The 288,358-nt window shown below is 38.1% G+C and overlaps 2 protein-coding genes across 5 annotated transcripts; one reads left to right on the top strand and one right to left on the bottom strand.

Annotated features, from left to right (window-relative positions):
* The first annotated feature begins 68,225 nt into the window (after nt 1-68,225).
* RASGEF1A (RasGEF domain family member 1A) lies at nt 68,226-236,438 on the top strand. 3 transcript variants are annotated; one of them, XM_065843592.2, is made up of 14 exons: nt 68,226-68,532; nt 176,689-176,803; nt 206,674-206,853; nt 213,348-213,476; nt 223,512-223,649; nt 227,101-227,322; nt 227,627-227,701; nt 227,938-228,030; nt 229,641-229,743; nt 230,016-230,095; nt 230,697-230,888; nt 232,387-232,510; nt 232,745-232,817; nt 233,772-236,438. In XM_065843592.2, exons 2-14 carry the CDS (start codon nt 176,762-176,764, stop codon nt 233,794-233,796), a joined length of 1,476 nt encoding a protein of 491 aa, XP_065699664.1. In that variant the 5' UTR covers nt 68,226-68,532; nt 176,689-176,761; the 3' UTR covers nt 233,797-236,438. The 3 variants fall into 3 exon arrangements, with proteins under 3 accessions (XP_065699664.1, XP_065699667.1, XP_065699666.1); XM_065843595.2 differs by lacking the exons at nt 68,226-68,532; nt 176,689-176,803 and adding an exon at nt 178,527-178,547; XM_065843594.2 differs by lacking the exons at nt 68,226-68,532; nt 176,689-176,803 and adding an exon at nt 203,901-203,990.
* Nucleotides 236,439-249,070: 12,632 nt separating this feature from the next.
* Nucleotides 249,071-280,745, bottom strand: CSGALNACT2 (chondroitin sulfate N-acetylgalactosaminyltransferase 2). Of its 2 annotated transcripts, XM_065843703.2 has the most exons (9): nt 280,645-280,742; nt 270,685-270,737; nt 264,765-266,009; nt 257,463-257,679; nt 256,826-256,927; nt 254,938-255,116; nt 253,267-253,361; nt 252,190-252,271; nt 249,071-251,057 (listed from the first exon to the last, which is right to left on the bottom strand). In XM_065843703.2, exons 3-9 carry the CDS (start codon nt 265,420-265,422, stop codon nt 250,765-250,767), a joined length of 1,626 nt encoding a protein of 541 aa, XP_065699775.1. In that variant the 5' UTR covers nt 265,423-266,009; nt 270,685-270,737; nt 280,645-280,742; the 3' UTR covers nt 249,071-250,764. The 2 variants fall into 2 exon arrangements, with proteins under 2 accessions (XP_065699775.1, XP_065699776.1); XM_065843704.2 differs by lacking the exon at nt 270,685-270,737 and having other exon boundaries at nt 280,645-280,745.
* Between the last annotated feature and the right edge of the window lie 7,613 nt (nt 280,746-288,358).

Below are 288,358 nucleotides of genomic sequence, written 5' to 3'. Positions count from 1 at the left end.
TGTGTTGTTCACTCCATGTACCATGAGAAGATCTGACTGGAAACTAACAGCAAAGTATTAAATACTAATACCTCTTCATATATGCGTTGTATTCTTGATGAGTTCTATGCTTCATTAGCAAATTGAGATGAGAAATAAAATAAATATAGAGGTATGTTTAATATGAGACTCTTTGATTCATCTCTGTGGCCTCTGCTAGAAATAGAAGAGTGAACTAGATGAACCTTCAGTTTAATCTTGTATAGGAATCTCTGTCTGCATAAACATAATCTATCTTAGAAAGGTTTAAGCCACTTCTGTTTCCTCTTAAGTCTTTCACAGACAACTGGGAAGATTATGTACAATACCTGTGTCATTATTCAGTTTCCTTAGGCCTGTTGTAATTTCAAAGCTAATTCCATAGAGAGGAAAACTTGCTTAAAAATTTCACTTACTATGTACTGTTCTTAACTGGAAAGGAAAACATTTTGTTAACAGTCACGTTAAGAGCATTGAACTTCTGAAGATATTATTACTCTCTAACAATTCAAAATGTAAAAACAGAACTTGAAATTTCACATACTATGTTATAATTTACTCAGCGATCATCAAGGTTGCTTCTAAGCAACTGTTTGTGAAATGATACATACTAAAATGTAAAGCGAGTTTTGTGTTATAAAATGCAACAAAGCAGTTTAAAATCCAAATCCCTTCCCTCCCTCCAAGGGAACAAATTATTTTCTCCTGGAAACCAGCATGCTGCTAGATTCAGACTCTGTTTGCCAAATCTGAGTCTGGATGAATGTTTCACAGTGAAGACATAATACCTTGGAAAGAGAAAACACACATAACGAACCTGACAAGAACAGCAGTGCACACAGGGCTTAGCCATGGGAACAACGACTGTGCCAAAATTAATCAGATCCAGACAAGCATAACTCCTTCATGTTCATCTTTAGTGCTTGCCAATGGTGCTGGCAACTTTTAACATGAAGCAACATACTAAGAGTGCTTCTAAAAAACCTGCAAAGAGATTACAGAAGGGTGGTAAGTCTCCTCATACTCAGCTGAAGGTATAAATGGCAATTAATTTTCTGAAACACACTAGAAAACCTGCATCAGCACACAAAGGTACTTGAACCATATTTGCGACAATTCACAGGAAAACTTCAATTCAAAGTTCCCAGTGAAATGTATCTTTCCCAGAATACTCAGCCACCTGCAGTCTTCTGACAATGCCAGCTCTCAGCCTTTTTTGCACTCGCTGAGCAAAACGTCAGGCAGAGTTCTGCATCAATACTTCTGCAAACCCAGTTGAATTCCAATTCTTAATAAAAGCGTTAAAGATTTCTATGTTTTCTTTGTGCATAGGATATGCATATGTCTCATTTTTTATGTATACTGAGTGGTATTTGCTTCTCTTGGCAAATCAGCTGCCCTTTTTTTTAATTATTTTTAAAGTGGCTCACAAGAACTTTTGCAACTTTACTACATCTGTTGCCTATGTATGTATAAAGATCTGTTTGGGACCTTCAAATCTAAAAAGAGGTTTAGCTTCAGATTTATTGAATCATCATTGCAAGGTCATTTCTCTAATATTTTGCATGCAATGAAGGATCACTACCTTCCAATCCTGTTTCAAGAAGGGCACGAAGTGGTGTCTGTTTTTGTGACCCACTACATTCTGCTTAGGAGTCTACTAATACATGACTTGTTGTACTACTGAATTGCCTCCTTGAGTCTTGGCATCTTCTTAACAAGATCATGCTCTGCAAGAGAGGAAAGAAGTTCATTTTAGCGACTTAGGAATAATAACAAAAATATACAAACTGATGAAATTACAAAGAAGAAAGAGAACAACACACAATGATATAAAGCTTTGAAGAAAGGAAAATAGGAGAGAACAGAAAAAGATTAAGTGGAAAGGCAAAAATGGTAAAAGGTAACAGAATGTGAAGAAAGTTCAGGAACAAATGTAGGAATGACTACTGCTCTTGCTTCCCCATAAGCAGAGAAGTAGTATGTCAAGTATCTAAATCTAAGTATATACACAAAGATATGTCAATTTGCTGTATGAGATCTTGTTCTCTAGTCTTTGAGGGTCACTTCAGAAGTCAGGCTCAGGTTCTTCCAAAAAGGCTGCAACCTGAAGGGGACACTAGTTTCCATGGACAATTGCCTCCCAAAGTGTGTAGATTTTATCAGGGAAAACAAAACACACCCCACGAAAACACAAACCAAACCCCAAACAAACAAACAAAACCAACCAACCAAAAGAAACCCAATCACCAACTCAAATCTGACTCTATAGATTGGCCATTCTGGATTTCCATACACACTTTGTGCAAATCACTTGATAGTCCATTTTGGCTGGAGGAATTGACAGGTTTTGTCAGTTCACAGTCTCAAAGCTTTTAAATAACTTTTGTTAAGTCTGCACATGACTGTAAGTGAACCTTTACTCCTCCTCTAAAGTACCGGTTGTACAGGCGGTACACAGAGCTTCAGACAGGATTATATTTATCGAGGCTCTTGCTGCAAATACTACTTTTACAGTTTCAAATGTCATCTCAAAATCTAAACACCTGCAAGTCTCTGATATGGTTACATCATTTGGGATTGGTTAATACAACGATAAACTATCAAGTCGATTGGGTTTGTGCTGTTTTCCCCTTATCTCACTTTTTGGAGCCAGTGACAGCTTTATGGGAATGCATTATTCCTTGAGAAATTTAAGATCTGCACAGTTTTTAAATGAGAGACAGTATACACCAGTTTTATGAAGATTAAAAAAAGACTAGAAATGCATTCAGAACCATGAAACTAAGCAATTTGCTTCCTGGCTTCAATGTAAATAACATATAATGTGAGACAAGCAGAACTGACTGCAGATTCCCACGTTATTATGATGTCGGCTTACACTTGCTGCTTTGTACCTGGGAAATGAAAGTTGCATAATCTTCTGTATGTGACTGACAAAATCACAAGGCAAGAGTAATTTTATCATTGGTGCCCAGGTTTATTGTGATATCTTCCAACTAAATCACAGTTCAAAGCCATAGTTTCTGATAACCTCTTGGCCACCACAGAGTACATATGATCTTCCTAAATTTCAGATCTATTGCAGTCAAAATATTTGCCTTCCCAATTTAATTTCACAATAATTTTCCAGGGAATTTCAGATGTTAATAATTGTGCAAATTTACAAGTTCGAAAGACAAGAGAGATGTCAGATGGTAGAAGCCCTTCTGCCAGATCATGAGGTATGAAAACTTGCAACAATTGTAATTCTTGAACCAAGACCTAAGCTGAGGCTTACTTTCATCTGAAGTTTTACCTTCATAAAACTGTAGAAAAAAAATGAAAGACAAAGACTATGCGAAAGTCTCCTGAGATTTTTCGGTATTCAGAAATTTATAATGAAAGAAGCCTTGAGAGTAGGATTAGGATACAAATCTACACCTCAGAAAGACACTCCAAACACTTAGTCCAAAACTTTTCCTGCAGGGAGTTGGTCAATTTTTCAATTCTCTTGCTATTTTTAGTTATACAACTGATATAAGAACTGACTCCCAAATAGAACAAAAATGTGAGTCCGAAGAGAATAAGGTGTATTCTAAAACTACTTCTACCCTTTTTGAAAGAAAGGGATTTCAGAGGTTTTCTGAGATAAGAATTACTTTGAAAATGAATTCATTTAAGCTTTTTATTCAATATCATCTCTAGAATTACTGAAAATTTAGTTTCATCCTAGCAACAAATTGCATCCCAAAAATAGCTTTCTAGGTAGGTACTTTTGAATCTTTTGAAATAACAACTACAATGTGGCATAATTGCAAGGAATAGTTTGGTAGCACAGAGAATATAATTACATGGTATTTCATATCTGAGTCATCCTGGGGACAGAAATGAAAGGAAGCAGTAAAAATCAGTCAATTAAAATACTCTGGCCAATAAATTTAAACAGCCAACACACTTTACATATATGTGCCACAAGAAGCTCCTGGTAAATTATGCAGCACCTGACAAATAATGCTAATTCCCTTGCACCTAAGTTAATTGCAGATTCCAGCAAGCAATCAGATATGATTAAATTAGATTTTTGGAAACCATCGAATGGTTCAGGCTGAAGGCAGGCAGCTTAAAATATTCCTTTAAAAGGTAGCACTAATTAGGCAAAATCTTAATTCTACTCTTTTCTCAGCTCCAGATTTACAGGAACAAATTTTCCTTTCAGAGCCCCATGTGAAAAGCAGCTGTAATCCCTGGGACTATACAGGTAAACTGAAAGCAGAATTTCAGCCTCCTGTGGAAAATTTCTCTTGACCTCCTTTATACTCCAGGAAGAAGTGTTCTACAAACAAGAAATACTTTTTTTACAGGGTCTTCACAGTGCCTCAGGACAATAGGTCCAGGTTCTGTGGGGTATTCACATAAGAGCTTGTTTTTAAAAAAAAAAAAAAAAAGGCACTAACAAAGTTAGAGATGCTGGAATATTCTGAAAGAAATAGGTGGAAGAAAACAACTAAGCAAGGAGCATTACTTGAGAAGAGCTAATGAGTAGTAAGAGGAAGGAGATGGGAGGTCAGGAACTCTCCAGAGTAATTTGGGAAGCTCTTTTCAGTAATGTAATATGCAGAATAATCTGTATCAACCAGATTGCAAATTATCACATATTTCTGTCTTAGACCTCCTCTCATCCAGGCCCATTTTCTGTTTTGATTAAGTAACCTGTTCCTCACTAACTACCTTAACACTCATCTCTTTCTTACTTAGTCTTGGAAGTGTCCTATTTTCATTATTTTCACTGCACCAAAACATGTGCTCCTTAGTTACCTCAGAGCCCAAATCTCCCTTCTACCTCTTGATTCCATTTCTAATCACACTAGGGATTCCAGTTAAACTACTGAACTCAAAAAAGGCTGTGGTTTTCACCATGTGAACATAACACATTGTAAAACCTATGCTGAACTGAACAACAAGGACCTCCTTCTTCTTCTTCATCAGTAAAAACACAACCTTCTGTACCTACAGCAACAGAACATGGGCTGAATAAAGATCAGAGGGTAGCAAATCTGTATTCAATGTTACTGATGATAGCAAAAGATAGCTTTGTATACCCAAGCTAAGCCATATAGCCAATGCTATAATAATGACTGTTAACAACAACAACATCCTGCTTGATACTTTAGGTCATTGAATCCCACCTGAAGTGGCATGAGCTTTAGGCTGAGATAAATCTCAGTTTGTATTCACAATCAAATGTCATGGGATCTTTCAATCTTTTGTAATTGCCATGAAAAAGTACATTTTAAACCTTCAAAAATGTACAAATATGTTTTATGATTAGGAATACTGTGTACACGGTGAAAGCTGAATCGTTACAGAAAAAAGCCAGGTGTCTGTTTTATTTTTAACAATATAGTGGTAACAGCTTTCCCACTTTTCTCATTCAGTGGAATAAAACTATTTTACTACAGCAATACTTTATTTTGAATGAGAATACATATAGTCTAACATAAAGAGGTGGAAAATGTTAAAACAATACTGAAAATCTGTGGTTTTATGAGTTGTTCTAGCTAAAGCTCAGGCAACTGGAAAGCAGCAGCAACCAACTCATTTACTCAGCAGTATATTTTCCCACTTGTAGCATATCATTTGTTCACCAGTTTTGTATTACTGAGCCCCAGAGTGAAGTATTTCAGATGAAGACAGAAAGGGCAAAGCGTGGGTGGAGAGACACAAAGTGCTTGTACACACCAGGCTGCCTGATCAGAAAAAAGACTTTACTCATAAATGAGACTTCTGAGACAAGTATTAGGCATAACTGTGCTTCCTAGTCCTGTAAAAATTAGAGAGACAACCTATACTCCATTGCAGATAGAACTAACCTAAGTAGCAAATTATTTTTCTCAGATTTGTAGGACTCATGTAGCACTAGCAGAGGGCCTGATCTTGCAAGATTTATCCTCAGCAGCTGTGAACTTCATCATGACATATCACTTGAAAAAGCACTGATACCACTACACAAAGATCAGTTACTTAATGTAATTGATATGCCAGAGGGGGAGCTAGAGGAGCTCCCAGAGGCCCCTTATGAAAATGTATCCGTCAGACTGAGTGAAGAATGAATGGTCTCCTTGACTTAGGTTGCATAATTTTCCTTTAGACACTCCTGAACCTTTTCAGTACAAAGCATTTGTAAGTCCCAGGGATACAAAAGTGTATCTGAAGACCTTACTGTTCATTTTTTTTTAATTGGACTGATTAGATCAAAATGCCAGTATTTATAAGAAAATTGCCAGGGGAGAAAGATCATAAATCTCACGGGGAAATATTTGACTCCAAACCTACTTAAACTACTGGAGGTATAAGTTCTTTAACTATTAATCTGTATGGCACGTATTTTGATACTAAGAAGGAACTCCCCTCCTCTAGCATAAACGTATGTATTTCTACCAAATACACATTAATATGTATTGATACATTGATATAAGCTAGTTGCCCTTCTTTAAAGTACATATAAATACATGTACATTTAAAATGGTTACACACATGGAAAGACACAAACAGAGGTTCTCTTACAGTGAACCTGTAACTCTTCTGGATCATCTTCCCTTCACTGTTTGAAGCATTCTCATTCAACCCATTGACTGAACACTGACTAACTATTTTGGGTTTTGAAAGGTGTCCATTTATATGCCTAGAAAGAAAAATTAACACACAATATGACTGATCAGAACAGCAATAGCAGTAGAGGTGCAGTGGCATGAACACCACCAGCTAAGAGAAGTGAAAGAAAGTTAACAATATGGAAAATACAGTTGATGAAGATATTTACTCCTCTCCTGATTTTTTAAAATGACCTCTTCTTTCAAATTCCATCTCTCCACCTTCATAAGAAATAAAGCTTAATTCTATCTGCATGTGCACGAGTGGAAAGGTTAAGCATTTGCATATCTTTCTTGTTTTGAAGCCAAAATTCACACATTCTTTTTAAAGAGCACTGTATATCAAAGTATTACATAATTTGACTGTGATTTCTCTTGAAGAAAAAGCACTTGCTGACAATTTACATGCTAAACACTATGGAAATCCAAAGTGAAACAGACTGAGAACATGCCAGCTGCCCCATAAGGAGGCATATGTGATACATGTGCCCTTTCTCTCAATAAACAACTCAGCCACAGGAATGTTACCATAGAGCAAGGCAGAAATTATGGAAAACTAAGGTTATCTCCAAAAAAGCCTCCTACTCCTTTAAATAACATTGATGTTACAAGGTGCCTTTTATTCCACAGCAGTGACTTTGAGACATTCACTGATAGTTAAAAGATGGGTCCAAGCCAGTGAATTGCCCTTAATGAACAAACCAGACCATATCAGCATACTAACAAATGCTGTCTCCAACACAGTACTGTTCTTAAATTATGCTCGCTTAAGACACATAAATTGCAACAGCAGCTTTCCAGATACCAGAAACAGCCTTTAAAATACATATGTATGAATCATTGTATCTTATTAGCCTGCACCATGTGCTTAACATTTGCTCTGCTGCAACTTTGCAGTTTTCCATAATAACCTTATGCCCATCTCTGAGTAAAACACCTCCAAGAATTGTGCTTTTGAGCTGGAAGTACTTACAGTTTTTAAGCAAGATTTTCTTCCAGGAACAAGAGATTGGAAAGTTTTCCATCTGAACCATCAGTACAAATCCAGATGACAGTGACTAACAGAAATTCAGGGACGAGGACTTTAACGAAGGTGTTTGCTGGGTCAGTTACCTACATGCACACTTATCATCATACTGCATGTATTCATACCTGCAACCAGTCAAGGTGTTTGAAGTTGGCAGAAAGTCCAGTAATTAGACAGGAAGGAGAAACCACTCTCCTCATTTTTGAGCCTTTCCTTCAGCTTTACAAAGAACAAAGGCAGAACAAAGATGAAAAACTTGAAAGGTTGGTTCCTGTTTTAAATCAGGTTTTGCAACAAAGCCTATGCAATTGCTATTCCAGTGGCTTTCCTGAGCACTGAATACATGCTTTGAAAGCTTCGATAAGTATCTGTAGCTTGTAGCTTTTTTCGTAATTTGTATTCCACAGAGTAACCAGAAACCACTCTCTTGAAAAATACCTGGTCTTAAAGTAGCAATTGATTTGACATGGGGCAATCCACTAGTAGTTTTTTGTCAGTCACAGGGATAGTGCACCTTTCTGTTGCAATGTGATGAAGACAAGCTACAATTTTTTTAAGCTTAAAAAAAAAAAAGTTAAATGCTGGATTTTCGTAATTACAGTTGATGAAAATTTGATACTTTTGCTTTTATTTCAGAAGACACTAAAACCACTCAAACCAGCTGCTGTTTGGTCAGACTTGCATGTTTCTGTGCTGAAATTTCCTGAAGCACCTTCCCACTTGTATTTATTTATTTAAACGTATGTTTTATTTGGAATTCAGAAACACAAAGACCAAAGTTACTCATACACCATTTTCTAATTTTTTAAGATATGTCCCTACATTTTTAACACTATACCTGAGTGAGCAATTAGGTCGTGCTAATTAGAGCAAAAATAAGTTTGTAAAAAAATAAATTTAAAACTAATGTCTAACTAACAAACGTAACAGAAAGCTGGTGTTTAATCATACAAGAATTGCCTATTCAATTACAAAGTTCTTTCAGTAACTATTTTTATTTTCTTTACATTTGTTTAACATCATTTATTACAGAGACAATATTGTAAAATTGAGAGCAACCCCATTAAATAAAATCATGGCAAAAAAGAATTTTAAAGTCTTCTCACATAGTTTCATTTAGAGGCACTTTATCCCATAATAATGGGCAATATTATCAGTACAGCTCTTTGCTTATGTAAAGACCATTAGTCTCCTTAGATATCATTCAGGAATGTCCCTTAATATAGGTATACAGGTATACAGAAACTTTTTTAGGCAAACAAGAATGTAGGAAAAGACTGGGCAGTGTCCGTGACACAAAGATATTTTAATCCATGGAACTGAACTTGAGAACACGCTTCAGTTGCTTGATAGTACGTGACACCAAGAAATGGCTTGGTCTTAGCAAAGTCCCATTTCTTGCCAAGTAACAGAAATACGTCATCTCTTATCTACCAGTCTATAAAATTAGACTTTTTGTCAGAGTTCTAAAACTAGGCAAAACTGGCTAATTGAAAATATGCCATGGCAGGAAACTAGGTTTCCATCTGTATTTTCTTTCTAAAATACCTGCATCACTGAGATCCATTTACATCTCAGATTTCTTCTAATGTTACCCAATCAACCAACAACAATATATCCACCCATCAGAAAGTGACACTCACAAAAATAACTTCATGTTTACAATAAACACTTGGGTTAAAATGTTTGTTAGCAAGAAGATACAATGACACGAAAACCCCCACCGAAGTTGTGCATGTTCTCAAGCTCAAAAACTGAATTACTTTCAAAGCAGTGAAAACTTTTACGGTGAATGACAAGTACAAAAGGCAAAAGTCCTCAATAGGTGGCTTAAAACTCAGACTATTTATCTTGCTTAAAAACAAAGTGAAATAAAAGGTTTCTTGCCATATTTTCCCATCTAGAATTTGCTTCCTGGACACGACACCACTAAACTAAGAACAAAAAGTTCAACATAAATGTGATTAGCAAATTCTGGCACATCCACTGAAAGCCCATGAAGCACACATACTGCTAGGCTTGATATCAAGAAGTTATAAATCAGTTCAACACAGAAAACAGCTGAAGGTCTCTGACATCAGACAGAAATGTCTGTCAGTGAGTTAGAAGCTTGTTTGCAGCAACCTGCATGCATGTGGATGACAAAAGCACCTGTGAATGGCACGCATGCTGACACAATATGGTGGTCTGGGCTTTTAACCTGCCTATCTATCAGATTTTCTCCTTGAAAGTAGTTTTCTGTCTCTGGCTAGCATTCAGCTGCTCTCTATTAATATTTTAATTCTCATTAAAAAAACACATAACCTCTACCCTGCACTTATGGCTTTGCAGGCCTGCCTGAGGCATGTGTACGAGCTATCTAATTTCTCTGAAGAACTGCAAAAAACACTGATTTTTAGGACTGACAGGTTTGAGTTATTTAGTGGATATTTTCTGACTATACTTGGTCACGGTCAGAATGAGCCTAATAAGCTATGTTTTCACATAAATTTTGCATCATGGCATTATTTCTGGTGAATTTATAATCATGTCTTGCTATCTTTTCATTCTGAAGAACAGACATTGAAATTAAAATTCTTCTTGTATCCCTGTCCCAGACTGACCATCTCAGCCTTCCAGATTTCTTTGGAAAAAGGAAACCAATTTCATCTATGTCCTAGGACAAAAGTTCTTTGAAGCATTTCTCTCAGTCTCCACATCGTTATTGCTTTCACTCACTCCTACTCCTCTCCTATATTATTACTAGTTCCCAAGGCTGGCTTCTAGGCTTCTTATCAAACCCAGCAGCCACTTCTCCTTTAGTTTCTTTTTTCAGACACCTTGTACAGTCACTCCTTGACCTACTGTCTTTCTTTATTCCTTCCTCTTAGTTCAAAGGATTCTTGTGCTCTTTGCCTAGTCAATCTCTCTACATGCACCTGTAATTTTCTGCAAACAATACAACCTGAATTATGGGAAAGGAAAAATGTAAAGTACACTAAAAGAAATGAATGGCAGCTGTACTACGTATTGATTCACTTATAATGGGGTTTTTTTTGAGCTGAAAGCTAAATACTTAAGAAAGAAATTCAGTAGTGTATGACATCAAAAATAAGATATATGTTGTATTAAAAATGTTCATACACATCCTTGAAGTTTAATATATTAATTTTAAAATGCCGATGATTGTATAAGATTTATTGCACAGTGTTGAGCTCAGGAGTTGAAACACGCCATTAACATGACAAAATTCCACTGAAAAAGTAATTCAGAATCTTCAATAATTTAACAGATATGTGTGATATTACTCTCTTCCATCTCTTCACTTTTACATTAGCATCTACCCAATTGCTTCATCTTATAAGACAGGCAGGGGGTCAGAGATTGTGGAGGTGAAAGCAATCTAATTTCAAAATTATCTGCTACTCTCTTATGATTTTTAATTTGTTTTTTTATTCTTCTGGGCAGATAATTAAAATAGCTTCATGCAATAAAATTGCCAGACAGCTTGCACAACAAAAGATAAATCACCATTGTTACATCCTAACACATTATAAAGCCACAAGTAGTATAGATATATACCAAAGTGATGGCACAGGAACAACCAGCAGACTGAAATCTGCTAAGTTCTTCAGCTAACTTCCATTATCCAATAATATATTTTAATTTATTGAGCTATTCCAGTCCTTTCTTTCTTTAGAGATTCTATGCTTGTTCTTAAGCACTATCACATTTGAAGAGTTACATAAAATACCACTGGTCTTGACCTTTCATTAACTTTGGTTCACTATCACTACCTTCTAGGACTGATAAGTTCAACTTGTATTGTGTCAGTCCTACCTGCGTAATGCCTTTTTTTTTGTCTTCCACTAGTAGTTTGCCTTTTTTATTATACTTCCAAAAGAGCACTTTTTTATTATTCCAAAAATACCTTTAAAAGATCAGCAACCATATATTTTCACTTGACAATTTCTCCATTGCAAGCCAAACAATGAAAAAAAACAGCTGTTATAACTGGTTGTGCCTAAATTGTTAAAAAAAAAAAATACAAAAGCAGGGAAATCCTGATAAAAATTGCAACATATCAAGTATAGCAGACGTGTGCTAAAGAGTTGCCTTGAAACCCTTCCGTGAGTTGACTCACTACTAAGAGAAAATGATTTCTGTCTTCCTCAACACACGTCCCCCTGCCCCCCTCCCATTCCCATCCTTCCCAGTTTTGTCCTCTCCTAAAATAATTTCCTCATTCACTCTGGCCAAACATGGACTGACAGAGGGGAGCAAGGAGCTGAGGATTTTTTTATTTCTTCTTTGAGATCAGCAGGCTACTGAGAAAAATGGAGCGAAAATTCAAAATTGTGAGAAATCATTTCCTCTTCACAACAAGTCAGGGAGATGACACAGACACATTTAGGAAGTGGAGTCCCCATCTGTACTTCCAGCCTATGCTATTGCAGCAAACCCTTGCTCTCCCAGCTCCTTCTGCAGGTAACAACAGATGGTAGTGGCAGGAACAGTGGGGGAGCTGTGATCATCCAAAGTTATGGAAGTGGAGAAGAAAGGTAAGAGAATTCTGCAGGCAATACAGAAAACAGTGTCCCAGGAAGAAGAGGGAACATTCAAAAGACATGGCTGCCTCATGCTGATACGTCCTCCTTCAGCCCATGGGAAATGTTCACCTAGGTAAATGCCAACAGCCTGGGATTAGCTTGCTTTGTGATTCAGTAAAACACTGATGTCAATAGCTGGATCCCAAGTGCAATAGAAATGTAGTTCTTCATGCACCTTAATAAACTTGACTTTTTACAGCTGATCTACTGAAAGGTCTTGGAGTGCTGTGCCAATTAATCTGCTGGCAACATACTCAAGGCACTTCTGCTGCCAATAGATAGCTAACAAGTTTCTGTCCAGTCATTTCAAAAGCAAAACTTATTTATTCCTTGCAGCCGGCTGACAGGATCTCATGCATTGACCTCCAGAAAGCATGCTTCAAAGATTACCCCAAAAACACGGTGCAGCTAGAAAGCTGATGTCTTGACTGCAGGGACAGACTGACTCTCATCCCCTGTGGAGCTGCTTGTGCTGTCCTTCTGCCCTTGCTTGTTCCCACGTGCAGCAGTTCCTGTTGCAACCATTACTTCATATTGTGTCACAGAAAAAACAGAAATAAATGTGATAGGATACAGCAAACAGGTTAAATAGGTTATAGTGCATTCAGAGTTACAGAGATTAGAGTGACATCTGCTTAGATATCACCTACGAAGCAGTTTCAAACTATAGCATACATACATATACTAGAGTATAAATAACACAATGAATAATAGAAGATTTACTGCAGGGCAGATACAAGGAAAAGGTTATTGGATACTTAGACATGGCTAACGGACTTGTTGGTTTATGCATATTTTTTGCCCCCAGTTTCAAATACGCTGGTATCCACATCCCCACATTTTTAGCAATTGTTACTCATATGCCTCCTCGTGGGCAGAATTAGGAATACAGCCAAGAATGAAATGGGCAGGAGGGAAAAAAAAGAAAAAAAAAAGCTACATTTTTACTTCTGGAGAGGATCCAGGAATGCACAAGGGCATTTGGGCCCTTGAGCGAGCTGTGGCGGAGGAGCAGAGCAGGCACTGCTCCACACACCAGCTGACAGCCGCTCCCTCCAGGGCTCTCAGCCTGGCACCTCCAACAAACATCAAAGTCTCATATGCTTGGAAATAAGAATCACTGGATCACGAGGCTTCTCCACTGTATTAGAGTGCTTTTAAGTGGTTCCCAGTTCCCAATAATGGCAGCTAGGACTGTCTTAGGTTCACAGCCTTTCCAAGTTTGGCAGGCCTGTATCCTACACCTGTTTCTTTTACATGAAGGTTTTTGAGAATTACTGACAAGTAATGCCCACAGAAGTTTGATTGACATCTGCATGTTAGCCTTTTGCTGTATACATTGGGGTTTGGAAAAAGGTGGATAGGGGAAAATGCAGAAAGTTCAAAGGCTTTTTTTTTTCTATGCAAACCTCATTTTTCTATAACTTTTAATGAGTTTTGAATAAACCTGTTATCAACAGGCATATTGTGTGAATTGATGCAGAGCACTAGAATGAAATGCAAAATGTGTTCGAAAAGATAAAACAGGGCAGCGTTATTGGCTGTCACTTGCTTCACTGAAATACTGCATTCGTTCTACAGTACCATCAAAGCTCATCTTCTCATTGCTTTTTATTTGCCTTACTTCTCTTTAATACATTTACATAAAGAATAAAATGTCATGATTTTATGTGCTGTGAATGGGACTTAGATAACAAGACAGGCAGAATGCCTTCGCACTTCATAAAGAAGAGCTCAAAAAAAGATATCTCTGAAGGAGGAAGTTTACCATAGAACACATTCATCAAAAACAGTATCACATCTGACTGGAAGTGAGCAGTTCTGGGACATTTGTTGGGCTCTGGGCCAGATTTTATCTCCTTCATTCTGATGAAATCCAGACCAATTCCATTTAACTAATTTTGTGCCATCTTACCCACAATCAAAAGCTAGTTCGGAGGTACAAGTTCCCCATCAAAATATATCAACTTCTTTCCCCTGTGATATGATCTACCAAAGATAACACCAGATACAGTCATAAAGCTCAGTACTATTCTTAGCTATATAACCAAACTGGCATCCAATTTAAGTTCCTTCTTAAATGAAGGTGATACTCTCTTCTTAAAAGTCTTCCTAAATATCTCCATTATGTTTGGAGATCATGTGCATTTATGATTGCTGTTGAAGATAACACGGCAAAATTAATGTAAGAACCTCCACAAGATCATTTCTTCCCTCAACTTGTGGCTTTACTATTTTAAATATCATTAATTTAAAATTATACTGAATGGAAGATCTTAGGAGTCAAATATCTCCATGTCAACTCTGGATAAGTTTGACTCTGCAGAAACCAAGTTTGCAAAAGTTAACAGAAGTAACTTGAAAAATTGAATGCAACAAGCATGCAAGAGGAAGGGCTGGTTAAAACATACATTCTCAATGAAATTCATAGATACCAAGAGATGAAGTAGTAGCAGTTTTGTCAATGTCCTGCTATTAGTGAGGGGGTTTAGTTGCTTTAAAAGCAGAAAACAAATCTTACTAGAGTAGAATTGTATCAAATGTAAAGTTTTCCTAAAACTTTATTTGGATTGAGTGCTCTTTCTACCTATGAAATCTCAAATGTATTTAATATGCTCTGAGGTTTAAACACTTTTTTTTCTACCTGTGGAACTACATATTTCCTGAGCTGATCTGCACACACGACAGACTTCCCAGAGCCTACCACTTTTCTTTTTTACTTCTTCTTCCTTTAGATGGCCAAGCTGTCAGTTTTCACTGCCTTGTCAAATGCTGAGGAATGGCTGCAGTTATCAAGAGAGCAAGTACTTCAAATCAAGTTCACAGAAGTCAGCGGTCTTAGCTAACAACATAGACAGATGAAGGGAATGCACTGATAAAAAAGGTGGTCTGCAAAACCTCCCCCATTCACAATATACCATGTGTGTTGACATATGCACATACACCCATTTCATGGAAATATATCAGTTTTTACAACATTTTAATTGGGAATATATTTGTGGCCACAGCTCTGTAAACTCATCTGGGTAGAAGAAATTGAAATTAAATGCTTACTTAGACAAAATACTATTATGCAAAACCTGTGCACAATTTTGTTTCTCTTGCAGCATAGAACTGATAAAGGTCAGAAGACTAAAAGGTGCTATGGAACAGAACTGTCTTCGGTCCAACATATGTATCTATGCAATCAAATTCAAGAGGAGGAAAAGAGATTAGAGTAGTTCTACCTTTGATTATCCAAACTGCAGGAAAATTACTTGATATGACCAGGGTATTAGGCACTTCATTAAAAACATCTTCCTGAGCAAACACATTTATAATTTTCCAGGCCACATTCTCAGAAGCTTTGCTTATTTCCTTCTTCTCTTGCTCCTTTAATTTCCAACTAGCGTGGACATTTTGTACCTACCACAAAGTGGAAGTTCAATTCACTAATGAGAATTTGGCTTTAATGCATTACCCTTTGCGCTCCATCGCTGGGATTTTAAATCCCAGCTGGATGTTCATATTCATGATGAGGCTGCAATTATTTCTGGATCTCTGTTGTACTAACATAACAACTTTGCTTTCAGCAATAAGCAGAGAGGTTGTAAATTCTCTCTGTATATGTGAACATCTGAGATAGGAAGAATCCAAAAGAATTTTAATTATCCATCATCCATAGGATACAGAAAAACTCTGCATTCATTTCTAAAAGAAGTATTGTAAGAATCCACACAGGATTTCTCCGGGTTTTTACAATTATGAGGAATAGTCAGATTAAGAACTTTCCTGTAGAACTCCAGGTACCTAATGTTTTGCATGACTATTGCTTTTCAATGAAATTTCTGCAACAGGAAACTTACCTGGGTGGCAATGAGATAAAGCTGCTCTGAAAGTACTGTAATAGTAAATTCTAGAGACAAAAGGATAGCTGATATCCTAAACTTTAGATAATTGCTTTTAGGTTACTAACGTATCAAAACTAAGCTGTTTTAATTTTCAGACATCTCAAAGTTAAGCGTAACTAGAAATTATAATTGAAAAACATTGAAATTTGGATAATTTATTAGACTGACATTCTCATGTTGAGAAATTCAGCTTGGAACTTTAACTGTGGCTAAATTATATTAGTGCTATACTTTTTATATCCTTTATATCACGAAAGAACTAAAGCCTATAATGAAGTGTCATGAGAATGAACTGCTCAAATATTTGAGTATTTGTAATCATTCTACATAAACTGAAGTCTGTAAACAATCTTCCTTAATTATGCATTGAGCAGTCACTGGTAAGTAAATTTTAATCAGAGACCTGATTGTCAAATTTTTGTACCCGATCCCTAATGAATTACCCCATTACCTGTCATTCCTCTAGCCAGTTAATACATCAAAAGTATCTTTTTCATTTTGAGGATGTAACACACTTTATACTAAGTCTCTATATGCCCCATTCTATAAAAAAGAAAAATCACAGACTGCATATATTGCATGTGATGAGAAATTATGACACTTTTGTTTCATTATAATATCCTTGCCAGAAAAGCAGATCTGGTAGCAGTACTCCAGCTATAGAAAGAACACAGAAAGTAAATCCAAAGAGGGCAGCAGCAATTACTATGCATAACACAAGAGTCAGTATCTTGTCAGAGCCTTGAATGTGGGTGATAAAGTGCTTTAGCAAAGAGTTGAAAAATTGCCTTCTTAAAATGCAGTAGTAACTAAAAGGGAGCTGATCCTAACTAGATTAGATCCAAATGCAACACTTCTTTTTCAAATTAATGATTATGGCACAACACAACCTTTTGCTTATCATGTGTACCTGACTAGAAATTCAAATTTCCCATCTTTTTGCTGTTTAAAGTTAACAGCTATGTCATATATTTGATATGCTCTTCTCTACCTAATATTTGCTTAGGTGACAGCTTCTTCAGTATACCTGGGAGCTGGAACGTTGCAGTGCTCTAAACTTGTTTCAAGTCTTCCACTTCCAAAAAATTCAGTGGCAAAATGCCCCATTTTGCTCCTTCTGCCACTGTAGCCTGCTGGGCTTGATAGTTTGATTTTCCTTCTCATTAAAGAACCACCTGCCCTTCTGTCCTGCCTTTGCAGAACTATGATTTGCACTTGGGCTGGTTACTAGGGTGACTCAGCAGAATATTTCTGCAGCATGTCCCTGGTTCTATAAGATGAACTCTGATATAATTTCCAAGTTATTCTTCTTGGTACAATCACCTGACAGTTCCAAGATGGGAAAATGGCAGTTGACCACAATTATATAGTCCCTTAGAGATAGATGGGTCAAAGCCAGAACCCCAAAGTACCTGATGGATAACACCTTGAGCCCATCTCTAGAACTAGACACTGCAGTTTACAACCGTTCATAGTTCAAATAAGCTTTCCACTGGTGTAAAGTTTTCTGACCAAGGAAATCTGCAACTGATTTCCAGCAGGCTGTTTGTAGCCTTTCAGGAGTAGTAGATTGGTACCACTATAACTCTATCAATAGGAAGAAAACGATAACATAGGGGTTGGGGTGGGTTTTTTTTGTGTGTGTGGGGGTATGTTCTTTTTTTTCTTTTGTTTTTAAAAATCACTGAATGATTACACAATGCACTGAATTTTCATGGCAAATACAGAGTATTAGCATTACAGGGAAATGTTACTAGCAAATTATCAAAGACAAAAAATGCCTCCCAAATTCTGCTAACTCATCAAATTCCATGTAGTGGACATCCAAACAAAGAGCTAAAAAGTAGCACACTCACGTATGTCCACATGGCTACAGAGCCTCCTTTTCTCTCCTGTCATCCACACCTTTGGTAAATCTGCCTGATATGAAATTTCATTATCACAAACCATTAACCAAAAGCAAATTGAAATAACAGGCAAGCTATTTACTTCATGATGGGGTGGGGGGGGCTTAGGGGTTCCTTTTGATACTTAGCTACACAGTGGGACAGACTATTTAAAATAGCATACTTTCTTCTGGTCTTTTGGACTTTTGTTTCAGTGTTATGAACACTAATTCAGCCTCCCACCTTTAGAGCTTTATCAAACCAATTGTATAAGATAGCATATTAAAAGGAGATTCTCCAGTTTAAAATGCTTGCATAATGCAAAATGACCAGAAAAATAGAAATGGTCATGGCTTCTTTTTTCTTAAACAATTTTAATTAGGTAAGCCAACTTTTCCTAAAGAAAAGACCCCATAGTACTTCACCACGCCACTTCATCTGCTTTCCGAAATGCAAATTTCAGGGGTTTGTGACTCTAATACAGTGAACAAAGTTCACAAAGCAATTTGCGATAGATTATATATATTACAGTAGACATGGAAAAAAAAAATGATCCATTCAATGTCTTGTATCTTAGTTTCACTGTAGCCCTCTTTGCTACATACTTGTGAGATCCCAGTCCAGCAGATCATGTGCGTATTTCTGATATTCCAACAAAACCTTTTTTTCAATAGCCTTAACTTTCCCTTCCTGCTGCTTGCTCAGTTATACTGAAAAACTGTATCAAATCAGAGACCATTAACAGTGTGGAAAATATGTGCTGCTTAACCATAGCAAGGTTAGACCAGCCAAACCCAAACCAACTACTTTAAAGCTGCACAACAAAATGCAAGCCAGTTTTAAGGAAACCAAACATAATTGCTTACTAAAACAAAGAAATCAAAGCTTAAACAGCACAGAGAGTAAACAAAACAAACTCCTCCATAAACTGAAACATATTGTAACAAAAAATCATAGGGCAGAATATAAATGTGGTCACTCAAGTCACTCTGATGTCGCCTCCCTAACACATGGGCTGAAGGAGACCCAAAATAAGAACTATATTGGTTCTTTATATTCTGGCCGTCCTCATAAATGCCAGGGAGCTGAGACTTACAATTTTGTTAAAGAAGGGTGTATTTGGGACTCACGGTGTGGGTCCCCACTAGTGCAGAGCGAGAGGGATGGATCTGGGAAACTAGAGAGTTGCTGTTCATTCTCAGTGAAGTCTAACCTGGTCCCATTAACTCATGGTCTGCTTGTGGCTGGGGTACCTCTTTTTGTTTCATACCAAATAAATGCAGCTCAAGAGCTACAATATCTCTCTGTGATATTAATTAAAGTATGGGGAGTGGAGATTCACTTCAAAACCCAATATAAATCTGAGTTACTAGTGCAGACACACCCACAGTGGTACAAAGAGGAAAATATTCCTTTACAGTTATGGTGGAATCAATAACAAGTTTTCCTGCTTTACAGTTTCTTTCTCCCATTATAGTTTCATAATAAATCTTTGCCCAGATAAATTCTACCTAAAGTTGCAGTTTTCTTGAGTAGACATGGAGTCACTCCATCTCCTTTGTGTAGTGGACAGCTATTCAGATTTGCCTAATTAGGAAGTACAAAGAACTAAAATACAATAACTATGAGAGAGAAAACTGCAATCATTCCTGTTCAGAACTGGAACAATAACAAGAAGGCGACACACAAACATCACAGACATTTTGTCTGTGAAGAAATATATGAAGAGAGGGGAATAGATGGACAAATTCTCTGATGCAGATAATCTCAAAATAACTTTGTGTTTCCTTAATATTCTTGAGCTTGTGAGGGCATAAACCTTGAATGCCTCCAATTTTGTCATGAATATTTCACACATCTTTAAGACTAACAACACTTACATACATCAGAGGGGTGCTATAAGATTTAATTAATGTTTGTAAATCTCTGTGAGACACAGGGATGAAAAGTGCTACAAACCAGCAATATCTCATTGGTAAAACTTGTAAGAACAGACCCTCAGCTGGTGTTGCTAGTTTCCCTCTAAAGCCACTGAAACCATCTGGTTTATAACTTCCAGCTCCTCATATCAAATGAGTTTTGTAAGAGGGCAAATACCATCCTTATTAGAGAGATATCTGTAGAATAAAACACCAGCTTATCAGCATGGTCTGTGTATTGGCTCAGAATTTTAAGATATGCTTCACTTCTGACAAAAGCCTTTCTTAACCTACAAAAAACCCTTTTTTTTTTTCTTTTTTTTTAACAATTGTCTGACAACCCTAAAATGAAATGTAGCAGTTACTGTCAAATTCTGTCTTGTTTTCCTATATATCAAATATAGATCTAATTATCACCATCTAAAACAGCTTAAGTTAAATAAATGAAATGGACCCTTAGCCAGCATACATGTGCACGGCAGTGGAACAGAGAGGACTGGAGTAAGTGCTCTGGTCACGCTCACCAAACAACTGGAATGTCAAATGAAGCTCTTTTCTATTCTACGTGGTTTTGTCTATGAAGAATTTCCAGTGCTCAGAAGACTACAAAAAAAATCCCCCTACAATTTCTCAACTCTTGTGACTCATGCTTGCAGGTGCAAACGGTTACCAGGGTGACACACATTCACAGGCTACAAGCTCAAAATCCTGTGCAATTTCTTACCATGTCTTGCGACAAGCTGCTGCAGCAGAAGCCAGGATTCCTTCTGTGAGAGCTCAAGTAATTAACCCATGAGGCCTGTGCTGAGAATGCTCGTATTGGGAGTAAAGTGTCAAAACCATGTTTGTTCCCTGCCTGTGTCTTTAATACCATCTGATAGTATTGGCTATCATAATTGCTTTCTGAGGCCAGACTGCTTTTAAAAAGTTGCAATCCTCCAAATAACAGGGAACACTTCTTGCTAAGCCTACATAAGGATTTTTGTAATGGTCAGCTTTGAAACATCTCAAGTATTTCTGAACACATTTCTTAGCACTCAGCTCCCCTCTTTCATTTCCCACTCGGCCCCAACAAAAATATAAACTAAATACAAGCTAAAAAATAAAATAAAAAACAAAGTGCATTGAAGAGTAAAATACCAATCCTTATATATTAAAACATCAAAGAATAAAGATAAGAAACCAGGTGAACAACGCAGACCAGCTTGCTATATCCATTCCTAAAGCTCTTTGAAGACCCTGTGAATCTCTCCTCAGGGACAACGTTTGAGACTCATACTCCTGTGATAGATATCACTGTACCTGTAACCCTAAATTTTGCCCATCTCCCTTGGCATCGCGGATTCCAAACATCAGTATTTTTGCTACTTAGGAAAACGTATCTGTAATTTTACTACACCTATATGCATCTAAGCTAACAGAATTTAGCAACACTCATGAACTTCGAAAGAGTAAAACTACAAAATAATAAATAATCACATTTGTACATACCCTTCCTTAGATGATCCTCAAGTACTTTGTGAAAATATGATTTAAGTTTCACTGTCCCTCTTTGCAGTCACATTATTCTTATTTTATCAAAGAGGAAAATGTACAAAAAGAATGAGAGTATTCCCTAAGGTCACTCGACTAGTCAGCTGCAGCACAGGGAGTTTAATTTACGAGATCTGAATTCTAGCCAATGGTTCTGCTCCCTGAAATAACTAAACTCTTCAAGTTACATAGCACTATATGTTCCTGCAATGCCTTCTACATTTTCTTTTCTGTGCCATTTAGGAAAATACCACATATACATTTGAACTCATTACAGCACTGTTCTCAACTTCAAAGCATTTTGAGCATAATTACGAGGTTTTCTTATAATGAAGGTGATTGTAATAAAATGCAATACAGCTAGGAGCCATGGGCCAAAAGTCTGATACCATTCTGTGGAGATTCTGTGGATCAAGAGACACAAACCAAATCACAATCATAAATGCAACTAATTAAAAAAAAAAATAACTACACTTACATTGTCTCAAAAGACAAGCATGCTAGTGACTCTCCTTTTGTGGAAGTATCTTATCACCAGCTTCTTTTTCTCTTGAGACACAAATGATATAAAGCTTTAGTTTCAGAGATAAAAAGATGTAAAATATGCAATTAATAATGTCAATTATGACCAAAATAAATGCATACCCCCCACCCCCTTCTCTAGATTACTAGCAGGAAACATGCTGTAAAAGCCCAGGACAAAACCAGGATAAGATAGTTGCATTTTAATTTAGACTTTGACAAGTCTCAGCACAGATTGCTTGAATGATTCCTTCTGCTCAAGAGGGACATATGCTGTCCAAGAGTCAGAGTGCCAAAACACAGGCCTAAGAGAAGCAGACTTAAAAATCCTTGCTGTGACTCATTCAAACCTTCAGTTTGTTTTTCCCTTGCAGTTTTAAGTTCACCTTTACAATTCCGATCTATTACAACAAGTAAAGAGAATAGTGGTGTTGTGCAGCATGCACTGGGCTGAGGGGAATAGGACAGCTACAGAGAACTCATTCTGCTGAACACCTATGAACACCTGGTGAGGTTTAAAGACACCTAGTACCAAAAATAATATCCCAGCTGGTCACATAGAAAGCAAACCAAAAAACCTTACCTAATGAACTCCAGCAAGGTTATTTGAATTCACCTTTCATCACAAAAAGATGAAAGTCAAGATAGTAACATGGCCATTGGAACATCTTCCAGGAAATCTGGGCAGATTTCCTAGAAAGCTTATTTTGACATTTGGTACAGACCTTAGCCAAGTTTTGAGCATCCTGGGGCCAGCCTGCAGCCTGAGATTGAAAACATGCAGTACTTTTAGAATTATGTAAACTTTTACTAGGAAACTTTACTCTGAGTAAGTAAAAGCACTATCAGACTGCTTTTTTTTTTTTTTTTCTGCGCAGTTCACATTAAATTGAAAGACCTGAAGGAACTGCAAGAAGAAGGTCAGGGTTTTAGGCAAACAGATGTCAATTTCTTTGATGTATAGATTCCTTAATGTGCTTCAGCTATGCTGGACTCCTGCATGATAACCTTTCAGCCTACAGACAGTAAGCTTTATTTCTTTCTTTCTTTTTTTTTTATTTTTTATTTGCCTCTTAGAAATAGGCTGTGGATCTGGAAGAAAACTGCAAGTTAAGATCAAAAATTCCACAAGCAAATTTAACCAACTCTTATCTCCTGAGAAGGTAACAAAGCAGCTCTGAGCTAAAACACAAAGAGAAGGCATAAAACACTAGGAATTTAGTCTTAGAACAGAAAAGGGGACTCAGCTGGGGTACTTTACAATGTGACTCAACAGGGCAGAGATTTCATCTTGCACATAAAAAATTATGCAAAACACTAACCATTAAAGAACTTTACAAATGGGTGCCAGTCCTCTAAACGGGATGGCAACAATGATTCCTATGCATGATATCACTAACATATAGGATACATATTTTTTTATCAGTCATGTTAGAATGCTCTCAGACACTCAAGTTTTTTAACCAATACACTTTTAATGTTGGAAATTATTTCAAAAGGAAGATTCATATGACTTTAAAAATGTAGATTTATGACATATAGCATTTCTGGATGCGAGGTCTCTGATCTCATGGACTACACATTCAGCTGTTTGGAGCTGGGGCAATCTCTCAAACCATCAAAGCTTGTCCCTACCAGGTAATGATCTTAGTCTTTGAGTCCCAGTAGAAGAACAGCCATTCGTAGAACTTCAAGATAACAGCATTTGCACTGAATAATCCGGGTTTAGTGAGGATATTCTGCCTGAAAATTACGAGATGTTGCAGGGCCAGTTGTGTGTGGGTCAGATTCAAATGGATCGCATTCCTGGTCCCACTAGTGTCACTGCACAGGATGTGGATAAGTTGTTGACACATTCTGTGCCTTGATTTCTCTGCCTAGAAAAACAGGGATGATGAGAATATATGCTGACTCAGTAGGAAACTCAAATTCACTGAATTGTGCAGAAAGGACTGCCCATAACTACTCCTGTCATAAAAAAAGGGTGATCACAATCATAATATGTTTTATATCCCATACTAGTAATCTTTTCTTCACTAGATTTTCACAATTTTAAATGATAAAACCTTAAAACACATTATTGCAAACAGCACAGAAATGAAATCACTCTAACAACAAATCAGTTCAGATAACGTTTCTAACATGGCCTTGATTTTGTGAATCACTTGTGTATATGTTTAAATGTAAATCCCAGAATTACCATATTAAAGTCGAAGAAATCTTTACTTGCTGAAGCACTTCGGTAGATTAAGGGCTTTATTGTAATTTGCATAGGCCTCTTCATTTTTATTTTTTAATAAAACATTTAGTATCAATGTTTTTGAAAAAGAAAACACTCCTTATGTAGTATTTGTGCTTCACATCTGCCTTCACATGAAAAAAAAAAATACAAAATCCACAAAATATATTAAATCTACTGAGGTTTCCCACACAGTTTGGAGATAAATATCCCACTACGACTAGCATTCTGCATTTCTCAGTCAAAATGAGGGGTCAAGGTTTTCCACAGTCAGTATTCCATCTATAAACAAGGAGTTTAAGATGGCTTGAAAAGAATCTCAATTTTTGAAAATTATGTTTTTTTAAAAAATAGGTTTTGAAATTGCAGGTTTGCCACCAACATCTGCTCTTGCTGGATTGCCTTTGAAAGACTTGGTTAACGTCTTTGTTGTCAGTGTAGCAGGATCCTTTCCCTTGTGCTATGTTCAGATTGCTTTTTTACTCTAATTGAAAGCCAAAAGTTAGAACTGAATACTCTAAAAGCTTCAAGGAAAGCACTGGTTTGCTCCACTGTTTTGGGAACTTCATTCCTGTTCGGATAAAAGAAAACAACTTCTTCGTTAAACAGCATGAACTCAGACTACTGGTTGACTTTACATGTCTTGTTCTCTAACTCTATATGGTGTCAGTAGTGTGTGTCAGGCACTCTTTGCACAAGTGAGAGGAGAAGGGCATGTGTTACTTTGATTACATCTTTCAGGTTTGATTTTCCTTCTTGCTGCAAGCCATCACATGCCTTATTTTTACATGTGCAGAGACCAAAGCAGATGTTTTGCAGGTCTACTTTAACCACTGTGGAACAGTTCCCCTACACCAAATTCTTCTGCTTATCTACCAGAGCATTGCAGTTCATGACAGTAATGAATCATATAGTCAAATTCAATTTGATGCTCATTCTCAAATCGCATTTTCACTTCCACTTCCTAATCAGAACTTTCTGATCTTATATTTATACATTTGATTACTGATTCCCAAAGGGACTGCTGCAGCATTTACTCTATTTGAGTCTCACTTTTCTGATTTGTCTGTTGCTCTCTATTTTTTTTAGATGTCTCTGCCTGCGAATTAAATATGTCCCCCATAATTTGTGTCAGTGTATTTCATCACATTTCATTTGAAAACTACATGATACTGAAATAAGAACCATTGAACAGTGGTAAGAATTTTGCTCATTTCCCACTAATTCTGCCAGATTTGAAGGCTTTGATTTGAGTTTTTTATTATTGCACTCAACCACTCGAAGAGGATTCCTTTGTCAGAGGAAGCCAGACACCCAAATTTGGCCAGCTTGTCTTGCTTGCAAACCAACTTGCACAGTCTCTTCCTTCTCAAAGAAGCAGAAGACTTTTTCCATTCTGAAACCACAACCCATGAGAGATGATTCCCCATGAATAATACAAGACTATTAAAACCACTGAATTGCCACTTAAGAGGGCAATATTTTTCCCAGAAGGATCACTTTTCATAGAGGAAAACTGTTTTGCTTCCTTGCTACTGAAGTACTTGTTTCTGTATATGTTGTCTAAATTTGCAGTGCTTCAGGATAATGCTTCAGCATTTGCCTGTTCAAGGTAAATGAACTTGTACAGGTGGGTCTTTGGTTTACCAATGATATTTACGGTAGTTAGGCATTGCCTTTTGTCTTTCAACAGAAAAGCTACCAGAAGTTTCTATTAAAACTGGTCCACCTCTCTCCTGCTTATCTGCTTCTGTTTGGTTGAGGGTTTTTTTGTTTGGTTGTGGTTTGTTTTTTTTTTTTTGTTTTTTTTTGTTTGTTTTTTTTGTTGTTGTTGTTGTTGTTGTTGGTTTTTTTTTGTTGTTTTTTTTTTGTTGTTGTTGTTTTCCTCCTCTGCTTGTAGTCAGGAAACAGATACAGTTGTAGTTAATTGTAAAATCTTACTCCATTAGACAGATTACAGAACAAACACACCAAATTAGTCAGTTTGATTACTCCCCCCCTCCCCTGCTTACTCACTTCTATCATGCACAGCTATTAATATTTATAGCTAAATTTTTCATGACAGAAGTTTGAAATTTCAGTAGCAGGCTGTATAGAAACAGATCTGTTTCTGACAGCATGGAGCCTTCTCAGCATCAAGATTAAACATGTTTTCGTGCCTAAAATGCGCCTTGGAATTTTCTCAGCAGAAAGATACCAGCAAAGAGAATATACAAACAGTATAAAACTCTGCTGCTTGTCTTGCTCTGAGAAAGTGGAGTTTTGAGGTTATATGTCCATTTGATAAATCATCTCTCAAACAAGGAGTAATAGCAATCATGGTGGTGAAGCACATCATACCATCTTCTACCCAGTGTTTCCCATTCCTACCTAAAGAGGACATGAACTTCCCCATCAAACCTTAATGGTGCAGAAATTTCCCTGATTGCAGCAGTCTACCACATGCTTTAATTTATTGCATTTAGGGCTATAAACCTGTTTTACTACTGAAACTAATTGTGTCTGACACTTCCATCACATTAACACACATTAGGTATCACGACCTTTGGATGATCAAGGAAGACCTAATTCAATAATTTAGAGACAGCATGAGGTCTGAGTTGGTCCCAAAGGGGAAAGAAATGTGGAATGAAAAATGATCCTATTTCACTAGTGGGGATATTTGCTTACTAGATCTGCCAAATTAATTTTGGCTGCTACTTTACCATAACATCTATGGGTCACATATGGTAGTCTAAGCTCTCAAAGGGCTATATATTCCTTTTAATGCTGTAAATGTAATGCTCTGTCACATATCCCCTACATTCTTAGAAGAACAATCCACTTTTGCCTACAAGACTCCAATCTCACAACAGAAGTGTTTTTTAAGTGGCAGCTGGAAGAGCAGACTAACAACTGCAATTAAACAAAGGCAACCATAATTTACTTAAGCTTATGGAACAAATTTAACATCTTTAAATAAATTATTTTTGCAGAAACACCATAATCCAGGGAATTAAGAGATAAGCAGACAGACAGACAACATAGCCAATCCCATTCAATTTCAAAATACTGAGGCCCCAGGAAAGTGCTTAATATGCTCTTACACTTGCAGCAAATACTCATGTTCCACAGGGGTGCAGGGGAAATAAAGGGGAACGATGTAAACTCATGGAGGTTTGTATAGTTTGTAGTAGAACAAAAAGGTCTCAGGTACTAGGGCTTGAGTGACCTGCAAAACCGGACTGTCAACACCCAGCACCTGATAAGGGAAACTGGAAATCTACCTTTCTTCTATCTTTTTTTCTTTTTAAATATAAATATTACAGTAATTATTCCATTGTTAAATTGGATTTTAAAAATCCTAAATTCAAATTTCAGTTTAAACTTAATACAACAACTATTGTACTGTAATCTTTTAAAAGGCTTTTTACTGAAGGTTTAACAACTATGTAATAGTTAGGGTGCAGAGTTTAATCAGTATGACTAGGAGAGGAAAAAAAAAAAAGGAAGCCACAAAGTAATTTATTCACAAAATCATTTGCTGCAATAAAATTTAACTTCTGCCAGTATGTGCCAGATTGAGTGGAAAATGAGGTCTTATTTATAGACAGATATGGGGCTATACAAGTATCCCCAGATTGCATTTGCAAGACAATTCTTCTTTGTTTGTTAGCTTTTATTTTCATACCTGGAAAATCTTTTATAAAAAGCTCATCACAACACAAATGTTAAGTGTCACTTGTACTCAACTAATCCGCCCCTGGGAACTGAGGACCTGCAGTTCCTACCTATGGCCAAGAAGGAAGCAGGTCCCCTTGCCAAAAAGGCAGCTGGGTTACACTGTGCCTGACTCTAACAGGATCAGAATTTTTAAATAGGTTATTCTAGGGCATCGGCTCCTGCCCACCACAAGCTGATTTTCACAGCTGTTAATTGCCAAGTAGATAGGAAAAAGACTTTCAGAAGCCTGAGAGTAAGTTGTTTCTGAAATTAGTTCCTCACACATCTACCATGAGGATTTTAAATGTGAAATTAGTAAAATCCAGGACAAAATAATTTTCTTGTTACATAAAAACAAGCTCTGCTCACTGTCAGCCTCAGCTATGTCTTAATACACATTAGTAAATAGTAATAAAATAAGCAAAAAAGTAAATAGTAATTTTAAAAAGCACTAACACTTTACTATAAGCCTTAGTTATTTAATTTCTAAGTGGTTAGCCAAGGATGGATAAGTCTATGAGATAGTAGGGGATACAGAAAGAAGAGGAAATATATTAGGCAAGGAAATTAAATAGATCAAAAAAGATGGAGTATGACAGGGAAGTTGCCGTGGATGCCACTATGTGATACCACCAGTGATGGAAGAAAACAACCAAATTATGAAGACAATTAAGTCTAAGTGACAGTTATACATTTATGCAATGTAAGTAATTGTTGCATAAATGTACCCATGACATTACTGCAACATATTTATGTAAACACTGACATCAGCAGAAGTTACACTTGGTTGATAAGGCTATAAAGTTTTAGATGTAAACTAGTACAGAGGATCAACATTAAAAAGATAGTTTATGTGCTCCTCCTGTAGTGAATTGAAGACTTTTGATCTCCAGTAACTAGAACATGCCTCAAAAATAAAAACAAAACAAATCAAAAAATCTATCTAAAAAGGTATGATTGCACTTTCTCAGCCAACACAGCTTGCTATTTACATTTTACAAGAGAAGGGACAAAAGAATAAAAATGCAAAAGTAAAATACAAGGGTATTTTAGTTTCTGACTGTACCTTCGCGAACTTAATGAATCACAAACATCTAAATAAATATATACCCTGAGAGCAGTAACTTGTTGATACAAGATATAATTCACAGCAAACATAGCCAGATTAAATTCTTTCTTGTTAAAAGAATTAAGCTTCATTCTAAGGTACTAACAAGAAGATATTTACTTTCTAACACCACTGCAACATCAGGGCTCCTCTAAAGAAATTAGCAAAGTGACAAGAAGGCAGTTACATTCACTTTACAGGCAGTGGATAGTATTTATACTTATGTTATTTTCACACCTTGAGCGGCACCCTAGTTTTCCAATTTTCTTGCTTCTTCGCACTATCAACAATCGTGTCATGCTCCTCTCTCCACAGTGCAAGCAATTTTGGTTTTCACACAGATTTACAGTCCTCAGCATTTAGTATACTTTCATGAACAATTTCTGTGCTACGTAGACTAGAATTTTATACAATTTCCTTGTAAAGCAACTACATTCCTCTTTACCTGAAGTGTTTACTAAAACAGAGTTGCTAAGAAATCTTCATTCCTAAGTAGTAGTTTGCAATGTTATGAGGTGACTGGGGACACGTTGCCTGTCATTCCATCTCTCAGCCCACCATGGGTCTGAAGAAGTGAGGTTGTATTAACAGGTGTGGGGATTATTTGCTGCACTGTCCCACCATCGTGATTGTAGAGATGCCCTGTGCATACTCTGCCTGTTTCCCTTCCCTCCTTCTGCCTTTTCTTGGTTGGGTAGGTATTATTTGATCATTTCTGCTTTATAGAGAGAAAACAACAATAAAATAAGATTTCTACCTCATGGGATGCTGTCTGTTCTCTATCATGCTATCTCTGCTATCCTACTGATGTGAGAACCTCTGATAAATTAAGGCTTAATTGTATCTTGACTAATTAGACTATTGGAGTAAACGTTACGTATTGTGAATTACAGGTATGGGATACTGCACACAGTCCACTTCAGATGATTTGTACTAGGACAGATTTACCACAGGTCATATGGGGGGACACAGAAAACCTACTCAATTTTCGCATAGCAGATTCTTATATCCTACTCATGTGAGTACTATGGAAGCAGCATGGATATACAGCATCCCTCTCCCATGTACAGTACTCCCCATTACTGTTCATATTAATTAGTCACGTTACGGCACTTAAGAGGACGAGAAAAAGCTGCTGCAGTCAGAAAATGAATCATTTCTACAACTGAAGGCAATGCAGCAGTTGATGCTTATGCATCCACATCCTTGGTTTGCATGGTGACACATGATGCTGTGGAGTATTAAAGATACAGACAGAATACCCAATTTACTTCTGTTATGAAAATTTAGTAAAGGTTTGGGTTTAAAAACCCATTCTTTTGTCCCCCTAAGCACTCACACACTAATGGGGAGATGCTGCTCTGCCAGGAATGCAATCATTAATTAAAATGAAGCAGTTTTCCTATCATATAAACGTCTGCTGGGAACGCTAATACTATTTAAAGTAAAGCATAAGGTTTTTCTGTGATACAAACTTCTGTTGCATGTATCTTTTCCAGTGTCTCTGCTCTGTTTTTTCTGATAGATACTGAACATGAAGGGAAATGGCACAAGAGCGATATTTTCATCTTCTTTACTCCTCCCACTCAGAGCTGCTTCTCTTAATTGTTGCTTCTAAGAACTCATCTCACTTTTACTGATGCAAAAATGCGTAATTCAATCAGATGTATGTCTCAACCCACACTTTGGGCCCATTTTGGGAAAGCACATTAACGTGCTAAAACTCAAGTCAAAGTGGATGCTCCCTTTCCAAAGGGTTAATCTAGTTGCTTTGCTTTCAATGTGGTGACACAACACTAATACATCCTTTCAAAAAGATGCAGTAAAATTCCAAAAACACTTGATGTTGCTTAAAATATACTACTTGCTATTACATTATCATTGGTGTTACTTAGGGAATGCATAGCACCTGTGTAGCAGTCTCTTTTTGACTGGCACTGTCTGCTTCTCTTTTGGTTTTAGATCTTTTTCCTATTGTGGGACTCTTGCTATTATTGCAGGGGATATAACACAGAGTATACAGTTTGAATCTGTGCAAAGTGTCCTTTGCAGCAGAAGTACTCCCTGTCCTTGAATTCTAGGGGATTAATAAATATGATGACTTTTTATCCTGCTAAAATTACAGGGCTTCCCAAGACCAAAACACACTTTTCATATATTTCAGCAAAGAATTTGTTTATGTCAGGCAGAAAAAAATATCAATATAAAATCATTACTGTTGGAGGGAAAAGAGGGAAAAAAATTATAGCATAAAACTGTTGAGACACATCACTCTCTCTTGAAGGGAAAATTTCATCTTTAATTCAGACAAACCATTGAATAGAATGGCATCCTTCCTTGAAATGATTTTCACATGCTCCGGTGCCTTACCTGCTTTTGATGTGATAATTGAGCTTTAAAGTGCTGACTGGCCAGTAAGAAAACAATGAAAGAAACTGTGGTTCTGCATATCTTTTATGGAACAATTTGGAGAAGAGGGCAAGAGGAATGTGGCGTTTGGCACCATTTTGTATACTGGCAATAGCAGACAAGAAAAATACCTCAAGGAAATTCTTCATACAAAATTGTGCAATGGTTTCTGGCTACATGCACTGAGCACTAATTAATTGGGCTCTAAAAATGCTGATATCAAGCATTTGGGAGGGAGCAGTTGGGGGAGGACAGAGGAGGGAGAGCAGGAAGGAAGAGTAAGAAACTTTGGAAGCAAAACCATTTCCATAAATACATCATTTATGATTATTGTTTGAGATTTAATACAGCTAAAAATAGACCAGAAAGCACTACTGTCCTGCACTACTACCCAGCTCTCACAATGGAAAGGCATCTTGTCTTGAAAAGATGCCAGCCAGCATAAATCCATGACAAGCCACATAAAAATAAATGGGAATGGCACTACAGTTTTCATCCATAACCCTCTTGTAAATACTTCTGTCTCTTGGGAGCCCTGTGCAAGGAAGTCCCAGCAAGACAAGCATGCGCCTTGACTACACCAAGTATTTTCAGAAATTCCTTACTGTTGGTATACACAGATGTAAATATAGTTCTACTTTCTTTGCAATCTGGGAAATCAGGAATCTGGGACAGGAATTCTTGAAGTACCTTTGCTATAGAAGTTACAGCCAGTTATAGGGCACCAGATGAGATACACCACAGTTTCTTTTCCTAGCCTCCATGAACACTACTGAAAGTCAAAATTTTATTCTCTATCCCTTATAACCTTTCATACCAGCAACACAGAAGTAGTAATGTCTTAGGTCACTGTTAGTGTTGCTTTCATATATTTTTTTTTTTTTTTTTTTTGCAAGGATTTTTGGCACAAAGTCACTCCATGGAAAAAAAAAAAAATAAGGATTATTTAATGACATTTTTCTACAGCATTTAATTATCAGAGCTGTTGTGCTTCGCAGACTAATCCACTTACTACCTTTACTTGAATACAATCGAGTGATTGTAACAATAACAAATTGGCCTACCACTTATGCATTCTTTTTAAATACAAAGACAGGTAACAAGGAGAAACAAGAGTCTTCATAATTACCATCCAAGGAATACTTGACAAAAATGCCAAAATAAATTCTCTTTAAACACCTCCTTTACCAATGGCAACAGGAAATGAAATACTTAATATTCAAAATCACAAACAGTATTTCCTTTTATTATAAAATCTAGAGTTTACATTGATGTTTTTCTTTAAAATGACAATGATAATTTGTTCATGTGAGAATTCTAGCTTTTGTGAGACAAAAAACATTAATGCTATGTACAAAATCTTGAAAATGTGAAACCTTCATGTTGCAAAACCGAAAATGCAAAAGGGAAATGAAGTTTAGATTTTTTTTTAACAGCCAGCTTTGTGGGCTTATCTCATGACATTTTGATTTTAGTTATTGAAACTACTTCTGTTGACTTCTCAAGGCTCTTTAGAATGTGTAAACAAAACAAATAAGAATGAAAGATTTTTCAAAGATCAGGATATATATGTACTCTACTAATAAACTTTATTTCTTCAGTCTTCAAATGCATCTTTTCATATCAAGTTCCTATACACATGCATTTCTATTTATTTTGAATTTTAGGCACTGATACACACTGCGATCTTGTGATTTAGGCAGTAATGAAAGTTCTTCACAGAGCATTGAGCTTTGACACCAGAGAGTTGGATACACAGCACACACAAGAGAGAGAAAATATCCTCCCAGAACTTTTGCCACAGAAATGTTGTTCTGTGTTCCAGCTTCCTTTTTTCAGACTTCATTTTTCATAAGGGAAAAATTTATATACAGCTGTCATGCAACAGACAAATGTTGCAATTTTTATAAGATTTATTGCAAAAATGTAGAAAAATAAGAAAGTTTACATAAGTGCAAATATTCTCATTTTCCTCCCCACTCTGAAAAACAGCTCCAGAAAAGAAATGTGTTGTGCTTGCACTTCTTGGGAAACAGGAATAAAAAAGAGACCATCATGCAACAAGTACAAGCCCTTATTATTTCCTTAATTTCAGCATATACTAGCAGGCCTGAGTCAGCTGACTGTGGGAATGAGGAATTCCTCTCATTTTGGAACAGGTTTTTTTATCAAATGGAAACTTGAGGCTACAGAAACAACCTTAACCATGAGAGAATTCCCATGGGATTGCCTGATTTGTATTTTATAACCTGTTATTACCGACAACAACAGTTCTAATCAGATCTGCGATCATTATTGAGGATAAAAAAGCTACACTAAGACTTCTTAGTCTTACTAAGGATGGAAAAGCTACAACAGCTACACAAGAGCCAGGAGACAAAAAGGGGAAAAATAGGAGTCTGAGTGTTTTATTAAATTTGGGAGGGTTTTATGGAGTAAACTGGAAAAGCAGGAAACTTGAGGCAGAGCCAAGGCTCACCGTGTTGCCTAAGGAACCATGACCAGTTTTATGGAGAGACTTCTTTAAAGCTGTTTTTCTGTTGATGCTGTACCACCCCAGGGATCTTCCATTGTGGCAGGCTTCTGAGCCTTTCAGATCATTTTGTATTGGATAACAGTCATGAAGAAAACATCTGGATTTCACTGAAGTGATATGATAACACATTGCGTAGATACACAAACATGTAAAGGACAAGCAATATACTTTTCATTATGACTAAGCAACATAGGTCCATGAAATACATTGTCAAAGAAATATTGTATGCTATAAGTCACCAGAGCTGCACTTTTCTTTTTTATATTTGATTTAATTAGACTTTCTCCTTCAACATTGCTGTATTTTTTGGTAGCTTTCTGAGATGATGTTTCCAAGCATTCTAGTCATGTCTCAAAATTCTAGGTGAGAGAAAAGAAATGAAAAGAACATATAGGAGGAAAAATGTTTTCCTTCAGCAGATATTTAAAGTGAGAGATGAACGTAGGTGAAGACAGAGCAAGGCTGTCCCAGGAGCAGCAGAGAGCTCTGCTTGCTGTAGAACATCTGGTGAAGGGGTGAGGGCCATGCCAATGCCAGCCAAGCATGAACAGGGAGGATGTTTCCCTCATATAAATATTTTAAAGTAATGTTTTGCTGCAGCACTACTGTTACACAAACTCACTCATGTAATCCTATTTATCTTGTGTACTTGCAGGAGCCTGAAGCTCATAGTAATTTTCTGAAAGTTTGCTCAGTTTCTCAAGTGGATTTTATCACCAGCAACATGCCTAAACTATTGCATCTCGCCAACCAAACTAGTTTTGAGCTGGATTGACTGTGTTTTAGTCACCACATTCTAGACAAGCCCTTCAAAACCCCACTGTGCAGGGCATGTGGAATACACCAGGACTCTCTGTCAATTCACACAGTTTTGCTGTCGCAAGTGGCCTCCTTGGCATAAGGTAGCTCTTAAAATGAAACTATTTTCAGTTAAATAAGTCCTTTAAAATGTCCCATATATTAAAACAAAAGCTTGGAGTTCATATCAAATCAAGTAACTTCATTGCCTTCCAATTGCTTCAGCAACTGAAAAATAAGTAGAGAGCCAGAAAGTGACATCTGCTTATCCCAGAAACACGAAAAATACACCAACATAAGAGCTAACTGGCAGCTTTTCAGATGAACTGTTTTTCTGATTTTCAGAAAAAAAAAAAAAAAAAAAAAAAGTCAGTTTGTTGAAATCCCAACCTTTTTATGATAAATCATTGGTTCAGTTAAAAAAATGTTAACAGAAGAAACTTCTCAGGTCCCAGCTCCTAGGAGTTTGCATTGTGGTTTGCTGAACTGCTTTTACATTCCAACTATTTCTCTAGCTGGAACTCCCACACTTCACTAAGAAACTTGCCAGCTTTATCCTGGGAAAGCAGCAGATTTGTTTGATACTCTGAAGGCACCTTGAAGTACAAAAATCATCTTTTGACTCTATTATTTTACTAAAAACTATTCAAATGGTATGAGACCTCACATAAAGAAAATGTTTTCTCAAAATATGAGGTATTTTATTTCTACCATGGAATATATTTGTTCAGTAAAACTGATTACAGTCTAAAATCATAAATACCAAAATCCTCATTGCCCTTAAATCTCTTATATAAAATTATATTGAACTGAACAAAACACATAAGCTCTTTAAGTTCTGGCATGCTTAATACAAGTGTTATGGAGGAGTTGCAAAACAAACCTGTACTAACAATTCTAAAAGTTTATTTCGTGCTTCACAACACCAACAAATCAAGAATACCATCAAAATATCTACTACTGTGAAAAGCCTGACTGAAAAACTTACAAAATGCTGCACGTAGAAATTAAGTATCTACTTGCTTGCTTAATGACTATGCCCAAAAGTATGTGATTTATTTTGCTCACTACTAAAGAGGAGATATGTCAAAACAGAATCTGAAGATCCTTTCTGATCTAGGGAAGGCCAATTTCTTTTATTGAAAGTTCTGTATTTTTATATTGGCATAAAAAGTACTGCTGGACTTGAAGATATTCTAAGTGTATCATGGTTCAAGGCACAGAGTCCAGGCTTAACTTATTACAAGTTCTCATGAGAAGGGCCTTTATGAGATAAACAGCCATTTGGAATTTTCTTTCAGCTGGAATACACACCCTCTGATTTCCTTCACTTTCCATTCCACATATGTGGCTTTGCTTGCTTTGGTGTTACATATAATGCAAGTTTCCCAGAGTTTGCTTCTTAATGTAATCAAGAACATTCACAGCACAAGTGACAGAGAAAGCTCATTTTCTCCTGCCCCTTCACTCAAAAACAACCAAGAAACCAAAACAACCCCCACCAACTTGTTGTGGTACGGAACTTAGTTTTTAAGACATTCTGAACTGTTCCTGCATCTGACACCTTAATGGAAAGTTGGGATAACCTGCTTTTACTAGAATCTGCTATTGATATTTTACCTGGCACGTACCTGTGAATTACCACAGGAGCTGACAAAACTATGAAACCTATAGATGAAGGTGGTGTCCTCAAGAGGAGACACATTCCTCACCAGAGGTGCAATAGCGTGGATGTGCACAAGCACCTGTGCAAGAGCCCGTAGGTATTAGCCCTGCCTGAGAGCAGCAAACATCCACTTTTCCAGGAGAATCAAGTTTACTTCTGGCCTCGTTCAGTGTTGAGATACAAGTCCTGAGTCTGCTTCACTGTATTTTACAGACTCACAGCTTTTCATGCTCCACTTTAAGAAAAATGATCTAGAAATGAGTCCTAACCACAAACATTTAAAAATCTGCAGAAGCTGTCAGCTTCAAGTCCAACAGTGTTTGAATTCACTACCATCCAAACCAAACACTATTGCACAGTTATCTCATGTTATGGCCAAAGCCAGTGAGCAGACAGTCAGTGCCACAGTAAATTGTCCCCAAAACAATCAAAAAAAGCAGGTTAATCCACATCAGGCTGCAGAGCAGAGTGTGTGGGGACCATGCTACACACACCAGTTTATTCAGGTGAGGAAAACGTGAACAACAACACATATAGTTGTGGCTTTTTATTCAGAAAATTATGTGTTTCTCTATAGGCTAGAAAGAAACCCATGGAGAAAAAAAGACAGCAAGCTCAGTTCTGAAACAGGAAAAAGGAATGGCAAGACAGAAATTAAAATCTGTATTACTATCAATTAGCCAGTAAGGGAACATTCTCTGAGGGTTCCTGCTTGCATTAATGTAACTATTAAAATATGCGTTGTTCTTTGCATAAGCAGCATACTTTCTCTTGTACTTTTCTTTAAGAGAGTCACTGGGACAATTATTTAATTACATAAGCAAGAACTTCAAATTCATAAGGGCTGCATTCCTGCAATGTTAACACAAGAGACAATCTCCACTCTTTTATCATAATATATAGCTATTTGCTTACAAGCAGCTATTTTGTAATCAATGAATTGATTGCATTTCAGCCTGTTGCATCATTTGTTTGCACTGGTTAATATAATTCCCCATCCCTCAGAAAAACTAGTGATGGATCTCAAATGAGGAATCAGAGCAACAAAACTTAATCCTTTTGTAAATTCAGTAAAGCTAGAAATGTTATTAATGTAATAATAGGCAGAAAGAAAAATGTACAGAAATGACTGTGTTATAGTCACTCCCTTGAAGAAATTCCATTTATTCAAACAGAATCAAAAAAGAGGTTATAATCTTCAATGGGCAAAATTTACATTTTCACCAGTTTAGTAGTTTGCAAAAAAATTAGATTTGTTCATTCCTAAAATTTGGAATGTTTACCAGATAAAGGACTTTTCCTAATACCTATTCACATAAGAGCAATCCAATTAGATTTTTGAATAAAATCCAGTTTGCTGCAACATGATTGATTGGAACTATTAAGTGCTTAAAAAGATACACAGTAGGATGGCAGAAAAAATAAATGGGCACAATCTTTACTGCAACATTTAGCACAATAAAAACAAGTCTGCTTTCCTTTCCATATCTATCCCGAGTATTGGCTGTTATATTACGAACACCACACTACAAACATCACCATCTTCAACTGAGGTTCATCACTATGCACCAGTTTATTAGCCTATAAATCCAGCAAGAACAGAATGCATCACCAAATTGCAGTACATTGCAAGCCTAGTAATTGAATGTATACTTGGAGATTTGCTTTGTTCTAATATATGTTGGTAATGGGACAGAAAAGAGTGAAATAAAGGGAGGTTAGAACAGAATGATCTTTAAAGGTAGTAATAAGGTCCCTAGTCTTATACATAAACACTGTGTAAGTTGTCTCAGTTCTACTGACAGATAATGTTGCTTCATGGCAAAGACAGCACAATTATTAGTTGCAAATCACCTGACCTGAAAAAGTAATCTTTTCAATTTATGAATAATCAGTAACAGACTTTTGCAACAGTGCAGGGTGATGGTGGTTATCAGTACAATCAGATTGCACTGGATAGGTTTTTCCAGCATACACACTCTCTGATAAGTTGAATTAAACATCACTATTACTTCCTTACTCCATTCCAATTACTTGCACCAATCCCATACAACTACTAAAAGGTTTCTGTTCCTCCTCTTGAAATACTAACCAGATATTTCACCAGCTAACTTCAGTTATACTGTTAACGATCATAATTTTAATATTTTCTGCTACTTGTTGCTTTCAAAGTCATGCATTCCAGATAAAAGTAACTGCAAGGCAATCTCAGCATCATTTAGAAATGGACGTGGGGGAAAGAAGTGTTTTCCAGAGAAAAACTAGTGACAGGGCCCAGAGCAAAGTCAAAAGGTGCTAAGAAGGAATTAAAAGAAAAGCCTAACATTTTATAATTTTAAATTATTTTCAAGCCATCTATTGACAATTGTGTGAGACTTTTTTCAGCATACTCTCTGATGTCTCTGATCGGAAATAATTTTTTAAGGCTGATCATCCACTTTATTCCTAGGTAAAAGAAGCAAAACTTTTGGAGAGAAGAAAGAAGAAAAAAAACCCAAACCAAACCAAACAACCACCACCACGAACAGCAACCTGAGATGTCGTAACCCTGGCATATCTTCAGTTAACACAAATAATACACATTTCTTTGTTGTCAGAAGAGAAATACCTTCAAAAACCTCACTTCTTTATGGTAAGCTTTACACTACACAACAAGAAAGAAGTACAAACCAGACAGGCATGGAAGAACATATGAGCATCTAGATAAATGGATTAGGCTGAGAGAAGGAGATTTAGTGGTAGAACTGACTTCCAACAAAAGCCTGTAAATATAAATAGGAACAAACCAATCAGGGAAAAATGTAAAATTTGCATTTGCAAAATGCAAATTTTTATTTTATTGATCTTATGTGAAGATGTGTTAGGAAAAGTTGTTTATCTGGTAAACGCTCAAAATTTTAGGAATGATAAAAATTTGCATTTTGCATTTGCAAAATCAGGCCCTGAGTGAGTTATCCTATCCATGGGAATGCAGAACTGCAAAAGCGTCTTGCATAGGGGTTCACTTAAAAATGTGTGGTGCAAGAGAGCTCTCTCCGTCTCTTCCACCTGTGTTTGTCAGAGGTGGCAATGCACAGTGAACAGCCAAAGCTGTTAACATATCCAAGTGACAGTACTGACCTGTCATGGAAGTAAATGCAAAGCCACCAAATTACTTCTCTGTACAATGAAGAAAAAAGTTAAAATGTAGACTTGGACAGGCTTAAAAAGCTGGCAAGTGAGGATGAATGGATTAGACAAGAATAGAATATGTTCTCTGCTCCATTAAATTACACCAATCCAGAGATGATTATTTCAAGTTAAAATATTCAAATACCAGTTGGAAGCCACAGTAATATCTTGATTTTGGTATCAGATACTGATTAAATTTCAGGAATATTGCGCTATTGAGAAAGACTGCAAGATTTAACAATCAAAATAGACAATGCTTCAATTCTTCTCACCCCAGAAGTTCCAAGGGCAACTGATTTTATCATGGGAGAGGGGATCTGGCTGAATACCCTGAAGGAATGGTCCAACATAGGACAGAGTCTTTCAGAAGTTAGAGAAGAACAGAAGACAGCATATTTTAGCTTAAACTAAATGACTATGAATTAGTGAAAGGGACTTAATATAGCTTGAAATGCTGTTAGAGCTCCAAAAACAAAACTACCCTATCTTCATGCAGTTTTGTATTTATTCTGTATTTGTGATCTTCCCAGTATAGACAACAGAGACACATACATACATACATGTATATTTTTTTTCTGCAAATACCAGCTCAATATTGAAACAGACAGAAAAATTTGATTCTCATTTCCTTCCGTACAAGCAGAATTTCTAGAATTAATTACTAGAAATATAAGGGAATTATTATTAAATTAGGACATTTTTCAGGGTAGGAACTTCATATCATGGAGAAGATAAAGTTTTCACATCACAATAAATCAGAAATCATTCAATCATTTTGAATTAAATTGATAGGCTTCTTACTAATATATATATATATATATATAAAATAGCACCAAGAGTTATTGCTGGTGCATCAATGTAGAAATCTTATAAAAGGTGGAAATGTGTGAATATCAGAAATCTGGTTTTGATTTCTGTAACATAATTAACTCATTCCTCTGTTATAAAAATTGTCAGACAACTACACATAGAAAAAATATTATACTGATGAAAAGATCAGAATCTTCTTTTATATTCTATCTACAAACATACTAGTTCTGTTTCAACATGTTTCAGGCAGCAGCAGACTTCTCTCTTTAGTTTTGTGTTGTTTTTTTTTTCCCATGAAGTTCCTTTAAAAATTTGTAGCATTCTTAAAGAGAGAGAGGGCAGGGGAAAAATCTTCCACAAGATGAAGCAAGACTTCTTCCTTGCAAAGGCAAAAAGGAAAGGTAAACCACTATTGTTCCATGTCTGACTTCATTAGTCCAATTGTTTTCTGTTTCCTAAGGGATCACAGTTCTGGTCTACTGATGAGAAAGGTTTTTACTGCCTCATTATTTGCTTTTGTCTACATCCTTGGGCTCAGTTTCTTCATTAGCACATTAGTGTAGGTTAAGATTTGCATTGCTGAAGAAATAATGTAATGAACATAGAGAAATCTGGATGGTTAATGACTTCTTAGTATGCAGGCTATTCTTTAAATTAATGTAACTCTTTAGCAACAAACACTGATATTTCACTTTGCAAAAGTGCCGAGATGCAAGATGATTAATCCAATATATCAACACAAATCCTTCTTGCTGTTAATCATGCAACATTTTAATGTTTTACCCATTGTCCCATGGGTAGCTCAGTAGTGCAGTGAGACCGGCTGCAGGCAACTGACATTCACAATCATCCCCCAGATCTTTCCTACTGCTACAAATGTGTCTAAGCCCCCTCATAAAAGGCTGTAGACTCCACTTACCAAAACATTCCAGTATCTCATTTATCTAATGTTTTAGATCATTTGAGTAACAAAAGCACAACATACTACAATATTAAACAAATTCCATAACAGGTTTATCCCTTTTCTGTCTAGCATTTGAAGAAAAACCTTCACAGCAAAACTAGCTTTCAACACCACTGACCATCTTTCGCTTTGAAATGTTAACTGCGCAGACTTTTTTTTTTAAATGAACACAGATTTACACTCAGACCTAAAGGCCCTTCACAGTGTGATTTCAATAACTATGCGTATAAAACATCAGCTGCTGAAGATATTTTATCTCAGCCTACCACTCTAAACTTAGCCCAGATTCCTTCCCTTTCAACGGGGAGCTCATTTAATATAAAAATATCGGACACATCTGTTTTCAGAAACCAGTTTGAGTCTCTTCAAGGAGCAAAAAACACGCAGCGCTTTCTGAAAACTTTGTTCCTGAAAAATGTCCTTTTATTGGACACATGAGATGAAAACAAAGATGTTCACCAAACATCTTTGAAATTCTGGCTTTTGGATCTATAAAGACTCAGCACCATGAAAATTCTTCCGCAGTCCCAATCCAAATAAAACTCCTGGTAATACAAGTAATGGTTTAGGGTCTGGTGAATCTTCAGTATAGAGATGAAGCTAATGCCTTTGCCAGTTATCTCCCCTGAAATTTTCCCTAATGGTCATAATCAGAGTTCAGGCTTAATAAGAGTGCTCTGAAAAAGGACTCCTAAAGCAAAAAGTGCATATCTACACTTGTTCACCCTCCAGCCTGGTTACAGCTAGGTTAGCAACTCTGCTCACAGGAAGAGGGATGTCCTCTGCCAACACTTCAACAGCTAATTTGGTCTAGTTCCTAGTGAAAGCAATCGTCTATTGGCAGGACTTCACATAGCGATATACACAGAATTTCCCAAAGATATGCAGAGTACCATACTGAAAATGGCAAAGCTCAGTCCTCTTAGATTGCCAGCTTCTGCCTGAAAACTCAGCAACAAAAATATGACAGTGTAGAAAGCCTGCTGTCATCGCTATTGCATATTGTTCTTGACTAAAGAGATATCATTAGATTTCCAGATTTCCAATACCATAAAGTTTACACCTTTTATGAGGTAGAACACACATTAAAAAGATGCATCTCTCCTCCCCAAACAAAGTGGAATTACTCAAAGTATTATGACAGGATTGTTTTCTCGCTAGATTTTTTTTTTTTTAATTCATCACAGTGCCTTTAAAGCTCTCTATTTCTTTTTGGAATATCACCCATCCTAGAGCATATTTGCCCTGCAACCTGATATGTGCCCTCAAGTTAAAGAGTCAAAAAGAGTATTTAATCTAAAATAAAGCATTTATCTTAGTAGCTTTTTCTCACCAAATTGTAAAATGCCTCGCTTTAGCATGAGTCATTCACATGGCACCCTGAAGTCTCTGTTTTACTGTTGCTGCTAAGACGATTACATAGCTGCAATGCATCTCTCTAGCCTTGGATGAGACTGTGCTAAGACCAGGAAACTGAGCTCTACTGTTATGCACTAGTCAATGGCCTAATGAGCCTCATATGCAAAGAAAATGTCTCTTTTTCCTTCCAAACATTGTAGATTAGAAATGAAGACATACTTGCGTTATAGGATCGCTGTCTTCAGGGTGGAGAGATATTGCCTAAACCACCGTTACTTCTCTCATGCAGATTATTTTATTCAGAATATTTCCTACTCCAAGTGTCAGGTTTTAATATTGTAAAACAAATTGTTTCCTCAGACTCCACTATGGTGTAGGAAATTGATGTGATTTGAGAGTTTAAGCCATTAAAAATCTGAAGTGAAAGATTTGTGTAATGTCAAATAGTAATATAAATGACATAATTTACCTAGCCTACTCAAAAACTAGCTAACCAAGACCAATCACCAGCTGGATCACAAAGGACGCATTTGTGATTTGCCCCTATTCCATGGTGAGAAAAAAAACCAAACCAACCAAACAAACAAAAAAAACACCAACAAAACAAACAAACAAACAGAACCCAAACACCTGAGTATCATTATTTTAAAACACACTGTTGCAATTTAAGCTTCACTAGATCTGCCCAAACACTGGTCCTGCAGCACCTTCAAAATGGTTTTTGAAGCTCCTACTGGCTTAATAGAATCCATCATTTGAAACCATTATAAACTCTTCTGATAATAGCTGTGCAGAAATGGGAAAAGTTTCAAAGTTAAGTAAAAATGGAGAAAGAGGAACTGAAGGTGAACATCAGCTTAGTCTTCTGTTGTTTGTGGCTGATAGGTTTATGCATCAATTAGCAGCAATGTGGCTGCATTAGTGTTGATCTCTGAATTATCTGCTGAGTCAAAGGTTTCTTCCCATAAAATCCCTCCATGCCTACCTAAAAGAAAATTTAATGTCATATTGAAGGAAAAACACAATATCAGCTCTTTAATACCTTCACATTTTTCTCAACTAACAACCTATAGCCTCACATGTAATAAGATAAAGAGATGAATGGCTTCTTAATTAAAAGGGAATTTAGGACAGAGCAGATATAATCTCAACACACGGAAATAAGGGAGACTTTTTGGACCTGTGTCACCTAAAGACTGTAAATCCATATGGCTTTTGCAATACAAAACTTCTCTGAAAATTCTCAAGCTGAGGAACTGCTGCTCTTAATTTCCACAAGTAAAATTAGTGAGTCACAATTGGCTTACAAAAAGACAATACAGATATTAATCATTAACAAATAAATGGCAACATACAATGTAGCAATAAGCTGGCCAAGTGGGGAGGCTCAAACTTGTGTGATTTGTTTGAAAAGCAGGAATATCTGAGAAAAATTTCAGAACTAATTTGCAGAGTCATCATATACAAGACAGGCAAAAGATTCTTCTTTGGCATACAAAGCCTAAGCTGAGAAGAAAACCCCCCATACTCTAGGGCAAGTCCTCGACTGTAGTAAAACTTGGTAGTTAGTGGAGCACTAACACAGGTCTAAAATAATTTTAATTTTTCACCATTGAGGATTTTGAATCCTCAAAACTCAGACAGCTGTATCTGTTACTAAGAAGCTTCCCACCAGTGCTCTGTGCAACATTCACAGCATCTATAATTTAATGCCAAAAGTTCTTCCAGCCCACGGGTGACTTCTGCAACACAGGCAGGAGTGTACAGGGCTTTCTTGAGCCTACAGGTCTTATGAAAGAGCTGTCAGTCAGCTGAGGAAAAACAACTGGTTTAAGTGAATGCCAAGAGGACCCAGTTTGGGTTGATTGATGCAACTCTAAGGTTCCCTCCCTGACTGGGGAGAAAGCACATCCTCATCTGCACAAAAAGTATCTAAACCCATACAAACAATCAATGTCTGTCTTAACTTTTTGAGAGTCCACGTGGTGTCATTTTCTTTTCTAGTTTCTGAGTGTCCGCGGGAAGTGCTGACACCTGCAGATAACTGAAGATGATCATGGGTGCTACAGAGCAAGCAGTAGGTCAGGCACATGCAAGTCTCCTCTGCTTCTGGACTGGAAGTGCAGGTCAGGGAGTCTCTCGCTCTGCTCAGGATTTAGTGGAAAACAAAAACAAAACTGCTTTAGTGCAAGCAGCAACTTCTGCTCTTCTTAATTGGTGACATTTGTTAGTGTGGTTGCAACAAGGGCTGCATTTCACCGAGTGGTTTTAAATTGCTATGATTTTTCTTTTGAAAAATAGCACTGTAATGCTTACCAAAAGCTACAAAAAATATAACTCATTTTTTTAATTCAAGTCAACCTCATGGTTTTCTTCAATACTTTCCTCACATAACAATTAAAGCAAACCAGAAAACTGCTTGCATCTTTAAGCAAACTGCTGCGGGGGAGGAAGGGAAGAGGAAGTCATGTAAACACTCTTTAAATGTTAATTCCAGAGTTTAATTGTAGCTCACTGCAAACCTATTAAGCCCTGACTAAGTGCACCTGACAGACTGACAACAGCACAATGCTAATGCATGCCAAGGAAGAGCAGTAATTAGCTTCTTTAAAAGGATGAGACTTGGGGGAAACTAGTAACAGAACAAAAGAAAATTGAGGGAGGGAGAAGGAAAGGAATAACTTTTTTTTTTTTTTTCTCCAGTTACACCTTTTTAAACCTTATGTAAATCTCTCTGCAGAACTCAGACTATTGGGACTGTTCTATGAAAACTTTTGAAACGACCAAAAAATCCCAAGATTACTGAGGAGGAGACAAGAGCTGTTTAGTTTTTACATCTCTATTTTCTGTGTGGACTGTATAAAGAAACTAAGTCAATGCTAAAAGTGATATTAGAAAAGGACCTGGAAAGAAAGTGACTTGTTAGTCTGATATTTCTGCCATCTCCAAGGAACTGGAAATTTAATTAGTGAATAAATCTCATACAGTGTAGTCTTCTTTCTTTCCTGCATACATCGACAGAACTCCTCCAATCAGTATTGAAGGCAAGCAGAATTGGTTCATGTCAATCAATAACTGTTTCATAGTAGGTCATTTTCTCTCTCTGAATAGTTGCAGAGTTTTCTTTGAAAGTCGAAGTTAAAAGTTAACATTGAATTTTACAGAATGAGCTGATTTCTTTAATTCTAAATAGAGATAAGATCCCTTCTCTGAGATAATGCTCCAGAGGTTTAGAGTTCAAAAAACTTTGGGTGATAAGTTAGCTTTTTAAAACCACACTGAAATATATCATGTTTACCTATTCATTAGATCCAACCTACTGTAACACTGAAAACAAGACAAATTTCATTAGGAGTCTGAGCTAATCTTGTTAGCTTAAATCATAGATGATTTTACTAAAACTTTTCACTCCGTCTTTTTAGTCCAGAGTATGAACAGAGAATTTAATGTTTTATGTCTGTAATTTCTTTCAGACTGCCAACTGCAGCCTCAACCTTCATAGATATACTCTCAGACTGTTAAACAATAATTAATAAATAACAGTCCTAGAAAAATCCACAACACTTTCAAGATTCCAAACACAATAAGACCTCTCGGTGCTAAGACTGTTTAAGGCTACAACTATTCTTTCCCAAAGCAGTATGGCAGTGGTCTAACAAAGCCATTGTTGTATTTTGACAGAAACCTGTGACAGAAACCTGTGGCCGTAAATGAACTCCAAAGAGTTAACAAGCTTAGAACATACTTAGAAAACTCAGACCAATGAGAACATCACTCCTCTTCCACTTACAGCAAATGTCTCATTCAGAGCCAGGAGCACATTTAGGAAAAGCAGATCCACTATCTGAAACCACAGTGGACTGATTTCAAGCTGTAGGAATATTTTCATACATCTGCTTCTTTATTTAGCTACCTTTATGGCATAAGCTTAAGCAATATTTCAGCTAAAACTAAATAACTTAGACTTCATAAACATTTCTACTTCTATTAAGCTTGTTCCTAGTTCCTGCACGTATAAAAGCGAACTGCCGACAGTACTGTGGTTGTTCAAGTCATCCATCTTACAGACCACTGTTAGTTCCCAGGCCCAGAGGATCAGAAGCAAAATTATAGCAATTAGCTCCCATTTGTTTGGAAGAGCATTTTGTGCACCTGGTGGGAGACCTATCTCTCAAATGGCTGCCCCAGGAAAGGCGGAAAGTCCAAGAATTAAAGTGCCTCAGTAGCAATAACTGCACAAGCTGTTCCATTGGCTTCATGTTTGCTCTTTGTTAAAAACGACCTTGTAAAGGTAGAGAAGGCATCAGGAGAACCCAAAGAAACAAAAAACAGTAAGGAAACAAAGAGCAAGATTGTCTCCTAGGAGAGGGGATCCTGAAGGCTCACAAAAGAGAGTCTCTGTTTTTTCAGTTTCCTACTCTATCTGATTTTAATTCAGCTTACTGTAGGGTACTGTATTCCACATTGGAACACCATTTTCTTAATTTGTGATTTCTTTTACTGGTGGATAATAAATTTGGAGTTTTATGTAACAGATACTGCATATTAAAAGACACAAGTTTTTTTTGTGGATCTATATACCTTTCACTTAGCCTGGCAGTAAAGCATGTAAGCAGGAACCTAGAGATCTCAGGCTGCTTTTTGTAGATATCAAGAAAAATCCTCTAACAACTATCCTTTTGCTCTTGGACTCACAGTTGGTGTCTTTAATGATGCACTGAAAATTGGAAGCACTTGTTCACAGCTGCTTCTGTCCCTGAGTCTGGATCCCTTCCATCATCTTGGATTCCTTGCAGGGGCCTTTGGTAATTCATTTGATTATGCCAACTTCCTTGCTGTGTTACCATGTGTCCATGTTAGAGCAGCCACTCTGCAGGCCTGTGGCTTCTCTCTCACCTTTTCCAAATATCATTTGAGCCATGTGGCAAATTGGTAAGCAGGTAAGAGATTTAGCACTGGGAGAATCTTACAGTGCCATGTGCTTGTTGACATACCTCACTTTCCTAACAAAACTGTGTGCAGCTGCCCTCAGGGGAACTCAAACCCACTGACTTGGAACAGGCGGAGAAATGTCAGGTGGGGTGGCAAGGCTGCCCACTGATCCTTTTGTTCCTTACTATTATTCCTCAGCATTGTTACTATAATCCTCTCCAGACAGCAGAGCTCATTGTCCTGTCCATAGAGCCAGTAATCAGCTTGTATTTGTCAGGTTTACAGGATCTTGTCAGTGGGGCACCTAATACATCCAAAATGGTTTCTTTTCAGTAAATTATGGATCACCACAGCAGACACAGCCATCCTGCTAAATTTGTGAACACAGCTCCTGATAAATCAGTTGACTTTCACCCGCCATGTGATATACTCTCACTCAAAGCACCAAGCTGAGAAGTCTCACAATCTCTCATTTCCTATTTCATTTTCCCATGACACCTGGGAGGACAGCCAGGGAAATCTAGCCAAATTACTAGAACTGTACAGGAATAGCACTAAGGAGTACTGCAATTCCCCAAAACATGTCTAAGGACAAAATATTATAGTTTTCTGAGTGTGAAGAACTTAGGAGGTTTTATCTTTTCTTGTTGAAGAATTCTCCCATTTAAATAAATAAACTGCCTTTAAATAAGCTGACTTCTAGCCTTATTTTTGCAATGAGGCAAATCTTTTGCCAGGTTTTCTTATATACAGCACATATTTATCCAACGTAGTACTTTAAAGTCTAGGGAAGACTACTAAAAAATATATACCAATTAGAAAGTGAAGATTGAAAATTATAATTCTTCTTAAGCATGAGCTTTGATTTCTGATATGGCAAAGTACGATATTCTCTGGAGACAACAGACAGGATGGTTGATGAGAACACATTTGGTTTTGGAAAAGATGTCTTCCATAATACTCTAATGAGCTCTGTCTTTCTTTTAATATCTTTATAATGCACTTGTGCAACTTGCAGACAATACTAACTCAGAAGAAGTTGTGAACATCAATCAGAGTTGAGAAATGTTAGTGACAGCACCAGAGGCATTTGTGGGCAGAAATTGACAGCACAAATTTCAATTTAGAAAAATGATCATAAAAAACACCTAGGGAGATTGAAATCAGTGTGTGGCTGGCTATTCACAGAGCAGAAGGAATCTAGGAAATAGTGACAACAAAAGAGATGCGTGGATGATAGATATTCCCATGTTGCAGGAATCCCTAAAACCAACACAGACTAGAATTCAAGAGGACAACATACCAGGGACTGCAGAAACGATAATTGCCTGATCCTTGGACAGTTTTTAGTGTGAGCACACTATAAAGAATGAATTCAGTGCAGGACATAATGTTAGCTGTAAGGTTGACAAATTGCAGTGAGTTAAGAAAAGACCAGCAGAACAGATTAGAGCATGGAAGAACTGATTTATGATGGAAAATTTGTATAATTAAATATTTATTAACCTGGCTAGCTGAAAATGGAGACAGATGGGAAGACATAGCAGTCTGCAAATACCTGGAAAGGTATTAACAATGAAAATATGAGATGAATTATGTAAGCCCATGTCTGCAGTATGCTGGCATGTGGAATTGAGTTCTAGTGCCCTAGACTGTTACTCAGTGGGGCAATAAGAGCAACACTGTGGAATGAATGGTCTTACAGGAAGAACAACATGATTCTCAGCATATGGAAAGTTTAAAACTAGTCTGGAGAAAATTCTGGCAATAAGGCACCCTATAGTGGTATCAACATATCTAGCAGAGCTTATTGATTTGAAGTGAGCTGTAGAGACTGTTCTGTGATACACCAATTATTATGTTACAATATGGTTCTCTGAATCATATGGGATAGGTGTTAGCTTAAACATGACTGTTCACAGTAGCCTTAATGTGCAGTGATGATTCCAGAGTCAGGGAAGTACTCAGAAGAATAAATCAAATTGTCTCGTCAGAGGTTAATATGATAAACTTTGCTGAAACTACACCAGTTAAACTATTGTTTGCTCTAACCTAGAATCTTGCAAACTCCAACTTCCTTAAGCATAAGCTGAAACATGGAAAAAACCCTTGCAAAATGCTCTATATGACAAAATAACCCAATGATCTGAATGTGTGAAAAGTAAGTGCATTAGCAGCAACTGAAAAGCATGCTTTCATTCAAAGAACCACAAGACTCATATAGTGGCAAACAAAGTCCTAGTTCCAGCACAAACTTAAACACCTAAAGGCAAAAGAAAGAAGACTGTGAGATGGTAAGATGATAGAAGGGAAGCTAAAAAAGAAAAAAAAAAGCACCATATGATCTCTAGACAAAATAGGCAACCTACAAGAAAGCTGTAGAGGAACTTCTTACAAGAACATGTAGTGATAGGATGAGGTGCAATGGCTTTAAACTGAAACAGGGTAGATTTAGATTAGGCAGGAGGAGGAAATTCTTCCCCATGGGGGTGGTGAGGCCCTGGCACAGGCTGCTCAGAGAAGCTGTGAATGCCCCATCCCTGGCAGTGTTCAAGGTCAGGCTGGACGGGGCTTTGAGCAACCTGGTCTAGTGAAAAGTGTCCCTGATTCTATGTCCAAACATGATAACTTTCTCAATAATCATAGGCAAGCAGGACCTCAATGAAGCCGAAGTATCAGATCAGTGTCTGTTTAGCCCATTCAGAGATGAGAGAAAGCAGCTATGTACACAGTGTAATCTGAAACCTGTGACAAGATTACTTACAACTGATTAGTGTCATGCGTATCGCTATTGATCCCAGCAAACAGTGGAAATACAGTACAACCGCATGTAACTACTCTGTTAAATCTTTAATCAACTGATAGTAAAATAGGAAAGACAAGTATTCCATGAAACCTTCATTGGACATGTAATTAAATGTACCAAGGATGCTCAATTTAAACATTTATGGTATTGCACTCCGGTGTTTCAATGTTTCAGTCATGCTCACACTTAGTAGTTTTCTGTGATAATCGGATGTACATTCTCAAACTATAAGATATATGACATTGACTTTTTAAGCTTCAGATGAGAATCCACTGCATTTACACATTTATCTTGGAGAGAATATTCTAAAAGAACAGGATTTGAAAAATCCATCCAGAGCAAATAATATTTGCATAAGATTTACAAAAATTTCTGGGAGACTTAAATGCAATATCTGAGAAAAACCAATGAGTGCCAATGTTTTCTTCAAAAAGAGGAGAGATTTCCTTTTCTTGTAAGCATTATTAAAAACCTTGCAGTACTCCAAGAAGTCTCATAATATTAGGGATTGCAAGTAACAAGTCCTCTTAATGAGGTATAAAGTGTTTCTGATTATCTTGGTCACCATATATGGAATAAGTAATGGCCCAGGTTGTAATTTCCACTTTTGAAGGCTCCCCACAGACATATTTCTTGGCCATCTGTTCTCTGGACCCAGTGTAAATGGATATCCACGCCATACACTACCTTCTGGGGTGAAGCAGACAGCTATCCTTGGCTTCATGGCACTGTGCTTGCCTCTCAAGAGAGGCATTTTTCAAGGAATTAATGACTGGGAAGAACTATCACAGAAAGCTATAAAATCATGAACAATACAGAGAAAGTGAGTGGGAAATGAATATTTACTATTTCTCATCATACAAGATACGTAGGCAAATCAGTTTTGTTATAAGGCAGCTGGCTAAAACATGCAGAAAAATGTTCAAAACAAGAATATTTTGACGTTCCCTGTTCAGATAGCACCAAGACCCAAAGTATAAATTGATCCAAAATGGAAGGAGAGGAATCAATGGACAACATGTCCAACAGTACCCAAAAAACCAATGATTCACGTACAGCCTGTGATTTGAGTTGTCCCAAAACTACTTTCCAGAAGCAAGAAAGATATACTAAAGGCAGATATTTCTATATTTGTAATGTTTCTTACCTTCACAGGTTGCTGTCAGAAGCAGGAAAGCAGGATGCTGAGCTAGGAGAACTTTTAATCAAATCCAGTATCCCAGGTCTATTTTTTGTTTCTTCCTCCCTCCCCCGCTTTCAATATTCTATACATCAAAATGAAATACAGTGATTTAGAAATACTCGATTTAAAGAAAACTTCACTATTACTCCACTACCTCTGAAAAAAACCCCACCTCTATCCTGGGAACTAAAATGCTTTACTATACACTATACAAAAAAATACTGATTAACAAAGAGAACCACTGTATTTAACCTATTTTTGAGCAGCTTTACTAATAGCATTTCACTGATGTTCTCCCTTTGCGAGTATAACAGCAATGAGCTATTAACTTGGTCACACAAAACCACATTAACTACATCTTCCACACCTGAATTCACTTACAATTCAGAACTGCACTACTATTTCCACTCCTCCTCTACTTGTTGCTTCCACTTAAATTTTGACTGCATCTGCTTAGTTCTCCTTTGATGCACCATCTTTCACTTTTCTTATCATGCTCTGAACCCTTTACACATTTTAGAATTTGTCTTTTGTTTACACTTAATATCTTGATATCATCCATTTCCCAAGTTCAGTTGTCATCTCTCTTATGTTTTCAACCTACTGTTCCTCTGTTTTAAATAAATTTGGTCACTAGAAACCTCAGTCTAGTGAGGATAAGAAATGCAAAGAATTTTAATTCAGCAGAAAATATCATCATATAAATCTAGTTGTCACTTAAAAAAAACTGAGAAAGAAAAAAGAGCTGAAAATACCTGATGTTTTTGAGTGATACACAAATAAATCCAAATTATACCTAGTGTAATTTGTGAATTTGAATTATTCAAACTACAGTCAGAAATTACTTCTGAGGAATACACCTTTTAAAATTACCGTATAGGTGCGTTACTAAGTCATATTAAAATTACAACATAAGCTTTTTAAAACAAATGTGATATATAGTTTCTTGCCTGCCACTGAAAATGCATTTTGCTTCATAAATAGAGCCATAAGAGAAAGCTCCACACTATTTGTTCCCATTACGTGCAGATGCTATGTTAGTACTACCAAACAAGAAATAAAGATGTTAGTGTTGCTAGACAACCACTTCTCTTTTCAACCATACTGATGACTCAAGCTGTCAGAGCAAAGATGAAAATTTACTGCCATGTTTTAGGAACCTCTTCAGTTATATTTGCAGTGAGACGATTCTTCTACTTTTTAAATAAATAAATAAATACATACATACATACATACATACATACATACTTATGGTCAGCTTAAATCACACCCACCCCAGACGTGACATTTACTGATAAGAAAGTCGCACTTAAGATTTCTGTGCTATAACAACTTTCTTACAATATTAAATTGATGCAATATCAATTAAGAAGTTTTGGGCTTCAAAGTAATTTAAAATACATTTTTATTAAAACGTATGTATGGGACTTTAAAACACATTTATTCTGCATCTACCTATATTATTTCCAATTAACTAGCTGATAGTGAACTGCTCCTAGTAGCTTCTGTTGGTAGATAGGGAAGCCTGATGAATTCATAGATAAACAGAAATCCTAGTGCTCTCCTAGGTCATTGTATCTACCCCTAGCTCCTCTAAAAAAAAAAAAAAAATTAAAAAAAAAATAATATCTCAAGAGCTGAGAAATCTGCAAATTCCATTATAATAATTATCTTAACTCGTACTTGCCTCGTCAAAATTGCTATTAGTACTACATATTGTACAATCATTTAAACAGTGGTAAATAGACCAAGTAAACACACAGTCATGTCAGGAAGAAAATATTATGCATGCTATACTATCACAAAAGATGTAAGTGCAGATATTTTGACCTGTAGTATGGCACGATGAGAATTTGTATTTACACCTTCATCGCTTAAAGCTTCTTTACTGTGTCTGAACAAGCAGAAAATCTTCATCATTAAAACTTATCTTGATGCACTTCCTCATTTTTCTATAGTATTAATCCCAAAAAGAATCTAAAGAAAAATCAATTATATATTTATAACTGAACTGTAAAAATCTTCAGCTTTTTATACCTTGCTGAAAATTGTCTAGAATTATCCTTTTTGCTCCAGTCTCAATCAGCACAGACATAACTTAAAAAGGTGCCCTTAGGTCACACTTTAAACAACTTGTTTTCTTCCCTCTCTTCCAGATTTACATATATCAATAACTACAGATATTGAAAAAATACACTAACGCTCTCTCTCTCCCACATGGACACACAAAGAAAATATCTATTTAGGTAGCTCAAATGCTAATGTAGTCCAAGCACACTTTTAAAAAGCGGTGAGTTCAAAATGAAATAATACAGACTCAGTCAAGGCAGAACAGTGGAAGTTTTTCACAAGATGGCTAGTTGGGTTCCAGATTTCGTTTTATAAAGACCTACATACTCACTAGTACCACTACGAGTAAAGATTCAAAAATTTAATCCAGCTCAGACACACACAGGAAAAAAAGAGACAAGCAGAAATTCATGACAAAATCATTCACCTATTGAATTACCAGTTCTTTTCTTGTGGAAATAGAAGTGAAGTTTTTCTTCATCCAAACCAGAACACAATTCTGAGAGGCCCTTTCTATGTGTAAATCCTGGCTCTGCTAAGGTCACTGGGATCTTTGCTAATAACTTTAATAAAAGTAGGTTTTCACTTTTCATGTTTAAACTGATGTAATAGTAATAGCTAATAAGGGTCAGTTATTGAACTGCATGACTGGTAGAACTCACATTGCAGCCTGCAGAACACTTAATCTCCTAAATACCAAATATAATTTTCTATAAATATAAATTGTCCTTTCAGTTTGAAGAAAGCATTTTGATGTTAATTACTGGCCTCAATATTTTTCATAATTCACAAAGTGACTGCAGGTGCAGCAAAAGAAATACCCAAATAAAGCGACAAATTAATACAGTTACCTCCAAGATGCGTCCCACATCTGGGGAACCCTTTTGGGTAAATGTTTTTGTGCAGTTGAAAATTTGCAACAAAAAGAAGAGCAGCAATATTTATTGCAAATAGCAATCCTGAGCAATATGTAAGACAGTAAAGATTTTTCAAGATTAGGCCAAGAACATTCTATATATTTTCTTATCATGTGGGAAAAATTCACATTTTCTTTAAATAAACAATTGCCAGCCATGTTCAGATATTTTATGCTGTTTTACTGATGAAGTGGACAACATATGTGGTCGCAAAAAAAAAAAATAAAAGGTAGATGACCATTAAGATCTTTCAATAAGGGAGTAAAGACTCTTTCAAATGTAAGACAGATTTTGGAACAAAATCAAAGGGATAAATGAGCAAACCAAAACTGTTTTTATTTGCTGACATTATTAAAAATGAATTGAACAGGCAGGAAGTTGACAAGAAGCAAACAACAAGAGAGTAACTGTGTGATGGAGATTCTTGAAACCTCTGGTTCAAACAGAGAAAAAGTACTGAAGCAGAAAGAAAGGACAAAAACCTCCCAGCCAAATTTGCTGACCAGTTATTAGAAATGCTCGCATAGGTAACAAATGACTCCTCCTAATCAAACAGCAGAAGAAATTAAATCGCATTTAACTGAGGAGTGGCACAAAACCAGGTGAATTTGAGATCTTTGCAAAGATAACCATAAAGTCAGGGAAGAGAACACAGATTTGAGGTCTAATAGGCTTCTTTGATGTTTTGAAAGATGGAAGAGCTGGCTCAGTAAATTAACATGCCAACATGGGGTAAATGAAGGCTAAGACTGGTAAACTTTTTATCAATGAATTCTGAAGTTTCATCTATATTAAATTTGTACAGGTCCTAGTTTTAGAAATAGAGAGCAATATTTATTGCACTGAAAAACATGCCCATATTCCCTATTTTTTTGAGGAAGAAAAATTTCAAACATCCTTTGTAAAGGATATTTTTGGATCATTTCCCTGACATAAATAAATGAATCCTTAACTCAGAAGAAGCTTCAGAACCTCTCTTGATTTATACTTTCTAACTTCAGAACCCCTCCTGACATAGCACTTTCTGACTAGAAACTGAAATATTTTTAAATACAGATGGACTGATTCTGGAATTCAATGAAACAAAAGTATCGGTTAAAGAAAAGCAATGAAAAAGAAAAGCAATAAATTCTCTAAAAGATTACACTGAAAGAGATTACTCATGCAAGATGTTTAATTCATTTATTTTATTAAATAAATTTACTTAATTAAGGAGACTGGTCACAGCCACTGTGTGTCTTATTCCCATAGACGTATTGAGAACCGCAGCACAGATATAGCGCAAAACAGAAAAGTATAATAGGTTGCTGGAGCTGCCACCATGGTGACTGATGCTGTTTCCCCTTTTGTCTGTCTGTCCCTGGACAGTAACAGAGACAAAATTCACTAGGACTCCTACGAGCGAGTCTTACAAATTGAGACGTTTTCAGTAGCTCTGTGTCTGGATATTTTTGGTAGCAGTACTAAGAGAAGTGCTAGTAAAGACTTCTTAGTAGTTGTATGTTTTGTCTATGGCTAATAAAAGTTGGTTTCCTTCAAAGAGTTTCCCGGGTGTATCTTTTTATATAAAGCAATTCTCCCAAGTATCTGCTGTCCACTCCACTTGCTCAGCACTGATCTTATCCCTTTGAAAAGCAATATATTTTCTGCTGTAGACCAGCCAAGTTAGTAACTGCTATTTATGAATTACATGTGAAATTAAAGATATTGCAAATCTAACATTAATTACCACCATTAAGAAGAAGCTATACTCATTCATGTACCTGGTATTCTGGACACAGCTGCAATTATGGGACAAACTAAAGTTGTGGGACACATGTGGGGAAGAGGTATTAAATTCTGCAAGGATTACCTTCTTGAAAGGCAAGAACAGAACTCAATCCAGAGTAAATTCAGGCATCTGGAAAGAGGTCCAGGTTGACCAGCCAGAAAGAATCCTCAGGTAGCTCTGAGTGCTGGACAGAAGGACCAAAACCACTCACTTTTAGGTATTGCTTCCTCCTGACCAGAATAGCAGGAGGAAATGCTTCTACCACTTGAACTGTGGCTGAAGTAAACTATTCTGGAAAGAAAATACAGTGCTGTTGCCATAATAGTGACAATTCAGATGTTTGGGTTATACTTCTAAGTTAGCAAGGCTTATATAAATGATGGGCATTTACTTTTGGCCCTACATATAATCTTCAGATTATTTTTCTCATCTTTATTTGTACAATCACCACAATGCATGAAGGACAAGGAGAGGACAGAATTAGAACTGGCAGATGCACACCCAAGAAAAGTGAATTCTTTTTGTTTGTTGTTTTTTATCTGCACCAGCTATACCATTACTAATAAAAAGATATACATTTAAAAATATATCAACAACCTACACATGTATATGAAAATTTCAAGTACCGCTGATGTCAAAGTCAACACACGATCAGAGAAAACTCTCAAAGTTTCTCCTGTTAGAGAAATTACTCAGATTATTTCTTTTAAACTTTAAAATCTTACCGTACTTATTAAAATGTGGATTGCAGCTTCTGCAGTGAAAAAACAAACAAACAAACAAACAGGTGCAAACCTACTCAGCAGTCAGGAGAAAATATTCCTACCTAGTACCTGAATATACGTGACAGGAATACAGTTGCACTTAAATCTCACCCACAATTAAATTAGAAAGGTAACTGAAAGAAACAGCCATGGTTTGTCTAACAGATGCAGAGATCTGGTCTTTGTGAATTTGGAAAGACTAACATTACTATTTCTCCTAGTTCAAATTTACGAAAATTAAAAGTGACATCCAAATGTCAGAATTGGGCGAGGGTGAGAAAGAGCACACTCAGAATTGTCATTATTAATCAAACTGTCACTCTCTTTACACCTCTCTCAATTTCCGTCATTATATATGATTATATCCCTGATACTACAAACCATTTCTGACTAGTTTATGTAACAGTCTAGCATGAAATCTTTCCACAAGATTCATAGAATCAGAGTAAAAATAGCTGCATTGCATTTGGTTTAGACAGTTAATTGCATAATGTATTATTCATTTTGGCTGTTATTCATATTTATGATAGAGTCATTGATTATTATAGTATGTTTAAGAGGAAAAAAATATTCAAAAGACAGAAAAAAGCTTTCTTCCATATTCTCCCATTATAAGACTCTTTCTCCACTTTGCCAAATTCTAACCAGGTCAACCCTGATTCTCTACTGAGCACCTTTCTGATACAGAATTAGATGTGTGCGTGCATGCACATTCACATGCAGAAGAAGGGAAAAATATATTTTTCCTGTATAAATGCTAATACTATAATTCTGACACAAACATATACTAGCTGATCCATGATTTACATTAGCGACTTATGGTTTTGGTTTGGTAGATAATAACGCCATAAAAATTAACCTTCTAAAAATGTTATTCAGCTGATAGAGCTTAGCTCAGTTTTGCAAGTGAAATTCCCTGAAGACAGACAGCACTAGTCTGGCACAGCAGGGAACAGGCTTCCTGCACTTCCAGTGCTTTTTACATCTGATGTTCACCAGTCCACATTGTGTGCTTTCTACAGGTTACTGCACGGTACTAATAAAGCCTAATCATGACAGCAGTGAATAAGCTGAGAAATTACAGGAAAACCAATGATGTCAAAATACAAATGGTAAGTCAAACCAGAACAGTAAATTATTAGATGGAATTGAAACTGTGGCAGAATGAGGTGAGACCTCAGGCCAGTGACGTTTACAAAACTACAATACACAATGCAAAAGCCTGACTTCATTAGGAGTTGATATAAAAAAAGCATTTTCCGCCACTAAATTCTAAGCTACTGAAGACACACTATATATATGGATACACATTACCACATTAATATTTCTCTTCACCTAACAAAGCTCTCAAGGTGAAGAAGAAATAAGTTGTTTTGATTTTTGTTCACATTTGCTAGTTTCAGATAGAGTTTACTACCACATAAATCAAAAATAGAAGAAAGTGAATTATTCTAATTAAACAATTTATTGATCCATTTATGTTGTGCTAAAAAGGTATTTTAGGAGCACCTGCGAAGAAGTTATTTCATAACATACAAGTTTATTCAAGCTTAGAAATGAACTGGTGAATTTACAACGAATGAATATATGAAATTATTGTGACATAAATATTAGTATAGAAAAAAAAATGAGTGTAAAATTATACAAATATCACATAATTCATGCAAACAGTAGGAAAAAAAAAAAATCGACCTTTTATTTTACTTCATTTTTTCAGGTGAAGAAGTAGTCGGACAACCACTGCCTCAAGTTTTATCAAGATTTTTTTTTTTTTTGTATGCAAGAACATCCATTCAGGTACTGTGAAACTTTTTTTAACTGGTAACTTTTTTCAATAATAGGAACTTCTTGGATCTTTGACAAAAGTCACCTTTGCTAAAAATACCAAAAACAAACAAAACCCCCAACCAAACCAACAAAAACCAACCAAACAAAAAAACACACTACAGACTTTTTTCCCACCACTTTCCAACTCTGTAGCTTTAAAATCAATAAATGAACCTTTTTCTCTACTCGTATCCTTCGATGTCAAGGAAGAGTGGCTGTCCTTGATAACTGACCTAAATTGCTACTGATATTCCTGAAATTTATTAAATGAATTCTTTATTTGTTAAAGCAGTTACCTATACTGATTTGAGAGTTACTTATAATTAACACTTCTAAAATTTTAGGCAATATTATTTCACATAATCCAGACAAAACCAAAATGTTTTTCAGCAATTAAACTGTGATGCTGTGTACTTGCTTTGTAAAATGACTACTGAATTACACATGTATACAAGGGCAGCAACATCTCAGAGATGTATGATGCAAAATGTGGCATTAAAGAGATCAAGGGTCCATATGCAACATTAGGCCGTGCATGGCAATACAGGCTGAATTGCGACTGGTGAGAACTGAGTGCTGAAAGGGACTAAGGCACACTGAAGTACCATGCACGAGAACAGGGAACAAGGCACCAAAAGTAGAGGATTGAGAATAAGTTCTGAACGACCAGATAGATATAGAGCTAACAAACCACAGTATGGATAAATTCGACTCAATTTAAATAATATACCTTTAGGGAACTCTTATAAAGAGGTGGTTCTGGAGGAAAACTGAGACAGTACTACACATCATCAGGACTGAGTATAACACATTTTTGCATTGTTACTAGAGAGACAAAAAGAACCAGGATTTGTGTTATTATGGAAGACTAATTTTCCAGGTGGAAAAAAAAAAGCAGTTAACAACGATAATACAGATATTTATTGACGTTGTAGCCAACACATTTATTTGCTTTCTGTTACATTGACTTTGGAGAAGAGCAATGAGCAATCTTAGGCTGGAAAATATCCTGGCATGGGAGCAACTGCACTCCTGTGCAGTCTACTCTAGGTGAACCTGCTTTAGCAGATGGGTTGGACTAGATCATCTCCAGAGGTCCCTTCCAACCCCAACCATCCTGTTATAGCAAGTTGCATCAGACAAGAAGGAAGAAAGGTATACTTCTGAAGTCAGGAAAATATAGGGATGAACAAAATATACTTTTAAAATTGCTGTACTAGAGATAAGAACTGTTGAAAGTCAAGCTACTTAAAATTTGGAAATTATATTGAAACAAATAGTGGTCACACATTTGGAAGATGACCAGGAAAATTCAAATAAACCTTTTGCATTTTTTCTATACAGGACTGATGAAACAGAAATTGAAGCATCTGTGTACTGAAATGGAAATGTCCACATTCATATGGAAGCAAAATTCAGAAGAGGCAGGAGGGTAAGTGGGGACTGGATTACCTCCAGCTCAGATTGCAAAGGAACTAAATATGTGACATTGTAAATGCATAAGCCAGGTTTTCTAAGAATGTTAACTGATCTGGTATGGTATTGCATGGCTAGAGGAGAAAAAACATAGTAAAATGTATTCATTAAAGAACATGTTAAGAAACTGCAAACTGTGTAGTCTGGCTTCAACAATATGTAGTCTTCAAGGGAAAACAGATAGATCTGGGGTAAATTTGATACAATTTAACAGGGTGAAACATGCCAAACTAATACTTTTCCCTAAAACAAAAAACTTTATATTGTTGTGACATCAATAAATCTATTCAGTAAGGTTGAAAAAACATCAATATTTAATGAATATGTGAAATTACTTCTGTGATATCCCCTACATCAAACAGATCCTATTCACAGTCCTGTGCTTCCTGTTCCAAAATCAGGAGATTTTAAGCAGATAAAAATAGAATCATTTTTCACTAAAAGATTTCCTTTAAATTTTACCTGCATTAAAAACATTGACCCTTGTGTGTGATGCCATGGTGACTAGGCTATTCTGTCACTGCTGGGTAACAGATTGGCTATCTGACAGAAAGGCAAGAAATCTTCTCAAAGAGAGAGAGTCAACAGAAAAGAAACAAAGGGCAGACAAGAAAACTGAGTTGAAGTTTCCTAAGATTCTAAAAACAAGTCACAGTTTCTCTATCATTAAAGAGGAAAGATTTACTTAGAAATAATCGCTGGCTCTAAAACACTCCTACTGTTGTAAAAATAGAATATCTCCTTCCACTGGTTGCCCTATTTCTGGATTTAAAAAAAAAAAAAAAAAAAAAACCAAAAAAAAACCCAACCCAGTTGTAATTTATTGCTGTGACCTCAGAGGCTAGACTTCAGCAAATCATGCATCCCTATGTGATTACTTCAAACTCTCCACAAGTCTCATGCTATTAAAAGCATCAATACTGACACAAATTAATGACAAAAAGCTAATGCAAGGGCTAATTGAGACCATGTCCCTCACAGGCCATTTCACAACATTAATAGCACAGAAAACAGTCATTAATATGTAATTAAATTTCCGGGATGCATGGGCTATCAAAACCAGGTGGCTGAAACCCTTCACACTTTTTAACCTCTCATTGCCTATTGAGCCCAAAATAGCTACTGTGCCAGGCAAGACTGTGTCACCACCTTCACTTACAGAAGCGAACTGGTATTGCACCAAGTACCAACTCTGCAAACACCAGGTCAGTGAAGCAAGTTGTATTCTCTAAGCTTTACCAATTGGGCAGATAAGAAAATGACAGATTATTAAATATTTTTTCTGGGATACAGATATGTAAATATTTTGCTAACAGCAGACACCAATTATTTGGAATTTCAAGGCTCTGATCAATTTAATCTAAAATATAACTATATTGCTGTCATTCAAACAAACCGATTTCATTTAAAAAAAAAAGGGGTGGGGGGCAGTTTTAATTCCTTCTGAATATTTTCCCACACTGCATCAGTTGAAAAATATGAAAAAGTGCAAAATGTTGTCTGGGGTTGAAAGAGGTGCTTCTGCAATGTTTTGGGGAGAGCACTAAGATTTCAGAGAAAGGTCTTTGTGTGTAGGATTGTGTTACTGTTATATGAAAAGGAAAGGAGATGTCCATTTTCCAGTTTTTGGGCACCCAACTTCAGCTACCCCAAGTTTCTCAAACAGTTAGCACTACCCAACTATCAGTTTGAGTATACCTCAACATGAGTGCACTTTCCACAGGGACACTTTTAACATTTTTGAAAAAATAGTAGACAAATGCTCATGCCAGCTTTAATAAGAAACTGAAGTGTGCTGTTGAGGAAAGCTGTCCAATTTATCTCTGAACTCACATAAACACCCCTTATTCAACTATCTGTTCCCTTGACAGCTACAAAATCCTTGAGGTTTTGGAGGCTTTTCAAACTTCAAATTTATTTAGTTTCTATGGCAATATAAAATGAAGACAGTTTAGCAATCTGGAAGAACACCTGATATGACACACTTTGCAACTCCTCTGAGTCAGGGACAGTCTCTTTGTCATTCAACTTGAGGCATAAATTTGAAGTTGATTTCCAAGAAGAGTCAACCACAAATACTGGCTGAACCTGAATATGTCATCCATCCTAGGTGAAATTTCATTCATCTGGATGAAGTATTTCGGAAGTTTTACCAAAACAGACACATTTCCAGTGGGAAAAAAAAAAAAAAAAAAGGAGAAAATAAAGGGAAAAATGCCCTGCTAGCCTATGGTTTGAATGGGCTGTTAATTTTCCAATGATAAAAAAAAAATAATAATAATAAAAAAAAATTCAGCCTTTGAGTTTTCTTTCTCGGTTTCAGGAAAATTTTGAGAGTTTTGGTTCTATAACCATTTATTAATTAGACTGTAGAAGTCTTCTAAAACCAACAATGACCAAAACATTTTTGTCACAATTTATACAGCCCTTCAGAATTAGGTTCACTTGAATACTCTGCAGGAAGACTATCCACCTGTTTTCTGAACATCCTCTCATGTGACAACATATTGTGATGCAAATGTTTTCAGAGATGGGTTTCCCACCTCATGAAGATGACATGTGGGAAGACAACAATTGCTTCAAAAGCTGCTGCAGAAAAAAGAGAGGGTTAGTCAGCTCCCCTTATTCATGCTTAAGACAAAAGAGAGATGGTCAATGTATCTTGATGAAGCATTGCACGAGACATCAGAAAAACAAAACAAAACACGGAAACCAAACCACCACCAACTACTACCACTACTGTAATAGGTTGCCAGGGGCAACTGAGAAATCTGTGCCATTGGAGTATTCAGAGACAGTGCAGGCAAAACCAAAAATGACAGAGGTTTAGCTGCATTGTGGTACAGGAATGAAACAGATCCAATGTAGTGCCTTTTTTTCTAAATAGTGACTTTTAAAAATGTCCATCTTTTCAAAAGATCGAGTTTTTTTTAAAATGTACCAGTTTTGTAAGAAAAAAAATTTCAGCTTTTCAGTCAGCTCCAGCAATCATGAAGTACTTTCACCAGTTAATATTACAGCTTATTTATCTACAGACGAAAAGTCATTTCTCTTTTTCACATGGTCCACTTGTGTTCTCCCTCGATGCCATTCCTTTTATTTAAAAAGTAAGCACACACAGAATTCTACCTATAGCAAATGGGAACTGTGTACAGCCACCTGTTCAGCTGAAGCACTCATTCATACCATTTATTTCACTAGTTTAAAAATCATAGTTTTTCATATTAATAACTTTATGGACATAAAAAATACAGCAAGTTCAGATTCTTGAATATAAATTCAATTCTAACATCAAATGCAATATGTCAGGATGCAAACTTAGTATTGACAAAACCAAAACAAAACAGACAAACAACTAACAAACAAAATCCCTAAACAAACAACAATAACAAAAAGAATCAACCAACCAACAAAAACCCCACTACCACAAAACAAAAACAAACAAAAAAGTTTTTGTGATGGTTTTGCACTCTGGAATTGTACTTAGTAAAGCAGTGATTTTTGTATCTAGCAGGTCATCAGTGGAGAAGGTTTGCCCTTAACAGTGAAGGTCAAAGTTTCTTTCAAGTCTATACCACTTTCTGGAACTCCATTACTTCGACCTCAAAATAATGCTTGTGAGAGAAGGTATAGCAGGACGAATGCTTGGAATTTGCTACTGGAGTCTAAAATAACATGGTTTTTTTTAGCACCTAGATCGAAGTGCAAAATTTTGACTTTAGTATAACTTCAGTTGGAGTCTTAACTGTAACTAAACACAAAAGTATATGCCTTTGGAAGAAAAAGAAGAAATGGGGGAAAAAAACCCCTCTTTGTTCTCTCTTTGTTGCCAACTAAAGACAAAGAGGTGTGAAGGGATGAAATTGAGAAGCAATAACTTGGATGAGGAAGAGGAAGGAATAAGCACATGGCTTATATTGTCTCAGAAGAACTCAAGAAAATCAGTGGTTTCCAGATATTTCAGTAATTTCTTGGAAGGTGCCCAGCTACTTGAAAGGTAAAACTAAACAGTCCTAAATGTGATTCTAAAGTCTAGTGACTTTGTGGCATTCAATGATAAGGAAAAGAACCAGCTCTGATCTCATTCCATTAGTATATTCAGTGACTGTTTTGCACATGGGAAAGAAAGAAAATCACAGCAGCCATATTCAGAGCAAAAGTACATTCTCTTTTCTGGATGCCCTCTTGTGTTCTTGTGTTTGCCTGAGCTCGTTTTGAACACTGCAATGATACAGATGTCACAGCTTCTCCCAGTAGCCTGGATTTTATGGCAGCTGCAGACAAATGTGCTTGTACCACAAGTTTTTGTACACAACCCTGCCAACTTCTGACTTAAAATTTAATTCTTGACCTGCTCATTATCTCTGGAGCAAAGACTTCCAGTTATTTTGGCAACTGGTGTCCTAAGGACTATTGTGGTATCCTCACTATCAGCTTTCAAGGATGTAAACCAGCCCCTCCAGAAAATAACATTCTTGTCATCAGGTAGTGCTTTAGCAAAAATTATGGGTATCACTAAAAAAATAAACAAATGTTTGAGAAAGAGTCTTATGCATGCAGCTCTTGTAATATCAAGATGTACAAGTGTAATTGGAATTAGAATTTGCTCCATCTTGCTCCTGTGATACAAACGTTCATTGCCAAAACAATAGCAGCAAGCCCCCAGCCAAACCAGGGACAAACTGAGTGTGTTCTTCCTTAACCTCTCACATCGAGTCAAATTTCAATGGAGAATGGAATTTGCAAAGAACTAATACAGTATCCCCTCAGGGATTTAAAGTACAAGGCTACAGAAACAAAGATAGATTTTTAAGTGAGTCCTTCCTATTTTTTAAACATTTTTCATGTTCATTTTTATATTAATATTCATAGCTTGTCGATAGGAACATGAGTTGGCAATATAGTGACATTTATATCAATGTGAAAGGTAGAATGAACCTTGCTACAGAATAATCTACTGAGTCTGTAGTTCTCTGGACATGTATGAATGTCAGTTGCAGTCACTTTAACCCATTGTTGTCTTTTAATTATATCCACCTTCTTCATTTCTTCTTCATCAGTACATGTCTGTGTAAGTGGACAACTTCTGACTACAGAAACATCAGTTAGGTGGTCAGAAACATATACGTATGTGTTATTGTTTTGCCAGGTGATACTCGCAAGAATAACAAATGAGTTCAGCTAACCAAAGTTCTCCTCAAAACATGGAACTCAGGTTCACACCTGCAGACAGAGTTCACGTGTTTACCAAGCATCCCCATTGCAAGAACAAGTAGATGGAAGGGAAACCGCCAGCATGGAAGTAATTAGACCAATTTTACTAAAGAAATTATTAAAGTTTAGGAGAATACTCTTATAAAATACTAGTGTACATCATCAGATAATTAATCAAACTTTAGTTTCATAACCAAGGATGAATATCCTTCTATTACACTGTTGTTCCTCTGCCCATTTTTGGTTAGGTGTCAGCACCCCAGGCTCTCAGCACACCTTCAGACCTGGCTTCAGACACCCCTGGACATCCCTCTGTATTCCCCTCCCACCGCCACAGATACCCAGCTTCATCCACCACTGTCTGTGACTTCAGACAAATGTGTGATTGTTTTGTGACACCCTCTGTCATTGACACCTGTCCCTACCTTACCTCTCCACGCTGAGTCTTCTCAACAGTACAGAATCTCAAGGGACAAACTCCAGTACCACATAGGGTGTCTGAAGCACAGTCCTTGTTACAGCAGATGCACTCTATGGCACAAAGTCCTTTTCTTCTTCCATCCAACCATTTTTCAGTTGAAGTCTACTACACAGCTAATCCAGAATTCATGTACAATTCTGGTTGACTTCCAAGAGACCTGGAGGAACCTTGGATAGACATAGATGATTCTCCCTGATAATGCACTTCTCCATGGTCACTACTCAATGGTACCAAAGACCTACTTCTAATGAATTGATGTCCACATGGAGTTCAGCTTAAACACTTTTGTGAATATTCTTCATGCTGTTCACTCACAGGCTGAAGGAGAAAGCTCCTTACATTCTACAGCAGTTCATGGCTTACAGGTATATGTGGTTCATGCCACTATGCTGCATTACATGTGGCAAATTAAGGGTAAAACTTGCTGTAGTGCTTTGAATTTACGGGGAAAAATAAACAAACAAGCAAGACCAAAAAAAAACCTCCACAACAAATGAAAAAACACAAAACACGGAAAAAAACACACACAAACCAACAAAGTATGATTTTGCCTGCAATCAGCCTAAGGAAACATTTCATAAGCTCTTGAATATGAGCTGCTGTTCTGCTTCATTACGAATTATGAGTCTGGTAAATCCCTAGTACCTTTAGCAAAGTCAGAATTATATATATAATTAAATCAAACACTGAAAAAAGATCTGAAGAGCTCATATCTCATTCTCACAGGACCGTCCCTAGCCAATAACACCAGAACAGAAAAAAGCATCATTCTGTACTCTGCAGAGGGAAACACAGGCAGAACACCTAATGGATATTTAACCTCCACAGTCATTTGAAGTAAATGTGAAGCTATCATACATTCAGTTTTCTAATCAAGAATGCATACGTATTTTAGCTCTTCCACCCTTATGCTGTTATTTATTTATTTATTTCCCTAGTTTTCTTTGGGGATTTTTTTGCCAATTAATCAGGATTAAGATCATCCACTCACATTCACATTTCAGGAGTATAAAATAAGAAAAACAACCCTTTTTAGCTGCAGATTAATTTAACAAATATTCAGAATATTTGAACACAGCTTGGTACAGAGGTAGTAGCACTTAAGATTTTCTGAAGATCCTGTTACAAATATTTTACTAAAGTGCCTCTAAAAGCTCACAAAAGCCTTCCTGACTTACCCTTTGATGGAGGCTAAGAACTAGTAAGCAAACAGTGGAAACCCAAACACTTCTTCCACTTTCCTAGTGATACTAAAGCATTTACAGCTAACACCAAATTTTGTGAAGCCGATCTACAGTAGTTTCCTAAAAAAATATGCATATAAACAAACACAATCGTCCAAAGGTTGTGAGTGTAATTAAATGATTAAACTGACTGAAGGCAATCGGAAACCAGCAGCATTTCTCCAGAGACATTTCTACCACTTGGTGCCACGTAAACCACTCCAACAGCTTGCTTTTTGCTTTTTCATCTTGAGAATTCTTTCAAGAGTTCCCAGGAAGGGTCCTGTCTCTGGTACAGGTTTCTAATCTGCAGAGGTAGATCCAAGGATGATAAACTAGAGGCTCTGAAGCCATCCCAACTTTTGTTTCTGTTAGGAGTAAACAAGCAATGTCTTCCTCCCCAACAACCTTATGTATGATTATGTGCTCCCTAGCATCTTTTTATACTTCTTCCTCTGATGGCAGAATTACTGTCCTGCCCTTGGTTTCCCATTCTCAGATAAACAACCTATAAAATTGCTGCAAGAAACCAAGTGCTGCTTTTCACACAGCCACAAGACAGACTTCCTTTGCTCCATATATTCTGTGCACAGCACCCACACCAGCCTCCAAAACAGAGAGATGATAATGTAATCGTCAAAATGCTCACAAGTTCCTCTGGGCATAGACTGAAAAACAGGGTAGGAGTGGTGAGGCTCTAAAATCAGAGAGTGCATCACATATTAAAAAGTAACTTTTCTGCAGCGCGGTTGCAAGGCTGAGCACAAGGCAGAGAAGGGGAGCACACAGCCACATGGTATATTCCTGCCTCTGCCTCTCTCCTCTCTGTTTTGGTCCTTCTCTCCAGCTTTCTCTCCCACCTCCTCTCTCCCGGCACTGCCTTCCCCTCTCCCCCGCCGCAGGCTGCAGAATGGGAGACGCTTGCTCCCCAGCCAGCCGGCAGCTGTCACACAGCGCAGGCAGCCAGCAGCCCGTGCGAAGGGTGAGCCTACTCTGTCATTTAGGATGACTCACTGGAACCTGCCATTAATTTCTCCTTTTCTGGTAGTGGACGGAGAACAACTAAAAAGCTACACTGGACTAGACCAAGGTAAGACATTTAAAAGTCTTTTTTACCCTAAAGCCGCCTGATGCTTTGAGGGTGCCAGGCTGTGTACAAAAGCTGGCACTGGAACTAATTTGGTGGGTGTCTGAACACCTGGCATTACATGCCACCAGTGTGTCTTTCTGGTGTTAACCCTGTGTGTGCCACCCAGCTACACCCGGGGCGGGGAGAGATGGCAGGTCAAAATATAGCCTAGGGACTGCATTTTCTTCCCTTAATGCAACTTTTATGGCAGCACTACCACCCGCTCCTGTGAATACAAGAAGCTTCTCAATATTACTAAACGATCGGGCACGCTTTTGTGTTCTGTCTTTGGGAATCTAGCGTACCAGGCGTCTGTCATGGACTCTGTGTGGATTCATTCCCACGGCAGTTGTCTCATCACTTTAATGAGTTGAAATTCCACAGTCCGCAGAAACGCTTCCCTGTCATTTCCCCCCTTCTGAGAGATTCTCGTAGGATCATATAGATACAATCCATTTTCAGGCTTTTCAAAAGTACTGCTCACTGAAAACCCCAGAACAAGTCTGCTGAAGCACAGGCAGCACTGCACTACATATTCTGTCTGCATTCCTCTCTGTGCTTTTTCTGTTGCAAATCAAAAATTCAGTGTTGCAGGAGGTTTTTTGCAAGAACAGTACATGTCTCTTGCACAGTAATTTAAAGTAAAAGGAGAAGCTGCTTCTCCCAATTCTGAAATCCTGGCAAAATTCCCTTCTTCCATTTTCTAAGGAGGTACAGTATTTCAAGCAGAGTTATCTAAGCAGGTTTCTGCTGGGGCTGACTGACAGTTTTTACTTGTGATTTTCATGAAAAGATTTCACTGAACATCTACAGCTTCATTTCTGTCACTCCAATGCTTTTTACCAAATGGCTTACTTCAGAGGGTGACACCTTCAGAATTAACCCAGCACCAGGCTTTTCTAAATCTGTAAAGAGAATATCAGACTAGCTAGTGCACATTGCAGAATTGCACAGTTTTACCTTTGGATCTTTAATGGTCTAACTGCCATGAAGATATTTTGTTTGGTTTTACAAGTTCTCTGTACTGTGGAAAGTGTTGCAATAGTAACTGGATGTATCTATGTTTCTCATACATTATACAGTATTTTCTGCAATATCTTACACATTCCATATTTTGTTCAGACCTCCTGTGTACTGGCAATCAGTTTATTAAGAGTTGACTTTTAAACCCACAAAGAACTGCCCTGACATTATTGCTACAAAAAGGAATCTCTACTCAAAGACAATGATAGGTCTCACATGGATCACAACTATGGAGATGACCAAACAGGTATCAGCAGTTAACGCCATTCTGCTTCCAGGTAGTCACCAAGACTGCAGGCTGTTGACCTAGCATGAATATTTTTGGAATTAACTCAAAGACAACAGTAATAAACACTCCCCTTAGTTACTGCCCCTCCATGCAATATTTTTAGAGGAAAACAGATTCTTATTTCAGAGAACTTAAAGGACCTTGGTACACATCTTCAGGAACAGGTGAGACAAGGGGCTCAACATGTCAGCACAGATTCTGTCTCCTTTTCCATTGGAATATGGTACATTTTTTCCACTTCATAAAAGTGGAAAGAATTTACCAGCATTATGTTTTAAGATTATTTCCAATCATTTGGACAGTTGCAGAGAATTCAGTACATTTTTCTCAATTTATCTTTTTTCTTACCATTTATATATGATACCTGACTACAAGGCTATCAGATTATTTCCAGGGAAAGTAACTCTGAAGTAAAATTTAGTCAACATTTCATTTTGATCCTATCTTTAGGCACTTGATAATAGTCATGCTACTTGTTTTTAAATTAGGAGCTATTTATTTTGTGCAAGCTCTTAGTCACTTGCTACTGTAGCACATGTCATAGTCTCTGGGGTCTGAACAGTTATTTTTGAGCCTGTCTGGCTTATGTCTAGAATACAAAATTATCCTGTTCACAAGTTGGGGTTTTCTGTTTTATTTTCCTCTCTTCAGAGACATCAGTATATTATCAGTTTTCATCAGCATGGCTCTTTTAAGGTGGAATATTCATCCATTTAAATGCAGGCTATCTACTGTGATAACAGTTTATTGTAACTTGGCAACAAGAGCTAAAAAAATCAAGTTACATCCATCACACATGCAAATCTTGTATTGTGCTGCCCCATACTCAGCAAATTACACCCTTGAGATAAATCACATTCTAGACTTGTGGGCCAGTCAGTTTAATATCGTTAGCTGGGCTCACCAGTTGTCCTAATTACAGAAGTCAAAGACTGCAGGAAGCAGCTGCAAAGTCAGCATATGTGCAAGGAGTTGTTTGTAAAGTAGAAACACATGCTTTGATTTGAGGCTTCTTTGTTGCAACATGGATTATTAAGGAAAATTATGGCATTTAATATCACTTTAAAAAAATGATCTGCCTATGGTCCAGGTGATGAGACTTTTATGGATTACACCTTCCTGTGAAGCTTCATTTCTAGTGTAATATTTTCACTAAAATAAACAAACAAGCACTTCCAGTGGTATTCAGCTGTGATCAGGCTCTTGGGTCATTCATTTGCTGGTGAGATGGGAGGACAGCAAGAGGGGAATTGGTCTCACTGCTAGAGCACAGCTAGCATGGTACTACCTGCTGTCCTACTTATCTTACTCCAAACAGAGAATCCACTGTCAACGTAACTGCTTGTTCAAGGGGCATAAGACAGCACAGAGCTGCTTCACTGGAATCAGTGGGAAACACCCCTAAGACATAGAGGTGCTCAACTCTGGAAATGTGATGGAGCCTAAAAAGATTAAACCAGCCACAAATCAGCTAACTGGAGTCAGGCACATGCTTTAACTGGCAGCCAGGGATCCCCTCACCTCTGAGTGTCTCTTCACATTCACCACCACAATCTGAAGTCAGGAGAGGCAAAAGTTTCACTGTTGTTAGTTAAATGGATTTAGTCTTATAACTGATTTAATTCAGAAAAGATGAAGGTTCAGTCAAGTTCTTCAGCTCAAAAAAATCAACCTAAATAGAAGCTGCCTCACTTCAGTTTTCACTTATTTCTGTAGATTTCCCTTGAAAGTAAAATCCTATCCAAAGATGAAGAGCTCTAAACAAATCAACAAGCATTTTACACATCAGGAACATACCAGCTCTTGATAACAACCTCTAGAAAGATATCAAAATCATTCCAGCTACTTAATAAACAATAGTCTCCTGCACACAGGCATGCAAAGATGGGTAAAATTTCGTTCTCTATTGCAACTCAGGCAGCTGTAGCTCTATTCATTGCGCACTGAACAGAGAGATCACCTCCTCCTCATTGCATAGTGTTTTGTCAAAAGGTAACCAAAGAGTACCCATAGGGAACATGTTGAACAGTTCTAATTATCATCATTAAAATGGCATTTTAATAGAATGGTACAAAGGTATTCATTTTAGAAGAGGGGACATTTTGCACACTTGCTATATGGCTTTCCAGGAACTTCTTGTAACATAGTCTCTTCAATTAAGATCAAATCTAATCTTAGTCTAAGATTGAGGATGTTCATAGGGATGTAAGTAAGGCATATATGCTATGCAAAACAACCCTTATGATTAGACACTAGGTTTTTTTTGAGATAATTTTTCTCTCTCAAAAGTCAAGACTTCTTGGTTTCAAACATCCTGTAAGTTAGGGATGAATGAATCTGTTGGAGAGCTACTACTGCATTCTTCGCCTTCAATTTTTGTATTCCTCAACAAACTTGACCACACTCTTGTAGCATTTTCAGTTCAATAGAATTTGAACGTTTGATCACCTACATCAGCGAAGAGTACAAGCAACTGAACCATAAAGGAGCACATAAGAAATGTGTAGTGTATTTCAGGATACTGTGAGAAAGTTGTGTCAGAACCTAATGCAAATACAAGATAATATATCCCTCTCAATCACAACTAAGTTTTAACAGACTCTTCTTTAAAATAATGCCAGCAATTTTCAGCTCCTATTTAATTATTTTGTTAGGACTAATTCCTTTTCCATTAAAATCTGTATTATTTCCTTATTTATTTATTCCAGACAGTGCTCTATTTTCTTCCAGATAAAACGCACATGGTGTAGTTTCCAAGGCACCATTTTAGTTCTTTCTTGCTCAAGCAAAATAAAAACAATATTGTGTTCACCACAAAGTATGTTTTCTCATACTTTTGAGCTTTGTCATATAATATGGACTTGTGAAAACTGATGTCTATCAACAAGTGAAACAACAGAAAAATACTTTTTTTTCTTCTTGTTCATTTCATTAACATGTGAATAGTCTTTTCATTCAATATCAGCTTGCTTGTTTGTTTTCATTTGGTTGCAATTAAAATTTCCAAAATTATGAAGAAATTTAGTATGCTAGGCATGTATTCTCTTTAGTTTTTGAGGTGATTTCATTATTGAGTTATTGGCTAGTTTAGGGATGCTGTGTTAAAGACAATCTGTGGGGATAAACCAACAGCAGTTCAGAGGGAAACACTTCTGAGAGCGAAGAGTACATTCTCTAGAGCAGCTCCAGTGGATGATACATCTGAAATTGATCTGAGAGATAATCTGAATTTTTGGCTATACTCAACAAGCTGTTTGTAGCTTCTCCCTTCCTATTTCTCCTTGGGTCTTTGCCAACCTTGTCATGTTAACAGTGTGTGCTTGAGAAAAATGTTCTTATTCCTGATGGCACTGGCAATGTTGGGTAACGTTTAGCAAAGCATGTATCATCCAAGTGATTTGTAGGTTATACAGAGGACAATACCATGATCCACAAAGTGAAGCACCCGGAGTAAAAGCCACCCAGGAGCAGGCTTTACTAACAAAATTGCTGAGATTGTCATTTATAAGAAAGTTTGGAACCTGTAGCCACACACTACTTGAAACCATATAGCAAAGGACACTGCAGAGATACTGGAATTTTACAGGACAAGACCAAAGCACCAAGATGTACAAGGGCACAAACAAAGTGTGTGGTGGAAACAGCAAATGAGATATGTAACTCTGTTACAAACTTCTTTCCATTTTTTACAATGAAAAGACTCAAGTCTTTTCTAGGTCCTAAACATTAGCAGTCCTGTCATGAAATTTAAAAAGGTAAAACAGTCAAAAATCACTTGAACGTGTATGATGTGTGTATAATACATGTGCATGTATGACACCATAACAGTTCCAGATACTGAAGAGGAAAAAAAACCACCCCCAAAGCAGAAACACAACTGCACCATCACAGATCACATCTGATGATCTTTGAAGCAAGCTTGTAGGAAGAAATTATAAATTTAAATAGTCATCCTCACACAAATAGAAAAGAACACAGAAGATTTGAGCAGACTAGCCTTTCTTCAGTTCCTAAAGCATCTACAAACTCTGCTTTGCTTACAATCACATCCTCATAACTTTACCATCACCACTATATCATGTCTACTGTACTGAATATAGAGTAAACTTGAAATTATCCCATAAAAGTTCAGGAAATAGTTCAGGTCATAAAATACGTTGAGATCCTACCACACACCAGGACGCAGTTCAGGCTTCCTTCTTGAAGCCACCATTGCAGCAGTGAGCAGCAGAGCAAAGCCACACCACAACCGGGAGGCACCACAAACCGTGCATAGGCCAGGACAGTACAGAACTGGGACGTGACAAATACATCAGGCTAAAAAAAGACAACCTCTTTGTCACCAGGAACTGCAGAAAGCTTCTACTACGTTATAGTTGTTAACTTCATTACAACTGGTAAATGATTTGAAAGGAAAGAAAAGGATAGAGAAAGCCTTTGACTTCTAAGAATGACAAATAATTCTACAGTTAGTTTCTTCATCAGAGAAATGAAATAAAGAGTTAAAGAAAACTGTTATCTGTGGTCTGAAATATTAACCTGACAGTTATATTTATCTTCTGTGAAACAGCTTTAATGATGCTATTTATGCCTTTACATTTTTCCCATAGTTTTGCTCACTGTCCTCTGTTGCCACTAGTATTATTACACTTTCAGTATTAGTAATAAAACAATTACTGAGCCTCTCTGCTGTTTAATGGGTTTTAAACCTCAGGAGCTGAAAATAATTAAGTTGGATATTTATGCTTGCAATGAAGTTTGATATTTGAAGAAAAAAAGAAAAAATAAATCTCAAGAATCCATAAATATTAAAGCCAAATGGGACCACTGAATAATTGAATCTGACTTCCAGCATACCACAGTAAACCCGTAATTTCATACAGTTTTACCTGTGTCAAGCGTAGTATCTTGTGTATATAATTCTGTTGTTAAAAATTAGTTTCAGGTCTTGAAAATGATAGCACAGGTTGCAAGCACAGGACCTTACAACTGTTGATCACAACAGAGAGGGGATTATTCTCTTCTGTCCCCTGCACATAACTTAAACCAGCTGCCCTGAAACCCCTGCCTTGCAGCACATTTACTTTAAGCACGGCAATTTAATCTCAAAATGCATTTCTCACAGAAAGCTAAGAGAAACTTAAAAAAGAAAGCGATTAGAGGACATGAGCTACGATTCAACACAGGTGACAGGAACTTCACAGCTTGCTATTAAAAAAAGTTATTAGTAATTCCAAGTCTCAGGAGAATTACAACATCACCACATTATTACTTTCCCCCCGCCTCAATAACGTACTTTTTCTTTAGCATATTGTTCCTAGATGCCATAATGGCAAAATAGGTAAAAATACCAGGTTTAACACTAAGTAAAAGTTTATCAGTGCTGCACCTCGAAAGGTACATGCAGATGTTAACTCTCTTTGTGAACTGTCTTGCAAAGGGAGTGTATGAAGTTCTCTGAAGCCAAATTCTTACATACCATAAAGGATTCAAAATGAAAGGGTGTCTTTTATGCAGTAGGACAGAACAGGACCAGGAGAGACTAATAGCTGTGCGCAACATTCTGTGAGATTAGCTGAGCATTTTAAGTTAGGAAAACTAGAAAAAGTTTAAAAAATCAGCAGAAAAACAATCTAATGTATTATTTAATCTATCATCAATCTATAGGTGTTAAATAACAGCATTGTTTTTATCCTCAGATCTGTAGTGTTAACTCACAGTAACTGATATCCTATTCCTATACCACTTCTTGATATGTTTTGACAGCTAGAAAATTGTTTCTCTGCCTGAACTTAGGAAATAATTTATTTTTTGACGCGAAAATGTAAATACAAGACATGGTAGAAATAGCCCAGTCCTCCTCTGGTAAGTACGTACATACATTCAAGCTCTCTTTCAGAAACCTACAATCACACACATTTCTGTGAATACTAAACTGCTTAGAAGGTAGAGCCTAACATTACTAAAATAATTTATTACTAACTGTTACGACAGCACAGGGGGCAACAGGGACAGGCACAGAAGAGAAGAACAAACTAAATTTTTCAAATTGCAAATGGTAAGATAATTGTTCCAGAGAGGTGATTAAAGTGAGGAAAACAAACTTTAAGGTCCCCCACTCTGGAATGTTGACCGACGTCCCGTAAGTGGTATCTCAGCCTTCTGCAGTCAGTTCTGTGTAATTATATTTCATGATAATTCAGTGCTTTCATCACCCACCCCTCACTTCTGATCATTGCTTAGGGTCTGACTCAAAACTGCCAGCTCTTACCTAGACCTCTGTGAATATAAATAACCAAGTGTCTCCAATAAGCCAGGCAGCAGCTGACTCGAGGGTTTTATAGGTCAATAATTTCTTTTAAAAAATCAATATATTTGTAACGAGCTAGTAAAAGCTTCCAGCCTAAAAATGTGCTTAAATGGACAATCCAATAGGGCTTTTTCCAAGCCACATGAATTTTAACAACCCTTACACTTGTCAGTTTTCAAATTGTCAGAAGGCCTATTATAAGGAATGGGGAATTCTGAAGATTAATTCTGCGTCTTTCCAGGAAGCCACCACTTCATCATCCCCTATTCACAGCTTATCACAGACAATGGATACTATTCAACAGCGACAACTCGGGTACATTAAAACAGGAAAAGTGTGTGGGCAAGAGCCAAACAATAGCATTTTGCTATGTCAAACGGAATCAGGCATGGTGTTCTGCTCTGCTTCCCTGAAAGGGAACATTTTCTTTCTTTCTTTCATCTCACTCTGTTCTACAGCTGTTGCTGTAAGAATCATCACTGTTTTAAAAATGAAGAGGTTGTCTGTGATCCAATAAAAATGGTTGAAGATAAACCCCCATCCATTTGTAAAAAATTTTATGTAATAAATAAGGATGAAAGTGAATGAAATTGCTTGCCTTTCTTAGAAACCATTTGTTTAGTTATCTATATGTCTTTCATATATTTTTTATAGGCCTAAACTTTCCCATCATAATGACAGATACTCAGGCAGGCTTGAACACCACCATTCAAAATCAGCATTATTGAGAAACGTATTTGATTGAAAGGAATTCAGATAATTCAGTTTCACTTTGTGTTCCATCCTTTACTGTCACCACAAGCAGCAATAAAACATGATAACCACTGCCTAAACAAAACCTTAAAGGAAAGGTTACAGCAGGGTACATCTCATGCAAGCAAAAAGACACTACATTAAAATAGTTGTAAGTGTTGCCTTTGGTTAAGGTTTTTAGATTCCAAGGCAAGACTCAGATATTCCCTTGTAAAAAGGGCTCACAGAAAATAGGCTAGGGAGAAATACAGGCTCCACAGGACCTTAGTTTCCTAAAATTAGGTCAGCACTGGTTTAAAATTAGATTCAATGTTCTGCTGACCGAACTGAAAAGGAGTGATTTCTAATCAAGAATTCTTGAGGGTAATGATATATCATGCTGGAAGTCACCAAGTACGGGCCACAAACTCCTTCCTCTTGCCAACATCTGCTAACACTCATTTGGAGCCCGAGCACAAATGAGAACTTATAAATTAACGATGAGGGCCAAATTGTTTAACGTCAAAACGTGCAGCACTATTTAGATGAATGATTACACTCTATACTTAAAGGGCATTCAGCGTAAGATGTAGTTATCTACTATAATTAATTTCTCAATTAAATTACAAAATGAAATTGCTTTTCTTTCTGGAAGGAGAGACAAAAGGAAAAAAAGAAAAACACACAAACCCAAAATCTACTTTGACTCAAGTCACCCAAAGATTCAAAATACGTTGGTGAAGTGGAGATAGCAATTATAAAAAAGTGTGATGTAGCAACCTTGGAACATACGAAACAATGATCTTGAACAATAATTTTCTAAAATCAGTTCTAACCATCTTACAATGCAGTATCTCTGAGGCTTATAAACTAAACCCCAGGGAGGAAGAAACATTGCTTTCTAGTAATGAATGAATTGACCTTGACTTAAAGTATCATCTGAGCAAAAGGACTACGCTGGAGCAATGAGAGCACAGTTTCCACAAAAAACAACACCCATTACTACCTTCTCAGTATTGCAGGACTATCTCAAAATTTTTTATTATAAAACTTGTTTGAATAACAGCAAGTATCATTCTGAATTACACTAAACTGTATACCTATCTACCCCACTGGTCAGTCTCACTAAGGTCATGTTCCCTGTGGATCCTTCTCCAGAGGGCTGGATGTAAGGACTGGCTGTAAAATCGACTGTAGCCAGCATGTACAGCAATTCAGAAGGATGTCCAGAGAAGCACTAACTGCACAAGTAGTGCAGGAAAGATCTTTGGGGGATTCCAACAACGTGTAATGATGTTGGAATCTGCCAAAAAGGTTATAAAACAGATTCTGACAACTCTGGGACAGAATTTCCCAGTGTAACTGGGGAGTAAGCCAATTAGTGTAGGATAGGATTTTGTTGCTTTGCAAACATAGTTACTAAAGAAATCCAGCATAAAACAATCTAGCCTGAATCTATCACACACCTGGAAAAAAAAATTGTCCCATTCCTTCAGTATCACGGTATAGAAAAGAAAGCCCTATCCAGTATAAAAGTCTAGAAATTATCCTCCCTGGGCCATCTAACACTGAGAAAGGCTCATGGCCAATAAATGAGAGGTTGGGAAATATGCTCCTGGGCTACTGGCCTGGACAGTTTTAATGCTATTGTGATGACTGAAACTGAAAATTGCAAGGAGTACTATTCCCTCATTCCATCCAGCTTGTACAGCACACCAGAAGGAGGTGTAAGAACATCAGTGTGGGAATGAAATACCTCACAACAGTGCCTTGAAGAGATCTGGCCTTTTGCAAATACAGAAACAAGTACCACCTTTTCACATGATGACTGACAAGGAACTTTGTTCCCAGCCAGGTCTCTACTGGGATGCAGAGCTATGGAGGAACTCATCTAGCCTGTCTTGCCATAGCTTTTGAGGTTTTACCATACAACTTAAAATCCAAACAAATAATCACATTGCTTTCCTTAGGGTTCTCCAGGGGTGCTACAATGGGCACTTGCAAGAACGATGCCTTTAAGCTATCACAACAAACTTCTTGTGCAGGCTTATACCCAGCTGTGCTCCAAATAGCATCTGTGAAACTAGAAGCGAGCATTTTACTTATAGAAGGGACGCTGACAATGGACACCATAACCAATCTATACGATGCAGCAGCACTCCCAGGAATAGCATGATATGTATGTGCATTTATTGCACATACGGCACTCCTAATGAGTAATGAATTGCTAATATGCATGCTGTTTTGTGACAAACTGCTGTGAAGCATATTGTTCTCATACGTGCTAGAGATCTGAATTGTCAGTTGTGCTTATTTTTTAGAACTTCTTGGATTGAGTTTGCCAATCTGCATGTGGTATTTTGTGGCTGATTAATTTTATAGATTGTGCTAGGTAAGAACTCTCCGACTTGCTGAATCCAATATCAATTTTAACCAAACTCTGGTTGCTTGCTAATTTGGAGACACAGGGTGCCACTATAGTGGTTTCTGTAAACTGCTTGTTCTCCCTATATATAAATAATCCAGAGAAACCTTTTGGCATACCTGTTTCTTTCTGGAAGAGCGGATCTACACAAGTTTTTAACTGCAAACCTCATGATTTCATACAAGAAGTAATTTTAAAATAGTGCAGCTAATTGATATATACTCATATTTTTAGAAATTTCTAACAAACGGAAAAACGCAAAGATCAAATTGAAAACAACTAGTAAACTGAAATCTAAGACAACATCTAAGCATGACAAAAATCAGAATATTACTTGTCATTTAGACTGCTAAAGAGGTCCCGGAAAGCCACAAACAATCCTATCCCACAAGCAGTCGGCAAATGTTTCAAAAGATGTGCAAATCTGCGCCTCAACCTACAAGGAACCGTGGATCTAAATTAGGATTTGTGGGCAGTTCTGTTTCAGTCTCATGCTCAATAAATAATGATCTGTGGGTTCCTGGGTCTGCTCCATTTCTATAACCTCCACTCTTCTATAATCTCATTGTGCAAGACAACAAAAGCAGCTTCTTGTGCCCCTGTTCACAGTATGCTAACAGCAAGTACATGAATCCAGTGAATCTCTGAAAGTCATTCACCACAGGATAATTTCCTTTTGCCATCTGATGCAGCATCCCTGTGCCCAGGCTCATTTGAATGTCTGGCCTCCACATCTTGCAATAAGTGCACAGGCAAAATGTTATTTTAATCTTGGTTTTAGATTCAGAATTATTCTCCCTATATGATCTGCACATGACAAGTAAATAGATTCTTCCAAATTCAGGGTTTTATCCTCTTGCATCTGTAAGTTTGTAAAAAACTGAGAAAAGTTTTGTTGTTTGTTTGCTTGCTTGCTTGTTTCTGTTTAAGTATTTGCTACTTTCTCCTCTTACATGTCAAAGACAGAGACAATTAGCTTCTCTGAGGGTTCTTGTTTGTTTGTTTTTGTTATTTCTTTTCAAGTTAGACTACCTACTGAGGACACACATATTCTGGAGCTCCTGAAGTAGAAAATAGGCAGTTTCAATCTGGGACAATTAAGATTTTTGAGAAGGTGGAGAATACACAACACATAAATGAATGGCTTATATTTATGGCTAAGGCAGGCTTTGTTAACCAGCTTAATGAAGCAGCTGCATGAAAAATTTGCCAGAATCACCTTCTGGCAAATCAATAGTGGATGGAAGGTCCAGAAGAAGCACTGACAAGCTCTGAAGTCAGTGATTTCACAGACAGACACTGAACAACAACTTCTAGCATACAGAGTGCCACTTTCGCTATCTAGAGAACCATGAGACGATGGACAAAAGAAAGAGAAGAAAAACAAAAAAAAAAAGGAAAGTCAAAAAAACACATTTTAAGAAAAATAAGTAAAACTGTGTGTAGTTAACACTGGATGGATATTTGACAGTAGGCTTGCGATAAACCTGAAAAACTCTGAAAACCCTACCAACAATAATGGAGTGATTTTGTTGATAAGTCCTGTAGAAAGAAATAGGGAAAAGTCATGTGTTCATTAAAACTGACAAATATAGCTCATTAATGAGAATATACCACCTCCCATAAAACTACAATTTGAATTTAATTAAAAAAAAAAACAAATCCAAGAGATTGAACATTAACTACTCTCTTTCATGTACTTACATATGAATATATATTTTTTATATATATATATATATATATATATATATATATATATATGGAAATTTAGTGAGAAAGGATGATGAAGCAATGTGATATTGTCAACCTTCCTTACATAGGTCTTATTTTGTGCTCACACAGATGGGCCAACTGCCAGCATCTCCATAGCATCTTCTTTCAGACTGATAACAAAAAGGCATCTAGCACTTATCTGCCTGAGGATCTGATAACTTTTTTCTTTTTTCTGAGGCAAAGTTGTGGACCTACAGGAAGCTTCATGATGGCACAGTGGTAAATATATTTTTAAAGGCAATTAAAAAAAAATACCAAAAGCAAATCATTTGGCTGTGCCAGTTAGTACAGTGCACTGGAACTGCCATATGACTTCATTGCTACATCCTTGGTACATCTGCATTATGCCCTGACCTAAAACACCTTTGGATGAGCCACTCTCTGTCCTCTGGACTTCTGAAGGCTTTTGACCCCCAGAACGACCTCTGAGAGTCCTTACAGATGCTAAACTACAAAATACCTTTTGAAATAGAAAACAACTGGATAGGAACAAAAGAAATCCTGTATTTTCAACCAGATTTCTTTATTCTGACACATTGAGTTAAATTACATGCAAAATTAGAGCAAGCTGATGCCATTGATTGCCCAGTCCAGACCTTGCTAGAAGCTGCTTTTCACCTGTCAATTCCTCCTTTGCCAGCTCAGTAGTCTGGTCATCCCTTGTGCACATGCCACAGAGAAGACCAGAGGAGATGTACTTTAATGTTACATATTCCAAGATCTTCAAACAGGTGCTCTTTAGAAATACCCATAACAGATACTTTACCTCAGAGAGATGTTTTGAGACAGCTCCTATGAAATCATCTAGACTTTGGCAGCATATAAGCAATGCAGCAGGTAACCTATAGCAGGGGCAGCACAGAGTTTCCCATACAGATACACAGGTTGTGCCAGCCTGCAAGATCAACCATAGATTTTTTTTTTTTTTTAAGTCATTTGTACTGGGAGGGACTCCAGCAAAGGATTGCAGGCTCTGAGAGGCTTGAATCCAGCAGTTTCAAATGGAGTTGTACTGACTTGCCCATAATTTTCTTTAAAGGCTCAGCTACAAAATCAAGTCATCAAGCTAATGTGCATTTGCTGGCTTTATCTGAGCACTTGTAACACATGCATTGGCTATGATAAGCCAATTAGACTCTTTTGAGACCTGATACCATCTGTCGAAGAAATCGCTGGCAGTCCAGCAGGTAGTAGTCTCTCAGTCCCCCAATGGGTATCACATTTTACTGTTCGGTATTCACAATTACCCTTCCAGTGCCAGAATGGAAAAGAAAATAAAGATAAAAGCTTTAGTCATGATCTACTGTGAAAAGAGGCAGAAGAGACAAAGTATGCATTTGTGGATGTGTAAAGTTGGTTCCTGCATTTTCACACTCACTGCATTTCTGATTTTACCTCGAAGAGATGTAGGTTTTCAGTTGCCATAGCAAGCATATTAACAAATAGCAGCGTAGACTTTACACAAGTGATGTGATTGTCAGGAGTTGGGGACAGTCTAACAGGTTTTCTTTAGCTTTCCCCACCCCAAAATACACACTTATTAGCTAACATAAATCCATCACTTTTGGTTTTCCCTATCGCATACTTTTCATTTCACAACCACAAAGGTTTTTGTTTAAGAGGATATACCTATATCAGGAGCCTCTAAATTTGATATACCTTATCTTTCATGCCTGAGGAAGGCATCACATGATTGTAGCATTCTTTAAAAGGCATAAACTCATTTGCATTAATTCTTCTCTCACTGACCTAACTGGGGGACTATAAATACAGTTCCTGTCTGCAGGATTACTTAACATTTTTGCTCTAAAGGTAAAAAAAAAAAAAAAGAATAAAAAGGAAAAATATCATCTTTTGAGACAGATGGAAAGGGGAAGAGAATGTTCTGCACATCATCCAAAAACTAATGATGAATCTGTTGGTTTCCTTAAAATGTAAAGATTTATAAAGGCTAAATTACACAGACTTCAACACCTGAACATTTCTACTGCATGTTTTTTGTGGTTTGTAAGCATTTCCTGAATAAACTACTGGTAGTTCAATGGATTAAGTACTAACTTTGGCAGATTTTCCTTCTGGAGAGATCAAAATTTAATTTTAGCTCAAGTATAATAGTAATAACAGTTGGCACTTTTCTAGACCCTTCCACCTTCATAATTCCTATAAAGCAAGTCAAATATCACTCAGGATTATTAAATCAAAAGATGGTCACATTTTAAGGATAAAGAAACTCAGATCCCCTCTCAAAGAGACAGGAAAAATCTGGAGCATGATCAACCATAGATCATGGTAAACATAAAGCATTTGCTCAGCTTTCTATCAGCCGAATAAGACAGTTGACATTTCCCAAACAATGTCATATAATAAGCAAGGAATTTATGGATCTATTTAAATACAACCACACTGTATGTGTACAGGCACTTGTTTAAAAAACAAAACAACAGCAAAAAAACCCCATCACACCACATAACTTAGCCTGCTGAAGAATAAGTTTGAATTCACATCTCTTCCCTCTAGCCGAAGTAGGGACTTACCTCCTACAATAAATTTGCTGTCCATTTCACATAGGTATTATACTAGCTCCAAAACTGGCTTTCTTCCAAATTCTTAACTAGCACCGTGTCAAAAACAGTTCAACAGAAATGCAGTCTCATGAGGCAGCCAACATTTTAGATAGCTACAATTACGCACTTCCACTCCACTGTCCATTCCCACCTGAGGAAGATGCTACAGACCCGAGATTAAACTGTACATCTCTTCCTTACTTTGTATCAAACAAATGTGCTTTCCATTTAGCTAAACCAGACTACTATTATCTGGAAAGAGGGCAAGGCACTTCTCTTTCTCCCTACAATTTATTTTTATGTCTGCAATAAATCCTGTTTCCATTTGGCGTTTTTCATCCACCTCTGGTTGGTTTGATAAAACTAAAAAGCCACAAATAAACTTGTGTTCAGCTCCTTTTTCCACAAATACTTCAAAACCAAGTTGACACAGGTGTTGCAGGAAGACTTATTTCTAAGTGTTTTCCCCTTTCCTCCCTTATTAGCTTCCCATTTCTCTGTAGAGCATTAGAAAGATTAGCTTCAACATTTTCACAATTTTAGCAGCAAATTTCATTGCCAGCAAATAGCAAATGCTCCACCAGGGCAAATTTCCATTCTTTCTTTCTTTGCAAGCTGTATCACCTTACTTGGATAAGCAGCTGCTTGTTTCCCCATCTTTAAAGCTGACTGAGCTCTTTATACCTCTTATATGTCTGTGGCAGGTAGCACTTTGAAGAGCCTGCACCACCCAATCAGGCTCCACACTTATTTCCATAGGGAGTCCTCTCCCAATATATTCTAATTATGCCTAAAACATTTATAGAAGAGCTTCCATTTTAAAAATAGCTCACAAGCTGAATATACCATAGAGCAGATTCACTTCACCTGCCCCAGGCAGACTGCATAGCAGTTTGACAGCTCTCAACACTACCACAATCTACATTTCCAGGATTGCTGTGATGGAAAAAATACGTCCACTTAACACTTCAAGAATAATTTAGATAGATATATACCGTGCTATAACTGCATACTATGGGGTGACTCTAAGGATTAAAAACTACCAAGGGTGTAAAAACTATCAAATGGATCTTAAATGCCCATCAGCTTATGCAGTATAGATTTTACATCTTATCAACAGTAGCTTTCACAGACTAGCTACTTCACCAGCATTACTATAAGACTTCCTTTAAAAAAATTCTTTGTTTAAATAAATTGTCGGTTTAAATAAGACATTTAATTGGAAAACAGAGTTTTTTCCAGTCAAGAATGAACATTGTGATTTAGAACAGAAGAGGCTCCACAACATTTAGTAGTCCAAGATGCCTATGCGGGATAGCCAAGTCCCTATTTCAAAACTCTAAGAACTATTTTTTGAAACCAAATTTCCTATTTTCAGGAAAGTTCTCTTTATAATATGACAAGTGTGAGATGTTTATTGCCAAGTGCCTATCTGCTGCATGGTTTGGGTTTAACAGTGGTGTTCACTACAGGCAACACTTTTTCCAGGTTTTCTAAGAGTTCTTCTATAATAGATGCCACATAGCTTGAAGAAGGGTTGAGATAATTTTGGGGTGATATGGCTGAAGGTTTTACGTCTGTTTATTTTAGAGGCAAATATTAAGGCAAATATCTGAAATAAAAGCTTACAAGGGCAGGATGGCCAGATACTTTCAATATATGCAAGAAAAAGGACTTTCTGCAACTGATCTTTGCTCCATACTTGGCTGGTCATGTGCAGAAGATCTAACGTCTGAGGTGCAAGCACAACCTAAACATTCAGATTTCCAAAGTTCAAGCAGATTATCATAGACTGAGCAACTCGCATCCCTTGGTGGTAGAACATCAAACCAAGCCAAACCACAGGAGGACTAAGCACCTACTCTGACAAAAAAGTTATTCTTTAAATGTCTGTCAGCATCACATAATGTAGCACTATGTAGAGATACCCGAACAACCCTAAGCATGCCAGCCAGCAAAGTGACAGACTTGCCTTAAGGTAATCCTCTGTCCCGGTTCATCCATCCTTTTGAGAAGCACCTTGCCAAAATGGCAAAGCAAGTATAGGTATCTCTGCATGACACTACATTATGTCCCAAAGATTTAGAGCAGTAGGTGGCTTTGGCAGACTTGGTCCTTTGACTTCTGTGACTTATTACTAACTGCCTGTCCACTGCATCAAATCACACTCATTATGAGAAGCCAGTTAATAATAATTTTTTAAATTTTATTTTTTTAATTGGGAAATACTGTTTTGGTAATTAAATAAAAGTGCACATGTGGCATCTTCCAAGAATTTTTATTGCGCTTGAGAAACACACCAGGCTAATACAGCCATGGAAATTGAACCACTCCATTAAAGCGCAGACAAGTACAGCATGGGTAGTAGCAGTGCAAGCTGCCTCCACAGCTCTGACAGCCAAATTACACTAATCACAGCCATGAGGGGACATTTTTAAGCATAAGGGTGGCACTACACATCTACACCCATGCAAAACTTGACCTTACTGAATGATTGTCAAGGAGCGCCAGCTGCATAGTGTGGACAGCTGCCCACAAGTCACCAGCCAGACCTGTCAGTTTATTGAACACAAAGAACCAAACAGCTGTCAGATAGTGTCAGATAGTAACATTTTTTTGTCATAATAACCACAGGAAAAAAAAATATTCTTTACACCATTACTAACCTTGTGAGCCACGCTTTGGTTTCACTATTTTAACGGACACCCCTAACAGACATCCCGGCCTCCAGTTTCACAGGGTTTATCTCTTTCAATTGATATATATATATGGAAAACAGCATGTTATTGAATCATTCATAGCCCTAACCTTACTGCTATAGGTTGCTTCTGGGAAGGTTTAAAATATATTACCCTATTTGAATATTGCCATTGCCCAATAAATACTATTCTTAATTGCTATACTAAGAAAAATGAAATTACCATCAATATTGCATGACCTCCTGCTGTCTCAACAGACAAAGAATACAAGACCTTTTGAAGAGGACAGTAATGAAAACAGAGAGAACAAATAAATACTAGATTTTTTGTCACACTAGTTCATTTTGCATACAACAGGTATTCCTCTGATGGTTCCTTTCTGAAGTTTTTAAAGAGTGATTTTAAGACCCTTACTGGAACTCACGAAGTATTGTAGTAATTTGGGAAGATTCAGAAGTGGAAGTTGAAATGAGATGCAGCTACACCACCCCACCAGTCTCATTCTCTCACACAGGCACACAGACAGACAAACCTCTGCTGAGAGGTACACCCCAATAAAACATTCTGATGCTCACCAGCAAGAAGCAGCCTGAATATGAGGAGCACAGAGAGGGCAGGAAAGAGTACAGGGAATTGGTACAGTATTTGCATCACTGTCTGAAGAGCTAGATTCAACTCCCACCTGTGTGACTTTGGGCAAGACATTTCTGTGACTATTTCCTTCATTTGTGTGGAAACAACAAAACGTAAATGTTCTGATTATCAGTTAACGTTCTTTTTGTCTAGAGTTTGTTTGCCCTACTATTACACAAAGATCATCACAAGCTTAGAGTAGGTTCATCAAGCAGCGTAGAAGTAAAGAATAGTAACCACTTGAGCTTGGTCTGACACACACTCAAATGCTCCTCTTGACACTTCAAGCTACAATCAGGCACCACTACAACAAGCAGAACGAACTTGAGTTACTGGTCAGAAAGGAAAACAATGCAGGTAGAAATTGGTCCAGAAATTATTGCAACACCTTTATTCAGGCTGCAATTTTTTGTGTTTTTTGTAGTCCCTGTAAAGTGTCAGATAATTCAAAAAGATTAAAATAAAGATACACAATGCAGTGAAACTGTGTTTAAGACTCATGCTTACTAAAAGTGACACAAACAGTAGAAAAGTCAATTGCTCAACACAGGAAAGACATGTAACAGCTATAATCTAGAGGCAAGTCAGAAGAGCCCTGATTGCTGTTTTTTAAATATGGAGGAGAATAAAAAATATTAAGATAAGGAATATTCCCTGTGAAAGTTAGGAAGGGGATGGAGCCAGGCTCTTTACAAAGGTACTTGATGGGAGACAATGGGTTGAAGACCAAAAAAGAGGTTCGAAAGTTTTTTGTCATGAAGACAGCCAAGCAGAGGAACAGGTTGCCCAGAAAGGTTTTGCCATCCTCACCTTCAGAGGTTTTCAAGACCAGACAAGAAAAAGCTCTGAGCAACCTGGTTTGGTCTCAGTCTTGAGCAGGAAGCTGAACTAGAGACCTTCTGAGGTCCCTTTCCATGTGATTTATGCTATGGTCCTGAGACCTGTCAAAATTAACTCAGAGATACTTACAGAAAAAACATTCCATGCATAGGAAACATCAATTCCGTCAAAGGCGAGAAGGCATGTATAAAAAGGAGAGGAGGGCTTTACATGTAACTCTTTCAGATGCATATGCAGACATATTAACTTTGCTTTTACATTGTACAAAGGTGTCTATTTGGAGAAGAATTGCCATCATATTTATGAAGAAAAAAATAAAATTACAATACTTTCATCAAAATTGTCATAGTACAATAACGTCTTTACAAAGTAGAGTGATTGTGATGAATATATTACCAAGACCATTTTTCCTTCATACTCAAAAGAGCACCATTTATTTATTTAAATTATTTATTTCAGGGAAAATTGACAAGCTTCAAGACTAAACTAAATGAACAATAGGACTCTTCAGCCTATGTCAGCAAGGAGTGAAAACTAGGAAAACTGTCCTTTTCACTCCTCAAAAGTGTAGTGGCTATCTTCTGCCTTTGAAATATTCACCAGCTCTTGTCTTCACTTTCTCTTACTCCTTTAATCTCTCTCACTCAGTGGGTAAAAAGCACATTGCATATTGTTGTCCTGTGATTCATTCTGAATGCAAAAATACCCTTTCTGTATGACATGTGGTGTTAATCACCATCTTCCTCTCACTTGAAGTCAGAGTTGGCAGTTTTCTAGCATCTTCACTGAGTGAAATGTCTCATTCATTGCATCCAACTGTGGGTAGCAATTGCAACTAAACTAACCAATTTCAAGAGGTTTGGTTTGGATTTTTTGTTTGTTTGTGGGTTTTTTGGTTTTGTTTTTTTACATCTTCAGAATCTGCATCATTTTTAGAGTGTTAGATATTAGAAAGATTAAACTACTCTTAATCTCAATGAATATAAATCAATGCATCTTTTAATACGGGGGTTTTGTTTGTTTTCCTGTATTCCTTTCAGCTATTTATTTATATGAGGGGAAAGCCAAGTACATTTTTCCACCTTCTGCCAATAAGCTGATTGTTCTTTGGCTCAAGCTGCTCAATGTATTCCAGACTAGATCAAGGAAGTTATTTGTCCTTAAGCATTTGGCAGTGTTCTACTATGTTAAAGAGATACTGTGTTTTACACCACGTTTGTAACTACTTATCACTGGTGGACTTAAAGATCTTTGTACATTAGCTCTTCTTGGTTTCGGAGGTCAAGATGCAAAATCTATTATGACTTCATAAATATTTTCCTAAAATAACCCCCAGATTCTAGAAATACGTGTTGTCAGATATTACCTATACGCCACCCATTCTTCAATTACAGAACTTCTCAGTAACCTACCTCACTGCACCCTCCACACCTACATCATGTATTTTAAAAAATTTACACACAGTTCACTCAAAATAAAAGATTAATAAAATAGATACTCCATAGTAGAACATTTCAGCCCAGAAAGTGATAATCATACTCAACATAGAACAACATGAACTTGTAATAGATGTGCACAAACACTAATGCACACCTGTTGCAGTAAAACATCTAGCATTACACACAATGAGAAGGGATGGTATCATTATCAGGGTTACATTAAAATTCCAGTTGATATAATGTTATCACATATAGAGAAGTTTACATGGGAAAATTAGGGAGTAGATATTGCTGATAATGAAGGAGTGGAGCAAAAAGATAATATGAAGGTGATTGGGGAGTATACAGTAGGAAAAACCTAGAGACTAATAAAAGATGGCATAACAACAGACAAAAGAAGGAGAATGAAAATATAAGCATTATTTGAGTAGCATAAAAATATGTACTTGCCCTTATTAAAAGATTTACTAACTTCTAATGAAATAGCTCAACTTAAATGATAAGCATGATTCTGCATAGAAGCCTTTCCAAACATGTAGTGACAATTTCTTATAGTACAATCCCTATAATAAATCTTTTGATATTAGCAACAAAAGAATCAAAATTAAAGAGTAGTCTCCAAAAAACTTGGATTCTTTTTTTTTTTTCCCATCCTTCACACTAAATCTACTCAGCAAAGCAAATCAAAGAAGGTCAATGTATAGAGGAAATAATAATTTAGGTCAAAAGTTTTATAATATCCAATCAAAATCCCTCACCACAATTAACAGAAAAATATTCCCTGTTCTAGAAATGTAATTCCATGCAATGACACCCCGATAAAAGTTATAGCAGGAACCTAGATAATAATTAAGCAGATGAAGAACTGATGATGAATGAAACAATATTTTAACAGAGAAGTAACTACTTATTTCAGCATCGAACAACATATTTAATGAAATGGAATGGTCACCAACAACATTTTTTTTGTTCGAAATTGAAGCATAATTTGTGCATTGAGGCTACTGTATCACAAGAAACTGCCAAATCTGTGTGTGTGTGAGAGATTAATTGATTTAGTAGACAATGTGGAAAAAATATCTAATGCTAATGTCATTCATACCTATATGAACTGTCATTTTGCAAGAAGAAAGTAGGTGAAAAGGGCAGGGCAGAATGCAAGAATACTGGCATGAACATAATCTTGGATCACCTATTTTACATACAAACAAGCACCTCTGCTCTGACAGCAGTTTTACAGGCATTAAATAAGTAAGGAAAAAAAAATCTCCAAACTTTTTTTGAACCAGTGGAAGAGTGGAAGGTAGAGAATACTTCTTCTGTAAGGGAGACTAAGTAGAATAAGATTGCACCATGTGGCTTAGAGATGAATGGTATGATCAAAGGATGATTTTACAGGAGTCTATAAAAATACGGGCAACAGGAAAAATAAGGTCATTAGTGCTGTTCTCTTTGTGAAAATATAAGTAGAGTCCAGCAGCTGAAATTATTAGGTAGTGTGTTAAAAACAAACCAAAAGGTATTTTGTTTATTATATCTAGACCCCGAAATTCACAGATATGGGCTGTGGCAACTAGAAGGCAATGGAATTTTGAACTGGCTGACCACACTTTGAATACCTGTCACCCCTCCATTCCAGCCTTAGCAAACAAGTAGAAAAAAATATTTGTAAGAAGTGATGTAAACTCCCTGTTATTGTCACTGAAATGATTTCTTTTTGAGGTCACATCCACCATTTTTATTGTTCAGCTGTGTGCCACATAAGATGTGGATATATGGATAACAGCCCATAATTTCCCTATTGTGTTCACATTCAATACAGAAGCATTACTACCAATGCATACAAGATTCTAAAATATTATTTTTTTCTAAGAAATGTTCATTCTTTGAAGATGTATTAGCCTTGTCACAAAAGCAAGGCTGATTTTCTGTTGTCCAATAGGCAGGTTGGAAAACATTTTCTCAGGACACATGTTTCTGATATTCAACATCCCTATATTGCACAGTTGTGCAAAGGAATCAGATCCTTCACCCACACATAAATATATAAGTTCTGTGGCAAAGAAACAAGCATAAATGAATAGCATGAGTGACATAACTGCAGAAGGTTGCAAAGTCAAACTTGGAATCAGAAAACTGTTCCAGGTTTTAAACATTAACATCTTATCACAGCAACTCGTATAACGCACTGCTTTACTTTTTTAAAACACCAGTCATGTGGATGGCAATGTCTTGATTATTTCCTATTATTGTTTGGAAATTTTCTAAATATGATCTGTGTTCCAGGAACTGTTTTTCTTTCATTGTGCAGAATTTTTCTCCCAGTGTTAGTTTTTCACTAGCGAGCAAGTCTGCATTTTCACTTTAAAAATGTATGTGACATTTACTTGCCCTTTGTTTTTAATCATGTAGTGTACATTCTAGAATTAGACACCTTCTTGAATTAATAATTTGAAGAAAGTATAGTGAAAAGGTACAAACAGAAACATACAAAAATTCATATTAAAAAGTGAAAATCATACTTCTGCAATTTTCAGCTGATAAACTTTTTCATGAAAGCCTGGCAGAGCCACATACATTTCTCCAATGACTCCCATCTGTGCTCTCATCCATAATAAGGAGCTGACTGATAACGTTATAACATAGGGTACTTATCTACGAAAAGCCTTACTCAGACTTCAAAACCAAATCCATCAAGGCATATGGATTTCAGAGCACTGCCCACAGAAGAGGAAGAGTATCATGAACTAAAACCATGTGAAAAACTTATTCGCATATTCCTCTAGTCTGCAAGCAAAGCCTCTTCAGTTAATAAATGACAAAAATATAATTTCTCCTCAGAATACTACATTTTTCATATGGTTTCATTATTCAACTAAGTCTGGGAATAGTATTTCACAACTAGATGTTGGTTTCTTTTTTTTTTTTTCTATTGGCTTCTGGGTAATTTATTTTGACAATCTTTGACATTATCTAGTCAGTTCTATTTGCAAATTATTAAAATAATTATCTGTTGGTTTAAAGCCAGCATAAAGTTGCTCAGAAGTAGAAAAAACAGCTTAAAGATCTGCTTTGGCTTTCTTTGCATACTACCTGTTGCTGTCCTTGTGGACAACCAGAAAGAGGTATGGCATTTTCAAACTAATCCACCCAAAGTGCATCAGAGTAAAAAAAAACCACCAACCAACAACAAACACACATAAAAACAAAACAAACAAACAAACAAACCCCAAACCAACACACACAAAAAAACAACCTTCAACTAACAGCAGGCATGACTGTGGCACAAAGAAACTTTTTACTTGCAACTGTGTGTAACAGAAATAACATAATACTATCTTGTGGCCATCCTCCTCCTTGCCAATAGCCCTGTGACCAGCTGTATGTACCAGGCAGAAGCAGCGATGACAAAGGACAAAGAAAATGTCCATGGCCATCCTGAGAGAAGGCCTTGGACAGAACACACACCACTTAAAAATTTCTTTTTTATTTCCACTTTAAAAAGGAAAAATACGAATTCCTCTGCTGAACTTTTTTTGAAATTATTTTTATTAGTGATAGAACTGATCTGTAAAGCCTAGAATATTTCAGGCATGTTAGCAGGCAGGGTTTTATCTTAAGAAAAACTAGTGATAAAGGCAACATCTTTGTGCAGATGCTAAACTGTCATTGGAAAGAATGGAAAGTACAGATGAAGATGCACAAACAGTCCTCTGACAGAGAGGTGTTACACTCAGCTTTTCTCAAAATGTTCCATTATTGACTATTAAAGAGTATTCTGATGCCAGGCTACTGCCAGCTTTTCGTTACTGCTATTTTGATGTCTTTCCATGGAAGCATGATCTCCTATTTTATAGCTGTCAAATGTCTTATGAAGATAAGTAAAAATCTTGTTCATACATGTTGAGCTCTATGTTTCAGTGCAGGCAGTGTGTTCCAACAAGATATACTTGACAAGGAATTATTTCCTTAGTGTTTTTCAGAGGTTTCATTCATATAACAATTAAAAACGCTAGTTGTACATAGAAAAAAAATGCAGAGATGATGTATTTACAGAGAAGTAGTAAATTTAAATTTTTAGATCCAAAACCAAAAGGCCTACAATAAATTTTGTATTCTCAAGGCTTCAAGCCTGTATATTTGCTGTTCCAAAAAGTAACAACAGATGTTATTTATGATTTCAGAAAAGCACTTTAAAACATGCAGTAGTTCTTGAATCTAGTCATGATTAAATTTAGCAAAGATTCCAGCAACACATGCTATCCCAAAAAGCTAACCTACAAAAGATTTGCACTTTATCAAGTTCCCTAATTTACCTGCCTCTGTCTGCAGCTATAATATACTGCACTTTCATCCTATCATACTTTCAAAACAGCTAGGGTAGAATTGCCCCAGCATTAAGTAAGAAGTAGAAAACCTATTTCCATATTCCAGAAAATTGTAATTTGATAAGATAATGAATCCATAATACAGTGTCTCCTGGTTATCAGAGTACCTGAAAAATTTCACAGTGTAGGTCAAGACCATTAGATCAGACAGTGTCCTGGTTCAACTGAAGTTTGATTGCTTCTGTCTGTCTTCTTACCCAGTCTTATCTAAATTGGATACTTGCCCAAGCAAAGCCACATTTGTTTCTTAAGCTGTCCTTGATCACTGTTTTCTGACAATTGCTTCCTAACCTATGTCAAGCCCTGTAATTTCCCACCAGTACTTATATCACCCAATATTCCACCAGAAACAGCAATATGGGGAATGCTGACCTATGAAGAACACCATATAGCTGCAGATGTTCTTAAGTACCGTGTTGTCTAACTGACCTCACAGTAAGCCTAGATGCCATGTTAATTAAAAGCAGGATAGCATCCAGCGGCTAGTGTATAGCAGGCTCCAAAAACTCTCCATTATGTAGAGATACTTTAATTTTATTAATAAATAATTTCAGGAAAAATAAATTTGATAAGAGTTACAACAACAGACACAAATACAAAGTAGGATGTGCATTTAAAGAGAGAAGTAGCTATTCCCACACTGTTGTTCTAGTTAATATTTAGATATTCTCTAGCTATAGCGCACCAGAATATTCATGAAGGTGCGTTTATTTTCATTCATCTTTTACTCACTGAATTCCAACTTTTTCCTATAACATTGCCAATAAGAATGCTTAAAAAAATTATAACCACAAGTACCAACACTTATGCTTCATTGCACAAATATTTGTGCTAAACTAACTGCAAAGGTGTATGTCCTTAGCAAAGCAAACTCATTTAAAAATTTAAATGCATATTCAAATGAAATACTTTTCTAATATTTCTCCCTTAGCTTTGGGAACACAGAAGATGCATTATCCACAGCTCCCAGTCCAGCACTTTTATGACCATCAAATGAAATGAAAAATATTTTGAAGTGGAAGATTCCATACAGCAGCACATGGACGTGACAAAAGTGCAATATACCAGCCAAACTTTTTTTTTTTCAAATTCTTACAAAAGTCAAGACCTATTTTCTCTGCATGCTCTAGAGGAAATATTATCCTTATTGATTACCAGTACATCTCCCTGAAGATTAAAATTACTAAACATTTCCTCATTACAGAGCATTTTCGTCTTTAACACCCTAGATAGATACCATCAAAAAGGATGTGCTCACAAAGAAAGATATTTTCTTTCTCTCTAAAAACACAGAACCTATAGGCAATCTATAGAGTGTATTTGCACTTAACATAATTAGCTAACTTCACACATTCTTCACTGTGCATCGACATTACAGTTAGGCTTTTAATACCATTCTAAGTCACGCGTTTGGATGCAGCCATAGCAAAGGACAAATTATCATTAGTATTGTTTTTTATTCTGCTGGTTATTTCATCTCTATTGCATAAAAATTACAATGATGCAAATCAAAAGTGAGAGGAATCTTCAGGTGGGAGGATGATGAACAAATCTTAAATGTTGTATTAGGCTTTCTTGAGTGAAGAAGCAGTATGTCTCTGGGGAGAGAATGTCCCACTGCTAGAAAACTCATCTAATTAGTAGACTGATATGCATAATTCTATTAAAAAAAAAGACTGTCTTAGTAAAGTATGAGTTGTCTCGACCAGGTTAAGCACCATTGAGAACCCTGAGTCCACAAAACTGACTTGGAGATCTAGGAATGGTTCTTCATTAATTTTTCTGTACTTTCAGCTGCCAAGTAGAAATTGTCTCTCCCATAGTACTCTGGACACTCCTACACATGAAAATAATAATGCAAGCATCATATGGCTATACGTGACCCCATATATAAATAGAGTTCCTAGGTCGCAACCATCCAATTATCACCTATGTTATCTCAATAATTAATTGGACTTTGATCTCTTTTATTGATTTAAAACGAAATATGAAGTGATTCTTTGAAACAGAAAGCTCTCTGTTCAAAGAAACATAAGAGGAAAAAGGCAAAAAGAAGTGCATAAGACCTGTACGCAAGTTTTGATGGGTCCACTTGTTTGAAGTACCTACCAGAATTGGGAATAGATTAAATGTCTGTCCAGAAGTCTTTGTCTCAACCTGATTTAACCAGTGTGCATTCCTCTGAGTTCACAGTGTTTCATTCTTTTCCAAGTTTCTTTGTCTGTTGTGAGAATTTGGAGCCTGCCCAATCTGATTAGTCCATCAATAACATGTAGAGGACAAAGGTATACTTCTAGAAAAGAGTCTGCTGTTCATTCATCACCTTTAGGTATCTTATTATCATTGCTACCTTCATGCAGGTCTCGTTCAGCACTGAATTAATGCTTTTACTTCTGCGGTAGCAAGTATCAAAAAAAAAAAAGAAAAAAAAAATTCAGGTGTGCACCAGTAATATTAATTAGAAATAAACACAACATCCTCCACTATGGCAACAAGCTCCTTCCAGAAAAAGGATATGAGCAAGGATGATCAAGTATTGTATTGTCAGTTTTTTAAAGAAGGCAACACGTCATTAGAGTCACACACTGGCATTCTGGGGCTCTGGAGTTAACACCCTGCTGCTGCCATACATTATACTTTCTTCTGTGACTCAGGGAAAAGGCAAACAACATAAGTACGCAGGAGATAACTGCAGTTATGATATGGGTTGCTCAAATACTGTGATAACAGAAACTGGATAATTGTCTTAGACAAAGACATTTGCCTGAACAGAAAAGAATATCTTCCCTAATAGAGAGAAAGATCTATTAATGAGAATATTAACCAAACAAAAAAAGAATTTATTTCCCTTTGAACTAAAAGTCGGATTTAATTATTTACTGAAGGACATAAGTCTGCCTAAAGAGAACAAAATGACAAAGCATCAACTTTCCAGTGTTAACACTGAAATTTGGCTATGCCAAGTTCACAGTACAATCTAAAACTCCAGTAATGAGAATGAAGAAGGGTCTTACAGAGCTTTTCAGGTCACAATCCACATATGTAGATGAGATCATGCTAGCGCTATGGTTTATGGCAAGAGCATGACAGTCACCAAGACAACAGCATGAATGCTCACTACGTATTCATATTAGAGTATACAGAAAATGGTGACTAGCCTACTCTTTCCTCCAGATAAAGCCCCGTCACTTGTATTAGCACAATATCTCACTAAGACTAAAACTTGTCTCAGCTAATTAACATTAACTCTTGCACTTATCATGCCCAGTTTTAGTCAGCTGGTGCATGGTTAGGGGTTCAAATTGGGGAGCAAAGAATCTGTAAGTTGCACCACAACATTCAACAGCAGCAAATCTTAACAAATTCCCTGTGATTAACTGCACAGGGCAGAATTGTTTCTGTGAGGATGGGCCCCTACAGGTTTATTGACCTACCATCAATACTTGTCTGCTACACTATATTGTACTCAATAGAGCACTTGAGTATACATGCTATTTCTGTTAGAACTAAACAGCGTTAAGTCCTCAAAGTTTGTAAAGCGGTGTTGCATTCAAAATTAGATATGGGAAAAATGAAACTATTCTCTCATATTAACCAGTCTTGAACTCTAGCAACTCTAGCACAACCCAAATGCATTTCTCAACTTTGAAATACATTCCATTACATTTCAGTGCACCTCTGCTTTTATTGCTTCTTAGTCAGTTGAATGCTTATCCATTCAAAACCTCTGAGTTATGTTCATCATTACTTTCAGGTTCATGACTTCTCTAACCTTCCTGACAGCAACAGCCTTCACATTCATTTGTTCCTCCCATAAATAAATTTCTCAGGTCACATAAGTTCATTTCAAAGAGGTGTCTTCTTTTGCTAAGCACCATAACACACCAGTCACTCAGACACGTGATGATCTTCAGCTACCTAATTCATCACGGACTGCTTCAGCACACACCTTTCCCTAGCACTTACCCACAGGTTTATTCCAAAGCTTACTGAAGCCAAAAGGCTTAAAAGGGAGCCTTTTTTCCTTTTCAGCATCCTTTATATGAGCTGTACTTTCTAACCTGCAATTCCCAATACCAAAAATTACATTCAAGTAAACATGTTTCTGCCTATTCTGGTGACCAGGAATTATCAAATAAAAACTAATTCTTGACTTTTGAAAACACAGGTACCATTTGGGACAACCATGAAAATAATTCTACTAACTTTTTAAAAATACTTTTGCTATTATCTTTTGTTTAATAAGATCCTGAGTCATCACAGGAAACTTACTTCAGCAGAAATGCTACAAAATCCATCCAGCTAAAATTTATCTTGGTATGTGCACTAAAAAGACATTGTAAATTTGGGACTCAGTTCTCCTTACTATGAGTTCTATGTTTTATTTAGTCATTGTGACAGTGCAGACATGGAGAAAAAAATACCAAGCCTCAATTTCTTATATAAAACCATTTCCCTTTACAGCGATTAAATTTCTCTGTCAATAGCTAATTATTATCATATTACAAAATCTCACAATTGCACTTACAATTTTTTTTTTTTGCAAGAATCCGTATTTTATTGTGTGCTAAGCTATGTTTAAGCTACTTACTTTTTGGCATATGCTTTTGAGAGTTTCTCAAACCTCCCCAAAACTTCTCCACTCCCACAGTAGGTTTTATGGAAAATATCACCATTTTATAACATGGTGAACAGAGGCAAAAGTGAGGTTAACTAAGAGACAGGGCAGCTTTAGGAGAATCATATTGGTGCCATTGTAACTGTATGGCTTCATTTTTTTTTTCTCCTTTTATTTAAAAATCAAACTTTTAAATGAAGAAATTATGGGCATAGAGCACTGCAGTCTTACTAGCTATTAGATTAATGCATCTTTGCACTTTCTGCCCTAATGGTGGATTTAGAGAGATGTTAGTCAGTTATAAATGATTACAGAAGTTGATTGGATGTTAAAACAGAAATGGAGTGGATTTGTTCCTATTCATCCAAGAAACCTGTTGCTCATTTTATTTTTTATTGTTTTCCCTGATACTACTCTGCTGCATTGCAATTAAACTAAAAGCCCCTACTGACAGACAAAATATAACGAGTTACAGCACTGATATAACCTATTCTGGGAATTGAAAAAGGCTAAGACTTTCTTAGCATGCAGCAAGGTTTCTTAAGAAAATCATCCAGAGTTTTTTCTGTAATGAGAATTTGCATATCAAATACACAGTACTTTGGAATGTTGGGAAAGTGTTTGCAAAAGGTCAAATCCATATTCTCTTTCACAGTCATTAAATAAATAATTCTAAAATAATTCTAATAATTCTAAAATACTTTAACAATGTATATTTGTTTGCTACTTGTAACTGTTTATCAAAGATTCTTGGGTATGAACATGTGATTTTTAACTTTTCCACAGCCTGCATGCAGGTTAAGAACCACACATTTAAATATGTGCAAGACTACAAACTGGAGTCAAATGTCAGAAAGGATTTAAAGAAAACCTTAAATTTTAGAAGTTAAATATATTAGGAATTCCTAAAATAACATAACAGAAAACAAATAAAATTTTCTGATACACATGAAACATCTTGGAGAATCAACTGGCCCCTCCCTCTCTTTCTAATTTGAACATGCTCTTCCTTAACATATCCGAATTGTACAACATTTCTAACCAATATCTGTTTAGTTATTTTATGCTCTTGATTAAGTCTGCATACACACTTTTACTATGATATTGTTAAAGTTACAATGTTGTCAACCATTTAACTAAGTCAAATCTTAGCAAGTAAGTGGAAAAAAAAAAACAAACTAGCCTGCCTCCATTAATGTTTTTATGAGGACATTCAAGCTATGATCAAATTTACAAACATTTTAAACCAACAAGGCCACATGCTTTTATTATGTCATTTACAGAATCATCTTCCTCTTGCATTAAAGATGAAACCATCAGACACCTAATTGTCAGACTGCATTCCATTCTGCTTATCACTGAAACTGTCTCTTTCTAGCTGTTATTGCTGAAAGTCTCCACATAAAAACCTTAATACTGTCAGCCTTATTTTAGGGTGTGTTACACTTTATAAGGAAAAGTTCTGATTTTTAGATCCTGAAATTTAGAGATGCACCAAGTATAAGATCTTTTCTATGTGGAGGTTCAAAATACAATTTACTCATAGTCATAGGAAAAGGCTGTGCATACGGACAACTAGGAATAAAAAGTTATAAAAGATTCTATATATTTTACATGTAAATAATTTTTACAGGTACATGTATATTACCTGTATCTAGCCTTCACTTGGCAACTGGTGTACTAAGATTTTTTTTTTACCTTTATAACACCGAATTTACTGCCACTGAACCACGTGGCACTAGCTCAATGCAGGCTTTCTCTAGATGAAGCACTGGCCATAACTGCCAGTATTTACAGTTAGGATGAATGGGTTTCTGGTCACTATAATTACTACAAATTCTCTCTCTCTTACCTGAAGCACTGAACAGGTTAGAGAGAGAGCAGTAAAGAACTGCAGAAGCCTTTCCGAAGGCAGCCAACAGCCAGCACAGTGTGTCAGAAGTAAATCATCATTCTATATCACGCATATATACACAACCACATTTCCATCTGTAGAGTACAGCTGGGACCTTTTAAAAAGTCCCACATGTGAACTGTGTAACAGTTTCTGAAGAGACCATTTGAGACAACCTGGGCTAGATTTGTCAGAATAACTTCATAGAATCTGAACACACCAGATCTGAGCTTAGCACCCTTCATCTATCCCTGCAGAGGATTCTGCAGAGCTACAGTTACCTGTTTCTCTTCCTTTGCAAACCTCATGCTGTAGACACGTCTATGTGCTAAAAGCCTTTCTGCTTCTCACTTCTATTCTTGATGGCTCACAAGAGTTTAGAGACCTCCCTACTCTCTTCTACTATTAGAGACACCAAAACTTTTCAGAACAAAGGAGAAATACATGTTTTCCACCTAGCGATTAATTGCCTGCTAAAGGAGTGGTAAAGAAAGGCACATTTGGTTTCTAAATTGTATCATTAGTGTATGAAGAATGACCCAGAATATTGTCTGCTTCTGAGACAGCACACAAAATAGTACACCTATTGGAATGGTTTCAAAACCTTTCAAAAACTCTTTGCTTTAGTCCTATTTTCTCCCAGACGGCACAGGCATGTCAGGTGTTTTGACATCTAGGATAACTACAGTTCAGTTCAATAATCACCTACCAGTACCACTATACAGGTGTCTAATTGCTGTGACAGGCCAGAGGTTGTGGCAATAGCAACTGGAACTTTTAACAAGAATTTTCTTGTGAAATAATCTCATTTTACAACATAGTTGGAAGCCCTCAAAGGCCCATGAACCCATGATAATTACTCTATACAACAATTTACCAAACATTCTGTAGGTCTATATATCTTCCTTCCCACATAACAGCCTTTCAATCAATATGCCACTGGAGCATTAAAAACAGTTGAAGGATCAATGAGCTATAGCTCTCACATTGCTGTAACATGTTTATTTTTCAGTCAGCTGTAAGCTGATCCTTTCATCATCTCGTTTTATTTCTTTTCCTTCCATCCTAGGCCTTTCTCTGATACGCCACTCGTGCATGGTCCAGAACAGCCAGAAGTCTCTGTCGGCTAGAATAGATAAACTAGATAATCATTTGCTCTTCTCTACTTGCCAATTATTTATATCCCCTTCCTAACTCTTCCCCCAGCTATTTAAAAACATGCCATTATAGATAACATTTGAAAGGTCACCTTGCTTCCAAGCCCAGGTCTTTCTTTCTACCAACTTAATCAAGAGCCTGTGCCCCAAAAGGAGAAAATGGTCTTTAACAACAAATGCTTCAGTTATTGCAGACATTAGTAACAGGGGTGGCAAGCACACCTGTTCCTTGACACAGATGCTGCCTTTCTGAGGAACGCTATGCAATGCTGCAAGATACCAATAAAACTCATGGAGGAGCATATTGCCATGGAAATGCTTACAAATGCCTTCATTTCTGAGTCACACTACCACAGGGAGTTTCCAGCTTGCTGGGAATGACTCAAGTGTTTATCTGACAATTGCAAATTATATCCAAATTATGTCTGGATTCTGAAAGTATCCCCTTTTCTCACTATTTTCTCTTGAGATGAGTTCCACAGCTCCTGCCTTATGAAACTACTGTCTTTATTCTTTTTGCTTCTCTATTATCTTCTCTAAACACAGCTGATGAGAAGTCACACTTTCAAATATAGGTGCTTACAGGTATGTAAACAAGGACCAGAATTTTCCAGAAATTTGCCCTGCTCTTCACTTCATACATGGACATTTAAAATCAGGCCTTCATAAGAAACTATCATCCACTTTCAATGCACACATTAACAGTAAGGTGACAGTGTGCAGCTCCATTTATTTCTATCGTTCCTCCAATACAAATTTATCCTTTTCTTAGGACATGAGTTACTAAGTACTATTTGGGAGTTATTTGTGTTTTTATGCAGTAAGTTTCCACAAAACTAAAGCTTATGCAGTAAGTTTCCACAAAACTAATATACTGTCAATTTCCTGGTCTCTCTGCATGATCCAAGCTCAGAGGGTACAAAATATTAAATTTTAGTCATCATATGAATCTGCCCAAGATAATCTTCCTTTGTTTTCAAGACTAGGAAATCTAAAATTTCTAATGGGTGTTCCAAGTTCAAAATGTAACCTATATCAAAATACCTTTGCTTTAATCCTATCTACTACGCATTTTCACTAGAAATGCGAGAGTACAATATCTCACCACAAGCCTTTGATAAGTATTTTCGTCTTTATCAACGTAATTGTTGAGCTTTTATTTAAGTAAGAGGTAGATTCTCTTCATTTTGTGAGTGACATTTGGCAAATGACCTTTAATAGAATGAAGCAGGAATGACAATATAAAGGCTAACCATTTGCAGATAATAGTGAGTGGCAGTACATATTTGCAACTTAACCTTGGCTGTCAAGAGAAAAATAAGAAACACATTATGACTTGCTAAGCAGAGCCAATTCAGTCTGTCCTTTGGACAAGCTCTAATAAGTTACATGACTCATTAATAAGTTCTCTAAGCAACAAAAAGCGGCCAATTCAAAGTACAGCGGTCACCTTTACAAGATTATTGTGTAAATCCTACATCTCAACTTATCTGTGTACACTTCAACTTGGATTCCCTTGATGCTATCAAAGCAATTATAATTGGAAGCACAATAGTTGTCATTAGGAAAGGCAGACCTGCATGTTATTGATCTACACATGCCTTTTTTCTATCCCTTCAATGCCAGCCTGTCCCTTTCTCTTAGAATGCTGTTAGTGATAAACTGCTGTTCACTTAATTACTTTCTTTAATGATGAACTTCAAGCTTCAAAACATGCAACAAAGACAAGAGACTAATTAGGTATTGAAGTTTTTTTAATCAGATTAAGTTCAGCTAATCCGTGATTGTTCACACACAATTATTTCAGAGTACATATTTTCTTCTTAGATGGAGTTACCATGCAGAGAAAAAAGTAGTCTTTTAGCCCCACTAAAGTATAGTCAGCCATTTTATTATGACGTCTTTAGGAGATGTGTAGAAGATATACAAATGAAACATGGTTTCAAGTCATATTAGTGGGGCAATGAGATTACAATGTTCTCAAGCAATATGAATCTCCCTCTGATCAAAGGGAAAATCCACAGGTATAAGGGAAACCATAATTTCTTAAAAAATGTGATAATGTATGATCTGGTTTAGGAAAATATACAGTACCTATTAATATATTTTCTGACCTCTGTAGCACCCCTTCAACACCTATTGGTATTAACCATACCACAAAACTGCGAAACCATCATATGCAGAAATCACTGCTATAACACTGTTGTCTCCAGTCTCTTCTCATAGTGTTGCAATGATATCGACAACACACCTCATCCCTATAGCATTTTTAATATGACAAAATGTTGAGAGTATGTTCACAAGTGAAGATACTCAAGTTCTGGCAAAACAGTATATTCTAAATATCAGCACAATCCTTGTAACAACAGATGAAATACCTTCTGTGACAATTAACGAAGTCCCCACTGAGTCACTAAGCTCAGAATTGTATTTCCTCTAATGCTGGCTCACAAAACTTCCCACTACTTCATGGAGAATAATACCAGTTCCCCTGAAGGATAATTCACTGCAGAACTACTACCAGCAGAAAATATGGGCCAGACTGGACCAGGTTTTCCTTTTTTTCAACCTATACGTTCCTCCACATTCATCTTCTAAGCCTTGCACGCTTTACATAACCTTGTGCCGTGAGGCATAAAACATATACCCTCAATTTCAGGTGACAAAATCAGCACTATGGCAGACCAATAACCCTCCCATTATAAATATTTGGAATTTAAATAATTAAATATAATCACTTGAAAGTAAAGATGCGGTTTTACTCCCACATCTGCTTGATGTTGTCACTCACTTGGATTTTTTTTTACCCAACAGGAACAGGGGAATTATGATCTGGCACTATGAAGAGGAAAGGGATTAGATTAATGGCTCTTCACTACACATAGATTTAGGAATTATCTGCAAGTCTGTTACCTGTTGAAAACACCTATTAAAATAAAATGGAAAGAGAAAAAAATAAGAACAAAAAGGGGAAAACAGGAAAAAAAGAAAAATTAAGAGTGAACAGGACCGCTGTACTGTGTGCTGATCTTGCTGTAGGTTCATATCCAGTTGTTTCCCATCAAATACACAGCATCAGCCCTATTTGCAGCACCAACTTTCTAACAGTCCACAGGATTGTGATATGTAGTTAATATTCCTGTGCTTATATTAGGGCCATTTCTTCATTCTGACACGAAAATAAATATTCTTTATTATTTTGTTCTGTTACTTTAGAGGAGTAGTTCACAGTAATGCATTAATAATATAATGTAAAATCAAAATCTTAAATCGAAAGAAAAAATCTCGTTTTTAAAACAAACAGATCTTTCTCATCTAAGTCTCTGCAAGACTAGGAAAGAATAAGTCCCTTCATATAAAAATAGGGACCTAAATTACAATGAACAGTTAATAAGAAACAAAAAAATCTTGTCATGTCTGACTACAAAACAGTTTTTACAGTTAAAGAAAACAACACAAAGTATTGATGAGGAAGACTCTAAAGCACTTGGAATGCCATCAGTATTATCACGATTATATTTTTTCTCTGGTAAAACAACAGCCCATATAACTCAGAGCTCTGACAGGAATAAGTTACCCCATGTCACCATGGGTACACCTTTGAACAGCAAAGGTCTGTGGGAGGACTCTTAGCTACAGTAAAGCCAACCACACTACATTAGTCATTAGTAGACCAGAGCTAATTTAACTGAAATTCCTTCATTTACTGTGGGTTAAGAGCAAATACATGACCAACTATTAGGCATCAACTCTGTCGCTTATTTGCATGCCTGCACTTTATCTCAGTGAATTACATAGATGGAATCCCCCCAAATTAATAAACATGACAGGAACAAAAAGGCTTCCCTTGAGGAAAAAAAATGGTTAATCAGTTGAAAATGCAGCATGGTTCCTACCATAGACTCATTCAAATGTGGTACGTGTAGTTCACTGAAATCAGGCAGATAGAACTTAATTTCCTTACATTGCATTTTTCTTATTATGAAATGTTTTAACTGGCCCTATCATGGAATCAGCTGTCTTTTCAGGGGCTGCTTTACTTTAGGGAAAAAACAAAACAAAACAAAAATACAGCAACAACAACAAAAATACTACTAATAATAAAAAACAAAACAAAACAAAAACAAAACATGTGACTCTCCTGAAAACCAATAACACTTAGATTACCTAAATTTGTTGCTTTAAGTAAACACATCAAACGTAGGCAGAAATGTGTTCTGAGTTAAAGTCCTTCTGGGGTTTATTTGTATAATATCCTTCCACCTATCCTGCTTCTACCAATAAGTAATGCACCTTTTTGGTCTGGTAGCAATGGTGATTCATTGAAATAATTTTTCATGTTCCATAAAATAACAGAAAAAAAAAAAAACTTTCTATTAGCAAACATCTTAGAAACTTTCATGGATATTTTCATGGAAACAGAAAGATAAGATCTGTCAGTAACTAAAACCACATTAGAGAGTATGCCTTATAAGACTGCCTATAACAACACAAGTAAAGCTCAGGACAACAACAATAACAAAAACACCACCAGAAAAAAGACCCCCCAAAAAACAATAACAAAAATGAGAACCAAACAAAAAAACCTCACGAACAAACAAAAAACGTCTAAGAATCTACTCATAATAAATTTAGGCAGCAAATCAAAAACTGAAAATGGGATACAAATGAATTTCGCATCTCATGACCAAAGCTGCAGGGAACAGTTTACCAGAAATTCAAAGTCTGGTGAATAAGCCCCTAAAGGCTCACTTGGAAAAGCTTGAAAACCGACTAGCATTTTCCCATCAGGCGTGGGATGAAAAGCAAACCTGAGAGCTGCCAATATTCATCTCTCTACATTTGGAGACTGTGTTTTTATCTGCAGAGGAAACCAGCTGGGGAGGAGAGAGGCAGAAAGACTTTGTGAAACTAGAACAAACAGTTTACAATTCCATTTATTCCCTCCAGAGATATTCCTGCTGACATTAATTAAAATTTCTTTAAGGTTATGCACTTGGAGAGCTTGTTTTATTCATCATGTGGTAGAGTCTGTTCTGCTTGGTGCGTTAAATGCTGCAGGCCAGGGAGAAAAACATAACAGGAAGATGCTCCTGCCAGGGGTCCAAGCACACAGGTAGGAGCATAACTTGAAAGTCAGTGTGACAACATAAAAGATCTAAATATTCAGTCATGATGTGGCTCAAAAACATTGCACAGTGTGACAGTTCTTGTCCAGCTCCTGCGCAAGGATGACACCTGAAGGAACTGTACAGAGCATCCAGGCAGCAGCTTCATCATCTTCAGAATATGCTTCCAAAAAGCAAGGGTTATAACATGCAAGCTGTAGCACATTCTAGTGTAACTGGTTAAACCACCACTACCCCTGACATCCTTCCTGCTTCTCTGCAATCTCACACAGTAACATGACAAGAATGATACTTACATAAATAACTAAATATCCCTAATTTACGTTGTGTCAGCTTTTCTTCACAGATCAAACCTGTAGGCTGTTCTATGCAAGCCACTCGCCTCTAAACCTGTTGGCATCCACACAACAACTGGTAGCAACATCAAGGCTCCCTGTTCTGGATTTCATGCACTGTTTGGGGCGGGGTGGTTTGTTTGTGGTTGTTTGTTCTTCGTTGTTTGTTTTGGGTTTTATTACACTACCATATTGATATTGATCAAAAAAAAGGTTTAGATTAAAAGTTTGCTATCTACTTGGTGGGATTTCTGGTTAGAAAAACTAGATGACTATGTGTGTGTGTGGAAACAATCAAGAGTTCAGGCTGGTTAGGAGAATACCTTAAAGAGATCCTGAGGGTTGTCTGGAATAAGTACTAAAATAAAACAAAACAAGGCTGAGATTTCTCCAAGTTTTCCAACTCTGCAGAACTCAGCAGAAACTCTTGTGAGAAAATGTTAATATTCCCATCAGATTCTGAACACTGAGAGTACCTCCTCAAGCAGTAGTACCACAAAGATAGTTCTTACAGGAACCTCCAGACACTGAGTTTACACAAGCATAATTCTGTAAGTGGGCACGCAACTCCTGTTGGAATTACTCAGTTAAAAGAATGTGAAATTCAACAGAATTTAAAGCATCTTTTCCTGAAACATTAAAAAAAGTAACAAACATACTACTTCTGTTTTGTATGAATTCAGCAAATACTGATTTAACTAGGAGCACAAGGAAAAATCCCTCCCCCTTTGTTTTTTTGTGTTTTGTTTTGTTTTTTCAGTTGTCAAGTATCTATGACTTCTTTAAAAGTTCTTGGAGAATTTCAGGGGAATGTCACTAGCTATTATTTTTTTTAAATGCTTGTGAATCTGTGAGAGAATGAGGTAAGAGAGAAACTGGGGGGAAAGCTGCAAATAACCACCACAACAAGTCTGAATTGAGAGTACAACCCCAAGATTTGGTAGGAAGACTATTAGGCTGAATGATGGATAAGAGGAATCTGGAGCTGATAGAGCACAAAGAGGTGACAAGGGCAGCAGGAAGAAGAAAAAACAGCTACAATTGATTTGATTTCTAGTATTGTGTAGATTATCTGTGAATTAATAGCATTGGTTTATGTTTTTTCTTTTTATTATTTTAGCTGAGGCAGTAACAAACACACAAAACCCCACCCCAACAAAAAACTAGATTTTTACCAAATTAATTACGTTACAATCTAAGTTGGGAAACATATCACCTTGTAGAGATCAATGTCAGGCCTTAAAAATCACGTTCACTAAGTATTTTTCTCAGTGACTCCACCACCCACAATCAAGTCACATTGACTTGCCACAAAGTATTAGAAATTCATCTCTAGGTGCTAAACCCTTAAGTGGGGGGGAGGGTGGGGGGGGGGGGGAAATCAAACAGATAAAGAGGAATTTTATTTTTTACTTCAGGACTAACAGCTTGTTTCTATCTGTCCGCACAGAGTGCAGAACTTAGCTGAAATAACGAGCAAAACCCCACCAAGCTTCTCATGCAGATGAGTTCACTATTATAATCATATCACAAATAGGACAAAAGCTGGAGGTACTGTGAAGGTGCCTATTTTGTGATATTGTGAAGATACGATAAGGAAGCCTGGCTTTACTGGTTTCTATGCATTTAGTGGAGAAACTGCTGCAGCAATTTGATACAGAAGAAGTCCATTCTTGAAGGAAGCCAGACAGCGTACATTTATAAAAAGACAGAAGAAAAAAAGGTAAAAGCAAACAAATTTATAAAAGAAGTCTAAAACAAATTATAAACAGATGAATGTACAGATGAATACAAAGAAGATTAAACAAATATATAAATAAAATCAGTGAAGCATTTCGATAGTGTTCCCAAATCTTTGACCAGCTGTTTGTCTGTGTTTCACAATTCCATGGTTTATAATTCACATTCAAAGAATATTTTATGAGAAGGGATTTGGGGGTTTTCTACACAGTTGCCAGTGAAAATACACCTTGAGTAAATTAGGCAATCTCCTGGCTGAAATCCATCACGAACATAGATCACACAAAATGTCAGTCACAGAAAGCAGTTATTGAGACCCCACACGATTGAAGTTGATTAGACAGAAATGTTTTCAGTACAGTCAATATGAGTTTTGAACATTCGGCAACTCAAAGGATCAAGTCTCAGCTTTAAGGAGACTGGCTTTTCCCTGTACATCACATTAATAGAGAAATAGCATTGCAATCAGCACAATCACTACAGACAAAAGGAAAAGGACGTAACTAAGATTAATCAATACATTGTGCTCATATACAAATTTTCTTCAGTAATCTGCGCTTGTTTGTTTTAGTCTTATTTTTATGAACTGCTCTAGGTGGGAGTAAAGGAAAAATGTCTGTTTAGTGAAGGCCATAGTCAAATCTGATTCCATGTGCAAGACTCTTTAGGCAAGCCCATCTTCATCACAGTCTGCAAGAAGCAAGAAGGACCTCTCTGTTCACATTCCTATTATAATATATCACCACTTGTTTAGTGGAAACTGGCTCCTGATTAGATAGCTTGAGAAACAATTCCCAGTGAATGCAGCTGCACTAGCCATCAGATGATATTTGTGTTCCCATTAGCAGGATTTAACTTTTCGTCCAGATCTTTATAGGTAAAAATATCAACAGTATGACAGTCTAATAAAATTGCAATAAATCAGCCCAAGCACCTATTTTTAAATAGTGAGGAAACACCTCCCTTTTTCTGTAAAGCTTTTTCCTATTCCTTGTACTGCAGTGAGTAAGATTTAGGTTAGATCACAGGTTACACTAGCATTTCTGTTTTATAGTTTTTCAAACAAGATCATCAATCTTAGGACTTCGGTAGGCCTGATTTTTTTTAACTTTTAATTACAATGTGACTCTCTGTAGAGCTGACCTGTAATTACACAAACATGTTTTTGAAGTATGAAGTCCTGAGTCTCTAACACATTCAGCAGAGCACCATATGCTTACAGGCTTTCTTCCTCTAACCATAGGATTGGTTTCTCAGGGAAGAGAAATCTGGTAGCGTGTAAATTAAATTAAAAGGTGCATAAATATCTCTTATCTAAACACTGATTCAGTCAAAGGGCTTTTTATTTATCTCTTTTTTAAACAACTGTGGTAGTGGTAGTAGTAGAGGAAAACCTCAGCACAATTTGTTCAAGGAATAGAGCTTTCAGACCTGCTAAAATGTAAAAGCTTGTTGGAACAGAACGCACACCCTGACATCAATAAAGCAGGAAACGTTAATTGAATAATTCCCTGCTTTGAAATACTAAACCAAAAGAAAGAAAAGGAAAAACCCAAACCCAACCCTCACATAAATCCACTAATCTATAATGGTAACCACAATCCAGCACGACCTTCATCAGTTAGCAGTTTTACAACATGTTCCTCTCCAGCAGTAAAAAGCTAAGTCTTGTTAATGCAGAGAAATTAACACTGCAATTGATCTGAGATCTGTTTCCTCCTTATCTATGAAACTGATACTCTTCTCACTACTTCTATTTCTAGTTTTAACCCCACACTTGCTAGAACCTCATTAGAAACAGCTGCCAATTTGTGTGTAGTATAGCATCTAGAAAAAGACAACTGGCTTCATACAGAAATTGTGTGTGTGATCACAGAAAATACCACATGCTTGTGGCATAATTTTTCCTTGTAGAAGAGTCACCGTGAGTCAGAAACACTTCTGTTATTATTGAAGTCTTTCCTAAGGTGTAGAGTGTTTTTCTTGTTGATAGAGCTAAGATTTCTTTGCAAAACCCAGGTCCTGCTGCCTTGTGGGTTTTTTCTGGTGTTTTTTGTTATTTTGGGTTTTTTTGAGGCAAGATTTGTCTTTGTATAGTTTCACTTCTGCTTTTCTCCAAAAAAAACACCCTAAAAAGTTTGCAACTGTTTACTGTGAGAAGTCCTGTCATCCTTCATTCTCCCTGATCCCAAATTTTCTCCAGTTGCCCCTACACAATGACCTTCATGGGAGCATCATAAGACTTACAGTTCTAGAAAATAACATGATAAACATTTCAAAAATGTATCTTCTTTCAAATTTCCCTTTCTGATAAATTTCTGCTACCCCAATCTGAGTGTCCAGAGCATAGGGCTCAGCTCTTAGTCCTGTCACTGCATTGATGGTCACACGGAGCAAGCCATCTTTTGAGCTAAAGACATCTCAGTTTTAATAGAAAGGCAAATGTATAACTGCATGGATTTCAAGACCTCTACACATAAGGTCAATACTATTTTAAAGATATTAAAATTATGATAGTTTCCCATATTTGTATGGCCAACATTTATCTATAAAAAATTATGGTATGTTGCAAAATTGACTTCAGATACACGAGGTACATCATCAGCATTTAAGTAAAAAGTTTACAGTAATACAACAGTTTTACCCTAAACATTTTAAAATAAAAGTTAAAATAACCATTTTGCTTGGGAGGAAACAGTTATTATCTAGCAACAATTATAAGGAGAGGACTATAAAGAAACCCAAGTTAAAAACAAACAAACCAAAACAACAACAAAAATGAACAAACAAACAAAAAACCAAAACCAAACGAAAATAAACACAAGTAAATGTAATGAAAACATATGGTTCTGTACTATACTATAGGTATCCCTATTGTTTGATTATAAAAGGAAATTACTAGGAACACTTTTCCCAATACCACTCATTGCTACTTTAAAAAAGAAATGAACCTTTTGAGGAGTTTCTTTGCAATACATCATATAACATAGACAGCATAGAATCATTTTGGTTGGAAGAGACCCTCAGGATCATCAAGTGAAGGACTAATTTCCAAGTTTTTCTCTGCCTCTTTTCCAAATGCCGTCTTTAGAAAGAAGTCCTTTGTCTGCTTAGACTATTGAACTTTTTAAATGAGGGACTGTCTCTTTCTACTGTATTAGATCTCCTGATCAAAGACAAATACCAAAATCAAGATAACTGTAGATAGAAATGTTAGCAATCAGGACACATAACCACGGGCGTAGTTATATGCGGTGCTTTATTTCAGCGCTGGGAAACCAGGGGTTCGCACCCAAAGCTGGCTTCGGTGGTCAGTTTAAGTTGCACAGTATTTATACAGTCCATTCACATACATATTCATATATTTATTAGGATCATTAGGATATGTAGTAGTTACTCAACATTTATTGCAACATTGATTGCAACACCTTGGAAGTACTTTGATCATGCACAGTGTCCTCTGGTGGTCTTTCAGGGGGTCTTCAGGATGAAGTAAGTAGTCTTCATCGCTTCTGTCCTTTTCACCTTTGGGTACTGCACATGTGTACTACTCTATAGTTGCATAACTGCTGACTTGTTCAATTTCCAGAGACACTGTATATACTTCTCATCCTAGGCATATTTGGGCTAAGATAAAAGCTAGGTTGATAAGATAAGAGTATACTCAAATCCCTTGTTAGGTAAAACACGACGTGCTTGAACATCCATTCAGGGACAGTTTACAAAACTGATTCATCCTTTCAGGAACATTTTGTAAAACTGATTCTGTTACTAACAGCAACGTAAGTAGTTAACATCCTCAACATCTACCAGTCCTCAGGTATTTGAAGAGTATCTCACTACTTAGACCAAAGCTGGAAAAAACTTCTAACCTTTGTAGCTAACAGAATGCAGACTGATACATCTCTAGATGTTCAAGAGACAAGCACCTTGATTTTTTATTTTTTTCAGTTCTTTTTGCTCCTACTTTATCAGATACCAATATGCTGATAGGATGGCAATTCAATGTTTTTCCACTTGGAATATACATTGCCACCTGAAGACAGCAATTTGGTTTCTGGTGGGTGGCAGACGCACAAAGATTCTCCACAAATCTTTGAAGACCCTGAACTGGAAACATGTATGGCCAAGCAGATAATTCGGTCTCGCTTCCTACTTATTTAATTAAAATAGCATTTGTACATATAAATATGTTTGCATGAATGCTTACTTATGAGGGCATAGTTTAGAAATTTGTTCACCAAGATCAGATTAACATAGTTGATAGTTATAGCATAGACATAGACAGAATAAAACTTCCTAGATTACACTGTATCTGAAAAACATACTTAGCACTACTTCTGAAATTAAATCAGGTACACAAAGAAATTCAGAAATGAAACTTCCAGAGCAAATTTACTGGCCTACTGTAGTACTTTCATCTTGGTTCAGGCTTCAAAACTAGAAAAAGTGTGGAGTGCAGTTCCTTTTCAAGTCTCTCCTACCTCAAGATTGATGACAAGAAGTGGCCCAAAAACGGCTACTGCCAGCACTTCTTTAGCATGATACTTGCGTAAAAATGTTTGCAGTGTCTTCTTTGCAAGATTAATTTGGCAGAAAAGGGCAAAGGCACTTAGTTTGCTAACCTTTTCATGACTACAATTCAAGAGACTCAGCAATCCAGGTCAATCACCATATATACTTGGCTTTCTGTGCTAATAAAATGATATGAGCCATTTAGTTTTATTCTTATTAGCTGCACGCGATGGTATATTCTTCACAGATAGATGATTTCTCTCTTCCGACACTATATGTGCATTTATTTCTTATGGTATAATTTGTTGTTTTGCATGGACAATGTGTTTTATTAAAAAATAGATCATTTCAGCCTTCTTTTTTAATATTGATGGAGGAGAAAAGAGAGGGGAAAAAACCCAACAACGAACAGCTCAGAACATTTAACGAAATTAATTTATGGCATGAAGTTGCTGCCTACACCCAAATCTGCCTTTTAAATGAGCGTGTATTACAATGGTGCACATTGATTATCTGCTTTGAATGAGCAACATGACCCAAACATCTTCTAGACTTTATCCACCGCTCATTTTGACATGCAAGCACACAGTTTAGTAATAGGATTATATTTATATCAATCCTATTGTGTGATAGGATTATAGTTCCTGATCCCAGGGATGCTTTTTGACCCTAACATGGATTTTAGATCCTGCACCTTTAAGGGCCAGCAGTTTCTCCCTATGAGTATCTTAGCTTTGAAATATTTGCAGCTACAAGTAGATACAGAACAAGGTAAGAAAGATTAATATAGCTTGCACACATGTTTATTGTACTAATTTTGTGAGTTCTGCTAATATAATTTACTTATTTTATATTGTTGCTCTATTCTTATTAGCCTAATACAGGAAATTAAAAGCTGCCTTCGGTAGGCTATGCTTCAAGAAGAACAGACAGGGCAGTCCAGAGATGAAGGCTACAGAATCTTTTCCAACACTCTTCTAATGTGAAGAACTATTTACTCCTGCTTCCTACACTTTAATCCTCATCTGCGTGTTTAGACCTCATACTTTCTCAACCTAAGAGGAGTTATCTTTTACCATATTAAAAATTTAATCTGAGTCCTGTTACGTCATATAAGCAGACTTATCTGAGTCATAAAAGTCTTCGTTCATGGAGTGTGAGGTGGTAAGAAAGCCTTCACTCTTAGACTATATACTTGAATAGATAGCAACATTAACGTTCATTAAATTTTAAAACCTCAGTGCTATCAGGGATTGTGTTGTCAAGACAGAACAAGTATAAAATGTCTTAATGCTGTTTGGTCTGGCCCATCTGGAAGGCAACAATTTGCTAGGAGCATCCTATTCATCTTGCTGGAGACGTAATTTTCAAAATGCTGCAGTATTGTTCAGTCATGAGTTGTCCTTCTATTGGCATGGGTTATGGGAACAATTCAGTATGATTACCAGGATGGCTTTGCTTTTATAAATGACTATTTTATTGCTTTTATGGTTAAGAGAATATACCCTGATGGAAACAATGGGAAAGGATGAAAGCAGATTATAAATCTTGGTGTCAGTTTACTCTGAGTCAGTATTGAAAATAGCTCTGAATTGAGGACAATGAAAACTCTTGTTACAGATCATGAAAAGATTCACAATTGATTACTAACATTCATATTGACCTCACGCCAATCCTTCCCTCCACAACTCAGAGAGATAAATGCTAAAAATTCTCTTCTGTTAACTCCAAATCAGGTTTGCCTTATTGCAGTGATGTTTGGGGGCAGGGGGGAAATAGCAGAAAATAAGAAGAAGAGCAGATGGTAAAATGGGTAACAAGTTTAACATCATGAATGTTGATACAGTTAACAATTAATATGCACATATGTAAATAGTGACAGATTCCAAGGCTTATCACAGCACATTATGCAAACAGATATTCTGCTGTTGTGGCACTCAAGGTTCTTTCCTTCCAGTTTTCATTAGGCTAAACCTAGCTACTGAAAATAACTAACATACTCTGGCAGGCTAAGTGTCAGCCCTTACGTAAAGGAGTGTCAAGTACAATCTTCTCCTTCTAAACAACAAAACCCCCCTAAAAATCTATAACATATTCAATTATACTTTGCAAGAGTCTCAACCTATAATAAGAATTAAAATATTTAATGTTTAAAAGGTACATCAATCAAGCAATCTAAAAGATCTATGGTCTAGTTTCTACAAACACCTGAAAGATCATTTCATGGAGATTATGCTTGAAATTATGACGTGTTTAGTCCTTGCTTATGGACTCTGAGATTCTTTACTTAGTCATATAACAGAAAATTATAATACCAAAAAAAAAGTGTTACACAACCACCTTTCATATATTAATTAAAATATTTTTCTTTAATGCTAGTCATCTGCCATTCCTAGTTTTGCCTTTGTGCAGATGAGTAAAGGACTCCAAAAAAGGTGGATTTTTTTTTTAATGTGTATCTTTTGTAAGAATTTGTTTTGTTATGTGATATACAGAGAGAAATGGTTCAAACATTAAAAGTGTGGGAGAGGCACACAAGAAGAGCTTGCTTAAAAGTGTCCTGAAACAAAAAGGAAGATGAATCTGCAAAAGGATAATTTGCTTGTGAAAGTACTTAGCTTCTCCTAGCTGAGAAAAAAAATGGGACTGCATCTTCCCTGAGAGTAGTGTTCTAGCACTCTAATTCATTGAACTATTTTTGCTCAAATTTTCCTTAAATATTTAATCACATAAAATTCAGAATCCAGAATCTTCTTTTAAATTCAGAAGCTTTTGTTTAAAAATAATCACATTGCTGATTAGATGTGGAAAAAATTTGCAGTCACTGACAAATTTGCCCATCAGATACTTATGACATTTTGTTTAAAAAAAAATAACAAAACGAAGTTGGTGAGCTGAGATCTAAGTGCCTGCACAGCAGCCTCAGCTTCTGTCTGCTTCCCATAGTCTCAAACTGTGAATTGGACATATGATGTACACTACAAGGTAGTAACTGTAACTTGAGAATCTAACGGCATAGAATCAGGTCAACACATTTTTTGGGAAAAAAACTGCTTACAGTGCAGAGCAGCAAGTAGCCATGATGACTTGCCAGATGTGATCCTGCTCCATTCCCCATATCAGCACTTACTATTAATCAAATGTTATAAGAAGGTGCCTGCAACAGCACTCTGCAACCATGATTAATTACCTAGTGAGTTTTTAAGGGAACCAAGTCACTTCTTCACAGCCTACTGTCTCCAGATGAAGAAATTATACGTACAAATGTAGGACCGCAGCATGTCAGCTGTTTAGCTGATTGCATCCATCTTGAATAGCAGAGGTGCATGTCAGGCAATTTAAATGTTCTTTCACTTCTCATCCACAAGTACTGTAGATAAGCAGCACTATATGGTGCTGGATTATCTCTGAAGAGTCAACAAACAATGATAATGTTTCATTTTCTCTAAAGCAGGGGTGTCAAACTCATTTTCACTGGAGCCTCACAGTTACCTTCAAAGGGCCAAATGTAGTTTTAGGACTGTATAAATGTAGGAGAAGTTGCAGTTATAAATGGGCTCTCTAGTAACAGGATAGAGACAAAACTTTGTAACTAGTGGCAAATATCTGTAATTTAGACCAAGTCTTTGGCTAAATTGCTTGTAAGAAAAAAAATAAAAATCTTAGACTGACATAGATGACAATTTTGCTTCACTAAAGTCTGAATAGAAACTGAACAAGCATTTGGTCTTAGCATATTGCTGAATAGCCATTAATTATTAACAGTTTTATATTCTTTACAACATAAAGAACATAAACACATGTTCTGAAAGCACTTCTTATTAATGAAGAAAAAGAAGCCATGTTATACCCAGTTAACAACTAGCCATTCTAGTTCAAGAAGTTAATCACATATCTAGCTTCACAAAAAATAATGACATTGCTACAAAATAGCACTACTTTTTTTCCTTAGAATTATATTATTTGCTGTTATACACAATTATCATAGTAAACACTAGGTATTTACTAAAATATGCAGGAATGATAAGATTTTTATTAAATTATTCACATAGAATTTGGAATAACATTTAGTTTAAAAGAGTTATTGTAGTTGAAGTCTGAAAACATTCCATAAGTAATCAGAAAGAGGAAAATATATGATCTATATTACCAATCATATATATATCAAATGAGCCATCAAAACAGGTAAAGACTTACAAAGTTGAAATAAACGAGAAGTGCAAAGAAGGAAACATAAAACAAAGTCAGGGATTCTAAGAGGAAAGAAAAGAGAGAAAAGCTTAAAGTAGAACAGAAATTTTCTCTCGGGAGGCTTTGATTTCTAGCTCAGCTAGACCTTCACAACTTAAGGTGGCAGGTGTCACCCATGCAGGAGGAGACACAACTCCTGGAGTTCCTTCGTTCCAGTGCAGAGTGAGAACAGTCAGGGTATGTGACCAGTTCCTAGGGCAGTATTACCTCTGGCACATTTAGCAGCCACTGCAGAATCCCTGACACCGCATTATCACATGTCCTTATGTTGCATTTGACAAGCACAAGAACCACACTCAAAGTCATAGTTTATAAGCCACAGGTCCTGCCCAAATGGGAGCATAAAACACATCCAGGCTCGGCTAATGATCCATTATTATAATTATTATTAAAATAGATGATAGAACTGTGGGTGCTGGACTATTAACTTGAGTACACGTGTAATTCCTACTTCTGTCAAATATTCTCTGAGATGGTTCCCAGTTTCCCCTCTGAAAATAGGATATAGTACTACCTTCTTTCCTGTCTTTTAATCTTTCTTATCCCATTCCATTCATCCATGTAATAGGTAATCCCTTAAAGATTTTAATACGCATATACCGACATTTGGCCAAGCCCACTGACCTAGAATGTGGTTAGGGTTTCCAGGACAATTTTCTTTGGAATCAGTATGAGATTCAACCCCAAATCCCAGACACAAAGTAAACAGGCAGGAGTAGAGGCAAACACCACAGAACTTATGCACTACATAACTACAATAGCGCATTAAATAAATATAGGTATGAGCAGCTACTGGTGGCAAAAAGGGAATATATGGTAACAAGAACATACGCATGAAATAATACTAGTAAATTCCTTTCTACCAAGTGTGCAAGGGATGGAGTAGCATGTATAACTGTAGCAGCCTTAGGAATGAATTATCTATTTTGAATGCTTGTATTCCTTTAGCAAGCCTTAAATGAATGACACGGTCCTGATTGTGCTGAAGGCAAACACTTAATGGTTTTGAAAACAATTTAAAAAAAAATTAATTACTGAAGTTTGTTTTGTAGCAAAAGTGTCAACTTACATATGTTAAGAGCTGTCAAAGAAAGATACCCAATAGGAAGCACCAGGCACTCTCTGTGAACGCTCCTTAAACCACCAATGATTGTGCTATAATCTTTGTATGTTCTTGATAAGAACTGTTTCCAAACTGCCAGACATCAATTATAACTCACATTGATGTTACTGAAAGCAATACACTTGCTATCACTGATTACAGCAATTTTATCTGTAAGCACAGAGCATATGGTATAAAATTACTTTGTAAGACATGTAGCAGTCTACAGAGTTCCTATTTACCAGCATGGAAATAACCAAAAGAAATCAGAAGAACAGCAATCAGTGACAAATTATCCCCTTATGTCTTCAAATTAAATTTTTCACTTATTACCAAAATGCGGAATCAAACACATACCCCAAATTTAAAAAAAACCAAACAAACAACAAAAAAAACCAACCAAACAAAAAAACCCACAAAACAAACAAACAAACAAAAACAAGAGAGAGTTATAAATGTAGGCTATAGCTTAATCACGTGTTAACTGTTGCAGAATTCACCATCAACATTGCTATGAAAACCTAAAACCAGAAACTCAAGTTGGAAAATGATTGCACTGGTGCAGGTAGGCAAGTGCTGCTTGCAGAGGAGTTTCAGTAAAGCTGGCTTAGACACTGCGATGCCCACTCTCATATCCCCTTGCCTGACCAGTACCATGGAATGTGTGTGAACCAAAACCCTGCCAGGGTTAAGTCTTCGTTCAATCACCTCAGTCAGCTCGATATTGCCGTCAATACATTTGGCAGCAAAACTATTGGCAGAATCTCTGCATGTCAGAGTCTTTTGAGGTGTCAACGTGCAACTGGCACTGATCCACAATCAGTGACTCTGCTGCAAAGTGCTGGCTGGTGGTCCAGCAGCACAAGCACTGTCCCACCTACCCTGTAGTGTCCATTGACAGCAAATGTGGTAGGTCAGTATCTGCTGGATTAAAGGCCAGCAGTATAAAGGCCTGGACTTTTTATTCTATGTCACAGATAGTAATCTAATCTTCATATCTTTCACTACTAGCCCAGAGGTTCCTTGAACATCCTTCTCTATAATTACCAGGTTAAGTTTAGGAAGCAGTGAACTATTCTGACACATCTAGATGGGCTATCCTAATTACTGCTTCATACCCCTGGGTGTTTTACTGACTATCATCTCATTTCTTATATTTATGTGGACACATTTTTGTACTTCTCAGAGTTCAAAAGTATTTTCACAAATCAGAAATGCACAAGAACATTTTGAGAAAGAAAATGGCAAGTGAGATACCTTTGCCTGCATCTAGCATGCTGGTTTATTTCTCCAGAACAAGAAAAAAAAAAAAAAAAAAAGCAAACCTCCTTAATAATCTTATTCAGATACCCATTTGTGCATGTAACAAAAACACTCATTTTAACAGCTGATCTCCAGAAATTGGCATCAGACTCATAGTGCACAACTGCAAAGTTAGCAGTCTATCTGCCCCTGAGCAATGCACAACACCATGAGCAGCCCCACTGACCTTGGTGGCAGTTCATCTCACACCAATTACTCAAGGCATTCGAAAAATCAAAACAAGATGTGGAGCCAATAAAGACTCTGAATTTCTTTTTTTTTTTTTTCATGGAAATTCTGACAATTCAGAACTACTTTTTAGGTCACATGGAAGCACATCAGGATTCTCAGACATCATTCCTTAGCACACAGTTAAAATCCATTTCCCCCTTGCTTTCTTTAAAAAAAAAAAAAAGTTTCAACAATTATTGACAGTTTATTACATTGCACCATAGCAGTGCATCGTATGACCTGTCAGAAAGGACATCAGTCACCATGGTATGACAGTGGACATATTTAATTTTTCATTTTCTATAAAAAAAATATGTCAATGTCTATGTACAGATTATATTCTCACTATTCAAGTGTTTTATTTTGTACCTGAATGAAGGAATTTGACATTGAAAAACTGAAACCTATACTGACAAAAATATTGGTACTGACTAGCCCCTGGTTAGTAAGTCAGTGCTATTAATATTTCATTTCCACAAGCAGGAAAGAAAACAAAACCCCATTCTAAGAGAAACGCAACATTTTGGAAATTTTCCTTTTTGTCTGTTAATTTTCAATGGGTGTAGTGTTTTTATTCCCATTCCAGAGAGCACTCAGATTCGGGTTACTACTAATGTGTGCTTGAGGGTAGGATGAGAGCTCTGGACAGGACAAGGCTGCAGTGGCAGAGCTGCCTGGGGGGCAGCTTTCCCAGAGGCTGCCTAGCGCAGGCTGTACCAGGTGTGCTGCTTTCCTGTTCAAGCAGCCAAGGCAGTGAATATCGTTCCTTATCAATAATAAGAACAGTGATGCAATAATATATGCAAACTAAATATTAATCAATCTGAACATAGTATCACCTATTCCAACACTGTCTGAAAATAAATCCAAATTCATACACTTAGTGCCACTTTCCAACCCATATGCCCGTAGCTGGTTGCCAGGCAACCAAAAAAATATCGTTGTGCATGTGAATTAGGAGAGGAAAAAGAAAACACAAACGCACAAAAGAAATGTTTGCAAATACTATAAACATATAAATATCCCTCTCCCAAATGCTTCCTAGGACTTGCATGGCCTGAGCTAAGCCTGCTCCCAGGTGGCCCTGGGCAGGTGACAGGTACAAGCATGTGCTCCCACAAGTTCTCCTTCAGATGTTTTAGGAGTAGCTCATAAAAAGACAACATGGATAGAGCAGCTCAGGTCAAGATGACCAAGCTATCTATCGAACACGGTTAAAGCGTGTAGCAGCGTCTTGCAAGGGAACAGAGTAAAAATAAAGAAAGATATAGAATCACAGAATGTTAGGGATTGGAAGAGACCTCAAAAGATCACCTAGTTCAATCCCCCTACCAGGGCAGGAAGACCCAGATGAGGCTACACAGGAATGTCTTCAGAGAAGCAGACTCCACAACCTCCCCGGGCAGCCTGTTCCAGTGTTCTATCACCCTCACTGAGAAGATGTTTCTTCTCATATTTAAGCAGAAGCTCTCATGTTCCAGTTTGAACCCATTACCTCTTGTCTTACCATTGGTTGTCACCAAGAAGAGCCTGGCTCCATCCTCGTGACACTCACTCTTTACATATTTATAAACATTAATGAGGTCTCCTCTTCTCCAAGCTAAAGAGCCCCAGCTCCCTCAGCGTTTCCTCATAAGGCAGGTGCTCCACTCCCTTCATCATCTTTGTTGCCCTACGCTGGACCCTCTCCAACAGTTCCCTGTCCTTCTTGAACTGAGGTGCCCAGAACTGGGCACAATATTCCAAATGTGGTCTCACCAGGGCAGAGTAGAGGGGAAAATACAATCTGGTTTATTTCTCTCAGGCAGCCAGCACTTTCTTGCAAGCTCTCTGCTCTGGGAAAGGGTAACTAGTGAAAATGAGGGCTGGTGAACTTGGAACACTACACCAAGACCCATATTCTGACCAGTAACTAATGTCACATGGATACTATACATGCACACATGCATATTTGCATTTTTACCAAAGGGAATTCTCTGTCATGAAACAACCCTGTCTGCCATTTTATTGAGTGACTACAGCTCAGAACTGAATTTCAGCACACAGTTAGAAAGGATACCACAATGACAGCAGGCTGAAAATGTGCCTCCTGATAGAACCAGGCAGGGGAGAAAATGGCACTTATAGCAGGATACCTGTCTTCCATCAGTCTCACGATAGCTGTATGGGGGAAGAGAGAACTTCTTGTCTCTTCTGTAACAGAACAAGCCCTATAACTTAGTAAAGATTTCCAGGTTGTCCATCATGTAGATACAACACTTTTGAATAATAAGTTTTATCATGGAACAGTAGAAACATTGTTTGGAAGAGACCAATGCTGGTCATCAATTCTAACCTCTCATTCAATGTGGGACAGGCAACAACATCAGATCAAGTCAGCCGTGGCTCTGCCCAGCTGAGGCTTGAATTCCTCCAGGAATGAGAGTCCACAGTTCCAGCAGGCAGCCTCTTCCAGTGCTGAATCATCCATCCAGGAGGAAACACGTTTCTCTGTTACAGCCTTCCAGGAAAAGGACAGCATGGCCTCATGCTAGAGTTGAACCAGAGATTTAAAGACGAAAGACCTGGTGTCCTACTCCTCTCTAGAGACACTGATTTTCCTTATTTTAATATAATGCTGTTAATACACAATCATTTACAGCTGGAGAATTAAAAAAGCTGTCTAAAAAAAAGTCTCACTTGACTATGGCAATGCTTCCTGAAACTGTTTCTATTTGTTATGATAGAGATATTAATATCACTGAAACTGATTTAATTTCCAGTTGGACTGAACACAGATTGATTTTCATCTCTCCTTCACATTTCCCCAAAAATATTCTGAGTCTGAAGATGAATTTTGATGATATAGATCTCAAATATACATTTCAGTAAGTAAGATGAAAATGGATTTGCATCTTGAAACAGGCCAAGCAAAATTGGTTTTTATAGAACATATTTTTAGGCACAGGAAAGAGAAAGCCTGTGGGTTTAATCTGTGAAATTATGCACACTTGAACATGCACCTCACATAGTAAAATAACCCTGCAAAGCAGCAATTTTTATTTGAAAACATTCATCCACCGTTCTTAACACATAGCTGAAAAAGGAATTACGTACTTAGCACTCCCTGCACAGTGCTTCAAGGAAAGCACTTTTTTGACTCTTGACCAAGAGAAAAGCAGAATAAAGAAATAAAGTACTACATGGAATTCTCTGCATTGATCTTCACTTGCATTAATTTTGTTTCTGTGTGACTACATTCAGTGGGTATCAGCATGCCATTTTCATGTTGTCATTCCCTGAGAGATAAGGAATTATTACAGTCCCATTCTAAATCATCCATAAACAGCACAGGGAGCTCACAGTCTGTGAGGAATTATGTTACTATCATCCAAATCCTAGGCCAGCAGGCCTTTACAGATTTCTCCCATCAAAACTGAACTCTACAAAGATCTGACGAATCATCCATATTATATTCTCATTCACGCTTAAAAAAAAAAAAAAAAAAAAAAATTTTTTTTTTTTTAAATAATGACAATGCTTAGGCTACCTATGTATTAAATACATGTAGATCCCAGTACATCTGTGGTGAGGTTTTGGGGTTATTTCCCCTGAAAGAAACCATGACAAAATAAATTGCAGATTTTCTCAGGTGCCTAGAATCATAGCATGACTACAGAAGATTACGTGCAAAGATAATTAGTTCCCACAGACAAGATAATTAGTTCCCATAGACAAAAACACTGGCATGAATTCTTTAAAACAGTGTGTGGCAAGCACCTATTAGATGTATACCATTTCTACCAGAAAGCTAATCCCTACACAACTGCTCTGTTTAGCCACTAATTAGCCTTACAAAAGATTCAGTTGCCCCCAGCCTTGCTACTCTATGTTCCAGTGATCTGTCATACCAGAAGCTGAGATCCAACACACACTTCACACGTTAATGTCTTTACCTGACACCTACTGCAACTACATGGAAGATGTCCTTTGTCCCAGGGACAACAGGTTTCCTAAAGGCATTACTCACTGATTCCTCTATTTTCACAGACTTTCCATTGGGATGATTAAAAACATTTGGCATTTTAACATCAGCCCGAGACCCATATCAAGGAGATGGTTTAACAATGGCTCTGATATCAACACTACATTCATCCTCAGGTGAATCTGAGGACATTGCTACCTCAAGCCCACCAGCCTTCAGTCTAGCCAGTTTCCAACACAGGCAGCAGCTTCTGCTTCCAGACCTTAATAAATGACTGAAATAAGAGGGCCTGAGAGTGCTGTACATGCCTGAATTGTTTTGAATACTTGTTCCTTTCCTACTCACTTCCCAAATAATTTTCACTAAGAAATGCTGCCTCCCACATCTATAACATCTCTCAGCATGCACCAAGAATAGCCTAGAGTGCTTTTTGAGCTTCCTCTCTGGAGCAAGCCCACAGTCAGTTCTCACCCTCCTTGGCTACTGCTGAAACAAGAATAGCCCCCGCAATCCTGTTATCAGTCTACTGCCAACAGCACCTTTAGTAGTTTCAAGGTAATCTACACAAGAGAAAAGCAATTTGTTGTGCACATTACTGACATTTAGCTCTCACTTCACAGGCAAGAAAACCACCAAGGCAAAAAATGTGTCTGATGTAGAACAGATAAAATAAAAAATATCAAGTGAAGGATGAATAGTATGCCAAAATGTTGAGAGAGACAGAGATGTTTCTGCAAGAGAAACGTAGTATCAACTGAATTATAAACTTTGTAAGTCAGGATATAATATGGAAATAAACTTACACATAGCATAGTGCCCTCAATATACCAGAATTGGTTTTGTGTTAAACAAGCCTAGAAAAGCCTCGTTCAATTTTTTTTTACTCCCACACAGTTCTAGAAGTCTGAAAGGAATAATTAGAAGAGACAGTTCTACTCCAGAGACTGCTTTGTAGATTAATTTGTACCTAGCAGTTACCTAATAAATGAGGTGTGCCAGTTGGTAACATTGACCAAGGAAAGGGATTAAGTATAACAACTTTGAGAATGGCTTCATGCGTTTCAGGATTGTGTCTCTTGCTCTGACTGTGGAAAGACCTTTACTCAGAAATACAGATGCACATTTCAATACATCTTAACAACACCATTTCTGTTCTTTCAGAAATTTGTTGCCAAATTTTTAATTAAAAAGTTATTATTTTACTTAGCAAAAAATAACAAACTATTTCCCCCACATAATACAAATAATTTGGGGGTAACAGGACAAAAAAGAGTACTCTCTTTCTTAAGGAATGGCAAATCTATACCCACTACTGACTACATAGTATGGAGAAGTTGCCAAATTTGTTTGGGAATTCACAGAAGCAGAGTCCGTCGATCTGCAATGAATCATTCGAGAGCTAGTGATACTAAGAGTAAGGTTATCAGTGGACAGTTCCCCTTGGAAAACGTAAGATAGTCTCTCTTTAAAACAGCAAAGAGTGGGTAGAGAAATAGTTATGAGTCCCGGAAAACCACTATGTGCTGTAAGTCCTAAAAATGAAAACAAATGTCTGTCTTCTTACATCAGGCTACCTTGAAAGTAGTGAAGCAAAACTAACCTAAGAGTTTATAATGCCTTTTAAGACCTACAGAGAAATAACATTTTAAATCCTATTAATCAGGTATTTATACTACAGTACAAATAGCCACCACATCCCTGTTCATGCAAGAGCATGATTCCTTTCACTTCTTGCACCCCCCCTTCCTTTTTTCTCTCCCCACAGGCATCTACTTTATTTCTGAGGGTAACTGTAAAGGAGTGGGAAAAAAGCTTGGGAAACTTAAGAACTAAAATACTATTTATGTAACAGAAAATGCTAACAGAAGGTGGAAAAAATCCCAGGAGGAGAATAAAACTGCAAGCTATGATCTAGGTTATAATTCAATTCCACAATAGCATTGCAAAGACCTGAGGGCCGTAAAACTGTAGTACAATATTTGCAGTATTGGTAAGAACTGCTTCCAATACATATGATCTACTGAATTACTTGAAGCATCAGTTCTGAAAAGCACTTAGGCATGTAGTTAGGTGTATACTTAAGTTGCACTGACTTTAAAGCAGACACACAAAAGTACTTGCAGAATTGGAGTTGTCAAGCCAAACCATCATCTGCCTGCACTGTTTCAAGTGAGCTGCTACACCTTCAGATGAAGATCTGCATTTAACTCTCTAGTTTTAGTCCACTGCATCACGTAAAGCTTCTATAAACCTTTTCTTGCACCAAAGGCAACACACATCTCTAAAAAGAAAAATCAAAGAATGTGATTTTGCATGCAGTATGAGAAAGCCCAGGTAGAGAGTTCAAGACCACCTGCACCAAAACAACTTGAAATTGAATCTTTGTAGTAGCACTTATTTCTTGATTTATATTACACACAAAGTACTGCGTGCACCTTTAAACACCAGTATACAGCATTTGCTACTGGTCTCAGCTGATTAGTTTTTTCTCAAGCTTAGCTGCTAAGAGTTTGTGATGTTCAGCATTTCTAATTTCTCTTTCCTCCTGAGGAATGCAGAGCAAGAACAAGACACATGCAAGTACTAACCATGTACACACAACTGATTCAACACTTCTTACTGTAACATTCTATTAAAAAAATAATGCGGCAGTTAATTATTAAAAAAAAAAAAAGAAGGGAAATATTTTGTCAAAAATATAACCCTTTTGACTGAAAAATGTTGAAAGTTTTCAGTCACATCATTCTAGAATTACGCGGTATACCACGAAAAATCTGGGAGTATTTACAGGAAAAGACATATATTTTTTGCTTTCTAGAGAAAGAAAAACATAGCAACTGTGTGACCTTTCCAAGGTCATACTGCAACACATCTAGCATAGCAGAGGTGTCCTGAGTGGTAGGAAGATCCTGAATCCGCCAACATTACAATCTCTTCCAAGCTACACATAAACAGTTGTTTGTTTTTATCTCATATGTATTAAATACACCCATTTCAGATGGGTATAATTCTTTTCCAGAATATACATTACATCACACACAGTGAAAGTGTTATTCATCACATTTTCAGCTGCACCTTTTGACCTCCTTGCTTATGTAAGATTTGTTCACAATATTGATTTTTTTTTTTCCCCTGCAGATTTTAGCTCTATCTTTTTCTACTTTTCAATAGATAGATAAGCTTTAAACATAGGTGAACAGGTAGACTACCATTGTGAGCACATTGCTTGGCAAAGCAAGTGGTTCATCACAATCTCACCCAGTGTATGAAATTAATTAAAAGACTTTTATATAAATATGTCTGTAATGTATCATATCTATATACAAAATGAAAACTGAATACACAAAATTTCCTTTGTATGGTAGATGGTCTAAATCCTGTATGTCATTAGTATCAGAAAATATTTCAAAAAATATAAGATTTATCAGAAAGCTATAGGTTTTTAACTCAAAATGTAACAAGATTCATTCCAGTTTCAATCTCACCAGGTACTTATTCGACTGAAACTGGAGTCCTTATGAGAGAGTAATTTCATTTACAGTAAGATTTTTCAGATGCAAAGCACTGTGAATCAAATGACAGAAAAGACTGTCAGCTATGTCAAATGAACAGAACTGGTAAAAACAAATATATATATACACATACATGTGTGTTGCAAAATCTGCATGTAGTGTTATAAAGTAGCAATATCATAACTCAAAAATATTATAATTCACCTAAGATTAGATCTCTTGAACAGATTAAAAATGACCAGAATTATTACATACATTTACAATTCAACAAGTTTCCTAAGTGAGGATATGCCACTCTCTTAGGTCTTAAATTTTTCTGCATGTCTCTCCATGCTGTATGCAAGATGGAGCTTTCGCAAAAATGCATTGCAAGGTCAGCAGGGTGCCCGTGCAGGTACACACGTCTTTTACAACTACCTTCATTGCTTCTAAATTCAGATGCTATTTAAATCTAAATCTGGATGAAGGTGCAGGTTGCTTCTCTTTAAATCTAAACCTGACTTAGCTGTCTCTGTTCCTACAACAGGCTGACTACTAACAGTGTGGCAGATTTTTAAATCCTTTAATATCTTTCTATTACAGCTAGTATGAATCCCAGTAAATTAATTTAAAGCCTAAAGCAGGTTTTAATTGTTCAGGATGCTGTATGTATAACTCTCTGATTGCTTTTTGGTAATTAAATATTTGGTATCATGCATTCTCTTATCCTTCAGTTGTGTAAATGCAGGAGAACATACGTCCAAGCATAATTAAGACTTGGCCAACAGATTAAGAAAAAGCAGTAATGAAGACTTTATTCTAACAAGATGCAAATTAGTAAAATTCCCAAAGGTCAAAAGTGTAATTTTGCCCTCATTTCATTTTGGGATTGGTAAAAAGTATTTATTGTTGGTTTTTAACATTTTTGTAGCAGTATTACCACTTTTTAGAACACTTTGGTACAGACTGCATCTGTAGCACTGATAGTATATATACTGCTGTTCAATACAAAGAAATAAAGGATATTATAGACTGGAAAATGGAAATTACAGAGGACAATATGCATTTTTTCCATACATAGCTAATGTAAGTTTATATAATGTAATATAAAAACTAGCTTTCTACTAGTGTTACAACTGAAGAGCATTATTACAGGAGACATAGAATAAGGAAGAAATAAGACCTTTGCAGATTTGGTAGAGAGTACAGATCTGAAAGGAAGAAAAGTAATCAGAATACACTGGGGACAGATTTTTCAAGTCTCTTACATCAATACAAACTATACCTGAAAAAAAACCCCTAAAAGTTGTCAATCTTGCCAAACATTTGTGCCTAGGCATCCCCTTAGCTTTCAAGACACACCATCAGTACAATTGCTGCAAAGCACTATCAGAGAAGGTTTCAATGCTTAGCTAAGGTTCTGGGTTAAGTGGTTGTTAAAGAGAAGTTATTAATAGAGCCTTCATTTCATATACTATTGCTACCGCATCTCTTATATCATTTGAAAGTCATAAAAAGCAGGGCAAGCAAAGATATTGCAACCTGGACCAAGTCCAGAATCTGCCCTTATTTTGATTGCTTTGGAGGAGAGATAATACTGAATACCAAGCAAAAATGCACTGCCTTTAATACTTGGTTTTCTGCATGTCATTACTGTTGTCAGCACTGCTGCAGCATCAAAACTAGAGAAAGGTGTCCTTACTCCTGAAGAACCACTGCATAGTTAATCCATGAAGCAGTGAAAATCCTCAACCAGCCAGGGGAATTGCTCTGGCCTGGAAGTGCTTGAAGGACAATCTCCCTCTGCAAGCCCCTAGAAGAGGGGAAGGAGATGCAGTAGGGAGGTGCTGTGAGAATTTGGACAACTCTAGTTCAAGGCAGGCAGAGGAGTCGGCTGTTTTCCAACAGAGGCTGCTGCAGCCTGGGGTACAGCCTGGAAAAGTGGAGGAGGACAGGCAAAAAACAGGGATATCCATTAGTACTCACCATAATGTGTTCCTGGAGATATTCAACCTGTGTTTTCCAAAGCAACAAGGTCTGACTAGTCAGGCACTCCAAGAGGAAATTAAAGGTTTATTGGGCTCTGCAGAAGGCTGTGTCAATGCAGTTATCCTCTGCTTCAAGACCTTTCTTCATCCTCTGCCATCCTCATATGGCAGTATCGCACAGACATACCCTGTATGCTATAGTTACCCTTTTTAAAGTATATATACTCCATAACTTTCCAGGCAATATGGATTTTTATTGATGTGTGAGGTTCAATTATTATCAAGCAAAAAAGTTTATTTTAACTCTTAATGTATTAGTAGTCATTCCCAGGTGTGTAATACTGATTAAACATGAACACTCAAACATTTTTGATGACTGCTACAAAAAGGAAATCCAGTGCAAACCCAGCTAATATGTTGACAGTATTATGCACAGCACTCATACAAAAAGCGAAAATTTTGTAAACCGCAAATGAACAAACAGTATTTTCATGTATATTCACTCTCTTCAGTCACATTCGAACTCATTTTGTCACAGAAATTGGCACAACATCCTCATTTGGTCACAGCTATAACTGTATTTTCTGATGCAATGCTTGTGGAGAGCCAGGTTCCGCTCTTCTCAGCATATCAGAAATATATATTAGGCTGATTACTGACGTAACTGAGGACATCCCCCAATGGAAATGCAATCAAACTAGATTTTAACTGGAAGCACAGGAAAGAACTTCTACTTAAGAGCCTTCATAATCAGTGAAGACATTTCCTAAACACAATGGGTGGAAATCCTCACTTCCCCTTTGCCCCAAGTATTTGGGCATAGATATGGTTGCTCCAGAGAGCAACCACAACCAAGGCACTATTTCCTCCCCACATGTTCCTTCCTCCAAATGACAATAACTGGCTTATCAGCAAGCCAGGTTATACTGGCAAAGCACGCAGAAAACTCAGTCCCTCTAGCAGAGGTGGAAAAGATACCACAGCCTGGTGACTCACTGCTGCTGCTTCAAAGAGCCTCAGCCCAGCTGCAGCCAAACTTCGAGGGAGCTCTTCTTGGTGTGTGCTGAGAAAAATGACTCTGTGGATGCCTCTTTATGTATTTTCCAGCAAACAGCACTGATTCAGGGGAAAACTAGTAAGGATGGTACTATTATCTGGGTCATTTTGGTAGAAATACTTGCAAACATAGAAAGGCAAAGTCTTCAGGAAATAAAGTTATAGGCTGACTGTTCTCAGCACCATAAGTCTGTCAATGTTTTCAAGGAGTTAAGTTTGAAAATGAGTGATTACGAAACTAAATGTATATCTGCACATGAATTATGATTTCTCAAATGAGCACAGCAAAAGCCACACATGTTTTAAAGAACCATATGTTTCTGCTTTTAAAATGAAAACAAATTAAAATATCCACAGGAGTTTTTATAGTGATTAACAACTGCCAACCAACTGAGCTAAGTAAGTTACTTAGCAGCAAAGAAGCCTCAAGTGATCTGCAGTTTTAGGTACTATTCTTTTGTCTTAAATTTAGAAAACTAAGGTTACTTTATATATGGAAAAAATTATGTAGTAAACTACAAAACACAAAGAGCAATACCGGAATGATTTTCACCTAATTTCTTTTCTTCCATATTTCCTATGCCTGTTTTTGTTACAGTGCAAAGCTCCCATCAGATACTAGCAGGTATTTTATAATAATTGCTTTATCAAATGCAAATGTCCATGAAGAGGAAACTTGCTTTTATAAGTTCAAAGAAAATATCTGATAGTGCTAAATACCCAAACATAGCCAAGTTTAAAAAGAATACAAAAAATACCTTTTTTTTTTTTTTTTTGGTTCTTTTTAAGCCTCAAACTGTTTGAAGCTTTTTGTGTAATTTTAAAATGATCTTTTAAAATAGCTGGTATCCCAGCTTTTCCTCGAAAAAACTAGCAAGCTACATTGAAAAGAAAACCTTGACATATATTAGTTGCTCTCTAACAGTGACCAAGAGCACACACACAACACATGTTGCACCCAGACATAATATCATGAACAATGAAAATAATTTTAATTTTGCTACTGCAAATAGGTCTGCAAAAATACTGAAAACAATTTTCTATGAATACTAGTTGAAATTTTAAATTAATCTGTCATTGTATGCATGAGCATCTGTGTTTATTTTCTCTGACTATTCTATTTACTGGCAGCATTTCTAAATGAATAAATTTATGCAACACAATTCATATAAACAGAATTCACTTCGTGCAAGCATTCACACCAAACCTAATTCAGCAAGGAGATCTTCCAGTGAAATAACAAAAATAATAAATGTAAAGGAATAAAATGCAATGGAAGTTACTGAAACACCTCCTATGTCAGCACAGGATCTAGGACCATGTATCGGGGACAGAACATTCAGCCAGTTTTCCTATAACCAATATTCACAATTGCTTGTTAATGAGTTGATGAATTTATTTTACAAATTCTCTGTGAAGTACATTTGGGGAAAATGTCACCCATCAGTGATAGTTTGTAGATAGGAAAAAAGAATAAATTAGTCAAATAATTAGTACCAAATTACAAATAAAAAATGAATTTAGACAAGCACTTCAAATGACCAGTTTGCACAAATGAGGAAGATCAATAACAAGTGTAGAAATGCAGTCTCTGTTCACTGTGCAGGTGCAGTGAACCAAATGATTTCTTTGAACAGGTCCTTTATTTCTTCTCCTTGTTCTTCAGAAAATAAAAACAAAAAAAAAAGTTTGAAACTACACCTTTCACCCACAAAACAGAAATGGATGAAAATGCCAGTGAAGCCCACTGTCCTTAGAGTTCTCTGTGAAGTGAAGCAGGCTATGGTAGAAGCATCAGAGCTCTTCTGAATCATGCTCAGAAGTGTCTGGATTAATGGCTACCAGGCACTCCAGGCTGATGTTCCCAACTACGCAATAGTTTTAAATCCTTTGGCCAACTGTTAGGTAGCATTTCAACTTCTTTTTTTCAATTTTTCCCACCTTTAAGATTTCACAGCAGCTTACTGTATAACCCTGACAGAAACTCCATTTTGCCTAACAAAATGGTATTTTACCATCATACACCAATCAGTGAAATAATCTACGCATTTTTATGTTCTCTACCGTAACATTATGAAGGAAGAACATATTTCTAATTTTACTGGTGTAATTGAACTCCTTTTGCAGGGATGTGTTTTGCCTTTATACAAGATCACCTTACTACTTGAATTGCAATAAAGTAGATCTTAATAGTGTAGTGCCTCATATTTCAGATGTCTAGTATTTTAAGGATTTTTTTCAGTTCATGAATGGCAGAATCGTCTTTAAATACCAAAGAGCAACATTCATAAGTAAGGAAATCTAATCAGGATAATAGCAGTCTCACAATTACATCATTAAATCTGTGGAGAAAAGTGACAAAACTAATACTTGACTAACTCCTACATATTTCTGACTGTATACGTGTTTCCAGTAAAAAAGCTTCAAGAGCACTTTGTGACAAAGTTGTCACCTTAATTGACTGATCTAAAACTGGGCATCTCTAGGACACTTCCATAATACTTCCTACATTGTGAACTGGGTGAGTCTTACAATTCTCATAGAGTTCTGAGAATATTCATTTTTGGAAAAAGCTTAGAGACATAGTTACAAAAGTAGAGATTATGGAAGAAAAGAGTACAGCAAATGCAGTTTTCTTTCCTAAGCTTAGTTTGAGATGCCAGCTCAGAGAGAGGCCTCCATGTGAGAATGTGTCAGTTCCTCTGGCCCCTAAGAATTATGGGGTCTAGTGTGGTTATCCACAAAAGAAAGTGATTATGCTTTTGAAAAACCTGGCTGTAATGGCAGTTTCCTTCATCTGAGTGAGATTTAAGTAGACAATCTCCTACTGTATTAGACATCAGTGTCATTACAGCTAAAAGAATTCAGGTAGGTGTAATAAAGAAAAAGCTCTATTGCTGTAAGGGTTGTCTCATTTACTATATATTTTTTGCCACCAGATAATTTGTGCAAAAAAACTGTTTCTTTATTTATTAAATAAGACCAACTGGTATTGCTGGAAAAAAACAGACACGTTTTGTCTCCACAAGTACTCCCTCAGTCTGAAACTGAAGCAGTAACTTTAAGTACCAGATACACTGAATTATACTTTTAGTTTTAACTTGGTAATGCTAAGCAACCAATTTGATAGAAAGTAGGTAGTAACACAAGGAGATAACAGCAATAACATTTTTAACCCCTTAAACATTTGAAGTTTTCTTGAATGACTGTGTAGCAGGGCAGCCTGAAAGCTCCCCCAGGCACAGCAACACAGCAAAAACTAGTAGGACTAATCCTGTTCAGTTTTTGCATTATTAGTAAATCTGAAATAAAAGGTTAATGGGGATGAATTTGCATCACCATTCTAGAAGATATTGCCGTACTTTCAGGTCTTAAAATACAACTACCTGTGAACTACAGACGTTTAAACCACTTTCCCATACAGTCCTGTTGATTTTAGAGGCATCAGCAATGCACCTCCTTTACTTAACATTATTCGACTGTCATGCACCCAGTGTTTGTTAAATCAGTGTTAGTGCTGCATTACCTTCAGCCATCAACATGAGCTAACCAGCAGGACATTTCTACGCTATTCCAAATTGACAGGCATTCATGGGATTTTTCTCCTAACAATTGAGGCTTTTTCTGTCATTTGATACAATAGATAAAAGAAGAGCATCCTGATGCATCCTCTCACATAATGAGCATTACTGTTAACTTTGTTATTTTCCTTCATAAACATTCATCTTTATTCTACTTACATGAAAACCGCCTCCCTTGCTTTGCAATATGACCATGCTGCGAAGGTTTAAATCTCAAGTAAATCAAATCCTGTGCACCAAACTCCAAATTTGATAGAAAACATAAAAAAGTGGCATATATATTTGGTTAACAACTGCGGTAAAGTTCACCTTCAAGAACAGGTAGTAATGAGAGGATAAAATAGCAGGGTTGCTATCAAGAAAGTAACATCACTAAAATCTTACAGTAATGCATAACTTATTTTTTCTGAACTGTTACTGTAAATTATTATAAACCATCTGTTGTCTACAAGGTTCTACAAGGAGACACCACATACTTCTACTGCTTTGTTTTGAAAACAGCATAGTAGCATATTTGCACATTTCTCTCCTCTGTCCTGGTCCAAACTCAAGAACTGACACCCAATAAATATCTAAAACAATGAAAACAAAATACTTGCTGAGGAAAATGAAGATGATGTTATAGATTCTATTCTCCTGGGTAGGGAAGATATTCATGAATTTTGAGGCAGAATAATTCTCCAAATTTATAAAGCATAGGCATGGTTTTGTAACTGAAATGTGGATATATGTACATTTATCCTTTGAGCTGAAAGATTACATTATTTAATCTTTGTAATAATCTGTAATATTATTATAATCCGCCTGCAGAGTAGTATCAGTTTTTTCTCCCCTTGGTCTCATTAGTCTTAGCAGTGGTTGCTTCTCCATAGGAATCAACAAAATAAAGATCTCCTTTATCTAGTAGCAAAGGGTTGAAGTTATTTAAATGGAGAGAAGATTAATGAAGTATGGGAGATTTCAGAAGAAGGGAAGGGCATACTAACATAAGTGAACACACAAGTGAAGATTGGAAGCTTTGCAAATAAGTCTATTACATTTAGGGAAATGTAAACAATTCACAGCAGTACAAGTGTTATGCCATGACATATTACAGAAAAGGAGACATGGGGAAGGCAGGTCTAAGCAACAGCCAGGGAAGGAAGGAGGTTTAATTTTTATAGTATCTGATGAATGATGGATGACCAGCCCACAATAGCTGGAATCTGCTAATACACAGAGGCGCAGCAGCACACAGGTTTCACCTTGGCTACTATGATATTTTTTCCCCATCCTTGTAAAAATTTTAAAAAAAAATCAGACTAGACAACTAAAACTTCAAAAGTATTAGCTGAGGGTAGACCCCAAGGCAGCATTTGAATAACTTAGAACACATTTCTCAAAGGTTATATGCTGAAGTTGAAAACACACCAGAAACAAATGGTACAATTCACCAACTATTATGTCAATTTCATTAAGAAAATACATAAATTGAAAATCCAGACTCAGTGACTTACCAGTTTGAAATGACAAATTGTATACCAACTACAGTTCCAGTCAGCCTAAATGGGTCACACAGCTCAAGCACATTCCATTTTAATTCAGGTTGGTCACTTCAGCTTGTTTTCAAAATTATTCAGCTGAGATATAAACACTATGAGACTGGTTTGGTTGTGAATTACATCAGTTAAACTATTTCAAAGGTTGGACACAACAAGGAATGTTCAGACATTACTTACAGTGTGAATTCTGAATTTCTCTAATTGCCACAACTATGATGAGGAATATCTTTTTTGTTCAGTATAAGAATTTGAGAGGATGACAATACTGTTAGCATTTTCTAAAATCATTTACTTGTATCCTTGTTCTGCATTTTAAATATTGCTGTGTGCTCCAAACACAAAGGAATCTTCATTCAGATGAGAACTTCACAGACAGCAATGTATGACAAATATTGGCCATTCTCAAATGCAAGAAGTTGTGTTTTTACAACAGATATCTCTGTTGTATATACTTGTTCAGTACAAAAAGTGAGGAGCAATTAATTTTGACTAATACTTTGAGTTTCTTCAGTATTCACTGCCACACAACATTGGCGAGTAACGTAGTCACTTGTAGGGTTGATTTCCCATGGATTTTCTGACATACTTTGGTTGTCAAACAATACAAATGAAATGCTTTGTCTCAGGTAGACTAGCTATTCAAACTGCAATTTCATGCAGCTTTGTTTGGACATATGGAAGAGAGACATTCCTACCAGAATAAATAATGCAGTTAATTTCTTCCAAAGATCACAGAAATGTAGCAACACACAGCTGGAAGGGAAAGGTGAAGAGAAAATCTAAGCTAACTGCTTCTTTGAATTAGTATCCTTATAGATACCCATCTAATCCATTTTTAAACACTTCCAAGAAAAGCTATTTTGCAGACTCCTAAGGAGACAGGTCTACAGTTTATTTCTTTATCTACAAAACTTGCATTCTTAATTCATTACCCAAATCTCCCTTACTGCAATTAAGCAGCTTAACATTTGTCCTGCCCTTGGTGAGAATACTCTGCTTCTTATGACACTATTTTTCAGATTTTAAAAACTCTGCTCTCGTCTCTTAACTCAGCAAGTTCCTCAAACCTCTAAATCTGTCATTTTTTTGCAGTTCCTTGGACTCTTTCCTCCTGCTCTGCATTTCCCTCGTGTGTGGTGCCCATGACGGGGCCAGCCACACCACCTGCACGCCCTGGCAGGGACCAGGGGGGGAGGTGATTGCTTCCCAGGCTTTACACACAGCGCAATTGCTCATTCCACCCAGAACACACTCTGCCATTTCCCCATACCATCTCACCGCTGGCTCACGTTTAGTTCGTCATCCACTACAAACTTCCATACTCTTTTCTGCTGTACTGCTGTCTAGCCAGTTGTTCCCTTCTTTTGCCTTCCTAGTTTTGCATCTCAGTGCAGTACCTTACCATTTTCTTCCTGAGCATCATCTTGTTGGTCTGAGGCAGTCTTGACATCTACCAAGCTCTGCTCTCCACTCTACCAGTTATTTCTTCAGACAGAGAGATCAAGGGAACAATGCATACTGTTCTGCATTAATTTTAATCTAAGGTAACACAGTAAAACAATATTGAACTATTTTGGCAGAGTGGTGCTGTTAGCAGAGGCGGCTGAGTTATTTACTGCAGACAATCTTGCAAATATAGTTGTATTTCCCTCTCTGCTCTTCAATCACACTGAAGATCTGGTTACATGATAATGGAAGCAGAAAAGGAGCCTTATCTGCACAGCAATGAGATGTGTAACTGCTATATCTCTATCAGCTTAAATATTCTCTAGACTATAATTGGCACCAAAAAAAAAAAAAACAACACAAATACAGAACAGTAAACTCTAATATTTAGCTATAAATGTTGGAATCAGAGTTAGCGTTCAAGTATCATCATTTTCATAATCCTATTAGATTGTTGCAGTTTATATCCAGATGTTTTTATTCCAACTGTGCTTCTTACTACAGCAGTCAGATCCTACTTTTCGTTCATTAAATATAGCATTATGAGAAGGTTTGCATTTTGTTTGCTGTGCTTTTTATTTTGCTTTATGAGTCCTTCTTAATCTTTTACTCACTGTTGCCATCTAAATTCAGAGTACTTTCTACATAGAGAATTTGCTTCTTAACATTTAGTTTAGTATTTAGGTCTTCAAGAATGACTCAGCATTTTCCTTTTGGAAAACCAAAAGCAATGAAAGCAGAAATCCAACTGTGATAGAACATTTGTTTCTATAAGTAGATTCTTTTGGTGGATATTTCTGGATTGCAATAACAGAATCAAAATCGATTCTGGGCAAATGGAGAAAGCAAACTCTAATTAGGGAACTGAATTTTACATATCATCAATTTTACACAATCAGAAGCATTCAGGTGGGCAAATAAGGCCTATACCTCATTATTGACAGTCTTGTGGCTGAACTAGAGGTTGTTTGGTTCAGTAGATAGTGTAACCTCTATTTAGAAGGGGAAATTTTAGATAGGAAGTCAGAAATGCATTCATGGAAATAGCATTCTGAGTGGCAGAGAAGAACACAAAATGAAAGAGCAGAGTCAGTCATAAATAGGAGCAGGAAGATCTGCATTATCCAACCTGTGGCTGCCCATACTGAGCTTCTCACTCCAGAGTGTAGTGAATTTCAAATACAGTGTGCATACAAAATTAGTGAGAAATCAGAAAGACACAGAAAGAGACAGAAATCCTTGCCTGAACGTTGGTCTAGGACTTAAAACACACACAGAAGGGAAGATAATGTAATTTGATTAACTCAACATGCTCTGAAGCCAGAACCATTGTTATCCAGTAACATCTTTACAAAACAAAAATAACAGACTCTGAGAAAAAAGAATGGAGCGAAAATATCAAGCTCTGAAAATAATAGACTGAAAATGTCCAAGATGGAGCACACCAAAATCTTCAAAATCAACATCCTTATTTTTACTCAGTAACTAAGCATGCAACATTCTCCATTGACCAACACATCTCATGGTGTCACCATATCACCACAAACACTTCTCAAAATTATCATCACTTCAGCATATCTATGAACTCTAAACAAAGAACTTAAAGTACTTCCCTTGCTGCTTTGGATCCCAATACCATATAAAAACATTGAAGCACATTCCTATCTGAGAATTTGAGTCTCTCTGTCTTCCCACCAACAAGAACCTATTCTAAGAGGTTCTGACTGTGACTCATTTCTGAAGTGTGCATAATGGACAAGTCTGAGCCGAAAGCTGGTGCATCCTGTTCTTGATTACAAAAATAAAGGGGCCAATTTAAGTCCCAAGTTTTGTTTTGTTTTTTTTTCCTTCAAGTGATTGCAGTACTAGTGAAAGATGCCAAAATGACAACTCCATAAGATAAACTTCACTATTAATCACCGGGTGGAAACAGTTCAGCACAAAAGTCAGCAGAGCAAACTACAGAAGCAGCTGTGGTAGTTCTTTTCTTACTGTGCTGCCAATGCAACTGAGCCAGCAGTGATTTCCCAAGAAATCGCCTTCCTTGCTTTGTCTTCTCAGCTGATACAACAAAGGTGGAAAGACATTTCAATAATGCAAATATATGGCATGCAGCCCCAAATGGATAATACATTTTATGTAGCTTAATCAGATAACAGTCAATTGTAGTCACTTCATTTTCCATTAAGATCTTTATTACACACCTATTTTCAGCTGTTGAACTGATTTCAAGTCAGTATTTCCAGGGTAGTGTGCCAAACTAACTTGCAATCGGTAATAGATTCGTAAACTAAACTTTTAACAGTGTTCATTTTATTAACATGGATTGGTGATGAAAAGAGGAATTTGCTGATTTATTCAAATTTCATGGATTTCTCTGTAACAAATTACCATTGAAATTTCAACCTGTTTTTTAGCATCCCAAATTACAGGAGTTTTGAGAGCTATTGAAGGACTTTTTGAGAGCTCAGAAAGAAGGCTTATGGCTTGATAACATACAGGGAATCTACAACTACTTGGAATGCAAAATAGCATTAAACTGCAATCATCCTCTGAAGAAAATATATGAAGGAAAATGTTAAATCACAATCCATGACAAATTTGTCTAGCTGATTAGCAGTTCCAGACCAATAGCTTTAAGCTTCCAAATTCTTTCTGCTCACAAAATTAAATGAGACAAACGGAAAGCAACAAAAGCTGCAAATACGAAAAATGGAAAGAAACAGACAATTAAAAGCATCTGAGAGTTCATGCTCTTTACTGTCTCCTAAGCACAGACTGTCTAAAAAACTAGATAGATAACACTAATGAAGAATCATAACAGAGGAGCTGAAAAATACTAGCATTTCTCTATCTGGACCCAATAGTTACCCTAAACAAAAATTCTGCTTTCCCTGAACTGGAAAATTGTTGCAAATCTTTAACTAGATCCTCAGGTAACAGCAAGATTACTAATTTCTTAATATTAGAATATGGAACTACAGAAACATAAAGCAACTTGCCTGGTGAGATCTCCTAAATACAAGATTTTTTTCCTGATACATTTAGGTCTCAAGAAAGGTAGTACCTTGTCTGTGTTTTAAAACCAAATGACAGGCAGCTGGAATACAGTAGTTGCTTACTCATGATGACCAGGCCAGTGAGAGATGCGCAGTTAGACACAGCAGTGAGACACCTTGCACAGGGAGGTTCAACTACTCAGCAGAGTCCTGAAGAGGGGGTGTAGGGAAGGGGATTAATATTTTTGACATAGCATGTGAAGAGGCTTAGACTACAGAACAGCTCGAGTTTTGTAAAATTCTTCAGGAACAAAGCAGACAGTAACTTAGCTGAACTTCACCATTCTGCTCAAATGATGCCCTAGCACATGGACTATTCATTTGTTTTCCTTCCTCAGTCTAAAAGGCACCTTGCTAACTTGAACATAGAAAGGGTGAATTTTAGCCACAGACAGGAATCCCTGTCATGAGTAGCCCAAACTCCTGTATCCTATCTCCCATTCCATCTACTGAATCATGCAACAGTGCTGTGCCAGTTTACTTCTTCATTTTGCCAAACAATAGCTGCATTTCAATGATGCTTTACAAATACATCCTTGGACTGTAAAGCCCTTTGAATGAAATGCCATATATACATGTACAATATGTCATGGGTATTGTCAAGGAAACGCTGGCTCAAAGAGAAATGCAGCTGTTGCTAAGAAACACCATAGCAGAAGAGAGATGAGGACCTGTTTACTGACAGAGGCATATCTACATTTGAAACTTTCATCATTCTTATTTGGGGTATTTGCATCTTGAACCACACCTATATACTCATAATGACTAGTTCTAATTTACATTGTAATTTAAATTCTAATTCTGAAAGAATCTACATGTATCACAACATCACTGAATTAATTTCTCCTAAGCTCTAAGACTATAAATAGACTAAAAATCCCAGACTTTTGTAGAATCAGTTGCTGGTTTTGGAACCTTCTGTAGCAAATAGGACTCTACCATGTTTGTCATAGGTTACCACCATCCCAAAGTCCTGACTGACCCGTAGGAATTCACTTCCACTCTGCATGGGCTCCAGTAGATTTTATATCAAGCCTTTTGAGAAAGACGTTTTTTTAAAAAAAGCTTTTGTTTTGCTTTCAGGCAGGGAAATTATTTGCATAGCTGCTTGAACAAAGCACATAGAGGAAATCAACATTCCTGAAACATTTGCACGCAATAAGCAACACAAAAAATAAGACATACAGTATATTATGTAAGCTAGTCAGGTTAATAAAAAAATATTGTCAGAGCCCACACTTTCATCCTCTGACTTTATTGCAAAATAGAAAGAATTTCCTTGAGGTAACTGACACAAAGAGTAAATGAGATTTGAGTGGGAACAAAAAAAATAAGAAAATATGAATTTTATAAGTACAGTCATTTAATCATACAATATAGGGAACAACAGGAAAAAACATGTTAGGAAAATTTTACTAAAGCTGCCAAGTCGAACAGTTAGAAGGTGGATCATAATGCAAAACAAACAACAACAACAACAAAATCTTACAGAACTTCAGTATAGCCCTTTTGTACATATATATCACAGAATCACAGAATGTTAGGGATTGGAAGGGACCTCAAAAGATCATTTAGTCCAATCCCCCTGCCGGAGCAGGAACACCTAAATGAGGTTACACAGGAAGGTGTCCAGGTGGGTTTTGAATGTCTCCAGAAAAGAAGACTCCACAACCTCCCTGGGCAGCCTGTTCCAGATGTGGTCTCACCCGAGCAGAGTAGAGGGGAAGGAGAACCTCTCTAGACCTACTGACCACCCCCCTTCTAATACACCCCAGGGTGCCATTGGCCTTCCTGGCCACAAGGGCACAGTACTGGCTCATGGTCATCCTGCTGTCCACCAGGACCCCCAGGACCCCTATCATATATCATATGATAGTGTGACAAAGACTCTGAGAAATCTCATTTTTCAAAGATGGCATTCAACAGCTTGTAATGTTATATGTTGTCATGCATTTCTTTCCCCAAAATGGTAACATTTCCATTTTGCACAACACAATACAGAGGTTTCACAAAACAGTGATACTCACAAAACAGAATTATCCTATACTTAAATGAATAAAAAAAAACCATAAAAAATTGCTATAGTAACTAAAGAGTAAAAAATAATATACATATAAAAGAAGCAGAAGTTGTACAAGCTATTAAGCTACAAAAGTAACATCAAAATGGAATTCCTCAATTTATTAACATTTGAGACTGCAAGTGTAATAATATGTAACATATAGCCCTCATGCACAAGAACAAATGGAAAGAAACTAAAAGTTTTAGTATCACACACTATACAGAAACCAGTGTGAGTCAGAAGCAGAGTCAACTAGAGTTTGTTGAAAAAGTTGATGATTTACTTGCATGGCAAGTAAACAAATCCATTCCGAGAACCTCTCCTTTGATTTAAAAAAAAAAAAAAAAAAAAAGAAAAAAAAAAAAAAAAAGAAAGAAAACCCATAGGAGGCTTCACTAAGATGAAATGTCTTTCTCTAAAGTTCATTTTTAGACTGCAGTTTATATCAAAGAAAGCAAACCAACCACCCAACTGTAAATAAACCTTTTTGATTTTAATAACAGAGTATGTTGCCTGACAAAAGCAGCTATAGCTGCTGTCATTCTTTATAGGACATAAAAACATACTTAGATGGACTCATATGTGGCCCCAAAGGGCTAGAACTGTGTAGAGATCACTTAGATTAACACATGCCCAACACAATTTTTTCTCCATTTGAATATTTCACACAGCAGACAGGGAGGATTGTGTGCATCCCACAGTCCACCTGCAGCCATCCGGACATGCCACCATGCTCCCAAAAAGCCACCCTACAGCAGACGAAAGTCACCCTATCACTCAGACCACCTGCGCAGCACCTGCCCAGTAAGGTCAGTGCTTCTGGGATTAAATGAACTCTCTGCATGCATGCTGTGAAGCCCAAACACACTTCCATCTGGCAAATCTACAAGAAATATAATGATAACCGTCTAATATTGCACTATAAAGGCCTGCTATGAAGTACACTAATATTCAAAGAAATGGCCACTTGAGTGTACCAGACTCTGTATTTCTGTTTCTGAATTATTGTGAGAAATAGTTGAAATAAAAAAACAAACAAACAAACAACAAACGAAACAATGTACAAAAATAGTAACAAAAAACATCCACAAAAAAGCCCCCCTAAACCAACATGTAATGGGAAATGTCTGTTAATTTTAGTAATTCAACACTGTTAACCATCTCACATATGAATAACATCCATAACAACTATTACAAGCTGAGAAATTGCTTATCAGTAAGTACACAGAGAATCAGTTTTAAAAACTCCCCTTGCCAAGTTTTGAGTTTTTGATGTCATCATAAGTAGAGTAGAGTTATATTAAGAAAATAATCATTAATTCAATTATTATTCCATTCTATGTCCATTTACGATAGCAAGTTGAAAAGTAAAAAAATACAAGTTCTCCATCATCCACTTCCTAAAGGCTTGATGCTTCATTATATTGTGATTATCTGGGTATAGAAATTTTACACTGTAAAGGTTGCTTTTAATATTATTGGTCATAAGAAAGTGGATATGAATAATAGGATCCTCAATAGCAGGGGAAAGGTTCACTATATCTGTTCGGGACAGATAGCATTCATGAACAGATTCTTAAAGCGCAGAGGAGTTGCAAGGGAGCATAATCTGTCAATCACCCTGGTGGCTTTGGGAGACAAATCTGCTGAATGAATATGTTATCCTTCAAATAACTGACTAAATAAAGTGCTCTTAATCTGTTGGACTTCATAAGGTAAAACCAAGATGACAATTTTAGTGCCCCACAAGTTTATATAAAAATATGTATATCACAGAGATCTATAATGTAAAAATTACTTCTCCTGCCAATAATCATTATCCAAACAATAAACTGGCACATCTGCTAAGAAGGAACAAATATGCTTTCCTGTGAACTAATTTAATTTTCCAACCCAGAGAACAAACCAAACCTGAGGAAAGAAGTAGGAGTGAATGATTTTGGTCTACTCTCAAAGAGTAAATCCTGAAGATCTCTGCTCAAGGCAGGAACATGGAAAGGCTTCTACTCAAGAATGCAGGTGAAATATTTCAGTAAATTTTAGGGAAGTATCTGAATTTTAGAACCTTTCCCCAAAGAAACATACACAGCTATTATCAAATTTGAACAACTGAAAATTTTTGCCATCACTTGCCTTCTTAGTAAATTGATATACTTGATAATTGGATTTCAGATTTATAATGTGCTAAGGAGGTGAGAGTTTTTAGGGATCAATTTCCCTTAAATGTTATCTGTAACAATTCTAGTAGCCTAAACTTAAATCTAAAAAAAGCTACATTAAAAGATGATACATATTCATGAGAGTCTGAAATTAGAGTACTAAACTCATTTGTGCCCATATAATGGATAGTAGATCGGAAATACAACATACAGATACAAAACTAAAAAAAAAAAAAAAAAAAAATTCAGAAGTAACCAAAATCACGATCTATACATTATACAATACATTATTCTCCAGAAATTAAGGTCATACACAATTCAAAGACCATTTGCTGATGCTTAACAATACACAAGCATGAAGGCTTTTATCCCCCTTGTGGATTTATCTTCATATCACCTAGCAAAAGAGAATCTAGCAAGATAGATGGTACATTAGCTGTCAGTTTTCTGAAAATTGCTTCAAAAAATAGGAATCCTTTGCTGTCCAGCATTATCTTCCTAGCAGCTTTCTTATACCTATAATTTACTGATAAGAGCTATATGGAACCAATATATTATCGCGTATCCATCAGTTCTGCGGCTTGAGAAATATTTCCTTCCTGAGATCATATAGAGAATTTCAGCTTCCCAAAAACATTTCACAGCAGGCAGAGCTGTAAATTTTGTACTATACATCACCTGCAACTTGATCATTTGCTCATCTGTGTCAGTCAGTATCAACTCTGACTCCAGGACTTACTCCTGCAATGTGGTTCCTGTCTGTGCTGCAGCTGCCGGAGGCAGGCCAGGGTCGATGGAGATCCCACAAGACATCATTGCAAGCTATGTAGTAACTGCTCAGAAAGTGAGAGAGCTCCTAGAGAAGGCAGTGAGACCCATGGATGTTCTCAGATCACCTGTGGGTTCCTTTCAAGTTCAACATTCATTGAACTTTCCAAAAATCAGGGAAATATATGTTAACGAATTTAACAATGTGAACAGGAAGGCTAGATCAGAAATGCAATCTGCTTGAGAAATGGTAAGACTGTACTTTGTATTTATGAGGTCATTTGAGCACTTTACTACAATTCTTAAGCTGGAATTGTCACTGCAAGTCCAATAGACCACTTGAGTTAGATATTCTGTTTTTGTCAGTAACTGTAGCTGTTGCCACATAAGCTTACAGAAATTGTTTCTGATTACTCAGCTAATTGTTTTGTGCCGTATATATTTTACACAGATCACAACAGTATTCTGGTTTAAAGAAATACTACTTATCTTAGCTTTTGTGAGACTCCATGAAGTTGCCTGCCATTCAGTTTATGCATTTGACACACTTTTATTACTCCTTTGTTGAAATATAAAGGGAAGGACAGAAAATTTGAACCATCTACACCTACAGAAAATCAGACAACACTTGCGGTAAAGCAAAGCATTAAAATAAGTGAGCAGGAGGCAGGACTATGTGACTTCCTGAAGTCCATTTTATATGAGTATCCTATAGTCTCATGAAACCATCACTCCTAGTCTTCTGCCCTCTGTCCCTTTGTACTTGTCCTGCATGCAACAGCACTATAGGAATCCTAAACACAGACTTTCTTTTTCTGAAAACAAATAGATACTGAGCCTTGCTTCTTCTCAGTCATATACTGTATAATTTACTAATACTGACTTTAATTTTCAAAATAAGAAAAAAATCTCAAGGATTAGCCCTAATATTCACTCTTGCTATCATTATACTTCACTGTATAGTCCCCTCTTCTGGTGTGTTCTACTCATTTCCTACTGCAGCACTAACTTAGGACAGTCAAGGCTGAAGCTTGCTGTGCTAATGCATAAGTATAAAACAAAACCAATACCAAATTTTAAAAAGGAAGAAAAATGTATATATGAAAGTATTTTATGAACAGCAGACATTAAAAAAATTTTAAAAAAAGAGCAGTTATTTCTATTTTGTAGATGCGCTATTCAGGGGAGAGGTGACATAGAAGCAACAATCTCCTGAAGGGCTGACAACCCCAACACAAAGAGCACCTACCTCATGTGGCTCTGCTAGCAAGTGATTCTCACTCTTTCTCATTACAACCCTTCAGGCAAAATAATCTCACTCACATTGGTCAGGATGATCATAATGCCTGTCACCAATCTTTGTTTTCAGACTTAGTCAGACATTTAATCTGCTGTCCAAGGCTTCAGCTAGTGACTTTGTTCTTTCATTCTATATGTCAAACATGATATGTAGATATGAAGAATGATTACTGTAGCTATTTTTCATTAGGGTCTTTAACCAATACACATATAAATTCTCAGTTCAGCAACTAAATGATGTATATATTTGCATGATGAACTGACTAACAGCTCAGAAGGGGGCATTATGGACTGCTACTTAAATCAATGCACATTTCTAAGTCATCTGTTCATCTATTCAACTTATTGATGCATTTTAGGTCAATACAGTATAAGAGTGCCATAACATATCTGAGCAAAATAACCACTGCTTAGCAAGGTCCTAATAAGAAAGATTTTGCATTTAGTATTTAAGTAGACCAGGCTGAGATCCAAAGATGTGCAAGCACAACATACACATGTGAAGTTCTATTTTGTTTACACAGCAAGAAATTCCTTGTATGTTCAGTTTCTGAAGCTGTTACTCAGGGGCAGCAAGGGAAGGAAATGTTTGCAGAACAGCTGTGGGAGAACAATCAGAGGAAGAAGTGGCCTGTGGGCACCAACCCTGCGGGACATCCCTATCGTGTCATATTTTCCTCATGGTTCAAAGGACACAAGGGGAAAAAAAGGCCCCTGAAAGGGAGGACAAGCTGAACACTCCCTGAACGATCACTTGTGTCTTACAGACTTGGGCGAACAAAGAGCCAGCAAGACAGTCCACCCTGGCCATCACCTGAGCCCACCCCAAGCCTGTGGCAATCGGTAAAAGGTTTCAGCAGGGCACAGAACAGCTTTGTCTCCTGGGGAGACAGGAGAAAATACTGCCAGTGGGTAGAACTAACTTGTTTAATGGCCTGTATTGGCCTAAACCCTCTGTCAGCTCAGGAAAAAGAATTTCCTGCAGTACATATGGCTGTTGCCTCGGAATGGTTTTGTCCCCATGTTCAGAAGCAGGCCATTTTCCATATGAATGGACAGTACAGGTATTTTGGACAGTGTGAGTGATGCAAAGTTTAGATGCCCGCAGGCTTTGCTGTCCCAAAAAGCAGAGATTTATAGAGCTGGGATCAGTACCTGCACAGCATTATCTTAACTACCAACAAGCAATAGTATAAAAACAGCTATTTTAATCTGTGGCTTTCAGAATGCTTTATAAAGATGTTTAACCACCCTGATTCCTAGATGACAAATGTTTAAACAATCTCAGAAAAGTTATCTGGCATTTTGCAGACAGCTGCTATGGCTATTTAGCATTGCTTTCATATACATTCTTGAGGCATCCACTGCAAAAATACTTGGACTGAGCTGAAGCTAAGTAAGGTAGGTAACTCTTCGATGAAGTTATCAAAGATTTTGCTTTATGGTAGCAATATTCAAGCAAAAAGGCAGGTCTCCACATATTTCAGCAGTTGATGGCTTCTCAAACCCTAAAATCATTCTTGATAGAAATACAAATTATAGTGCAAAGGCAGGAAACATTTCAGACATAAGTGCAGACACAGCCACAGAAATCACTGAAGAGTAAAAATTGATTCCATTTGCTAACAAAAGGCAAACACTTTGAAAAGATTAGACGCTGTTGTGTTATTCCATTAGAAAACTGATGAAGTTTGAAGCGCTGTGAAGGCATTGAGATTAGGCCTATGAAGAGCTAGTTCTGACAGAAACATGCTGACTAAGAAAAATCCCCTTCTATATTTAAGAATTGCAGCAGATGGTGCTAGCAGTAGGATGCATCAAGTTGTTATGACTGTGGGCACTCTCATCTATCACTGAAAGTCTCAAAATGCCATCACCCTATTGCAGATCTCAACCTGAACTCTGAGAAATGTTCCAAGTACTAGCGTGATGTACTGGGTACCAAGTGCCTGCGGGTCAGACTTCTTTGGAAAAGCTTCAAAAATTACATTCTTATGGCTTAGAGGGACTTGGGATGTTTTTAAAATAGCCAGAAGATTGTAGATCTGTACCCTGCATTCAGTGAGCAAAAATGTTTCCCCCACTTCCAGCATAAAGCTTTGAGCTTTTGGAAATCTTGGGTTTTGTACATGGCATAACATGGAGATACTCAAGGCTGTTAGCATGCCAGGAGGGGTGTGAGCTGAGGGCTGGCACAGAGGGGACAGCTCACAGCTGTGAAAAGTGGTGAATGACAGATGTAAGTAGCATCTTCAGCTGTCTTTGGAGCTACGAGGCATGTGGGTTTGGGGACCCTTCACTGAATGTGAGGCTGCACAAGCATAAGCTTTCAACTGCATCAGCTAACTAAATCATCCGTAGGCTGAAAAACGTGCTGCTCAGCCTCTCCTCCTCTGTGAGGAGGAGGCACAAGGGACACTGGCAGCCTCGCTGTCCTCCCACGCCACTCACGCTTCTTGGAGCGGCACTGCTCCATCCCACCCGCCTCCCTGCCGCGCCGCGCCAGGGAACCAGGCTCGCTTTGCCTGAAGGATTGAACACACTCACGCCCACGTCAAAGCTAAAAATCACACCATCACGTAGCTACCCCTCCTGGTCACCTCTGCTCTTTAGCAGCGTGTACAATCATCTGAACAGAATGAGACAAATCAGTGGAGAAATTCCCTCCCAGCCTTCTGAAAAACCCACAGTGGTTTTTTATGAGTTATTAAGCACACAGCCCTGCTGAGTGATGATTTTGGAGTTATAAAGGTATTCGCTGCAGGAATTTTTTATCCTTTTTCTCTCTTGCCATGGCAACCAGGGTAACGAAGTACTTCAGAGGAAGACAGCGCCTCACAGTACAAAAAATGTTTGTAGCACATCTGACTTGTTTCTTTTTTATAATGAGCAAAGCGTTTTTAAGGTCTTTTAGAAAATCAGTTGAAAAAAACAAAAGCTACTCAGCACAATTTTTTCTGCCCGCTTTAACAAAGGAATGTGGATATAGTCTACACTTAACAGAATTAGAGGTCCAGATTTACAAAAAAGGGTAAAGACTGCAAAACAGGACCTAGCTTAGAGTTACATGGAACACCTGAAAAAAACGGCAAAAATACCAGAAAAACACCATTTTGTCTTTTAAAGACTGTTCTGTGAAGATTTGTAGAAATGCATTATTTTAGGTTTCTCTTTTTTTGCTCAAAGTTCAGGATCCTGCTTCTGCATATCTTATCTGCATGACAGTAACTGATGCCTTTCCTCAATTGTACAAGACAACAAAGAAATATAGGAGAAAACTGACATACCTACAATACTGTGTAATTGTGGAGAGAGAGAATTGACAGCTGAAGGACACGCTTAACCCAAATCGGGATCAAGTCTGCAGCATTTATACTAATTATAATGAAGCAGGAAATCTTCTCATTCCTAAAATAGCTGAAATTAGTACTGTGCCATTAAGATTTTTACATGCCTGTTGGGATCATGACACAATCAGTAGATGTGCAATGGTAATAATGAACTTCTCTGATTCAACAACAATTCTTTAAAAAGAGTTGTCAAAATCAGAATTTCTATAAAAAAAAGACACTCCATTAGCAAGAACTGCCTTGCCTTTCTCTTGTTAACCTTGTTGAGGCAACAGACTTGTCTCCCTGATACTTATTTGAAGAAAGATAAATTACTTGCCTTAGGTGATGTCTTATGACAACATTTTCAACCAGTTAGCTATAGTAACACTTTTCTACTCTAAATTGTTTATGTATACTTGTTTTCACATCCTTTTATTCCCATACTGTAGAGCATGGCAAATGGGAAGACTGAAATCTCTTTCTCCATTTCGGGAAGCCAAATGCCGACTGTGGTCAACAACAGACTCGCAGTGGCTTCAGCAGACTGAAGAATACGACAGAGCACATCTCTGTTCTAATCCTCCTTTTAAGATGAGGTGAAGGGGGAGGGAAGAAAAAACCAAAGATAGTGAAATGCCTGTAAATACCTTTCAGGCATTCCTAGCACTGTGGCAGAAAATCAGGGAAATTATTGTATTATCATACATTAATAAATGAGATTTCCAAGAGTGAAAAATAATGAACGTTTCAACAAATGAACACTTCTCAAAAGCTTTCACACTTGTATCAATTCTATTTTCCATTTACTGAAGAAAAAGTTATCTGCTTTCATACAAATTAAAACCAGAGTGAAGAACAAATAGCCCATTTCTATACAAATCATGACAGATTCTTTAGTTACCAATAGCTACTACATTATTCTATCAAATAATACATGCACAATTGCAATCCAGGGGGAAACAGCCCCACCAGACAGTCTTGAAAACAGATTTCTTGCACATTGACTTTGTGAAATGAATCACAATGTGCCAAAACTAACGACAAATTCTACCCTTCTGTACCAACTGAAACTTGGAAAATGTTCAAAGACTAATCGTGATAATTGTGTTACTGCCCATTGTAAAACAAATGCAATTTTGCTAGCCAACCCCAATATCTTGTTTCATTATCCTAAAAACATTTATTATTGCCTGTTTCTCAAGCAAGTTTAATTACTTTTTTATCCATTTTTCTCTTTAATATGCTGTATTAGCTGTCCAGAATGCACAATAGGAAGGAGGCTTATTACTTCTGAAAAACAGTATTTCCATGGCAATACAAGTCATCTATAGCAACAATCTCTTATCAGCTTTTCCGAACATCTACGGCAGCTGGAGGTTTGCTTTAAATTATGTAACAAAATGCACTACAAAGAACAAGATCTCAGTAGAGACTTCAGTGCTTCCCTTATGTATCTTAGATATTCTTGGTTTTATAAGAGCCATTAGGTCATAGCATTTCTTAAGCAATTACAAGCTCTTTAATTAGTCACAGGTGCACACAATGTTGGCACACATTTCCAGAGTCAACTCCAACCAGATAGACTCTTAATGAAGTCACAATGAGTAGATGACCAGAGCTAAAAGACCAAATGTTTGCTCTTGTTTTGCAAATATTCTAATGTAAATTTTTTACTGTTGCAAAAGTAGTAAAAAAAGTAGTGTTTTGGTTTGTTTTTTTCTTTGTTTTGGTTTGTTTGTTTTGGTTTTAAATTCAGAGTTGATGTGAAGCATAGGTGCATAGTAGGGCATGCAGCAGCACTATTTGCTTGTACTTTTTATTTACTTTATAAATGTCATTACACCAGTATAGATAATGTCAATAAACTCATCTGTAGTCTGACACACCAAGCAGACTCACTGATCTCTCTACAAAACATGCAACTGTCCAAGTCAATTAGAGCTATTGCATCTGGGCATTCAAAGTTAACACTGAAATAACAATTCTGATCAAACTCTGTAGTATAGGTTGTCCATATTTTAATCTTTTTAGGAAAAAATGAGATAAAAAAGTAATATTTACACCCTGATTGTTCTCTGATTTGAGGCGGTTTGGGGTGTGCTGATAAGTTTTACCAATACAAATGTTTCAGCCTTAATACCAGCGTACCAGCCGTAGTTAGAAATATATGCTCTATTCCCCTCATCCAGCAGCCACAAGGAAAGTGTTGAAGTTTGGCTATTGTGCTGTCATTGTTAAACCCAAAGTCAGTTTTCACTATAGCAGAAAGACTGCATGCCTGACATAAAAATGAAGATATTTTGACATAGAAAACTGATTATTTCTAACACTCACTGATAATTATCCAACTTTCCAGCCGATCCAGCTAAGAGAGAACACAAAAGCCTATTATAAACTCAAGCATATGGCACCAATCAAAGGAATTTAACTTTCTTTTCCAGTCTAAAATTATTTTCTTTATTAAGACCAAAAAGCAGCATTGATCTTCTGCTTTCCTCTTCATGTTTCACTTAAGCAAGATAACAGTAACTCAACTGAATTGTCAGCAATGGACATTATCTTCAAGGCAGCTGACTTCAGGCCTGCTGCTCATTTAATGATGATACTGTTCATTTAGCAGAAGGATGGCTGGATTATTGCTTATATGTGCAAGCAACAGTTAAATCTGAGAAACAGACTGATTTTGTAATCTTAATCTGGAAAGACATTATACCATTCCCTGAAAAATGAGTATTTAATGGATAGAGTGCCTCAACAAATGGTTGGCATCAGCCAGAGTAGAATCTAAATTGCATAAAGTGAAATTAAAATTCTGATCTGCTATAAATAACAGTTCCTGCAAAATAAATGTCTGGTCGGAATGTAAAGGTCAGTGATTCGGCATCGCAGTACTGCATTAAATATTGACACTGATGTTGAAATGACCCTGCTGCCTGACACAGGAATGCCAGTGCAGGGGCTGTTCTAAGTAGCACCACACTGAAAAGCAGCTTGACCTTGCTGCTGAATTACCATTTCAAGCTTTACAATGCCATTCAGTATGTCATGACTGTAAGTGAAGTTTTGCTGAGAAAATGTATTAGCAGCTGAGTGAGGAGTGGATGTAGATCCAACATAAACTAGGCAGCAACGACCACTTAATAAGATGCCAGAGTGTGCACATACCGATCAGCACTAATGTAAAGATTTCTCAATTTCCTTGCATAAATATATGTCCATATATCAAATACTCCACACTGCTGTTGCATCCGTGGCAACTGTATCATTTAATATATTCACAGATCTTAATAAATCTTCTGATCTGGAAAATGCTCTGACTGCAACCCCATGCACTAAGAGCTAGAAAGCTTCTCTCATCCCTTGCTTCACTCAGGATTTTTAAAGGGCTTACTACACTACTATTTTACTCTACTTTTGTAAAAGCAGCTTCTTTCCAGTGGTGGACCTCAACAGACCAACAGCAGTAGCTAGTGAAGAAAGCCTCCAAGCTCTTCTGCATCCACATCCTCTCATATATTTGTTTGGTACTTCAGAGAGTGCAGAGCTAAGGACAGAAATAGAACTTCATTGCAGCACATTTCAGCTCCAAAGAATCAACTATTACTTCTCCCCTAAAGAAACTGCATTTTCAGAACATCATACAGGTGAGCGAGTCCCCTTACTCCTATCTACACAAAACCCCACGTGAAATAATTTCCTGTTAGCAGTCAAACTCCAATCCAGATATTAGAAACTTAAGGAAATAGTAAGGTTAAGCTTACAATCTCACATTCAATTTACAGTGCTTTAGCATGACAGCTACCATGTCCCAATCTTCAAGCTTTTCAGATGATCTGCTTCCACAGCAGATTTTGTAGAGTGATTGTCTTAATGTTAAAAGTCTCTGTGTTAAATTGCTGGAAGAGTAACACCACGTCAGCAAGGACTGTTTCATGCATTTATCTTTTTTTTTTTTTTTTTCCTGGTGAGCAATGCCAAACAACATAAACCATTAAACAATCTGCAGCATTGTGGAAGAAACTGATGGTGCATGCCAAAAACTCTCCTCCTCTGAAAAACGCGAGGAATTTGCATTGATAGTTTCAAGAGTTTGTATATGGTTCAGTGGCATTTTTTATTCCATAGTGATCAAAAATTGTTGGGGGAAGGGGAAGACAAGAGAAGGGAGAAGACAGACGACAAAGACTGAAATAATACATAATAAAGAGATACTTTCTTGATCACATACCCAAATCACAAAAACATAAAATAAATACATATACTTTGAGTCTTCTACAATAAATTTTGTGTAATGTGTATCCTGCTTCCCAGATCACTTATTCTTTCGCATTTAATTAGACTGGGAAATCTGGAACAAGTTGCTACTGAACAAAAATTAAACGTGTATCTTCCTATGTTACATGTAAAGAAGAAATGGAATAGAAAATCATAATCAAAAGAGTGTGCTGAGCAGAAGGTTACGGTTGCAAAATTATTATAGTAATTATCTCATGTACAAGTAAAGCATTCCAAAGTCACAGAAGGCCATGACTAAGGAGGTCTGTACTATCTTGACTTCACCCTCTGGAGTGTTACAATTCGGTCTTCAAGTGCCACAATCATACTTCACTCACTTACTCAGTATCAAACTTTGGATTACAAGTTTGAGATCCAACATAGAAAATCTCTTAAGCCTGTTCCCATTACACTAGCAGCACCCAATTAAAACACCTTCCAAATAAAAAGGATGTTTCTAATTGATGCTGTCCTGCTCTAAAAACAAGCAGTTTCATCTCTAACTTTTTCCAGAACCTTCATAGAATCAGAGACATTGAAATCAATCTGAATTTACATGACCCAATAGATTCCAGGATTCTCTCTTAAAATCCTCCTGTCTCTGCCATTTTCTTCAATGCTGCTCTTCTTACTAGGTTGGAATTTAAAAGACCATATTGGTCTTCAAGGACAAATCAACAGGATATCTCTGAATTTCCCCATAGATTTTGAGCAGCTTTTATTCTATCCCATTCTGAAAGGTATGATCGTCTTTGTGCATTTTCTACATTGCTTTTAATGCAGCAAGAATCAAGGGAAGAAAGAAAACATCAGCCCATTATATAAGCTTTTGAAGGCACTAGTTTAAATTCCTTCTTTTGCCAAATATTTCAATCAAATCGTTTTGGCACTTTTTAAAATAGAAATAACTGCTCCCTGTAGCAAAAAATCAAAACTGACAAGTCAATCCCAGATTAAAGAAACTGAAGGAGAACTGCACAAGACTTCTTTAAAGAAAAATCCCCAACCTTTTTACAAAACTACACTACGTAGGCCCAAACATCCAAAGTATTGTTGAGAAACTAAGAGGAATACAACAGCTAACTCAGAAGCGTACCAGGATTCTTATTCAGCACATTTTCTTCTTCGGTGTTTTATTACAGAAACTGTTGAATGATTTTATAAAAAGAAAAAAGGACAAGAAAACACTTTCTAAACAGAAAAATAAAAATTTAAATCCCTTTGAGAAACACAGAACTTCCTCTTTTGATATCTATCCCTGCTTTTTAGTAGCAACACACAATGTACCTTAACTATTCTAACAGCTCAAAAACACTGCAAGAAAAACTTGTTCATGTATTCATTAATTGTTAAAGGAATGAAAGTCCTAGTAGTTGAGTAAATAACAATGAAAAAGAATAAAAGTTTCTGAAATATTTTGTTTTATCCAAATCTGGATTTCTCAGTGAGAAAACATTTGGGTAAAACACTCCTAAAAGTTTAGTCTGATGCTTTTTAAAAATGAGGTAGGGATTCTCCCCTTCTAACCAAGTGACTAGTTCAAACAAGTTTGTTTTGGTACTGGATTGTAATCAGGCCATTCAGCTGACATGGCTACTTAAGTAAGCATTGGCCCCTCTCTGCTTAGTACATATTATAATAGTTTAATTTAAATGTATGTGTCTTAATGTTCCTGAACCTAGGACATAAGTAGATTGTTTTCATAGATCAGGTTCTCCCTGATGTTGGAGGACTTCTTCACAAACGCAGGCTTTTCTCTTAGGGATGATTCGACACAGTAATATGTGTATTTCTCCAGCACGCACTGTCTATAGAAAGAACGAAAACAGAATGGCCACAGCACCAAATGTGCCTGTATTTTGAGCCAAAAAAAGCATTTAAAATAAATGGTTAAGATAGAAACTGAGTCCCTCAGGTTACAACTATTCTTTGGGAGTCTCAGTCCTGTCCTAGAGTGCTGTTAAACGTCTTAAAGGCAGCAAAATTTAAGTATTTCTTTTCTTTGTTTATTGCAATGACAGAACTTCTTTAAAAATATTTAGATATTGGAAGCTCAGAGAAGATATGTTTACATAGCTGAAGTTGTGAAAGGATAGGGATTTCTCTGGTGTACAATGATCCAAGAGGTTTTATCCCTTAGGCAGGAAATACTAGTACTCTAATCAAGATAAATTATGTTTTACTAATGTAGTATAACACAAAGTCACGTGCTGATACACTGCACCATATAACATTTGGGCAACTAGGTATTTCAAAAGAAAACAAACAACAAGATTTAACACATTAGGACCAATTTTCATAGCAAGTTAAGCAGCAAAATTAGTCAAGTGTTTGCTAATGGAATATCCTCACATTAGCAATAGGTTATAAACCTCCAAGCAAGAATTTTTAAAACCTATTAGCCTTTTTTCTCTGTAATCACAGTGAAGCAGAAGTTGTGTACGTGTGAAAATCAGAAATGAAATATTAAAAAAAAAAAAAAAAAACAACCAAGGAAAAAGGACACCTCCCTGGTACTTTTGCTACTAAGACAATTTCCTGAAGAAACCAAAATGCCAGACGTACTTGGACAAAAACTGAGATACACAGGAGGTACTTTGTTAAACAGATGTGATCGAGCTTAAATGGATCATCTTTGTAAATGGTAACAAATCAGTTTCAAGGTCAATATGATCTTTGTCTCCTCTGCCTAATCTTATGACAAAGATGACAGTTTTGATAATCTATAGAACTCCTAATCTTTCACATTGAATTGACGCAAGCATTAACATACTTTGCAGCAATAATAAGACTTAGTCCCTTCTATACTTATCCTACATGCAAGTGCTTTGCATGTGAAAATATCATTCCTCAGCCACAACTGGCTCTTCAAAGCAACTCAGGTGACCTCATGTTCACATATACCTTTGAGCTGAACAACAATAAAGAGAGTCACATTTATTTTACAATGCGACTTAAAACTAACCACTTCAGCATTAATATGGATTAAAGGACACTATACTCTTTTTTTTTTTAAAAAAAAAAAAAAAAACAAACATGAAGGAGGAGACCTTGTCAGCCTACATTGCAGCACTGCTGAAAACTACCAGAGTGCTGGTATCAATCATAGTTGTGCCAATTATGTAACACTGCAAAAAAATAAAAGCAGTCCTGGTAGGTTATTACAGGAATATTATACGCTATATGCAAGATAAGAGAGGTAACCATGCCTTTCTTTTCAACATGTTCAAATGGGATACCGGGCTTCTTCACAGTGGAAAGAATATAGACAACACACAGTGCCCAGGAGAGAGCAGCAGAAATAAGAATATGTTTTGAGTAATGCAGCTGGATCATTTAATTTAAAGAACACCAAACCTCATTTTCTGATAAGTAAAAAATTGCCATAAAGCAGACAGCATCAATTGTTCTCAATGGGCACATGATCATGGCGAGGGGGAGGGGGTGGTTAGGAAGGGGAGAAAAAAGAAGGCCACAAAGAAAATATTTCTATTTGCAACAAGAAATATTAAGATTATGTATGGTGAAAATGTTGACCCTGTTCTTAATGGATCACTAGAACACAGCAAGTATTGACACGGCCTTGGTCTGACAAAAGAGTGCGAGCTTTGCAGAATACAGAAATTAACCCGCCACTGGACATTACAAAGGGGAAAGAGGGGTGAGGAACGGGAAAAGGCTCCTTAAGGAAAACATCCCCTGGTAAAACGAAAACATTAAATGAAAGCATTAAACAAATTTCTTAGTACAGTGGTTTTTTGATATTTGCAAATAGTTCAGAAAAAAATATCTGCCAGGAAATTTGCAGGCAAATCTGATCTGCAGTGTAGGGTGCTGAACCTGGTAATCTCTTCAGGAGAAAGAAGCCCTCCTTTCTATTATTCTATTATTAGATGCAGGAAAAAATTGTTTTCAATAGTACATTATATGATCTAAACCACAGCTTTAACTGAGATTATTAGGAAGTCAGTAAAGAGACTTAACTCCTAATGAAACTTGTTGTAACATGGAGATCTTAATGTGGTTTTATGTTAATTTGTTTTCTTCTGAAACATAATTTAACATATTTTAGACATAAGACAGTCAAGCAGCATCTATGGTTAACACATTTACCCATTTCTATGGCTTGAGTTTTACTCTTTACCTTGAACGAAAACAATTAGCTAAGGATTTTAAACCAAAACATAGTTTGTTAGCTTAATCTGGGCTTGCAGAAAAATGTAGGGTCCTTGAAATTCCCAGTAATTTCCAAATACAGAAATACTGGAAGATACCAAACAGATTGCATTTAAGTTGTTGCCCAGCAGGTGCGTTTCCTAAGGATTGCCTCATGCTGTGCAGCATTTCAGAACCATAACAATTGAATCCCATTATAATTATTACAGTAATACATTGCCTATAACCGTGACTTGTCACCTCAACAAAGTACTGCCAGGTATTTCAGTGATCCTTAATGGTTTCCTGTCTAACATCTTTAAAGCTTTGGTCAGTTGGAGAAGTAGAGCACTTGCTCCTGGTTACTAATCCATGTTGTTTACTTCAGCTTCTAAATGTAGTTGCTCCTTTGCTCCTTCAATGTGATTCTAGATATGGTGAATTACCTCACTTCCCATGCAGGACCTCTAGGTGGTACTGGTAAATGAGCTGTCACTGGCTCTCATATACTGATGAAATGTGTTTGGGTTTGGTTTTGTTGGATTTTGGTTTGTTTTTTTTTTTTTTTTTTGAGAAAATACGCTTTTACAATGATTTGATGAAGCTCTGAGAGGAATGAGTATGCCAGGAATAACACTACTGTTTGGTCTACCTGAGACTACCCATTATGAACCACCTTGTGCAACTTCCAGCAACTAACTACTGGTGTGCTGCCTCCCGTGGGTGTTTGAAATAGTTTTCTAATACACTCTGCCACTAAAAATTATATAAACTGCACATGTCACTAGCAGTTCTCTCACCTGTATCTTTTATCATGTGAAGTATCAAGCACTGTGTGTTATTTTACTCTGCAGCAGCTATTTTTAATAGATCACTCTGCAGAAAGTTTCTGTAAGCATCTGTTTTCATGCAGCTTTTATATATTTACTTGAACAAACAGTATTAGGTTTAACACATTTTACACCGTTCCATCTTGGTTTTATTTTCAAAAGAACAAATTATATGAGAGAAAAACAGACAACCTTGAAATACAGACATAGTCAGTAATTTTATGCAGATGTTTAGCTGATGTTTATGCTTTTGAGATTTATGACTTCCACAGTATCTCTCGTTTTCAGTTACTGCTGCGTGTGAAACTTGCAGGGTATGTGCTATGCACATGCTATGCCTTACCACTGCTGTATGGTTCTGAGGTCAATGAATTAATGCATAAGGTCTCCAATCAAAGCATTGGTGTTCACACTAACAGGGAAGACGCAGTTATAGATTTCTAAGTATCTCCCACATTGCACTAATTCACATAACCTCTATTAACCGCAGAGAGCCCTGCATGTAGAAGTGAAATGCTTGGTGCAGAAAAAGCATTTACCAGTTCACAGCAAAACCCATGTCATTAGAGCAGCATTTATAATGGAATTTGACTTAATGGAGATGGAGGCCTATAGACACTGTATTAATGCTTCACAACAGTAAGGTTGTAGCAAGCTTTTAGCACAATATAATGATTCACTAGGCTAAAATTACACACTAAGCAGTGCTTGTTTGAACCAGCTCGCACAGCTTGGCAAAACACAGCTCCTTTAAATTACAAACATGATTTATAATAATTGGCAGTATCTTCCAATTATGCTGGCTCAAGAAGCTCCAGAACAAAATGGGTTAAACTATCCACACATCATTGTACAAGAAGTTTTAATATTAAGCTCTATGAAAGGAGTCATAAAACCACAGATACTGTTGTTTATGAGAAGTTCATAATTAATATAAGCTAAGTATAACGTTGTTTTCAGTAAGAGACCATTTACAGACTAGATTCTTATCAGCTCTGTACAAAATCCTTTTAGATGACCTTGTGGAATGCCTTTGTGGAGAAATGAACATCAAAAATTATTGTAAGTATTTTTTGTCAGTTTGCTTTGCATTAATTAGAAATTTTCATTAAATGCATTACATAAAATTATCAGAAGTGGTTCTATGAGATCCCTTAATAAAAGCATAACTTACAAGATGTTCTTTCTTGCACTTTATTTTGTACCTATGGACTTTTCCAGAGCGGATAAGAATAACTCTTTGCCACATTTCATGGTGAATTTTAATATGTATGGGAAACCAAAAACTGATGGCTACTGTGAATAAAACAGCCTGTATATCTAAATGACAGACAAGGCACAGGCATCCTGAGGTCAAGTTTCCCTTACACATGCTGCCCTCCTGCTGATCTGAAAATTTGAAAGGGTGTCCTAAGTCTGTGCAGAACTACTCTTTGGCCTCTCTGCTAAGACTATGAGCAAAGGTCTTTTCCTTCTGTTCTTCATGACAGGGATACCTTTCCACCCACAGATGACTGGATCTATTACCCCTCAACCCAGTCTGCTCACATAGAAAAGGTGGGTAGAAATGCATGTCAGATGACAAGCAGGCTTTCCTGCACAGGACGTCAAACCACCTCACTGCAAAACAATATAATATTTTCTTTCGGTTTTGTGCAAAACCACAGCCAGACAATTTCTGTATTTAAAAATAACTGTATGAATTTGAATAAATCTAAATTTCTTAGTTTCTGCTTTTAATATGCTAAGTAAAAATGTGTAATTCATCAGACTGACACAAAGGAAAACTATACTTCATACTACAGCCAGTTCTACTAGGCAACCAAAATCAGGTATCAATAACAGCAAAGTCAGACATTGTACTTTCATACGTTTCCAAGCAAAATATCCTTGCACTGACAGTTAACAAGTGAGAAAAGGGAGCTGTAAAAGCAAATCAATAATCTGTTAGGGTTCTTAAACATATCTGTGAATTATGTGGGTGTAACTGGGAGTAGTTAGAGAAAATTGTTGAGGATAAAAAACTGAATAGAACATTAGGAAAGAATTGGATCCATCAATATTCATCATCCACATTTCCATACTACAGTCTTATGGCATCAAAAGTTACATCTAGATGAACATGTACAGGGACAGTACTGGATGCTTAGGTAAGTTAGAAAGCTGAGATATGTCATTAAATTCCAATACTATTTTATCACAAGCAGTGACAGATGATGACAGCAACCACAGAAAAAAAGCAGTTCTAACAGGAGGCTTGTCAGGTGTGAAGGCAACTTGGGAGAGAAGGTTTCTCCTTTGGCATTACCCAGAAGATAATCTGTAAAGACAAACCAGTCTCCTTTTCCCAAGTCAGCAACTAAGAACAACTCAATGCACATTTAACATTATCTACCATTCATTATTTATTACAAAATATCAAATATGTATTGTAGCAATACATTTTAAAGAGCCAAAATACTCTCACACCAAAAAGAAAACACACTTTTCCTTGATTGGCTGCAAGACAAAAGCATGGGGGTTTTAGCTTTAGTATTTAAATACACAGACTAATAAAGCAAACTGATTGAGTTTGTACTCTATATGCACAGAGTATCAGCTTTGCTTTGGAAGACTAGAGAAAAAAACAATGCTTGAGGACAAAAATTCCACCATTCTGGAAGCAAACCCCACATTTCTGGAAGAAGAGTTTATCAAGTCAGATAAGAATAGCAAAGAAAATACTACAAAACATGCCCTTAATGCAAATATGATTAACCCTGTTCAAATTCTGGATTCAGATTTTTGTCTCTATACCATTTGGAGAATTCATCCATCTTTTGTGCTGTCCTGTGTAGCAAAGATTTCATACTTTAAACTTCATATCTACTTGACACAAATCTTACAATCGGGGACCTCTAACAGTGCCACAGTGTGATCGTCCTCAAAAGGCAAATAAGATCAGCTTCAAAGGCACTTCTTATCTTTCCCTGCTCTGTGATTTTCTGTACTCCCTAGCCTGCAACATAGCTGCACATCTTTGCAGACCAGCTGTGACTGGAAGATAGGTCTGTAAGCCTGTTCGCCCTTACAAGAACCAAAGGCCTATGAGGAAAAAGCATGTCAACAAAAAGCTGATGTTTATTTCAAGTGCTCAAACTGTGTACAGTCGTATAGGATTAATTTTGTGCTAGATATTTGTACAATTGTTACTATGTTCATCTCAAGTTATGTTTCTGAGTGACTATAGGAATATCAATTACTTTTTAGTAGCTACTATATCTCCCGCTTTTCTCCAGCTATACTGTGATCACCATCAGCATTTCATGAGTAAAACCACTAAAGTACAATTAGAAAATCCAAATGAGATTATGGCAAGCACTATGCAGTTTTTTTTAAAAATAATGCAGTTCTATATGTGTGGGAGAGAAGCATTTAACTATATAGTTAAAAAGAAAACTTATCACACAAATCTAGCTCTGAACATACGGAAATGTATAATTCAGAATTGATTAAGTGTGAATTAAAGCAATGCTCCAAAAGGTCAGAGAATATGAATTTACACTCTAAAAGACAAAAGATTATTTTTAACACCAAGCACAGAATTGCTCCCTTTTACACATGATATTTTAAGTAGTAGCTCTGCAAGTTCTGCAAGCTTCTACTGGATACCCTACCTTGAATATTTCATGAAGGACCTTCCTATAAGTGGGTTCAGGAATAACGCACAGTGGTATTTTTGGTTTCTAGCATGCTCGTCCTTATTTTCAGAGAAGTCTGATTAATCTACAAATAAATTAGTACCCTAGTAAGCTTCCTTAATTGTGATCCTCTGCTCTCTAAAAACTGGAATTACAGTACAAAAATCTCTGCACACAAGTCATCACACATTATTAATGGTTCTGGTTGTTACTCTTACATAGCAAAATGCTCAACAACAGAATAGAGATTGTGATTAAATCACACTAGTAGCTGATGACATTTAGGTGACCTTTACCCCACAACAATCCTGCTAAATTTGTGACTTTTAACGGGACCTGTTCGTGAGAAATCTGATGAAGTTTCCCTTGGTATCAACAGAAATCTGCCTACCAACTTCAAAAGGAGATCAAATCCAGGAAAGCCAAATCCAAACCCAAGAGACAAAAGCTCAGGATAACTCATTAATATTTCTGAACAAGATGCTTCATTCTTGTGCTTTGTTATATTCAGCTCTGGAAACAAGAGATCTTGTCTCCTTGGTGGATAGAGACTCCTTCAAAATACAAGTTCTAAATGATAAATCATACTTGTCTTTATTCAGGACAAGCATTTTCACAGCAGGCTTTATGGTGCTAGGAAGAAAGCTTGTAGTGCTTGTCTACAAATTCAGTTTGAAAATAAATAGTGTTGGAATTAATTGACAGATTAATTCATTCTACAAATGTAACCCAGGCAGTTTGCACCCCAAGAATATCTTATCTTAATGTTTTTACTAGAACCAACGCAGTCAGAGGGTCATTTATCAAAATCTCTAGGTCTAAAATAAACAAACATCGGTATTTTTAAGGGTTAAAGAGTGCAGGTGAGAGGCAACAAGAGGACCTATCAGTTCATGAAACAGGATACCATGAATGGGTTCAAAAGAAATCAGAGTTTTGTCCTTTCAAGTGCCATCAATTGAATTTGTGATAACACTCACGAAAAATGTAGCAGATTTTCTTGAAGCACATTCCTGCAACTGCTTGCAACTATGCTTACTGGTAAGCTTGAGAATAAACTCTTGAATGAAACAACAACCAATTTTAAATGGTTACATGCATTATTTATAAACAAGGACCTGAGAAAGGATGTGGAATACAACAATGTAGGCTTTGCACAGATTAGGCAAATATGGAAAAGGAATAACCCCCTCAATTCTGACATTTCAGTTACAGCCCTGTTTTGCTCTAGTATCTGTGCATCTTCGGGTTTCAGAAATGCAAACAGAGCAGCATCAGGTTTTGTTGGACATATTTGAGCAATGGTTGTTAAGGTGGATTGCAGACATGCGTCTTTCAGGATCTGTTGAACAGGCTGACATGTATATTTGTAACAGGGCAGCTTAGCATGGCAGTTAGTGTGTGGGTGCAAAAACAGTATAACTTGTCCTGGACACTCACAGTATTGTACCAAGGTTTTGCTGTTGCTGAAGTTTGTGTGCAAAAATCACACCAAGTTTAGCATACTAGGATTGTGTGTGATGTAAAGCTGAAAAATCAGTTAGGTGTAAACATTTGATGTTTGTTCAAGCTAATTAATCCTCTAATAGCTGCAGTATTCAGATGAGAAGCTCATGAGAATAGATATGTAATTAGTCTTCCAATATTCTCTTTGTGCCAATTCCATAATGTTCTGTTTTGTAACCAGCAAACAGCACAAAAGTGGGGGATCCTAGATTAGCGAAGACAGACACAGCATTTTAAATGGTGGAAGCAGGAAGGGCTCACTGTATTACATAGAAGGATGCCAACTCTAATGCGCAGGAAGACCCAGGAAAAAAAAAGAAAACAATCAATTTGTGAGCTCCTAGAGCACAATGAAGTGATGAGAAATTGCCAGCAGAAACTTGTCAAAAACAGATCATGTCAAACCAGCCTAACTTCCTTTGACAGGAAAACTGGCCTAGCAACTAGGATAAAACAGCAGGAGTGACGTATCTTAACTATGCTCAAGATATTGGGTCTGTCACAGAGCTCATTCTCAAATGGAGCCTAAGAAAGTTTCCTCCACAGGGAATAAGCATAAGCAGGATCCACAATCAGCTGGAAAATCATAAGGGAGCCATAGTTATTGCTGGCTTGCTATTGTGTTAGCAAGCTGTCTCCAGTGCAATTATATGAGGTATACACCAAATTCTGCCCAGTCTATTCAGTACTTTATTAACATCAAAAATGACATAAATTATGCATGAGAAATGCAGGAATGTTACCGAAGGGTGAGGGAATGTATTTGGGAAGACAACATTTAAATTCAAAGTGTTTCTGGCAAGCTAGAATTTAAAAAGAACAGAACAAAGTTCAGATTAAACATGTGCATGATGAGCTCAGAGAACTAATAGTAAATGCACTCACACAAACAGAGGAACTCAATAAGCAGGAGATGTAGCAGTTCGCAACATGAGTCAATAATATAACTCAGTGTGATTGCTAAAAAAATAATTGTAAGAGATGAGAGGTGGTGGTGGTAACTGTTTGACTCTTCCCAATGCTGGTGTCTCTCCAGCTGGAATACAGTGCCCAAATTTGAGCTCCAGACTGTAAAAACCCAGGAATCGTACAGAGAAAAGCAAGAGAGATGAAAAATACTGGAAAATATCCCACAACGGAAGGTTGCAAATGTTTTGTTTACAATACACACAAACAAATCCTTCATTAAAACCTTTAAAGAGTCATTTCAAAGTCATGTGCCAAGAACACTGTGCGCCTTATCTTGGATGAATTTTAAGTGGTATCTTGGGTCACTACCAGGCCCTATTTCTGTGATGCTTCTCTTGAAATATTTCCAACAACATGAAACAAACACCACCACTTAAAGTCTTCATTGCATACAAGAGATGTAAAAGCAGAAAGGTTTACACAGCCTTGCAGATGATAACAACTTCATGAGATAATCCATACAATTCAGGAGTAAAAAATTAAAAACTTTCTTAATCCGTACTTAATCTAAAATTAAATCATACAACATTCTGCTCAAGAGCATATGCTATGAAAGGTAATACAGTAACAAAAAAAAAAAAAAAGTCAAAGAACTTCTTCCCTTGATATTAAGAAATCAAGCATTCCTCATGTCCCCTACGTGCTACAGTGATCAGAGAAATGAAGAAAATGAGAATAGAATTCTACTCTCAATTCAGATTTGACATTCTAGTAATTGAGGAAAAACACCTTCTTAAGCTACAGAAAAAAAAAATAAAAAGAATAATAATACCTGTCTTCCAGATCATGTATTTAGTATCACATAATGATGATAAGGAAGGACTTAAGAAGATTGAGAAAAAATACTGAAAAATATTTTGACACTCTGGTACTGACCTCAGTCGATGGGATTGCATTAGGCTTGTTAAATGCAGACTAATGAGGCTTTCCACAGGAGATCATATGCCAACAGTAACTATCTATAAGAAATTGCAACACATTTTCATAGGACTATGATTAATTATGAATAAGCTTTACAACACTTTTTTTTAATATGAAATCTCTTTTCAGTTCAGTGAAAGCTAAGAAGCACTTGAAATTATCTCACTTGTACAAACTATACATTATAACTACTGGAAATCTGCATGAAAGAGAGTTCTCCCACATGTACCTTCAAAGGAGCGATGAAAGGTCAAACAGAGAGACAGTATTGCTATGGGTTTCTGTGTGAGTTTTGTGCCAATAAATGAGCTGGGTAGGTCACAGGACTGGATTTTGTGGGAGCTAAATTGTTTACCTGGTTTTGCCATTAAGTCAGAATGGCATCTAACAAAAATCACTAAGCAGAAAACCCATCGCCTCATTTGAAAAGAAAGGCAGTGGTATTGCTTATGCTTTTGGAATCCTTCTCAGTCTACAAAGAAAGAGTAAATTATTGCTATCTTGAGAAGCAAAGAGCATTCCTGAGTTTCTGCACCCTATTTGAAGTAATTCATTCAATGTTGCTGCTCAAAAATCATAGAACAGTTTTTGCTGGAAGAGGCCTCAGGGATGGTGACTCCAGCACTTCCCTGGGCAGTCTGTCCCAATGCCTGACAACCCTTTTCATGAAGAAATTTTTCCTAATATCCAATCTAAACCTCTACTGGTGCAACTTGAGGTCATTTCCTCTCATCCTATCACTACGGAGAAGAGACCAACACCCTCCATGCTACAACCTCCCTTCAGGTAGTTGTAGACAGTGATAAGATCTCCCCTCAGCCTCCTTTTCTCCAGGCTAAAGAGCCGCATTTCCCTCAAGCGCTCCTCATCAAACTTGTGCTCCAGGCCCCTCACCAGCTTCATTGCCCTCCTCTGCACTCTCTCCAGCACCTCAATGTCTTTCCTGTAGTGAGTGGCCCAAAACTGAACACAGGATTTGAGGTGCAGCCTCACCAGTGCAGGGGAATGATCACTGCCCTAGTCCTGGTGGCCACGCTATTCCTGAAACAAGTCAGGATGCTGTTGGCCTTTTTGGCCACCTGGGCACACTGCTGTCTCATGTTCAGCCACTCTCAATCAACACCCTCAGGTTCTTTCTGTCAAGCAACTTTTCAGCCACTTTTCCACCAAAATAATTAAGTAAAGCCCAGCTCCCCACAGTAAGGATTAATTCCTTCTTGTTTTTAGCATGCTTTAGAGCCCTTCCACAAAAGGTGTCTCACAAATGGTTAACACTGATTTCAGAAACAAAAGGTTTTACACAAAGCCTTTGGTTTGGCACATGCGAATGTGCACAAATAGAAGGACTGGTCAAGTCCATGAGGATGTGACAGAGGTGGGGGATAAAAGGAGCCTACATCTGTGAAAGCATGGCAGAACAGGCAAAGTGTCTCTTAGCTGGCTGGTTATATGTCCTTGCATGGACATGTAGTTCCTAGTGTGTGAGCAAGAATCGAACTGCAGGTTTGTGGCAGGTGAGAGCATGAGACACGGCTCCAACGTCATCTATTTTCATACATGGTGCCTTGTATGACACTGAACCTCATTTTCAGGTGATGTAATGATTAATGGGATTAATAATTAATTCAACTGAGAATCTCACACATCGTTGCCTTCTTGGACCTGAATGTTAAAAAAAAAAAAAAAAAAATAATTTTCTAATGGTGACTTTGAAGTTTATTTTCATAAAAGCTAGCATTTAAATATGCCTTAAACCCTGACACTTTCCAGAGACTACAGCAGTGGCCATAACTACATTATTATACCTGGTACATCAGTTCATGCATCAATACATCAGTCAGGTGATGCATTTTTGGTGGCTAGCTCATCATCAAAACTAGCTGATCAGGTTAATTTTCTGCTAAATACCAACTCTAGCTTTCTAAGGAGTGTTATCAACATACATACACACCACTGTCAAAAACTTCATGCTAAAATACCAAGCATGAATCAACACAAGGACTTATGAAAATAAGTGCCTAAAATAATCAGGTGGGAGAGAAATCACATTTCTCACATTTATTCCTGATCAGTTAAGCTTGTGTTTGCTCATGTCACACTCATACATGTCTTTTTCCTGAAGTATACATGAACATATTATGCTCTGCTAAACAAGCTCAGTGACAGTTGCTGGGGTGCCTGTTTATCTCTGAACTTCACCATGTTACTGCCAGATTGAGGCTGATCCTCTTGAGCAAAGTATGAGGCTGAAGGATTGAAGGGCAGGTGGGGCGTATCTACACATAGGTGCTCCACAGTGCTGCAAAGGGCACACCTGCACCTGGACCAACCCTGGGGAGCCTTTTCCTTGTGTTGCTGTTGTCGGAAAAACCATTCCTGGGTACCCAAGTGCTCTCAATGCCTGACTTGCACCTTCCACATCTCCAGTGGCAGGGAAAATATGTCCAAAAAGAAGATAAAAGTAAAAGGGAAAGAAATTTAAAAAAAAAAAGCACCAAAAAACCCAAATCAAAACAAAACAAAAATATCAATAAGATACTAGCTGCTAAAAGGTGCTGGTGACTGATGCATGAAGTAATTGCTACAACAAAGGAGGGACTTGGAAGTATGGGTTGTAATAATGAATTTCAGCACCCACTAGTGATTTTTTTTTCTTTGTCTCTCTGCAGCAACGATTGTCTCATTTCTGTAATTATCTAGGGTGTCTGTCTTGGTCATGTTTTCCTTATCACAGCAAGTGTGTAGTCCTAATGAGGAGCTTTTCCAAGAAACAGAAATATACACTGACAGTTTTTCAAACTGTAAACTAGAATGGCAACGTTTCTGTTGTGAGAAAGTCTCAGAATCAAATCATATGCCACCCCATCACCCACTGGTTATGACAAAAGGAGGGTAAAGAGATGCAGAGTTGCCTGAAAGAAAGGCAACTTGGTTTCTGTTTGTTTTGGTTTTTTAAGATAATTTTTTAAAATTTTTTCTTACAATTTCTCAATAAAATCCTTAAGTTGTTTATAGTAGCCTGTGACAGTATCCGTTATACTTTTAAACATTAGGAAAGAAAAAAATCATTAAACTAATTTAAAGACAAGGTGTTGATTCAAACAGAAGACACTTTCCAGTAAGTATGAATCAGAAACTTCTCAATACCCTTAATCAGCTACGCAGTATCAATGATGCTACATTACCTGTTATAGCTCTTATGAGCTGCAGATTGTGGTCAGTGCAGGGTCTGTTTTCAATGCTTTCAGCATACTTTTATCCAGCCTAATGAGGAGTTTAATATGGTAGGACACAGAGTTTCTAATTCTCTATATTTGTTTTATTGGTTTGTTTACTTGCTTGTTTTTTCCACTCTACATGATGTGTCACTTCCAAAGCATCAGAGCACAGCCTGACACTCACTTTTTGAAATAAATATATAAATAGACAGATAAAAGGACCAAAATACAGTGTGGGATACTAAAATGATCCAAAAAAGGAGGTGCAGCCTGAGTTTTAGCAATGAAAACTCCATCCGGAAACATAAACGACGAGGCAGTTCTGTCAGAATTACATGACAAAGGAATGCCAAAGCACACAAATGCAAAATATGCTCAAGTAAATACTCAAAAAAGGAAGGATATAACCAACAAAATGAACCCCTTAGTGTTTTGAAGCCAGCTGCCTTACATTTTCTTTCACAACCTTATCCTGATACACGAGAATTGTGGTATTTCTCCCATACAAAGTTCACAGCCAGAAGGTAAGTATCTGCTGGCTGAGGCTTCCCTAGTGCATTTTCTGTAGCATGCCGCAGAACGGTAATGAAGTTGTGGCTTGGTGTTTTGTTGGGTTTTTTTTTGGGTCTCATCTGTTACAGCAAGCTTTATTTATTCATTCAAGTAAGTCTTCCACAGAGTGGCCTTTTGCATCTACCAGGAAAACAACATGTCACTGCGAAAAATAACACCACCGTGACTCACACTAGATGCAGAGTTCACTGTCTGCTGGCCCTCAGCCCAGATCCTGAAGTGTCCACGCTTATTTTGTAAGCCTGCATTACCAAAATAGCAATATTTTATTAGCAAGGAATTTCAAACTCTTAATGTATGTCTGGCTTTTCATGGCTATATAATGTGTGCAAACTTCAAGTTTTTCCTCACATCCTTGTCACTTCAATCCAATGAGACACATTGTGGCTGCAACATCAGCTCCCTTCCTTTCTGCAAGTATTCTGGCACCCTCTTTCTTATGGCCCTTTTTCTTGGAATAAAGTCTGCTTCTCAAACCTGTTCACCCTCTTCCACATTACCACTTTCAAATACGTTTTATAACAATTCTCATATTGTGACTGCACAAATCATTTTGAGATGAAGGAGTCTGCAGTTGCCTGTAAACAAGAAAAATTCTGAAGATTTATGTAAGAAATTAGTCAGTGCTTTCCAGGCTGGATTTTTTTTCACTTGAGTTGCTGGGTGTTTCCTTTCAGAATTAAGGATAGTTGCTTTTTCCACAGCTTCTGCTTTGGTCACATGCGTGACCGCCTGAGGCCTCACACTCTTCGGAGGATCCTCATTCTATTATGGGACATGGACTGGGGGAACATCAGAAATCACAAGACTCTGGTAACGGATAATAGCTGAAAGCATCGCCTTGTACGTGAATTGCTCTTATTGAACAGTCAAGCAATAGAGAATGGCCTGAACATAAAGAAAAACACAGCCCCCACAATAAGGAAAACGAAACAAACAAAACAAACAAACAAAAAAACCCACCCTACAATTTAATACAACTTTTCAACCTTACAGTGTTTAATAAGAGACAAAGGATGGTTCACCATTAGTGCAAATATAAAGTGATTCACCAGTGGTGATATTTGTTTTATAGGAAACCTATGTTCCAGTGTGATCTGAGCATAAATATTTGTGCTAAGAAATAAGACAAAAAAATAGAGATAAGGTCCAGGAGTGGATATAGGCCACTGAAAATTTGGCTCAAAACTTGCAAACATTGAGACCATGCCAAGCAATCTGCTTCAGCAAAGAAATCCTCAGTAAACAGCCTATTTCCTGAAAAGTGTTCAGCAATTCTACAGCCAGAAGTTCCCCTTCTGGCTTGCAAAAAGAAATGCTTTTAAACAAAAAAAGCAGCAGAACTAGTACAAGTAATTTAAGCCCTGTATTCAGCACCATAAAGAGTTCTATACAATGAAACAGTAAGGCATAGTACAGCTTTGCCAATTAGTTGCCCATTTCCAGTTTTAAGTACTGAAATAAAAGAGTTCATTTGGATGTGGGTGGAGATGAAACTTGAATTAAGAAATGAAAAAATATATAATCCTCCATTTCTCCAAGAATGCTTCAGAAAAATAAGAGTCAATGCCAATATGGCCACATGAATATCAAACCAGAGATAAGGGAGCTAATACGCAGCTCACAAAGGAATCCATGGCAGAACCAGAAAATGGACTTGGCCCTAACTTGTGTCTTGAGGACACTTCCAAGATTACATTGTTTTAATCAGATTTAGAGTACCGGTACAGGGCTACACTGTCAGTGTGCATGTATGCCTTTCTGCATGTTCTATAATCATTATGGGTAGCAAAACATTACATTTCTTTGTAAAGGACCAACATTCTACTATGATTTGTTACAACACTGAGAACAGGGGATTGTAGTCTTTGCAGCACTGCCAGCATGGGCAAAACTCTACCATCGATAGCTGTTCCCTACTCAGGTGTCCAAAACATTTGTGGCCACACTGAAAGCTCTCCACAAATAGCATTTGTCTAGTTATTATCTATAGCCCAGTCATGCATGGCTCATACCTGACAAGCCCTGGCAGAGATGGGGGCATGCAGGTTGTGGCTTAAGGTTCACATCTTCATTTTATGTGATGTCCTTCTGAGAAGTATTCTCACTGTGATAAAGCCATCAGTATGAGAAGAATGTCTTGAATAAATTGCAGGAGAAGCTAGAGGAATTACTTAATCCACAGTGTCTTTGCTTAACAACGAAAGAAAAGAGCTCACAGTGAAACCAGTGTGGAAGAAAACATTTTATTTCAGTCTGTCTCTCTCCATGTTTTTTAAAAAATTGAGTATGTAGTTGGACAGGTGTCACGGGGAGGAACGAGGGTTGGGAGTTTAAAAACAGTTTTTTGCATGAAATGAGAGCTATAGATAAAGCCTGAAGTTAAAATACAAGACGCCGGGGTCGCTTTCCAAAGCACCACCAAAAGAAATAGCATCGCTCCATCTTCTTATGTGCATATAAAATAACTTCACATAGTATCAGTCACAGTTTAGATGTTTTCCTGATACATTTCCAGGTTTATTTTATTTTCCAAGTTTAACTGACAAACATCATCCTGTTGTCATGATTATCAGGAAAAAAAAAAAAAAAGAAGCAACTTTCTTCCAAATACAGAAGCTGGTTTTCAGAAGAAAGTTTCTCTTTCTCACCAATGCTCTCTTAACCAACAAGTTGTATTGGGCAACCAAAGACAATCTTCAGAAAGCCACAAAGCAGACATCATGCAACGATATTCTGGGTCTTTTCTTAGAGGACTTCCTCTTTCCTACATTTAATAAAGCTGAAAGGGAACAGAGTTTTACTGACGACACATGAGAAATAGTTCAAAGAACTGTTTCCTCAAAATCTTCACGATTTGATAAGTGATTTAAAATTTTTAAAAAGTAAAAATTCCTGCATATTGAAAAATCATGACTATTCTTTTTCACTTTTAACTATTCCAAGTTTACATTCAAAACAAAAGTTTCAAATAAAAAAAATGCTTTATTCCTGCAACCCATGCAAATACCTTTCTAGAATGATAGTAGTGTAATAGAATAATGCATTAATAAACACCTTTTCCAGGCCAAGTTGCTACCTGTCTCATATCGGACCACACTGCTTAGCATTTCCTCTCTCATGACTAGCATCTTCTCTGTTCTGGCAAAAAGCAATGAAAATCCAGTAACAGCTCGCTGTTCCAGGTCAGTATTCCCTTAAAGCAGTCACTGCACATGGCTCTGCCGCACGTTCCTGCATCAGTCACTGCAACAGAGTCTCCAGTGTCTTGGAAATACTGCACATGTAGCACCGTACCAGATAAGTTCAACTTCTTCATCAGCACCCCAGTGCTGACACCACAGATGTTACTCATCTGTGGTCTGGGACAAAAACACAGCAAGTAGCCCCAGCAGGCAGCCAGTCATAAAGGTCTCAGTACTATTTTCTATGATTACTCCATCTCTCAGATCCCAGCCAACCTGCTGGATTTCCAAGAACCCACACTTTGGCAACTTCCTGCCCAGAAAACAATACATCTTTTTCTACCCAAATTAAAATTGAAATTAAAAAACCTGTTCAACTCCTAGATTTCTCATCCTCCTCTTCCAAAGTTCAATTTTGCTAACAGCAGAATCAATGGCATTGATGAACGATAATAACAAACTAGCACCAAGCAAGAGGAGACACCAAGATAACTTTGAGCATCATAATGAAGGGCAAGTCAAAACACAGGCACTATGCAGATTCAAAAGAATAAAATCAAATCCATATTCATATGTTACAGCAGCCTTGACATTGTTTAGAGATAATAAACCATCAAAACTAAACTGCAATAGTAACAATCAGAAATGGACTGTGTTGCCAACTTGGAGCCAATCTTTACATATCAACAATGGAGGAAAAAAGTTTCTCCTTCCAAACCAGTGACTTCCAATGATGAAAGAAGACTATGTCTGGGTTCACAATTAGAAATATTAATCATAATCTATCCACATATGACACATTTTTGTTCAACAACACACTTATAGCTTTCCTGGAAAGTATAGTGCTTCTAATTTTAAGCCTGCAGCGTATCTGGGCCTTTCATTTAGGAAAAATTGCAACTCTCTTGTTGGACAACAAACAGCACTTAGACATTTAAAAACTGTATTTGGGACATTTTAATATTATCAGGATATCACAACAAGGAAGATGCAGCAGAAGAGACATCACTGCTGTATTCTCTAATACCAAGCATACATTCACTAATTCTGCAAAAATAACCCCCCAAAATTCAGTGATTTCTTTGGGATTTTATTAGCTTTTTTCTCTTTTCCTCTAAACCACTATATACAAGTAACTGGGTGGATGGTGAAAAAACCCCATGAGAACTTTTTACTGCCACAGTAGTTTCCCACTTCTCCAAAAATAAATGCCCCATTATGTTTTTACACTTGCTGTAGGTTCCACTACACAAAATTTTGAGAGGGAGGGGGGGTTTCCATTTTATATACACAGAGGTATATTGCAGCAGCAGTGCTGGCAGGAAGCTGCTCTCTTTACAAAAACGGAAGCTGGCTGCCCGCAGTTTTTTGAAGTCTAGTTTAACACTATGTGGGCACATCTACCTTCCATTAACATTGAGCCCATTTGTTCTTTTTAAGTGTGATATGTGGTAGCAAGAAGCAGAATAAGAAATCACAGAGCGTTGATTTTACCCATGTGTATGCCTAACTCATAATGCAGCAACTATAAAAGGTCTCATCTTGCTAATGTTGAAGGTCAAGACAAACTTTGTCTGGCAGCTACACATGGATCACATTTAGGCTATGGTAATTAAGAGGTTTTCTCTGATTCTTAGGCACAATGATGTGTGTCCTGCTGTAGACTTGTCATCTTCACGAGCAGACAAGAATAGCAAAAGGAAAGATCCTACAATGGGAAGTCGGTACCTTTGGCATAAGAACCCTTTAGTCTTTACTGAAAAAATAGGTCTTCACAAGGAAGCTACAGAAAAATAGCTGATTTCCTGACAACTGTGTTTACTAATAATACAAGCTAAATACATTTGTATGCTCCTATGGCATTAGGTTCTGACAGCACCTGCAGCAGAGCTTGGAAGGGATGCCCAAAAGGTCTTTGAATTATCCATACAGACATTATCTTCATCCTCAAAGTCATTGGAGAAGCTCTCCTGAATCAGGACCATATTTATTGATTTAAAAAAACAAAAACAAACCCTACAAACAAAACCACCTTTTCATTTCAGTTCCAGGCAAAATCTGCAGCTGTTAGGATACAAGTGAAGCAGCATTTCCCCATTGATACAGAAAAACCTTGTATCATATGAAAGTAACAGAACAATGCACAACCAACTCAAAATTGCATTTGTCATGTTTCTTGCTACTTCCTATATTTCCTTCTGTTTGCATAAGGAAAATCAAAGAAATCACATTTTGCTTTGAAAACAGACAGTTACTTGGATTTAAAATAATGCACAGGGTAACTGAGATCCCAGGAACCCTGGAAATTTTTATAAAGTTGGCTAAACTAAGAGATTGATCAAGCACTAGCTGAAAACAAAAGTCACTGATGACATTGAGTCACTTTGGAAAATTCAGACTTAAAGATACAAGTATAAGATTTAGTCCTTGATTCCTTATGGCCATAAAGTCCTTATCACTCTCATAACTGACTATTAACTTACTTGGTGCAAAATATTATCATCTATTTATACATTTAGTCACATACCATTTTTTGTCCAAATAAGTGTTATTTCATTTCTTTAGTCTGATTTTCAAGGGAAATTAGTTTTGCCCACTTATTCCACTTGTCTGTCAAGTGCTAAGTGCTCCCAATATTTAATTCCAGTGAGTAATTTAAATTTGAAAAATATAAAGATCTCAGTACTAAAGAAATACCTGCTCAGAGAAGAACAACTCAGGTTAGTACCATCACTGAAGGAAAAGAGCTTCAGCTGTAACAGACTCATGGGGCTGAGGGGCCCCCACAGCCTTATTTTAATTCTTATTCAGGAAAAAAAAAAAAAAAAGTGCCTTGAAACTGCAAACACCTGCACCCAGCTCAGTGGTACTAATCACAACATCAAGTTCAGCTGAGTAATGCAGCAACAGTGAATTTCTTGTAGGGAAAACAAAACAAACCCCACCAAGTTCTACCAAAAAACTCTTAGAGTCTGTTTTGAAGTTGGTCTGTGGTGAATTATTTCTGTTTATCATAACTACAGTGTGTGCTGAAACAGCTCAAACCCGGATTCTCTTCAGTCCATTTTATCTTAAATGTCAACAGAAAGGTTGCTAGTTTCCCTACGTTCTTTATTTTTCTGTCACATTTAAGAGAGTTTAGTAGATATTAAACATATACTGCTAATGATTTATTCATCATTCTTATGAAATATGATTGTACTGTCACTTTCCTTTGTGCTGCCATTGTACTTCTCAAGAAGAAACAATTCATTATTCTTCTATCACCATAACTGCACTAAGGAATAAAATTCTGAAATCCAAGGCTTTTGTTGAACAATTTTCAGCACGCGGTTTAATAGCCAGTCAATATAGCAACGTAAATATTACTAATACTTTCCTAGATATTGCTTCTTAATGACAGTTTTGGAACTTCTGTCATGGGAGGATTGGGATAGGGATTTTAACCCTCTCAACCCCCTTCTTATTGCCCTCCTCTTGACACCTAATATTTAAAATTCTGCCTTTTTCCCTTCTTTGTAATATCATATTTTGTGCTATTTTCTCTTTCTTATGATCCTCCCCTCTCTAAAACTATGCATGTCAAATTTTATTCTGATACTACAATGCATTTTCAGTGGAAAATAACAGTATGTTCTGAATAGTAATCCATTGCAACCCTCATTTTAAGGGGAAGGAGGCAAGACACATGACAAAAATCATAGATTGAAATAGCTGGAAGTCCACCCACTGGGAAAGGCTGGATGGCAGAACCACTGTGCAATGCTGCTGTAAAGAAATGCAAAGTAAGTATTATTTTACTTTTTATGATTCTTACCTAAAAGTTTATTTTTTATTTGAAAGCACTGTTGTAGGATAATTGATAGTTAGAGATTTGTATTGTTCAGAAATCACACTGGGCAGCCTTAGACTTCAATGAAAATTAGTTCAGACACTAGAACTCTGTAAGCAGGTGCAGAAGAAAGAATCTTGGAACTATTTGAGGTCCAACTGTGTGCTAGGAAATGCAGGCAAAGACTGAGCAGTGGCAACGGTTTATTGTAAAATTCAATATTGTTGATATCTGCTTTCAAAACTCTCTTACTCTCTGCCCTCCCTCCTCCCATCCTTTCATCACTTCACACAAATCTCTGCTTATGGAACTCATTATGGGCTCCTCAGTCATCTACTTCTCAGATCCCATCTAAACACACACATTCCTTGTAAAAGTCAAATTCTTCTTATCCATTGTTATTGTTAATCTCTGACAACATGCCCCATGCAAGATTAAATTAAGTGTATTCCACTAACCTCTTCTAAATGTATTCTATTGTACTAGCATACAATAACTTTCCTATCTTGTTACATTCACTTCCTAAATTATTCCTCCACATTTCCTCTATGGAAATGTCAGCTTCACTTCCATAAAGATATGTCATCATCTTTTGCCATCACCTTTGTGCCTTCTTCCTCATTTCCTTTGCCAGTTGTCCAGTTTCTCTAGTCTCCTTATTTCTACATCCTTATTTAAATTTCTATACCTTTATACTAAACCCAATACAAGACAAAGCCCCTCATTACTGACATTCTGTCTTCACTTACTTACAAACTGACATTACCTACAGAGAAAATTCCTTTTGCTCTTTCCTGATTTGTTTCTTCTTGGAAGAGAGAAGTCTTTCCTCCTCATTATTTTATTTATCAAGGATATAATGTCATTTGAGAAATCGATTCAAGGTTTCCAAGGAGAATACATCTAGTATTTTTTCTGTATGATTTAACTGAGCTTCTGAAGAATGTTTATTATACTGTGAGCATTACTGTGCAAAAATCAAATACGAAGAATGGTCAAATGAAAACTGATATATATATATATATATTTTTTTTTTTTTTTTAAAGTTAACAAGTTTAATTCCAGAGTGTTGGTTCCTAGCTGTCAGATGTCCATAGAAAACATTGTAAACAATTTCCAGGTAGCTTTATAAGAATTTTATATTTTCCCAAAAAAGAGATAATCAAATGAAGACATTTGAGAGATGCTGCTCTAAAATCACACCAAATCAAAAACAGAATTCTGGAGCAATTTTAGCAGCAATGATATAAGAAAGCAGCCGGCTAGAGATGCCTGCCCAAAATTGGATCCATTTCCTTCGCAACATCTGTACACTGGCCTTAGCTAGCACGTCAATTCCTATAATCCTCTACATAGAGAAAACAGCAAAACAGCCTTGGTTTCACTACAGCTCAAGGAGAGGAATGGAAGTTCCCAGTCACTACCCGGCAGCCCAGCACATGACACCTACGTAGTGGAAGGCTGAGAATCAGAATTTCCTCTTGTGTGCTAACTTCCGTAGTACTTTCATTTTTTCTGTGGTATAATTGTAATGGAAAACACAGGGCTCACCACAGTCCCCAGCACGCTTTGCCTGAACGCAGACGTGGAAGCGGGGCGGTGAAGCATCTCTTTCCTTCTGTGGCAGCGTAAAGCAGGGACAGACTCTGGCCTGCCAGGTGCCCCAGCTGTGAGCAGACATGGTCCTTGAGACCTCGGTAAGTTTTGCGCTATGCTGTGCGCTATGCTGTACCCTATGCTATCTGTTCCTGTGTGCTGCTGCTGTTCTAGGAGACACATACACCTCTGGGCAAACTACAGTGAGAGCATCTCTATGCTAGGTATTGCTCCCACAGTGATGGCAGAGTTCAGCCTTTGAGAGACATCTAGCCATGCATAATTTAGTCACAGTAATTTAATGCTATACTACAGAGAAAGCATATTTTAAATTGTGATACAGTTTATAAATTCACCGGTTATTCTGTGTATTATGTCATACTTGGATCATATGTAATGAATTGATATAATCCATAAGGGAGATTATGTGGTGATGGCTGCTTTATACAACACCATTGTGGGAAAATGGAAACAGAGGTGGGTATTTCATGTTATTGTGGCACATCAGTTCTTTTTTCCTCTTGTGTGGAATACCAGAAAAGAAAGAAACATCAATCTGAATGAATATTCACCAAGTAAGATGGTTTCAGAATTGTGCAGGCAGGTTTAAAGTGATGCAGTACACTGAGAAGCCCTAAACACAGATTCAAAATGCAGATTTCAGGGGTGTTTGAATTTACCATTTGAAGTCAGCCTATTCCAAACTCAGGTTGTGCTCCCCAGAACATCAATAATCAAGTTTCACATATTTGACTCAAAATAGGTATTTTGTCTCAAAGATTGCCTTCTCTGTCCTTTTTTTTTTTTTTTCTCAAGGTTAATTAATTAAACGAAGAGCAATAACAACACTGAAATTTCAAGAGTAACAGGGCATTTGAATTGCAATAAAATATGCCTTCTGTTAGCTTATTCAACAGAATAAAAATATTTTCTGTGAGATCAAAAAAGTAGAAGGTTTTGGCATATTACAAATAAAAACAATTAGAAAGTGAAAGCTCTTATTTTCAGACACTTGGGATTTACCACCTCCAGAAAATGTGGTTCAGGAGTGTTTTCAGTATAACTTCTGCTAGATCAAAAATGCCATCCTGGTACTTTACAGGGAAATTAATGTTTCTGCTGCAGCAAATAAGATCCAATCCCGGATTGAGTTTCTCAGTCTGGTGAATTTAAGCTTTAAGTGGATTGGTAGGGACCTGATGTACATAAGCCGTGCAATCCCTTGAGAAACGATTTTCAAATTAACTAATAAGATATTGCACTGCTTACAGCTTATTAGAAAGAAAGAGTGAGCAGCAACAGCACACGGCTACTATGCCTGGGATTTAAAAGCTGGATTTAGCTGTCATGTCCATAATTCTTAGTGCATTGGTTATGTAAAGAAGTAGGTGAGAGGAGGGTTTAGTTTCATATTAAGGAAAGTGAAAAAGGCTCTACGAAATGTAATTGCAGGATTAGTAAAAAGTATAAGGCAGCTTTAGTCCACTATTTACATATCAGGGCAATTTATGGAAATCCTCATATAGAAAACTTTGATAATTGAAAATGAGATTCAGAAACAACTTGCTCTTGAAATAAAGGACAAGCAATATATTTTTATGTTAAAATATTATGTGTAGAGAAGAAACTGGTAAATTTTGATAAAATACTTTAAAGGTTATCTCCCCAAGGGAAAGGAATAAGATATGAGACCTTCTTGACCAACATCAATAGTTATGATAGTAATATCTCTGCAAGTTTCCAGACATCCAAAGGACAGTTTACATGCTCACAGGATTTCTATGCATGAGAAAATTTTGGCGGTAATTACCATTAATCCTGAGGTGGAAAGTAAAGGGTAAAGGGACAGAGCAAGCGAACATCTGGTAGACATATCACAGTATGTGGACAACACTTAAGAACAGAGAAACTATAAAGTCAACGGATGAGATGTGTCTTGCTGAACCTATCTGGGCAGAGAAACTACAATGATTAGAATTAAGGACAGAAATTCTGAAGTTTGTTAAAGATATATACAATCCTGAGCACAGAAAACAAGGTTATCATAACAACCTTGAGCAAAGCTACCACCTCAAAACTAGGATGGCACAAAAATTTGAGACTGCACACCAGAATGCATCAGTGAAGACTACCAAGGTAGCAGCTAAGTTTAGGATAAAGAAGTAGTAAGTGAGTAAATTACAGGACAAAAGAAGTAAAAGTCATTGACTTTATTCTCATAGAAATATCACATACTGGCGGAACAAGTGATCTAGTTGTATGTGATTGCACAAAGGGGCAATTCAAAATAAAATATAAAATCATATACAGATGACAGATGTGAAGGTGCTTTGCTTAGAATACATATAAAAACCAGTGAGTACTGCTTTCTAATTTGTGAAACTGATTTCAGAACCTTTCACTGAAACAGAAAAAGTTACCAGCTCTTTTAATATAGATGGCATGTTAGAACAGCTGAAAACGTAATAAATGCATAAACAGTTCACTTGAAAATGAAAGCTATTAAAATAACTGTTCAATGTTTGACATGTAAATAAGGGCCTGTAGTTTCAACCTTGAGCTTCAATCATGATGGAGTTAGATCATCCTTTGCCACACAACCATCCTTGCACAAGCCCTTGCACAGCTTCTCTCCTGTCCTAAGGAGACACAGATCAACCTCAGTGTCACATCCCATTAGGAGGAGAGCTGATAAAATGTACTAGGATTCCAAGGTGACATAGCTTCTTTCATTACATTTGTCACAATATTGATTAGATTAGGTCTGAAGTCCTTCTTTGGCCTTCTACTGACCCACCACATCTCCTGGGAAATCCTGCACAGTAGAAAACAAAATAGAAAATAACTGGAACGATAGAGATGTTCAAGATGGTTATAGCTCATGGGAGTTGCACAGATGTGACTAGTGTTGATTTTTATTATGTATTCTAATCCATTAATCCTGAACACAACAACAAAATATTACATAATCATCTTCACAGTAGTTAGCCTTTAGGAACTTAATAGCATGAAAATAACACACCAAATATTTTTATTTCTTTCACTGGAGTAAATAATAACACAGTCTAAGTGCTGTCTAGTTTGTTTCACCCACCATAAATTTAAAGAGTAAATAAAGAGCAGGTAGGTTTGGTGTCTGTGGAGCCTCACATCAATTGTCTTCTGCAGTACGTTTAGTTTTAGATATTACACTCCTTCAGGACAGTCGATGAGTTTCAAGCCAGAGAACTGTGCAACTGAGCCATACTGCATTCAGCTCATCATAGCAGTCAACAGCTTAAGATCCCTACACCCATTCTTACATTTTCAACAGGCTTTACTTATCGGCATTAAGCAGTTCTAATATAATACGTGTCCTTCATTGATGTAGCCTTTTTATGTGACAGATTTGACAGTTCTGAAGGCACAAAGGGCACCTCTGAATTGCTAAATAAGTTTTTTGGTTCAGACAGAATGGAGGGGTTTTTTTCTTCCTTTTTAAGTATAAGGTCCTTTTTTCCTCTTTTGCACACAGGCTACTCTGCAAATACCATCAGCAGGCACACATCTGAACTATAAGGAGCCTGAGCAATAAGTTCAGTAAATGTCACTCCTTTCCCCTACGTCTTTACCTCCCACGTATAATATGCACTCTCTGACAGCAACACAACTATGGTTTGATTTTTCCTTTCTTCCAAGTGTTCACTCCTCCTCATATTCACACAGCCTTGCAAAACACGACAGCTAAGCAATTAGCATCTTACAAGTAAAATAAACATTCCTATTTGCAGTAGGGAAATTGTAGTATATCTGTCACACTCGGTAACGCCACCCAGGATGACACACACTGATAGCCTTGGAACCACAAGCCCTCATGAAACATTTGCTTTCGAATTTGCTTCTTGTACGCTTTGAAGGATAAAGCAACATGAAGCACAGTAAGAACTGTGTATTTCATTCCAGTTTAGCATAATAGAGCAGTGCATCTAGATCCTGCATTTATTTTATTCTTATGGGAGTAGGAAAAACATATACAGAGGAAAAAAAAAATTTCTTCTACATAAAGTGTTATTGCCAAAATTTACATATGCAAATACACAGGTTGCTACTTTGCACAACTGCTGAACTTGAAGAAAGTCAAATAAATCATTTCACCCTGTTCTCAAACTGCCTGTGCTTTTTTTTCCACTCAGAAAAAAGGAGCAGAGTTTCTGTTACTATAATCTCAGCTTTTTTTTTTTTTTTTTAACATAAACTTCTTGTATATTACTGAAAGAATTGATAGGGTAATTCAATTGAAAAACACTTTAAAAATGAAGGGGGAGCAGGGAGAGAACAATAATCAATTATGGATCTAGTTTAATTAAACTTGCCTTAAATACACTCCAGGATACTTAAATTGAAAGAGATTCATCTCTTTATAGCTGTAAAGATTACTCCAGGCTCCAAGAAACTCAAACAATGTGTCTTCATGCAATGTAGAATATTATCTGTAGGTTATTACTGTGCAGACTTCAATTAAGATTCAATAACAACTTTTACACCCAAAAACTATAGTTTGCACCTGGAGAACATGAGAGAATCAAACTTCTGAGGATTGCTCAGGAATAGTGGGTCCCTTTTTTTATGCTTTAAGGCCTGAAAACCTGGGGGCGAGATTCCAGCCAGAATTAGAAGATTTTCCTTGGAAAGGTACAGGTCATCTCCAAAGAAAAAATGTTCAGCAGATCCTTTCCTGAATTGCCAAACAATATTATTTAATTATGTTACACTTATTCCCTTGAAAGTGGTACAATAGCTGCACTTCTCACACATTATAAAATAAGGAAATCCTGAGCACAGACCAAAAGCAAAAAGTGACCATTCCTCAATATCATAGTATAGAATTAAAAAAAAAAAAAAAAAGAAAAGAAAAAGAAAAATATACTTTTGTTGCACACAGATATTTTTGTTTTGAACACAGCCATTTATTTTTGTCCAGAATAGATCACACAAATCTGTGAGGACTTTTGTTTTTAAACTCTTCATTCATATTAACATGGGAAACACCTTTCCATCCTCTCCATGGGGAAAACAACTTCTGACAAGTTTTAAATGGCTTTAACGCTCTAAGGTCAAAGATTATTGCACACTCTACTTGGGCTTGTCTCACTTCTTCATTCCTATCTCTTCATCCTCTTTTCTGCATTCTCTCCTTACGTGTGCCACTTTCCCACCTCATGCATGTCTCCTGCTGTTCCTCCAGCACATACCTGCTCTCTGTCTTGCTCCCTTCTCTATAACAATCTGGTCATTCAGCTCAGTTCTCTTTTGTAGCATTCCTATCAACTGCTGGCCTTTTCATTACCACTGCTGGGTTTCATTATCAGGAATAGAATTTATTCCCACTCTCTACTTCCTTTCACTGTCCATCATCTTCTGGTCTAAATGAAGAGATGCACTAGACCTGCACACACAAGCCTGTAACAAAACTCCAGCTCCATCACCCAGTAGTTTGTAGCCCAGAAAGAAGAATCATTGCAGAAGGCTGAGAGTTCTTGCAGTGTGTAGATCACAGACTGCAACACAAACAGACTTGACATAGCTGTTTTGTTTGATGGTTTCTAATGTCTCTTTCCACTACCAGAACAGAAAGCTAAGACATCCTAAAGCTGGCTCCCAGCTGCATGAGTTTGCTACTTTGCAGACTTCAGAAGGAGGCCACAAAATAGAGTGAGGGTGCAAAAAGCGATGTCATTCTTTTGGACCAAGCACAGCTTGCTTGTGCTGGGGTGCTCTCCTCTCCCAAGTGACTATTTCAGTCAGAGTCTAAGGTACAAATGTGTCCTCTGCCCTCACTCCCTTCCCACCTGCAGAGAAAGAGCTTGCAAATCAAGTTTGAAAAGTACTGTGGAGCATGTAAAAAGAAGTGTACAGGAACTCACTTTGAAATTGCTGACATTTTGGAGGATGAAAGAAGCTTAAAATCTCCAGCACTTCAGCCTCACAGGCACTAGAGAAAAAAAAATCCCTTAGAAAGAAACGAAATAGAAAGAGAAAAATTAGCTATCTCTGTATTTAGAAGTTCATATATTCAAGTCTCCTGAGGAAAGAAATAGGTTTGGAAACTGGCAGTGAAAAATAAAAGATTGAAAATAAGTCTAATAAAAGTTTTAATTCTTTTTTTAAAATGAGAAACAGGTCTAAAAAAAAAATCTGCAAAATCAATACTAATACAATCTAGCCATCAAAGGACAAAAAGTTGGGAAAATACAGGCTGACCAGTTATCCCTGCACTGTGCCCAGGTCCCTGCGAGCCAAGGGGACTGCAGACAGATTAGAGTAATTATCAGCTTCTCTGACTTGTGCTATGGGGCATCCATATGTGTTTCAGGACTACAGAACAGATGGCAGTACCGGTGGCAGTGCTGAATGCTTCCAAATTATAACCAGAATCTAGTTTGGATACATTATTTTATATTACCTTCTGCCACATCCTTTGCTTTTGCAACAGAAAAAAAAAAAAAAGCTCTGAAAATGGTGTTTGCATACCTAAAAGAGAGAAGGAACTGGTATCCTCTTACATTTTTCATTTCTGAAGGTCTTACGGTGCGAGTGAGGACGCCCAGTAAATAAATAACTTAAGTTTAAAGAATGTACTGTAAGCAACTAAAGCTTTGCCTCCTGCAAAACCATAGTCAAAGTGATTAATGGTTCAGGAATTATATTAAAGTGAAACAGCTTTCCTTGTAGACTGGTGATACCCAGGAGAAAAGAGTCTCTGCTTCGAATGAGAACATGAAATTCGATTTGTGTATTCTAAGTAAATAAATAATCATCTCTATATTTAGATAAATCTCTTTACTAAAGCAGAATCTTCTCATTTTGATCACAAACTAAACAAGAAAAAAGTAAATAAAGAAGTCTGGTTGTTTAAGTGCATGAAAGAAAGGGAGAATCTGCATGAAACAGCCCTTTCTTGTAATTAATTATAGCAAATTGATGGGCATTACAGCTGCTCAGCACCTTCCAGTATCGTGACTCAGAACCGTACTTGAAAATCTGTACACACGGCTAAGAGCTCCTTTCTTAAAGGGTTGTTTCTGCTAAAGGAAACTTGTCAACGAATTGAGTAAAGGATTTAGAGCTTCTGCTAGGCAAAGATAACATCTCAGTAACTTTGGGGGTTGTGGAGTTCATCCTAACACAACTTGGTCCTTTCTCAACATTCAGACCAAGCAACAATAATCAAGCAGTTGATAGCTGACTTTACTTTTTAGGGACAGACGTTAATGGGCTACTGACTTGTTAAAGGATACAGGAAAATCCATTAAAATGAAGATCAATGCAGAGTACACACATGCACACACATCTGTAAATCAGCACTAAACCAGTCCTCCAGGCAGAGGTGCCCTTATCAAACTCCATCCCTTGCCAGTGGTGGGGTAAGGCTGGCTCTTCCCCCCTGGGCTGGCTCTGCTTCCATGCAGCAAGCTCAGATTTCACCACAAGTTTAGCAACTCTTTTCTGCACCATAGTCACTGATTAATGCCCTGACCCTTGACTCATTAACCTCAGCAGTAACAAAACAGAAGGCAAGGGCTCACAGCCCCAGAATTTAAATTTAAGGATGGACCTTCCTGTATGGCAATGGTGGGACTCGCAGGGTGTTTTGTGTGAATAAAGACAGGCCTTTTTTACCCCCCTTAGCCTTTTATGAAATTTAGTAGCAACAGAAAAGTAAATAGGCAACTGTTCCGACACAATCTTAAATAATTCAAAGGATCACATTCTTTGCCTGCCTGAAAATCCAGAGCAGTAACAATAAACAAGCTTTTAATCGATTTTAAAATAATAAGAAGATAGATGACAATAAGATTTAATTTAGTTTCTATTGGGCAGAATTTAAAAGAACCTGAATGCCCCTAGCTTAGAAAACCGAAATAGGAACACAAGTTTTAAGTAAACTTCTTCTGGGCACGGCTGCAGGGAACAGTTCACGATCAAACAGTCCCTGAAATGCTCTTGTGCCATTTGCTGTGCGCATAGTGCCATTTTAATCACTGCAAGGAACTTCAGCTATGCCTGGGAGTTTTGTTCTCCATGATGAGTCTAACTGCAAAACTCCTGAGAAAAGCAGGTCATTGCACCACAGGGGCTTGAACTATTCCTGTTCTTCCAGAAGGGGAAAGACAAGCAAGGCTGCAAAATGGAAGTCAAACGTTCGATGACACTTGGGGCTTGGGAAGAAGAAGGAGACAACTAGTAAAAGGTTCAGGCCACCCTGGCTCTCCTTCCAGCCCCATGATTGACTTAGTCTGTGGCCCAGGCCAGCTACTTCCACCTCTGGTTCCTCAGTTTCCCCACATGCAACAGTAAGAGGCTGGGAACTGTGGCCAGACACCTCTTTGTTGCCTGGTTTTGGCACAGCTGCACAACGAGGCCTCAAGGCACTCCCGCAGCACACGTGCACACACACAAACCAGTCGGTGATAGGTGTGTTGTACAAATTAACCTGGAGTTTCAGTGGTTTGTTTGAAGTACGAGGGAATACTAGCTACATTTCAAAGCAACACTATTGCCAAGCAACGAGAGAGAAGGAGTTTTATGCTTTGAAAGCTTCAGTTTCTTAATTTTTCAAAGGGCAGAGAGCAGCAAGCAGGACCGTGAGGCTGCACAGCGGCTGGGAAGCGTTGGGGCACGAGGCTCAGCGGGAGGCTGAGCTGCCCAGGTGGGCAAGGGGAGCCCAGCGGCCACCCCGGGAGCAGCCAGAGGTCACAGCCCGAGCGCAGTCCTGACAGGCAGCAGCTCCCTTCCCTCGTTTGAAATGGTGGTAAGGAGAGAAATGTTTGCTAGTATAAAAGAAGCGTGGAGAGCAGAACTGAACACTTTCCCCCTGCTGCAGAGGCTGCTGTGGAGCGTGCCAGCAGCCACGGCCGCTGGACAGCTGGAGGAGTGGGCACAGGCAGAAGCACAAATGTGTAGCCTTAAGGATACTCACCACTGACACCAGGAACAACCGATCATCTGTTTGTGTGCCAGTGACTGAGTCACAACCAACTGGCATGCTGCTTGGCAGATTTTACAGGGGCTTGCTGCAGTGATGGGCTTTGCAATATGCCAGCATCTTAACTTACTGCTACAGTACTACTGACCTCCACTTGGGATGCCTTCATCCCTGTGTACGCAACCCATGATTTTCAACCCTCAATTAAGTCACTATAGGTATGAAAAAAAAAAAATTGAAGGGGACAAGAGGGACACATAGTTGGTCGTGTCTATAATCTTACAGTCACAAATGATTCTTTTACATGATTGTCAGGCAGAGAAAGATACTGCCAACACTTCATACCCTGGTTTTGAGCACTCTCAGTATCTATTTAAATGAGCAAGCAATCAGCACCAACAGCAATTAACATCACATACACAGTACTACAGTTGAACATTCTCTAGTCATTCCTTTCTCCTACAGAAATCTTTACTGCACAGGGCTTGTTTTGACAGGTTATCTCTTCTTTATTCAAGAATTCTAAGTACTTTTCACTCAGATTTTAAGTTTCAGTTAGTTACTATATTCTCAAGTTGTATGTACTGCTAACGTAAAATAACAAGCAGAGCATAACAATCAAAAATTTATTTCCTCTTTCTTATGCTTTATGACTTTTTTATCTGATACCATCAGGGAAATGAGCAGAAAACTTTTCACTATCAGTTATGCATTAATACAAAACAATATTTCTTGAAGTGGAATAGATTTAAAGACCAACAGAAGTCTGAATTTAGCCATAACCATTTGCATATTACAACAAGAACCTAGACTGCCTGATATTAAAGGCATTATTCAAAACCTAAACCAATGCTCAGGCACATTGAAACTATAAAGCACACATTTCTTGTCAACTCCCATTCCTTTTCAATTCCCATTCCCCCACTTTAGTCACAAGCAAAGCCATTTATATTTACATATGTGATCACAGCAGGAGTGCTACCAAAACATCAGTCCCCAGAGCAAAATATTATATATGAGACCATCCATAGAATAACAACTGGATATTTGTTCTGTGCAAGATTGGGAACAATCCCATAGAAGTCACATAAGATGTCCTTCCTCACTGGTTTATTCTCTCGTGGACAGTAACTATTCCTTTAACATTACAGACGTAGCATAGATACAAATATAGTAAGAAAATTGGTTTTGAAATAATTACAAAGTATGCCTTTCTATTTCTAGCAAGAGGGTGAAAGAAGATATACAATTCCTGATGGGTGTTGAGGTCATATTAATACTTATTGATATACAATTAGTGGGAAAAAAAAAAAAAAAGAAAAAAAGAAAAGAAAAAAACCACCACAGTTAATAAAGTCTCCCAAACCAAGCAGGTTAATGAGGTTTTCACCAAACCTGAGCTAAGTTTCAGGAGCTAAGGATGATTTTAGCATTTTAGGTGTTAACATAGTTTGGACCAAAAAAGAGAACAGCAGCTGTTCTGATGGAGCTTTGCATTTGAATTTCCAGGGTTTGTTCTCACCCCTGTAAACTCAAAGCAAAACTCAGTTGGTATGAACTGAAACAGGAGGTTTGAGTGAAAAAAAAAATGTGAGTGGAAACCACTGAGCGTGAGAATGAAAACCAGTGTCTGAGCCTGCACTGCACACATGCCTGGCAAGCCTGGTGCAAATGTTCTTCTTGCATATAATTCTGAATTTTTCACTGAAACCAAAGGTTTGGGACCCGGGGTAAAAAGGGAATTAATCTGAAATGCCATCTCCTAATGAACAAATAAAGATGGTGAACTTCTGGATCTATTTGTGCAAGAGCAGGAAAATTACCTTCGCATATTTAGTTTTCGAGAGACGAAGGAGGGAAAAGGAGAACTGTGGCCACAAGGGAGAAATTCAAGAGAAATGCAAGTGTGTGGTTCAGGCAGCTTCACCAAGTGCTGAAAGATTTCAGAAGGTGAACAGATTCCTTCCTCATTAATGAAGGGGCCCTGACTCTAGATCCGCTGAACGCACTCAGACTGGAAGGCTATTCAGCTCTCTCCTTTGACTGAAAGCATGAGCCTGTTACTTACGAGCTCTTGGTAGCTTTCCTTTTAATAGCAAGTTGGGGGAAGGGAGAAGATGATTGGAGGAGGGGAAAGAAAAGATGGGTAGCAAAAAATGCTAGTAGCTGAACGTGGGACTTCAAGGCATTTACAGGACAGGCCTCTGGGGAAAGGTTGAAAGCTTACAAGGTAAGTGATGCCTTTCCTGGGCTAATTTTTCTTTCCTTATTGTTCACCAACATATTAAGAAGAAAACTTCTTTGCACCTTCAATCCACCCTTACCTTCCTAGTTCCACATAGTCTTACCAAATTATTTATTCTGCCTGCGTGGAACTTAAAAAAATGCTGATTTTCAGTTTTGTTTTTTTTTTTCTGGTGGATATCAGCTGTATTTGAATAATGCTAAAAAAAAAATACTAAATAAATCCTGACCATCTCGCTGCTGCAACTGGGAACATGCAGCTTGCTGTTCTGAATTGTACACAGCCACGAGCTCTCATCATACTTTGTGTGGGGTTGAAATGTTCTTTTTAGTCCTTTGCAGCTGAAAGCTGAACACAGATTATCACCAAAAGGGTATGAAAGATGATGCCACAAGCAGATTACTTCACTTGCTCAGTTTTGAGGACTGCATTGGCAGCTGCTGTTTCTGCTGGAGGTTACCTTTCAATATTAAAAAAAAAAAAAAAAAACACAAAAGAAATATACACATATTGCAAATGCCCATGATAGGTACTTGCTTGTAGGTAAAGGGCAACACAGCAACAGCATCTGAGCCTTGACATGTACTTTAAAGGGAGAGTTTAAACTCTTGTTCAAATAATTTGGGCATAAGTGCCTTTAGTGCATTCTAAGATACTTAACCATTAAAAAAATCTTAAATAATATAATGTGAAGTATCATAATTGTTATAGTAGCAGTGTAAGTGTGCTTCTGATGTAACGTGAATTGTAAAGTATTAAATTTTAAAGACCTGATTGATGCTTTTTAAAGACAAAATATTAGTAGTAGTTGAATTAGTCCCTAAATCTTACAAAAGCAACATAGTTACAGAAAATGCTTTAAACTCACTTATAGCCAAATTTGTGGAAGCAAGAAGGCTTTGGCTGTTTCAGTGTTTGGACCAATCCCCAGCTGTAACTTCTGGGAATGGCTGTTTTGCTCCTTAAAGGCCAACTCCAGATAATTTCATCCTACTGTGACATTCCAGACCCCTTCTGAGAACAGAGTTCACACACTCAACTGAGGGTAAAATTGTATTTGTTTTCAAAAAATCAGGCACAAATTCATCCATAAGCTTCCCAGTCAGCACACAACAGTGTGCTTAGAGCATCCTCTCAGGCAAGACTTTCAAACAAAATCCAAATTAATAACTACTGGAGCTCTCTGGTCATACAGATGCATGTGTGTTCAGGATAAAACCCAAAGTCTGGTGAAATTCAAAGTCTTATAAAACCCAGGATGACATCTAATTTATATAAACACAAGAAATATTACAGGAAAATTAGGGCTATCACCTTCAAAACTGTACTTCGAGCATCTGAGCATAATGGACTTGTTAAACTTCTTTCATTTTCCTTTTTCACTACTTCATTATTTCAAAAATCAATTGCAAAATAACTCAATTTGGTCAAAAGATGAAACCAAAGCATAACTACTTTCTTAAAAAAAAAAGAAGTAAATGACTTGTAAGTAAACTGACTGCCCGACAGGTACGGTATCAATCATTCTTTGGGAGGGAGAAAGTTTGTGGGTTGGTTGCTTGCTTTAAATCAGCATCTTCTACTATTTATTTATCAAGGATATTAAAATTAAAAAAATGAAAAATGCAAAAAAGAACTGTGATATATTTATAAAGCAAGGGACTAGATTTTCAGTTATAGATACTAATCTCACTGGTGTTGATGGATGCCTGAATCCAGTTCAAACTGTATTTTGCTAGTTTTTATCTGTTGCCAAGTAAGATATATCAACCATCTGGTGTCTGTAATATCTTTATCTTCCAAACTAAGCAGACATCTTTGTAGAAAACTGAACAGGCAACTCCAAGATAAATCTAAGTACTACCTATGCATATTGACTTGGGGTGTAACTTCAGTGCTGCAACATTTGGAGTGCTACGATCTTGATTCGGTGGAGCTCCTAGGTGCGTAGAGTATTAAGAGTCACTTTGACAGATATTCAGACTTTAAAAAAAAAAGCAAAATGTTTATTTTTTTGCTCTTGCAAGGCATGTTAATGAGCCAATTGGTATCTGCTTTTAAACCACAAAATACATGCAGAATCTGAGTTTGAAAGTCAAGTGTATCACCACAATATAGACGAAGGGATTATAAGGAAAAATATTAATAAAAAAAAGATTAGGCCATTTAGCTCAGCAATTAAAACAGTGACTTGTGATTGTAGAAAAAAATGATATGGCTTATTGCAAATTATACAGTAAGGCACTGTAGTGCTTAACATGTTAATCCTCAAAAACCGGTTCTCATTTATTTCATACACTGCAAATGTCTATAAGCGTATGATAGTGAGAGGCTGTTTGTAACTACATCTAACTTGCAGGGAGAAAAAGACACAGCAATATTTGTGAAGTTGCATGAAGGTTTAAACAACTATAGTTATTATGGGATATTTGCAAAATTTCACACAGGATTTAGGCACATGATGTACTTGAGCCTCTGCGAGTTTTCTCCGCTTGATATGATCATTTTCAAACCATCTGCAATGCAAAGCAGTTCAAGCAGCACTCTTTAGCACAGATCTAAACCCTGCTCTCCCCATCCTCATCAAATCTCAGATACTCAACATATCTCCTGTTCCTGATGGAGAACCCATGTGTCTTACTACATTCTCAGTTTCTTAGGAAAAAGGTGTCATTTTCAAGCCACAAACTTGCTGTGCAACACAGGCTAATTCAGCAAAGCAGGACCTTGCACACTGAATCCTCCCAAGCAGCACTCAATAAAACTACCCAGCAAATTCCACTACTTGAACAGCAGGCATTGTCTGATTCTCACTGCACTCCTTACCAGTTTCACCTGAATTTGGGTTGAGTTTGGAGAAAGGAAGGAGGAAACAGGTATGAGTAGGAAAACAAACAAACAAACAAAAAACAAACAAACAAACAAACAAACAAACAAAACCCACACACAAATAAATAATACCTAGGATACCTGGAAGTCTTGATGATATCTGCGTAATGGTCTTGCAGTACCAAAGGGGAAGAAGTGATTAGGTAACCTTTAGTTGGGGCTTTATCTAAAACCTATTGAAGTCACTTAGATGAGTTCTGTTGCCTCCAGTAAATTTTATATGAAGACCCAGATCTGCAGCATTGGACATGATAACCTATGGCACAACCCTTCTATAAGATTATGAATTTATCATCATTTATTTTTGAAAAAAAGTATGGAGAATGTCCCAGTATCACTAGCAAAAAAATCTTTCCTTGCTCTTTAAAACACACACATACATACACCACAAGAACAATGCTGACTGCTGACTTGATGCTCTTTGATGTGTGAACATGTAAGACAATTGGAGACATTCCAATTATCTCCAGTTCAAAGTTAGGCCAAAATTAGAAGTAGATATGAATAATGTATTAGGTTTCAGTAGAAACAGCAATGCTGAGCAGAATAAAGATGAAAGTTTAGCTTAGCTGTGAATACGTGAAATAGGTAAGCAACACTGCTTACTTAAACAGACACATTGGAATTGCACATCCTCAGAAGTTCAATTAAGAGAACATATGTCAAAACAGAGTTTTGTGACAGATTATCAGAATTGCATCTGAAAGCAATTTATATTTTCAGGGTAATATTAGAAGCTGAAGTTTTTTATGAAACTTCCAGTAACTTCTTTATGAGGCTTTTTAGAAGAAATAACCATGTCAAAAGCCTTGCCATTTACCATAGTAGCCTAGGAGTTAGTTCCCAGCCAAAAGATACATCTTGAAAGGTTCATTTGCCAACACATAGGTCAACACACACTAGCACAGATCCTCAAAGGGTGCTAAGCGGTCTGTTTCCATTCATTTCAGAATGCTACCAATTTCCTGAAAATCTAGCATTTTAATTAAGGAATAAACAACTTCCAGGTGATAATGCTTCTATAGTTGGATAAGTTATTCTTGCTTGGATATCTATATTATGTTCCAGGTAAAGATGTCCAGTGGGCGTTCCACCATTGCCTTATATTCTTACAATTCTCCTTTACTTCACGAATTTTGTGAAAAAGATTGGGTCTCAGAAGATGGTCAGTGCAGACTGTAAGAAAGAGAAGATATGTATGGCTACTTTTTGGGCTTTTTTGCACTCTTATCAGAGACCTATCTTCCATTATCCACCTTGTATCATCATAGTTCTTTGTAATGGTGGGCAATCTGAAGTAAGCCTTTTCAGTTAGTCAATGCCTGGCACTTAGGCTTAGCCTTGTTACTGACAGCTTTGACAAGGGTTACTGACAACAGGTCAGAGATGAGTTTTCATGGTTTATGCATGAAGTTACCTGTACTGTTATTTACAGGTGCCCTTGTTGAAATCCTTTGTTGCCTTCCTTCACTGACTTCAGTTTAAGTGCACTAGTATTTTGCAAACCATAAAAATGAAGAGACTACATAGAATAATCCATAAAATAATAATCCATAAAATAATTCTCTGGACTTTTAGTAACAGTAACCAAGCTTTAGCAGCAACAAAAAATCCTATCAGTTAATAGATTCACTGGGAACTACAAAACAATAAAATACATATTTTGACAAATTCATAGAACATCTGTTACATAAGTCAGTTAATGTGCTAGCTATTATGAATTATTATTTTTCTATATCATGCAATACAAGGCTTTCATTTACTTTAGAAAATAACTACCAATAGAAAATATTACCATATACAGGACCTTTCATCTTTCGTTATAAAATTACAATTCCATTTCCTAGAACCAACTGCTCCCATTGAACAAACACTTTACTTCGATAGACATAGGTGTGAGAGGTGGGCTTTCAACTTCATCTGCCAAGGTCATATAGCAGGATTGAGCTCAATCTACAGAGGTATTTAAAGTGACAACACTTTAGTGCCTCTATAGTCTCAAATTTCTCCTGCATCACCCAATTTTTGTGTCAGTGAAACGGCAGATTCAATAAGACACACGGAAGTAGGAACAATGTGATTTTTCCCTTTTTTTCGGACTGGGCTTGCGCAAAGTAGACTATGACAAGAAATTCCTCAGCCTACTCATCTCAGTAATGTGATGCAGACTGGTGTATAGTCATGGGAAAATTTTATTTCTAATGTTTAATCTTATGAGCATAATCATTCTTGGAATAACATAAAATAATAGACTATAGTGTCTCCACTCTCCTGATTTATGTAAATACAGAAAATGTTTACATTGAAAACACACAATAAGGCATTTTTAAATCTCTTTGATTAAAATTAGGCTACACTTCACTAATTAATTTGAAAATATAGTTATTTTAAAAATATAGTTACTTAAGTAACTTAATGCATTTGCAACATTTCATGTGAACCAAGTTGTATTTTCTACTGCAGGTTTAGGCTACCTGATTTCCTTTTAATTAAATCTATTGCACAACTAACTCCCAGTGGGATGTCTTGTAAATTTGGATTTCTAGCTCATCTTTGCCATGCATGTGTTCTGTTGGAGCTGCTAATGAGGAAATTATAAAATGCTCATAAGGAATTAGCCTCCCATACAAGAAAAAAAAGATCTGATTTTCAGTGAACAGTCTCAAATTATCAGTCACTACTGCAACATTGTTAAGTCATTACTATTAAATGGCTGCATTTGAAGGCAAGGCACTTTGAAGTTATTTTCCTGCATATCGATCTTAGAGAAATGTAAGGGTACCACCTGATCAAAACTCTCATATAATTAGGAAAGTTAAGGGCATTGTGAATAGATTGCCCAGGAAATCTGCCATGACATGGAAACCTTTTACTTTCAAACCACCAGCTTAAATGGCACTCACACAGTAGGTAACTATCATTTCAGGACACACAGGAGCATGAGGGAGGGAGGAGGAAGGGAGAGGGTGGGGTGGAAACCAATATATTCTAGTTAATGTGTAATACATGTGCATATACACACACACTAGTGTCAGCTTTACACAACATTTTACATGTATAGTCACGCTAGTTTGTTTCAAAAGTCTACAGAGAGGAAATTAAATAAAAGAGTTAACTATATTTTTCTGAACAAGGGGAGGCCACTCTTCTGAACGCCACTCAATAATTCCCAATTACACTTATTTTCATTGCAGTCATTTCTTACAGATGGCTATCTGTTTCACAAACCCATCTTATATCTTTCTGTAGCTTCTTTCCTCAGATATGCCTACAATCTGGACCCATTTCTATCTTGTCTATCCCTGGAGAAAATAGTTTAGTTAGGAAAGCAGGAAATATACATAAAATAGCATCAACCGCAGGAGCACTCTGGTATTCTACAGAGATTGCAGACTTCTGAGCTCTAGACCCTTTCATCAACACAATTATTTATTTTTGGGAGCTTTGGCATCCCCGTCAAAATGAAAATAGCAATTAATAATTCAAAAAATAATTTTTAAAAAGGCAAACACAGATAAGTATTAAAAAACATCTCCAAACCCAAGCTAAGAGCAAAACAGGCTCTGTTCATTGTATGCACAGCTTTTGCAGACACAAGAACCAAGTCTAATGACGAACACAAGTGAGCACTAGAAGGAACAAGCTTTCCCTGGGGAAACAATATCAGCTTTAGGTTTCCCACAGGTTCATGCCTGGGGAATCCCCTCACAAGTTTCCAGCTGACCTGATATGTTTCATGCCACTGGAGCAAGGCAAACAGCAGTAGTAAAGTTAAAAGCCAGATACATCAGTACATACAGGGCTTTTGAATTCACTATATTAGTTTTAAACTGTTTGCTGTTTCTTTTGGTGAGAAGGGGGGAAGAATTTAAATTGTAACATTTAAGTAAAATAATAAACCAGCTTTCCTAAATGATCTTTAATATTAGCAGAATGAAATTGAAAAAGGCAGAGAAAAGGGTAACAAATTCAGTAATTATTATCCTAATGACATCAAAATAACTAAGTGTCCAAAAAATATATGTTCAGAGGGTTATGATCGAAACGGTATCCTATGATATAGCTAGCTTTCAGGTGAGTGCCAGTCCTAAATGGCAAAGCCAAATGGGTTCAAGGCACATATTATTTTTTCATCATCAGTTATTTTAATTGTGACTTGATCAAGACAGAACACAGGAAAAATAAAAGTTCCAGGAAGACACTAAAACATTTTTATTTGCAGTTCACTTATATTTATCTTCTTATACGGATATTGTCAAAAAGGGTTGGGCCAAAGTAGCTCAGTCATGTGAATTCTTTGACTAATTGTTCAATTAATTTCACTAGCATACAGGTAGCTCACTATTTTGTTTAGGTTTTCTTGTTTGGTGGTGTTGTTTTACTTTCAACATTTACGCAAATACAGCAGGGGGTTTGTTCACCTGCAGCTTAGTGCTCAGCTTAATCCAGTGCAAATCTGACCATATAGGGTCATAATATTTTAGTGTTTCATGTTCAATAGTTTCTGCTTGCATAGTCTAAGGCTGTCTCCTAGGATAAATAATATATCTGAGACAATATCCTACGTTCTGTACTACTCAGCATCAACTTAATACACATTTGTTTATTCACTGTGGTTATGATATGATGGTGCAAATTCTTCCTACATAGCTCGAACTACGTTGAAACACACTGTTCAACTACACACACATTTCTAAGCAGGCTTGGGGCTCATCCATCTGTTCACTAACTCTTGTTATTAGTAAAAATGCTTTTTCAAAATAATATTTTTAATACATAATTTGGTGGCAACTTCTTGCTAAAACTAAACCATGCTTAACTTTAATTTATCAATATTTCTCCATATCTTTTGCTCAAGATACTGTTAAGATTATCGTACCTGGATTCTATTCCAAATAAAGTCATTAGAATTAAACCAAAGGCTGTTAACTGCCCTGTAAACTGAGCAGATTTTAGCCCACTCTAAAACTTCCCTAATAATTGCTGCTGAACTTCTTGGTTGTATCAGCAAAAAGTATCCAAGCAATAGATGTGTACAGGAACTTAATTACTTGCAGTAATTCAGGTAAAACAGATATATCACTTGTTTAACAGAAATTTGTTTGAGTACTAATACAGCTGCAAGTTACTACAAATGAGCTCATCAGCCCAGCATTTCTCACCACTAGCTGTGAGATAAAATGTATAAAACCAAAGAGAATGAAAACAGGAAAAAAATAAACTAATCCCATCACCGACCTTAATGAATCTTCCAAAATACCTCTGGGAATGCTAACAATGTTGCTGTCATGGTTCCTGCTAAAGTAAACAGAAGGTTGACTAGTCAGACTGGCAATTTTGATCTGCTAATTGTGATGCCCTGAAGCTTATAATGCTAAAAATAAACTTCTCTTTTGTTGAGCTAGTTAAAAGAAATAGCAACCCACGTGCATTTACAAAAATACCATACCAAGAAGACTGACATCGGTACACATGCAGATTTTTCTTCCCCTGTGCACCGAATTGCTGATGTATGTACATGCTCTCTTCTCGGCATAATTGATTTCCACTTTCTGCATGGTGGCACATTCTTAGAATAGCTGGTGTCACAGCAAGCATGAATATGCAAGTGAAGGACACACTAGCTAGGATAAGACCAGAAGTCCTTCATCTTGGACCCAATTTAAAACAGAACACCAGTTGCTTTCAAATATTCAGCTTAAAAAGACACTAAATAAAAGTAATAAAGAGAGTCCATATTGCATTAACATAACTCTGTTCTTCTGTGTTATAGTCAAAATCAGGCTGAATCACAAAGATTTAAACCAGCTTTTTTAATGGTTTATTTTGCCCTTTCTTGGAAAACAACATGAGAAACAATGAACAGATTCCATCATATCTAGGAAACCTATAACATGAATAAGAATGGAACAAGTCTACAACTTTAGTAGAAGCAGCTGTTCAACTACACCCCCATTGCCTAAATTGTCATTTATGCATGACAAGTTGAAGCAGCTCCTTTAAGCAGAGCAGGCTAGGCCAACTATCTTTTCCTGAGATCTCTTCCTTTCACTCACTCTCTGACCAGCTGTCCTATGCTTTTAAAGGACCTCAGGTCCTCAGACCCCTGTAAGATATTTCTCTTGCTAAATCATTCATTCAAAAGAGGAGTATTGCTCCTTTTCATTTGCACACCCCCTCCCCTATTTTTTTAGCAAAGCTGATTCATCCACACTTATCAAGAATATAACAAGGACATCCATGATACATTAGTGTTGTTTTCCAAGCAGATGTACCTTAATCTCCATCAGCAAGCAAGATAAAGCCTAAAAACTACAGAATTCTATGACCAGAGCATCTGTGAAAATCAGGAACCAAACTACCTATTAGTGAACTTCTTCAGATAGCTGTGCCAAAATAACCATTAAAATCTCAGTCACTAGTTAACAGCCACACACCAGTACCATAGGCAGTTTGCGCCAGATTATGTTAAACCTCCTATTTTGTCAGAGGCACAAAAAACTGTCCTCTCTAAATCCTGGGGAAGAGCTTTGCTTTCAATCCAAGGGGGAGTTAGAATACTGAGCATCAGTGAAAAATTAGTTTCACACTGCTAAGCAGTTATTTTCAATGGTGTCACAGGGCTGACCTTATGCCAGTGAAAACATAGTCTACTCCACAGATATGTAACCAAATTTTCACAACTAGTTTTCCCTTTCAGGTAAAACTGAAAACAAACATAGCGATGAACCACAACTTAAGTTGTTCTTATATTTTCAGCGTGGTTTGCTCAGAAAATTGCTGGATATCTCAAGGATAGAGCTAGTCAAGATGTCTTCAGCAAAACAATTTTAAAATTGAAAATACCATTTTCAAACTACATTCTTGGCTTTGACAGAACTGTTATGTGGAAAGATTTATCATGTCCCAGGTCAGAAAGAGAGATAAAGGCACGGTCAATAATAAGCACAGACTGATGGTTTGAGTGTTCAACCCCACTTCAAGTCTCACACTTGAAAAGATTTGCTCAGTTCAAAACCACGATTTGAAACTCCTTTCTCCCACTCCCATCTGCTACCAAGTTATTAATATGCCATCAAGTTATTCTGCAGCGTGAATCTCTGAAATTTGGAAATCTTCAAATTAATATCAAAGTGGTTTGAGAACAGCTTTCAAATCTTAAAGTTTGTATGCAACAATGAAATCTTGAACGTATGTACACCCCTACAAATAAGGCCAAAAACCTAATGCCCCCTAGAAACATTCACCTGAAGCTTGAAGCTCTACCTACATTCCACTCCTTAAATTATAAATTCTTACAAATGGTCCATACTAGCTCACATCCATGCAAAAGCCCCATCTGAGGCCACTGTTGTTCCTGCTTGTGGAGCAGAATGGCAGTTCCTGGACAAAATCCTCATTTCAGGTCCAGATACAATGATTCAATCTATAATCAAGGCCACCAATCAATAAAAAACATTAGTGTGAATTTTTAATTCACTGTTCTTTTTCATGTTCCAAATGACAATATTAGGCTATGAAGCCTTCCAAAACACCAGAATATACTGTTATAACTCTATTTTTAAAGCTGATGGTCATACAAACCAGATTGTGGAACCATACTGCTCTGTGGGTATAATGTACTACTGGAACAGAATATAACAGTGACATTCTATACCCTGGCCACTTTCAAGGCCTGTAGATCAAGAGTCCTTTCATATTTGAGATTATAGTCTCAGATCAGTATTAATGACATTAGTAATGACTTGCTTTTCTTAAGTACAGTTATGTTTTAAATATACACATAGGCACATTTGAGTAAGTTGTTACCAAAATGCTCTTTTCTAACATCAGTGGAAAAGCCTCAAGTTTATTCTTCCATGACTCTCGCATCTAATTTTATAATCTTCACTCTCAAATCAATCTCTGCTCCACTTGCACCCACTTTTCTTTGCTAACATTCCTTAATTTTACAGAGTTATTGATCAGCAACTTTCCACTTAAGACGAGATGTAACCATACTAGGAAACTGTATGCAAAAGCTTACTATACAAATATAAAAACATACAAAGGAAGTGCAACAGTGTGAAAACATCCTGATCAACATCTCACAGATGAATACCAAGGCACAGTGGGATTCTACAATTTGTCCAGCAAACTGTAGCATAAGCAGGAATAGAACCCAAATACTGCAAATGCCAATCAGGTTCATTAATCACAAGATAATAAAACATGTTAAACTAATACTAGACACTGTAAGAGAGGCTGAAGCAAAGCTCAAGGTTAGGACAGTCATGGCACGACTGCTGCTGCCTCACTCTGCAGTGAGATACTACTCCGACCAACTGGATTGACAGCAGTGTTGCTGCAAAAGCGAGATACAGAATAAGTACAGGCTCTGCTGATTAAACTTGCTCTAGGGTCCACCCACCAGTAACATGTGGCAATGCCTAATGAAAACATCTTCAAAATGCAGGCAATTTGTTGAGGAACAGAACTTACATAACTGCAAAAACAATTAGACTTTGGAGAGTTCCTGTATCGACAGATTTCAACATTCAGAATACAGATAGCTAAAGGTCATCATCCACACTTTACAGAGAGAGAAATGGAAATAAAAGGATAACATGCTTCATCTGTTACATGCTATATGAGCTGAATTTAGGTCTTCAGCTTCTCTGATTTAGAGAAGCTACCTTTCCAACAGTATTGTAAGACTACTCAATACAGTGCCCCCAAAATTAAGCATCATATATGCTAGAAATGGAAAAAAATTCATTTCCCTGGACTTGCATTCTCCAATACACACACGCCAGTGTTTATACACATACACGTGTATGTATACAAACAAAAAATATACACACACCCCTATACCTATACAGACACACACAAAAAAACCCTAGACAGAATCTGCTGGACTGCAGAACAGAGGAGTTTGGAATAACACCTTGATGCAGTGCCAATAAGCATAACATAAGGCATTGTAGAGAACAGGGTAAGTCTTGGCCATTTATCTCTACATACAGTACTTTGGATTTTACCCAACTGTGGCAAGAATCAGCTCCTATGCAATCTGTACTCTGGGGAAGAAGTATAGTCCATCAACTATTCCAGACCCCAGCAGAAACCCTACATGCCCTTCACAGTACTGACAGTGTGGCAGTGTAACTAACTTCTGCCTATAGACCAGAATACAGACAGACAACTCCCAGAGAAGAGAGAGCTTGCCTAGCTAGCACAGTTATCCTTAATTCTATTAGAATGTTCCTAAAATTCCCATATTTCATAGTTCAAATAACACGATAGATCTACCTTCTGATGTCAAAAAAACCCAAACAAACAAAGAAGCACACCCAAACAAACAAAAAGATCACGGATTGTTTTTATAACAAATTGAATCTGTAAGTAGAGCTCAATTAACTGTATATGTTGTGCTAAGATTTATGGACATCTACAACTTTCAGCAAATGTTTGAATAACATAGGAAAGCAGATTAACACAGCAACAGAATAAGATCTCATACTTGTTTTTCATGCATACTTATTTGCAGGTTTGCTGGTGGTGTTCTTAGCTGTAAATATTAGATAAATTATTAAAAGGTGTTCATAGCCTTCAGAAAGAAATATGGTATTTATCTTACAGTGTCAGCATGTGAATTCCTACCTCCTGCTTTCAATAACCTTTTATAAAGTTCTTAAAGATGTTTGAATAAGACTTGACAAAACTTGTCCCTTACCCTCCTCTAGTGTTACACGCTAACAACATCCTAATGTGGTTTTGCAGCAGGTCAGATGACTGGATTCCAAGCTCACATTGCCTGGGACTTCTCTGGTGCCCACAGCAGGCAGTGAAACTGGGGAAAGCCTCAAAGTAAAGAGGTGTCAGTCCGCCACAGCACCTGCCTGCTCTAACTGTTGTGGGCTACAGCTAAGATATGGAAGTGAGACCAAGAACAAGGCAGCCTTGGCAGGGAGGAAAAGGACTGTTCTTTCAAGCTGTCATTTAAAAGAAAATGCTAATTTTAAATAAGGAAAATAAACTCTGTAATAGATCTGTTAAGATTTAGAAACCAAGGAGGAACTTAGCAGGCAAGGAGTAAAGATGAGTAGCTACAAATCTTTTCAAAATTATTGCATGTTTAGGATGGATTGCAGTGCTTGTCCACAAAGGATCAGCAAATGTGAATATTAATACATTCCTTATGTTCTTGAGTATGTGCATGTTCCCAAATTCATTTACTCTGCCCACCTACCTAGACTAGCATGCTTACTTCCAAAAAGTCTTTTCCCACATTAATCACCATGGAAACCAGTGAAGCCTTCTACTATATATTCAAACGAGGCCATCAAATAAGTTTAATAATAAAAAAAAGAGAAATTAACTAATATCTGGAGACAATGGAACAAATACTAAAGCATCCCAATCCAAGATGGGGAAAAAATTGTTTATGTGGGGGAAGGGTACAAAAATGGTAACCCTCAGCTGCTCCTGACTATTGGTGTGGGAGTTTGTGGGGTGGCTGGATTCGCCCACCGAGCATTTCCATGGCAGGTCAGGTTCTAGATACGCACGCAAGCCTATGTGTGCAACAACAAAGGCTGGTGCAGCCTAAGCCCTACAGTTTGTGACCAGCCCAGAGCTATCAGATGACTGGGTCAGGCAGTTGGAGAGAGAAACAACTCCAGCAGAAAGAATAAAACCAGTTATTAGCAGGGAGGGTTGAGCAGCATCCCTCAGCGGTGCAGTAATTACCGCGGGTGCTACCGCGTGTGCTGATGTAAACAGTTTAACAGGGAGAATCACATCCCAGGTCTCTTTGGCCACGTCTCCCGTGTTGCCTCACACGAGGTGGTGCCGCGTGAGGACCGTGGCCCTCGCAGGCCGGACACACCAGCTGCTCCGTCCCGCGCTCCACCGTGCAGCACTGGGGGTCACGCAGCCCCTCACTTGCTCCCTGCAGGAAGTGTCCCCAGCCTGGGTGGGGAAACAGACTTGGGTGAGGAGCTTTCAGCTATGCACGCAGCACTGGGGGGTATAGAACAAGTGGTCTAGTGGCTTAAGAACTTTTTCTGGAAAAACAACAACAAAAACAAACACAAAACCACACCACCACAACTCTAATCCAAGCAAACAAAGAAAACAAACAAACACACATAAAAAAATAAAACAATATAAAAAAAAAATAAAGGCAAAAAACAGCACTTCCAAAAAATCGAGTGTTTCAAAGAAAGCACCTTTGGCACAAACACCGGCGGGAGGCAGGAGGTGACACTTCCCCTCGCGCACACACGCGCCCCCGCCGTTGACTCGGCTCCGTTTGAACCGGCCACGCTCGCGCTCAGCCAACAGGGCGCCGCGCTGGGCGCTGACGTCACGGGGCGGGGCCAGGCAGAGCTGTCAGCAGCGGGGCCGCCGGCGCTGCCGCCCCTGCCCACGCTTATGTGCACGGCGCCCAGGAAAATGAGGGTAAGCGCGGCGGGTCGGTCGCTGCCGTCGTGGTTCCCCACCCGCCCCCCGCCATGTGCGGATACCCCGAGGGGACAGCGCGCGGCGGGACAGAGCCCCGGAGTGGCGGCTCGGTGGTACCGGGCGGGGGAAATCCCGTAAAGGTCAAAGGGACGGGACGGGTTCGCCTCGGAGCTGCCGGTGCTCGGCAGCTGGACCCGCCGCGCCGGGTTTGCCAGAGAGCATCTCCCGCGGCGGAGCGGGGGGCGACCGCTCAGGGTCCCGAGGCTGGCTGAGCGCCACGGCCAGCGGGAGGGCAGAGGGGGCGGCAGGTGCTGCCGGAGGGCGCCGGCTGCGGCCGCCCGAGCACTCCCTGCCGCGGAGCCGGGGGCTGGTATCCGTCCGTGGACAGTGCTGCGAGCTTCGGAAGAACGCGTGGGCTGCAGGGCCTCGGGGCGCTGCGGCTGCTCACAGGGGTATTTACTGCCCCCCCTGCTGGGGCTGCCGCCCTTCAGCGCGGGGGTACCCAGCCGGGGTGTTCTGGGGTGGCCGGAGCCGGTGCCGCAGGGACCGGGGGCTGGTGGCAGCAGCCGGTCCCGCTGGGAGAGCCGGGGACTCGGCTCCCGGCGAAGGGTCGTTACGGGCTACTTCCGAAAAGACAAAACCTATGCAATAATGAACGGCTTGAAGGTGTTTAAAACGCCAGGATACATTTCCCCCTAAAGCATCTTTTCAGGGGGTGCTCAGTTCATGGTTAACTTCCCTTAAAACCCTGCGCAACTTCATCTTATTAGCTAGAAGTGCCCATGAAAGCCCGTCCAGCCTGAGAAGTAGCTTTCAGCACTATGGCTATGAACCTTAAAAGGGAAAAAAAACAAATTACTCGTGAGTTACATAGTATGCATAGCAAAGCTGGCTGTTTCATCATATGCTCCAGTGACTTGTCAGATTGTTGTGTACTGCAAAGCTCAGGCCTAACAGATAAGCCTGTGAAATACAGAGTAACCTTAGTGCCTGCTTGTGCAGAATCATCATTTTTAATTTCTTTTGCTATGCCATTAGATCCCGGATTTTCTGTTTTATTTGACTCTGTGTCCTGAACTTACAAAACTGAACTCCACTTGTCAGAGTCATCTGCCTGGTTGCTATTAAAACAGCTGCTATTTTTTAACCTACAGAGAATTACGCTTCTCTTATACGCATATCACATGAATATTTAAAGGTCTCTGGTTAAAGCCAGAAAACAGTTCTACTTATCAGCCTGATATGTAAATCTGTCACCTTGATGAACAAGTATTGTTAATACCGGTATTTTTACCTTACCAACACACCTAGCGTTCATCTGAAATCAAAAGCGGAATAATGTTTTGTATCCCAAGTTGTAAGCACGAATGGATGCTTTGGAGAGTTCAAGACGAAAAACGTGCCTTAAATGAACATGCATTAAATGAATACAAAGCACAGTTTTGCTCTGCCATTGTTTCAAGTACTGCCTAAACCAAAAACAAACAGAAAACCCCTTACAACATTTGAGGTTCACAGTTATTAAACTAGTTCTTGAAAAATTGCTAGAGAGAGAACTCATGTCTAAGACATGAATGCAGTTAGAAACAGCTGTCAGTGTAAAGGTACATACTGGTAATGGCCTAATATCTTTTGTCTCCGTAAGTTCTTTTCAGAGTGTGGCATTATCATGTTTGTTTCATAGAGGGCGAGACAGCAGCTAAAGAGTTAATGCTGCCTTCTTTTCGCTTTGCCTTCTAAATGGTGTTAACTATTTCAACAGCCAGGGGGAATTGTTTTGATACTGACGCTGAACAGTATTTTCAACCTTTACATATAGTAGCAGGATGTTTTGTTTAGCCTTCTGCATATATTTAAGTGGTAGCCAGTTTAAAAACAAACAAACAAAAAACCCCCAGAGTATACTCACAGTTGGTAGCTATGATATAGGTTGTGGCCAAGGGGAGGGAGGTGGAAACCTCAAACCTTCATGTGGTTTTTATTGCGACAGCAGGTTTGTTTCCTAAGCAAAAAACCTCCAAAGAGACTGTTATTAGAGTTGTATGTTACAGTGTACGTCGCAGCATTCAGTTCCACCCAGTTCATGGTTTCATGTACAAAAAAAGAAAAAGTGGCAATTTGGTTCAGACAGGATGACCCCCACTGTACCCAGTGATATCTATGCGCAGGAGAAGATGTGTTTCTGTCGAGACCTGGATTACATCTTACTACCGAAGTGGTGAAGGTTTTATCATAATGAGTCAAGCATTTTGGCCAAAGATCTCACTTCAAAAAGGAGGACATTAAGGCACAGTACTTTTTGTTTGTTTCTTCAGTAAGGCACTACTCCAGTATCTTTGAAATTCAGAAAGCATTTTGCATTTTCAACCCTGTATAGTTTTATGCATAAAGAGCCAGTGGAAAGCTGGGGAGAAAGGAAAAAAATCATGTACAGCAAAGAAAATTCATACAGTTTCTTTATCTACAGCCTTAGTGACAGAGTTTAAAGTGCATTTCAAACCCCAAAACCAGTTTACAGATGTGTGATTGCTTGGATTCAGAATTTAGCATTAATTCCCAGGCTGTGTTCAGTCAAATGTATAATTGTCTTAAATGTATGCCTCTATAAAACCCACACATAAAGCATCCTGAAAAAAAGCTTAACTCTTTCTTTTTTTTTTTTTTTTTTTTGCTTCTGCAGGAAACTATGCCCCAGACGCCAATATTTTCCAGCATGCTTGGTTCCAGTTGTAGTGGACAAGTGCAGCCAGATATGGGAGAGAGGTGTGTGGACCCTGTTTATCAGGATGGGAACCTTGTTTCTGGGTCGCTGGAGGCCTTGATAGAGCGCCTGGTGCCCACCATGGACTATTATCCAGATGTAAGTAGGCACTGAAGGGTTTTTTTTTTCTTCCCATGGTTTACCTGCGTTAGTATCTGGATTGTTGCCCCCTCAAGAACTGATTCAAGATCATGAAGTAGGCTAAGATGCATTTATTTCACTTGCAGTATTCATTCACTGAAGATGTTGCTCAATGGGGATACTCTCTGTTTTTAAATGAGAACACTTGTTAGAAAGACAAGCTGTGTTGAACCCAAACGGGTGCCTTAAGAACCAATTAAAAGCAGCATTAGCCACAGAATTTTCAATCCTTCTAAGCTGCTTTAGCTCTAATGCAGCCAGGATTAGCTACTAACCAGCTCCTACCTAGGGAAGTGGACCTGAAATCATCCCTAGTATTATTTTTTCTCCTTAATTTTCTATGCTAGTTAAGCTATTGGGGAAACAACAACAACAACAAAAAACAACAACAAAAAACAACAAAAAACAAAACACAAACAAAAAAACCAAAAACAAAACAACACAACCCCCATCAACAAAGAAACAAAACCATCAAAAAACACCACCACCACCAATTTTAATTAAAATTCTCTCTTTCAAGTCAAGTCAAGTCATGGGCTAGCACTACAATAATATATGTTCTTGAGCCTGAAAATGATTTTACAACTGATTAAACATCCTCAGTGCAGGCCCCTGAAGTAAATACTACTTATAACTCCAGGGCATGCAATAAGATTCTGAATTTAGGATATTACGAAGAGATCACTTTATCACTTAAAATGACTCCTTGTACTCATTAATGAAAGGTGTTATTAAACACGTTGCCAAAGATCAGAGAGACTACATAGCCTAAATTCCATCTGAGCTCTGAAAAAGCAGCAGCTATGGCAGAAGTATCCCAGCTCTCTGTAAAGACTAACAGGGGAATGGGAAGTTGCAATCACTATTAACTTGTATGTTGAACTTAAAGCTTGTGGTAGTGGGCCATGCCGTATCATATGTTTATCAATCTAATTTGTTTGGACTTTTTACTGTGGTTTCATATCATTCATGAAAACGTCCCTCCAAGCTCCCACATACACACCACTCATTTTTAACAATCACCATCCACAAAAAAGAAAAACCCCATATGAGAGTTCAGTGGCTATAAGCAGCAGAATTGCCAGTAATCACCAGCAGCAGATTTTTAAAAAAGTAAACCCAGGATGTTTTAATATTCCAGTTCAAAAGCAATCGTAAACCTTGCTTTTAAATATGACTAGCACACAATTGCACTACCTTCGACAGATCCCAACTTAGTACCAAGCCCTTTATAAGGCATGGAGGTAACCATTGTTAGACGTTATGTTTCTGTTCCCTGCCTCCAAATACATAGTGTAGAACAGATGCAGAAGAAAGCAGGTAGAGCTGGTATGGTATACCAGTGAAATAGCTTTAGGCTGCAGTAGTTAGGCCTTTCAAGGAGCTGGTTCCTTGTCTTTTGCATAATACTAGAACATACTTGCTGCTTGGATTCCTGGAATACAGCTAAGTTTTTTAGGTATCTGCTAATGTACATCCCTTGTTGTAACTTATAACACAGTGAAAATGGTTCCATAAAGCGAGCCTTGCTGAAGGGGTCTGCAGCTTATTCTGGACTGCTGCTGATTTCCGTGGTGCTATCCCATAGCCCCTGGAAGGAGCACTGCACGCCAAGCCGTGTCGGACCCCACCCAGGGAGACGGCAGTTTAAACAGACAGCAAGCTGACAGCGGAGAGAGATACAACAGAAGTAATCAAGGGAACTCCAGGGAAGGAGATAGAAAACAGCATTAAACCAAATTCATCTCCTCTACAGCAGAACACATTATTTTAGTTAAATCAGATCACCCAATTTCATGGCAAGAATTAATTATAAAATTAGAAGATAAATAAGCTTTGAAGAACGTAAAGACAGAGGTGTATTTGAGTCATCTTCAAATCCAAGTTTTCTATTTCAGTTCAGTTGCATGTTTATACTTAATTTCATGCTCATTTCTATTTTTAGGGAAGTTGCCACAGAGGATTAGAGCAATAGTCATTTGCACTGATACCCTGTCAGAAGGGTAGCCAGTACTGTATGTTCAAGAGCAAGGTGTAAAGCACCTCTCAGCCTCATGTCTCTGGCTACACATGCTAAGAAAAGGAGGAACGCACCACCAGTCAATTTGCACTAAGAGACGCTATTGGTAATGTTAGCAGAGATTACCTTAGTTTCAGAATGACATATCTGTAAATTGCAGTACTCATGCAAATTTTTGAATTAGTACATCTGAGCACAATGCTTAGAAGGCATTCCTGCCTCTGTGGACATTAAGCTAAAGATCACAGTAACCTTCCAGACAGAAAAATAAAAAGGTGGGGGGGCAGAAAGCAAACACAGAATATCTTTCTGTGCTGGTTGCACGGGAAAAACAAAAATGTATTTGCCATGTTGGCTGAACATGAGACAGGGAAGGGAGGACGGGAAAGATAAGGGCCTACATTTGTGTACTGCTCTTTTGAGGCTTGTTAGTGTACAGGGACTTGTTCAGTACATAGAAAAATGTATACTCATGAGACAGAGGAGTTCGGGAGGTTAGGAATGGAATGTACCAGTCTGCAACCCTTGTGCCCAAGCAAGAAAACATTTCAAGAAAATATTTCGCAAACAAGAAGTTCCAGAATGAGTAGTGAGTGCACAAAGAAAATATTTTTCTTTTTTTTCGTCCTAAAGAAGACATCAGGACATTCTTGAGTCAGAGAGTAACAATTCCTTCTTTAGTATTGTGCACTTGCGCGCTCTCTTTTTAAAAAAATATAATTCAGCTCATCTCTTAGCAACAACTTTAGGCACTAAAGGAATCTGGCTTCTTATTCTCTTGTAAAGCACAAGCCCCTTTTATGTCAGCTTACATTGTTTCAAGCACAGAAAGGATTTTTTTTTTTGTCTCTCCCAAATACCTGTCACTTTGTAGGATAAATGAAGCTTAACTTTCAGTCTTATAGCAGCATTTTTAAAATAATTCTTTGTCAAACCAACTAGCTTCATAGCTAAATTTCCTTCTCCAAATCGTCTTCATGATTAGTGGACTGCCTATGAGAGAATGTAGGTTTTTATACTGTTTTAACATTTAACCTATATGTACATAGCAGTACAGGTGCAACAAATCACAGACATCCTTGGTCTAGGTAATGCATATGACATTAGTATGGAATATTTCCTATCCAAAACAACATGGTGTGTTCCTAACCCCCAAGACCTACCACTAAGCTGAAATTCAGTCTGTATTTTCTGTATTGGGTAGGGAGTGGTTATTAGCAGAGAGGCAAGGAGCGGGGGGTCAATACTGCTATCAGACCTATCATTTGTAATTTGGTTCTTAATTGTAGTTACTCCTTGTGTATGCCAGCACAAGCAATAAAGTATAAAAAAAACCCGCACAATTAGATACTAGTATATTGTAAACCAGCATATCTTCATTGACCATAATGGAACACTTTGGTTTTCTGAAGTACTGAACCTAGTTCCACTTAAGTGGCTTTAAAATGGCATAAAAATACAGCAGATGGTTCCAGAAAGTAATGGTAATTTGTTTCTAAAACCTAGCAGTCCAGCATCATCAGGAAAAGCATTGCATGTGTGTCCCATAGAGATATTAATGATTGCAGAGAGACATCAACAAGACTAAAATTGAAAATAGTCACATTAACTGGCCATGTATCTTCCTGCATCTCGCCAGTTCAGCACTTTTTTTGAACATCATACAACATTACCAAAGAAACCAAATAAAAGCCCAGGCCATCTGGGTCACACTTCTCTTACAGTGTAACAACAGGGAAATGTTACTCTGAGTGTGCCTTTCTGAGCGTCACTCTAGATAAACACTGTCCCACATCACAGAAACTTCCACCAAGGAGACCAACACTAGAATTAGTAAGAGAAACAAAATTATATCTTTCCTTAAAATAATGTGTTCCAGCTTATCAGAGCGAAGGTCACTGACAGGACAGCGTGGCTTAAGTTGTGGCTCCCCACTACTTACACGTACAGGCATCTTTCAGCCAGCCTTCTAAACTCTCAAAAAAAAGAATGCGGGAAATAGATGAAAGTATCAAAGTCCATAATTTTTCCCTATCTTTCTCAAATGCAAAATAGGGTAAAAGTGAGGGCTGCTTCACATTTCCAGAACAAAAATTTTCTCACAATCCAGTGACAGCTGACACACCCAGCAGCTAAATTCCTTTCCCAGATAGTTCAGACTGACAGTTTTAGGTTCAGGAACAGCACTGATAGAAGTGAACACAGAAGTTGGCTAGAAAAAATAACAGAGGATAACCAGGCATAGTTTAAAACACAGAGGACTGCCCTCCCCCCACCAAAAAAAAAAAAAAAAAAAGTCACAACATTATTCTTTCTCATACTTTCATTCTGAATGGGGAGTGTGTCAGTGTAGAGATTGTTCTCACATACATAAGAATAAAAGATCTGATATGTTGTCCTGTAACACAACCAAGTCCCCTTTTCGTGAATCAGGTTAGCTCTGTAGCCTGATTTTATTGCCCATAACACACCACACATATTACTATATATTTTTATAAACCTTCTTCAAAGGTGACAGAATTTCATCAACAGTTTCCAGATGTAGATATAAGAGTTACGTTTAATTTCTTTTAGAAGTTAATTAACTTCATTTTTTTTGTCATCGTAAATGTACAAATAAACTCTGGAATTCTGGAGACAGACACACAAAATAGCTAACAGGAGCCCAGTTTCTTAAATTTTCCCAGTGTACACTTGTGTTGGATGTTTGCAACCACACCATCGAGAAGAAAAGCCGTGGTCTCAGTGTCCTGTCACTACCTTGGCCACCAGCTCCAAGCTGCTGAGAGCCCAGTTGTTAGGTGGCCCCAGCTGTCCATCTCCTGCAGGCATCAGTGGATGCACCACTCAAGAACCTGACCCAAAGTGTCCATCCAGTTACCCCTTCTCCTCTCCTCCTCTATTCATAAACAACAGACAAGGCAAAGACTACAGATTAACTCCAGTTTTTATTATACAGAATTAATGCTATTCCTAATTGAATATACGAAGCCCAGTTCTAATGAGATCTTCAGATCAAAATGGGCATTTTAAATGCTTCTGCTGTATCAAACACCACTCTGTTCTTTCATTAGTTTCTTCCACAAGCTCAGGACAGAGCAGGATGTTTAAAAGATCTATGCTTAATCTATTATACTTTTCACTCACTCCTAGAACACTGTGACTTTTAATTAAATTTATTTATTTTGTTAAAGAAGACATTCCTTTTTCTTCTTCTGATATTTAAAGGGTTTTAGTGCTTTATTATAGAGCACAGTGAGTACTAAAGAAGTGGAAACCTTTTACATTTATAACATGTTTTGTTATGGTGATTAGAGAGATAAACCCCATAACCTTCCTGGATACCTAAAGATACCGCTATGGTTTAACTACAAGTGTGTTTTGGAGACTGCAAATGGAAGAATTCAGTAGCTAATAGTAGAGATACCATATTTTAGACAATTGGTCTTAAAGTTTTAGATGTCTCAATTTACTTGCCCAGTCCAAGGAGCATATGCACCCATTGACCATTTATACACACACCTGGCCATGACCTGCCAAATCACATTTCTGAAAACATACTGCAAAGTAACAGTACACGCTGAAAACATAGAGGTTAATTGAAATCCTTTGTTAAGGAGATCTACAATTTCCTATCTCCAAATTTTGTCAAAAATCCTGAAGGACAAAGAGAAGTGCTTATGGGATACTACCGTCGTTACTCAGGCAGCTACATTCAAATACAGAAGCCAAACACCGAAGCAAAACTAGGGCATGAAGGTATTCTCACTTCAACTAAACTGCCCAGAGTACGAATCAGAATGCAATGCTTTACAGCTTTTAAAATACAAATGGAGAGGCTATTTCTAATGAGAAATAATTGTTATTAGCAGTGTACATACTCAAAAGGCTGAAAAAAGCCCAAAACAAGTAAAGTCAAGCTTAGAACTGAATTATTGTCATATGACCACTATCTAAGCCGAAGATAGTGTCAGTGATGTGGGAAAAACGAATGAAAAAAACCCATACATGAAAAAATTACAGCTGTGGTTTGGAATACACATGAAGCAGTTTTCTGCAGCTCAATGAAAAACAACCACTCTTAAAGAAACAAAGCAGCAGAAATAGTTGTGTTCAAGAGACATGACACCCTATACTGGGCATATTTCATTTGTCTTTTTGGTGAGTGATAACTAGTTAGGCATATTACATTTGGCATTTTAAAGGTAAAAAGGGAAATAATTTGGGAATCTTGGAGCCTACAGCATTTCCTTTCAACAGAGCTAGAAAAGACTACCATATGTATCTCTGGAGACAGGAAAAATTGTAAAAAGTTTAAAAGAAACAAAGTTACATTTGTGGTTTATGAAATAGTTTTTCCAAGGAAGACAAATTATTTCTGCTAAAGTTATTCAACTCTATTTTTTCCCCTCTCTTCTCTCTGCTTCCACAGAGGACTTACATCTTCACTTTCCTATTGAGCTCACGAGTCTTCATTCACCCACACGAGCTCCTGGCTAAAGTGGGGCAGATCTGCATCAAACAGAAGCAGCAGCTAGAAACGGGGACTGAGGCAGAAAAGGTAAATGAACCATTATGTCACTCAGTTAGCTATGCTACTGTCGTTTATTTCCCACTCTGTCCTCATTGTAAAGCTAAATAGATTGATAAAGAATAAATTGAAATTGTAATTGGCTTGTATTACTGGATGCACTTCTATTTGGGTCTTTTTCACTGACTGGATATTTTCAGAGGTAGGAAATAAAACTTTGCTAATGAGCTACAGGTCACACAGTATCACAGTATGTTTGGGATTGGAAAGGACCTCAAAAGATCATCTAGTCCAATCCCCCTGCTGGAGCAGGAACGCCTAGGTGAGGTCGCACAGGAATGTGTCCAGGCGGGCTTTGAATGTCTCCAGGGAAGGAGACTCCACAACCTCCCTGGGTAGCCTGTTCCAGTGCTCTGTTACCCTCACTGAGAAGAAGTTCTTTCTCAAATTTAAGTGGAACCTCTTGTGTTCCAGCTTGATCCCATTGCCCCTTGTCCTATCATTGTTTGCCACTGAGAAGAGCCTGACTCCATCCTCGTGGCACTCACCCTTTATGTATTTATAAACATTAATAAGGTCACCCCTCAGTCTCCTCTTCTCCAAACTAAAGAGCCCCAGCTCCCTCAGCCTTTCTTCATAAGGGAGATGCTCCACTCCCTTAATCATCTTTGTTGCCCTACGCTGGACCCTCTCCAGCAGTTCCCTGTCCTTCTTGAACTGAGGGGCCCAGAACTGGACACAATATTCCAGATGGGGTCTCACCAGGGCGGAGTAGAGGGGAAGGAGGACCTCTCTCGATCTACTGACCACCCCCCTTGTAATACACCCAAGGATGCCATTAGCCTTCCTGGCCACAAGGGCACAGTGCTGGCTCATGGTCATCCTGTTGTCCACCAGGACCCCCAGGTCCCTTTCCCCTACACTGCTCTCTAATAGGTCATTCCCCAACCTATACTGGAACTTGGGATTGTTCCTGCCCAGATGCAGGACTCTACACTTTCCCTTGTTAAATTCCATCAGATTATCCCCCGCCCAACTCTCCAGCCTGTCCAGGTCCCGCTGGATGGCGGCACAGCCTTCTGGCGTGTCAGCCACTCCTCCCAGCTTAGTGTCATCAGCAAACTTGCCGATAGTACACTCAATTCCCTCGTCTAAATCATTAATGAATATATTGAATAATATTGGCCCCAGTACTGACCCCTGAGGCACTCCACTAGATACTGGCCTCCAACTGGACTCCACACCATTGACCACCACTCTCTGGCTTCTCTCTTTAAGCCAGTTTGCAACCCACCTCACTACTCTATTGTCAAGACCACACCTCCTCAATTTAGCTGTGAGGATGCTGTGAGGGACTGTGTCAAAGGCTTTACTGAAGTCAAGGTAGACCACATCCACCGCTCTGCCATCATCCATCCACCTTGTTACATTCTTATAAAAGGCTATGAGGTTGGTCAAGCATGACTTACCCTTGGTAAAGCCATGCTGACTGCCCCTAATGACCCTCTTATCCCTGATGTGCCTTGAGATGGCACCAAGGATAAGCTGTTCCATTACTTTCCCAGGGACAGAGGTGAGGCTGACCGGTCTATAATTACCCAGGTCCTCCTTCTTGCCCTTTTTAAAGACTGGAGTGACATTTGCTTTCCTCCAATCCTCGGGCACCTCTCCCGTTTCCCAAGACTTGGCAAAAATGATGGATAGCGGTCTAGCAATGACTTCAGCCAGCTCCCTCAGCACCCGCGGATGCATCCCATCTGGACCCATGGATTTATGGACGTCCAGACTACTTAATTGTTCCCTAACCCAGTCCTCATCGACTAAAGCAAACTCCTCCATTAACCTGGCTTCATCCGGGGTCTCAGTGGTACAGGGTTCCCCAGGACAGCCTCCAGCAGAGTAGACAGAGACAAAGGCGGCATTCAGCAATTCTGCCTTCTCTGTGTCTTCTGCCACCAGGGCACCCACCTCATTCATCAGTGGGCGTACATTGCCTCTGGTATTAGTTTTATCTGCTATGTATTTGAAAAAGTTCTTCTTGCTGTCCTTGACCCCTCTCGCCAGCTGTAATTCTAAGGAGGCCTTGGCTACCCTAGCTGCCCTCCTGCATCCTCTAACAGCAGCCTTATACTCCTCCCAAGTGGCCAGCCCCTGCTTCCATGACCTGTAAACTCGCCTCTTCTGCTTGAGCATACCCAACAGATCCCTATTCAACCACACAGGCCTCCTGGCTCCCTTCCTCGACTTCCTACGTGTGGGGATGCTCTGATCCTGAGCATGGAAGAAGCAATCTCTGAATGCGATCCAGCTCTCTTGGGCCCCTTTTCCTTCAAGCAGTCTTGCCCATGGGATTTCCCCCAGCAATTGCTTGAAAAGGCCGAAATTAGCCCTGCCAAAGTCCAGGGTTGCAATTCTACTTGCTATTCTGTTCCTGCCACACGAGATGCTGAACTCCACCATCTCGTGGTCACTGCAACCCAGGCAGCCCTCAACCTTTACTGCTTCGACCAGACCCTCTTTGTTAGTGAGGATGAGATCCAGCAGTGCACCTCTCCTAGTCGGCTCCTGCATCTTCTGCATGAGGAAGTTATCATCAATGCACTGGAGGAACCTCCTGGACTGTGGCTGGCTGGCTGAATGGTCCTTCCAGCAAACATCAGGGAAGTTAAAATCACCCACAACAACCAGGGCCTGTGACTGTGAGGCCACTCTCAGCTGCGCATAGAAGGCCTCATCAACTTCCTCAGTCTGATCTGGTGGCCTGTAATAGACACCTACAACCGTATCACCCCTGCCAGCCTGTCCCTTGATCCTGACCCATACACTCTCAACTCGTTCCTCATCCACTCCTGGGCAGAATTTAGTACATTGCAGTTGCTCTCTCACATAGAGAGCAACTCCAGCACCACGCCTGGCTGGCCTGTCTTTCCTGAAAAGGGCATAGCCATCCATGACCACATTCCAGTCATGTGAACTGTCCCACCACGTTTCTGTAATTGCCACCAGATCATAATCTCCAGACCGAACATAGGATTCTAACTCCTCCTGCTTATTCCCCATGCTGTGCGCATTGGTGTACAGGCATTTCAGGGAGCGAGCAGAGCACACCAATTTCTCCCTAGGGGCACAGGAGGCCACCCGGTCCTCATCTGTTTTAGAATGCTGCCCCACTGGGGCAAGCCCAACTACAACCCCATCCCCCTTCGAGGCTAGTTTAAAGGTCTCCAAATGAGCCCAGCTAATTCCTGCCCCAGCATCCTTTTGCCTCTGCGAGATAAGCCTTTCCTGCATAACACTGTCCGGACTGGAGTCTTATAAAACCAGCCATTATCAAAAAAACCAAAGCCCTGCCTGTAGCACCAGTCTTGGAGCCAACCATTTAGAGATTGAATTTTCCCATTCCACCCCACATCGTCACTTGAAGAGGGAAGGAGTGAAGAGAAGATCACTTGAGCCCCTGAATCTTTCACCATCCTTCCCAAGACCTTGAAGTCATTCTTCATTCCCCTCAGACTACGGGAAGCAACTTCCTCCCCATCTGTCTGGAAGACCAGCAGCGGGTAGTAGTCTGTCGGGTGCACCAGTCTGGGGAGCTCTCTAGCAATATCCTTGATCCGGGCTCCAGGTAGACTACAGACTTCCCTAAGATGAGGGTCAACCCTGCATATTGGGCCCTCTGTTCCTTGCAGAAGGGAATTTCCTATTACAATCACCCTTCTATCTTTCTTATCAGAGGTAGTCTTCAGTTGTGTAGTCAACCGCCTCTTCCTATGTGATCTTGTAGGCAGGCTTGGCACCACCTCCTCACCTACCTCTTCTTCAAGATCCAGGGCCTCAAACCTATTACGGAGGGGCACCTGGGGAGGCAAATCAGGCAGGGAGGGGGGCTGCCTGTGATGCCGAACTGGAATAAGCTTCCAACCCTCATCTTCTTTTAGGTCATTTACCTCTGCCCGACAGCGACAAGGGTGGGGCTGTCTCAGGACCTCCGCCTCTGTCTGGGAGGGCAGGAGGTCCATCTCCTTTTCGGGGGTACCTCCCTGGGGCCTTTCTGACCGGCACGTAAGGGTGTTACTCCACCAGTCGATCTCCCTTTCGCACTCCCTGATGGACCTCAGCGTCTCAACCTCCTCCTTAAGCTTCACAACCATGTCGAGCAGATCTTGCACCTGCTCACACCTCACACAAGTAGAGTGCTGGCCTCCCTCCTCCGGCAGCAGCAGGCTCTGGCACTCCTTGCAGCCGGAGACCTGAACAGCCACCGTTCGGGACAGAACTTCAGTCTGCGTTGCCACAGTCTTTTTGAGACATGCTCACCTTCTGGAGGCGACCATGGTCATCAGCGGTCTGGGACGCTGGCAATAAGTCGGTGGGAATGATAAACAACAAGTGCTCTCTGCAACCCGCTGCGCTAGCTGCCACACCCGCTGCGCTAGCTAGTTGCTCCTCTCTGCACCTGGTGGGCTGCCCTCCCAAAGGTTTTTTCAAGGCAAGGGGAGGAGGTGTGGTCGCCGTCACCGTGGGAACGCCCCCCGCCACGTCAGCCGCTCTCTCGCAATGGCTACCGGGGCTTCGGGGGGATCGGGGCCGCCGGCAGTCACGCTGTCCCTGTACGTTTCCCTCTGGGCTTTCTAATCTCGGCTAAACCTCGTAGTCGACTGAACCTCGCCGGCTCTGGCTCTCGCTGCGCTGGCTCCGATCAGCTGACTCAATGCTGTGCACAACATGTATGTGCTGTGAAACCTGCCCAGCAAGTCACTTTGCACATCTGGGCTTTCACAGAGTTAGGTCTTCATTGAATCTGATACCCCTTCCTCCACTCACCCTCATCATCCTGTTAGAGTCGGGTGCTCTGCTGTAGGCTATTGGCAGGGTGTTTTAAGTTGGCGTAATAGTAAATCAAAGCTACCTCTCATGAAAATTAGGGGAGGCCCTACTTGAAATGGTAACCTATACTGGCACATGCAACTATGCAGTTTCACTATAATCAATTAAACCTAACTGGGTCAGTTTATGCTATGGACTTAAATCTAAGTCTCACTATTACGGAAAGTGTGTCTTGAGGTGCTTTTGACTGAAATTAAAGTACGGGAATAATCCAAGCTGGGACGCAAATAAGAATGACAGAAAGAAGGATGAAATCTGCAAGTATTTAAAAGCCTACATTGTTCAAATCCTGGGCATGTTTTTAATCCATCCTTCTATGATGAGACATTACATGCTCACATTCCTAATCTTAGGCATGTTGATTTTGTTTTCTCCTTGTTGTATCAGGACTCTGAGTAGGGAACACAAGAGGTAACCCTGTGATTTGGCAATACAGAGTTTTTGACAGCAATACTGACCTAAGGGCTTGTTTCTCCATTACTATTCCTGGGGTGCACTCCCATATGCCGCAAAATTACTCCACAGGAAGAACTAACTACTTGGTGCAGAATGACTTTCAATCAGGTCAGTCCCCTGACCTACTCACCAAACAGCTATGTAACTCATCATGTAGGTGCTGGGGAATTCAAGGGTCAGGGAAAGAAGGTGCAAGAACCACTGCATCCAGCTTTGTACACAGAGGTGATAACCATTGCCACTGCCAAGCTAGTTCATGACTGAGCAACCTCAACTGATGCTCTGTAAGTTGTAGTGGTTCCTCAGCAACTCGTAATTAACAACAAAGGTAGGAACTTGTAAGAGATGCCAGGACTATCTGAAATATGAAATGAGTAAAGCTGATCTGTAGACATATGAAAAGGAAGACTGCAGTTCAGTAGCTATTGTCAAAATATATGAAATACTTGGATTTAAAAGTAACAGGATATAAGATGAAACTTTTGTGAATAACAATACACTTAGGAGATTTTAAAATAAAAACATTATCTGGAAATTAAATCACCTGGATGTTTTGAGACAAGATATCATTGTAAAATAGTAGTACTCTGTGTTTTCAGCAGATGTGTTAAAAAATCATGGCTTCCATATTGAAATGAAATACCATTACATCCTAGCAACAGGATGTAAAATAGAGTAGCTCATATTCCAAACACCCACACTCTTACGCCTTCTGCTGACAATTTGGAAATGGGCCTACAGGAAAACCAACAAACAGCATGGCGACAATAAAAACATGAGTGTTTGGAAAGCTGCTTCCATTTACATGCTTTGCTGGTTGCTTTTCGTACTACACCCTTGATCCATTACTACTCTCTAAATCCTTTCCTACCCCCTTAATATAAACTAGAATTTTTTTCCTGCCCACTAAACACAAAATTCTTGAAAAACACTACATAAACTTCAGACATCCCTCTCAAATGATAACTTTACTATCTCTTACTGCAAGCACCTGTATGTTTTACAGAGTAGTTTGGCCACTAGCATTTGCAGACATTTGTTTTTCTGTCTGGCAACAAATAAAAGCTCATTTCACATGCAGCATAGACATTCTCAACTCAAAGCACTCTACGTATTCAGTCATAACCCATAACCCATTAAGGTATCATAAGCGACTAGCACCTTCTAATTAAGTGGCTCTATAGCAGGAAATAGCTGGCAAAAGTAGGTAAAGCAGCTCTGATCATTTTTGATAAGAGATTTGCATAAGCAAACTCTAAGACAAGAAGCTGGCTGAATCACTGCCTGTATAGCATGTGAGCTGAAAAAGTGGCAAGGAGCCAGGTTTTGAGGTTACACACCACAGTACTTATCATTCCTTTGGTTTTGGCATCACTGACTAGCCAGTGAGTCCTATAGAAAACAACCCAGAGAAAAGTGAATTAAAAAGAAAAATACTCTGGGATGTCTTGTAGTCTGCTTAGAGTCCTTTTGGCCACTTATAAAAAGGGCAACTATGATTTATTTATCATTATAATATACAAGTCAGTAGGAAAGCTTGACCATAAAGGATAAAATTTAACTTTCTGTAAGTGCATTAGAGACTGGAAAGACTCAAACAAGATTGTCAAAGAAAAAAGCATGTATAATATTATTCAGTGGAAAAACCTGTTAAAACTGTGGTGCATTATTTCTGCAGCCTGAGGGTATTTTTTTTAAATCAAAAGTTACAGAAGAAAAAGAGAAAGAAGAAGTTAATTTCTGTTAAGCTTGTCTTGGAATTCCTGAGTCCCTTCAAAAATATTATGTCCCTTTTTTTTTTGGTCACCAGAAATTTCTCCTTTTCAATGATGAGGGGTCTGGAGCATCTTTCTTATGAGGAAAGGCTGAGAGAGCTGGGTCTGTTCAGCCCTGAGAAAGGAATGCAGAGAGGGGACCTTATTTATGCTTATAAATATCCCAAGGGTGGGTGTCAAGAGGATGGGACCAGACTCCTTTCAGTGATACCAAGCAATAGGATGAGGGGCAACGGGCACAGACTGAAGCACAGGAGGTTCCATCTGAATATGAGGAGAAACTTCTTTACTTTGAGGAACAGACTGCCCAGAGAGGTTGTGGAGTCTCCATCTCTGGAGACATTCATAACCTGCCTGGACACATTCCTGTGCAATCTGCTTTGGGTGAACCTGCCTTAGCAGGTGGGTGGGACTAGATGATGTCCAAAGGTCCCTTCCAACCCCAACCATTCTGTGATTCTTTTTAAAACCAAAAATCAAGACAATACTCATAACCAGGTCATTGTCATTAAACCTTCCTTTCCTACAAGCACAATACTGCAATTGCCCTCCTTTTTAGTTGGCAGCTGTTTCTCAGTCCTTTCTGTCTTGTCTCATGCAGAACAGGGCTGACCCACAGTACTTAATAGAAGTATTTTTCTTCTCAAGGAAATATTTATGGGAGAAATATTTCCATAGACTCCAGAGAACCCTGGGTCAGGCCTCAGAAGTGAAGGCTCACACCTGGAGTTGGGCTACAGAAAAAGTAGTTTGATAGGTTTATTGCAACCATGACAAATGCATGCTGATACCCATATATCTGTGTGATTTCTATCTCAGTTATCACAAATTATGCACCTCAAGCCTGTTACACTGCTTTGGGTTTCCTCAGAGTGCATGTGAAACAGAAATCTCTTTTTTTTTTGTCTTAGTGTTGCTCTCAGTGTACCTTATTTTCATGAGCATTACAAGCATCTGATTAAGCACTAAGCTTTTTACATCTGAAGAGTAATTACATTAAGAGTAATATGGTCTTGCAACAGATGCCTAACTTTCCATCATGAAGGAAGCAAACCCTAACACTCATGAGTAGATACATGAGGTGGGAAGTCAGTGTTCATGTGGAGATCCTTGCCACAGCCTAAGGAGGGGTTTGGAAACCTTCTTGCCCCATCCCTCCTTTCGCAGTTTAAAAGGTTTAAAAGAAAAGCATAATTAACGCCAAAAAAACGGTTCTGTAGGAGCTTTTGGTAAACAAAAGTGGAGTAGGCATGTGCCTGTTTACTTTAATTGGAAGTGCACTGGCTGGCTAATTAATACTCTATCAATATCTACAGAATATTCTTTTAATAAAGTAAGGCTCCATGCATTTCCTAACAAAGAAGTGTAAATTGTCTTTTCCCCAAGGCAGATGGACAATGGAAGTTTAGAGGACAGACAACTGTAATCTGGAACTCTGTCCTGCACGATTTAGAAATACCTTGAATCTGGTCTCTGCAGGAGTGGCATTGGCAGAGATTGCTTTATAGGAATGCCTACTGCTAGCAAAGTGAATCGTGATGTTTTCTTATTGCCCTCATTATCCAACTATTCTACTCTTCTCTCACTAGCAGGATCAGCTAAAAGCTATCAATAAAACCAGCTAGGAAAAGCATGATAATGGAGTGCAGTTTGCAGCTCTGAAAAAAAACAAGACAATTCCCTTGAGACTTACAAGGAGCACTGGCTCATTTTCAGATTGAGGATTTAAGGGTACATGGTTTAACTTCAAAGTTCTTATTAATCATTATTAATATTCCCACTGACTGCATAGCAGTGAGATATAAAAAGTGCAAAAAATAGCTTAGTTTGGTTGACTTTTGTCTCTGGTTAAATAAACTGAGACATACTATGATCAGGTGATGTTTGGCAGGAGTTCCTACCAATTCTTGGAAGACATTCTCTATTTATCTTAAAAGAAAATACACCGATTTTGTGTAGTGACGCTCACATGCTAAGTCACCTGCTCTCACCCCGAAGGGGCTGACAGAGAATGCAATGAGGAAGGCACACTGTGCGTGGGGAGAAGGAACTGCTCTGTAGTGGGACTTCTGTAGCTTACGCAAGTGGGGTGGTAAACACAAATGAAAACTTCCTCTTTTTAATCAGTGCATCACAAGTTGGTTTGGAAGATAAACATAACGAACAAGAAGAATCAAAACTTAATTCAGGTTAAAAGTGTTCTTAGCACTCACACTCCCAGTTTTACAAGACTGTTCTCTTGAATTTACTGATGCTGCTCTCCATCACTATGATAGTGGAGTAATTGGCATCCAGTTCAGGTCTAACTGATGAAAAGCCTTAGAATACGCACAGGTAACAGAAGAACTTTAAAAATAGCTCTCCCTCCCCTTTCTGTGGCTGATAGCTTTTTGAATAAGAGCCAACACTTTGATTTTCAAAGTCCATTTTGATTTAGATGTCATGGAGAGAACGTACACATATTTCCTGTCATTTATTTATTTTAATGTACAGCTCAGTCTGGAGAGTCTGATAAATTCTACAGAACAAAAATATCTTTCTGAACTTTTCTCATGCTTGGTAGAATGCTGCAGTTCATATGCATTTGAATTCAAATGCTAAGGTACTGCTGCCTCTAATGGCATAAATCAGCTTAAGCCCCATTGACTTCAATCAAAGAAGTCACCTAAACTACCCTGTCATCTTCCTGGCTTTATGCAACTGACCTTGAAAATATCTTCAAAGTGTTTAGTAAGAGACATTACCAAGCTGTCCAGGAAAGGAGGCTAAATCATGCTATTTATGAATCTGGGTCACAGGTAAATATGTCCTTTTTTATCCCCTTCACCTACTACTGATGCAAAGTATGTTCAAGGATGTCTCTGTTTTTATGTGAGCCTTCATCAGCTAATTTACTCTGCAGTTAGAAAGGTCTGCGGTCAGTAATCAACTCATTGTTTCTTTCTAGGCAAAGCTAAAATCCTTTGCTGCCAAAATCATTCAGCTCCTGAAGGAATGGACTGAAACTTTCCCCTATGATTTCCAAGATGAAAAGTCCATGAAAGAGTTGAAGGAGATTGCTCACAGAATCACACAATGTGATGAGGTAAGGGTGGAGGGGGGAGAAAAAACATTAAGTGGCAAAGTAATATTTGTCAATCTTTATATCTAGTTTATCATATCATATACAAACCCTTGCTCTTGCATGCAGTATTTTCTAAATGGACTACAGCAGCAGTTGCCAAACTGTCAGTGTAACTGCAGGACATGGCCTGAGCAATGAATTCAATGGTCTGTTAGCAAAAACTGTCTATTTATGATCACCAAGTGTAAGAGGAAGAGACAAAATAGTCACGACAACTTGAAAAATAGATGTGGTGCAGCAGGAGAAAGGAAAGAACAGAGACTACACGGCACAATATAGGTATCATTCATCATAAATTATGTACCATCCTTTGTACTTTGTTACTATTGTATACTTTTAAGTCCCACAAGATGTATCAACTAGTTGTATCAAATATATTCTTACTCAGCTTATTGCTAACTCCTAACAATAATCAGCAACTGCTTGTTGTTCCTTCAGATGATGTGCATGGTATTTCCACAAAGGAAGTTATATTTGAGCCCTGCTAGCTAGTCAGTCACCAGTCAGCTGAGTTTCTAGCCTATGAAGAGAACTAGACCTCACAAAAGACTTTTCTAAAGCGAGCAGATAAAGCGGATTCAAACAGAATAGTTTTCTGTTTGTTTTTGTTTGGTTTTGGATTTATTTTTTTTCCACATTCACAAAGTCTACACTTTTTTTTTTTTTTCACATTGAGAAAGTTCATGTAACTACCATAGATGGAAGGATATAATCAAGAACTGCAAGGGAACTAATTGTAAAGAGTTTGTATGAATATAGAAGTAAAAGCTTCTCCTTGTTTTCAAACCCACAACCTGAAGATACTTTTGTGAACAATTAGCAGGAAATGGGAAGACAATTATATTATGTGTTTTTGTTGATTCAAGTAGAGAGAAAATGAAGAACAGGTCTGACAGCCTTGCATGAATCAGTGATAGGACACAATACAACTAGGTGTTACCAAGTTGTCAAAAGGAAGTAAGTCAGGTTTTGTTGCATCAGCAAACCTGTTGACCTCGATACTACTATGAAAATGTCAGTGCCACAGGAGGGAAAAAAGGAAATAGAACTACAATATGCTTTCTATTCCCTTTGTAGATAAGGGTAAAGAGGTGTACGTTGGCAGAGATACTACAGCAAAAGGGGACTTGGCAGAGGTTTTATTTAGCATCTGTATCTTAGTACTGAAATTGTTTATTACTTTGAAATAGGAGTTGTGGCCTTTCCTTCTCTTTCCCTTCCCTCCCACTCTGTTAGGTATGAATAAAGTGTCATTTGAGGAAAACACATCTTCACGGAGTGGCTCAGTGCTCTGGTGTCTGAGGCATCTGATGACATCCATTAATTACATCATCATTGTATTTATCCCCTTAACAAGGCTACAAGTCAAGTTTGATCAGGGAAGGGCTACGCCACATATGAGCCCTAAAATACATAATGCAACACTGACAAAAAAACAGCTCTTGCTCTCAGTATTTGTTACCACAAGGAATCGCCCAAACTGTGCTTCGGCAAGGGATTATGGCAATGGTTTGGGGGGTTATTTTCTATTTTGAAGCTTTTCCAAATCCCCATAGAACACCATTTTCCAAACATAGGGTATATGGTTGGACTCAATGATCCTGAGGGTCCCTTGCAACTGAAATGATACTATGATTCTATGAAAGTCAGCTGAGAGCTCACACAAAGTGGTCAGGTGCTTGTCCCAGTGAGACCAGACAGCATACCAAATAGCTATAGCTACAGCCAGGATCGCACCCCAAATGAAGTACAAATGTCTTCTTTGAACTCAAACAAGGACAAATAACTGTACACTTATTGACTTATTTTCCTAAGTTGTAAGAAAATGTAGGGTAAGACTAGTAATGAAAGGAAACGGCTAAAATTCTAAGAGCATTTGTCTAAGTATTAAAATGCTAATAAACTCACAATAGCTTAAGTAAGCCATAGTTTTTCATGTCACTGCAGTTTCTTTGTTCACTTTCATGTATCTGTGATACCCTCACTACCTTCGAGTTTGATTCTCTGTGATCCATATCTAGAAAGTCTGCCTCCCAGACACATGGGTAAGTCAAGCATAGCGACTGAAGTCAAATGATTTACAATAGAAAGCTCAGCACACCAGAGAGCAAAATTAGTGCTTTATTTAATTTTCCCCCACCACACTCCCTTGGCATTTCCGAACACTTGTAGCATGATATCCAAAATGGCTCCATCCAGCTGCTGTTCAGCGGTAATCCAGTTGCCTCAAGATGAGCTACAGTGCTTTCAGCTTTGCATTTGACTTCACTCAGTAGTCAGATTATTGCCTTGTAAAGCAATATTCTGACACCATTATTGCTTAATTATAGCATGCAATATACAAGTATTTGGTAGTCATCGTCTCTCACATCTGCTACGCAATTTCATTGACCACTGCACATTAGTGGCTTCTTTGAGTGATCAACAGATTCACTGCAGTTCTTTCTACTGCATACAGTTGACCGGCAGAAACAAAAACTGCAGGTTGTAAACTAACAGTTAATGTTGTGGTAAACTTCAAGAGAAATAATTTGCATGACAGTGAAAGAACAATTGTGTAGAAAAGACGAAAAGGACTGTGTTGGGTAGAATTAATTTCTCCTGCAGCAGGAAGACCAGGGTCAGAGAACCAAAAACAGTAACAGGAGAGACAGAGTAGTAAGAAAGTGATCAAGTTAGCTCCTCAGGATTGACCTCATAGAGAAATGTCTATATGACACAAACAATCAATGGCAGAAAAAATTCAGCTTGCCATAGTAATCAAAACACTGAGCAGATGGATTATACTTCTGTGGCTTTAGCAGTATGTATCCTTATAGATCCTAGGTTTAAAACCTGCACGTGATGAACAGAAAGGCATTTTAGTTATGCAAGAACATGTATATTGTGCTCTTACTTAAGTCTTCGGATGCTATAGTTGCCAACCCAGGGTATTTTAGGGCTATATTCCTGAAAGTTGTGTGAATTCCCTGGATTCTGCCTGTGCTAGATAGATTTGGTCATCAATGGGCCTGATCAGAATGAGAAAGAGCTTTTTGGTACTCAATACATGAGAGATCCAAGAAGCCTTGTGCAAGCAACTCAACCACCTTTCACTATACCCACTTTTAAACTGTTTACCCTCATGCCTTTGAAATGGGGCACTAGCCAAAAACCGCTACAAGGAGCAGACCAGCTGAGCAAGTGAAACAGAGTCGGGAAGGCAGGCAGGCAGGCAGGCATGACAGTGTTGTTATGAAGTTGTGTTGGCAGTTAGGACAAGTTCATTTATCACAGGGTGATCAGCTCAGATGAGAGAGAGGAAAGAAAGTGACTAATTGGCACTTATTTTTCCCAGACAGAAATTCTTTGGTGATCCTTGTCTGCAAGAGCTAAACGTTTTTAGCAGTCATTGTTTCTGCCTTTTGCTTAGGAAAATGGAACAGTGAAAAAGATCATTAGCCAGATGACACAGAATCTCCTGATGGCCCTCTCCACACGGAGCCAGTACCAGGAAATCAGAGAGAAATTCCGGCAACCTGTTACCGACAAAGGCACCATCCTCAAAACCAAGCCACAGTCAACTCAAAAGGACATTCTGAGCGTGTGCTGTGACCCTCTGATCTTGGCGCAGCAGCTGACCTATATCGAACTGGTGAGACACTCATTTGTGTGAATTATTTCATTTTCCATTTACTAAATGTTATTATACTCATCAATATGCATTTTGCTAAGGCTTCACTGAAAGCCTCCAGTGTTTGTTTTCATTAAAAAAACCACCAAGTAATTATTAATAACAAGACCAGTTATGTACACCAATAGAAACGCCTCAGTCATCTACACTGTAGGTACTTTAACAAGTTGCCAAAATGTTCTCCTAATTTGGCTTTTTGGATGTGTTTTTCACTGAACTCCCTGTTTGTCTGTACAATGACAATCTCTCATCTCTCCAAACACAGGAAAGGGTGAGCAACATTTACCCAGAGGATCTGATGCAGATTGTCAGCCACATGGACTCCCTGGATAACCACAAGGTACAAGAAGGGGTACAGAGGGAAAAAGAAACAAAGAATAATGAGAGTAAAGAACCTCCATGATTCAAGTATACCCTGAGCAAGAAACTGTGACATTTTCTAATCTTCAGTAAGCTCATGCCTTAAAGAAATATCCAAAAAGACTTTATCAAGACACGAAAAGGAAGTTTATCCTTTGGTATGTTGACTTTATCACGATACAGGATAGGATTAACATGTGGCCTGTTCTCTTGCAGTGCCGAGGTGACGTGACCAAAACCTATAATTTAGAGGCCTACGACAATTGGTTCAATTGTCTCAGCATGCTGGTGGCTACAGAGATTTGCCGGGTAGGTATTCGTAGAAAACAAGATGTCAAAGGGATTCTGGCCTTAAGGACAAAGGCAGGCCATGGTCTAAGAGAGATTCAAACATTAGCAGCGCAGTCAAAGATAACAGCATTACTCAAGCATTAAATTATTTGCATGCCTATATGATTAAGAATTCATGGCTATGTTGGGGTTGCATGTAATCTCTAGCTTTGTGTAGTCACACAGCAAAATGGAATTTGTGTGGGCTTTGAGTTAGGAATTCTTTTGGATTTTTTTTTTTTAAATTTAATACACCCATAAATTCTCAAAGATACTTACTGTTAAACACAGATTTACTAATAAACAGATGCCCTTCCACTGCGTTTAGTTATCATTAGCGCTGTCATAAATTCATTTTTGTTGTAGAAAAATCAGGAACAAACTACCTTCAGATGTCTGGAAAGAAAGTGGACTACTGGAGGGGTCATACAATAAGCAAAGAAATAGGAGGTGGACTGCCCCAGAAACCTCTGATATATTGATCCAAATATCTTAAGATTTCCTGCTCTCACAGAAACTCATTACCAAAACACACCAAGATATCTTTCAGAGCCAGCTGGTATGGCTAATACATTTAGTAAACCAGTCAAACAAGAGGTTTTAGTATACCAAGGGCTAAGCCAAGCTGTTGACTACTGAACCATTTTTCTTTAGATAGGACACAGAAACTGAAGTATTTAGTGAAGAGATTTTTTAAAAAAAATAAGAAAAAGAATTCCCTGGTGAAGTAGTCTGCAGTCACCACTCAGAACCCATTTTTGTATAAGCCAGACCGAACTTCTAAATGTAAATATGGGAAAAATTTTTAAGAATGAATGTAATTTAAGCAATACTACTAACTTTTCGAATTAAAACAAGAAACAAATATTGATGGCTTTTAGAAACAAAGTTTGGAGACAGTGCTATATGTAAATTTTTCTTTGCATTTTATAAAAGAATCTGCAAAGCAGATATTCAGCACCACTTGCTAGATCCTTTGAGTGGGCATTTGTATATTTGGTCATCATCACTACCTGCTCTCAAGAGTGCATTTATAGAATCATAGGATGGTTTGGGTTGGAAGGGACCTTCAAAGGTCATCTAGACCAACCCCCTGCAATGAGCAATTTAAGTGTATACGCAGTAAAATGACAAAAATCAACACATAACAATTGTTCTCTCTCACATTGAGGTTACACGCCTGTCTTGAGTCTGTCTACCGCTTTCCCCCCCTTCTTCAGAGGTTTCATTTTTTTGCATATATTTCTGATAGCAGCTTCACATTATCTCACTTTTCCAGTAACAGGAAATTGCTGAAAGTGTCCAACTTGTTTATACAAGGTTCCCTAAGACATTGAACTTCATGTATAAACAAAAATTTAGACTCTGCCACAACTAGACAAGTAATTGATAGTAGCCCCAAATACTTCTGCTATTTCATTAAAAACTAATCTTAACAAAATACCCTCAGGCCTACATCATCATAAGATTTAGCTGAATAAAGTCTTCGAACATCCATTCAATCAGCTTGTTACAATGCCTTTGATTGAACATCCTATCTGAAATTCAGGTCATCCCTTCCCTCTTAAGATATCTTGGTTTTTTCCCAGGTTGTAAAGAAGAAGCAGCGTACAAGAGTGGTGGAATTTTTCATTGATGTGGCAAGAGAATGCTTCAATATTGGAAACTTCAACTCCATGATGGCTATTATCTGTGAGTATCCTTAACACTGATGACAAAATGCACTCCATCTTACAACCTGACTGCAAGACTATGCTCTGTTCTCGCCCTAAATTGGCTGACCACATCAGCACACAGGCTTCTACAGGGACAGAATGTACCAGTGGCAGATTAACGTGTGGGTGGGCAAGTGTTTCTGTGTGTCAAGCTGAACTGTTTACATATCACCACCACATATTTTGGAAAACACAGCCCTGTATTTTTTCAACCTAGTAGTTTGTTTCTTTGTCTCCTCTCCCATTCAGCTGGCATGAACTTGAGCCCCGTGGCACGGCTAAAGAAAACTTGGTCCAAGGTCAAAACAGCCAAATTTGATGTTTTAGAGGTATGTATAAAGTTTAGACTTTATATAGAAATCCACCAAATAGTTTTGTCCAAACCTCTGCTGTGGAATTACTAAAAGATCACAGAGACACCTCTGTCAGTGTTCACCAGCATATAAACATTAGGAAGAGAATTCCTAAATTTCAAACTTCCTACCTGCCTGCAAAGAAAAGTGGGTGCAAATGTTCTTTAGGTTACCTCTTCCTTGCATTATTTTTTCCAATTTAACAAGGTAATTGTCACTCAAGTGAATGCCATTTTGCTACCCTTAAAACTAATTAGAGTGCTCCATCTAGTGGAGATTGGAATGAAAACAAAGATGATATTTTTTCTTCCCAATAGTCATTTATCATTTCCTTTCAGTCTTCCATTAACGATTGAAACAAAACATAGCTGTAAAGCTAGTACGGAACTCTCAAACAAGATAAGAATTAGAAAAACTCCAAACCAGACCTAATCAGTATAAGGTACTCCATCTTGAATGTTCAAAAGGAGGCCCAGCAAATTCATAAAGAATGAAGTCTCTCATGGTTAGATTGAAGATTTTTTTTATTTAGGAAACATGTAGTACTTGACTGTGATTTTTTCCCCCATAAAAACAGCATCACATGGATCCATCCAGCAACTTTTGTAATTACCGCACAGCCCTGCAAGGAGCAGCACAGCGATCCCAGACTGCCAACAGCAATCGAGAGAAAATAGTTATCCCGGTGTTCAACCTGTTTATTAAAGATATCTATTTTCTACACAAAATACATACGAACCGCTTGCCCAATGGGCAGATCAACTTCAAGGTAGGACTTTACTATTACAGAAATGGTAATGCTAGTTAAACATTGCACGTTACAAACATTTGCCAGTTTTTAACTTTTACCTCATTATATTACCAATTCTTTCAGCATTGCTGTGATGTAAGCATAAAGCAAAATAATTACCTAGGAGAAATTATTTCACCAAATTTCTGTGAAAGCTAGCACTTGCAGTTGCTGTGTTTATATTACATACCCAGCACATACAGAAGAGAATCCATAAAATTGCTTGGAATGTAATTGCCTTCAATTAAAAGATTAGATTTTGAATGTACTGGAATAGCGATTATTTTTCATTAACTCGGACAGATGCACTGAAAAACGTAAAATTCACATGAGCAGAACTGATTGAAATGACATTAATTTGTTACTAAAACTAACACATGAAATGATTGGGAGGAAAATCAGGATTTCAGAAGCCAACCCCTCAGCATTAAAAATTACTTAAGTAATATAAAAATAGTCTAATGTTAGTGAATTGGAATGTGAAATCTCTTCAAGGAACGTTGTACTCATGCAACATTTAAAACAAGGGAAGAACTTGAAATCAAGAAGTGTGAGAATTTTAGTGTACCACCTATGATGGCAGACAAAAATTTGCCAATCCTGAGCCCTACACCTGCCTTATGTTTAAAAGGAATTGGGGCAAGTGGAAGGCAATAAAGGATGGAAAGGAAGCTTTTCTGTAGCAACCAGCTGTCATACTTGATCAAATTGTCATAGGTAACTACACCCTAAATCATCAGTGTTATTGGATGTAACCTCCTTGGGTTAGCCACCTATAAATGATCAGCAAATGATATTTATAAGATCTTCAAGGGAGTTTCTTCAAGTTCTGGGTTCTCTCTCCCTGACTAATAAACATGCATATCCAAAAGGCCACAGCTTGTCAAAAATGCTTTTGCACTTTTTGTCATTATTAAGGCTGGGGAGGGCAACACATATACAAGACAAATGCTAAATAATTATGCATTTCTTAAAATCCTAGGAAGGAAGGCCTATCTGTAGTTTCTAAATGTTATTTTGGTAGCTTCTTAAATTTAGGAAGTGCTTTATGAAAAAGATCAAATGTCACATTTCATTTAAGTTGAAGGCTGGAAATGTAAAAAGTAAATAAAAGCAATTTCCTGACCAGTTCCACTTGCAGGCTCATTTAGAGATTACACACAGAAAGAAGGCCAATGGCAATTATATGTGAAGAAAAGGTTGATGATGTAAAGAATTGAATGCAGAAGACCAGGTGGTTAGCTGGGATCCACTGTTCTGAAATCAAGAGCCTAACATTTGAAGAACTAGGAGTAAGAGGGTGAGATGAAGGGAGCAGTAGAGAAGAAAGGATAACAAGGCAGAAGGCCGATAAAGGGATAATAAGAGAAGAAGCATGAATAAGAACAAGACAGAGAAGCTCTGAAATTGAAACAAAATAACTAATATTTGAAAGAACAAATGGTTTAAAAAGTATTTTTTTCATTACCTCATGCAGAAATTCTGGGAAATTTCAAGACAGATTCATGATTTCCTGACATGGAAGCAGGTTGAGTGCCCTTTTGAAAAAGACAAGAAGATCCAGAGCTATCTACTTACAGCACCCATTTATAGTGAAGAAGGTAAAATCCTTTATTGAACATTATAGTGAGTCTTCCTGCTTGTTGAAATCCTGATAGAATAGGCAGATTAAAAAAAATAACATACAAAAAAATATTTGATGAGTATGTATTATCAGTTCCAATTTGGCTTCAGATATAATAAACTTCATTATGAAGTCTTAGTTACACCTGCTATATTGTAACTTTTCCAGTTAAAGAACCCATGTATCTGATTGGTTGTATTTTATTTACTAGCTCTGTTCATTGCATCCTTTGAAAGTGAAGGTCCAGAAAACCACATGGAGAAAGACAGCTGGAAAACACTCAGGTATGAAGCTTCTGCAGAACATGAGTCCTTTTGCAGGCACACACAGGCACATGATCATCACTTTCCCTCCTCCTATTTGCATACCCAGCAAAAGATCTTTTTGGCACAAATATAATTATTTTTTTCTTCAAAATTCTAATCTGAAATAAAAATCAAGAGGGCTTGGATTTCGATACACCTTTTTCAGCCAGATCAGTTCAGGTTGCGAAATCACTGCTGGGACTATGAAAGAAAATATGCTTTGTCTTGGCTATGAAATACAGGAAAAGAATCTACATTTGTAGCAGTTCTCAAACATGCTTTTCTCAGTGGAACAAATATACGAAGATACAAAGAAAGTGCTGTCATTTACCATACCTACGTTCTTAGAAGTCTTATGAAAGGATTACATTTTACATGAATACTCTAATTTTCAGTCTACTCTTAAGGGAGAAAGTCTCAATGACTCCTTTCTCTTTGAAAGGGGGAAGCCCATCCTCCATGTACATGATGAGAGCAGTTAGTTTAGATGACATTTCTTCTAATACTGGGGCTGAGGCAGAAAGAGAGGTCTAGACCTTTGGAAGTCACGTTAAACGTTTAGATTTAACCTATCTGTACCAGATAAAGAATGAAGAAGCCTACATGTCCTAGGCTGCAGTTGAGCTACCTTATGAGTGTATTGTCCCAGAGGAGGCACTGTTTCCCAGTGATCCCAGTGTTTCTTAGGAAGCCCTCATAAGCTTTTGAATTATGACACCCATGCAAGGTACCTTACATTAAATCCAATGCTGTTCAGCAAGAAATAGCTTAGGATGGCAGAGGAACATATGCTGTTTGCCCGAGTACATCTTAAGGGCCTGAAGTAATGTTACAAAGGTTAAATTTTCATTTAATTTAAAGTCAGCATCTTGATTGGAATTCATAGATGTATTCCAGTTTATTTTTTTTTTTCATTACTTCTTCTTCTTCTAGGACAACTCTGCTTAATAGAGCCTGAGATTTTTGGAACTGATCTGCAGACTTCGAAGCACATTGAGTGAACATGTTTTTACAACCTGAAAGACTTGGACTGAGCTAAGAAAGACCTCACTGGTTGAGGTCTGTTTTGTATATACAGTAACTTTTATGAAATACAATGTGGTAAATATTTCACATGTCAACCATAAGGCACTTAAGTGAAGGGTTTGGGTTTTTTTATTTTAAATAAAAGGGCAGGGCCCTGTTCTCAGAGATGAAATGTATCATGGGAGATGGTATCCCTGGGGAGATCTTATTCTATCAGCATCCAAATTTTTATTGTTTTGTTACTTCCACCAAAACAAATATAAATTAAAACACACATCCCAGCTAAAGCCAGTGTTCAGGTTAAATACTCCATTAGACCAGTATCCTACAGAACACTTAACATGTCTTTCTAGCTTTGAAATGAAGAATCTCCTTCAAATCGGCGATACCTTTTACATGTGTTAGTAATGGTTTGTAGAGTCAAGGCCTTAGACATCTGCAGTAAGCGTGTTCCTCTCCTACATCAGAAATAGTGCCTTACAAGGTACTGATATCATTTAGTGTACCTTTTATTATGCTGGACTGGAAGTAAAGAAAATAAAAATATGGATGTCTCAAAACCAGGTACAATGTACTTTTTAAACAAAATGGAGAATATGGCACATGAAGTAGAGTATACCTGCCTGTAACATTGATGGTGCAGCAAACATATTTTTGTTACATGATTTAAAGAGATAAGATGGGGTAACTGCTGGGGGATGTGTGTTTGTGTGAGTATGTGTGCGTGCATGTGTGAAGTTGCACACATGTCTAAGTTTTAATACTTCTGGGAACAATCCTTTAAATTCTCACTGTCAGAATAGTTTGTGTTTTCCTTTATAAATATCAGGGATTTTTTGTTTTGTTTTGTTTTAAGAGAAGGATGTCTAATCTAGATTATCTCTGTAAAACAGGCTCAATATGTTTTTTTGGAAACAGTTTATGGAAAATAAAAATCATACATGAGCTAGAGAGAGGGAAGTAAACTCAGATGATGAATTTGAAGGCTAAAATTCCCAAAGAAGTTTAAGAAGAGTTCATCACCACTAAACTGGGCATTTAATTCCCTTGTTTCCTTTGAAAATGCTAGTCTGCACTTACAGACAATTAGAACAAAGACCAATTTATAATATAAGCTTTTTCTAGTCTTTTGTCAGCCATGATTATCTATCTGGGACAGAACCCATTGACACATCAGGAAAAACACCATAAAAAAAATTGGTCAAACCTTTGAACTCAGATCAGTACCAAAATTAGAGATGATCTGTAAAGCCACTAATACTTACCATTTCTAATTTCTCCTTTTACCCTGGAGTTTACACCCAGTTTGGCTATCCAAAGGAGCACCTGAGGAATTTATGTTAAGATTCAAGGTATTAATTTCCAGGAAAAAATCTACAGTTCAAGACTTTCTCACCTGATCTCTGAATTGAGAAAGAAAAAAGGCTCAGATTAAAAACTATTTTGTTTAATGAACAGATTATTACTCATGAGTACCGACTGTCCTTTCAAGTAATTGTTCTCTGAAGGCTTGAGGGCTGCATATGTATAAGGATAATGACTTGAGATAGACAAGTAGATAATTTCTTTTTTAAAAGGATCCGCTCACAGTGGTTCACAGTGTTTGCAGCCTCCCTCAGAGAGCTTGTGGAAGACCGCTGCACAAGCTTCTTTAAAAATTATCAACTCTAACTAGATGGGTTTTATCTTATTCTGCCTTCTGCTGAAGAAGGGGCAAGACTTGCTTGACCAAGGGTCTGGCTTATTCCAGTCCAGTAGACAATTCTTGCAGAGTGCCTACAACAAAGAGCTGTGTCACCGTTTCATACAACATCTGCAATCACTGAGTAGAAATTATTTGCTGTATTGGCCCTGTATTACGGTGAAAAATTAAAGACCCTTCCCTCTCTCCCTCTTCCACTCCCCCCTTGACAATTACTTAAAATTAGAAGAGTAAGCTGGGGTAAGGAAGGGAGAGAAATCAAGATTTTGCTATTCCCATAGTGTTGACATCAAAGAGAAACAAAAGCGAGTTATGCCATCAAGAAGGAAGTAGAATACTGTTAACAACAACAGCCCAGAAAAGGGGAAAGGATAATTCTTATGGTCTGCTGCTATTTTTCCTGTGCTGAAGTACTGACCTCCAGCCCTGGATTAGAGTAAGAATATTTATACTGTATTATTACAGTGTTTTGCACTTTCAGAGATGTTCTAGCTAGTAACGTCGTCGGACACTATAAGAGGGATTGTATATCAGCTTTGTTTATGTAATTGAAATTTCAAAGGGATGCTTAAAATTTAAGAAAAAAATATATATTTGAAATGCAATTTTAAAACACTTTCTGTAAATGTATAGAAAAAGCTTTCACATGAATGTGCACTTCACTGGTCAATCAGTCCTAGTATATTACTTGAAATCAATGCAGTATCCACATTGGTTCCTTTTTATTTTTCCTCCCTCAGTTTGATACGTTCCTTAAATACTGTGTTTTGCTATTCTGAGCTGAAATGCTAACTATAAAGCTGTACCATAAAGCAGGATATTCTGTGTTTGACTGGATGTGCTTGCATTAATAAAAGAAAAATTTGCTTCAACCAGGCTTAATATTTTCCATTATTATTTTCCACTTGCAAACTGATCAAGCCATAAACCAGCAGCTGAACAAGGTGAACCCTCTGTGGAAGGCAACATAGTCGCAGTGAACCAACTGGTTACTTAAATTTAAGTTTGGATTAATAAAGATACATTATGAAACGTTTAAATACCTTCCAACAAAGGCTAGCGCAACACTAGGCCAACAATATGCTGCCACTTCTACTGTGCTCTCTATAATAGTATTTTATGGATTCGATACAGTGTCTCTGCTATGGAATATTTTCATTGTCTCAATGAAAGCCATTAACAGTTCCACCACATAAAAATTTTTTCCTGTGTCCTAAGAACTGACTTTAGTGGTTTTACTCCCACATTTTTATCCTTTTAACGGGAAAGCACAGAAACATTTGCTGGCTGCAGCACACCGTGAGGTTTGCTGTAGCAAGATTCTATTGACATTTCAACACAACCACAAGTCTTTTTCATGCCCTGCTTGACAGAAGTAAAGCCACTTCTCCAAAGTCACACAGGGACTGGACAAGAACAGAACTGTGAGGAGAAGCTGTTAGCTTCCCTAACATGCTTCCCCAGCACCACCCACTTCTACCTCGTTTTTTTTAAGGCTTGTATCCCTGAGAAATGTTGGATCTTGCGAGTGCAGGAGCTCTGGAGGTCCCCTCAGCATTTTTAGTCTGTTGAAAAATCTCTGGGGAAATTGTTTTGGTAACCAGACATCCACAGACTCCGAAAGCAGAACAGTACTACTTTCAGTCATCATGGCTCATTAGAAAAGATAATGATGTTTACCAGCATTAAGAGGATCAAGCAGACAAGAGCCTTCCTGATGGCCAGTTCGCACTCATAATTAATATGCATGTTATATCCTTGAAAACTCACTTCCAATTACGTCCCATCTAGTCATTAGGGTAAATTAGCTATTTGCACAGGCGTAAGAGTAAACAATAAAATTGCTTTTCAGGCACTTTGCTGCCATTAGAGCACAACACAGTATGACAAACAGTAACTCAATGCCAGTAAGATATCTTTAGTTACATTAGCAGCAGCTTGATTTATCAAGTTAATAGCTCCCAAGAAACAGCTTTCTTCTAGCAAAGAACTCACGTAACAAAATTCAGCTGACAACTGATATTAGTACCTCTTTTGGAAAGAAATCAGTAATTCTTCTGAGGATGTGCAGACAGATCTTCCCTCTTCAGTCTGCAACATACATAATTCTATCAGGGCAACCCACTAACCAGAAAAGCCTGCAAGACTCTCTCCTAAACCGTTAGTGTATGCTGTTGAGGAAGCTTCCAGACCAGTGAGCATACAAAGACTGGCAATATTGGCTTCCAAATTCTTCCTCCCATGGCTGTCCCTGGACAGGCAGAGACAACTGAGCACACTTCGCAGCTTCAGTACATCTCTGCAGGCCCCCGATAGAGGTTTCCCAGCACTGCAGAGGTTTGCCTTCCTCCACCACTCCCCAAGGGAGAGAAATATTTGAGAGTGTATTTCTGCAGTAATTTGGAGCTATAATCTAAAGTGTAGCCATTTCTGTAACATTATTCCTAACAGTAAAGAATTGGAAAGTTTGTAGTATTTCCAACATTGTAAGCCATCTCTGACATTGGCAATTTTGTGGCTTCTTCATACCATGGATTCAGAATGTGCACAAAAAATGGATGCAGTTGATCGGTGCAAAATAACTTTGGGATATTAGGTTACTTTTGTAATGAAATATTAAAAAAACAATCCAGTTTGCTTCCAATATTTCTAAACTTATCTAGCTTCTTCAGATTAAGCAGGTATCTTTACCCTAAAATGAATATAATTCTGATTGGAGGCAGAAGCCAAATGAGGTCCAGTAGAATCTCATTACACAGAAACGTAAGTCACATATTTTTAATCACCATTGTTTGAGCACACAAAGGCCCTTTCTGATTCTGGGGAGATAATAAATTTCAAAGAATCTTGCTATCTACGTGTGTCTACAATGAAAGTTTAATTTTAAAGATGTTTAAATATTTAAACAACATCCAGTTGTTTACATTCAATACAAAGATTATATTACTAACAACACTCCACCTCCCCACATATCTATTAAAATAGAGACGTGAACTGCAACACATCATCAACTGCTGCAACAGAGCACTTGGGACTCAGCAAGCACAGCTGTAAATAATGTATTTGATTAAAGCCTTTAACACAGCACTAGCAAAATTTAATGAAACATCAAACTACTCATGTTTGTGGACATTATTATAGCTCAGTGCTGAAGACCTTGTCTCAATTAAAAAAAAAAAATCAAATCACTCCTAAAATGCTTCAAAAACATAAAATAAAAACAACCAATGAATAAATCCACAAATTCTAACAAATCCAATTTCTTTTCTAAAGCCTTTTATCTCATTTTGCTTCTCAGAAATCTCACAGTATCCAAGAAGAATTTCACAAGAAAGCCTAAAAGTCACCTTGAAAAGATTTTCAAAACAAATGAACACAAAGCAACCAAACAACTACTCTATGCAGACTGCATTTGCAGGCCAGAACACCATCCCACCATGTAAAGATTATAGTCGCAGGAATTAAATGAAGAGAGAAAAGGGGCAAGAGGAGCCCAAGCCTATGCCAGGCAGCTTCCCCTTGATAAGCTGCGGCGAGAAAAGGAAAAAAAAAAAACAAAAACAAAAAACAAAACAAACAAAAAAAAACCACAAAAACAAACAAACAAACAACAACAACAAAAAAAAATGTGAAAAGTTGAGTGGCTGTTAAAGCGGTGGAAAAAAACAGGAGGGGAGAGCGACGGCTGCTGGGGCTGGAGCTGCAGCTCCTCTCCTCCGGGCTCGCTGCCCGCGGGGGATGAAGCAGGGGGGGCAGTCACCGCCTGGCCCGTTCCTGCTGGGCTGCTTGGTTATGTGTAACGTGCACACAGCACCCGGATTTCCCCTTAGGTATACACCTTCTGACCCAGGTTCAGAAGTAGGAATTCGGCCAGTAATAGAGAAATTCCTGAAAATAGGGTTATTAAAGGAATGTGAGTCCAGTTATAACACCCCTATGTTGCCTGTCTGCAAGCCAGATGGGTCATATTGGGTGGCCCAGGACTTATGAGCTATAAACAAAATAGCTGAGGATCTCTACCCAGTGGTAGTAGACCCATACACCCTTCTGAGTGTATTAACACCTGATTTGACTTGGTTTATCATTTTAGATTTAAAAGATGCTTTCTTTTGCCTCCCTCTCCATGAAGCTAGCCAGACAATATTTGCATTTGAATGAGAGAACCCTAAAAATAAATTTAAAACCCAGCTCACACGGATGGTGTTGCCACAAAGATTCACGAATAGCCCGACAATATTTGGAAATCAGCTTACTAAAGATTCTGAATCCTGGGAAGCCTCGTCTGATGAGGGGCAGATGCTACAATATGTGGATGACGTTTTAATTGCTACTAGAACCAAGGAGATGTGCATGACCTGGACCCTATGGACCAGAAACACCTCCAATGGAATAAGGAAGCCACACGAGCCTTTAAAGAACTTAAAAAGGCTTTGATGTCAGCCCCTGCTCTAGGACTCCAAGATGTGAGTAAAACATTTTTCCTATTCTTTCATAAGAAACAGGGAATAACCTTGGGTATATTGGCACAGGATCTTGGCCCATATCAACGAACAGTGGCCTATTTCTCCGAACAGTTAGATGCAACTGCAAAGGGGCGGGCAGTTGCTGCAGTGGTACTGAATATACAGGAGGCCTGGAGATTTACCATGGGTCAGAAAATGACTGTGCTAGTATCCCACACAGTGTCTAACAAGATGGTGTAGAAATTACCGTCACTAGCGTTGTCAACCCAGCTTCTTTCCTCAGTGGTAACTTTGGAGAACCAGTTCATCATGACTGCCTGGAGACCATCGAAGCAACATAATCCAATTGACCAGATCTAAAAGACATTCCTATTGAAAACTCTGAAAACTGGTTTATGGACAAAAGCAGCTAAATGTGAGGGTTGTGCATGTGCACAGAGCAATTTGGAAAGAAAAGGGACTTTTGAACTCTCAAGGCAAATATATCAAACGTGCGGAGGAGATATTGAAACTACTGGAAGCAGTTCAACTTCCTAAGAAAATGGCAACCATGCATATTAAGGCACACCAGAAAGTGAGCTCAGAATCAGAGGCAAAACAAAAGGTTAAGCAAAAGGTAAAAACAGAAAGTGCTCTAGTCTTTGGCAGGCAGGTCTCTTTAAAAGGTAAGCCAGAGTATACTAAAGAGAATAGAAACTCATCATAGATTTAGAGGAATTATATAATAAGGAAGGGTGGGTTCACACCCCCCAGGGAAAACTTATTGTCCCCTTTCATCTAGTTTGGCCTTTAGTAAGGGAAGAACATAAGAAAGGATTCTGGGGAGTAGAACCACTATGCAAACATTTGATTAGGGAAACAGGAGCTAGAAATTTGTATATCACTGTAAAACAGGTGACAGCAGTGTGATCTTTGCCTCCAGACTAATCCCAAAAATATGCCCAAGCTAGAAATGGATCAAATGGGGAAGGGGAATGGGCCTGGACCACAATGGCAAATTGAGTTTTCAGAACTCCCAGGAAAAGGGGGATACCGATATTTGTTGGTATTAACTGACACTTTTTCAGGTTGGCCAGAAGCATTACCAGGACAGCAAAAGTTTAGGAGGTGACTAGAACATTGATACATGAAATAACACCAAGGTTTGGAGTTCCAGCTGTTATATCCTCTGATTGGGGGCCACATTTTATTTATGTGTATGTGAAGTCTTTTGCAGAGAACTTTGGAACCATAATAGGAAGGTCCGTTTCAAGACCTCCTGATATCCTTCACTGCTACCAATATTAGAGAACAGAATGCCTGGATTCATCATTCTAGAGTGAAGAAAACTCCATGATGGGAGGGGCCTTTTTCTTGTTTTTGGTTTTTTTTTTTTTTAACTACAGAAATAGCTGTTTGGACTGCAGAGAAAGGATGGACACACATCTCTTGAGTCAAAGGACCACTGATGGAAGAAAGAACCTGGAAAGTAACTCAAGAACTGGGGGAATTGAAATTGATAAATGAAAATGAGAATGGTTTAATAGTTAAATGTGTTGAACCAAGTTGTATACGTAATTCTCACTTTATATTCAATGTTTAGGTTGTAAATGGACTGTGGTATAAGCATATCCACAAAGGGAACTTACCAACAGGATTGCGTAATAAATGTCTAAAAATAGAAGATAAGGAAACTAGAGCTAGGTTGAGGATTCTAGTTGCCACTGGAAGAACAGAAAAAGAATAGTGAAGAATGGTGGGAGGTATGTACTAAAGGGATGAATGGGAATTTAGAGAGTCCACCAGTGATGAGAAGAATAGAGTGTAGAAAGAGAAATCAAATTCCATGTTGCTCCTGTTGTTCCTAGGAAGTGAAGACCAAGAGTTGGGAAACGATAAAACGTTGCCACGCTAACGGCAAAAATAGGAAAGGCGGGGACACTGCCCTTGCTGCCGAGAAGATGACGAACGCAGGTGCCAGCTGCAACCTGGTAGGCCAGAGAGGCAGAGGGTGTAGAAACCTGGACCTGATCCTTTTGCTAGGAGCGGTGGCTTATTGTTCCCTACTTAGCCTGGCCAATCCCTGTACCAAATGCTATAAGCACGTGAGAATAAGACAACTGACACAATATGTTCTCAATTATCACACTCATGTTAATTCTGGATGTTATGATTGATAGAACAAAATTGGAAAAATGTGAAATCCAAGGGCAGAAGTTACGGGTAGCAACTAATCTAGGGAAAGGTGGACTCGGTGTAGGCTCTGTCTCCTGCCCTATGGGAGAACAGAGTATCTGTTTTACACAAGCTGGTATGTGGGGCTATTCAGATGGAGAGGAGTGCAAGATCAGTATAAGGAGGAGTTAGTTAAGAGTGCTACTCAGGAATTGAAAAGAAGGCAAGAGAAACAGAAAGTGGTACAGAAAAGCAGTGATTGGTATGAAGAAGTAAGGCAAAAAGACAAGGGATTACAATCACCAAGAGTAGGGAAAAACCTGTTTATAGACCTTATGGAAAAGATAGCTCGGGAATTAAATGTCACATCATGCTGGATATGTGGGGGGTCTCAAATGGCAGAACAGTGGCCTTGGAGAGAGTGTAAGCCCAGAAGGCTTACAGAACTCATGTAACTCAAGAAAACAAAAAAAAAAAAAGACCAGAAGGATGGATATTAAGTCACTTAATAATAGGGCAGATATGCATATCAAGGGAGGATGGTAAACGACGTTGTACAAACCCCTTGTAAGTTAGTGCTGCGGGCAAATTCAGCAAATACCTCTATTCCTCCCACTATGTGGCCAAGTCCACCTAATGGATATTGGTCTCAAAATGGTAGCCTGGTGGAAGAAAACAGGGTTCATGATAGTATGCACATTTCTGGGTTTACTACTTGTACCATATATGATCCCGTGCTTTATTCGGTTAATACATTCAGTAGTCCAAGGCATGCAAATCTCAGCTATGCCTATAGATCCAGAAATGGCAACAAAAGAAACGGGGTATAAATTGATGATTTTAAAAGATAACACCAAACTGGACCTAGCCGCCGCTAGGCAAGTGCTAGCTAACTTTGAGGCCAAAGCACGAATCAATAGGATAAAAAGAAAAAGGGGGAATTGTGAAAAATGCAGTTGTGATTCGTGCTAAGATGTTTAATGTTTACAGATATAACCAAATGAGGCACGGACTCTGAATCTGGAAAAGCAAAAAAGGTGGTTAAGTTCTATGTAAAAAGTTATGAAACTTGTTTAGGAAGTTATATTGATAGAGGGAACTAACGTTTTAAGGGTTAAGCAACTATATAATAAGGGCCTACTAACAAGCTAACATTTTAAACCACATAATTAATATCTAGTTTAGAGCTGTATGTAACCAATTGTACTAAAAAAAGCAGGACTTCATTAAATGCCGAGATAAGAAGTTTTACAGCACCAGCTGCAACCTTGAGGAGACAAGATAGCCAAGATTTACAGCAAAAAGGGGGCGCCAGTCCGGTTTCAGTCGGTTTGGTAGCTTGGGTTCCAGCCAGTTCCTCATAATGAGCCAAAGGTAAAAAGTCCGCTGTGACGAAGCTGAAGGAGCCTTCATCCAAAGACCCCTAAAGACCCTTCCTCAAATTCACCAAGTGACGCTGCGCAGGCGCAACAGGGGAGGGTCAAGGAGAGGCTATGGAAATGGTTATCTGAGACTCACTTCATGAATATGTATAGACGTTCCTGGGGTCATTATGAATATGTAATACCTTACTGTATTTAAGCACACTTCTTATTGTTAAAAGTGTGCATGTTGGGCGGAGGGAATTCCCCGCGCACCCAGCGCTGTTTTGCTTATGCTCTAATGAACACATGTTTAAAGAATACAATTAAGGAATTGGATTAAACATTATCTATAGAAAAAGCGCAAGTTATTTATTTTAGTTTGCAGGGGGGTGCTCGCACCAGTCCCCCTGCCAGGTGTGTCCTGCAGAGGTGCCCTGCAGGCTGCAACAGCCACATGGACCAAATGCAATACATTAAGAAAAACTGATATCAATACAAGCAGAAGTCCTGCAAAGTCAGTGCAACCAGAGAAATGTAAAACCCAGCATTTTATCCAAGTGTCCTTTGCTGTAAAGTTTTTTCAGTGAAGAGGTGAAGCCCTCTGGCTTGCAAGCAGTCAGGCCTGGCAAGGGGACAAGCACCATGGGGGCATGAATCAACCACTGCTTAATTTTAGCCATATCCCAGTGTTTCTCATCTTACTTCACAGCTGACTAAAATTCGACTAACTAATCTCTTTAAGATGCAGTTGGGGATCACAGACACAGCAAGTGCACCTCAGCCAAACAAAAGGTAAAACCACCTTGGCTACAGAGAAAGCTTTATCATTACACACTGATGCAGTAGTCAGTTATTACATTTATGCTGAATTGTCATTTTAAAGACTCTTTGAAGTTCTTGCCCTTCCATTCACTGATCTGAAAAAGCAAAAAAAAACCCGTCTAAAGTTTATATTCCAGCATGCACTAAAACCTTCAATTTTAATGTGTCTGCATTCAGACAAGCAGTCAGGGCCTACCCACCACTTCTCTTTCCCTCCTTATGCAATTCTCCAGTCGTAAATACTGAGAGCTGCTGAACACTGACCAGCACAATCTAACCAGTTTACAAAGCAAGTTTTGTTTGTTTGTTTTTACTAGTCCCATTGAATGACATATTTTTAAACAAATTAAAGGTATCAAATTAAAAAGTAAAACCTGAATTAATTCCTGTAAAGGGTCTGGCATAAAAGTGTGCCCTGAGCTAATCTTATTTTGACTTCCCTTAATCAAAACCACTTCCCCTTCCCTCCACAGACTGCAAGTTCCTTGGAAAAGGTTACAACTAATGCAAAAAGCACACAACATCTAAAAACATAATTGCTTCTCTATTCAGTGGAGTATGTTCCTATTTAAACAAATGTTACTATATTTACTATTCTTAAACTAAAATGTAGTGACTCCTCCAGGAAAACACAGCTGGCTTTTTACACTGCGACTACAGCTTAAAAAAGGAACTGGCATGTTACATAAACAGCATCTGTCAAAACAGGAGACCACAGCCCAACGCCAGCCATGTAACCGGAGTGCCGATCCTGGGCAGACAGTTGATTCTAACTCCAAAGCATAATATTTTTATTTATCTTTGCCATGCTTCAGCAGTGGGCAGCCCAAGCTGAGGAGCGTGGGTTTTATTCTCCCCCTGCAGGCAGAGTGCACTTGGGAAAGCACTTGAAAGCAAGTTTCCTCTGCTGAGCCAGCAATGGTCTGTGCATGGCAAACACCTGTTTCTGACACCCTGGGACAATGCAGCTCGGAGCCATGACAACAGGCAAGGACCCAAGAGCACAGATCAAAACCTCGCTGTTCCTCCTTCCTCCAGAAACTGCCTGCAGTTCCAACCAAAGGGCCCCAGCCATTCAAGCTGATGGGTTTTGGTTTTGTGCCAGACAAGGCTGGAGGTGACCAGCAATAATGTGAACTCAGTATCAACACTGAAGCATTAATAATTAAGTTACTGAACTTGTTCTGTGAGCGGAGATGCCTCTGGGCTTTAACTTCTCCCTCAAGTAACTCAGTTGCATGCTAAAGTAAAGAGCAAACCCAGACCAAGACTCCCATGGAGAGGGCTGGGCAGCCAGCAGCTCTCATGGCACACACCAGCTGTCGGGAGCTTCTCACCAGCCCGAAGGCCAGTTACGTCCAGTTTGCAGTCTTGGGCCACCCCGTTCCTGCTGCCCAAGCTGGCAGCTGTGCCCTTTGCAGGGGCTGCAGCCCGCAGCTGCCGATCCACATGCTAATAATGCCATCTCTGCAGTCCCCACCCTGGCAGCTTAAGACTAGACGCTTAGCTAACGTTTTCCAGCCATTTAGACAAATTTATGCCTAAAGCAATATGCAGAATAGATTCCATTATTCAAGTGAGAGATTTGCATATTTGAAACATGACTGATTTCCTCCCTCACTTGCACGAGGTTAGGAAACACCTTCAAGGAAGAGTTACCCATTTTACTGGGAAAGAGCAAAGTTACCCTGTGTTACAGCATGGGTCAGTAACGGGAGAACAGCAGCACAGCTGTACACAAACACACGCACCCATGTCACAGTGTGGTTATGCCAACATGCACTCAGAAGTTCCATACACCCGGCTAACCGAAACCACTTGTAAACTCACTTTATAATAAGGGCATATCCTACTATTTCTGTTCTAGTTCTCTTATGGAGCGGAAGCAAGGGTGTGCAATCAAACGCTGGGTGTGGCTAATGGTCTTAAATTACTGCTCTTTGCCATGAACTTCCTGTTGCTTTAACAGCTTACTGTATTTCAGCATGAAACATGACAAGTACAGAAATAAGAAAAAAGCCTCATCCGTAGTACAAGATTCATAAACGGAGTCCTTTGTTGTTTAAAGCCGGTTCTCAGAGCTGGTAAGCAGCAGCTCCATCCCGCTCGCAGGGTTTGACTGCTGGGCTTTCCCTCGCCAGGCATCACTGCTCAGCCCCACTGCAGCTCGGTCCCTAACACCCTTCTGTGTCACCAAAGAGCCAGGACTGGAACTTATAAAAGGTTGAAAGCTTAAAGCCATAGAGCCACACCGAAGGAAAACTGGACTGGGTTAATACGAAAGGCAGCACACAGAAAGAGATGAAAATAGTATAAGAAACATGATATAAGATTTAAAGGGGTGAAGAAAAGAGCCATACAAGTTTTCAGGACATAACATATTTATATAGCACATGTAATTTCATTTAGGTATGCTAAGGACTTGGGGAAAACAAACTACGTTCCAGATTGATACATTTTTCTGACCACTGCTGGTCAGTGACCTAGCTTTATGTTAACTGCTCAAGAGCATAACTAAAGTGCCACTGTCATCCACAGCCACAGAGAGAAGACACTTGATCAGGTAGCTTGGGGTAATGCAGCAGTAACTAAAAACAGCTTCAAAATTTGAGTCCTGAAGTGGGCTCTACCCACACCTCTCCCTAAGCCTGCGGCAGAGGAGCAAGAAAAAATTAAGCACTTCCAAAGGATTTTTTGCTGGAAAAACTCCCGAAGAACAATGAAAAGCAGCACACAATCAGGAAAGCAATCGCCCTGTGGTGATCTTATGATGTATTCATATAAACCTGAATAACTTCTGGAGCAACATGATAAACAGAATCATTCTCTCTGCAATTTTTAGATCTCAACCTTTTCTCTATTTTGGTATTACCAGGGAGATAGAAACCATCTTGTTCTCTTCTTGGGAATCCTCGTTAAAATAGACAAAATAATCCATCCATGTAATGTTCATCAGTTAACTCAGTTCACTTCAGGCCTTGCTTACAAGAAAACATCAGATCTTATTTTGAGAAGCTACCTATTAATTCACTGAGGGACAACCATTGTCCAAAGAAAGAATTTTAGATATCTATTTTTTAACTAAACAGTCAAAGCCTGTAGCCTAACTCAAAAGGCAAAGTTAAAATACTAGAGAACTATAATTAAAAAAAAACCAAACTATTTTAAGATATAATTAAAAGCTGTAAGGTTAACATAGTTATTTATAACTTGTAAACTAATTATGCGATAATTTAGAGACAGATGAGTAGGTAAAACGATAAGTCATTAGGGAACATGAACTGTACATGATTAGTGATAATTCCCTGGAAGTGCAAATTTTAAATCACGAATAACAGCTTTAAAATAACTGATTTAATTTCCAGTGTCAAAGTTGGTAATAAGCTACCCCACGACCTGTAAAGCACTATCAGAGCACTATCCAGCATTTTCTTGCTGTTGACGTTCTATGATTGTTAGCAGTAAAACCATCTTCCCTGCAGATGGATGCAGTGAGGCACGCGTATGAAATCCAGCAGCAAAACGCAGCCGAGGAGATTCCATGCTTAAAATTATTATTGTTGTTGCTGTCGTTGGGTTGCGAGTACCTCAAATGGACATAAGACAGCACACAGCCCGTACCAATATCTCTGGCTTTGTAACGAACGCAGGTGGTGATGGTTGTCTGTGCTCCTAACAAGCTGCCCAGCTGCCATGTGCCATCACAACAGGGTCTTACACAGGCAGATATTGCAGGGAGCTGAACTAAGACAAGGGAAAGACCAGGCCTGCAAGGGCCCCTCAAACTGCAGGGGTCCCAAAATAATCATTCGGACTACTTGTGTCAATACCCAGCCCTGGCATTAGCTATTTCGAAGAGTTCTGACTGCCTTTTAACTCTGTTGCATTCACTTCCATATTTTGGGACAACAAACAAAACAAAAAAAAAGCTTTCAAATAGTTGTTCGTGTTGACTGCATTCAGCTCCAGACTTCCTTAATTGCCTTCCAGCATAGATACCATAGACCCTTTTTGATCACACAGAAGTGGACGGTTGGCTCTCTCTCCTTCCTCACCAATACCACCCAGTGGAAAACAGCAGCAAATAGGAGATCTGGCTATCAGCATCACCAGTTTGCTGTTTCCAAAACATGGAAAGCAGGACAATGGGTTTCTTCTGGGGCAGTTGCTGAGTGATGAGTGCTGAGCTGTAGCAGTGCCTCACACCTCTATACCTCTATCCATTCCAGTGTGTGCCAAGCACCAGTGATGGCAGCAAGAGGCATTTCTGATGCTTATTCTCATGCAGCAGAGTGAGGACAGCAGTACCAGCTGAAGTTTTAAGGGCTGGAGTCTCAGTAGGAAGTCCCATCTATATATTTATATATATATATCATATATATGATATATATATATATATATATCATCTGTATATATATCATCATGCCTACATATTTAATCTTTTCCTCACTGGTACCTTATCATTTTTGTTAAGAACCACCAACATATCTTAAAGCAAGATAACATCTGGTATAAGTTTAAGTTGTCTGGGGAACTAGCCCTGAACTTTCATATCTGGTCTGGGTAGATAATCGCTTGAGATACAAAAATAAGCTGGCTGAGCTTCTTGCTGCAAATACTATTAATTGAATCCAGTGTGTCATCTGCCTTGGAAAATATTATTGCAAAAAAACTTGTTTCAAAGAAACAGCTTAAAACAACTTTTAAAATGCAGAAATTCCGTTTATTATATGGAGAATATCAATTGCAAGAAGTCTCGCAATGTATTCTCTTCATTCTAAGAACAATACAGTACACTGTTCTCCACAATAAGTTACATAAAGGCAAATTTTATGTACATATAAAAAGGATCAGTGCCCAGAAGTATTTGCACAGCATATCTGCTATTCAGAAATCAACCATTTAAATCTTCAGTTGCCTTTAGAATTCTTGAAGTATACTGAAGTCATAAACTGACCCTAATTACCTGGTTTGAGAAGGGTTTTCAACTAATTTCTGAATTCAGTGGAGACCATGAAAATGGTTTAACCACTGAATTAGCATTCTCAGCATTCATTCTATAAACAAATGTATTCAAAATGAGGCACGCCATATGGCAGTATGTAAGACAGCATGGAAAAAAAATGACCTGCCTGCATTTAAATGGTTTATGCATCCCAAAACATCCAAAATGGAAGTAGTGAAGTAGTAGTGCCATTGTACAAGGCACTAATGAGACCACAGCATAATTCTGCTTATGAATGCTGAGAAAAAACAAAAACAACACAAAACCCTAAAGCCCCATCAAAGTGAAAAAACTGAAAAATAAGGCTAGTAAGATAATCAGTGGAATGGAGAGCATTGTACAAAGAAAGACTGCAACAGCACCTTTTCAGTCAATGAAACATTTAAGACTATATTACTGCCTTCCAAAAACTTGTCAGGACAATGACAGAAAGAAAAAAAGAAAGCAAAAGGACAATAATGGCATAATAGCAAATTGACCTCTAATAAATTTCTATGGATATGAAAAGATGGTTCCTCAACTTAAAGGACAAGATGTACATGCAGGGTCTTTGAATAAGGAGGAGTGGAGAAAAAAAAAATCTTTTAAGAAACTCTTTTAAGAGCATAGCTCAGTTTACAGAAGGGATTCTGTGATGTGGCATCTACTGTGGGAAAAGATCAGACCCAGAAACGCCCAACTGGAACATTCCCAACTTGTCTGATCCATCACTGAGATAAGGTGGTGTCTCTTTTGTGGTGTGAAATTACATCACATGCTCTAAAATTTCACTTCAAAATATTTTAATTCCCCCCTTCACATAAATTATTCTATATTCAGCCATGTGAATGTCTGTTAATATAGCAAATGTAGCACCAAGCCCTCGCTGTGAAATCAGCAACCTGAACAGCTGGCAGACCAGCCAGCACATCCCATATACCTTGCATGGTGAGATTCTTTTTCACACCTTTCTCTTGTTTGTGCAATGGAGTGTATGTATAGTATCCTTCTAAAGTCACAGTGCAATGAGCCATATAGACCGAAAATACTCAAGACAACACAAGAGATTATTTAATTTAATTCTTGAAATAATGCAAATATAAGAATTGAAACGTACCACGTGGAAAAGCATTGAGCTGACGTTCCGCTGACTTTCCCAATCACTACTGAAGACACTTTCCTTGAACTACATACACTTTCCCATGTATTTGAGGTGCCTGAACTTGCAAGATACATAGGTTAATAGCATATCAGTCAAAAAAATCACTCAGAAAACAAATACAAGAACCAAACCCCCTGAACTCTTCTTCACTGAAAAAGAGAGGCACTGCATTTTTAAGCTGAATTAAGGCTGTAAAATGATGCTGGTTCACTGTGAATTTGAAGTTATCAAATGTCACGGGGGTGATATTTAACCCACTGCTTCGCTGTTAGTCCTGTAAGCCTGCTTACGGAGGTGAGTCTCGATCTCCTCCCTGAAGACCAGCATCCCAAGGTGTGAGTGAGAGGCCTCGTTCATGGCTTTGGACTGGATACACATGCGATACTGCTCAGGAGTCAGTTCGTCTGCGCAATGTTTCTCGTGCCAGAGGTGGAAGAGCCCAGGGACCGGTGTCCTGATCACAATAAGGTCACCGTGCAAGTACTTTCTGTAAAGGTGAACATCCTCACCGCCCCAGCCTTTCACTTCCAAGTCAAAACCCCCTATTAAAAACAGTATCAGAAAACATTATTTTGGTACACAGATGAGTTGTAAGGCAGAAAGAGCAACACTCCTTGTGTAATGTATTACTAAATCTGGTAGGACATACCAGAAATTCTGGAGCAATTATCTAAGTTCTCCGTGCCAAAGCATGCCAAATTGAGGGAGGAAAGCTTCAAGCAGACCACATCCTTTGCAGTGAAAACTGCCCAGGACACAGATCATGCACTGCTGGCTTCAGAAGGTCTCTTGGAACAGTGTCTCCAAATCGCATTATGCATGACGTCCCATGTGACAGCTGCAGAAAACTGTAGGCAAACCTCACTGGCTATGCTTGAGTTATTTTTAGCAATCATAATGGATTTTAGCAGCTGGAAAATGAAGTAGTCATGCACCATATGAAAAGCCCTCTCTAAAAATGTCAGCAATTACTCCATAGGTCACAACTCAAAAAGCTGAATTAAGGAAAGGAACTTGTTTGACCATTTTAAGCTCTCTTGCCTTTCCAGTACCATAGTGAAAATCAACCCAGACTTGTGCACAAAACTTGAGAATTATCAAGTCTTAATTTAGTCTATACCATACACATGGCCATATGGCTATTAGAAATCATCCTGCATTCAAGCCATTATACAGCACGTTACGGCTGTATCATCACACCTTCTGGCTAACAATCTTCAAGACCGTCTCTCATATTTAGGCACACCAAGCTGTTCTCAGTTTTAACAGCACGCCACAAGAGGGTGCCAAAGCGCATCTCTAAAGCCTTGAACTAATATATTGAACTACGCAAGCTTTTTCAAAAGAGAGTTTGAATGCTTCTTGTCTATGTTAGTGGTTTATTCAATCGATGTGTTTCTTAAGCATGATTAATTTGCTTCAGACAAAGTACAAAAAATTGAAATAATTTTAGAAATTCGAGTGAAGTGTTGTTACTAAAAAACATTGCGACTAATTAAATGGGACGCCAAAGTCTAGAAAAACTAATTTTTCTCCTTGGACAAACTTGTCAAGCAAGTCTAATTGCTGGGCTTGGGAAAACAAGAAATAAATGCATTATTCTCCTGTTGATAGGTAAGAACAGAGAATCCATTTTCAAACACACATAATTGTTTTTCTACATTGCCATCTTACCAACAGTCAGAAAGTCTGTTCGATATTGACAAGTCATTCCAAAGCCAAAATCCCGCCAGAAGCCAGAATCCTTCTTATGTACCTGCAATTTTTAAAGAATATAATTTTGAAATGCAAACATGTGTTGAAGGAGGTACATTTCACTTTGTTTTGTAGAAAGCTAATCTCTTCCAGTCATTTGCTCAATGCAGGATACAGCGTATAAGACTGAAACCCAAATTCACTTACACAGTCTCTTGAAAGAGTCAGGTTGGACACTGACCATGGCTATTCCATCTTCCGGCAACAAAGACCCAGAAATATAGTACTTGCCTCTTTCTGCTGTGCCCCAAATTATCCTTAAAACTATTCTCTTGAACGTTTGCAGGGTTTATTTGCTTCTTACTTTGACTACAAACTTCCATAGAAGCAGGGTTTCTCATTCCAAAAGCAGGATGAAATTAGCAGTGTAACAACCAATGGTTCTGGCAGATGTCAGATGGCAAAGGCAAAGAAACAATCTGCACAGAGTACAGGTGTCCATGGCATGATAAAAGCAACTGACTGACCATCTCAGCCCACCTCGAGTCACACAGCACATCTCCTGCAACTACTATTTTGTCATTAGCAAAGAGTCTATACTTAGGAAAGCATGATTCATAGGTTGTTCGTTGGTTGGGGGTTTTTTTGTGGTGGTTTTTGTTTGTTTGTTTGTTTGGGGTTTGTTTGTTTTGTTTTGTTTTCCCTTTCACCACTTCTTTCTTTGCTGGAATGTAAGATGGAAGTTGCTGCCATGTTATACCACTATCTTCCTAAAATACTGGCTTCCAAAGCCAGAATTCAGCAACAGATTAGAACTATCAACTTTGATTGATTAATAGCACTTTTTTTTTAATCTAAGTAGAACTCTAAGGTTACCTAAGAAAGAGTTTTGTACAGTTTGATAAACTTCTAAGTGCTTTGCCCATAATGGACAAAAGTGTTCAGACATGCACTGCCAAAGGTCATAAGATATCCTAAAAGACTATTAAGTTACACTTAATTTTGTTTTAATACAAAGCACAACTAATTATATCCAGAATAAATCATGCTGCTTACCAATTGTTGCTCCACAGGGGGTGGTATATCTTGGTTGGCATAGACAATAGCAGGATTATAAAGGCTGAATACCACAGGATAAAAAACCTTTTTCCCTGGAAGTCAAAAGGTAGTTGTTACTCACTGTGGGCATATTTTCCAAAGGCAAGAGGAAACTACAAATATTTTTTTATGTAAAATATTAGCTATTAGCCATCTAGTGAAAACAACTATAAAGTCCAACTGCTAGGATTTCCCAATTGGGTAGTTCATAACATCTAATGGGGCAGAGCCCACAGGATTTAAAAACAAAATATGTAAACAGATTTATATATCCTCTACAGGTATACATTTATATGTAGTCATATATACTTAAATCCATATAAAATAATATATGTATATTACATATCACAATATCACATTAGATTACAGTGAAAAATCCTTGCAGTAATAGTATGCAGTAAAGCTAAAAAATAAGCAAGTCCAAGTAACACCTTGCACAGCTTGAATTTTATGAGCTTGCCACTTTCCACAAGCATTTAAAAGCACATATATCCAGGGTGTCCTGCAAGGGCATTAAGCTATTATGCTGTGACACATGCTCTATGTCTATTACAGAAGCCAGATAAATACTTTTCAAGGATCTCTTGCATTGCCAGTGGTGCAAAGCTATTGATAACAGCACAAGAATACTCAGTACCTGATTTGGGCATGAACTCTGAACACAGAAGCTTTTTCAGATCTCACTTATAGCGAGGTGACAAACTGTCAGTATGAATTGTCAAGTAATCTCTCAAACTCCTTCCTAGCGAAAGTTCACAAGACACCCCTCTCCAAAGTTCCTCCAATTATTTATACAACTCATTTCATGAAGTACAGAGACAGAAATGAAAGAAAAAGAAAAGCAGAATCCAAATACGTGGCTTATAGGGGTTTTTTTTGCCCGTTTATTATGTGAAGTACTTATTCATTCCAAATTGACATTTGGAGAAAATGGTTTCTGGCTGCAATCAATTTGGAATAAGAGTAAGCATTAAAAACAAACAAAACAACAAGTAAACAAATGTTTGACAGGGTGGGTCTTGACTAGCATGCTTGTTAACTTAAAGAAAGCTTTAGCCTTCTTGGTAGAAGGTTGTAGAACAAGCAAGCTTCATACAAACTTGAGAAAAATAGTTCGGAAAATTTCAGAGCTGAGGATGTAAATGCGGAACATTAGCTCAGTCTCTGTAAGGAGCACATTTTGCAACACATTTGTATGTGATGTGTCTTGGCCACCCAAGTGTGAGAAGAAAAACAAAACTTGTTAGAGATTTCAGTATAACACAAATCATCTTCCACCATGAAGTGCTGCATTGAGTTTTGTTACACAAATTTACATGCAGTTTAACTGTTAAAGCAATTAAACTGTCCACCTTTGTTTTATGCAGCCAAATCTTGAGAAAATGTGAAAATTGTACTTAATGTACAAAAAAGACAATGTGTTCTTATAAAACAAGCTACATTAAGACAAAAGTTACATCTCTGTCTAAATTCTAATGTCTTTTGTGAACATAGTATTTTTCATTCTCCTAGGTGCACGGTATTGAATAAGCTCCACCAGTCAAGTTAGCTTCTTATATGCTCAACACAGGTCAGTTTAAGCCAAACAAGATGACAAGACTTGGCTACCACAACCGTAAATGGACATACCAGGCTCAGCATTTAAGCGACAACTGTTGAGGAACTCAGCTGTGAAATAAACATCAACATCACAGAAGAACATCAGGACCTCGCCCTTTTCCCAGGCTCTGGCACCCATGTCAAGTCCCCGGCCTCGGTTAAATTCCTCATTCAAAGAGACGAGCGTGTAATTGTGGAAGTTAGTTTCTCTAGAAGAAAAAAAGCCAAAACCAAAATAAATCCATGGGGCAGGAGGGGACGTGGCAGGAGGGGACAGGGCAGGGTGGAAGGGTCCATTTATACATTTTCAGCATTTTACAGTAGTTTCATTCTGGAAATTTTTAAAACAGTTATATCATCAGGATGAGAAAAAAAAAAATCTGTTCCACTTAGTTGTCTATTATTAGCGTCAGAGTTTAGACATTGTAGGAAGATGGACCCCAGCCTTAGTTCATACCTTCACTTTGCATTTAAACATTCAGACATTAAAAAAGTCTGTCGGCAACTGATGTGAATTAAAGTGTTTTTTGAAGTTACAATGCCATCTAAAATCTGCCCCCCACAAACTAAGAGGTCCTGACTAATGGAGCAATATCTCTGTCTTCACTAAGTAGAGATGAGGGCAAATGGGAAACCAGAGTTCTGGCACCACCAGACTTAGGAGACAAAGATCCATCTGTCTTGTGATGCCACCATAACCCAGTCGGTTTGCTTCTCATTATTTCATACCAGCAGCACACATGCCTGCACTCATCACAGATGAGGGAAGAAGCAGCAAAGGGCGACTGGAAATATACCCAGGGAATATCCTCAAGCAAAGTCAAGTGTCTACTTCAGAGACAATTCAGAGGGCAAAGCTTGCAGAGAACAGCAAAGATACCCAGCAGTAGCACCACTAAGATGAAGAACCAGATAGACGCCCAGTGAGTTTGCAGCACTGAATCTGACACAATGCTGTGAGGAGGACATCTCACAGGGTGCGTGGCAGGCAGCCGAGAGACCTCAGCAACAGAGGTGGCCATGCTCGGCAAGCTGGGTGCCAGGGAGGCTCAGAGGGAAGAAGGCAGAAGCACTCTTTCCTTCCTAGATGTCTGTGCACATCAGGCTAACTCACTACCACATTTTAAGCCAGTGACAAAATAGCCTGTGCGTAACGCCTTCACTGAGCAGAGCCTTGGCTGTGCTGCAAGACGGGGCTACTCAGGCAGCCAGTTTGTACTTGGCTAAGGAGGGTAACAGGGTCTCAGCTGAGGGACGAGTACAAGAGCTCAGGCAGAGAAGGAGCCACTTAGCTACAGGCTTAGGGATGTTGTTACCTGTCCCCTTCTTCCGGAGCAAAAAAGAGCAACATTTGGGCACTTTACATCCATGCTACTGTACTGCTATTTACTCAGACAATCATGATGAAAGTGTGTTTAAAGCTTTCTTACAGCCCAGGGTTAAGCATGGGCCCAGTTACGTAGTACCTAGAGGATAGAGGGCAAACCTTAACTTCTCAGATTCAGCAGCGCACCAGCCTGCTTTGACTACATTTCTTTTCCTTATCATTAAAATGATTCTCCCGTGAAGGAACTATCAAAATGCACATCCCAGATCCAAAGAACTTTAATTCTGATCAATATGCTAGCATGACTGAATATTCACTGTAAAACTCACCCCTGTTGTTTTCTGGACTGTCAGATAGACACCTCAAAGCCAATACTGTTTGTCTTTTTTGGCCTATAACTTGAATTTTAGTAGTTTTCAGGAGACTTTTGCAACGTAAGCTGTAAAATGCCAACCAAAAAATAGTGTGCTGTGAATGAAGCTTTCTTTTCCTATTAACATGTAACGGACAATAAAATTATTCTTTTTAAACAACATTTTAATTGCCAATCAATATTGTTGGTATTAACTGACACTGGATTGACACACTTACCTAGCTACAGATTCTAGGATGCTTTTTACTTCTGATAGTCCATCTTGTCCAAAATACACCACTGTGAGGTGAACACGCTTATCCTGATGAATACACACATCCCTATAAGCACAAAGATAAGCTGATATTAACAACTACTTGCAACACAACAGAAGCGTCAGGTACTTAAAAGCTATTACATTTAAAAGTACTAGCAGATGTAAGTATTCTGGTCAGACTTCAACTAGCTTCTATAGAAAACGAAGAAAAAAGGATTTTCTCCTCTTCTTTCCCCATCTTTCCCACTTGAATCAGAAGGTTCCAATAGTGTGTCTCATTCAACACCTTATTTTATAAACAAGAGCTAAAAAGATGATGTAAATGCAAAAATGATGTTCAAGATCACCTGCATGCAGGTTCACAGTGGCCATGGAGTTTGGTTTAAAAGGGGTTTTGTGTAGTTTCACAATCTCCTAAATCCTTTTAGGAGTATTTTCTCCATACAATAGGTTCAATTACAAACATCCCAAGGCAGTAGCACACAATCTTGGAATAATTATTTCTGTCACAAATCCACAAGAACAGAAATTCATCTTGAAAAGGAAACAAAATACTGAAAATCAGCAATATAGCTCACTATATAATCTCATGCACCTACCTAAAGTTTTGCATAAATTGTGCAAATGCCTCAGTTCTTCCAGCAAGAGGGACAATAATGTTAATGATTGATCTAGAAATATCGACCGTTTCACTCTTCACTTTCATGAGGGGTCCAAAAGGTCGGAACAAGGTGACATGCCTGTATTCCATGCCATCCATCTTCTTATAAAACAGCTCATACTGTGTCCCTTTATCTCTTTCTGTACGATAGTAACCTGAAGAATAAGTCACACAAGTAATTTGTAAAGTCAAAGATCCCAGCAATTGTATTTCAGAAACACTGTTTTTCCTGGGAACTATAAAGAAGTAAAAAATAAAGCTCTGGGGCAAATGTTTCTGGGTTTTTCCTAAAAACAAACAAAAAACCCCCCAAACCACCACCACCTACCACAATCACCCTCCTATCCTCTTAGACCATAACTGAAAAACAAACCATCTCAAATACACTCCAGTTTCCCCTGCTTCTTAAGATAGGTTTTATGGTCATACATCAGCTTCTCAGGCAGACTTAAAGTTCGGTCTTCCCAACAAAAAGGGAATTCAGCTATTCACTATGGAAAGGGATGGCTGAAATCTAATACTGCCTGTTCTTAAGCCCTTCTTCGGTAAAGATCTTCCCCTGAGCTAACCCACAGTAAAAGCTGAGATTATCTGGCCAGTAATCAACACAACACAAGCTCTGGGCAGAACAAATGACAATAACTTGCTTCACAAAGCTTGTAAAATCTGAAATGTGATATCTAAATAAAAAAAAAAAAATCCATGCAATAAATGCTGGAATGCTTATAAACTCTTTTCACTGCTGACCACTAGCTACAGGGCTTTCTATCCCATAAATAAGGAAAGTAGCATTTTACTGTAGCTATGGCTATGGTCCTCTGAGGACATAAGCAGAAGTTTTCTACAGAGCCATTACACTGAGAAAACAATACCAGTTCTCTATAAACAAGATTACCTATTTAGAGACATTTTACTCCCAATGAGTAGGGAAATCTGTCCCATTCAGAACAAACATTTAAGTTAGCTGATCACTTTCATTTAAGGACCAATAAGGAAGCAAGGCAACAGGCTAATTTTACACGACAAAGGAAAAGACCAAGACTCGCCTGTGGCTTTGACTGAACTGAGCTGCATATTGATTATCCTGAGAGCATGAAATGATGACAGAAATGATGCCCCCAACAGAACTGCTCTATGTTCATCCCATCTCTCCTTTCTCCCCCACAAGAAAAATGTATACAGTGAAGCAGCATAAGCTACACTATAAACCAAACAATTGTGCTGGCCACCCAGACCATTGAGAATTATATGAACAGCTGCATATCCCAAAGTGTGATGAACACACCTGCCTGCACATGCAACTAGTGTGCTTCCCTTCACTCAGATGGGCTGAGCTACCTCTTCTCCTGCCAGCCAGCCTCCAGGGCAGTTCCTGTAGCCCCACTTCTGAAATCCGCTCCCAGCCTCCCACTAAGAAAGAAAGTGGCAGGGAATGAGATAAATGAACTGTCCTGGTGACACCAAGGATTGCCTCGTGCTCAGTATCGATAGTGTCCTTTTCGTTACTGTCTTTTTAGCAACTGAAATCAGGAAGCCTCAAGGTATGTGAAAGGAGCAGGCCTCGAGAAACACCTTGGATTTGTCTGTCTCGGGAATTAGAAAGAATTGATCTTACAGCTTACAGGTGTGTACACCACCTTGCCCCAACTTTTTTCCTCTATATGCCAGGCTTCCCTTACAAAGAGTCCTTTTCCCAAAATCTACCTAACTCCCTCCATGTTCCTCTGCTCCATCTGCCCTCCACAAACCAAATCCAGTTTCATTCACTGTCATCCCCTCCTTCTGCCCCTGTCCTGTATCTGCCTCTTTTACAGTAAGCTCCCTGCCCAGTTCTTCTCCAATATTCAGGAACTTCTTGTGGGTATGTGCATTTGCAGACCTCACAGCAAACCTTGATGACCACCACACATGGTCTGGGGGAGACAAGTGTAGGAGAATAAGCTGGTGCCACCACACTGTAAGTTAATAGCGACTGAATCTAACATTTCAACTTAAACTCTACCCTTTGAACAAAGTTTTGCAATGCACTCTTTTAAGAGACAGAAATATTTATTCCTTTGTGAACACAGAGCTACACAAAATACACACCACACTTTAACGCTCAGGAAAAGCATGACAGTTTCAAATCAGTATTAATTACAAGTACTGAAAAGAGTGTTTCAGTCAAACAATGAGAGTCCACAGTGCTGACTGTTAGAAGCAGAATAAGATCCTAAATCCCTCTCAATCCTTTTCACTCCAACCCTTTGTGATGCACTGTAGATTGAAAACAGCTTCTTGGGTATGGGAGCAGCTGCTGCACCACAGCGTTCGCACACCATGCCCTCACGTGATATATAGCAAATACCTCGTGCCAGTACCCCTACATAAATTAACATTCAGTATTGTATGATATATTCCTTTCTCTAGTATCCAATACCTGTTTACAGATGAAGATACCACTTACAATACATGTGAAGTTTTTAAAAAGCACGTCACAATTGCTAATTGCTTGCCTTTAATCAAAGAATAAGCTTAGATAACAGTCTACAACAGAAGGCTGTGGTAAAGAATAAAAATTTCTAGATTAAAGTAACTGCAAAAAACCCTGCTGCTGTGACTTCATAAAGACCTTAACACACAAGCCTGAATTTGAGTAGTGCCTTGCCAACATTCAGTTGCTGGAACACAAGATTCCAGACTTTTAAATCTCAACAATCTGCCAGCACCACACTTCTTTTAAACAGTAAGTTTGTGCTCGAGTTGTTCTTGCTATGAGCTAACCTCCATAGGTGATCTAATTTGAATACTTTTATGGGATTAAAGCTTCTATACACAGAAACAAGAATTGAGAACAGCCAAAAAAAAGAACCCACATCTGTTTTACTTCTTAGTGTATTCAAGTTTTTAACACTTGGACTGACTCATGGAATGAAAACTGGTATTGCACCTTCCAACAGCATAGACTGGCCGCCATCCAAAACAAAGGTCTATAAGCAAAGAGGTAAAACGCAACAAATAATTTATCAGCTGTTATTCCTGGTCCACGAAGCTTTACTTCCCTTTCAAAAGTTATTTTTCTCACCAAAATTAAAAAAAAAAAGTTATCTAAGAATAGCAGAGATCAATTAGTATCAAAGCGAAAAAGTTGTTCTTGTATTGTTTTGAATACTATTACTCGTTTTACAACTACCAAGAAAAATGTTTGGACTATGGAATTTAAGACATATGTCCTTTTCTTTTTGTGTATTAAAATTCTCCGTTGAAGTTCTCAGGATACTGGCCAGTTTCTGGTCTCATGCAGCACACACTAAAGAGGGGGTGTGCATGACAAACAGTGCACACTGTTTTGCAGATGGCAAGGACTCTTCCAGAGTTTTGACTTCGAGCTTCCAGCATTGGGATAAATAATTTTTACATGCCAAGAATGGGTGGGGATTCTTCCCTTGAGATGCAGACCTAAAGGTAGTTTCTGGCCTTTGCTCAGTTCCAACTGGAAACACAAGCAAGAGAAACAGACCCAAACAGCAGCACTTCAATTCAATAACAAGACCTTCATTAGAGATTAGCTAACTGATAATTAACTTCTGAAAAATATGCTAATGCCTCTGCTTTCCAAAGGTTAATTTTAAATGTCTATCCAATGGAAGAGCTTTTAATCTCTTGATAAAGGAAACCCATTACACAGATAAATGTAACCCAAATAAACCAGTTACACTGATAGTAAAATACAAATGTCCTTGAAGGCTCCTCAATGAGTTTTGCATCACTATTCAAGACTTAATATCACAGGCTTCTGAAAAAAGGGGACAGACAGAGATAGTACTATTATGCTCTTCCCATCTTGTTTCTCAATATTATCAAACGCTGATCTCAAAGAAATTCATTTTTAGTCCAGGGCTACCTTAGAATGCCCAATTCAGCAACTAGATTCATTGTAATCCTAGATGCCTTCATTTGTGAAATGTAATATCACAACTTTTATCCTCTCACGGGATGCTCTTCATCCAAGGAGAATAGCATACTCCTGTTTCTCATATGGTTAAATTGAATGGAAAAATTAAGAAAAAAAACTTTGAAATGTTTCTCAAACAGCAACTGCAGAACACAGCATTTTTAAGGTCAGATTTTTATTCTGTTCATATTAGAATTCTAGAAGATACATTCTGGGTTCTAGCAAAACAAAAAAGATAATGCAGAAAATGGAGCCCTATAGTCCTAAGAAACTTGCTGGTTTTCTCTTCATCAGCAGAGCAAGTCAATTGAGCCTTGTGAAAAATAATACAGAGCTTTCAGAAACTATCTTTGTAGTTGCAATGCATACTTGCAAACCTTTTTTTCACTTGGTGTTAGTTCTCAAAGCCTGACAATAGCCGTGATATGGCTGTGGCAGCTCTGCCTAATCACAACTCCAAAACAGATTTGGATCATTACTTTGTCTTGCAACACTAGAAAAATAACATCAGTTTGGATAACACTCAAACAGGTTGCTCCCTACCATAGTTACAGCAGAAGGTAGATTACTTTAAAATTCACCTTGTTAGTCTTTGTTGTCACAAGTGACTCCAATATAGATAAATCCTAAAATACAATAAGAAAAAAAACTTCGATGCTTCCACAAATCAAGATAGTGATATTCCACTGACTGGGCATGGGCAATGTAAATGCTGGGGAAGAACTTCGGATGTATCCAGTGGAGATTAAGAGATAGCATTAGGTGAAATTGTCTATAAGAAATGAGATTCTAAACTTATTTAAACAGCCACAAAATTCCCTAAGGATTTACTAATTCCCCTAGAAGCACATACCACAAAAGATTACATAGCTCAAGGTTTAGTCTAGTATTTCATAAGTCTAGGAACAGAGCTGAAATAATTCCCAGAACCAAACATCTACCTACATGAATATTTACCCTTTTGTGATAGGAAGCTAGAACGCTTCTAGCATAAAAAGGTCTTTCTAGTTTAGCTTGTACTTGTAGTACAGTTTTGTGGGCAACTGTTTGTAGATAGATATGCATTAGTTTTGAGAAAAAAAATCCTGGAAGTCAGAACAAAAGCAAAATCATTTTATCTATATCAAGCACAAAATATGATGGTCAATATATTAACTAATGCAGTATCATGTTTTCTCTTTTGCCCCAGAAAAAAAAAATATTCTACGCATCAAGTTTCTCAGCTTCCTATTTCAAACTACATAAAACACTAGTCCTAGTCCCAAATCACTTACTATAAAATAATCTATTAGCAACTGAAGAGGATACAAAACCGAAATAATTTTAGTTCAAGCCAACTTTTAACAAACTGTTTCTCTAAATGAGCAATACTAATCCAGCAACAATTCGGTCGTGTTCTTAGAACAGTTACAGGACCTGCTGTGACTCCAGCAGATCCATCAAGTCTGCCATGAAACTTGAACCAGCTTAAGGGAGCAGTATTTTGTAAATGGAAAGGCATCAGGTTTCCAACTGGACTTCCATCAAGAGGATATACAAACTGACAGAGGTAGAGCCCAGTGACAGGGCTGCAGGATGGGCACCTGCAGGTACCGCTACTGCTAGTTCAATTTCTCACCTCTAAGTCTTAAAATAATAGGAAAGAAAAGGTTTTAAATGTTCAGAAGCAGTCTCTTCTCCGCTGGCCCGGCATCAATTAGCCTGTAGTATTCGCACATACAAAAACACAGAATACCAACACAACCCACAACTTTCCTGTGAAAAAAGACACTGCTTCTTATCACTATGGCTAGTTGCCAACACACCCATATAAGCCACAGCATAAAAATACTTTTCTTTTTCTATAGTTCCTGTATGCTTAAAGAGACTGCCTTTACAGTAAAAGGAAATTAGTTTTATTTCCAAAAGCAATTATCAATATACTGGTGTGAACAGCAAAGAGGTACGAAGTATTGTTCTAAGGTCCAGAAGCTGCTTGCTTTCTTGGAGGTCTGCAGTCGTTAAAGGCAGTACACTGAGAAAAACACACAGCTGTTCCAGTAATGGTAAAAAAAACAGTCCACTGGAGCATAAGCAGTATCCAAAATAGCAAAGGAAAAGCAGCTGCACAGTTAATTTAAAAAGAAAACAATTAAAAGGCTGCAAGAATGACTACCTCCAGACAAAATTACATGGTTTTCAGTTAAAACTGTACAAGGAGCCTAACACGACACTGGCTGTGCTATACCACACAACTGAGTGGATTCTACACCCTGCCCCATCTTCTGGATTGAAGAGCAGCGATTACATTAAACTTTAAACACAGTAGCTGTTAAAAGCAAAGACTTCTTGCACTACAGACAAATTACATCATCTTAGACTGAAAGAAATGATTATTTCAAGGCCAACAGTACCTTTCTCCAGCATGTTTGCTTAACAGAGCAGACATCAGTACTGCTGAAATCCATAATCGCTTTTACAGTAATGATCTTATAACATGATCCAACTTTTTTTTTTAATGGCAGTATGAACTGTATTTAATACTGTAAATACAAAAGAGAGGTTCTAGGGCAGTTTTTGATAATACTTATCTCCATCAGCATTACACCCTACCTTAAGTGTGACACTAAGTGTCGAAAGCATAAATGCTATATTTGCTTCCATAATAATATGTGTTCAGTAATTCAACTTGCACTGAGAGAGAACTGAAGTAAAAACAAGGGAACAGTTGCACATCTTAGCACATCCCATAACTAGTAATACCATGAAGCGTCTGTTCAGGACACTAAGTTCTTCAGCTGGCATGACCAGAACACAGTAGCCTACTAATGCTCTCCCAATATAAATATGCCAACTCCAAGAGAGTCAAAAGCCTGAATATTAACTAAAAGTAGCACAGAGATGAGCAAAGAAAAACCCTGTAGCTTCATACTTAATTGTTTAACTACATTGGAACAACAGATGAATCAATTTCTCTCCCCTGCTGCCACCAAGTTTCACTGGAAGTCTTTCAGTTATTTAGTACCATAACCAGTTGGATCACTCTGACTTCAGCTATAATTAGTTAGGAATGCCTCAGTATTTTAAGCAGATACAGCTTCCCACAACCACTTGTGGCGAGCCCTTCTTCTGAAATGGATTTGCTTCCTACTCCAAACACAACATAATGAAGCAGTAATATTCTCATCATTAGAAATAAAGGTTCTTACTGTGTAATTATTGTTCAAGACTATACTCAAGTAGGTAAAACCCCTAAAAACACAAACACCATGAAATGCCTGTTAGTGACATTCTGCTAACGGGCTGGAAAGCATGTAAGGAACATACCTTCTATGAAATCATTTTCACTATACAGCTGCCTCTCTCCTACTCCATCATCTTCATCTTGTCCATCTTCTTCATCTGGATTATTGATAACTTCCAGGCCAGCCTCAATAACTTCCACCAATTCATCTCGTTTATCCTTTCTAACTGGTTTCTCTTCCGGATGCCGAGTGAGCCCCATTTCCAACTGGAATACTTTCATGGACGTAAAGCTTTCAAAAGGAATGACGCCATATTCACTAGGTAGTTTGGCCCCCATGCTCACCTCAGCTTTGTCAATCTGGGAATGAAGAAACTCTAAGAGATCATTGGATGTTTGCTCTTTGGTGCCCTGGTAGTTCACACCATTGACCTTGGGGCTCTTCTTTTCTTGCAGGGATTTCAATTTATCACTCATTTCCTGAAGCTCTTGCTTTAACTGTGCAATCTGACGTTTCAGACTGGTAGCTCGGTTTTGATAATGCTCTTCTTGTTCCTGCAAGAGAGCTTGGTAGTATTCTTTGCCCATGTTTTCACCTACAACACCAGGTAGAGATCCATTGCCATCAGTTTGTGGAGCACACTCGAGCAAATACATGAGCAAGACTAAACTGAACAGTAAAGCAAGGCCCACTAATAGCCAACGAGTCCTGGCTTGAATTACTAAGCCTCTCCTGGGCATTCTGATATTATTTCCGTTTCCAATCCAAAAAGATGACTTATCTGCTCATGCCTTCCAGGGAACATCACCCCCAGAGTTCAAATCTTAGAAAGAGAGAGAAAGCATGACCATAATATTTATTAAGAGTTTTGATAAACTAGCTGATGAGCAGTTTTCAACCTTTGCCTGAAACAAGTGTCATTACAGAGACCTAAATCTGAAGTTTCTATGTCATCCATAACCATCAACTGCAAGTTTGGTTGATGCCATACAATTTGTTCAGTATTTTCTACTCCAAACAAAAAACTCTGCAGAGGGGGAGGAAGATGGAAGACACCAGCAAGGAGTCATATTTCCATTTCCTAATTCAACCCTAGTTGGTGGGTTTTAGCCTATTTGAAGTTCAATGAGGAAAGTCTGCAAAAGTAATTTTATAAGCTTTGAATCGACAACAATTTCCCCGCCTTCCCCACTATGTGTGAGAGCAGTCTACAGTTTAGGAACAGCAATTTTCATTGGCTAGTGTGGCTTTTCCTCTGGCACTTGAGTATTTTGTTCCATTTCCCCTCCTTTCCTTGTGGTTTGAGTCAGCAAAATGAAGACAGAACCTGAAATTAAAAGAAAGGTGCATATTAGAACAAGAAAGCAGCTGCTAATTTGAAATATACATGAACGAAGTTGTAACACATGGATGGAAAAGACTGCTGGGGAAAGCGGTGGGAAAAGAAGAGAAAACATTACTTTTTTCCATTGCATTACCCATCAGCAACTCCCTTTGACATAGTGTCTGAAAAACAGTAATATGGACAGCCTAATGAAATACATTTTTGACATAGCTAGCAAAACAGCAAGGGTTTTTCCAGTCTCATCAAGTTTTATTTAACTCCCCTGTTCCTTCTTGGTTTGTGGGTTTTCTGGTTTTCTGTTGTTTGATTTTCCTCTGTGGGAGGAAAATACCACCACCTAAACCTGTGCCCTTCCTACTCCTCTAAACTAAAAAAAAGAAAAAATCCAATTTGAAGCAGCAGCTTGTGTTTCCATCTGTTTTTACTTTAAGTGAGTATATTTTAGGGAATAATTATTCATTTATTAATAAAGTATTACAGATTTAAATATCAAAGTTCACAGAAACAGCATTTCAGAATAGGTCAAATTAAACAGAAATTCAAATTCAAACCCCAGTTCCTGATTGATGAAAGGGACTCTCAGACTATCCATTCACTATCCATTTCCACCTTTTGATTCGGTTAGGCTAGCATGAAGAGGTGCTGACTGTTTGTACAAGTTATCCTCTTATGCCGCTGACCAAACCAGCTCAGAAGACCAGAGAAAAAGAACATTTAGGCAAGTGTGGGAGACCAAAAATCCTACTCAGCAATGACAGTCAACTAAACGGTTTATGGGCCTCTTCAATGACAGCATAAAGAGCTAAGAAGTAAGCTCAATGCATGTTAGTTTACTTTCTAACAATAATAAAATACTTTTATTTAAAACTTGATTGCAGCAAATAAGTGAAACTCATTAAAATTTATCCAAGGGTCTATTAGTTCTACACCCATTTCTACTGTGTTGTATAATTATTGTTAGGAAGAAGTTCTGGAACTTGAATAACTTCAGTTTAGTTTCAGTTATGAGATTAGAAAAAAAATTACCCACTCCAATACTCCTTATACATGGGCTGGACAGATTGTCACCTAACACTGCCAGCAGTCACCTGCCCCATCTTCCTCCATCCTTGCAAATAAGTCACGGTATCATGATGCACTCCACGCACTTATAGACACCTTGCTATGTTTATCCCCAGTTATATCCTTGCAGTATTTCTCCCTTCCCATTTGGCTTCCAGCATCAAGATGCTTCAGCAAGAACACCAGTATCATGCATCAGTGGTATGATGATATTCAGCATCCTCATTTGAGAGAAAGCTCCAACAACAAGGCCCGAAAGACTAAGTAATTTATTCTTACCACCAACACCAATGCCTGTGACAGCTGATCCTAAGTTTGCATGAATGTCATACACATTAAGTTTTCCCAGAGTTGCAGAGCTTGGAGTTGTCTGGCTGAAGCCCACAGGACTGCTTGGAGCAGTGATTAGTTCTTCTAGTGCTGAAGTCCCTGCCTATGACTCTGTTCATGAATAAATTATACCCATTATGTAGAAATCCTTAATACAGCAGCTTAAAGGCAATTGTTATCTGAAACTGAAGCTTTTTGAACTCACATAAAACCACTGGACACTTTGGTACAAAATACGTAACAGTTTTATCAGCTGAATTCTAGACGACATCTTTTTAAGTCCAAATGAGACAGAAGTTAGTCACTCTTCACTGCACAAACACAACATTATATAAATGCAAGTTAAAAGCCTACAAAGAGTGATCAGCACCAGATGTATCCTTAGACTATCGACCACGGTCCAGATGTGGTGAATCAAGGGAAACAGAAGAAAATACAATCTACAGGATAAAACCAGTTCACAGAAATAATGTAATATAATTCCAAGCTTTCTTTAGTGCAAATTTGCCTATATGATGTTTTTCTACATCTCTTGTTGAATTCTTTTTCTGTTAGACCTCAAGAGGTGAAGCCATGATTAATAGCAAAGAACAATATGCTTCTTTAAACCTAGAAAAATGCTAGACTGTACTAAAGCCACTCCATGCAGAAGCTGGCACATTTAGATCAGTTAAGGCACACTGAAAAAAATGATCAAACTACCTGACTTGCATAAAATATTGACAAATTCAGTCCCAACTATTTTTCACTGCAGCGTTATTACTGCTGTCAAGAACAGCAACATTTTTGCATCACTGTGTACACAAACACAGCTACCATATACACAAACACAGCTACAGTATCACTACAGAAATCAGCTTTTCAGGTTATGAAGAAATGCTTTTAGTAGTGGGTACAGAGTAGGAAACAAAGCTGTCAGCAGGACATGAAGAAGAAAGCTTTCTGGTTTTCCTTCACCTTTTTCCTCACTGTTAACAAGATAATTAAAGAAAATGAAAGCATGTACTAGAAAGCAGGAGCTAATATTTATAGTTAGGTCTGTCTTAATAGATTATATGGGCTACCATGGTACAGCTTGAAAATGGGCAGTACAGGCAACCGCAAAACAGATTTGATTCAGCACTGAACCTTCAACTTAAAGCCACCTAAATTAGGCAGCCTCCTAACACCATAGGTTTTAAACAATTGATTTTGAATTTGCTTTAAGCAAAAAATAGATAGCCCTAAAGCTGGGACATTAGCCTAGTAGGCCTTTCCTCAATTCTTGCTCTACCAATAAATTGCCCTGTGTCTCACTGACATCTTAGAAGCAAGTGACAACAGATTTCCTGATGTGTCAAGATGATACAATGTACCAGGAGACTAAGATTCCCTCAGACAATAGCAGGCAGCAATGAAAGAACAACTCTGTTCTTAGTAACTTTCCTAACTGTGGCCAAATGTACACCATGATGGTAAGCATGGATCAAGAAAGTCAGCGTGCCTCCCCAGGGGCTCACCATTTGCACTGCACCACCAGAAGAACAAAAGATTATGAATAAATAACCACAAATTTCTGAGCCTTTCTGCTGTCACTTTACCTGTTCACAGCAGAGGGCTGGTGCGTGAGGCACCGCCTTAAGGGTGCTCCAGGAGAAGAAACAATGAGCCATTTCTGAAACAAAAGAGCTCACTGGTTGTTTTCCTCCTAGGCTCTAATTATTCCTTCATTAGTTGAAACCCTTTTCTAGTGAGCTAGTGACAATCTTAGGAGCAAGACAGCCTTTTTGCACAGAGATAGGCTTTGTCTATTTATCTTTGATGGTTTTAATGTGACACCATAAAGAAAAGACATTTTTCTCAAGACAGCTTCCCTATGACCTTCAAAGGCAAGGAATGTTTGTACAACCAGATATGTTAAACAACATTTAAATTTTAAATTGCACATGAAGAGCTGAAGGGCTCAGTTTGCTTAAAGCAGTGAGGACTGAGCCAGTTTGGACATCCTTTCTTCCCCTCCCCCAGTATTACTTCTGCTGAGAAGAGTCATCATAAAGGAGTCAGACATATTTCATCTTGCATCCTTCAAGGAGTGAGTGAAGCCAGAAAGAACCTTAGTTCTCATCCCATCAGAAAAGGAGGGTTTACAAGCCCTCTATTTTCACTATCCTCTCTTTTCAGGAAAGCACTAGTTTTTGCATATTTACAACTCAAATTTGACATGAATTAGGTCTGGAACAGCACTATTTTAGGAATTCCAGCAACTACTCCCAGGCTGTAGAAGGTGATTACTGGAGAAAGCAGGCTGTGAAACCCCAGAATTAGCAAAAGCACACAGGATCGAACAAATCACAAAAGGAAAACTAATTTAGTGTCACATAGCACATTCTAAAGTTTATAAAAAAGAACAACAGGTTTACCTAGAAGTAAGTAATCACACAGAAGTCTTTGGGATCAGCATTCCAGTATTTCTAAAGATTAAGTTCCAAACCTTTAAATTGCACATGCTGATATTTCACTTTAAGTCTATTTGCAATACTCCAAAGAATGAGACATCTGAAGCTTATACAATGCTTATAAAGATTTGTAAGTTTTTTCAGAAGCAACTGGTTGTTATTCTTTCTGCATTTCCAGGGCCTTATGTATATTCAACTATGGAAATGTTTCTGTTCCTTACAAAAGAGCTCATTGATTCTCGAAGGACAAGGGAATAGACCAGCATGCTAATTGAAAATGCTTTTATATTTGTTTTTATTGTATTAGCATTCTGTTTTGGTTTCTTGTTGCAAAGGATGAGTACATGTTTCTAAAGAGGGGGAACATTCACACTTCCAGCAGTGACCTAATTCAGTATGCACTTGCTTCATGACAGACCATACAGACATTCCCTGTTTTAGTTCATTCTGCTTTAGACATGTCTTTTTCATTCAGCATGCCCTAGATGGTCATAGTTTAGCTGCTTATGAAATTCCAGCTGATTTTCATAGTTATTTTATTGTTCATAATTTCATCCAGATGCCACAGATATTCACTGTCTCAACCCCCTCCATACACACATACTTCTCTCTTCGGTAAGAAAACACAATGTCCAATATCATGCCTTGAATACTCCATCTTATTCTGAAGAAGAGTGTCACTGAAAACAGAATTGCTTGTGAACATCAGAGAAACATCACACACACAGTTATTTTCTCACTTGCTGAAAGCAACACAAAGCAAGTTGGCTGACCTTGCTGTCAGGGACAATCTTTGCATACACCCTCGAGTGAGAAACCTCAAATCATACCTTAAGTATGCAGAAACACATCATCTCTGGTTAGACAGTCTGCCGAGTAATACCTTCAGAAAAGACACAAATAAATTTGTTAAGGGCTTTATTATGCAGTTCTATTCAAATGAGTACCAGTCAGATTTTTCTGCTCTTGGGAAGGTTAATAGAAAGGGAAGAGCAAAGAAGAGGAAAAGTATCCAAGATAAGAGTTAAGGGCCATAGTTCTCACTTTCTACAGAGAACTAATCATTAGTATCTCACTCTCACTGGACTGACAACAAACAACACCCAACAACCTAGGATAGCACTCAACTATCAATTTAGCATTGCTGCTACTCACTCACAGGTTTGGAGGTTTTTGTTTCCCTCTGCTAATTTTGCCATAAACTCCTATAGGTAAACACTGCCAAGTCAGAGTCCCACAGGGAGAGGCAGGGGTACAACGATGACTGTATATTGATTGTTGAGGATCTTACTTCATTTTTAATTGAAGACATGGGAACAAAAATAAAAAACCACAAAAACGCCAAAACTACAAAAAAACCTCATCACGCTCAACACAAGAAGTACCTTGTACATTATGAACAGCTTGTTATGAATTATGAAGTGTACAAGCATATCTGCAATAGGTAACTTCAGAGATTTGTTTAGTTCCTAAATGAGAACAAAAAAAAATCCATGCCTTTGGCACGAGGATCATAGTAGTACTTGTAGTACACCAGGGCATGGGAATCTGCAGGAAAAAGTTACTTCAGTGATGGCTGACAACAATCACAACATTTATTATTAAAAAAAAAAAACCTATGCAAATAGTTTATTTTACAAAAGCAACATTGGTGTGGGGTTTTTTGGGGGAGGCCAGCAGAAGAGCTTTGCTCCAAAACAAGAACAAAGCTAACCCTCCACAAGTTTCCACTGTCACATTAAAGACTCCAGTACACAGGAAAACATACAGGGTTTCCTATCTCCCCTGTTTCATGCAATAGATCAACTCACTCTCAACACTAGTGAGAGGCCTTATTGATATGAAAATTCTGTCTTCTTCCAGGCTTTGATCCTGTTTATTAATTGCATCTTTTCAGGAGATGCAACTGAAGCAGCACACTCTATACTAACCTCCTTAAAGAAGAAAACATAGAAAAGAGTAGGGTTTCATTTTAATAGTGGAGTTCAATCATTGCAAGATGAAATCTACTTTGGTTTAGCCTATGAAGAACAATCTATCAGGTCTTGCTCTTCACATCCTTCCCAAACCCTCTCTTGAAATTTCTGCCTCAGTTTCAACAAGTTCGCAGCGTGTTTTTACAAGAGCAACACAGATGATCAGGGCTGTGTGAAGGACCCATCCTGCCCCTGCACCACATAGTCCTTCCCCAACCTGTGAACATGACCAAAAGACTGGTCAGCACGTCAAGCTGACAGAACAGGAAATAATATGGGTTTTATTGTCTCCGTTCCAGTGCTGCAGCTAACATAGCAGCGAAAGCAAGTAGAAGGTGATATCCAACAACCTAGAAATGGTGATGTTTTGGCCACAACGGTCCCTGAAAAAGCAGTCACACTGTCATGTTCAAATGAACGTTAATTACTGAAACAGTTTAAATGCAATTATTACATAACCTATCTTGAAGTGACAAGGAAAAAAGATGGCTTTTGGCTGAAATGGTTTTATCTCCCAGAAGTTACAGAAGCAAGCAAATGATCGTCTATTCTGGCACTTGTTGCTACACAAAACCAAGTCCATTACATAGTGAAGTGAACAAATGAAAGAACAACATTATTTATATTATTTACTTTATACCTAATCCAAAGTAAGCAACGAGCTTATGAATAGGAGCCCTGCTTTGGCTTCAGTGAAGTCAAAGCAAGCCCATTTGTCTGGAAACTGCTGAACTGAAACTGGATCTTGAAACCCAACCTCCTACACTTCCACTACACTGGTCAGTATTATCCCATTTCAGATACGGTCAGGAAATGAAAATCAACTCAGTCACATCACTGTTTTTATGAATAGAGGCATCTGCCTGGGAAGAAAGAAGTTAGGTAAAACGTTCTAGGTAAGAGTAGCTGAAAATGTTTTGGTTTGTTTGCTTGCTTATTTAAAACATATTTTTATTGAATAGCTATCCCGAAAAACTCACTACCTTCAGTTTCTGTAACATAAATAAACTTCTGTACTTTACATAACTTTTCTATAGTTTATACTACTTAGCTTCTGGGTTTTTAAACTGCTATAGGCACTTTTCCCCTGTTTAAATCTGGCAAAAAACCCACAACATCCAAATTTAGAGAAGCAGGTAGTCTTCTCCTTATTGTAAGGGAATTAAAGGAACAGTACTATTATATAACTAGTATCCAACACAGTCGCAAGTTCAACCTAGAAATGGGAACAAAAGCACAAGCGCCTTAGTAGAAATATCAGGGAAGTATTCCCTACTGATATTCCTAACATCTCATAAGCAATGTTATTTTCCACGTGAACATCAGGCAAAAAACTGACCTACTTTTAACACATGCTTTGCAACACCCATATTAACAACATACTCTCTGTCAGGGACTGCATAAATTATATGGGCAACTCTACCATGGCAGCAAGGTGGGTTCTCAGTCCAGGGCACACCACCCAAACAACCTTACCCAATTGGTGGCATTTGCTATAATTTTTAAACGGTAAGAGCTATACTGTTTAAAAGGAGGTAAAAATCCAGATTATGATGAAGATGTAGCAGTAGAAGTGAAGGTAGTGAAAAGTTAAATTCTCAAATGCACTTGACTTTCTTAAAAAGACTTTCAGACTCCTATTAATATCAGCCTCAAAAGCAGAAACATAAGAGGCAATTGATTTAAATTTCATAAAAAAGCTTCATGGGACAACTGTGCACCAAGTACTACCACAGCAATGTTTTCAAATACTGCTTAATCCTGTGGGGGGTACCCTAGACCAAGTAATGGTTGCATAGAAAGCTCTTCATTGCAAGTTTGAAGAGCAATAAAACTCCTGAAGCAACCACTGGAAGATATTTCTGTGCATTTTGTCCAACTGATAGTTTGGCTTGAGAGTTCTAAAATATCTAAAACCAGTTTAAAATACAACTTGATACAGAAATCCTGAGAAAAACTGCTGCCTTGAAAATCAATCACCCCAAAGTTTTTCTTACATAAACATAATCGGGCAGCTTAAGTTCACATGTGATATTGAAAACTGGGCTCAGTTTGCTACTCTCAGTCCACAAATCTAAGATGGCAGGAGTAACACAACATATAAATATTTTTAGAATGATTAAAAATCAGTGTAGTAGTTTAGGTTCTGCTTTCAGCACAACAAATCAGCCATGAATATATCACCAGAAGTGAAAGCTGGATGCCAAACAATTTGGAAACATCTGGTGCATTCCAGAAACACAGCTAGATGCACTTATGTCATCTGTAATTTTTCAAATTAACATTATAACTAAGTATTAACTTACACTTAAAGGGCTAGCAACAGCAGGCCCCACTGGAAGCAGAGAATCTACAAGCTTGACAGAACTATCTATCTTGATATTCGTGGGGGGTTTTGTTTGGGTTTTTTGTTTGGGTTTTTTGTTTGTTTTGGGTTTTTTTTGTGTGTGTGTGTTTTTTTGTTTTGCTTTTTTCAAAAGTTGCCTTGCATAGAAAAAGACAAACTAACAAAAAAACCCAACACAAATTAAAGAAACAAATCTTAGTGTCACTTAATCGCAGAATCTAGTACAGCATTCTGGATGATAAAATCCAGGCATGTTCCAAACACAGAATGCTGAGGCAGAGTTTGCCCTCCCGGAGCATGGCTTCCAGACTGTGCCGGGTCAGGCACGCACTCCAGTCACACCAGTCTCTGTCCAGCTGGTACCAACTGCACCTGATCCGTTCTTCCTCCTACTTTGCAAATTGTTCATCTCTTCGTCAGAAGACTTCTATCCATACCAGCAGCTCCCAGATCACACAGAAGACGGAATAAACTACTGTCACTCAGCAGTCTTAATTTCCACTCTAGCAGAGCATGAGGAAGACATGCAAGCCATCTGCTGCCCCCAGGGCCGTCAGTAGTATCAACAGTGCTGACAAGCATCTTTTTGACATCTCTGCTTGGGGAAACCTTTAAGAGATAGCATAAGTGCTAACACAAGTCATCTGAAAGCTATCATCCAAAACACTCTTCCAGGACAGATCTAATAGAAGCTAATGACTTAGCCCTCCACATAATTGCAGAGATTCTAGACTGTGCTCAACACAAGCATTTTGTATTTTCAGAGTGTGCTCCAAAACACAAGCTCATTTACCTCACTTCCTCTACTTTAATGCATTTCCACCACTTTAATGCAGCAGTGCTCCATACCAGCTTCATTTGCTTCCTGTGCATCACTGCTCAACACCTGCCCTTGCAACAGCAGGACAAATTCAACCCAGAAAAACGGTTGAAGTAAGTATTAGTTATAGCATTTCTACAGAGAAGATACACATACAAAACATCAGAGAGTGACACTGCAATAGCAGAAAATCTGCCTGGTTAGCTGCCTTGTTACAATTAACTATCATGTCTTAAATGTCATAGGATATACTCACATCATCTACAAACAGCATAATTTGCAGCTACACACCTGCAAGACAGAAACTGTCTTTCCATGTCTTTCTCTAGCAACTAGCGTCTAAAAAATTATCATGGCCTTTTTTCCTTACAAGATTATCTGGGACCAGTTACCCAGATTTCCAAATCCTAATACGGTAATACAAAACTAGCCTAGCTTTATATACAACTTTTTGGAGAACTCGGGTGTCCTACAAGTTTGACCTTATATGAAAGCGCTGATTTACTGTCTTGGCAAAAAACATGATTAACACTGCAGACATATTAACATCCTTTCGTAGTTGATGTTCATTTGTCAAATACAAGAAGCAGGTATCTATGTAGGGATAAAGAAACCCTGAGTTGTTTAGCAATTTTGCTTGGAAATACTTAATATGTGCAAGTATTGTATTTCTAAGCCTACCTTCACCTGTTCTGCATTGTATTGTTTTACCTTTGAACACATAAGAACCAGTCGAGTTATGTTCAGCTCAGTAGAAGGAATCTGTTGCCTGTGATGGCCACTAAATCTGTGGCAGGACTCATCTCCAGAAGATTCATTAGCCGTGAAAGAACTACAACTGGAATATCTGTTTCCTTTAACAAAAATACCCCACAGTACACCAGAGAAAAGTAAAATTAGTTCCATTAGCTTTTGGGAGAGTAAGTACCAAGTGTGTCTGCTGTCCCAACGCCAGTTCAGTCATCCCTACGTTGCCGAGACAGCTGCACTACTTCAGTTTTGTCTTTTTTCTTTAGTCACCCATGGTGTACTTGCACTCAGACACCCTGTGCTAAAGGTTCTTAGCCCTCCATGTATTCAAGTAACATGTTAATTGACAACCTAGGTTATTTCTGGCCATAATATAGAAGCTGATGGGAAGACTCACCTTCGCCACCAGACGGACATGTATGCTGGCCATGGGGTGCTGATCTGGGCTTTCCAAACAGCTGCCCTAAGTAACATCCCTACCACAAAGCCCAGTACCATAAACAAGAAGTATCTTCTTCCAGGAGCTGCTTCATCAGTGAAAGAGCACCATTTAGTATAGGGCAGGAAGAAGGAACAAGAAAAACAGCAAGAGAGACCTGTCCTTTATCACCCACCCACTCTACCAGAGAAAGATTTGTTTAATACAACACAGGAAGAAGGTGAAAGAAAAACACAAGCAGACATGCCCTTTCTGTCACCCACCAACACAGCTGCCAACAACAAGATCCTCAAATGCACCTACCAAGGAGACATGCTCAAACTTCACTCAGGCTGGGGAGGCAGATGGGGTCCAGACCAAGAACTCCCCAGGATCACCAAGTGCTGGAGGGTGCTTATACTGCAGGCAGACACTAATGAATAAACAGGCTAATCACTATGGTTATTTTTGATTACAGTTGGAGATGATTAAGAATGGCAGGAAATGGTTAGATTAAAAAAGAGTACATGCAAGATTACCTCACACGATAGTTTCCGCTCCTCAAGTCATATTTGGATGCTCTGAACTTAGCTTTGAAATGCTGATGTTCCATTGATGCTCTTTCCAGTGCTCACATTGGCACTCACAGCATCTGCAATGGCTTGGCAGCTTTATCAACTTGCTAATAGGAGTTTTGGAGCAGTTGGTTTGTAAATGGGAAAAGCCTCTAGGAACAGCTAAGGTAGAGCAGAGGTCATTCCACAATACTCTTCCCACCATACTGCATTATGAAATTGTCGTGGAGCAAGCATCTCCTACCAGCCTTACCATAGACATAACAAGAGTAGAATGGACAGCCTGGTGCCAGCCCAGCCTGAGTACAAGTTTCTCACATGTATTTTAGTGTGCCGTAATTTCACATGCAGCAAAATATTCCACTATTGGGGAAAAACGCTCATTTTTCCTTCCCCTTGAACCTCTGATCTTTAGCAACTACATCTAGCTCGCAATGATTATCTGTTTTTTCTTACTTAAAAAAAAAAAGTTGCTCAGCTATCAGTGGCCATCAGCAACATCAGTTTAGATCAGACTCACAACAAGGTGTAAGATACCCAAGAACTATTAAGCTGTCTAACCTGCCTGTCTACATTTTTAGGTATATGCAAGACACCTGCAGCCTTACTATAAATGTTTCTAAACTGGCTTAGATGAAAGAGCAGCTAGAGGCATCTAGAAAAGGCCTCAGACAGTATCCTGTCCCATTCCTTCTGCACCAGAAGACACTCATGACAAGGCCAACTGCAATTTGTAGTACTGTTCCTGCTCTCAGAAATGTGTTTTTTCATTGCTTTGGTGCTTGTTTTGTTGCGGTTTTTTTTGTTTGTTTTGTTGTTGTTGTTTGTTTGTGTTTGTTTTTTAAGAGCCGCATAATAAAGAAATTAAGAGTATTAAAGTCATTGTACACTTTCAGATTTTTCTACTAAATAATATTATTAATGGGAGTGCTAGGTTTTTCTAATTATTGCTCAATGAAACAGCTCTGGCAGACAGTGAGAAGTACCCTTCTGCAAATTCTTCTTACAAGCTGTGGCTATAACTCAAAAATAAAACTATATTCCCATTCCCTTACAAAAGCTTCATATTTCTTTATGAACATCTTGTGAGTTACGATCTCTCTTTCCCATTTCCAGCACTAAGCTTGCAAGAACATAATTTATTGCATAGATAAAGCACAGTATTTTTTTTTCTTTTTTACAAAAAGTATTATGCTCCTGAAACATTTTCTTCCCATTGTGCCCTTTGAGAATTTAATTTTTTTTTTTTTAAAAAAAGATGCCTTGTGCTTGAAATCCCTATTTGCTATTTTATTTTTCCAGAAGCAAGATTATTATGATATCTTTCCATACTTTTATTCTGCAGGGTTGATTCTTTAAGATGGTAGAAGACAGATGAGCTAACTGCAAGCAAAGTACATTATCAGTTCCAGTGTCACCTAAATCTTTATCCAAAGCCTGAGTTTCATCCCACCTCCATGATCCTGCTTCAGCATTATTTAAAGAGAAAATACTGCAAGTCATGAAGTTTGCTTCATAATGACAGACCGTTTCAGAGTTAAGAAAATATTGTGCAATTTGTTTTCTGCAGTTAAAAAAAAAAAAAGGGCATCATATTTCTCATACCCTCCCTCCTCAAAATTTATTTTTTTCTCTTGTAAAGTTTCAGGTCATTCTGCTAATCCCTTTACAAAGAGGTCCACAGAACACTTCTGGCAAGTCTAAAAGTAGCAGACTGAGGTGTATGGGTAGAAATTGTTGTGCCAGATACACTTGTGGGTTTTCTTGGCAACAGACCACAGCTACTTATTTAACTATGCCCTCAGATGCTGTTTCTCACTGACTTGGGAAGACACATATCCCAGGGCTGGAACTTAAAAGCAAAGAATTTAAATTCAAGAATAACTTGGTGCAACTTCTACCATGATGCAGCACCCTTAACAATGAAGTTTGGTGGGGTATTTTTGTTGTTTGTTTTTTTTTTTGTTTGCTTTTTTGTTTTTGTTGTTGTTGTTTTTTCCTATTTTCTTCTCCCTTTAAGCCTGAGCAAGATACTGAAATTAAGTCATGGGATCAAGACGGGAAAGAAACATTCATGTTCAACTGATCTTAATCACGCCAAAGTTTTCATGGGTTTCCTCCAGGAACAGAAAAGCTAAACAACTTCTATTTGTGCCATACAGTCCTGTACCTCAAAAATCATTGTCCTTCCTTCCATTCACAGCTTACTGATGGTTTAGGACAGCAGTGCTGTAGCAACACTTCAGTGTGGGTCTCCTGATACTTATGATAAGAACTTACTGGCAAAGAGTCTCCCATAAAAGCCTCAGGGTATAATTGAGGCCCACAGCTAACACTTCATCCACAAAAAGCATCTACCTCCACTGACAGTTGCTGGGAACACTTCCAAGCCAACATCTTTGACAGTGTTTGAGGACTCACTATCTAGCTAATAAATAAAGGGAAGCCAGAAGTTTCCTTCAAACATACTGAGGCAGGATAGGGATTTTCACCTAGTGCAAGCTGGAAAAGAAGAAATAGTCTTACAGGCCCTGGCACTGCCAGTCTCCAACACACACACACACAAAAAAAAAAAAAAAAAAAAAAGAGAAACTAGAATTTTTACTATAAGACCTTAGCATGAGGGATATTCACTCTGCCTTACTACAACCTCACTCCCTTTCACAGCCCTTCTGAGTCACTCATCAGAGCAACAAAATACACTTGGTCCTTATCCACCATCTACAAACTTAGTAGAAGAGATCGGTGTCTCAATGTCCGCCTAATAGAGGGACTTGAAGAGGAAAAAGAAACCTCAATGAAACTACAAAACCGCAGAATAAGGTGAACATTAATTAAATAGACCTGGATTATATTTTACTGAAAATATGCAGTATCAAGTTTAACTCTTTGTATAATCAGCTTTAAAAACTGTCCTGCAAATTGCAACACTGCTGCTTCTGCTTTAGTATTCTTCCAATAAATTAGTTAATTTCAGGATTAACAGACTGATGACAATAATATAATTTTATTTTCGATGTTCAATATCAAAATGTACCAACTTCCACAATTTACAAGAGCATAGAATTTACTGAGCAAGAACCTTGCTGACAGAAAGGAGAAGATGTAAACCATAGTTAAACAAGCCTAAATATCCCGCTGAAAACAAGTGCCATCTTAGCCTCATTTCCTCTAGTTTGGGGAAACTGGACGAGTGTCGGTGGAAGGACTTGAGCTTTCAAGCTCTTTGGGCAAGTTAAAAATCCAAGGAGCCCATGCACCGAAACAGGGAGATGACATTCTGACCAGGCAGCTTCGCACCCGGTCGTAAGGAGATGGGGGAGCTCAGCAATGACGCTTTCTCCGGAGATGTTAAACCTCACCGCATCTCCAATTTGTCTCCAGATATGCGCACCTCCAAAAACGCACTCGCCAGCGCATTTAGCGCTGGTTAATAGAGTGGAAACGCAAGCGCAAGGAAGCAGAGAAATGAATTTTATTGTTGAGACAGCGATAAAACAAAAACCGAGAGATGTCTGCAGGGCCCCGTAAGATAAAACCCGAGAGCGGTCTGCAGGGCCTCGCCGCAAGCAGGACGCGGAGCAGCTCAGCCCGGGGGCTCCCAGCTGCCCACCCACCCACCCACCCACCCACCCCGGCTCCGCTCCGCCAGCTGGGGCCGGGCTCCGGCCAGGACACGGGGACGGATCCACCGCGATACCGCGACCCGGCCAGGCTCCCGGGGCGCTGCTGGGCACCAGCGCCCGGCGGCAGGGAAGCGGCCACGGGCCAGCCCCCTCGGTGGGCCGCGGCCGGGTGAAGGACCGTGGAGGCGGGCGAGGAGCGCAGCGAGCCGGGGAGGGGAGCGGGGCCATGGAGCTGAGGAGAGAGAGGACCCGGAGGGACGCAGGACGGCCGTACTCACCCGCCGCGGAGCCGCGGCCCCACTTCCTGTGAGCTAGGAAATGAGAGGGCGAGCCGCCCCCTCCGCGGCCCTTAAAGGGGCGGGCGCCGGCCGCCTTCCACCGCCTCCGGGGCGGGACCGGGCCTGGCCGCGCTCGGGGGGCTGCTCTTCCCGCACTCCGCCGCGCCGCGTGGGGCCGTTGGCGAGCGGCCGTTAGAGTGGCGGGGCGGGGCCGCGCGCCGGCTCCTCGCCCCGGGACACGGGCACCCCGCGCGCCGCTGCAGCCCGGGAGTGCAGGGGGTACTGGGGGTACCTGGTCCCCCGCCCTGCGCACACCCCCGGGCTGAAGGCACGTTGGGCTGTGGTGCAGCCGGGGAAGGCGCGGAGCACGTGGGCTGATGCGAGGAGTGTGACACGCACACCCGGAGGTGACTGGCAGTGGGCAAAGTGCAGATCTGCCGAGGAGCGCCCGTCTGTGCGGGCCGGTTCATCCCCGCGGCACCCCAGGCCGCGTAACGAGCACAGAGCAGGGCAGGGCAGGGCAGGGCAGCTTGGACATGCCGGGAAAAGGCCAAATCTGACCCCCGGCACAGGAGCGACCACTGCCAGGCTGCCCAGGGCCTCTCTCGGCTGGCATTGACCCGCAGCGAGCTCAGCATCCCATGATGGCAAGTGCCACAGGGTATAACGCAGGAAACGGCCGCCTTGCTGAGAGCCCTGCTTGCTCTGAGTGGCAATGGACCTGCCACCCTCTGTCACATACAGCTGCTCAGTCTGGACAGGTGTTAATGACCCTGTGGCGCAGCGTGCTTGTGCTCTTCTTTGGGTACGACTACTGCTCTATGTAAGTGTGGATGGTAGAGGCTGCTGTGCCAGCCATGGAGATGAAGGGCCAGCAGAGGTCCAGCAGCCACACAGAGATGATGATTTTTCAAATGTTAACAAAACTGTAGAACTGTGAAGTAGCCTGTATACTGGAGACACAGGGTCTACAACAAGCAAAATTTACTGATAATTATTTTCTACTTACTCAAATATTTATTTGCAGTTCTGCATTTGCAGAAGAATGTTTCATTATATTGCTTTTTGTTTTTCTTCAGGGCTTGACTTGAAGCTAGGCTTAGGATCTCATGCACTTTTGATCTCTTTGCATGAAGGGTGGCCTATAAGAGCTTAAAAGGGTAAGGCCAAGAACAGCTCAGGAAGTGGGTAAGCCAGTAATGTTATTTCATGTATCAAATGCTTTTGACCCTGCTTGTGAAAAATGGAGTCGCATGCACTCAAAAGCAAGTAAAGGCTTATTCTGTAAAGATGTGCACCCCCCACTTGATGTCACCCTGCAGGTTTACCTGTGACTGCTCACCAGCCTGAAAGGCACCAAGAGTTTTGCACAGAGGAGTCCTCGACAGCATCAGCAGCAGAGGCCACCTCCTCTGTTACAAATCTGTGCTGTCGAGGTCTGCACCCCACTTAGCACAGAGCAACCCTTTGTCTTCGGGCAGGCGGAAACCCATTTGTTCATAAATAGCTACACCACGCAGCCTAGAGGCAACTGGGTAACCAAGGACCTAGTCTGTTCAGTTTAGATTTCAAATCGTCAAACAACAAAGGTGTTTCCATGGAATACTTGAATAAATGATGATTTTAAACAGTTTTTCCATATGGAGTGGGAGCCGTCTTACGACTCTTTGCTGTCAGGCCTCACTTCACTGCTGTGGTCCATCAGCAGGGAGGCACACTTGGCTGGTGTGACTAGCCATCTGCGTGGGCACTTTCCAGTCCTTTGAAGCTTGTCATGAGGCTGGATCATCAGTTAGGTATCAGTCAGAAATATATTTGAAGAGCCTCACACAGAAGAGAGTTACCAGGTTTTAGATTTTCACGGGTGCTCTCCTGAAACTAGGTAGACATGGGTTGATTTTTTTTTTAAACAGTATGTAAATATACTACTGTTTTAAACCTGGCCTCACACGAAGTTTCAGTGTTGCATATTACAGATGACTGTTGCACACCCTTCAGTTCCTGCTTGTCCTCTGTGTTGTGACAAAAGGGTAGGAGCTTACTAGACACCCATGTTATTTTACTGATACTGGAACCTGTAGTGTTCTGTAGACATAATATTATTTGGAAGTACAGGGAGATAGCAGAATAGAAATAACTGAAATTACTGATTTCATTAACTAACGTTGCAATGTAAATCTCAAACAAACTCTGGCAACCCAGCATCACCCACTACAGAAAGCAACCAGACACTTCAGGCTTCCCAGGTACCACTTTTCTGTGCAAGAGCTGGTTTCCAGTACTTTTTTAAGTGCCAGTTTCCACTATTTATCAGAGTTCTTTCACTTCCAGAAAGATTATTTTTTAATTTTTTTTTTCAGATTGGGAGAAGCAAAGAATAGGTTTCTTACACTCTAGTAACAACAACTTGGGTTTTCCTGGCCATCTCTATGTAACAGGTCTGCCACGACAGGAAAAACTTTTTTTTGCAGTGATGTTCTGTACAACTTCCTGACTCTTCTATCAGAATGAGCTATTCCAAGACTAGACATTCCTTCATTCATAACTCAGATCTCTATTTACACAGACAGATGTTATAGTTCCTTTTTGGTGTTAGTCTCACAGCCCTACAGAGGAGTTACCAGCTTGTTTGCGAATAAAGCAAGCAGTAAACATTCACCAAATATCTGTGTTTTAAGACACAATTCATTTCAGGCTGGGGATTCTCCCTAGAGAAGTATTTGCAGACCTCCTAGCATCTGAAAGCAATTGGTGTGTATACATATAAGTGACACAGTTTTGAATTTTATTAAAATATTGTGAGAGGATGATTATTTTAGAGACACAGAGACAGACTTCAAAAATGTTTTGCTACACTTTGGTAAATAGTGTCCTTAAATTAGTACATTTAGGGAAAAGGAAGTGGCTGGCAATAGCTGATTCAAGAAAGAAGAGTTTTCCAGAACAGCATTAGTTCCAGCCTCTAGTGGTTTTTGGTGGTGTTCATTTTTTTCTTTTTTTTCCCTCTTTTTCTTGCCCTTTTAAAAAAAAAAAAAAAATAAAGCATGTGTGTGGGCTGGAGGGAAAAAAACAATAAGAAAAAAGAGAGAGGAGCTGATCTGAGAACACGACAATGAAGTGAAGGGGTAAAGTACGTTAGACCAAAGGAGAAAAGGAAAAAAAAAAGCAATCCTTCAACAGTGGATATTTTTGTTCTCTTATCCTCTTGAGCCAAAAAGAAATGTGTATGTGGAATAAGAAAAATGGTCTGTTATTTTGCCTGAAAATTCAGAGCTTTAATTGCCAGACAATAGCCATTAGTTCGGCTTGACACAGGGCTTTTTGTCAAATACCACAGCTCAGCCTTACTGATGGCACTATTCCAACATGATCCCATGTGAAGCCGCTTTCTTTATCCTTGTTTTAATTGTTGCAAATTATTTATAACAGATACTAAACCACACAAAAGTATAAAGAACTTTTAATAGCCTCAAATAAACCATCCTACAGTATTTTAATAATTTTCATTTACCTTTTCTTCCCTTAAAATCCTCATTTTGAAGTTTTATTGCAAACCATGTTCCATAACCCTTTGTCAGCGGTTGTATCCAAACACATCTTGTTACTGTGGACTACGAAATAAGGGGCCATAGGGGAGGTGATGCGCTACAGCAGCGTTAACCTGATGTCTGACCTGGGGACCACGAACCTCGGCCTCGGGCTCTGCTGATGATGCTGTAGCAGGAGCATCAACCAGGTCACCAAAAGGCTCGCTTTGTGTGTCCCTTCCCAAGTAAAAAGGACACCATTACTGTCTTATCATTATTGTGGGGCATCTACAATGAGTGTTAAAAATGCTTGGAAGGTCTGCATATTTTACTGCACTGCTTTAGAGGCTGAAATAATCTCCAGACCTATGATAGGTTTAGGAGAGACAGGGCATATGTAAACTTACTTTGTACCAACATACCACAGGAACCCTACCATGCAGTAATCTTCCTGCATTTATTGTTACTGTTGCCTTTATTTTGCATTATTGCGACATTTAGATTTTGCCAATGCTTAGACTTTCGGCCGCTACGTCTTCGAATGTTGAAGGACTGCATTTATTTATGAAGGGGCTCGGTATCAAATAAATCCTATTTTTTTGGTTATATAATGTACTTTTGGATGCAGAAGCATATAATTTATGTAACATGTGGGAAATGAACTGCTGAAGATTTTTTCCTGCTGTTTTGGGATCACAGTTGCTAAATTACATCCTTTCAGAAATTCCAGTAAGAAAACAGGCAGCAGACTGTATCAACCAACTTAAATTCATATGAGTCCTTTCATATATTAAAGCAGGACTCGGTCATTAATGAAAATAGAAGCCATTCCTCATTGGAAAAGACAATCAATACAATCATAACTATAAGTTAGTATACATCAGATTTAATTACTTTATCTACTATCCAAAAAAGCTTTCTTCTGGTGACAACAACGCTTATTATACTCCACTTGTTTTTTCTTTGAATAGTGATAATTCAGTTTGACTGTACCAATCAATACTATTGGCATCTGGAAAAGCATGTGGAAGGACATATCAGAATTGTTCAGATACAATGTCTTAAAATAACTTTTTCTTTTTGAAATCAATGTATAGTTGCTGTTAACAAGTGTTTGCTGAGCACTTTGATGGTAACAGATGGATCCCAGAAGCATTGTTGTACAAGAGGTACAGGCATCACTCGCATTTGTGCCACAGAGGAAGGGGAAGGCTGAAGGGGAGTTGCAGGAAGCAGAGTTAAGTGCCTGGGCCCTGCTCAGCTGAGAGCAGAGACAACATTTTGCAGCGGTAGCTGACCATTTTTCCTGGCCACATGGCCTTATTTTTTCTGGCAGGCACAACGGGGTGTGCGCCCAGGGCTCCACCACTCACTCACAACTGCACCAAGGTATCACACCAGACTAACCAGTGACAAGACGTATGGACATTAATGCACATATGTAGTGCTGGAATTCTATATTGGTTTATTTCTGACTATTCCAAGACACCTTTACTATATAGTTTCTGTCTAATGACACTGAGAAGAAAAGACAATTTTGACGCAAATATATTGGCTATAAAGCAGCTCTGAAACAAAGTCCAAGCAGCCCTGTTCTGAATGGAAAACAAATTAGGAGGGCTTTCACTAGAGGACTCAATATTATGCAAAACATACAAAAAAACTGACACATTCCAGTTTTTCTTTCCTTCTCTAGTATTGCAAACCACTAACCTGTTAAAACTATAAAGTAATGGATTTAAAAATCGATCCTACTAAATGACTTTTTAAACTGTAGATTTCATTGTCTAGGATGCAGAAAGAGAAATAAGTTACATCATTCCATAGATGAGATTTAAGCCAGCCAGTCTTTCATGAGCAGTCCTTTTCTGAGAGGATAACAGTATAAATTAGCAAAGTCTTTTGGTTGGTTACCTGGTTGGATTCCTTTTTGTACTTGAAAACCTCATGCATAATATGTCTCACTGTATAATCTGTTGTACCCACTGGGTCTGTCCAGCAGTCAAAAAGCCAGCACCACCTTCCACACAAAATAAAGACAAAGCTGAAGGGCAGTACAGTACAGACATGATCATCCATGCTGACTGATTAGCAAACAGTTAGTACAAAGGCAGTGTTCATTTCTTTGTACAATAAACAGGACCAGAGACAAAGAAACTTATCATGCATTCATTCTCTGTACTGCGCTGGCCCATTTTTGGCAATATTTATCTCCGCCACTCCAGTTCTGGAGTTTATTTTGCCAGTGTTAGCTACAGGCTTCTCAGGAACTGCCCCCACCTCCGAGTCCAAACTCCTCAGTTAATTGGTAAAATAAGTTATGTTTGTTTCTCTCGTTTCTGGTACCACTCATTGTGTCTACATGATTAAAATATTTTTTAAGTGCAACATTTTCCATAAAATGTTCTTCCCATAAAATGACATTGAAATAATAATAAAATCACATTATGACTTAATTTGTAGTACTTCCGTATAAAGTATTTACAAATGTTCTCACAGTGTTGAAACAGTGTAAGACAGGGCTAAAGAAAGATGGAATGTACATTGTTTTCTTGTCAAGGGGGAAACCTACTGGGTACCACAGAATATCAACAGACAACCAGGAAAAAAATGCCACACCTCAACTGAGCAGTTGAAAACACTGTGTTTAGATTTTTCATGGAAATTGGCATCTGTTCCTGTGGTGCATAAAAACCACAGCTGATTTTGAGAAACACGTGAAAGCATGCTGTTGAGGCTTCACTATTATTGTTATAAAACCAGTGGATTAAGATGAGCTGATATGCAAAGTCGGGATCAAATGTCACTGTGCTGCCTTCATAGTGGTCTCACAAGCTCCTCTTTAATTTTTGATTTGTAACAATTGTTTTATCTTCATTCAGAAAAAGCTTTGCTACTAATCTTTCAATGGCTCTCATCTGTCAGTAGAATGGAGACCCAAATTAAATCAATTCAAAGCAAGATTTTACATTAGCAGTGCAATCATAGGACAACTGAATAGCAAGATGCTTTGAAATTCACTTGAAATTTGTTCCCATTTCTCAAGAGCAAGGAAAATTTGTTCCTGCTGCTCCTATATTTAGAACGAGAATGACAAAGACCTGATCTGACAGCCTGGGCCTCATTTAAATTAAGGAATATCAGGTTCATCAGTATTTACTAGAAGGAACTGAATAGTTATAAATGACACTTTTAGATAGTTTTTTTCCTCTTTAAATTTCAAGAATGTCAGTTACAAGTTCTTCGACTGTGCTAGACAAACAACGATTTGTATTATTTAAAAAAACCTAAATCATATCTATGACAAGACAAGGACAGAGATAAGAAGTTTTAAAAATTGACTGTTTCTGCAGTGCAGGCATCTCAGAAACTGTGTGCAGGCTGTGCTAAAGTTACTGAATATACTCAAAACATGAGGACCCTCATTACAAATGCAGACTGGTTTATTAAATTTGGCCTGATATAGCAGGAAAAAAAAATAGCTTAACCTGTGAAAGCGAACAGGCTGCTGATTATTTTGTATATGTTCGTGTGGAGCAAACATCTACAGTTTTGATCTCTTAGTTGCAAATAAACCTACTTGATAGCTGCAAGGTACAGCACTGCACCTTCTGCCTCTGCTCCCCTCAGCTGTCTTCAAATCTTGGATGACAAGGTCTGTAATATATGTTTGATGCCTTTTATAACAATAAAGATAGCTATTCAAATGACTGCATTTCAAGGTCTAATACCATGATTAGTGTTCTGTTATGTGTTGCCTAATAAATATATAGCTATTATTTGAATGCTAACTATTACAAGTAATCTTTAGTTTAAGGCCTAGCATTTCAAAACATTCATTTAACATTTTGTAACGTTAGTAAACCATAATGGAGACCCAGTCATAGCAAGTTAAAATGATTCAATAAACATTATTTCTGCTTGGTTAAAAAGTTGTCTCTGATGGCAACTTGTTGCAATCTAGTTTGATTGCTAAATTTATTTTTGTGCATGTAAAATTGGTGATGTCTTTCAGTATAAAATAAAATAGTAGTGTTTTTACAAAAACCCACATCATCTCTTTCTGCTCAGTATTCAACAAGTTGTCACAGTTCATTTTAACAAACGATCCTGGAAGAGCAGCACTGGGTGAGACTTCCAACTGTCATGTTTTAAAATAAAAATCCTTATAATCAGCATAAAATTAA

The sequence above is a fragment of the Patagioenas fasciata genome, chromosome 8, assembly GCF_037038585.1.
Source record: "Patagioenas fasciata isolate bPatFas1 chromosome 8, bPatFas1.hap1, whole genome shotgun sequence".
Lineage (NCBI taxonomy): Eukaryota > Metazoa > Chordata > Aves > Columbiformes > Columbidae > Patagioenas > Patagioenas fasciata.
Note: the sequence above shows the minus strand (reverse complement) of the source record. Positions and strands in the feature narration are given on the sequence as shown.

Coding starts and splice junctions, on each gene's coding strand:
- RASGEF1A (XM_065843592.2), top strand. CDS start 176,762: ATGGCAGAACCACTGTGCAATGCTGCTGTAAAGAAATGCAAA. Junction 206,854..213,347: donor CCATGGACTATTATCCAGAT/GTAAGTAGGCAC, acceptor CTGCTTCCACAG/AGGACTTACATCTTCACTTT. Junction 229,744..230,015: donor CTCCATGATGGCTATTATCT/GTGAGTATCCTT, acceptor TCTCCCATTCAG/CTGGCATGAACTTGAGCCCC.
- CSGALNACT2 (XM_065843704.2), bottom strand. CDS start 265,422: ATGCCCAGGAGAGGCTTAGTAATTCAAGCCAGGACTCGTTGGCTATTA. Junction 255,117..256,825: donor ATCCTAGAATCTGTAGCTAG/GTAAGTGTGTCA, acceptor TTTTTCTTCTAG/AGAAACTAACTTCCACAATT. Junction 252,272..253,266: donor CCCCTGTGGAGCAACAATTG/GTAAGCAGCATG, acceptor TAAAAATTGCAG/GTACATAAGAAGGATTCTGG.